We start from the raw sequence: 288,358 nt of genomic DNA on the forward strand, positions 1-288,358 counted from the left end.
GCATCTGCTGTCATCTGAGTTTTGGATCTTGGCCAATCTGACTGGTGTGAGGTGGAATCTCAGGGTTGTTTTGATATGCATTTCCCTGATGGCTAAGGATGTGGAGCACTTCCTCAGATGTTTCTCGGCCATTCGGTGTTCCTCAACTGAAAATGTTTTGTTTAGCTCTGTACCCCATTTTTTAATAGGGTTATTTGATTCTCTGGTGTCTAGCTTTTTGAGTTCCTTGTACACCTTGGATATTATGCCTCTATCTGATGTGGTGTTGGTAAAGATCTTTTCCCATTCTGTTGGTTGCTGTTTTGTTTTCTTGACGATGTGCTTAGCCTTACAGAAACTTTGCAATCTCATTAAGTCCCATTTGTTAATCTTTGACCTTAGAGCTTGAGCCATTGGTGTTTTGTTCAGAAAACTTTCTCCTGTACCTATGTGTTCTAAGGTTTTCCCTACTTTCTCATATAATAGTTTCAGTGTATCTGGTTTAATGTGGAGATCTTTGATCCACTTACACTTGAGCTTTGTACAAGGAGATAAGAACGGGTCTATTTTCATTCTTTTGCATGCTGATTGCCTGTTGGACCAGCACCATTTGTTGAATAGGCTGTCCTTTTTCCATTGAATGTTTACTGCTCCTTTGTCAAAAATCAGGTGATCATATACATGAGGGCTCATTTCTGGATCTTCTACTCTATTCCATTGATCCACATGCCTATTTCTGTACCAGTACCATGCAGTTTTCAGCACAATTGCCTTGTAAAATAGCTTGAGGTCAGGGATAGTGATTCCCGCAGATGTTTTTTTGTTGTTGAGGATGGATTTTGCTATTCTAGGTTCTTGTTATTCCATATGAAATTGCACATTGATCTTTCCAATTCCATGAAGAACTGGGTTGGAATTTTGATGGGGATTGCATTGAATCTGTAGATTGCTTTTGGTAGAATGGCCATTTTTAAGATGTTGATTTTTCCAATCCATGAGCATGGGAGATCTTTCCATTTTCTGAGATCCTCCTCAATTTCTTTCTTTAGAGGTTTGAAGTTCTTGTCATACAGTTCCTTCACTTGCTTAAGTAGAGTCACACCAAGGTATTTCATAGATTTTGTAACGATTGTGAAGGGTACGTTTTCCCTAATTTCTTTCTCCACATGTTTTTTTTTTTTTTTTTTTTTTTTTTTTTTTTTTTTTTTTTTTTGAGTACAGGAAGGCTACTGATTTGTTTGAGTTAATTTTGTATCCAGCCACTTTGCTGAACTTGTTTATCAGCTGTAGGAGTTCTCTGGTGGAATTTTTGGTTTCACTCAAGTACACTATCATGTCATCGGCAAAGAGTGATGTTTTTATCTCTTCCTTACCGATTTGTATCCCCTTGATCTCCTTTTGCTGTCCTATTGCTCCGGCCAGGACTTCCAGTACTATGTTGAATAGGTAGGGGGAGAGTGGGCAGCCTTGTCAAGTCCCTGATTTTAGTGGGATTGCTTCAAGTTTCTCGCCATTAAGTTTGATGTTGGCAGTTGGTTTGCTGTATATTGCTTTTATTATGTTTAAGTATGGGCTTTGGAATCCTGTTCTTTTCAGGACTTTTAACATGAAGGGGTGCTGGATTTTGTCGAATGCTTTCTCAGCGTCTAGTGAGATGACCACGTGATTTTGGTCTTTGAGTTTGTTTATATGGTGGATTACGTTGATTGAATTCCTTATGTTAAACCATCCCTGCATCCCAGGTATGAAGCCTACTTGGTCATGATGAATGATCGTTTTGATGTGTTCTTGGATTTGGCTTGCAAGAATTTTTTTGATTATTTTTGCATCAATGTTCATAAGTGAGATTGGTCTAAAGTTCTCTTTCCTTGTAGGGTCTTTGTGTGGTTTAGGTATGAGGGTTATTGTAGCCTCAAAAAATGAGTTGGGTAATATTCCATCTGATTCTATCTTTTGGAATAGTTTGGCGAGTATTGGTGTTATATCCTCAATAAAATCTGATAAAATTCTGCACTGAACCCATCTGGACCTGGGGTTTTTTTGGTTGGGAGGCTTTTGATGACTTCTTCTATTTCTTTAGGTGTTATAGGGTTATTTAGATTGTTTACTTGGTCCTGGTTTAACTTTGGGACCTTGTATCTGTCTAGGAATTCATCCATTTCCTCCAGATTTTCCAATTTTGTGTACTACAAGTTTTTGTAGTAGGATCTGATGATTTATTGAATTTCCTCAGTTTCAGTTGTTATGTCTCATGCTGCCTTAAGCAGTACAGGAACCCACAAGGCATTGGCTATACCCTAAGTCTCACCCCTGCAGGAAGATGTGTCCTGATCCCCAGCCAGACTGGCCATGAACAAAGTCTCTCCCCTTCATGCAGACTTGACTAAAATTAAGTGCTGTGAAGAAGCAGAAACACCTCCAAATTTGTGGACAAGTTTCTCCCAAGCACTGAGGCCAAGTCAATAGTAAGCTGGATTCCAAACTTTGAATCATTTCAATAACTGTGCTTCTATGAAAAGTGATATAGAATGTCAATCAAGATATATTTAGAAACTATCTCTCTGCCTGAGTTCCTTTGTTTTGGACATCTGATATCAACTCTGATTGGAAAGAGATATTTCTCTCCAGAAATTTCATTCATCAGTAAATGGAACCTCTCACCAGCCCAGGTTTGGTTGGCCTGTGCCCACTGGCAGCTTCTTCTTCTGCATCCTGCTAAGATTTGTGGTGGAGCTCTGTTCTTATGGGCTCAAGTCTGATTTCACAGGCCCCAATGATTGGGATCTTTCTGTATAAGGTTGAAGTTCCCACACCACATGCAGCACTGTTCTCTTGTGCCCAAACCTGAGTTCATGAATGCCAGCCAGACTTACTTGTAGTGGTAACAGAGGTTGATATTCCACAGTAAAAGTGCTGTGTGGAACTTCTGGTTTCAGGTCTCACACAATAGAAAATTGTATGTTATTTAATTATTATTGCATGCCAAGGAACACCTGAAGACATGTCCAATATCACCAGTCATAATGGAAGTGTTAATCAAAACTACCCTGAGATTCCACCTCAAACCAAAAGAATGGCTAAATTCAAACTCTTAGGTGACATCAGGTGCTGGCAAGGATGTGAAAAAGATGAAAACTCCTCCCTTGTTGGTGTAAATACAGGCTGATATAACTCCTCTGCAATTCATTCTGGAGGTTCCTCAGAAATTTGAACATAGTACTCCCTGAGGACTCAGCTATACCACTCTTGGACATATTTCCAAAATACACTCCAACATATAATTAAGACACATGCTCTATCATGTTTATAGCAGCCTAATTTATAATAGAAAAATCTGGAAATGACCCAGATGTCCTTCTAAAAGAGTGGATACAGAAATTTTGGTACATTTACATAATGGAGTACTTCTCAGCTATTAGATAGAATGACTTCATGAAATTTCAAGCTGAATGGAGGGAACTAGAAGCTATCATCCTGAGTGCCACAGGCCTTTTTAGAAAAAAGAACTAAACACTCACAGGAGGAAATATATAGACAAATAGTGGAGCAGGTACTGAAAAACAAGATTACTAAGAAACTGTCTAACCTGGGGATCCTCCCCATATGCAGCCAGCAAATATAGCACAATTGAAGATGCCAAGATGTGCTTTCTGGCAGGTTGGAGAAAAGGGAGCCCTCACAGAGTCTCAGTGAGTTATATTGATACAGTTCAGGATACTTGCATCTAACAATCAGATCAAACTTTGAGACCCCATTGAAGGAGCTGGAAAAAGGACCAACCCACATTATCAACCAACCTAAGCCTCCAGAAATCAAATTGATTAAAACACAAACTAATGACTTCACAAATTAAGACCCATTGCTCCAGTTGCAAATGTATCAGAGGATAGTATAAATGGTAAAATTGGCCTTTGCTCAAGTGAAGGCGAGTTTTCCCAGTATGTGAAAATGCAAAGACTCTGAGCTAAAGAGGGTGGTTGTGAGATGGAACAATTTCATCAAAACAAGGGGAGATTTATCAGAGTGAGGGAAAGAGGATAACATTTGAAATGTATATACAGAGATTATGCAATAAAATATACTAATCAGTTGTAAAAAATACTTTTAATTCCAAGTGTTCCTTCTATACTTGTATCCAGGGAAACTCCAGAGTAGATATGAACATATGCTCCTACATAGCCTCTTAAACTGTTTTAAACGTGCTTGTAATTTTCTACCTGTAGGTGGTTCCAAATATTTTGAATGAAGATTAACAACCATATCACTCAGGACTTAACCACCACCCCATTTTTTTCCTTACCTAAAGATGATGCCTGGTATAAATAACTAGGAAACAGTCTTAATTGCACAAGGATACCTTCACTTTTGACCTACCTTTTCTATTTTCTCATCTTTAATTAAGCAAAAAATAGGAGGAATGACAACTTAAGGTGATTTTACTAGGCTATTCTCAGGGATCTATAAATTACTTGTCATTATTTGCTTTCTCTACCACTTGGAAAGGTCAAAGGTATGTGACAATAAGAGGACCATTACCCCAGTCCTCTTCTTCTCCCTATTCTCTCTCTTTCTTTGTCTCTCTTTGTCTGTCTCTATTTCTGTCTCTGTCTCTTTGTCTCTCTGTCTCTCTGTCTCTCTCTCTCTCTCCCTCTCTCTCTCTCTCTGTATGCATATATGTTTGTTAGGTGTAAGTTCTCTGCCATCTAACCTTCTCTGCAACTTGGTTCTCGTAACTTCAATTCTCTGCTTCCATCTATCTTTCCACATTGCTACCTTCTATCCATTATCCTCAAATGTCACTATTATACCAAACCTGCTGCACAGTATAGTTTCTCAGGTGTATACTTTGCCCTGTGTCTTTCCAGGTACCTCTCAAATTACTTTATTTTATAACACTAAGTAACTAGAGAGTATCTTTTGAATGACTGTGACTTACTGAATACCTATGTGAATACTCTAGCCTTCATTATGGTAATCTTGATTTTGTTGGGTTTAAAATCTCAAGTCAGTGTTAGTCTTTAGATGGCAGGCTAAAGTCTCTTCTGTGAGGAAGAAAGTTTGAGGATCACATTTATTTGTCTCTGATATGTTAAGCAGTAAATTCTTCAGTGTCCTTCTGGTCGATATTTTGGGCCAGATTCTGGTAGTAATTGGTATGAAGGGCAAGTTTTCATACAATGTCCACCTCTGCCATATGTAATAAAATATCCATGTGCTGTCATTTTTATGTTCCATTATTGTTAACCATATCATTAACTTTAGATCTGGGTCACAAGTTTGATATTGCTAATAAGTAAACAGCTGTATAACATTTGGAGATTGTTCTTGTTTTACTCTTTTATTAGAAACCTTAAATTCTGCATTCAACATATAGCTCTAGGACCTTTGACAGTCATCAACCAGAATTTTACCATTTTTGTTGTTGTTTTTGTTGTTGAAAATTTGTTTTTGAATATCAGAAGATGACAGGTAGAGGTACAAAAAGTCAAAAGTAAGCATGCCTTCATGAGAATTGTTATCTAAGTATGTGTACCAGAGGTATTCTATAAGTAGGGTGAGGAGCTCAGCAGAATAATTCTTCAGTCCCTGGGTGGCCTTCTTGAGTTTTTCAAAATCAATTACCTTTTGGTGGCATTTTGTAAGGTGTCCAAGAGGCAAATCACACTTTTGCTCGAGTTAATATGCCAGTGCATTGATTTTTTTTTTCAGTAATAGTACTTTCAATAGTAGGTGCAATTGGGGAATTGTTTCTGCTCCCGAAATATTAGAATTTTACCTGTGATATACACATTTATATAGGACTTTTATGCTTACCAGATTTTCACTGTTTCTATACTGGTAAGAATTAATGAAAGAAGAGCATAGCAGGTATAACTCGTGAGGTTATAGGTTTCAGTCAGTCATCATTAATACTTTGTTGATGCTAGATGAGTCACTAAAGAAAAGAAGAACAAAAAGAGTAATAACAAAACATGAGGCATCTTTCTATCTGGGTGATCTCAGCAATAGAAAAGACTGAAATATTTCTGAGAGGTTAGTAGCTATATAAATTTGAAAGTTTCAGGAGCTGTGAAAGGTGATGTAGAGGAAGCTCTTGAGGTTAAGTAAGGATTAGGATGAGAAAGTGCAGCTGAGAGAATGTTGGAAAATTGTAGGAAAAGAAAAGCCTTACATGAGCATATCCTCTATACATAAGTTGAGTACTGTGGAACAAGAATGCTCAGATGCATCTCAGTCTCAAGAAGTGGGTTGAGTTTTTTCCAGGAAATAATTATAAACCAGGCATGATATACACAAAAAATGTACAGGAAGGAGAATTAACAAACCCTGTGTACTCAGACCACTTGTCCATATGTTGGCAATGTTTGAGTCAGTGTGATATATTTTAGCCATTGGGACTAATTGTTTAGATCCTAATTTAGCGAAGGAATGCTGCACTGAAAAATGAGGCAGGGGATGAGTCTTACTAGCATCCCTAAATGTGAGGTAATGCAGATATTAATTAGGCATCGAACCAGGGTTGAAGACTTAGATTTTGAATGTGAAAAGCCCATGGTCAACAGTTAAGAGACCTGTTTATGATTGACCTAAACAAAGAATTAGATTAGAGTATATATCATATAGATAATCTCAACCTGAGATATTGCCCAAGTAGATTGAGATATTTTCCATAGAGAAATATTTAAAATTACAGAGAAAAGGTATTCACAGTTTTTGTGATCAGATCCCAGGTGGACTTGTGGTGCTTTCAGGCATATAAGGCTGTCTCTTATTGACATATCAGCAAGGTCCAGGATGACACTCATCCAGCAAGTGTATGGTTACATTAAATATATTAGAAAATAGGAGAGGTAGAATAGCATATTTTTTTTAGAAAAGGATATAATTTCAGTATATAGACAGGAAAGTATCTTAGTATCTAGAAATGCAGTCATGTCCGGCTCCAGGATAAAAAGGGACACTGCTGAATAATTTGGGAGAGTTGGATAGCTAAAGATAGTTAAGAAAGAAAGCTGGATTCAAGAATAGGTCTCTAGAATTTGAATGAAAATATGGTTGATGCCATAAGCCAATGAAGACAAGAAATTTTTACACCTTGGGGCAAATGGGTAGGTTAGTTAAACAAGGATAGGATGATCCCCTTCATAAGGGGATCATTTTCAGTTTTCAAACTTCTTTGTACCAGAAAAATGCAATATCCAAAATAAAGAAACCAAAATTAGCAGTTATCTTAGTCAAAGGGGAACATTTATTCTAAAATGCTAAACCTATGTCTAGTGAAATCATAAAGAAACAAAGGGCATGAATAGTAAAATAAAAAAAAAAAAGTTGTGGAAAAAAACCCTGATTAGTGACTGAGAACTTTGAAGTGTATACGTGCTACACTTTAAGACTGATTGAAGGAAAACAGAAGCTTTCACAGAATTAACTAATAGTCACAACAGGCATGAGCAAATTAAAGGGCCTGGATAACCTTATGCCAATTATAAAGAGTGTTTCTCCACCACCACCTCGTCCTCCTCCTTTCCTCATCCTCTTCTTCCTTCTCTTTTTCCTTTCTTCCTCCCCCTCTCTTTATCTGCTTTTTGTTCTGTTCTTCATATTGTTGTTTTGTTCTTCCTATTGTTATTATTATTATTATTATTATTATTATTATTAATTATTATTATTATTATTATTATTTACATCATTATCAATTCAAATACTGTGACTTTGTGCCAAGGCTGGCTAAACTGCACCCATGACTTAAGAATCAGGTATACTCTGCTCCTTTACCTAGTCAAGGCCCAAGGTATAAACTGTTCTAAATTTTGTACCCTTTTAGTTGCAGGGAAATCTATCAACTATGAAAACTGGCAAGGTATTTGGAAAGGAGAACCTCGCCAAATTACCAGAATCCCCCAAGCCCATAGCCGACTAGTCAGGATCTACCCTCACACATTCATGCTCTACAATATAACACCAAATTGTCTTTGATGCCATGGCAAGGTAAAGAACCCAGTATCCCAAATGTTACACCATGTTTTATTTTCCAAATCATATAGTCAAATAAATCAACTTTCACAGTAATAAGTATGTATCTTAATGCCTGAAAGGCAGACATCAAATGTGATATCAACCTTTATTTATTAAGACATGTCTGGAACCTTGATAGCCAACAAATTAGAGAAAAGTAATTTACTATAACATTGACTTTCACAATTCACTAGCCTCTAAGAAATGTCTCATATTGTGTTTTATATTTTATAATTTAACAATAAGTACTAATTTAAACTTTCCTGAACACTTCATTTTGTTTTACTTGTGCATCATACCAATAAGCTTCCAAGAATTCTACAGCAAACCCTGTCAGTTTCATTGTTCGCCAACTATGTTTTATGATTTTCTTCTTCAGGAACTCGTACAAGTCCCAAAATCTAGTCTTGAAATCTGAAGACTACTCAGAGATTATCATCATGCTATCTACATAAAAGCATACAAACAAACTAACACCTCACTCTAAAGAGTTCAAGGGCAGAGATGTAAGACATAATCCTGAGCCACATTTTTTTTTTTTTTTTTTTAGTTAATAGTAGAAGTGCAGTGATGATAGATTTGGCAAGTTATTTTAAAATCCATTATTTCTCTAATCCTGTTCCAAAATTATTCCAACCTATGAATAAGACAGGTGTAGCAGACTATGTGTGAATTTGATCTATTAGCATCAGTTTTCATCTTTCACATGTTAATGTAGGATAAAATAGAATGAGTATGAAGGACTTATATAATTAGGTGTGTAAAATCGTCAGTCATTTTCTCTGAGCAATTACACTTGAGTCATTGCACTTCCATCTCCTGGAGCTTTATGACAGAGTGCTTGCTGCTTTTCTGTTCTTCGTACTACTTTTGCATCTTAGGCACTTTTCTCTTACATTATTACTTCTAGACTATTCTATCCAGTTTTGCTTTTCAAGATGTGAGACTTCATTATCACAGTATAGAAAATATCTTTCAAATGGCTATGTGTTGTGCCTGTAAATGTCTGTTTAAATGCTCTGTAGGAATTTTAAAGTTCTGATAGTAGGGATAGCTTTATGCCTCTGCTTGCTAGAAGCCCACCTGTTTTCTAAACAGAAATTACTTGTTCAAATCATTAATGTTTGGAACCACTTTTTTTGGGATAATGTAATGAGGAGGGTGGAAAGTAATAGGCAATTCATGTTGAATAATGGTCCAATAGTGATCAAATACCATTGGACAATCTTTAAAAATTGAGTTATAGAAAAAACCTTTTCCACCTTAGCTTATAGTTTACAAGATGAATATTTCCTTGTTTCTAATTTACTAATTTACTAATTTAATAATAATTCAGATAATATAGACATGATTTTAATAGGTCTACCAAAGAATTTTAAGTGTATACATGTACTGTTCTAGTAATATGCTCAACAAAGCCATTAAACCTTAATTTAGTCTACAGAAGTCAGCACAAGGGACATAGCAAACACACTGGTTCCTAAGTTATAATTATCATGTAAGTTTTATTCATCAGGTTTTATATCTATGTGGAAATTCCTCAGCCTTGACAAGGTACTCCTAAATGTTGATAACTAACAGTTCATTGGTCATTGATTCTATTTTTACTGCCTAAAGTTATACATCATTAACCATAAGGTAAATACTGATCTTACATTGCTCAGTTTCTCTGATTCTAAAAGCTTCATATGTGTTTTTTTTTTCCAATTCCTTCAATAAAAAATTAGTCTTTTAGAGATGCTTTGTTTCTTAGTTCAAGATTTTTTATTTCTTTCTATTTATTAGTTTATTTGTCTCATATTAGAATTTCTTTTATATCTTGATCACAACTGTAATTTATGTCTATATAAGTAACTTTCTGTTTACCATTGCTCTGTTTCAATTAAGAACACAATGTTTATTCTTTGTTTTATTTATTTACACCTACAATTTATATCAATACCAACAATAACTTAAAGAACCAGGAGCTCAATTTCTCTTATTTTATATATATATATATATATATATATAGCAAATATATTATAGGTTAATTCTAAAAGTGTAAGTCTAGCAATTTTTTTCACACAATTCCAAGTTTATTTCAGCAGTATTTCTCAGGTGTCTTCTTACATAAAAACAGAAATTTCATTACACACAGACAGATCTGTCTTGGGTTTCTAGGCATTCAATGATATATTTTCCATGATGTGTTTCATCTAGTGCATAAGCTAAACATTTGACCATAAATCAGGAATCCAATGAATAGTATATGGGAAAAAATTTCTCTCCTGTGATTTGCCTTCCTTTACATCCTTCCATAGTTGCCTTAAATAAGTATTATCTCCGAATGCCCAGTAAAGTGACCATTTTTCCTGTATTCTTTATACCTAATTAGAATACAAAAAATATGTAAAAGTTACTTCTGTAACATTCACTCCTATCTTCTATATTGTTTCAGTTGCCTATAGTACTTACTATCGTTAAGTATTCATCAATTATTTTCCCAAATTGTTTTTAATTTTGTTTTAAACTGATAATTACCAAAAGTGCTACTATCTTTCTATTGTTGAAAGATGTAAAGTATTATCTAAAAGTCACATATTAGACAGTCTGAATACAGAGCCCCAGTACTTTTCCTCTTTTATTTACAGTTACCCACCTCTACTTATCAGGTGTTTTAATTCTGAGGTAATAAATCTGTGGTTTAGAAGAAAATCTCTTAGAATAATTTCTTTTACCAATTGCACTAAGATTACATGACACCAAAACATTTCTTTCATGTATTGGAACCACCATTTGAAAATAAAAATCTGTGATGGCTAAACACTATGAGATAATGCCCCACTTTTGCAGATAGAGTCCCACAAATACACAAAGCAGTACAGCCATAATGTTTCTGCAGTTTAAATTGAGAAAAATACACCATCTGTTGTACCCTCTTTAGTCTCCAGTAGCTGCTATGTGACTTACTAAATAGATTCTTGGGCTGTGTTTATAGAGTATCCTCATCTACACTTGCTTCTACATTTTTACTTTCCCCTTTTTTGTTGTATTACCCTGGTTATACCTGTTTTTACAACCTACTTGTTTACCTAGTTCAGAAAAAAATGTGTGAGGCTTGTGTATTTATATCATGGTATTCTCCATGTTCAATGTTTTTTTTTTCCTGAAGATAAATGGAAGAGCAGTGACAGAGTACTTTGAAGCAGGAAAAATGATTGGAATGAGTGGGAAGAGCTTAAGGAAGTGAGTGTTCCCATTTACATATTTATCAAATTCATAAAATTAAAGCAAGCAAATACACAATGGGGCAATATTTCACCTCATATATCTAGATTATGTTGATGGCAGAATGCTTTATTTTTTGATGTCAGAATAACTTTAAAATTAAAAGAAATCTACAAGGCTATGCATAGTAGGGAAGAAAACAAATTGAGACACTACAATGTCTAATATACAACCTAAGTAGTCTGAATGTATTTCTTTGTTTGATTGTTTTTGGTTTTTTATTGGCAGGGCTTGTGAAGAACCTAACTTGGGACTAGTGAAAATATTTTGATGATTTAGCAGTCTGGTGCCCTGGTCACAAGGTTGAGAAATGTGTTGTCTTTTTTAGTTGAGACAAAAGTACTTTTCCCTAATATTCAATAATTTAGTGCTGCAGAGAAGATACAAGGCCTCAGATATATAGGAAATTAATTCAATGGGTCACATGCTTTGTTCTCATATTAATATTTTCTTCCTTGTGTGTTATTAAGCCCAAAAGATTCTCTTTTCTCATGAATTTGGGATACTTTATTTTACTTTGAAAATTCACAACCGTAGAACAATAAGAAAAGTGAAGGTTTGCATATCGGAAAAAAAAACTAACTATGATCAGGCAAGTGTAAGTTGTCTACAGCTGTATTTATCATAGTCAAAAGCTGGAAACAACCCAAATGTCACTCAACAGAAGAATGGATACAGAAAATGTGATACATTCACAAAATGGCACTCAGCTAGCCCAAAAGATTCTTTGCAGATACAATAAAAAAGAAGAGAGGCTGAAAGTGGGAAGGGAAACATGATTAGTGGGGCAACATCAAGTGTTTAACTGTCATCTGCCATACAGTCCAGCCTCATATACCATGATCCTGTTTCATTTGTTTCATTTTGTACCATATTTGTACAATCAGATATTATAGGCACAGGTTTCTAACCATGAAGTATCACTGTGGTGGTAAATTTTTGACCTAGAAGGTCCAGACCTTTCCCCTTAGGCCTCTTTGAAGGCACATGGAACCCATATTAGTATCCATGTTATTCTGGAGAATTACCTCACCTAAGGGCATTTATTCCTTAACACTTTTTTTTTACACAAAAACAAAACTGTTGCTCTGAACACATTCAAATCACCTCAATATGATTGCAGATCTTTCAGTATTGAACTGATTACAACTAGATATTACTTATTAGCCATCAGAAAACTTCAAGTCTACTGAATGCTGGAGATATTGATTAATTTAAACATTTACTCAATGACAAACAGCTTAGACCCCTATGGCTTTCTTTTTCCTATTGATAGGAAACTATACACCTCCATGATTAGAGAACTTTTGTCCTCTATTTATTTTTGCAGAAGTTAAAAACTTAGATGTGTTTCCATATATGCTAGTCATAGTGAACACTTATCTCTTAGTTTTGACGGGGGCTTTGAAAATTTAGTACAATCCTGACTTCCCCATGATTGTCAATCTCCTAATTTAACTTAAATAGAGGTCTTCTAAAATCATGTTTGGGTATTTCCATGAACAGCAATATTGAGAATTTGGATGATTTGTGAATACCTGAGCTCCTTTTTATGGATAGATATGGAACCATGGTCAATCACACACTATCCATTGGAGAGAGTGCAGCTTCACACAGCCTGTCTAAGGGAATGCAGCTTCTGGTGCTTTCAGACTAGTGTTCAAAAACTCAAGCTGGGAAGTCTGGTAACAAATCCCAATAGGGCTCTGATACTGAGTATGGGCTTGTGAACCCTTGCCAGTGCTCAGTAGGGTGCTGAAATTAAAGTCCTGCTTGTTAACCTGTCCTGGTTCTCAAAAGCAATACAGAGGTGGCAAAAAACACTTAATCAGTATTTTCTAAGGACCCATGAGAACAAGAAAACTCAGATAGTTGGCAAGATTTCAACAAGTGTGCTTTATTTATCTTGCCTTTCTCTCCTTTGTTTTGTCTTTTTATACAGTGTGCAATCCAACCACCGACTTCCCATTGGTTTGCCTCTGTTACTCCCTAGAACTATAATTGTAAGTCTTAGGTATGTGCGCAGGAGCGGGAATTAGGGAATGCCTGATCTGGTTAGAGTCTACTTAATCTTCTCCTTTGGAATTTGAACTAACAGCATGGCTAAAGCTTTACAAGGCTGAGTCAATTTGCAGAGTTAAGGGAGAATGGGTTCCCAAATCTTGAAATTGAGAAAGAACTTTCCATTCTTGTTTATTTTCATAATCACTTTCTGGCTTCAACTAAACTCACCTGTTTGTTCTCCCAGCATTATCTCTCTGCTGTATAGCCTGCAATAAAGCCAGGACGTAAACTGATACATTAAACAAGGTTTTTTTTATTTACTGTTAGGACCAAACTGACACTAATGTAATATTCTTCCAAGTAAGGTATGTTTAAAAGCTTAAAAAATTCTGGTGTCTCAACCTTTTCTTTTTGTTTCGTGTATAAATGTACTTTGTCACAATTTGACACAGAAGTCCCTTTCAGGAATAATGATCTTCCACATCAGTGAGTTTGATGTCTTACCTATGTCTCTGCCAGTAGAGTTTCCTCTGTCCCTGATGTAAAAGCTCTATTCATCTGTTGAAATAAAGAAGAATAAAAGTAAGCATGAGGATCTAATTTGAATGTAAAGGCATAAAATTGTATAAGAAACTTGGGAAATATTATCTTTTTAAAATGCTGTGCTATTTCCCCATGGACTCACAAATAATCATGTATAAGTGATGTAAAACCATTGAGAGAAATGCTAATTATTCTATAGGTCACAAATCCATCTCTAATGAGACTCTGTGTCCAAGTTCCACCTTTCAGCAGTGAGTTGTGTGGCTCATATTGTTATCAATAATACAGAACTAAGCAAAACGTCCTCAGTTGAGGAATATCGAATGGCTGAGAAATATCTGAGGAAGTGATCGACATCCTTAGCCATCAGGGAAATGCAAATCAAAACAACCCTGAGATTCCACCTCACACCAGTCAGATGGGCAAAGATCCAAAACTCAGATGACAACAGATGCTGGCGAGGTTGCAGAGAAAGAGGAACACTTCTCCACTCTTCGTGGGGTTTCAAACTAATACAACCACTCTGGAAATCAGTCTGGTGATACCTCAGAAAATTGGACATAATACTACCTGAAGACCCAGCTATTCCACTTCTGGGCACATACCCCAGAGACACCTTAGTACACAACAAAGATATATGTACCACAATGTTCATAGCAGCTCTATTTATAATAGCCAGAAGCTGGAAAGAACCCAGATGCTCTTCAGAAGATGAATGGATACAAAAATTGTGGTACATTTACACAATGGAATACTACTCAGCCACCAGAAACAATGACTGGACCAAATTATTAAGAAAATGGCTGCATCTAGAGAATATCATTCTGAGTGAGATAACCCAGTCACAAAAGAACAGACATAATATGCAGTCACTAATAGTGGGATGCTAACCCCAGAGGCTCCCACTGCCCCAGAAGCAACTCACAGACTGTAGCCAGTCCAAGAAATAAAGAAAACAAAACAAAACAAAAAAATCTTTACACAACAAGAAAACATTGACTATTTTCATGTTACATTTTGTTTTGCATGTACTTTGTGCTCATTGTAACTATTGGGGTTTTGATGCATACTGTCAAACCTGTAAAAAGATCAAGTACTGACTATTCATATAGATTTATGTAAAAATTATTTTAAAATCTGAAAAAAAAGTACTGACAAAAATGTATTGTATAATTTTATGCAAAAAATGCTTGAAATCTGTACATTTATTGTTGTTTTGTAAAATAAATGTGTTAATAAAAAAGTATTTCTCACGTTAATAATTAATTTTGGCTTTGTTAACAACAAGAGGTGTCTGAGATATTCTACTGGAGAGTCATAGAAGAGCAAATAATGCCACGGATTAAAAAGAAATGCCTGGTTAATAAAATCATCACCTGAATATGATAACCTTCAGTATTTTTCCATACTGCACACTATGTAGTATCTGTAACTAAAAGGCACTGAGTGAGGAGAGCATTTCTCTATTCTTCTCTTACCAAAACTTTGTCTAAAACAGCTCAACTGTTGGGAATATATAATCTTACTACATAATCTTTTAAGCAATCCATTTATTTCATTGTACTTGCATAATTATGCATTAGAAATTTTTCAAAATGCAAAAAATTAATAATGAAATTTCTGCTCTAGGAAATATAATTTAACACTGTATATGTTGTAAACATTGCTTCCATCTCTGACTTCAGAGACAGACAAAATAACTTCTGTGGCTCATAGAAAATAAAGCTAATTTCCACTTCAATTTATCTCCATGTACCTGCTACATCTTTTTTTTCTTGTGACCTATTTTCTCTTGAACCTGGTCTTTAACAGAAATCCTAAACAAAATCAAGTGAAATCAAACTTTGAACAAGGAATGTCTACATAAAGGAAGTTTCTTTTTCATTCCTTGATTATATTTGCAGTGGATGAATGTAGGATATAGATATATACTTCTTGCGGTAAAAACAGTGTTTTGTAACCCAAAGTACCACTCAATGAATATTTACTTATGCATATGTGATCACACCTAGTTTAAATTATTTTGTTTAAAAGTAATGCATACCTTATGCCTTGACAGAAAGATTGTCAGATGGATAGAGAGAGAGAGAGAGAGAGAGAGAGAGAGAGAGAGAGAGAGAGAGAGAGAGAGAGATGATATATATATAGATAGATAAATAGATAGATAGATAGATAGATAGATAGATAGATAGATAGATAGATACATAGGTAAATAATAAAATGGATAAATCTACAATATTTTTTTATATAGGCATCTAGCATACTCCTTGATTCTGAGGAAATTCAATTTTAATTTTTACTGATACTGGAAATTGAAAAAGAATTAGAGGGGACATGTTATAAACACTGTTTCTTAACAATTATTGTTTCTTTTTAGATATAAGTCTCTACAATATTCTAGAGATCAAAATCTTTCTTTCATTCCTGATAAAATACTGAATGGAGATGAGATATAACTCAGTTACAAAAATATAAATAAGAAATATTAAAATTTGGTTTGAGCCCATAAACATGTATATTATAAATGATTTCATGTTTTGCTTATGAACAGAAGGCTAAAATGGCTCTCATATAATATTCTCTAGAGAACCTGAAAAAGAACGATAAATACTCTTTCAGAAACCATCGACTTATGGTGGGACCCAGTATTAAAGAGTTAGTGGATAGATCAATGGATCTGAAGAAGATTCAAACCTCATAAGAATAACAAAGCTATCAAGAGACCCAGGACCCCAGAGCTCTAAGATAATAAGCCAAGGTCCAAAGTGTATACATAGATTAATTACTGGACCCCAGCATATATGATGGAGCAAATGATTGCCTACTGTGGTCACAGTGGTAGAGGATACTCCTAATCTTAAAAAGACCTGATGACCCTGGGTCTTGTGATGTCTGGTGGATGGATTATGTAGTGTTAGAGCTTGACTAGGGAAATCACATTCTCAGAGACAAAGAGGGCTGGAGATCGAATGTATTTCCTTGAGGTGGGTTACTAAGAAAGCGAGCTGTATTTTTTATATATATGAATACAGCAATTTAATTAAAAAAGAAAAGAAATTTTACATTATCCTTGACATAGTTTCCTGTTGTTTCTCTTTTCTCCAGCTCAGATTAACAACTCAGTAAGGGAGTGGTAAGAACTTGTTGTTTGGCTTTTTTGAATATGTAACATTTTACTCAATCAGCAACTTCCTTTTAACAAAAAAAGAAAATAATCCTGTCAAATATGAAATAATTAATATAGTACTTATTTTACATAATAGACATATAGAATATGGATGATGCTTAAATAATCAAAATTATAAAACATGCAATAAATTAAATACCTTCCATTCAGTAAAGACTTTGGTAAGTTTTAGTCTTCACTTTATTCATTACAGTCTCCACCCCTACAGAGTCTCCATGGATTTCATAGTGTAGGTGGGATTTATGTAGAAAATTACAATATAATTTGTGCATTTGCCTTTTTAGAGGATCCATTGAACTTTCAGGTTGTGAAAAGGAAATAACAAGGTGTTAAAAAATCAATGTGTAATTTCATATGAATAACATGCCATTTCTTGTTACATAATATATATTATGGTTCCCTATTTATGTATTATGATTGCTCAGCTACCATGTGGCATCATATGATAAAATATTTTAAAATAATTCATTCACTTACAAAATCATATTAAGACACTTAGTTTTGGAAAATGTATAATATATTCTTATATATGTATAATAAAATTTACCAGGTTTAATGCATTCAAGAATGAATGATGATGAACCTCCAAATATGATTGGTGCAGAAATTTTTGAAAACTTCTTGGTTTTTTCCTCTTCCAACTTCATCAATGTGATCTATCCACACACCCACCTTCTTGAGGCCATCTTCAGTGGTAAATTTCTATGGAAATTAGTTATAAAGTTTTAAATTTTAAGGTAGCCTAGTTCCTCCTGTTCATAAAGAACATGATATGAAACTCAAAAAGAAGAAATGCCTAAGTGTGGATGTTTCTGTCCTTTGTTTAAGGGAGAACAAAATACTCACAGGAGGTAAAGAGTGGGAAGGACTTGGGAGGAAAAAATGAGGGGGTGGTGAAAAAAGGAGGGCTGGATCAGTTATCTGAGGAGACAGGGATGGTATACAGAGAGTCAGGAAATTGAACAGAGGTGTGTACCAATGGAAGATGGAAAATTGGGGGTAGCCACTGGAAAGTCCCAGATGCCAGGAAAGCAAGAGCCTCCCAGGTCCCAGTGGAGATAAGTTTAGCTAAAATGCCCAATAAAGTTGAGAGAGAACCTGTGCAGGCTATATCCAGTGGTCTGACAGGGCCCCCATCTGGGAGCTGGGGCCATCCATTTGTGTCCAAATTAGTTATCCAGAATTGTTCCTGTCTAAAGGAAATATAGGGAGTATCCACAAAGTGTAAAGCAGAGATTGCAAGAAAGGCCATCCAGAGACTACCCCACCTGGAAATTCGTCCCATATACAGACACCAAACACAGACACTACTGTGGATGCCAAGAAGTGCATGCTGAAAGAAGCCTGATATATCTGTCTCCTGAAAGAATCTGCCAGAACCTGACAAAAACAGAGGTGAATGTTCATAGCCAACTACTAAACTGAGCATGGCATCCCCAACAGAAGAGTTAGCGAAAGGATTTAAGGAGCTGAAGTAGTTTGCAATCCCATAGGAAGAACAACAATTTCAACCAACCAGACCCTCCGGAGCTCCAAGAGATTAAACCACCAACCAGCTAGTACATATGGAGAGACCCATGGCTCCAGCTGCATATGTAGCCATGAATGACCTTATCTGGCATTAACAGGAGGAGAGACCCTTGATTCTGTGAAGGCTCTACACCTCAGTGTTGGGAAATGCCAGAGTTGTGAGGTGGGAATGGGTGGGGGAAGCACCTTCATAGAAGCGGGTGGGGGGTAGGATGGGGGTTTTCAGAGGGGAAATGGGGAAAAGAGATAGCATTTAAAATGTAAATAAATAAAATATCCAATTTCAAAAAAATAAAGAACATGTTAGTAGATTCTTCTGAAACAAAACTAAGAACTTCTGAATATGTGTATTATTGTGTGAAGCTGTTACAAAAATTGCCATTGGGTAAAATTTTGCAAAATACTATATCATACAATGCTCACTTCCCCATTTATTCTTTATTTACGTCACTCACTTCCTTCTATATACTTACAAAAATTACATTTCTTAATGCCAGGATATATTAATGAAATATTCTGAGAAAAATCCAAAAGATTTATTTTGATATTTATTATTTTCCCTTTTTCTGTTTAGACACATGTTCATGGTCTTTATTTTAAATTTCTTACACATATCATCGATGAATAAAAATTTCCCAAGTTAACAATTAACTTCTGCCTAAACTCCATCTCTATATCTCTGCATTTCACCCTAATTCTACAATTGTAGAAATATCCATATCAATCATGAGGACAGAAAAAATAATTGGAACAAGTTCTCAGGAGGATATAAGTTCAAGGAAATTTAGACAGTGTGGAAAAAATGCCTTCTCTACTTGAAAATGCTCTTGCACATTGAATTCAAAATATCCTTCACAAGACCTTCACAAAATCCAGTGTGTTGAAAATTCGAGCAAGAACGTAAAGTTTATATTACATCCTTAGAAATATTTGTAGTGCTTATATTATAGGTGAGGGAGTCAAATTTCTTCAGACAACTGCTCATATAATTTCCATTTTCAAGGTAATAGCATTGCACATGTGTTCTTTGGAAGATCATTTATTGGAGTTAGAATTATAACTTAAAAATAAATATAAATGAGTAAATGTAAGTTTGATATTTGAGAAAATGATTTTATTTGGGTCTGCATTTGGAGAGGGGGGGTAAGAGAGCAGATAAATTTTTATGGAAGGCTGATGTATAAGCCAAAATATACAATGAAAATAGGAAAATAATATATTTTAAGAAATAAATTATAATTGATTATTATTGTACACATTGGATTTTGTCCCTTCCTGTAGAGAGCCATGTTAAATAAACAGTGGATATTTGTGACACTTTTGAACCGTCTTCCAAAACTAAATTTAAAATCACGATATCAGTAAATGAAAATATTTTCCATTTTGTCATTTAGCCACATAGTACAAAATAACCATGATACACTTCACAGACACAAAAATTAAAATAAGTGAGGATGCTTGAATTCCACTTAAATGTAGAAACACAATAGTCATTGAAGGAAGTGGGAATGAGAAAAGTGGGTGGAAAATCGAAGATGGAGGTGAAAAAGATGAACAGATTACATTTTGGGGAAGTACAGGAAAGAGGCCCAGTTGGGCAGGAAAATTATATGAAATATGAAGCTGACAGGGTTAAAAAAATGAGGATGCTCTAAAAAGTCCCTGAGTACAGAGATGCAAAAACTCTCAGGAGTAAATCCCGAATTTCCCAACATTAAGTAACCTAAAGAATGAATCAACAGAAGCCAGACTGACTCCAAAGGATCCCAACCCACCTAAAGTGTTTTGTGCACAATTTCTCTTGACTAAAAGAAAGGCAGGGTTATAATAGAGAAAAGAAGAAAGGAATAGCCAACAAGTGATGGCCCTTACGTGAAATTTCTTTCATTTGCAAGCACTTATCCATGACACTATTACTGAAGGTATATTGTGCTTGCATGATAGTGACATAGAATAGCTTTTCTCTTAGAAGGTCTACTCAATAGATGGCTAAGATTGAGGCTGACAAACAGTGCTAAACATTAGAGAGAGGTCAAAAACCCTAATGGAAGATTTGATGAAAGTATTGAAGGCCAAAAAAAGGATTGCAAGCTCATAGGCAAACAGACAATGTCATCTAAGCTGGAACCCTAGAGACTACCGATGTAATAGCTTAAAAGTGTGGTCTGAATGCACTGTTGCATATGCAATAGAAGGCTACTTTAGACTAGAATTACATACTCAAGAAATGCAAGGAAAGTGGGAAAAAATTAAGAGGTGGTACAAGAATTATGAGAACTTCCAAGTGTAAATATATAAATACATTTTAAATTACAATAGTATAATCATTTGATATGATTATATTTTGCTCTGAAGCTGAGACCAAATTTAATATACTATCACTATTATAAAAGCTTGACTTCAGGAGCCCCAGAGATAAAGGACTGGTGAGAAGGTGATCTGCGTACCAGGGGGCAGATAGAGCTCTGCCAAGCGCTCACAGAAAGTGCTCCCCTTCCCTGCCTGATCCAGGGACCAGGAACCAGCATTGGGACCTCTGTTCACACCCTGCGGCTTTTGGGTGCAGAACAAGGCTCAGACCATCCGCCACCTGGCCCAGCAGAGCCCCAAAGATAAAGGCCTGGTAAGAAGGTGATCTGAGCAGCCAGGGGGCAAAGAGATCTCTGAATAGCATTCACGAAAAGCAAGCACCTGCCCTGCCTGACCCAGGGACCATAAACCCAACATTGGGACCTCTGTTCCCACCCAGTGGCTTTGACACAGAACAGGGCTTGGACTATCCACCATCTTGACCAGCAGAGATCCAGGGACACAGGCCAGGTACAAGGGAAAGGCAAGAACCTATCACTGACAAAGAGATGGCAAGAGGAAAGCGAAAGAGCATATACCAGGGAAACCAAGAAAACCTGGCAACTTTAGAACCCAGCTCTCTCATCACAACAAATAGCAGAATGCAAAACACTCCTGAAAAAAAAAAAAAAAAAAAAAAAAACTCAGACATGAAATCCGGCCTCAAGATGATGATGGATATACTCAAACAAGTACAGAAGGAAAATAATCAAGAATTAGAAGCTTTTAAAGAAAAAACAAGAAAGAACTGAGAGAACTAGAAGAAAATAGAACCAAAGAGATGGAGGAATTGAAGAAGGAATTTAAAACAGAAATGGACACAATAAAGAAAACACTAAAAGAGACAACCCAAGAAGTAGAAATCCTTAAGATATATCAGGAGTCACAGATGCAAGCATTTCCAACAGACTACAAAAGATGAAAGAGAGAATCTCAGGAGCCCAACACAACATTGAAAACATAGACAAAAAAGTCAGAGAAAATGCAAAAACTAAAAATTTCCTAAACCAAAATGTCCAGGATACCTAGGACAAAATGAGAAGAGCAAACCTAAGGATAATAGGAATAGAAGAGGGTGAAGGATATCAACTAAGGGGCACAGTAAATATCTTCAACAAAATCATAGAATAAAACTTTCCTACCCTTAACAATGAGATGACCACGAGCATAAAAGAACCCTTCAGAATTCCAAATAGGTTGGCCCATAAAATAAATTCCTTCCAACACATAATAGTCAAAACACCAAGTGCCCAAAGCAAAAAAAAAAAAAAAAAAAAAAAAAAAAAAAAAAAATACTAAAAGCAGTAAGGGAAAAAAGTCAGGTAACATATGAAGGCAAACCAATCAGAAGCACACCCGATTCCTCAACAGAGACTATAAAATCTAGAAGAGCCTGGACAGACATCATGCATACCCTAAGAGAGCACAAGTGCCAGCACAAGCTGCTATACCCAGCCAAACTATCAATTAGCATAGATGGAAAGATGAAGATATTTCAAGACAAATCTAAATTTACACAATATCTGAACACAGACCCAGCACTACAACTAATTATAGGTGGAAAGCCAAACACAATGAGAGAAACTACATCCTAGTAAAAACAAGCAAGAAAACCAAAAGATGAAAGAGACACAGACACAACTCAACCTTTTGTAAGCAATAATAGGAGGAAACAGAAAACACTATTCCTTGATATCTATTAACATAAATGGACTCAATTCCCCAATAAAGAGATATAGGCTATTAGACTGGATACATAAACAAAATCCAACATTTTGCTCCATACAGGAAACTCATCTCAGAGACAAAGACAGACACTATCTCAGAGTAAAAAAGTAGTAAAAATCTTCCAAGCAAACAGCCCCATGAGCAAACTGGAGTGGCTATTCAAATATCGAATAAAGTAAATTTCCAAACAAAAGTTATCAAAAAAAAAAAAAAAAAAAAAAAAAGGAGAGACACTTTTTACTCACTACAGGGGAAATCTGTCAGGAGGAACTCTGATAAAACTCTGGGATGGTTTAATATAAGAAAATCCATCAATGTAATTCACCATATATACAAACTCAGAGAACAAAATCACATGGTCATCTCACTAGATGCTGAGAAAGCATTTGACAAAATTCAACACCCCTTCATGTTAAAAGTCCTGGAAAGAACAGGAATCCAAGGTCCATACCTAAACATAATAAAACAATATACAGCAAACCAACAGTCATCATCAAACTTAAGGGTGGGAAACTTGAAGCAATCTCAGTAAGATCAGAGATTTGACAAGGCTGCCAACTCTCCCCCTACCGATTCAACATAGTACAGGAAATCCTGACTGGAGCAATTAGACAGAAAAAAGAAATCAAAGGAATATAAATCAGAAAAAAATAAGTAAAAACATCACTTTTTTGCTGATGACATGATAATGTACTTAAGTGACCCCACATATTTGACCAGAGAACTCCTACAGCTGATAAACAAGTTCAGCAAAGTGGTCAGATATAAAATTAACTCAAACAAATCAGTAGCCTTCCTGTACTCAAAGGACAAACATGTGGAGAAAGAGTTTAGTGAAAAGATACCCTTCACAATATTCACAAAATTATGTAATATTTGGGGAGAGTCTAACTAAGCAACTGAAAGACCTGTATGACAAGAACACCAAACCTCTAAAGAAGGAAATTGAGGAAGATCTCAGAAAATGGAAAGATCTCCCATGCTCATGGATTGGAAGTGTCTATATTTTAAAAGTGGACATCTTACCAAAAGCAATCTACAGATTCCGTGCTATTCCCATCAAAATTCCAACCCAGTTCTTCATTGAGTTGCAATTTCATCTGGAATAACAAAAGATCTGAAAAAAGAAAGCCATCCTCAACAACAAGAAAACATCTGTGGGAATCAAAATCCGTGACATCAAGCTATATTACAAGGCAATTGTGCTGAAAACTCCATGGTAGTGGTACAGAAATAGGCATCTTGATCAATGGTATAGAATAGATGATCTAGAAATGAGCCCTCATGGTTATGGTCCCCTGATTTTTGACAAAGGAGCCATAAACATTCTATGTAAAAAGGACAGTCTATTCAACAAATGGTGCTGGTCCAACTGGCACTCAGCATGCAAAAGAATGAAAATAGACCCTTTCTTATCTCCTTGTACAAAGGTCAAGTGTAAGTGGATAAAATACCTCCACATTAAACGAGATTCACTGAAACTATTTGATGAGAAAGTCGCCAAAACCTTAGAACACATAGGCAAAGGAGAAAATTTTCTGAATAAAACACCAATGGCTCAAGCTCTAAGGTCAAAATTAACAAATGGGACTTAATGAGACTGCAAATTTCTGTAAGGCTAAGGACATTGTCAAGAAAACAAAACGGCAGCCAACAGAATGGTAAAAGATATTTGCCAACTCCATATCAGATAGAGGCCTAATATCCAAGGAATACAAAGAGCTCAAAAAGTTACACAACAGAGAATCAAATAACCCTATTAAAAATGGCGTACAAAGCTAAACAAAATGTTCTCATTTGAGGAATATGGAATGACTATGAAACATCTAAGGAAGTGCTCAACATCTTTAGCCATCAAAGAAATGCAAATCAAAACAATCCTGAGATTCTACCTCACACCATTCAGATTGGCCAAGATCCAAAACTCAGATGACAGCAGATGCTGGCGAGGTTGTGGAGAAAGAGGAACACTTCCCCACTGTTGGTGGGGTTGTAAACTGATACAACCACTCTGAAAATAAGTCTGGCAATTCCTCAGAAAATTGGACATAGTACTTTCTGAAGATGCAGCTATTCCACTTCTGGGCATATACCCCAGAGACACTCCAATATACAACCAAGATACGTGCACCACAATGTTCATTGCAGCTCCATTTATAATAGCCAGAACCTGGAAATAACCCAGATGTCTTTCAGTAAATGAATAGATACAAAAATTGTGGTACATTTATACAATGGAGTAGTAGTACTCAGCTATCAGAAACTATGACTTAACCAAATTCGTAAGAAAATGATTACATCTATAGGATATCATCCTGAGTGAGATAACCCAGCCACAAAAGAACAGACATAATATGCAGTCACTGATAGTGGGATGCTAACCCCTGAGGCTTGGACTGCTCCAGAAATAACTCAGAAATTGGGTGAAGTTCAAGAAAAAAGAAAAGCTTGACTTCATATATTAAATTTATTATGTTGATTTACTTTGAAATGCATAAGAAAATTGTTCACACTTTTTAATCCAAAAATGTAGATGCATATCTTTGACATATTGTTCTAAAATTTTAACCAATAGTGAGATATGATTCTCTTCCAATAACTATGTTTGTTATTCAATTTATATCAGACAATTTAGAAAGAGTACACTGGCTGGTAACTGAAACTATTTCACATTTAATCAAAATATTTTTCTGTAAAATGCAAATTAAATGACTTAAATTGTCCTTATTTTTAATTTAGTATCATAAACACAATCTCATTCATTTCTCTGTCCCCTTGTACCCATCCTCAACACCTATATTGTCTCTTCCACAAGAACAGCAAAGGTACTCATCCTGGACATTGAACTGTATCACAGTAAATCTCTCAGTTTTTATCTTGTATTTTTTATTTATTAATTTTCATTGTAATGTACAGTCAATCTTGTTCAAGTAGTATGGAAAATCCTTCAGGATCCTTTCTGGAATTCTTCTCAGATATTCAGTTGTTGACCAGAGTCACAGAAATCTTGGAACTTTGGATCTCAACAATGACCCTAGTCCCATGTTCCAACAGTGCATTGAAGAAGTACATACTCGCACAGGCCAACTCAAAACACTGAATTTGAGTTTGAGATTTTTCTGAGCTCTTCAGCCTGCCACCTCATCTGGCCTAGTCTATTCAAAGATTCTGCATAAAAAGAGCACAGAGTTCCACAATATCTCCTGTTCTCATGAATCAGGACTTACATACTTACATCCATATCATCAGAAATAAACCTATTGTATTACTCAGGAGAAATACAGAATCTTCTCTAGATGTCCAGCTTTGTCGTCTCCAGTGTACTTTGCCCTTCCTTTAGTGATAGATAGTGCAAGGGTCATTTCAGGTGCAGACTGTCCACATGGGACTTTGGGATGGCTGACTTCTCTCTGCACCAGTTTGGACAGTTAAAATATGTGCCAGAAAAATAGGGATCCTTACACCAGTCCTACCATCCTTTCTATTAGTGTGCCTGTTTTGCAGTAAATATCTTTCTTTCTGAATTTTTCTGCACCCCCATTCAGTCTGTGACCTCATGATTAAGAAGCCATATATCTATTTACAAGGCTTGCTTTTATCAGTTCTATTCAAGTATCACTTGTATTCCAAATCTATTGAATGGTGAAATCTTTTCAGGGGTACACTTTGGCATAGTAACTATCATGTACCTCCTTAACTTATTTTATTTAATAACATTACGTAGTTTCAAATATCTTATGAATGCAGAAGTATAATTACTCTCTAAGTAAATACCCTATCTCCTATATGGTAAATTTGATTTAGGTGGGGGCAAAAGTAAGACTTTAGATACAAGCCCAAACAGATGCTAAAGTCTTTTTCTGTGGGGAAGGAACTCAGAGGAACATTTTATCTGGTTTATACAAGACTAGGGATTCAACTCTTCAATGTTCCATTTTTCAACAATTTAGGCCACATCCTGGTAGTAGGCTATGTGCAAGGCACCATTTCATACAATGTCCAGCTTTGCTGCATTTCAGGCAATCTCCATGTGGTGTATTTTTATGGCCTTTTATTATTACCATAACCATTATGCATAGGGCTATTTCAAAAGTTGAAACTTTCCAAATCATTGAAAGCTTAGCTATCAATTGTTTGTTGTTGTTGTTGTTTCCTTCTTCCATAAAACACTCACTCTGGAAACTTTGTAGGTCATCAATTCTATCGACTCTTATTTATTTATTGTTTAATATTAGGAGCTGACTGGGAGTGGTACTGAGAATTGATGGTAAGTATGCTATTAAAAAAAATGTACTTAATACTCTGTATTGAAGGACGATTTCTAGAAATAGGATGAGAAACTCTGCAGGATATTTTATTGGATTCTGGGTGACCTCCTTCAGTTTATTGAAAACAATTGCCTTATGTGAGGCCTTTAGTAGTCTAAGCAATGGGAAAATCACAATTTTCCCAGGCTTGCCTGTCAGTAGACTGATTTTCAATATTAACCTGGTAGTTTGAGTGGCAGGAGCAACCAAGGAATCACCTCTGCTCCCACTGGATCAGAATTGTATATGTGGTGGACATTATCTGTGTAAAGTTTCTGAGATGCCCAGATATTTTCTTTTTCTGAGTGTTGATAAAAGGCAAGAGAACAGAGACATTATTCCAGGTAAATTTGAAGTTTGAATAAGACACCATGAATTCTTTTTTGGAGTCCAATAATGTTTCAGAAATAGCGACAAACACAAGGGATCTTTCTATTTGACAGTACACCACCCAAGAAAAGGGACTGCAGGGAGGTCACCAGGACCTGACACTTATCTGAGATGGTAGTGAATATCTGTCAGGAAGTTGATATGAGGAGTGGGAATGATGAGGAGAAAGCTGTTGAGGTTGAGTTAGGATTAGATTGTGGAGATCCAGCTGAGAGAATGTAGATTGAGGCAGAAGAAAATCCTTAAAGAACACAATGCTTTATTTAGGAAATTAAAAGTATGGTGGTAACTGACTCAGATTCAAGAAGTTTCAAGTTCTCAGTATGAAGAAGCAGATGAGCTTTTGCCAGGAGATGTCTCTTTTTCACCAGGCTACACCAGAGACTCCATGCTCAAACTCTCAAGACCCATTCCTTCCTCCTATGCTAGCTGCAGGCAATTAAATTTCCTGTAAATTGGCACCTACCTTTACCCCTATCATCACCTGCCCCAAAGACACAGCCAATTATAAAAGTCCTATACCAAAAGGGACACCTGAATCAGCACCATTTCTCCTGTTAAGAGAAATTGCTGAGTTAGATGGCCCGGTCAGAGAGCATGCTTCTTTTTTGGTTAACTGAACTTTCTCATATAGAAAATAGACTAGGATCCTCTACCTACACCATGTCTTCCTTTATTAGTGTTAAAGTACATTATCTAATATTATCACTTGACATTCTACAATGTAAATATGGTCTTTACTAATAATTTACTTCCTGATGAATACCATCAATTTGGGAACCAGAGAGAATATATGTAGATGAGATTTATCAAAAATATTAAACTTATTGAATTGAATTCGAGGCATTACCTGAACAAGATCACCAATAGGATAATTATTCCTAAAGTTGTATCTCACCCAGAGATAGATTCATAATCTGCCTCCTAGCTGGTCTTCATTGGGCAAACTTCCAAGTAGTAAATTTTGTAAACACCAAGAGGTCATCCAGATAAAACAAAAATATCCATCCCAAAATGTCGCAAAAAGCTTTTATTATAATGCACTAATCTGTACTAATCAAAACCCCAGTATTTAAGCATCTTCTGATGACTTAATTCTTTTCCCAGATCTGCCCTCTCATAAAGACAAACTTAGAAAACTAGAGAGGGAGCCCCTAACTCCACAAACAGCAGTTTTGGTGCTGTCCCTCAAAGTGTACCATGGGAGAGCTATGAAGGCTCGCAGACAAAAATAGTATATGCTCTCAAAGGCCATTTATTTGATCAGACTCAGCTACTGCCCAAGACCTCTGGCCTTCTAAGGCTAAAAACAACAAGGCTCCTGCTACAAATATGGTCAAAAAAGTCAATGAATGAGGGCTTGCCCTAAACTCCACAAACCAAAGGGATCATATAATTGGGTGCTTGGGTGGGGCCACTGGGCTGCCAATTGCTCTCATGTTACACTGACCAGAGAAAGATCACTCCTGTATAACTCTCTCGCTGATCTCATAGACTTGGCTATGGGTGACTGTAGTAGTCCAAGCTCATTTGACCTGACCACTGCCATCACGAACAGTGTGCCCTGGACTGTCATCTCAGTATGTGAGTGACTTATCTTTTGCCTCTTGGACACTGGGGCAACTTACTCAATCCTGACACAGTTTTAGAAATGTATTTTTCATTTTTGTTTTTCTATTGTCTCAGTAGTTTAGAAAACCTGACCTTACTCATCAAATAGAACCACTGAGTTGCTGTTTTAGTATACCTCTCATTTATCCCTTTTAGTTACTGCCTGCAATCTCTGTGCCTTTATTGGAAAAAGATCTTCTAGCTAAGTTGAAAGCTTCTGTTTTACTCGCCTAAACCCAAACTTGCTAACAGATCTTGAGCTTATTCTTCTAGCCAGTTTATGTAGTAACACAAACATGTTCCTTCCTTTATCAGCTTCTCATGTAGAACCTTGAGTCTGGGACCCCAGAACCCATCTTTGTTAAATATCATTTTTCTGTTGTCATCCAGTTACTGGACACAACCAAGAACATAACCAAAGGTCAATGCTGCTGCCATTCTTCAAAGTTTCAGGGGAGTGAAGTCTATCATTTCTGAGCTGTTGAAAAACACACACACACACACACACACACACACACACACAGAGAGAGAGAGAGAGAGAGAGAGAGAGAGAGAGAGAGAGAGAGAGAGAGAGAGAGGGAGAACATTTTAGTCCTAACTCTTCTTCCTTTAACATCCCTCTACTAGAAGTTAATAAGTCTAATGGAGTCTATCACAAGGTAAGATTTCAGGAACATTTATTCTATTGAGGTGAATCTCCACCCTGTTGTGACTAACCTTTATATGTTTCTTTCACTATGCCTTCAGGGACTTCCTATATTTTAGGCCTATAATTCAAGGGTGCATTTTCTCTATCACTCTAGAGCCTAGTAACAGAACATATTAGCCTTTACCTGGACAGATCCTGAGACCTACTTCTCTACCCAACTTACCTGGAACTTTCTAACTCAATGATACCAAGTGGACCCATACATATGTGACCAGGCCCTGGCTTCTGTTTTACTGTTCCCATCTGTCTCAGAATTTAAAATCATACTATTTTTTAGATGTTTTCATTTTTACTTTTTAATTGAAAACTTTATTTAAAAAACAAAGATATATGTACAGATTTTAAAGCATCTATTCATAAAAGTATATGAATTCATTTTTTTCAGTACTTGATATATTTAAAGGTTTCATTGTATGCATTAAAAGCATACTAGTTACAATGAACATAAAGTACAAGTAAAACAAGGTGTAACCTGGAAATAGCCAAAGTTTTATCGGTGTGTAAAGATTAAGCATAATGATTTTTCATCACAATTTTTGGACTTTGTTTTTCTTGAACTTCATATAGTCTGTGAGTTGTTTCTGGGGTGTTCAGAGCTTTCTGGGGTTAGTATCAAATTTTTAGTGACTGCACATTATGTCTGTTCTTTTGTGACTGGGTTATCTCACTCAGAATTTTATTCTCTAGATGCATCCATTTTCTTAAAAAATTTATAAAGTCATACTTCTGAAAGCTGAGTAATACTCCATTGTATAAATATACCACAGTTTTTGTATCTATGCATGTACTGAAGGACATCTGGATTCTTCCCAGCTTCTGGTTATTATAAATAGAGCTTCTATGGACATTGGGGTGCATGTGTCTTTGTTGTATGTTGGAGCTTCCCTGGGGTATATGCCCAGAAGTGGAATAAGTGGATCTTCCCGTAGTACTATATCCAATTTTCTGAGGAACTACCAGACTGATTTCCAGAGTGGTTGTACCAGTTTACAACACCACCAACAGTGGAGAAATATTTTTCTTTCTCTGCATCCATGCAAAAATCTGCTGTCATCTGAAATTTTGATCTTAGCCATTCTGACTGGTGTGAGGTAGAATCTCAAGGTTGTTTCACTTGGCATTTCCTTGATTACTAACAATGCCAAGCACTTCCATGATGATTCTCACCCATTCTATATTTCTGAATTGAGAACCTTTTTTTTAGCTTTGTACCCCATTTTAAATAGGGTTTTTTGATTCTCTGGTGTCTAACTTCTTGAGTTCTTTGTATTCATTGGATACTAGGCCTCAATCAGATATGGGGTTGGTAAAGATCTTCCAAAATCTGTTGGCTGCTGTTTTGTTTTCTTGACAGTGTCTTTAGCCTTACAGAAATTTTGCAATCGCATTACTTTTCATTTGTTAATATTTGACTTTATAGCATGAGACATTGTTGTTCTGTTCAGGAAATTGTCTCCTGTGCCTATGTGTTCTAAGGTTTTTTCTACTTTCATTTTAATACTTTCAGTTTACTTTGTTTAATGTGGAGATCTTTGATTTTCTTGCACTTGAGCTTTGTTCAAGGAGATAAGAAAGTGTCTATTTTCATTATTTTGCATGCTGAGTTCCAGTTAGACCAACACAATTTATTGAAGAGGCTGTCCTTTTTCCATTGAATGTTTACTGCTTCTTTGTCATAAATCAAGTGACCGTATATATGAGAGCACATTTCTGGATCTTTTATTCTAATCCATTGATCCAAGTGCCTATCTCTGTACTAGTACCATGCAGTTTTTAACACAATTGACTTGTAATATATCTTGAGGTCAGGAATGGTGATTGGCACAGGTGTTTCCTTATTGTTGAGAATGGATTTTACTATTCTAGGTCTTTTTTTATTCCAGATGAAATTGCACATTGCTCTTTTCAACTCTATGAAGAATTTGGTTGGAATTTTTATGGGGATTGCATTGAATCTGTAGATTGCTTTTGGAAAGATGGCCATTTTTACTATGTTGACCCTTCCAATACATTAGTATGGGAGATAATTCCTCTGGATGGGAACTGAATCCCTAAAGCAGAGTTTCTGCTCCCCTGAAGCAACCAGGAAGCCATGCTTTCCTTGCCCTCTGCCCAGAGCTCTCTGTGCCCTGTCTACTGGCATTGCAGTCTCCCCATGCCTGTGTCACTGGATCTCTGCTGTATGTTCTGGCTAATAGCCTGGGCATTTGGTCTGCATATGCGAGCCCTCCTGGTGGAAACCCTGTCCCTGTGGCAGAGTTCCTGCTCTACTGAACATATTCAGTGCTTATGCTTTCAGCGAGCTAGACCCAGACCACTCTGCTCCCTGGCTACTCACAGTGCAGTCTTACCAGGACTGTGTTCCTGGATCTCCACTGTTTTAGGTGGCAAATCGACTGAGCATCGATCATATTGATTTTTTTAATGACATTATTCTCTCTAGGCTCTCTTTAAAACTTAGCCAAGATGACTGCAAGACTTTTTCTTCTAATTTTTCATTCCAGCCGGAACTATAGTGTCTCACCTTCTAAAGTCCAACTCTCCACTCCTCAGTTCACCTATTTGGGACTAATAACTTTGTCAGCTATTGCCCTAGGTAGATAGGAAGATTCTTGTTTAGTCTCTAACTTTTGCTTCAAGCCATCTGTACCTGGTAGACACATTTCTATATGAAGGGGCCAGAAGATCTGGCTATGTCACTGGGACAAAGAACAGTTTGGTGAATTTGAGGCCCTGCCTGCTCATATCACCAATCAACATGGTAAACTTATATCCCTAACCTGTGACTTTCAATTGGCACAGAGACAATACCTCATCATCTACACAGATTCCAAACATGCTTTCAATATCCTCCTGTTCAATGTCACTATCTGTAAGGAGCATGGGTTACTTACAACTAAAGGAGGATCAGTAACTAATGCAAACAAAATTACGGCTATGCTAAAGACATCCCCTCTTTGGAAAGCAATTTGGAATTTCCACAGCAAATCCTACAATACAGAGGACTCTATTGTATCCAAGGGAACCACCCAAGCTGAACAGGCAGTTAGACCTGTGATCCTTATGGGCTTAGACATGTTTCACATCCCCCACAGGACATCCATAAACAGCAAACCATAACCCAACTTCACCACCAGACCTAGCTTCACTAAATCATTCATCCTAACAGCCAAGTATTGCCTTATTTTCTTTTTTTTATAAGATAAAACAACTTTATTCACTCTCACACCACTTTCTGAGGAAAGATAGTTCTCCACTGTGTGAACATGAATACAAGATTTTAATATATTACTGCCTATTATTTTTTAGTTCATGTTCCGTGTTAATAAAGTCATTGCCTTTCTTTTGTTTTCCCTTAAGTTAAATCAAAGCTTCACCTGATGCACAGCATGATTGAATTCACTGATGAGGCACCATAGTTTGTTTTGATACATGCACATATTTTCCTATTTAAACAAATTTGAACCAGAAGAAGGACATCTGCCTTACAGGATGGTTACAGATAACAAAAAGGTACTGGATGTTTTCAAAACATGGAGCAAGTTTTCATTCCTTACCACATTTTAATTCTTGACTCTCATCTCACCCACGATACCCCTGCCCACACATATACTGTCTGCAGTGTAGATACATGTCCTAAAAAAGACACATGTTAAAGGAAGTGGTCATGCTGAAAAATGGAACTGAAAAGCTAACGTTTGTTCTTAGAGTAACCACCCTCCGTAGAGGAATCTCAAAAGAAATACTATGTTATGAATGAATGAAAACTTCCCCTTCCCCTCTGAAATACATCCCCTACCACATAAACTGAAGAACAGACTAAAGGAGTAGATATAGTACAACGTTGAATATCCTTACCTACAATAGACAATTAGAAAATTTGCTTTCCCACAAACATGCATTATTTCCAGTTCTTGTTTCTGTTTTGATTGTATCCACTTGATACTGGTTAGAATCAATGCATTCCTTTTTCTGTTTTCTGTCCCTACTGACTTTGTGTAAGTGCTAAACCATATCATATCACCATAAACAAGATAAAATTCTTCTTTCTCGGCGGCTCGTACAGGCTGAGCTACTGAGACCTGGAACAGATCTTAGGAACTTCTGTTCCCACCCGGAGAGGACTTCAGGTCGCAGAGCAGAGACTGGCCCAACCACCAGCCGGAAAGGCGCTCCAGCCAGAAAGGCGGCTCCTACAGGCTGAGCTACTGAGACCTGGAACAGATCTTAGGAACTTCTGTTCCCACCCGGAGAGGACTTCAGGTCGCAGAGCAGAGCCTGGCCCAACCACCAGCCGGAAAGGCGGCTCCAGCCAGAAAGGCGGCTCGTACAGGCTGAGCAACTGGTGAGTGGGAGACCTAGGCTGCGGAGGAGCAGAGGGACCTCTGTGGAGTGCACATGAAAGGGCACCCCCTGCCCTGATCTGCCCTGTCCTCCCCGATCCAGTAACCGGGAACAGATCTTAGGAACTTCTGTTCCCACCCGGAGAGGACTTCAGGTCGCAGAGCAGAGCCTGGCCCAACCACCAGCCGGAAAGGGGGCTCCAGCCAGAAAGGCGGCTCTTACAGGCTGAGCTACTGAGACCTGGAACAGATCTTAGGAACTTCTGTTCCCACCCGGAGAGGACTTCAGGTCGCAGAGCAGAGCCTGGTCCAACCACCAGCCGGAAAGGCGGCTCCAGCAAGAAAGGCGGCTCGTACAGGCTGAGCTACTGAGACCTGGAACAGATCCTAGGAACTTCTGTTCCCACCCGGAGAGGACTTCAGGTCGCAGAGCAGAGCCTGGCCCAACCACCAGCCGGAAAGGCGGCTCCAGCCAGAAAGGCGGCTCATACAGGCTGAGCAACTGGTGAGTGGGAGACCTAGGCTGCGGGGGAGCAGAGGGATCTCTGCGGAGTGCACACGGAAAGGGAACCCCCTGCCCTGACCTGCCCTGTCCTCCCCGATCCAGTAACCGTGAACAGATCTTAGGAACTTCTGTTCCCACCCTGAGACGACTTCAGGTCGCAGAGCAGAGCCTGGCCCAACCACCAGCCTGAAAGGCGGCTCGTACAGGCTGAGCTACTGTGACCAGGAACAAATCTTAGGAACATCTGCTCCAACCCGGAGGTGACTTCAGTATGCAGAGCAGAGCCTGGCCCAGCTGCCACCCGGAACCTGGGCTGCTGGGGAGTAGAGAGATCTCTGAGGAGTGCACACGGAAAGTGTACCAGGGACACAGACCAGATACAAGGGAAAGGCAAGAACATATCACTGACAACAAAATGGCAAGAGGAAAGAGAAAGAGTATATCCCAAGGAAACCAAGACAATCTAGCAACACCAGAACCCAGCTCTCCGATAGTAGCAAACATAGGAATTCCAAACACTCCAGAGAAAGAAGACACAGACCTGAAAACATGCCTCAAGACGCAGATAGAGTTACTTAAACAAGAAAGGGAGGAAAAGCAAAAAGATTCAGAAGCTTTTAAAGAAGAAACAAGAAAAACACTCAAAGAACTCAAAGAATGAGACGAAAACAGAACCAAGAAAATAAAGGAATGGAAGAGGGAAATTAAAACAGAAATTGACACAATAAAAAAAGCGCTAAAAGAGATAACCCTAGAGTCAGAACACCAAAAAAAGAAATCAGGAGTCACAGAAGCAAGCATTTCCAACAGATTACAAGAGATCGAGGAGAGAATCTCGGGGGCAGAAGACAACATTGCAAACATAGACAAAACAGCCAGAGAAGATGCAAAAAACAAAAAGCTCCTAACCCAAAATGTCCAGGAAATACAAGACACAATGAGAAGATCGAACCTAAGGATAATAGGAATAGAAGAGGGAGAAGAGTATCAACTAAGAGGCACAGTAAATATCTTCAACAAAATCATAGAAGAAAACTTCCCTACCCTCAAGAATGAGATGACCACGAGCATAAAAGAAGCCTTCAGAACTCCAAATAGGTTGGACCAGAAAAGAAATACCTCCCGACACATAATAGTAAAAACATCAAGTGCCCAAAGTAAAGAAAGAATACTAAAAGCAGTAAGGGAAAAAGGTCAGGTAACTTATAAAGGCAGACCAATCAGACTCACACCCGATTTCTCAGCAGAGACTATGAAAGCTAGAAGAGCCTGGACAGACATCATGCACTCCTTAAGAGAGCACAAGTGCCAGCCCAAGCTGCTATACCCAGCAAAACTATCAATCACCATCGATGGAGAGACAAAGATATTTCAAGACAAATCAAAATTCACACAATATATTACCACAAACCCAGCACTACAACGAATTACAGGTGGAAAACCCAATACAAGGAGGGAAAATACAGCCTAGTAAAAACAAGAAAACTCCTAAACAAGAAAACTAAAAAAAGAAAAAAAACACGGACACAACTCAACCCAAAAAAGCAAAAATGGCAGGATACAGAAACAATTATTCCTTGATATCTATTAACATAAATGAACTCAACTCCCCAATAAAGAGACACAGACTATCAGACTGGATACATAAACAAAATCAAGCCTTTTGCTGCATACAGGAAACTCATTTCAGAGACAGAGACAGACACTATCTCACATAAAAGGGTGGGAAAAAAACTTCCAAGCAAACAGCTCCAAGAAGAAAGCTGGAGTGGCTATTCTAATATCGAATAAAGTAAATTTCCAACCAAAAGTTATCAAAAAAGATAAAGAAGGACACTTTTTACTCATTACCGGGGAAATCTGTCAGGAGGAACTCTCAATCCTTAACATATATGCTCCAAATAAAAAATCACCCACATTCATAAAAGAAACTCTACTAAAGCTCAAAAAATACATTTCACCCCACACAATAATAGTGGGAGACTTTAACACACCACTCTCACCAATGGACAGATCAGAGAAACAAAAACTGAACAAGGACACTGCAAAACTAGCAGAGACTTTGAACCAACTAGAATTAATAGATATATACAGAACATACTATCCTAAAGTAAAAGAATACACCTTCTTCTCACCACCCCATGGCACCTTCTCGAAAATTGACCACATAATTGGACACAGAACGAGCCTTCATCGATATAAGAAGATTGAAATACTCCCATGCATCCTCTCAGATCACCATGGTCTACGGCTGGTCTTTAACAACAACAAAGACAACAAAATGCCCACATACACATGGAAACTAAACAACACTCTGCTAAAGGATAGCAGGGTCAAAGAAGAAATAAAGAAAGAAATTAAGGATTTTCTAGAATTCAACGAAAACGAAAACACAACATACCCAAACCTATGGGATGCAATGAAAGCAGTATTGAGAGGAAAACTCATTGCTCTAAGTGCTTCAAAGAAGAAACTGGAGAGAGCTCACATCAGCAACCTGACAGCACAGCTAAAAGCCCTAGAACAAAAGGAAGCAGATTTACCCAAAAAGAGTAGACGGCAAGAAATAATCAAAATTAGGGCAGAAATAGACCAAATAGAAACAAAAAAAACCATTGAAAAAATCAACAAAACAAAGAGTTGGTTCTTTGAGAAAATCAACAAGATTGATAAACCCCTAGCCAGACTAACTAAAGGGCAAAGAGAGAGTATCCAAATTAACAAAATCAGAAAGGAAAGTGGTGACATAACAACTGAAACTAAGGAAATTCAAGAAATCATCAGATCCTACTACAAAAACTTATACTCCACAAAATTGGAAAATCTGGAGGAAATGGACGAATTCCTAGACAGATACAAGGTACCAAAGTTGAACCAGGACCAAGTAAACCATCTAAATAACCCTATAACACCTAAAGAAATAGAAGAAGTCATCAAAAGCCTCCCAACCAAAAAAAAGCCCAGGTCCAGACGGGTTCAGTGCAGAATTTTATCAGACATTTATTGGGGATATAACACCAATATTCACCAAGCTATTCCAAAAGATAGAATCAGATAGAATATTACCCAACTCATTTTTTGAGGCTACAATAACCCTCGTACCTAAGCCACACAAAGACCCTACAAGGAAAGAGAACTTCAGACCAATCTCACTTATGAACATTGATGCAAAAATACTCAACAAAATCCTTGCAAACCGAATCCAAGAACACATCAAAACCATCATTCATCATGACCAAGTAGGCTTCATCCCTGGGATGCAGGGATGGTTTAACAAAAGGAAATCCATCAATGTAATCCACCATATAAACAAACTTAAAGACCAAAATCACATGGTCATCTCACTAGACGCTGAGAAAGCATTCGACAAAATCCAAAACCCCTTCATGTTAAAAGTCCTGGAAAGAACAGGAATCCAAGGCCCATATTTAAACATAATAAAAGCAATATACAGCAAACCAACAGCCAACATCAAACTTAATGGCGAGAAACTTGAAGCAATCCCACTAAAATTAGGGACTCGACAAGGCTGCCCACTCTCTCCCTACCTATTCAACATAGTACTGGAAGTCCTGGCTGGAGCAATTAGACAGCAAAAGGAGATCAAGGGGATACAAATCGGAAAGGAAGAGATAAAAACATCACTCTTTGCCGATAACATGATAGTGTACTTGAGTGACCCCAAAAATTCCACCAGAGAACTCCTACAGCTGATAAACAAGTTCAGCAAAGTGGCCGGATACAAAATTAACTCAAACAAATCAGTAGCCTTCCTATACTCAAAAAACAAACATGTGGAGAAAGAAATTGGGGAAAAGGTACCCTTCACAATAGTTACAAAAGCTATGAAATACCTTGGTGTGACTCTAACTAAGGAAGTGAAGGACCTGTATGACAAGAACTTCAAACCTCTGAAGAAAGAAATTGAGGAGGATCTCAGAAAATGGAAAGATCTCCCATGCTCATGGATTGGAAAGATCAACATCTTTAAAATGGCCATCCTACCAAAAGCAATCTACAGATTCAATGCAATCCCCATCAAAATTCGAACCCAGTTCTTCATGGAATTGGAAAGATCAATGTGCATTTTCATCTGGAATAACAAAAGACCTAGAATAGCGAAAACCATCCTCAACAACAAAAAAACATCAGCGGGAATCACTATCCCTGACCTCATGCTATATTACAAGGCAATTGTGCTGAAAACTGCATGGTACTGGTACAGAAATAGGCAAGTGGATCAATGGAATAGAATAGAAGATTCAGAAATGAGCCCTCATGTATATGGTCACCTGATTTTTGACAAAGGAGAAGTAAACATTCAATGGAAAAAGGACAGCCTATTCAACAAATGGTGCTGGTCCAACTGGCACTCAACATGTAAAAGAATGAAAATAGACCCGTTCTTATCTCCTTGTACAAAGCTCAAGTGTAAGTTGATTAAAGATCTCCACATTAAACCTGATACACTGGAATTATTAGATGAGAAAGTAGGGAAAACCTTAGAACACATAGGCACAGGAGAAAATTTCCTGAACAAAACACCAATGGCTCAAGCTCTAAGGTCAAAGATTAACAAATGGGACTTAATGAGATTGCAAAGTTTCTGTAAGGCTAAGGACATCGTCAAGAAAACAAAACAGCAACCAACAGAATGGGAAAAGATCTTTACCAACACCACATCAGATAGAGGCCTAATATCTAAGGTGTACAAGGAACTCAAAAAGCTCGACACCAGAGAATCAAATAACCCTATTAAAAAATGGGGTACAGAGCTAAACAAATCTTTTTCAGTTGAGGAACCCCGAATGGCCGAAAAACATCTGAGGAAGTGCTCGACATCCTTAGCCATCAGGGAAATGCAAATCAAAACAACCCTAAGATTCCACCTCACTCCAGTCAGATTGGCCAAGTTCCAAAACTCAGATGACAGCAGATGCTGGCGAGGCTGCGGAGAAATAGGAACACTTCTCCACTGTTGGTGGGTTTGCAAGCTAATACAACCACTCTGGAAATCTGTCTGTCGATACCTCAGAAAATTGGATATAGTACTACCTGAAGACCCAGCTATTCCACTTCTGGGCATATACCCCAGAGACACTTTAATACACAACAAAGATATATGCACCACAATGTTCATAGCGGCTCTATTTATAATAGCCAGAAGCTGGAAGGAACCCAGATGTCCTTCAGAAGATGAATGGATACAAAAATTGTGGTACATATACACAATGGAATACTACTCAGCCACCAGAAACAATGACTTAACCAAATTCTTAAGAAAATGGCTGCATCTAGAGAAGATCATCCTGAGTGAGATAACCCAGTCACAAAAGAACAGACATAATATACAGTCACTGATAGTGGGATGCTAACCCCAGAGGCTTGCACTCCCCCAGAAACAACTCACAGACTGTATGAAGTCCAAGAAATAAAGAAAACAAAAACTATACATATATTTACAAAACAAGAAGACTGACTATTTCCATGTTGCGTTTTGTTTTGCATGTACTTTACGCTTATTGCAACTAGTACATTTTCAATGCATACTGTCAAGCCCTTGAAAAAAATCAAGTACCGACTAAAAAACATATTCACATGGTTTTATGTAAAATTTATTTTAATGTCTGAAAAAACAGTACTGACAAAAATGTATAATTTTAAGCAAAAAATGTTTAAAATCTTTACATCTATCTTTGTTTTGAAAAATAAAATCGTTTAAAAAAAAATTCTTCTTTCTCATTGTAATCTAAACTTAATCTAGACCATCTACCTAATAGATTCCAATTTTATCCTAAAGCAGGCAATGCAATTAGAATTAGTGTACTTTTATCCATATCTCAGTCTCCCAAGGATTACAGATGAAATAAAAAGTTCTGAAAAGGAAGAAAGGAAAAAGGAATGGAAAGGTAAGGTAATGAGGCATTGGAGTGAAGGCAAAATGGAGAGAAAGACTGTAGGCAGTAGAACCAAGAAAGACTTAGAAATGGTTCCATAAAAAGCTGTAAACTCCCTATGCTTTGATCAAAGTTGACTTTAAATTTGTTCAGTAAGAGCAATGCAGGAAGAGAACTCATTGCCCCAGTTAGTTTCATTGTCGACATGACCCAGAGTTATCTGAGAAGAAATCCTTGATTGAGGACATGCTCATCAGCTTACCTCTAGCTACATCTGTGGGGAGTTTTCTTAATTATGAACTAGTATAGGACAAACCATCCCACCTTGTGTGGTACTATACCTAGGCAGTTGAACCTAGTACTGCATACAAAAGACGACTGAGCACCAACCAGCAAACAGGGTTCCCCCATAGGTCCTGCTTCACATTCTTTTTTTTTTTTTTTTTAACGATGTGAATATGTTTTTTAGTCAGTACTTGATTTTTTTCAAGGGCTTGACAGTATGCATTGAAAACCTACTAGTTGCAATAAGCGTAAAGTACATGCAAAACAAAACGCAACATGGAAATAGTCCAAGTCTTCTTGTTTTGTGAATATATGTATATTTTTTGTTTTCTTTATTTCTTGTTTTAATTTGCATTTCCCTGATGGCTAAGGATGTCAAGCACTTCCTCAGATGTTTCTCGGCCATTCGGTGTTCCTCAACTGAAAATGATTTGTATAGCTCTGTATCACATTTTTTAAGGGTTATTTGATTCTCTGGTGTCTAGCTTTTTGAGTTCCTTGAACACCTTGGATATTAGGCCTCTATCTGATGTGGTGTTGGTAAAGATCTTTTCCCATTCTGTTGGTTGCCGTTTTCTTTTCTTGACGATGTCCTTAGTCTTACAGAAACTTTGCAATCTCATTAAGTCTCATTTGTTAATCTTTGACCTTAGAGCTTGAGCCATTGGTGTTTTTTTCAGGAAATTTTTACCTGTACCTATGTGTTCTAAGGTTTTCCCTACTTTCTCATCTAATAGTTTCAGTGTATCTGGTTTAATGTGGAGATCTTTAATCCACTTACACTTGAGCTTGGTACAAGGAGATAAGAACGGGTCTATTTTCATTCTTTTGCATGTTGAGTTCCAGTTGGACCAGCACCATTTGTTGAATAGACTGTCCTTTTTTTATTGAATGTTACTGCTCCTTTGTCAAAAATCAGGTGACCATATACATGAGGGCTCATTTCTGGATCTTCTATTCTATTCCATTGATCCACTTGCCTATATCTGTACCAGTACCATGCAGTTTTCAGCACAATTGCCTTGTAATATAGCTTGAGGTCAGGGATAGTGATTCCCGCAGATGTTTTTTTGTTGTTGAGGATGGATTTCGCTACTCTAGGTCTTTTGATATTCCATATGAAATTGCACATTTATCTTTCCAATTCCATGAAGAACTGCGTTGGAATTTTGATGGGGATTGCATTGAATCTGTAGATTGCTTTTGGTAGGATGGCCATTTTTAAGATGTTGATCTTTCCAATCCATGAGCATGGGAGATCTTTCCATTTTCTGAAATCCTCCTCAATTTCTTTCTTTAGATGTTTGAAGTTCTTGTCATACAGGTCCTTCACTTCCTTAGTTAGAGTCACACCAAGGTATTTCATAGTTTTTGTAATGATTGTGAAGGGTACCTTTTCCCTAATTTCTTTCTGCACATGTTTGTCCTTTGAGTATAGGAAGGCTACTGATTTGTTTGAGTTAATTTTGTATCCGGCCACTTTGCTGGATTGTTTATCAGCTGTTGGAATTCTCTGGTGGAATTTTTGGGTTCACTCAAGTACACTATCATGTCATCGGCAAAGAGTGATGTTTTTATCTCTTCCTTTCCGATTTGTATCCCCTTGATCTCCTTTTGCTGTCTAGTTGCTCCAGCCAGGACTTCCAGTACTATGTTGAATAGGTAGGGAGAGAGTTGGCAGCCTTGTCGAGTCCCTGATTTTAGTGGGATTGCTTCAAGTTTCTCGCCATTAAGTTTGATGTTGGCTGTTGGTTTGCTGTATATTGCTTTTATTATGTTTAAATATGGGCCTTGGATTCCTGTTCTTTCCAGGACTTTTAACATGAAGGGGTGTTGGATTTTGTCGAATGCTTTCTCAGTGTCTAGTGAGATGACCATGTGATTTTGGTCTTTAAGTTTGTTTATATGGTGGATTACATTGATGGATTTCCTTATGTTAAACCATCCCTGCATCCCAGGGATGAAGCTACTTGGGCATGATGAATGATGGTTTTGATGTGTTCTTGGATTCGGTTTGCAAGGATTTTGTTGAGTATTTTTGCATTTCATGTTCATAAGTGAGATTGGTCTGAAGTTCTCTTTCCTTGTAGGGTCTTTGTGTGGCTTAGGTACGAGGGTTATTGTAGCCTCAAAGAATAAGTTGGGTAATATTCCATCTGATTCTATCTTTTGTAATAGTTTGGCGAATATTGGTGTTATATCCCCAATAAATGTCTGATAAAATTCTGCACTGAACCCGTCTGGACCTGGGCTTTTTTTGGTTGGGAGGCTTTTGATGACTTCTTCTATTTTTTTTTTGTGTTATATGGTTATTTAGATGGTTTACATGGTCCTGGTTAAACTTTGGTACCTTGTATCTGTCTAGGAATTTGTCCATTTCCTCCAGATTTTCCAATTTTGTGGAGTATAAGTTGTTGTAGTAGGACATGATGATTTCTTGAATTTCCTTAGTTTCAGTTGTTATGTCACCACTTTCCTTTCTGATTTTGTTAATTTGGATACTCTCTCTTTGCCCTTTAGTTAGTCTGGATAGGGGTTGATCAATCTTGTTGATTTTCTCAAAGAACCAACTCTTTGTTTTGTTGATTTTTTCAATGGTTTTTTTTTGTTTCTATTTGGTCTATTTCTGCCCTAATTTTGATTATTTCTTGCCGTCTACTCTTTTTGGGTATATCTGCTTCCTTTTGTTCTAGGGCTTTTATCTGTGCTGTCAGGTTGCTGATGTGAGCTCTCTCCAGTTTCTTCTTGGAAGCACTTAGGGCTATGAGTTTTCCTCTCAATACTGCTTTCATTGCATCCCATAGGTTTGGGTATGTTGTGTTATCATTTTCATTGATTTCTAGAAAGTCCTTTATTTCTTTCTTTATTTCTTCTTTGATCCTGCTATCCTTTAACAGAGCGTTGTTTAGTTTCCATGTGTATGTGGGCATTTTGTTGTCTTTGTTGTTGTTAAAGACCAGCTGTGGACCATGGTGATCTGAGAGGATGCATGGGAGTATTTCAATCTTCTTATATTGATTAAGGCTCGTTCTGTGTCCAATTATGTGGTCAATTTTCGAAAAGGTGCCATGGGGTGGTGAGAAGAAGGTGTATTCTCTTACTTTAGGATAGTATGTTCTGTATATATCTATTAATTCTAGTTGGTTCAAAGTCTCTGCTAGTTTTGCAGTGTCCTTGTACAGTTTCTGTTTCCCTGATCTGTCCATTGGTGGGAGTGGGGTATTAAAGTCTCCCACTATTATTGTGTGGGGTGAAATCTATTTTTTGAGCTTTAGTAGAGTTTCTTTTATGAATGTGGGTGATTTTTTATTTGGAGCATATATGTTAATTATTGAGAGTTCTTCCTGACAGATTTCCCCGGGAATGAGTAAAAAGTGTCCTTCTTTATCTATTTTGATAACTTTTGGTTGGAAATTTACTTTATTCGATATTAGAATAGCCACTCCAGCTTGCTTCTTGGAGCTGTTTGCTTGGAAGTTTTTTCCCCACTCTTTTACTCTGAGATAGTGTCTGTCTCTGTCTCTGAGATGAGTTTCCTGTATGCAGCAAAAGGCTGGATTTTGTTTATGTATCCAGTCTGATACTCTATGTCTCTTTATTGGGGAGTTGAGACCATTTATGTTAATAGATATCAAGGAATAATTGTTTCTGTTTCCTGCCATTTTTGCTTTTTTGGGTAGAGTTGTGTCTGTGTTTTTTTATTCTTTTAGTTTTCTTGTTTAGGAGTTTTCTTGTTTTTACTAGGCTGTATTTTCCCTCATTCTATTGGGTTTTCCACCTATAATTCGATGTAATGCTGGGTTTGTGGTCAGATATTGTGTGAATTTTGATTTGTCTTGAAATATCTTTGTCTCTCCATCGATGGTGATTGATAGTTTTGCTGGGTATAGCAGCTTGGGCTGGCACTTGTGCTCTCTTAAGGAGTGCATGATGTCTGTCCAGGCTCTTCTAGCTTTCATAGTCTCTGCTGAGAAATCGGGTGTGAGTCTGATTGGTCTGCCTTTATAAGTTACCTGACCTTTTTCCCTTACTGCTTTTAGTATTCTTTCTTTACTTTGGGCACTTGATGTTTTTACTATTATGTGTCGGGAGGTATTTCTTTTCTGGTCCAACCTATTTGGAGTTCTGAAGGCTTCTTTTATGCTCGTGGTCATCTCATTCTTGAGGGTAGGGAAGTTTTCTTCTATGATTTTGTTGAAGATATTTACTGTGCCTCTTAGTTGATACTCTTCTCCCTCTTCTATTCCTATTATCCTTAGGTTCGATCTTCTCATTGTGTCTTGTATTTCCTGGACATTTTGGGTTAGGAGCTTTTTGTTTTTTGCATCTTCTCTGGCTGTTTTGTCTATGTTTGCAATGTTGTCTTCTGCCCCCGAGATTCTCTCCTCGATCTCTTGTAATCTGTTGGAAATGCTTGCTTCTGTGACTCCTGATTTCTTTTTTTGGTATTCTGACTCTAGGGTTATCTCTTTTAGCGCTTTCTTTATTGTGTCAATTTCTGTTTTAATTTTCCTCTTCCATTCCTTTATTTCTTTGGTTCTGTTTTCTTCTCATTCTTTGAGTTCTTTGAGTGTTTTTCTTGTTTTTCTTTAAAAGCTTCTGAATCTTTTTGCTTTTCTTCCCTTTCTTGTTTAAGTAACTCTATCAGCGTCTTGAGGCATGATTTCAGGTCTGTGTCTTCTTTCTCTGGAGTGTTTGGAATTCCGATGTTTGCTACTATGGGAGAGCTGGGTTCTGGTGTTGCTATATTGTCTTGGTTTCCTTGGGATATACTCTTTCTCTTTCCTCTTGCCATTTTGTTGTCAGTGATATGTTTTTGCCTTTCCCTTGTATCTGGTCTGTGTCCCTGGTACACTTTTCGTGTGCACTCCACAGAGATCTCTCTACTCCCCGGCATCCCAGGTTCTGGGTGGCAGCTGGGCCAGGCTCTGCTCTGAGTACTGAAGTCGCCTCCGGGTGGGAACAGACGATCCTAAGATCTGTTCCTGGTCACAGATGCTCAGCCTCTCCGAGCCACCTTTCCGACTGGCAGGTGGGCCAGGTTCTGCTCTGCGTCCTGAAGTCGTCTCCAGGTAGGAACAGAAGTTCCTAAGGTCTGTTCCTGGTCCCAGATTTTCAGCCTGTACAAGCCGCCTTTCCGGCTGGCTGTTGGGCCAGGCTCTGCTCTGTGTCCTGAAGTCGTCTCCAGGTGGGAACAGAAGTTCCTAAGATCTGTTCCCGGTCACTGGATCGGGGAGGACAGGGCAGGTCAGGGCAGGGGGTGCCCTTTCCGTGTGCACTCCACAGAGATCCCTCTGCTCCCCCGCAGCCTAGGTCTCCCACTCACCAGTTAGTCAGCCTGTACGAGCCGCCTTTCCGTGCCTTATTTTCTTAAGACCATACTATATTTTTTTGCTAACCCCTGATGACTTAAGATGGTTTTCTTGTTTATTTTTTGTTTATTATTTATTACTGCTTTTTCAATATCTGTTAGATGTCAGACTTTAACTCAAGGTATTGTTGTATACATTTCCCTAAATATCAGTCCAAGGATTCTCTTCCTGGAACTTAGTGGCAACTTGACTTAATCCACATGCCTTCTTCCAAATGTACCATATACCTTCTGGTGTTAGTTGGCAAATTCTCAGGATGGGTGGAGGTATTTACCACAACGACCCATAGAGTTCAGACACTCTCTGATTTCCTCTTTCAAAATATCATCACCCAATTTAGTGTCTCAGCTTCCCTTTACTCAGACAGTGGTCCTGAATTACTTCCCAAATACAACAGACTATTTCTAAGGCAGTAGACATCCCCAGACATTTTCATATTTCCTATCCACATCAGTCTTAAGATAAACTATGAAGAGCCAACCACTCTTCAAAACCACTCTTGACACTCTGTACAGGCATTTCACCTTCATTGGGTAAAACACCTACCTCTGGCACTTTTCAGAATATGTGGTTCCCCTAAGAGACCTCTTTTCTCTTAACACTTTGAATTCATATCTTGTACTAACTCCTGGTCTTTCACATAAATCCTGCCAATTCCATACCATTTTCTCAATCCATTTTATGTCAATTTCAATCTCTCCTAAGAAAATGAACTGACCACCTTCTATCTCAGCCAAACACTGTCTCTTGTCCACTGCCTGTGAACATTGGTTACCAAGTTTGTCTATACCCTCCAGACCATCAGTCCTCACACATGTTTATCCTAAATGTCAAAACCCTTTAAGATAATTTATTTGACACCTACAACCTCTAAAATTGAAAATAACTCTCTCATTGGGTTCACTTGCCCCACATCAAAACTTTCATCCATTCACTCATTGACCATAACAGGACTATGCTCTTTTAAGTTCCATTCTACACTGTGACAAACTACCTTATACTTAGTACAAGTAAATGAGACTCCCCTCTGACAGGTGTGATCAAAACCGCTGGATGAAACATGGGCTTATAATTCTCCATCTGCTGTTTTGTTTTGTTTTGTTTTTTTTTTTTGTTTTGTTTTGTTTTGTTTCTTTTGGTCTTTATTTGTATTTTTTCCCTACCCAGGCTAACCCATACAACTAAAGATTTGAAGTTCAAAAAAAAAAAAAAAAAAAAAAAAAAAACCCACAAATAACAAACATCCTCTCTATATAGGGTGAGGGAAATGCTCCATCTCCAAGGTAAAATGAAACAATCCAAACCGCTGTCATCCCTGTATTGGTTATTTTATCTAAATATTATGATCACTTTACTTGCTTTGTCTTTGAACAAACATAAAATTATTGGAAAAAAAAAGGGCTAGACAGATATGGAGGTTGCCAATATTTGTATTGTCAGATACATATGCTAATATCATGGACTAGTCACTTCTATCAACAATGCAAGACAGTCTTCTTCTACATACAATCTATTTAACCACAGGTGGGATAAAAAAATTATTGGAAAGCTCTCCTGTAAAAATCAAGATGGGCTCCAGTAAGTACTATCCACATTCATAGAAAGGATGTATCAATTACCCGGCCTCTAGATGTTGGAAAAGTAGGGGAAGTAATGAAACTGTTCTACAAGGTCCTTACCTCTTTGACACCACCCCATTAATGGTACTAACTTGTCATTCTGCCTTTTGCTTCAAAACTTGACCTCAGCATACAAAGTCCTTAATGTCATCCAACCTGATCACTTAAAAGATTTCTAGCTATGTGTATCCCCTGGAAATAACTGACCACTGCCTGCCAATTTCAGCCTCTCCTGTGATACTGCCTAAACCTTAGATCAGATTTTGTCAGCTTCCTTGACAATGCTGTTGCCATGACTCCATCCATTTTTCCTATCCCCTTTTTGTGGCAGGTTTTAAGACATTTTTGACACATTCTGTAAAAATTCTGTTACCTATATTGTAATAGAAGTGAAACCCTTGATACCTCATCTCTGCCATAATGCCTTGTAGCCAAAAAACAAATCACTATATTGTTGCACTCAGGCATATCATCCTCTCTCTTCTTGTTGTGCAGGAGTTTTCGTGATGGACTCCATTTCCATGAACTAAGGATAATACAGGGAAATGAGTCCCTGCAAACCTCAGTTTTAGATATAATAGCTGCCCAAACATAAAAGGCTGTTTATGTCCTGTCACTCTTGGTTGCTATGGGAATAGCCATTGGAGCTGGCACTGGAATTGCCTGGATAACTACTTCTATGACCCAATATTATGAGTTCATGTACAAGCTTGACAAAAGGCTTTAAAAGTGCCTTAAATCATGTTTATTATACAGAAACAGATCATTTTTTTGGCAGTTGTGTTGCCTAATAACTGACTGGTGCTATACACCCTATAGCTAAAAAAAAATTCTTTGTCTGTGTTTTTTTTTCTTTTTTTGTTGTTGTTGTTAAACCAATTCAAGATTCTGAGAAATATAATCCAGTTGCTAAAATCAGACATACAAAACTTCAAGAAATGTGAGTCCTTTTATTCAAATATTTCTGATTTTTCAAAATTTTCTAGGGAATTGCATATTCCATTTCTGAACACCATTTGTAGTCATCTAACTGCTGTTACTATTTGCACCTGGCCACATTCATCTTGTTTCTTCATATTTTCAAGTAGAGACGTAAATAAATCTAGAAAACTTTTAATCAGTTCCTGTTACAGTACTATCATGGAGGAGCCTGATAATAACTTTAACTTTTAAGTCACTTATAGTGAAAGTCAACTATCCTCAAAATTAATAATGCCCAAGACAGGAAATAGTAGTTTAAAAGACATGAAGTTTCAATTCCACTTTCATCATTGATTTACCCTGTCAGGAACCATAACGGAACAGGCTAATAACTCACAGGTGACCATTCTGAGATGTCCAGCTTCAGATAATTATATAGTCTGCAACTGGTTTACCCTTATAAACCAGGGTTATAAAAGATTCATTTTAGGAAAGATTCCAGCTATCAATATGCTTTTTCCTTTATTGTTAAACACATATAACAATAATTAAGTTATAACACACCCCTTTTGGAGCATATCTCTTTAGATTCATGAAGGGGTACTGTCTTGTAGTGATGCTATATAGACATAAATAACTTAAGTCTTAAGAATGATCTTATAAGAATTTCTAAACATATAACTGATTATTAAGCTCTTTTTTTACTGAGACTGTCATTAGGTCATTTCTGATAGCCAAAATTACAATGAGAGATTTGACAGTCTCCCAAGTGGTACCAGTTAATAACTATTAGAGAGTAACCAGATTTTTTCCTATTCAGAGCACATTCCATTGGCTGTAAAACAATTAACCAAAGGTTATTAAAGGGAACCAACAATTTATTATAGGTGCGAGAATAGAGAATAAAAGATTGACTGGGCTTGTCTATACTAAATTTCACTAATAAATTAGTTATGTTTTTAAGCTTTCAGTGATCCAATGGAGCTGAGACAGGTGATGAATGTTTACGAGATAATTACTCCTAATGGATATGCATTTAAAGATTCTCTGTTGTTAACTACTTTTTCAATTTATGATTTGACATTTGGTGTAAACTTGTGATGAACTTTGTAATAAGTGATCATGTATTCTGAAAGATGTATCTCTCTCTCTCTCTCTCTCTCTCTCTCTCTCTCTCTCTCTCTCTATATATATATATATATATATATATATATATATATATATATATATATATATATATATATATCTGCATTCCTTTAGATAGCTTTCATAGGTCACTTATACTATTTGGTAATAAACATTATAATCACTTTTGTAAGTGTCTCTTTTTCTTCCTGTGAGCAGACTAAAAGTTAGAGCCCAGAAGTTTCAACTGAGATAGTACAAAGTCTATTTTCTTAATCCCTTGTGTATTAGGAAGATGTGCTATATGCCAGAGACTGCAGTCTATGGCTTCAGAAGATCACAGAATGAAGGTCAGCCACAATAGCATAGTAACTTAGATTTAGATAGTAAACATTTATTATACAGCAACTCTAAATATCTCCTAAGACTTGGACTATCTCTAAATCTCGTAAGATCAAGTCTTACCCTCTGCCAATGCTCTTCCTCCCCAGTTGCCTCAAGAAGAAAAAAGAAACCCCATGCTGGGGCTTGCTCTCTGCATCACCACTCCCAAGTTTTCTCCTTCTTTTTATGATAGGAAAAATGGAGGTATGTTGGAATCTGGCATCACTTTTGCCTCCAGTAACACTGTTGGGCACAAGTAACTGGAATCCTCATATCTCTTTTCAAGGCAATGGACATACTTTCACAGCATACATTAGTACATCTTACAACTTCACCAGTGAGCAGTTACCTCACAGTTTAACTAAAAGACAGGTACTCCTGTCCTTCTCCCATATTTTCTCCTCTGTCCCTCTTAACCTTCTTATCTATGTAATTCACAATGAACTACTTCAATGAGGTACTATATTGGCCTGAGATGGTTTGTCTGGAGGAATGCATCAATTCCCTGATAATGGCTCCAAAAAGATTTGAATTTGGAGTATCCCCCAAGTAGACTGAGAGAATTGTAAGAGAAAAACATTTAAAAACAAAGAATAGGAATTCCTTGCTTATGTGAAGGAAAACTAGTGGGACATAGGTGCTCCCTGGCATACCTGTGTGGCTTATGTACTAATAGTAGACAAAGCATGGAGCACAGGCTTCACACTCACCCACTGAATGTGTGATTACATCAAGGAAAAGAGAAAGGAGCTGGACAGGAAAACTTAAAGAGCAATTTTGGAAAAGGGACACATGTTTCAGCACATGAAGTAGAAATGTCTTAGTATTTAGATATGCTCAGACAGGGCAGGATCCAGGATCCACAGAGACCCCGAATAATTGAGGAAAGTTGGGTTGTTAGAGACATTTGAAAAAGAGCATCTAGACTCTAGAATTAAACTGTAAAATTTGGAGCCTAATATGGTGGGTGGAAAAAGGCTGTGCAATCAAGCAATTTATACCGAATAGGGAAAAATGGATAATTTAGTTAAACTCACAGAGGATTATTTACTTGATGGGGTATCATGTGTACCTTCTTTCTCTTATAATAAACAGAACAATGGAAAGAAAATGAAAAATTGGGGTTCTGTGAGGAAGATTATTTGAAACATCTTACTGTATCTCTAGGAAAATAAGTTAGAAACAGAGAGCATGAGCAATGTGAGAAGATCAGTTACTAGGGAATGAACTCGAAAAAGTGACTAAAGGGTTTGAAGTATAAAAGTGAAACATGTAAATAATGACTGAAGGATCTGAAAGCTATCAAATACCTTCACAAGATGATATGCAAAACAGGTTATTCTAAGGAAAGACCTGGAACTCCTTTTTTTTAAATAAATTAGGAGAATGCTTCTCCATTATCTTCTTCTCCTTCTCCTTTTTCTCTTTCTTCTTCTTTTTCCTCTTCCTCCTTCTCCTCCCCCTCCCTTCTGCTCTTATTCTTCTGCTTTGTCAACTTCATTTTTTTCTTCATCTAGTGTTTCACCTCTTTCCTCGTCTCCCTCCTTTTCTTCTTACTCTTCCTCCTTGTCCTCCTCCTCTTCCTCTTCCTCTTCCTCCTCCTCCTCCTCCTCCTCCTCCTCCTCCTCCTCCTCCTCCTCCTCCTCCTCCTCCTCTTCTTCTTCTTCTTCTTCTTCTTCTTCTTCTTCTTCTTCTTCTTTTTCTTTTTTTTTCTTCTTCCTTCATGCGTTATAAGTTCACTGATCATGACCATGCATCAGGGTTGACTCAACAGACCCATAACACAAGTGTCAGCCACATTCTGCAGATTTACCTAATAAAGGCTCAGGGCATAGTCTCCCAAATACCCTGTGGTTGGCATGACAAACATGCACACTCTCATGACTCTTAGGCCACATCTCCTAACTTACAATTGACAAGAGAAATGGAAAGAAGGGCCTCACCTTTTTTCAAAAACACTCCAGAGCAGAATAGGGAGGTAAAGCCCTATAGTAATTATGACCTCTACAGTCGCTGCATTAACAGGAGAGCTATTCTGTAATGTCCTAGAAAGGTAGAGATACAAAGTCAGGTGTTACCATGGGTGAGAAGTGTGGACCACATTCAAGAGCATCCTTCAGGTATATAGTGGCAGGGTCAGGGCCATTTTGCCTAACACCTAGATTTCTACTTAGTTTTTGCAGCTACCCAGACCACTAACAACCCAGTGATTTCTAATAGTAGTATGAGCCACAATGATTAACACTAACCCCTGCCTATATATATGTATATATATATATAGCCACAGACTTGAACCTGGTGCTCAGCAGCAGCTTGGAAAGGTACTTCATCCTGATTTGAGGGAACAGGGCTGGCTACCCAAACACCCTCTTCTTCTCTATCTGACATAAATATGCCCATATCAGTCATAATGCTTAAACTGTTCCATGTCTCTTTTTCTTCCTTATGTACTCCACACTATTTCACAGTGTAATGGTTCCTATTCCAGTAGGATACATGTCTAGCAGTCCTCTGGGTGACCTCCTCTTTCTGTGCTGCATGGCAGCTGGTGAGTCTTGGGACACCTTCTGAATCTTCTACTCATTTGGATTGTGGCAAGGTAAATGATGCAAGTCTTTTGCCCTCCCACACAGTAGTGTTCAGGTACAGAGGGCTGGTCACAGACCATCTTTCCCTGTCTGTAACGGAAGCCAAACCTATATTCGATTCTCAAGGAGACTATATTCAATAAGGAGTTAGAAATGTTTCTGAAGAAGCATAAAGACTCCACATATCATTTCCAAACACATATACAAGTACAGATGGTGTGGGATATTCATGTAATCAGTGTTTTGGGAAAAGAGAGGAAATTGGATTCACTGGACCTTATTTGGAGCTGCAAGCTACAGCTACAGTGCAATAATCAAGGGGTGAGGGCAAGTATGATTGAGGAGGCCACTAGGCATCCTTTCTTGCTCTAGCAATTATGTACCTGCACACACTCATGGATACAAAGAGATAAATAAATGCAAATGGTATCTTATTAGGGTATAGTATATTTTTAGGCACAAGATTGTATACTATTTATTGCCATACTTTAAATTAACTGATATTTTGGGAATAGATATTATGAATAATGATTGATAAAAATAAAAAATGAAGATATAGGAAATTGTATTTATGACACAGATTTGTAGAAAAATCCCACAATTGTAAATATAAATGTAGAGAATCACATTAGTGCTATTACATATAACCAATTTATAGACAGTGCTTCTTCACTTGAACACATGGCTTTGTCTACATGAGTATTTACTAACTGACATGGACCACCTCTGATTTTTGCCTTATAGTAATGAACATTTAATCGAGTAAGAATTCCGATTCCCTGAATTAAACACTGAAGACATTATTAAATAGTTAGCACATCTTGACCTTAAACTTTCTTTTTGATATGCACAAAATTCCTAAGTTCTTCTGAATTTGAGTGTTAATTTCCTACTGTATAGATAGTGCTTCATAATGGGGATTTTTGTGCTAATTTTCAAGAATCAAACTCACATATAAAAATACCAACTTCCTCAGCTGTAAAAATGTTCTCTTAGTGCCTGGGAGGCAACTAACAAATGTGATAAAGGCCTCTACTAATTAAGATATTTGGAGAAACTTGGTAGCCATAACATGAAAAGGAAGTACATTATTCTTTACATTGACTTTCACAATCCATGAATCTCAGAATGTATTTGCTTTTAACCTTTGTTTATATTTTAAGATGGACAGACAAAGAATATCTTAAATGTTCCTGAAAGCTATGTTAGGTTTCAGTTGTGTATCTTACCACAGAAGCTCTCAAGGTTTCTACGGAAACCTCTGTCTGTTGTACGCTTTGTAAAATAATGTTTTATGATAGTTTTTTCAGGAACACATCAAGTCTCTTAAATTAGTCTTTGTATATGAAGAATATTCAGAGATTATCATGCTATCTACATAAAAACGAACCAACCAACAAACCAACAAAAATGTCAGTTGAAACAGAGCATGGGCAGAACAATGAGGCATCAACCAGGTCCACTATTTCATAGTTAAGTGCAGAAGTGTTAAATTTGATTAATAATTTGGAATCTATCATCGTTCTGACCATGGTTAAAAACTATTACAACTAATGAGACATTAACCACACATATAAACCAGGTAAACAAAAGTTGTGTATATTTCATCTGTTAGCCTCAAATTTTCTTCCATTTATTAATTTTGGATAAAAGGTCATGGATATGATACATTTATTACATTACGCATGTAATTGAAAGTCAAATGCTGTGTTTTTGATAAAGTTGGAAAATAAAATGCCTGAGCTGTTACATTTTCACTGCCTAGAATTTTCACACAGAATTTGAGTTTCCATATTCTTTTCCTAGAATAATCAATATAAATGCAAATTTTTAACAGTAGGCTTCTTGTTTGAAAAATATACTTTTCTCTGCTTGTCATTTATTTTTTTCACTATAATATATTTTCATTATACAGATACTCTAGACTTGGTCTTAGAACTACCGAGACACTTCCAAGTATATAAATACACTGTTCTACAAATAGTTACTTATCTAGTCAAGAGGAAAAAACAGAGGAGACATAGGCATCATACTGGTTCTATTCTGCATGATCTTCAAGTCAGTACTGCACATAAGATTTGATATTTATGTGGAAAATCTTTGGACATGCCAAGGTACTTCTAATTGCTGATATGTGGCAGTCTACCAGAAGATGATGCCAGGTACACTGCTTAGATTATACAGCATTTGTCACAAGGTGAGAATTGTATTAATATTGCTCAATTTCTTTAATTCTAAAAGTATCAGATGGGTAATTTCTGTTTCATTTCCAAAAATCAAAAAAACTAGTCTTTTAGAAATGAATTGTTCTTTATTTAAGTTTTTTTTTCTATTTAGAGCTTCAGTTGTCTAACACTAGATTTGCCTCTAAAACCTGATCATTAATACAACCTATATCTACATTGTGCATTTCTTTTTTCTAATTTCTTTATTCCAACTATGGTCAAATGGGACCTCTCTTGTTATTTCTAGGTCCACTTTGAATTTATACAAAAAAACCAATAATAATTATGCTATGGACATTTTGAAATCCCACAAATGAAATTCAATTAATAATATATGTCTGAGAAAATTTATAAAAATTGATATTCTGACAAGTTTAGAAAGACGAGAATCAATGGACCTGGATTAATGTTTAATCTGCCTCCCTATTGTTCTTCTTTTATTCTATGTATTCAAGATGTTAGAAGCCAATGCCAAAATCATAAGCCTAACAACCATTTTTACACACAATTCGAAGTTTATTCCAGCAATATCTTTAAGGTCAATCTTTTTCCCTACAAACAGAACTTTCATTAAAGTAAAATTTGGAGTGAATGTCTAAAAAATATCCTGGGTTCCTGAATTTTCCTTTTTGTTCCACTTAAAATTGTTCATCAGGTCCTTGTCATTATGGGACCTAAAAATAATTTTCAGGAATAAGAATCTCCTCTCAGACAGTTTTACACATTGCCTGTCTTTGCCAATATTATTCACTATGTCTCAAATTAAATAGTTCAATCAACATCTTAAAAAGAAGGAGATTAAAAGTAGTAAAGAGAATATATTTTGGATATTAGAGAAGATAAAAGAAAGAAAATTTGAGAAAATATTGACGCTCTCGATGAGCATGCCTACTGCCCTGTGAGATTTTGTCACAACATTCCAGCTTTCAGCAGTGAGTTGTCTGGCTTATGATCTTTTAAATAAAATCATCTATAAAATGTGTCATTACTTACTGCTTGTTTTTGACTTTGTTAATACTAAAATCCTTGAGGCTATGTGATGGTCTGAAAGAGCGATAAAAGAGAAAAAAATTACCTGGATCATAAAGAATTTTTTTACTGAATAAAATCATCAATAAAATTATTAATCATTAGAATTCCTGTTCTGTTTTACTGCAGAATGTTGAACCAATGAAGGAAGTAGCTTTGTAGAGTCTAAATTTTGATACCCTTGTAACATACAATGGTGAAATAAGTATAAAGTTCTTGTTAGAGAGACACATATAAGACATTGAAAAGGGAATAAAAAACAACAAGTCTTGATAAACAGTATATATTTATATTTCAGCTATTTAAGTTTTTGCTTTGATTGTTATAATCATATGTAAAATTAAAATTTCTCTATACTTCACAGTTGCTACTATATGTAACTGCAAGGCCCAGATAGTGAAGAGAACAAGGTCTTTGCTCCCCACTTACACAAATCTCAGTGTTGTCTATGATGATACAGAAGATAGAATAATTGAACCTTACAATATAATCATTTAACATGTTTTCTTTGTTCTCCTTGCATAATTATGTCTTAGAAACTGTTTAAAATGTAAATAGCAAATAATGTAATATTTATAATAGACTGACCCTGTGGCACATCAGAAATATTTGTTATTACTATTAATACAGACACTGTCAAATATTCTCAATGGGTCAAAGATATTCAACCTGCTGTCCAGTGCAGTTGAACTCCAGGTCACCTGCTGCATCTGTCCTTCTCAGGCTCTGTTCCTACTTCGATTTGGTCTCCAGCAGAAAACCTACACAAAATCAAGTGAAATAAACATTAATCACAGGAGGCCTAGATAAATGTAATTCCTGTTACATGTTTTGAGAATATTTGCAGTGGATGAGTGCATGATAAAGATTGAAATTTTTGGGATCTGCAACACTGTTTCTAGGATGACTATACACCACTCAATGGATGTATACTTATGCACATATGAACAGAATTCGTTGTATTTACATTTAAACCATAATTCCCTGTCCTATAAACCCCAGTACTCCTGCTTCTCTTCCCCTTACTTGCATGAAGATGCTACTACTCCCATCCAACCTCTCCCACCTCAAGAGCCTGATATTATTTTACACTGGGTAAATGAACCTTCCCTGAATCAAAGGCCTCTTCTACCATTATGCCAGACAGTGCCATCCTCTGCTAAATATATGACTGGAGCCATGAGCCAGTCCATGTGTACTCCTTCTAAATTTTGCATTGTTCAGCTACCATTGTCCTTCTTGATCATGAAGAAAAGTACAGAAGTTCTTGTTTGGACAACATAAAATTCCTGAATTTTTGCTTTCCATGTATAATGTTATTACAAAGGAGAGTCTTTGATTAAGGTTTTGAAAAATAGTAAATCATATCTTATTTACTACTCTATCTCCATTTTTTATTGTTATTTTCTTTATTCACCGAAGCTTGCACTTAAAAATGGCATGGTTTGATATTGGTTAAATGCAAATATTTTACTTTCATATTTATTACTAATGCATTCCTGCATTGCTGCTAGGCCTTGTAGAGTTCTCCCTTTTTTATATCAACTGACCACTAGTTTTTATCTTAATTTTTTACCTATCAGATGTTTCAGAACAGGAAAGACTTGTCAAGAATAAACTCACAGATGACAGAGGATAGCACTAAATTTTATGTGATATAGAGTATTTAAAATATTTGTTGATTGCCATATGCAATTTAGACAAAGTTGTTTAACTACTCAAATTCATATTTCTGAGAAATAATTAGTGTGAACAGAACACTGATGAAGTGATAATGGTGTGTAAGTAGAAGATTAATATTATAGAATAACAAAAAAAAGATGTTGTGAGTTATTTTTAATGGAAGAACAAAATACTAATTTTAGAGCAAGGAGAGGCCATTCATTTTCTAATGCTATCTTTTCTTGCATGACATCATAGAATATTTGCCAGAGTGCAATGACGATTTTTCCATGATTATATAACAGACTGTAAATCTGAAACTTTCAGACCCTTGTTGGCACTAGAATAATAAGAAATAAGATGGTCCATACTATGTTTTTTTTTTTTTTGTGTTGAGAGTACCTTATGCAACATGTGCGATGGTAATGTGTAACATTCCTAAAATTCAAAGAGATGATAGTGGGCCAGGTAAGAACTCTCTCTGCCGTTGAAAATATTAGAGCTCAGGGGAATGTATCCTGACAGTTGATAGTCAAAGCATACCAAAATGGCACAGCACATATTAAAGCTGACAATAGATTTATTGGAAGTAAAATTGTTTGTTGTCACCTGCTAGGGATGGCCCAGCAGATATGTGAGGGGAAAACTGGGATTACCTAAGTTTTCTTGGTGGCAGAACTTTTTGAGGTGTCTTAAAATGGGGATTAGTAAATTTTCCAGTTTATATCTTTGGCTTTTTCCTTGGTAGTGTTGTGGTAGGGTGCAAATGTTAGCAAAGTGCTCTGTTGATGGAACATTTTGTTTGGAGTTCATTAGGGAGAAATGCTAGACACTTCTATGTCAGAAGTTGTATACAATTTTTCTTTTTTACATAATTTTATAATCAATAAGGGGTGGGAAAGATGATGATTGCTATCATTTAACCAAATTCTGCTAAATTTTTCACCCCTGTGAGTTTTTGCCTCAAGCCCGTATAATTGTTTTCAGAGGGAAAGAACAACACTTTGGTTTCCTGTGCTCAGTCAAAAAAAAAAAAAAAAAAAAAAAAAAAGCAAAGAACTCAGTAGGTTAAAAAGGACAGGGTTTATAGTAAGATTTTTGGAAACTGAGATTTCTGGAAAATTCCATAATTCTCAAATTCTGAGCTTATTTTTTATGTACACCAGGGGAGTTGGATTCAGCTGCTTTTGCAGTTAGAGTATTCTGGGTATGTAAACTGGTGGTTGCAAGTTATAGAGCAAGGTCCCCAGTCAGTTGAATGTCTCAGAGTACACAGAGCTATAGCAATTTTTCAAAATGATCTTTTTAAGGGAATGGAACAAGCAGTACATCCCTAATTTTTTTTTCCAGACATTAATTTTGAACATGAATCATGACTTTGGAAGGTGATGCAGTTATGCAAGATTCACAAAAAAAACTGTCATCTGTCATATCTTAAAGCAGAATCAGTGGATTCACACATACACACATACACGCACACACAATCAAACACACACATACACACACACATTTATTGATAAGGAGACAGGATTTAATAACTCAGAACTGTAATCCTGTGAATCAAATAAACTATTTGAACTTCCTATTGTTTATGTTTCTTGTAGATTAATAAACTCCTTTCACTCTTTTCAACATTTCATAGACAAGTTTTGGTTATACCTAAATTTGGTGTATTCTGGACTATAGCCAGGAGCTTGACTGTTAAATCTTCTCACTACAGATTGTTTTATTTGTTGTTCGTGTATTTGATTGAAGGAGGTTTTAAATCTCAAAATGAATGGATTGTTAATCTGTCAGGAAAGAGCTCTTAAGTAGTAAGAAAGCAAAACCTTGGTGATCACAATCTGAAGTGTTGATTCATCATTGTGCCCAATCTTGGAGAAAATACAAATTGGATGAATAAAAAAAAAAATTCCTCAAAAATGGATGCATCTAGAGAATAGCATCCTGAGTGAAGTATGCTTCGCAAAGTGAAGTATCCAGTCACAAAAAAAACAGACACAATATGCAGTCACTGTTAATTGGTTAATAACCCCAGAAAGCTCTGAATACCCCAGAAAAAAACTCAAAAATGGCTCAAGAAACACAAAGGCCAAAAAAAAAAAAAAAAAAAAAAAAAGAGAAAAAAGAAAAAAAGGAAGGAAAGAAAGAGAGAATGCCTCAGTCCTCTCTAGGGAAAAAATAACTGTACAGCACCCTCTCTGAGTGTGGTACACCTGGACCTCAAATCATGAATAATTCACGAGCTAAGATAAGAGGCTTGTAGAAAATTTTGGTATTCACAGATCATCATGCTTAATCTGCACACAACAAGAAATATGTTCCCCTGTTACATTCTGTCCTTCATGTACTTTATGCTTATGGTAGCTAGTGTCATGACTGTGCATGCTATTAAACTTCTAAAATAATTAATTCCTGACAAAATTATTTATACAATGTTATGTCAAATTGCCTTTAAAAAATCTGTAAACGTATCCTTTTTTTAGTAAAGTGGTAAAAAATTAAAAACAAAAAATGAAAGATTCAAGTTCTCTCTGCAGTTTTCTGCGAGTGACTCTGGACATGCAAAGTTCAATTTTATTTCAATTCCTTGGACTATGATTGTGCTAGTTTTCCAAAGTAAAATGCTGAATGTTACCAGTATACCACATATTTATCTCTAATATAATTTTCTCCCAAAATCTGCTTCTAATATAAAAAGAAATAGTCAAATTCCTTTGCCTAAAATGTGTCCTTCATCACAGAATATTCCAGAGTGGCATAATGATAAAGAAATAATTTAAGAAATTTATTTTAGAAAAGAATTTCACACACAAACACACATACATATGCACTTACTTCACAATTCTTTATGTGTATATGCTGTTTCATATTGCACACATGGGTGCATCATTGGTGTGGCTTGTGTTAGTACTGATCAGTAAAAATTTATTTTGTTCTACATGTACTTTATGCTTATGGTAACTAGGGGGATTTCAATGCATGCTATCAAACCTCTAAAAGAATCAAGTACTGGCTAAATTATATTCATATACTTTTATCCCAAAATGTGTTTAAAATTTTTTTACATGTATCTCCATTTTTTAATAAAGTTGAAAGAAAATATCAATTTCAGTTAAATACTTTATGCAATATCATCATTTGAGTAACTTTTGTTTGAAAAAATATATCAAGCCAATTGTCCTTGTATAACTACATCCACAATACTAGTATCACTATACCATCTAACTTCATATACTTTCCAACACTTTAATAATGACTTATTTAAGGCATCAGAGAGCACATGAATATGTGACCACTTTGGACAAACTTTGGAGTACCAGGTCCTCATTGAGATGTATTCATGAAACTTCATCCTAGTGATGAATAGTGATGATTTTATCTATTGCATTCTATAGACTACACCAGCAACCACAGGAGCAGAAATGTAATAAAACATATAGAATTTATATTACAAAAAGGAAAGTATAAAGAAAATACTGTCTTTAACAAAGATACTACTTTGAACCATAACTCACTTTTTACATAATTGAGAGCTTCTGATTATATCAAACCCAATTAGGGAATGACTTAGGGATGGTGACATAGAAAACAGATCCATTTTTGTTTCATTGTTTTGGGGGTATTTGATTCACTTTTGATTGATACTTTCTTGCCATGTTGCCTGTTTAATTTGATAATTTTTTTGATTCTTTAGTATTTTTTCTAGAATCACAGGACAGACACAGTAATAGCTATCTTCTACATAACCAAGGTTTGAAGGGATTTTTATTGGTAGGGAGGCAGAAAATCTGGGAGTGGCTGGAAAAGTGGAAAAATGGTATTTAAAATATATAGTATGAAATATCAAACAATAAAAATTAATGTATAAATAAAACTCACATCATTTAAATGATTAAAACATAATTTAGTTTTTTCTTGATTGTTATTTTTTGAATGTTTTGCTTTTCTATGCCTTTATTTAGAGGGTATTGTTTTTTATTGGATTAGTGCATTTAATTATGCAAATGAATTTCAAGTTTGGATGAAAATTTAGAACATTGGGGTGCTATAATATCATCAAATATTAGAATTATAATATTTTTATATTATGAAAAATATAATATTGCAAAATATATTCAGTGCTAAATACTGTGATGCAACTAAAAAATATGAAAAGTGATATAATACAGTGAGATGTAAAGTTGGTTTCAGTAAACATTTAATAAATAAAAAGTAGTAAATTACTGTTCAGTTTTATACACAAGCAAGCAAAAATGAAAATCATTAATGAACAGAATTTACAATACCACGAGGTCATCTGCATCTGTTGTGATCTTCTCATAATGCTGAGAGGTAGCATGGCTTCAGTAATGAACTTAGATTCTCAAGTGGCAACACAGTGAAACTCTGTATCTGACAAATACAATATGTTTTAAAACAACACTGGTGTAAATGTAACATAAGCACACTTAAAACCACAAAAAAGGTATATGTAGATGAACATTCTACAAGTAAACTTAAAGTAAGTGCTGAGGGCTTTTGTAAATTATGATTTACACATTAAAACTAGTTTAACATCCTTAAACAACATTGAAAATAACATCAGAGTGACCATGACACTCATTTTATACTCATGAAAATGCCTAAGATAAGAAAAAAAATCAAAACAAAAATAATCAGAAACCTCCTTTGTCAGCATGTGATGGCACGGATACTGAGCAACAATAACATTCTTCCAGGGTGGCGGTCCCCACAGGTGCAACACTGCATCCGAGCATCTATTGGATGCCGACGGCACCCTCCTCCCCTAGCCTTCGCTCTTGGGTTGTTGTGCATACTTCCCTTTACTTTGCTAATTTCAGTAGTTAAATTGGTTTTACTTGAATGATTCATGTTTAGGGGAGAGAAAAAAAAAACCCTTAAATTTTTGTTTCAACTCCTCCTGCAAATAAAAACAATAAATGAAGTGGCAGATGTAAAAAAAAAAAAAAAAAAAAAAAACATTCTTCCAAACTGGTGGGAGGGAAAAATTAAGCAATCATTTTGAAATTTGACTTAAATTTCACTCCTGAACCTGGGAATAGAACTACTGAAGACAAAGTTTTACCTCTTATGGGCACACACTCAAATATGCTGCACTATATCACAGGATAATTCTCCCGTATTTTAATCCCATCTTTGTCAATAACAGGCAGAAACATTCTCGGTGCCATTTAGCTGAGGAATTGATAAAGAAAATGTGGTACATATACACAATTAAATGTTATTCAGCTATCAAACACAAAGGCTCTGAATTTTTTAGTGGAATATGTAGAACTTGGGGATGACATCCAAAGTGGCATACAATACAGCCAAACGCACATATTGTATGCACACATTTAACAGTACACATTAGCCATAAAATGCAAGACAAATATGGTACAATCCACAGACCTAAAGACACGGGGCAATATGGAATTTCAAAGGAAAGATGCACAAATATTACTCAGAACTAGATAGTATTAGAAGCGTATGGAGCAAGAGAACAGAGTAGAAGAGGACAGGAGCAGGGGAACAGGAATGGTGGTCATGTTTGGGAAGAGAGAAGATAGCAGGGCTGGAAATGAGAACAGAAATAAATGGAGAAGCTTCTCTGGTGAATATCAGTATGCCGGAAATGGGAGAGTAAATGGGGAGTGTATGAGGGTGACATTTGCTCAGATTCTACCAGTAGTGGATAGAGACACTGGGTTGGCCACTTCAAAGTCTAGCTTGGCAAGACTTCTGAAGGAGACAGAGAGTGATATCAATTCACCCCAAAAAGCTTCAACACAAAATTAGTCTTACCTACAGAGTGTACTAGGAGAAGATAGAGCAGAGAATGAGAAAATAGACATTTGATAACTGCCCGACTTGAGTCATATCTTTCCTGAAAGAGAGTTTTGGGCACTGATAATAGTATTCTGCTATGCTTGCAGGCAGGGAAGTAGCATAATTGTTTCATGAGAGCATTCATCCAGGAACTGATGGAGTCCCACACAGAAACCCAGAGACACATAACTGATACAGCATGAAGGGAATCATTTGGAAGAGTGGGAGGCAGAAGTGGCCTAGAAAAAAAGGGTGGAGGACACAAAGAGAAGACCCATAGAGTTAGCTAACAAGGGGCCATTGAAACTCACAGAATCTGGGCTTCTACCAGGGAACTTGTAGGCAGTGGTCCTAGACTTCCATTGCAGTTGTAGCAAATGTGAGCTTCCTCTTCATTTAGGTTCTGTAACAAGTGGAGTGAGAGCTCAGCTTGTTTTTGTTATTTTCTGCTGGATCCCTGTCCCCTACCTGGTAGGCAGGTTGTGACTCTGGGGAAAATGTGCTTAGACCTATGGAAATAGATGTCTCAGGGAGGGGTGGTCACTAAGGGAGATTCTGCTTCTCTTAAAAAATGTGCCATTTGTGAGAGAAAGATATTTGTAAGTGTGCAATATGAAGAAGGGAGGGAAGAGTCTGACATCAGGATTTAGCATAAATAATTAAACAAAATTATAAAGTAATGTATAATGTACAGTTATTCCAAGAAAGTTAACATATGATAACTGAAAGAGCAGGGTAATAACATATTCCATATGGAAATAAACTAGTGAATGAAGTGATACCATTGAGTCTATGAATGAATTGTAAGCAAATCTTACCATTGACATTATATATAGGTAACCATATCAGATTTATTAACAAATATTGTATATTCAAATCCTCTATAATTTTCTTTTATTTTAATGCAAAATGTTTTATAATAAGAGTATAAAATGTTTTAAATTCTTTTTTGATATCTGACTATAAGTAGATTTGCACTGTTTTACATGGAATCTTAGAAGGGTGTGCAATGATTTATGGATATGTTCCCTGTGAAATCCCATTTAAATCCCTCTGCTATTAAAATAGAAAATCAATTTTATTTCATATGCTTACTTCATTTATATACATTAATTTGGGACTTTGATCCAGTAGCCCCCACACAGGTCTTTGAGGAGAGGCAGCTTCTGCCACTTAAACCATAGTTTCTGGCCAACTTAGAGCAAACCAGGCTTGGAAGTATGAGAACAAAGCCCTGGTGCTGAGACTAAATCCCATTTGGGCAGTTAAATTCCAATTGGGCTTGTAAAAGCAATGCTTAGCAGGGTATTAAGATTAAAGCCCAATGGAATAGGGGGATGTGAGAATCCAACCTGAGTCTCAGGGACAGCTTGATCCTGGATGTAGCTGCCAAGCTGCACTGAGCTAGTACAAACCCTGGTGCAGGACACTAGAATTTGTGAAAGAAAAAAATTGTAACAGCTCATTCAGAACAAAGGAGCTCAGACAGAGGAATGATTTCTGCACAGTTCTTTTCTTTCCCTGCTCAGCCTGTTTAAATACAGTTTTTGGAATGGTTCCTGGTCTCACAATCAGCTTCCTGTTTATTTGGCCTCAGAGCTTAGGGAGACAACTTCTACATGTTTTTTGAGGGTCCTGTTTCTGCCAAGGGCTTAAGTGCAGGGGAGGGCACTGTGGCTTGGCAGATCTGGCTGGAATCTACATCATGTCCTCCTTCGGAGGCGGGACTCTGAGCTTGTCCAATGCTTAGTGGACAGTGTCACAGTGGCAGCAAGAAGGCAGCGTGAATCTCTGAATACCTGAGAGTTCAGAAAACAACTTCCGTTTCATATTTACACTCGGCACTCCAACCAGTCGCTGACAGGCATCACAGCTCCAAACACAGCCTATCTGTCCCACACTGGAGAATGGTTTTAAATTCTGTTTTAAAAAAGCAAGTTTTTAGTACCAGCAGAAGTAAGTTGAATACACATTTACTTATGTTTTTAAAGTAAGTTGTCTTTAGCAGGCTATCCTTGGCATAATATAACTCAATCAATTTAATACAGTCAGGATGAAAACTCTGCATATAAAATTCTTAAAAAGAATAAATTCCAATAATTTATAGATAACAAGTTCATCTACAAAACTATTATATGTATCAAAATATACTTAATTTTTCTGATTAATTCAATAGAATCTTAATACTTGGTGTAAGTCACAACTTCAAGATGTTATTTAGAGGTCAGAAACATACTCCTCCAAAGCACAGATAATTTATTCTCAGTCCTAATACCAAACAATTTAAAATTCATAAGAAATTCATAATAGTCAATTCTGAAAAACCATCCTGAAATTACAGTTGCATTCAGAGCTTGATGTATAATATCTTTATTTGAAATAATTGTAACTAAAATATTAACTATTGTTGTATGTTTCAAATTATACCTCACTGAGTAAAATTTTACTCCTCAAAAACCCCAAATTAAGCCTCATCTAGTTGTCAATGTCTTTTAAATCTTAGTACAGAGGGGATTCAAATCATGTGGATCCCTGTGATATTAAAGGTAGTTGAAACTACATATATAGTGCTACATCCTAGGCAGTATAGTAGTCCTTTTCCTTAAAAAGGCCTAATTACATTATATGATAACACACATAATGTGTGTGTGTGTGTCTGTGTGTGTGTGTGTGTGTGTGTGTGTGTGTGTACTTCTTCGTGTTTACATGGATGGACTATGAGAACACAGACAGTTATGTATTAGAACGAGGTCAAGATTACATGTCATTCTCATTCAATTTCACCAATATATTTTGAGACTGGAATTAATCTCAGATAAATAAAATTAGATCAATAAACTTAATAGACAAGCTAGCACATGATGGAATTGCAGATTAACATTCTCCTCTTAATATTTTACAATTTTCATAACTATAAAGAGAAAAAAAGCCCGAACTTAAGTTTATGTGCTCACATGCATACATATTATTAAATAAGTCATATCCACAGGTCTTAATACTTATATAAATTAAAATAAAATAAATGACTAAACATTGGTCTTATACAATGAGAAATTGCATAAGGGGAATTTTATATTATATATGTATATAAGACTATATTTATTCATATATGTATATATGAAGAAAATTTCACCCTAGTTATATGAAATATAAATCTATTGTAAATATAAGAAAAAAGTGGCATACATACATTAATAAATTTGGAGTTCACAATTCTACAAAGAATATTATATATACATATATATATTTGTATATATTTACATATACATATTTTCATATTCGATTGCAATATTTCTGTAACAATAAGAACACTGTCAAAAAATCAAAACAGCAGCCAACAGATTGGGAAAAGATTATTACCTACCACACATCTGATATATGCCTAATATCCAGTGTATACAAAGAACTCAAAGTTAGACACCAGAAAATCAAACAATCCTATTAAATATAGGGTATGGAGTTAACAAAAATTTCTCAATTCAGGAATTTCAAATGACTGAGAAGCATCTAAGAAAATGCTTGACACACTTAGTCATCAGGGAAATGAAATTCAAAGCAACCCTGAGATTCCACCATACACCAGTCGGAATGGCTAAGATCAAATACTCAGATGACAGCAGATGCTGGTGAAGATGTGGAGAAAGAGGAACAATCCTCCACTGTTGGTGGGGTTCTAAACTGGTACAACCACTCTGGAAAATAGTCTGTTGGATCCTCAGAAAAGTGTACATTGTACTACCTGAAGACCCAGTTATTCCACTTCTGGGCATATACCCCAGGGAAGCCCCAACATACAACAAAGACACATGCATCTCAATTTTCATAACAGCCTTAATAATGGCAGCCAGAAGCTGGAAAGAACGCAGATGTCCTTCAGTAGATGAATGAATACAAAAATTGTAATATATTTACACAATGGAGAACTACCAAGCTCTCAGAAACAATGACTTTATGAAATCCTAAGAAATTGGATACATCTAGAGAATATTGTCCTTAGTGAGATAACCTAGTCACAAAAGAACAGACATAATACACAGTCACTGATAATTAGATACTAACCCCAGAAAACTCGGGAAATTACAGAAAAAACTCACAAGCTATATGAAGCTCAAGAAAAACAAAGGCAAATAATGAAAACCTCAGTCCTTCTTTGGAAAAAAAAAAACTGTATACCACCTTCTCAGGATGTGGAACATCTAGATGTTAAACCATTAATAATCCATGAGCTAACATAATAGCCCTGTGGGAATTTTTGGTATTCACAGAGCATCATGCATAATTTATACTCACCAAGAAGTCTCTTTCCATGTTACTTTCTTTACTACATGTACTTTGTGCTTATGGTAACTATTGTGATTTAAGTGCATGCTATCAATTCTCTAAAAAAATCAAGTACTGAATAAAATATTCATGAATAGTTATGACAAAATGCCTTTATTTTTTTGGGTGTAGCAGAACTTTATTGATGGTATTCAAGAGAGTAGGGAGGGATTCCTAGGCCCCTATTATTATGGGGGTCTGGGATGGAAATCGTGAGGGAGATGCTCAGTGTTGGGGGCCGAGTTGTGATGGGACACCTCAGCAACTGAGGGCCTCTCTCTTGCTCTCAGTGTCCTTACTGGGGGGTGGGTGGTCCAGGGTTTCTTACTCCTTAGAGGCCATGTTGGCCATGAGGTCCTCCACCCTGTTGCTGTAGCCGTATTCATTGTCATACCAGGAAATGAGCTTCACAAAGTTGTCATCGAGAGCAATGCCAGATCAGCATCAAAAGTGAAAGAATGGGAGTTGCTGTTGAAGTCACAGGAGACAACCTGGTCCTCGTTGTAGCCCAGAATGCCCTTTAGTGGGCCCTCAGCTGCCTGCTTCACCACCTTCTTGATGTCATCATACTTGGCAGGCTTCTCTAGGCGGCATGTCAGATCCACAACAGATACATTAGGGGTAGAAACACGGAAAGCCATGCCAGTGAGTTTCCATTCAGCTTTGGGATGACCTTGCCCACAGCTTTGGCAGCACCAGTGGATGCAGGGATAATATTCTGGGCTGCCCCACGGACATCACACCACAGCTTTCTAGAGGGGCTATCCACAGTCTTCTGAGTGGCAGTGATGGCATGAAATGTGGTCATGAGCCCTTCCACGATGCCAAAGTTGTCATGGATGACCTTAACCAGGGAGGGTAAGCAGTTGGTGGTCCAGGATGCATTGCTGACAATCTTGAGGGCGTTGTCATATTTCTCATGGTTCACACCCATCGCAAACATGGGGGCATCGGCCAAAGGGGCAGAAATGATAACCCTTTTGGCCCCACCCTTCAAGTGGGCCCCGGCCTTCTCCATGGTGGTGAAGACACCAGTAGATTCCAAAACATACTCAGCACCAGCATCAGCCCATTTGATGTTAGCGGGATCCCGCTCCTGGAAGATGGTGATGGGCTTCCCATTGATGACAAGCTTCCCATTCTCAGCCTTGACTGTGCCATTGAATTTGCCATGGGTAGAGTCATACTGGAACATGTAGACCATGTAGTTGAGGTCAATGAAGGGGTCGTTGATGGCGACAATCTCCACCTTTCTAGATCCTGAGCAAAAGGCAGCCCCGGTAACCAGGCGCCCAATGCGGCCAAATCCGTTCACACCGACCTTCACCATCTTGTCTTAGGGATGGGGCTGGTACTGCACGAGAGCTGCGGCAGTCTGTAGAACAGGGAGGAGCAGAGAGCTGACAAAATGCCTTTAAAATTTGTATATGTATCCCCTTTTTAAAATAACTTTGTAAGAAAAAAAAGAAAAACATTGAAAGCCAGATTTATAGATTATGGGTTATTAATTATTAATATTTTCTAATAATAGTTATTATTAGGTAAAATAAGAATTGACAATATATATAGCAACAAATGCAAAGAAGAAAAATATATTTAAGTTAAAAAATCAAATAACCTTGAAATATAAAGTATAAACTGTACTATATGTTTACTACTGTGCCTACTAAAATGCTCAAATTTGTTTGACAGTGTAGTCTTACAGACATAGCGCATTAGGAGGACACTTAACACTGGAGTACTTCACTTTCATACATCCCAGTGGGGATGTGGTTCACTGAGCACCTGTGTGTCTCCACATGTTCTATGCTGCGTCAGTTTCCTTCATACATTTCCAATACATTATAATACAGGGATTGATAACAATGAATGCAATAAGTACTACAAGTATGGTAGTCAGAGATTAATAAAATCAATTTTACCAATTATAAAAAATGATGTTCCCTATGTTACAAAGCACAGACATCTGAAACAATAAAATAACTGATTTTAAAATCACCCAAATGAGTCTACTAAGGCAAATCAGGTAGTTTCTACTTTGACAAGATTTGTGATATATTTGACCTAAATATTTTGGAAACCAGTCATCAAAACAGTCGAAATACTTTGATAATGTGTTTTGATTATGAGTTTATTTTAGTAGTATACAGAGAACATTTTTCCAAAAAGACACCCATATGTAAAAAATATCATTCTAATTTAGGCACCTCTTCAACATCTATGCTTTTAGTGAGTTGTGTAACTGTTGCCTTTAGCAATGACATTTTACTGAAGCTTCCACTTTTCAAAATATGAGAACAAATAGAGATATGCACAGCCAAACATTGAGCAGAGAATGAAGAGAGAGAGAGAGAGAGAGAGAGAGAGAGAGAGAGAGAGAGAGAGAGAGAGCGAGAGGGGTGGGAGAGAGAAGGAGAGTAGATGAAAAGAGAAGACAAGAGAAGGATGAACTTAGAAACTACTCCTAAATGTGCTGTCTTGATGTCTACATGACATGCTTCCACTCAGAGCTCTGGGACTTTTATAGAACAGAGGCAGAAAGAAAGCAAATGCCTAGAATAATGGAAGACATCAAGGTAACTAGGCTTACTAAAATAAATAAAAAATGTTCACCTGAACTCTGAGGTATAGTAGCAATAAGCACAGAGAAAATGAGTAGCCTGCCCTAGTTTAACTACACACACACACACACACACACACACACATATATATATATATATATGCTTATTTATTTTTATATCTCAAATGCAACCCCCAAGGCCCTCCTCTTCTCACTTTCCATTTGTCTCTGAGAGAAAACCCTGTCCCTATCAGTCTACTATGGTGCATCAAAGTCTTCAATATTAGGCACATCCTATCACACTGAGAACAAATGTTGGAACATTATGCTACATATGACAGGGGCCAGCTCATGCATGCTCATAGATTAGTGCCTCAATCTCTCCTCAAGGTTAGCTCAGTAAAACAGTAGTTCAGATTAGTAAATAATTGTTAATATTTCTTTGAGAGTGCCCTGTTTGGAGGTCCTTTAATTCTTCACTTAATTCTTCCACAGACCTCTTTTTAATGTATATCTGGGGTTTCTGAATCTTTGTCAGTTACCTTTGTCAGGGTCAGGACTCCCTTCATCCTTGTATTTTAAGCTCCTCCTTATACTAACAACATAACATCATTCATATTGTAAGGTATTTTCATGATATACAGAGAATTAAGCCAGCTTCTCCCACAAATTCAAGGCTTTCTACACTCACTTATAGGATTGTTCCTAAGCTTCATGCCACACTTCCCTGCTGTACCTTCTGCCTAACATTTTCTTGTTCGGCCTTATGATCTGGAGCTACACTGATTAATTAGTCTTCCGAGAATCCTATCTTTCTCTGAAGTATCCCACCTCCTAGTTTCTGCCTCATTTCATTTGTCATAACCTGTTTTTGTTGTATAATTGATGATTTCAGGACATTCTTTTAATATGACAATTAGCAATTTTTTTTTTTGCTTTATATTGATACATGTTCCCACTTTGAAACCTAATGTTCAAAAACTTGGAAGTAGAGCAGACTGGTCTTACATAGTTGCTTATCTCAACATCCAGAGCACTTGGTTTAATGCTGGATACCAGCACACGAAGCCACACAGACCCTTTTGTACCATGCTGTAGTTTGGTATCAGGATAATGGAAGCTGGAGTTATCTGAAAGAAGGAATCTTCAATTGAGAAATTCCCTCCATAGTTTGGGTATAGGAAAACTTGTAGGGGTATTTTTAAAAAATTATACTTGATGTTAAACTTTTGTAGCTCACATTGTGTGTTCATACACAAGGGCTAGTTGTCTTCAATTGGATTAGAATAAAATCAGGTTAAGATCCAGCACCAGCACCAGCAGGGACCAGAGATACAGGCATGGTGAGAAGGGGTTCCAACTAGTCAGGTGGCAGAGAGATCTCTGCAAAGCACGTGCAGAAAGTGCACCCATGCTCTGCCTGATCCATGGACCAGGAAAACAGCATTGGATCCGCTGTTCCCAGCTGGTAGATTTTGGCTGCAGAACAGGGCTCGGATCATCCTAAACAAGGACCACCAGTGATCCAGGAACACAGAGCAGGTACAAGGGAAAGGCGAGAACCAATCATTGACACCGTGATGGCAAGAGGAAAGAGAAAGAATGTATCCTGGGGAAACCAAGACAATCTGGCAAAACTAGAACCCAGCACTCCCATCACAGCAAACAGCAGATTGCCAAACACTCCAGAAATAGAACACTCAGACACAAAATCCTACCTCAAGATGATGATAGAGATCCTTAAACAAGAATGCAAGGAAAAACATAAAGAATTAGAAGCTTTTAAAGAAGAAACAAGAAAAATACACAAAGAACAAGAAGAAATCAGAACCAAAGAAATGAAGAAATGGAAGAAGGAATTTAAAACAGAAATGGACACAATAAAGAAAACACTAAATGAGACAACCATAGAAGTACAAATCCTAAAAAATAAATCAGGAGTCACAGATGCAAGTATTTTTAACAGACTACAAGAGATGGGAGAGAGAATCTTAGGAGCAGAAGACAACATTGAAAACATAGACAAAACAGTCAGAGAAGATGCGAAAACCAAAAATCTCCTAAACCAAAATGTGCAGGAGATCCAGAACACAATGAGAAGACCAAACCTACGGATAATAAGAATAGAAGAGGGAGAAGAATATCAACTAAGAGGCACAGTAAATATCTTCAACACAATTGTAGAAGAAAATATCCCTACCCTTAAGAATGAGGTAACCATGAGAATAAAAGAAGCCTTCAGAACTCCAAATAGGTTTGACCAGAAAAGAAATACCTCCCGACACAGAATAGTCAAAACACCAAGTGACCAAAGCAAAGAAAGAATACTAAAATCAGTAAGGGAAAAAAGGTCAGATAACAAATAAAGGCAGACCAAACAGAATCACACCCGAATTCCCAACAGAGACTATGAAAGCTAGAAGAGCCTGAACAGACATCATGAACACCCTAAGAGAGCACAAGTGCCAGCCCAAGCAGCTACACCTAGCAAAACTATCAATCACCATAGATGGAGAGATGAAGATATTCCAAGACAAATATAACTTTACACAATATTGGACCACCAACCTAGCACTACAATGAATTATAGGAGGAAAACCCAATACAATGAGAAGAACTACATCATAGTAAAAACAAGAAAACTCCTAAGCAAGAAAACCAAAAGAAGAAAGAGACACAGACACAACTCAACCTACACAAGCAATAATAACAGGAAACAGCAACCACTATTCCTTGATATCTACTAACATAAGTGGACTCAACGCCCCAATAAAATGACATAGGCTATCAGACTGGAAAAATAAACAAAATCCAGAATTTTGATGCATACTGGAAATTCATCTCAAAGACAAAGACAGACACTGTCTCAGAGTAAAATGTTGGGAACAAAACTTCCAAGCAAACGGCCCCAAGAAGCAAGCTGCAGAGGATATTCTAATATCAAATAAAGAACATTTCCAAGCAAAAGTTATCAAAAAAGATAAAGAAGGACACTTTTTGTTCATTACAGTGGAAATCAGTCAGGAGGAACTCTCAATCCTTAAAATATATGCTCCAAATACAAAAGCACCCACATTCATGAAAGAAAACCTCCAAAAGCTCAAAAATATATTTCCCCCACACAATAATAGTGGGAGACTTTAATACACTCATCTCACCAATGGACGGATCATGGAAACAGAAACTGAACAAGGACACTTTAAAATTAGCAGGGACTATGAACCAACTGGATTTAATAGATATCTACAGAACATATCATACTAAAACAAAAGAATACAACTTCTTCTCAGCACCTCAAGGCACTTATCAGAATATTGACCACAAAATTGGACACAGAACGAGCCTCAATCGATGTAAAAAGATTGAAACACTTCCTTGCATCCTTTCAGATCACCAAGGGCTAAGGGTGACGTTTAATAACAACAAAGAGAACAAAAAGCCCATATACATATAGAAGCTAAACAATGCTATATTAAATAACAACAGGGTCAAAGAAGAAATAAAGAAAGAAATTAAGGATTTTCTAGAATTCAATGAAAACGAAAACATGACATACCCAAACCTATTGGATGCAATGAAAGCAGTACTGAGAGGAAAACTCATAGCTCTGCGTCTTTCCAAAAAAAAAAAAAAAAAAAAAAAAAAAAAAAAAAAAAAAAACTGAAGAGAAAGCATACACTAGCAACCATATAGCAAAATTGAAAGCTCTAGAACAAAATAAAGCAGATACACCAAAGAGGAGAAGACAGCAAGAAGTAATCAAATGTCTGGCAGAAATAGACCAAATAGAAACAAAAAGAACCATTGAAAGAATCAACAAAACCAAGAGCTCGTTCTTTGAGAAAATTAACAGATTGATAAACCCTTAGCAAGATTAACTAAAGGGCAAAGAGTGAGTATCAAAATTAACAAAATTAGAAAGGAAAGTGGAGAAACAACGACTGAAAGTGAGGAAATTCAAGAATCATCAGATCCTACTACAAAATCCTATACTCCGCAAAGTTGGAAAATTTGGAGGAAATAGATGAATTCCTAGATCTATAAAAGATCCTAAAGTTAAACAAGGACCAGGTATACCATATACATAATCCCATAACACCTAAAGGAACAGAAGAAGTCATCAAAAGCCTCCCAACCAAAAAAATCCCAGGTCCAGATGGGATCAGTGCAAAATTTTATCAGACATTTATTGCTGACATGATAACAATACTCTCCAAACTATTCCACAAGATAGAATCAGATGGAGGACTACCAACTCATTTTTTGAGTCTACAATAACCCTCGTACCTAAACCACACAAAGACCCTACAAGGAAAGAGAACTTCAGACCAATCTCACTTATGAACATTTATGCAAAAATACTCAACAAAATCCTTGCAAACCGAATCCAAGAACACATCAAAACGATCATTAAACATGACCAAGTAGGATTTATCCCTGGGATGCAGGGATTGTTTAATATAAGGAAATCCATCAATGTAATCCACCATATAAACAAACTCAAAGAGCAAAACCAATTGTTCCTCTCACTATATGTTTAGAAATCATTTGACAAAATTCAACACCCCTTCTTGTTAAAAGTCCTGGAAAGAACAGGAATCCAAGGTCCATACCTAAACATAATAAAATCAATATAGCAAATCAACAGCCACCATCAAACTAAATGGTGGGAAACCTGAAGCAATCATACTTAAATCAGGGACTTGACAAGGCTGCCCACTCTCACCCTACCTATTCAACATAGTACTGGAAGTCCTGGCTGGAGAAATTTGAGAGCAAAAGGAAATCAAAGGGATACAAATCAGAAAGGAAGAAGTAGAAAGATCACTTTTTTTTCTGATGACATGATAGTGTACTTAAGCAACCCCACAAATTCCAGCAGTGAAATTCTACAGCTGATAAACAAGTTCAGCAAAGTGGCTGGATACAAAATTAACTCAAACAAATCAGTAGCCTTCCTATATTCAAAGGACAAACGTGAAGAAAGAAATTATGGAAAAGATACCCTTCACAATTGTCACAAAAACTATGAAATACCTTGGTGTGACTCTAACTAAAAAAGTGAAGGACCTGTATGACAAGAATTTCAAACTTCTAAAAAGGAAATCGAGGAAGATCGCACAAAATGGAAAGATCTCTCATGCTCATAGAATGGAAGGATCAACATTTTAAAAATGGCAATAGTACCAAAAGCAATCTGCAGATTCATTGCAATCCCCATCAAAATTCCAACGCAGTTTTTCAGTGCGTTGGAAAGAGCAATGTGCAATTTCATCTGGAATAACATATAACCTAGAATAGCGAAATCCATTCTCAACATCAAGAAAATATCTGAGGGAATCACTATCCCTGACCTCAACCTACATTACAAGGCAATTGTGCTGAAAACCGCATGGTACTGGTACAGAAATAGACATGTGGATCAAAGGAATAGAAGATATGAGTAAAAGTGGGGTGGTCACTAAGGAAGTTTCTGTTTCTCTTAACAAATGTGCCAATTGTGAGAGGAAGATATTTGTAAGTGTGGAAATACAAAGAGAGGAGGGATGGGTCTGACATCAGGATTTAGCCTGAATAAATAAAAAAATTATAAATTAATGTATAATGTGCAGTTATTCTAGAGAAAGAAACCATACGATAACTGAAAAAACAGGCTAGTAATATATTCCATATGGAAATAAACTAGTGAATGAAGTGATTCCATAGAGTTTATAAATGAATTGCAAGCAAAACTTACCATTGACATTATATATAGGTAACAATATCAGATTAAATAACAAATATTTTAAATTCGAATCCTCTATAATTTTCTTAAATTTTAATGCAAAATTGATTTATAATAAGGATATAAAATGTTTTAAATTCTTTTTTGATCTGACTGTAAGTATAGTTGAACTGTTATTCATGGAATGTTAGAAGAGTGTGTAATGATTTATGGATCTGTTTGTTCCCTGTGAAATATCATTCAAATCCCACTGATAATAAAATAGCAAATCAATTTTATTTCATATAATTAATACATTTATTTACCTGAGTGTGGGACTTTGATCCAGTAGCCCCACATAGATCTTTGAAAAGAGGCAGCTTCTGCCACTTAAAGCAGGCTTGGAAGTGTGAGAACAAAGCCGTGATGCTAAGATTAAATCCCAGTTGGGCAGTGGAACTGCAGGGCTTGTAAAATCAATGCTTAGCAAAGAACAAAGATTAAAGCCCACTGGGTCCTGGGGATGTGAGAACCCATACTAAGTCTCAGAGACAGCTTGATCCTGGCTGTAGCTGGCAAGCTGAACTGAGTCAGCTACAAACCCTGGCTCGCTAGGCTGGAAACTGCGAAAGAAAAATTATCTTCTCAGTGAAAACAGCTCATTCAGAACAAAGGAACTCAGGCAGAGGAATGATTTCTACACAGTTCTTTGCTTTCCTGGCTCAGCCTCCTTTTAAGTACAGTTTTTGAAATGGTTCGTGGTCTCACAATCAGCTTCCTGTTTATTTGGCCTCAGAGATTAGGGAGACCTTGTCTACATATTTTTGAGGGTCCTGTTTCTGTAGAGGGCTTACATGCAGACACTTTTCCGTGCAGGGGAGGGAACTGTGGCGTGGCAGATCTGGCTGGAATCTACATCATATCCTCCTGCGGAGGCGGAACTCTGGGCTTGTCCAATGACTAGTAGGCCAGTGCCACTGTGACAGCAAGAAGGCAGTGTGGATCACGGAACTCCTGAGAGTTCAGAAAACAATTTCCGTTTCATATTTACATTCGGCTCTTCAACCAATCGCTATCAGGCATCACAGCTCCAAACACAGCCTGTCTGTCCCACACAGGAGAGTGGTTTAAGATTCTGTGGTTTAAAAGCAAGTTTTCAGTACCAACAGCAGTTTGTTGAGTGAGCATTTACCTACGTTGTTAAAGTATGTTGTCTTCAGCAGGCTATTCTAGCATAATATAACTCATTCAATTTAATACATTCATAATGATATCTCTCCATATAAAATTCTCAAAAGAACAAATTTCAATAATTTATAGATAACAAGAAGTACATTTATAAAACTATTATATGTACCAAAATATACTTTAAATGTTCTGATTAATTCAATAGAATTTTAGTACTGGGTGTAAGTCGCAAATTCAAAATGTTATTTAGAGTTCAGAAATATATACTCCTCCAAAACACAGATAATTTATTCTTGGTCCTAATGCCAAACAATTCAAAATTCATAAGAAATTCATAACAGTCCATTCTGAAAAACCATCCTGAAATTACAATTGAATTGAGAGGTTGATATATAATGTCTTTATTTGAAATAATTGTAACTAAAATATCGACTATTTTTTATGTTTAAAAATATACCTTTAAGAGTAAAATTTTACTCCTCAAAACCCCCAAATTCAGCATAGTCTAGTTTTCTATGTCTTTTAAATCTAAGTACAAAGAGGATTCAAAGCATGTGGATCCCTATGTTTTTCAAGTTGAAAATACATATATAGTACTACATTCTAGGCACTATAGTAGATCTTTTCCTTGAAAAGGCCTTATTACATTATATAATCACACACATAATGTGTGTGCATTTGTGTGTGTGTGTGTGTGTGTGTGTGTGTGTGTGTGTGTGTATGTGTGTGTGTACTTCTTCATGTTTACATGGATGGACTTTGAGAACACAGAGAGTTATGTAGCATAAAGTGGTCAAGATTACATGTATTTCTCATTCAATTTCCCCCATATATTTTGAGACTACAATTAAACTCAGATCACTAAAATTAAATCAATAAACATAATAGACTAGCTAGCCCATGCTGGAATTGCAGATTAACATTCTCCTCTAAATAATTTACCTTTTTCATACCTATGAAGAGAAAAAGAACCCGAAATTAATTTTTTCTGCTCATGTGCATACATATTATTGAATAAGTCATATTCACAGGTTTAAATGCTTTCATAAATTAAAATAAAATAAATTACTAAAAAGATAATAAATATTTCACTTATACAATGAGAAATTGCATATGGGGAATATTATATTATATATGTATATAAAGCTATATTTCTTCATAGGTGTATATAAAGAAAATTTCACCCTAGTTATATGAAATATAAATATATTGTAAATATAAGAAAAAAGTGACATACATGCATGAATATATTTGGGGTTCACATTTGTACAAAGGATATACATATATATATATTAACATATACATATTTTCATATTAGATTGCAATGTTTTCATAGCACTAAGGACACTGTCAAGGAAACAATACAGCAGCCAACAGATTGGGAAAAGATCATTAACAACCCCACATCTGATACAGGCCTAATATCCAGCGTATACAATGAACTCAAGAGGGAAACACCAGAGAATCAAATAACCCTATTAAAAATGGGGTACGGAGCTAAACAAAAAATTCTCAATTAAGGAGTATTGAATTGCTTAGAAGCATCTAAGGAAATGCTTGACACACTTAGTCATGAGGGAAATGCAAATCAAAACAACCCTGAGATTGCACCTCACACCAGTGAGATTGTCCAAGATCCAAAACTCAGATGACAACAGATGCTGGTTAGGATGTGGAGAAAGAGGAACACTTCTCCACTGTTGGTGGGGTTGTTAACTGATACAACCACTCTGAAAATATGTCTGGCAGTTCCTCAGAAAAAAGGACATAGTACTACATGAAGACCCAGTTATTCCACTTCTGGGCATTTACCCCAGAGACGCTCTAACATACAATAAAGAGACATGCACCACAATATTAATTGCAGCTCTATTTTTAATAGCCATAAGCTAGAAAGAACCCAAATGTCCTTCAGTAGATGAATGGATACAAAAATTGTGGTACATTTACACAATGGAGTACTACTCAGCTATCAGAAACAATGACTTAACAAAATTCTTAAAAAAATGGATGCATCTAGAGAATATTATCCTGAGTGACATAACATAGTCATTAAAGAACACACATAATATGCAGTCACTGATAATGGGATACTAACCCCAGAAATCTCTGAACACCCCACAAACAAGTCACAGATTGTATGAAGTTCAAGAAAAAAAAAGAATATATTTTAATTAAAATAGAACTGTATCACATACCCCTTCCTCCCTACAGCCCCTCCCATTTTCTCTCCTATCACCTCAAATTAAAAGCCTCTTTTCCTCTATTATTGTTACATATATTCATATGTGTATGTATATGTACCCACAAATACTTAATTACAACCTTGAAAATGTATTCATATACTTTTATGTAAAAATGCTGAAATTTTGTACATTTGTATTTGTTTTTTAAAATAAAGTTTTTCAATAAAAAAAGAAAGTATGAAATATGAATTATAAACTGTATTTTATGTTTAGTACTGTTCCTACTAAAAAGCTCAAATTTGATTGCCAGTGTTGTCTTAGAGGTAGGCCATTGGGAGGATACTTAACACTGGAGCACTTCATTTTTTTATATATCCCAAGGGGGATGTGGTTCACTTAGCACCTATGTCTCCATATGTTTTATGCTACCTCAGTATCATTCATGCATTTCTCACACATTATACATACAGGGATTAATAACACTGAATGCAATAAGTACTGCAAGTATGTTAGTCAGAGAATAATAAGATCAATTTTACCAATAATAGAAAATGATGATCCCTATGTTACTGAGCACAGATGTCTAAAATAATGTAATAACTAATTTTAAAACACACAAATGAGTCTATTAAGGCAAATGGGGTAGTTTCCACTTAGACCAGATTTGTGCTATATTTGATCTAGTTGTTTTGGATGACAGTCATCAAAACACATCAAATGCATCGATATTGTGTTGGGATTATGAGTTTATTTTAGTAGTATACAGAGACCATTCCCCCCCCCAAAAAAAAACCATAGGTAGAAAAGATCATTTTAATTTAGGCACCTCTTCAACATCCATGCTTTTAGTGAGTTGTGTAACTGTTGCCTTTAGCAATAGCATTTTCCGAAGCTTCTATTTGTCAAAATATGAGAACAAATTGAGATATGCATAGCCAAACATTGAGCAGAGAATGAATAAAGAGAAAAAGAGAGAGGGGGTGTGATAGAGGAAAGGAGAGTAGAAGAAAAGAGAAGACAAGGGAAGAGATGAACTTAGAAACTACTGTTAAATGTGCTGTCTTGATGGCTACATGACATGCGTCCACTCAGAGCTTTGAGACCTTTATAGAACAGAAGCAAAAAGAATGTAAATGCCTAGAATGATGGAAGAAAACAAGGGAACTAGGCTTACGAAATAAATAAGGAATGTTCACATGAACTCAGAGGTATGGTAGCAGTTAGCAAAGGGAATACTGGGGCCTGAACTAGTTTATCTACACACACACACACACACACACACACACACACACACACACACACACACACACACATGCTTATTTATTTTTAAATCTCAAATGCAACCCCCAAGGCCCTCCTCTTCTCACTTTCCATTTGCCTCTGAGAGGAAGCCCTGTCCCTATCTGTCTACTATGGTGCATCAAACTCTTCAAGATTAGGCACATCCTATTACTCTGAGAACAGATCTGGGAACATTATGCTACATATAAGTGGGACCAGCCCATGCATGCTCATAGATTACTGCCTCAATCTCTCCTCAAGGCTGGCTCAGTAAAACCGTGGTCCAGATTTGTTAATAAGTATTATTATTTCTTTGGAGTGCCTTCTTTTGAGGTCCTTTAATTCTTCTCTTAAGTCTTCCAAAGACCTCTTTTTAATGTATATCTGGGGTTTCTGAATCTTTGTCACTTACCTTTGTCAGGGTCAGGACTCCCTTCATCCTTCTATTTTAAGGTCCTCTTTGTACTAAAAACATAGCATACTGCAAGGGTATTCTCATGATGTACAGAGAATTAAACCAATTTCTTACACAAATTCAAGCCTTTCTACAATCACTTTTTAAATTGTTCCTAAGCTTCATGCCACACTGCCCTGCTGCACCCTCTGTCTAACTTTTTCTTGTTAGACCCTATGATCAGTAGCTACACTGGTTAATTAGTCTTCCCAGAATCCTCTCTTTTCTTGAAGTATCCCACCTCCTACTTTATACCTCATTTCATTTGCCATAACCTTTTATGTTGTTGTTGTTTAATTGATGATTTCAGTATATTCTCTTAATGGGACAATTAGAAAATCTTTTTGTTTGTTTTATATTGATACATGTTCTCTCTTTGAAACCTAATGTTCAAAACTTAGAAGTAGAGCATACTGGTCTTGAACTCACAGATACTGGCCTATCTCAACATCCAGAGCACTTGGATTAATGGAGTGTACTACCCCACAAAGCCACACAGAAACTTTTGCAGCATGCTGTAGTTTTATACCAGGTTGACACAAGGTGGAGTTATCTGAAAGAAGGAATACTTAATTGAGAAATTGTCTCCATAGTTTGAGCATAGGCAAACTTGTAGGGGATTTTAAAAAAAAATAGTGCTTGGTGTGAGACTGATGTAGCTCATTGTGTGTGTTCATACTCAGGGGCTGGTTGTCTAGCAGTGGATTAGTATAATAACATGATGAGAAATCCATGGGTAGCAAGCAAGTATACAGTCCCTCTCCATGGTCTCTTCAACACTTTTTGTCTTCCAGGTTCCAGCCTGGCTTAAATTCCTCTTCTGCCATTTTCTTTCAAAAAAGAACAGTGATATAAAAACCTAAGTCAAAGAAACCCTTTCCTCCACATTGGTATGGTAATAGTATTTCAACACAGGAAGGAAAACCCAGACAAAGATAGAAAGTGTTACTGTTTCTCCTACATTTGTATGTTTTGTATGTTAGATAATTTTAACCTAATATTTTCATTCAGAAGGTCATGTCATACAAGTGTATGTATACATCGTTTATGAGTTTCAATGATTTTATGTATGTAGCAATATGTATTTTCATTTGTCTGTAGTTATGCATGTGTTTGTGCATATTCATATAAGTCTGTGTGTCAGGAGTTTAGCAGCTATCTATTTATCTTCTCTCCAGTTTTTTTTTTGGGGGGGGTAAGGCATGAATATTTAGCATGGAGTACACAAAAGCATTTCATCAAATATGTAAACCCTTTAAATAATTCACAAGCCATATTTTTTGCACAGCCTTGTATATAGCTTCTCAGAGCATAAGAGTAATTTGTGTTTTTCAGTACCTCTTTCCAAACTTTCAACAATGTTCCTGGTGTATGTACTTGTGAGGCTGTGCATCTATCAAACCATTATTTCCATATATGTCCCAGTCCTTTGTGCTTCCTTTAGTCATGATTCATTAAATGCAGACAAGTAGTGGTAGTTGTCTTCGACTCCCAACTTTTAAAAATTGACGTGTATCAATTATTCATAGTCATGGGCTTCATGGAGACATTTTTATAGTAATAAATTTAGTTCTTTTCACATGCTTCTCTCCATATTGATGCATTTTTGTGTTTGCCTAACCTATATTGGCACTTTGGGTCACTACTGGGACATTACTTCTGTGTCATTTCCTTGTGCTTTTGATGAATCAGGTCATTGTTACCTTTTCCCTGTTTGTGCCCCTCACTTTGTTGATAGTGAGCTTACTCTCAGTGGCTACTCTTACATATTGTTAGTGCTCTTCTGTACATGTTCTTCTCAATTTTTATGTAGATAGAAATTTTAAAACACAGAGAAACCATGGAGTTTCCTGTTTTGTAATATTAAAGAAATAGGGGAGGAGCCCTAGCCAACATGGCAAACATGGCTCTGGCAGGCCTGATCCTCTGTCTTATTCTCTTTCACTTGTTTCAAAGGTAGTAGCTTATATTCATAATGCTAGCAACCAAGATGAATCCCTCATTTGAAAATTTCTCCTGCTGGAGCTCACAGTGTTTGCATGTGTACCAAAGTACTGTTGTCCTGTGGCAAAAGCTGCCTTTGTCTCACCTAATTAACACACCAAATGAAAATTAAACAACTTATTCACTACAGGCAATACAATTTTACCTTCATAAGCCACATCTATCTGTTCTCTATCCAGGGACAGTCTTAGTTGTCCTGTAACCCCATGATCACTCCCTTTTCTCCATTTTTTTTTGTTGTGTAAAAATGCCAGTTTAACATATTTTACAGTAGAGTTGAATATATGCACAAGAAAATGTGCAAATTAAGTGCCTTTTCTTAAGGTCACTTTTCAGCTTGTTTGCCTTGATTTTTTTTTATCTTACTCTTTTCTTTTCATATTTTATTCTTATCTTTTAGAATCCTATTGTTCTTGTCTAATTAAGGACAGATTAGAGTTTATTTGGTATGGGAGGGAATTTGGGGAGGTACTTGTATTAGTATATATGGGGAATATAGTCAAGATATGTTCTTTAATAATAATCTATATCCAATGAAATTGAAATGGAATTCCATGATTGCTGACAGTTGTCTTGACATATTATAAGTGAATGACTTCATATTTAAAACTAGCAGTAAAGATCCAATAAGCTTGACTGAGTTATTGTTAAAAGGTTATGGAAATTAAATACATGCTGTGATTCCAATTTCTTTAGGGTGTTAATTCTCAACCTATCTCATTCTGTGACACTTTAATATAGGTCTATGAATTATGTTGAATACCTATCATAAGCTTGCATTTGATGGTCCTTCATAAATATGATTCCATTATTATTGTCTTGTGATGTAAAGGTTTGTATTATATCTATGCTGTACCTCCAAGTCCATGTTTATTGAAAACCGATTTATCTAAAACAAAAGGGAAAGTGAAGTTTGATAGTAAAGTAGGGTCTCTTTACTTTTCTTGTTTCTATGTAGCCTTCAAAATACTCAATAAGGTATGCTGTGATGATATTTCACAAGGCAGTAAAGCTAAACTGTTCAAAATAGCATGGGTCTGAATCATATATATGAATAACAAAGTAAAGACCTTTGTTAAATTATTTGCAGAATTCGCCATGAAAAACTAAAATTATGAATCACAAATGATTGGCACATTTTGTCTTTCTTTTAAAGATCAAAGTTGGGGCTCATCCCAATTGTAGCTTCATAAGATGAGAAACGTGGAAGCCTTTCTAGGAGCCAAATGTTATTTCCTAGACAATGCAACTTGTTCAGTTCATGGAGTGCAGGGCCAGCTAACAGAACTTGCATGAAGCTTACTGCTCCTTGAAAATTTTGTAAGCAGTATATTTTGCACAGGATAAGAATCTCTTTCTTCCATTTGACTACCCAGGATTCAAAGTAAATTGTTCATTTACAATCCATATTTTCTACTATATCTTACTATATGAACATGAGACCCAATATTTAACACAGATTACATAAAACTAAGAGAGAATTCAGCCCAAGAGTAGTAGTGTACTTGCTGTTTTTGTGTCAACTTTACACAAGCTAGTGTTATCAGAGAAAGGAGTCTCAGTTGAGAAGATGCCTTCATAAGATCCAGCTGTAAGTTGTTTCTGGGGGAGTGCAACAGAAACAACTCACAGACTGTATTAAGTCCAAGAAATAAAAAAAACAAAACAAAACAAAAAAAATTACACAACAAGAAAACTTTGACTATTTCCATGTTACATTTTGTTTTACATGTACTTTACGTTCATTGTAAATATTAAGTTTTCAATGCATACTATCAAACCTTTAAAAAAATCAAGTACTGACTAAAAACATATGAATATAGTTTTATGTAAAAAATATTTTAAAATCTGAAAAAAAAGTACTGACAAAATGTATAATTTTAAGCAAAAATGTTTAAAATCTGTACATTTATCTTTGTTTTGTAAAATAAAGTTGTTTTAAAAAATCCAGCTGTAAGGCCTTTTCTCAACTAGTAAACAAGGGGGGAGGGCTCAGCCCATTGTGGGTTGTACAATTTCTGGGCTGGTAGACCTGGGTTCTATAAGAAAGAAAGCTGAGAAAGCCATGGGAAACAAGGCAGTAAGTGACATCCCTCCATGGCCTCTGCATCAGCTTCTGATTCCTGACCTGCTAGAGTGCCAGTCCTGACTTTCTCTGGCGATAAACAGTTATATGGAAGTTTAAGCTGAATAAACCTCTTCCTCCCCAACTTGTTTCTTGTTCATGCTATTTGTGCAGCAATAGCAACCTGGCCTAAGGCATGTAGGAACTTCAATAAGAATAATCTAAGACATAGAATATGAGGCTGTCAAATTTAGGAGTAATGGTGATAGCTTCAAAACTCCTCAGGCTAGACATATCCATGGAATGTCATGTAAACTTTAAGTAGAGCAGAATTGATATTAGTCTAACAGTATTTTTTTACTGGTAGAATAATTGTAACTATGTAGGCTGTTAATGGATTCTAAGTTGGAAAACGTATGTTCAGAAGAGAATTGAAGTGATACTTGTTAGTTCAGATCACTCATTGTGGGAAGGGCATTTTAGATGAGAGTTAACAAGGAACTTACAGTAGAACAATCTTCACATAAGATGTCAGCATTTCAAAAGATCTGATTCTTTTGATTCTTTAGGATTCAGTGGTTGTAGAAGATCACTTCAAGTATTCTCTGTTGCTTGGAAGAAATATTTTGAAACTTATTCACTGATTAAATTTTACTAGTCTTAAGTATTCCTAATATAATCTTGGTTTTTTTGAATTAACAAGTTTATTTGTAAATTTAGTCAACATACATAATTGACCTAAAAACTTCAATAGGATACTTTTAAAAACCACTTGAAGGCCATCTCTATAAAATAATTTTTTGCCAGGATAGTAACCAGGTGTAACCCAACACATCTTCATTGGCAGAGGTCCAATAAGCTGAAGCTTTACTCTTACCCCCATGTTTATGAACTACACAAGTCATTAACATACAGAAACATGCATAAGAAGCAAGAAGTATCACCCATCCCTTCTGCATATTAGCAACTTGTCATTCCTGAGCAACAGTGCTCACATCACTGAGGTCTGTGAACAGTCACTCTTCCCATTCATCCTGAGTGAAAGATGGAATGACTTAAGTACAAATGCAACATATTATAAACAATTTCTTAAAAAAAAGTCACAAATTAAACCAAAGTATTTTACAGAATTTACTATAAAATGCCATAAAAGCCTCCTCAACTTAAGCTCTCTCCCCCCATATCCGGCGACCCAACTGGATGTCTTTGGGCGTGATGGTGACTCTCTTGGCGTGGATGGCACACAGGTTGGTACCTTCAAACAACCCCACGAGATATGCTTTGCTAGCCTCCTGAAGGGCACTGATGGCTGCACTTTGAAACCTCAAGTCTGTTTTGAAATCCTGGGCGATCTCCCTCACCAACCTCTGGAAGGGCAGCTTCCGGATGAGCAGCTCAGTCGATTTCTGGTAGAGACAGATCTCTCTCAAAGCCAGGGTCCCGGCCCTGTAGCGATGAGGTTTCTTCACCCCACCGGTAGAGGGCGCGCTTTTCCGGGCCACTTTGGTGGCCAGTTGTTTGCGGGGGCGGGGGGGGGATCGGGTTTCCCCACCGGTGGACTTCCTAGCGGTCTGCTTGGTTCAGGCCATTTTTTTTTTTCACCCAAAGCCGAACTTTGAGGCCCTTGCTGGGACTGACGCGCCGCTGTACGCCCTCGAACAAGCACCACAATCGCAGAGCAGAACGGGAAGATGCTCCTCCAACGAACGTCCAAACCGCTCTCCTAATATACTCTTGTATCTGGAAAATATCCATTCAGAAAAACCCGGTGGGGTAAGTGTTCCTTTAGACCATTTTCTCAATTTCATGATATATAAACATGTGGCAAAAAATAGGGCAATATTTTATCTCATGTGCCTGCATTCACTGATTATCAAAAGACTATCATCTTTGTGTCACAACACCTGAAAAATGAAAACAAAATGTTAAGTGCCCAGTGCATGATTGCACATGAGAGGTAGCATCCAGGGGGAAAAAAAAAAAAAAGAATAACCTCATTATCCTATCAAATGCATTCATTGGATTTATTGAAGAAAAGTTTAAGCATTAAGACATAAGAAGACACACACATTTAAAATCTCCCATCCAAAGTGGCACATCCTACTGTTTATCTGTTTGTTACCCTCAGGAACTTGTTTTGCACCTGGATCTGTGTTTTACAAATTCATTGATCATTAAAGTTTTAGTCACCTTACAACTAGAAGTACAACAGTGGTTTAAAATTCTACTTCCCAGTTGTAGTGGTAAATTTATTTTTTTTCCTTGAGTAGACTGTTAAACAGCCTCAGAGAGAATGTAGGACCACACTGTTTCTCCCTTTGTGACACCAGATAGTCTTCCTACTCCCTAGTTGTGATATTGTCATCTGTCTCCCTCAAATTACTACTATTGTAGAAAAGAGGTCTGACATTTTAGAAAATGATCCCGTGCCTCTGCTGGCACTCTATTATTATCACAAGAGCAATGGAACAAAAGGAGCACTGAGGCCTCTCATATATTTCATTGCAGGATTCAGACAGGCTCCCTAAAACTATCTAGAAAGTTCCACAAGAATTTCTTACAATGTTACAATGTGTTTATGTCTTCCTTCCTATCTTGATATATTAATATAATATAAATAAAACTATTAGTGGCAGCACAAAATTTCTATATAAAATTCATGCATTTCTCAATAATCAAAGATACTAATGATATCCAAATTTAAGCCAAAATCAAGGAATTAATGTGCTCAAATCTTAAAGTCATATCTGACTTAATAAATATAAGATTGGGGTTTGATTAAAATACTTTCCATGGCCAGGAAGAAAGTATACTCAACATCCACTTTTCTGAAAACATTACAATTTCTAGAGGGATATACCCCTGTCAATATCATTAACAGTATTATCTTGATAAATAAATAATTTTATCTAGAGTTAAGTAGAAATCTAACTCAGAATAAAATCTTAATATTGCAACAGACATTGTAAATTACAGAATTATACAACTGGTAAAAAGGTAAATAGCAAAAGAAAATGATGATCAACAACAAGTGATGAATCTAAAAAATTCACTATAGTTGAGAGATTCAGAGAAATTTTTAGAATGACAAGAGAAAAGTTAAAATATCCCAAGGAATATAATATCTAGTATAATAAAAGTGTAAGTTGCCTGTAGCCATGGAATTTCATCAACATGAATTCCTTTAGTAGGTTAGCAAATGACACAAGGAGTAAATATTCCACGGGAATTTAGATGAAACAAAAGGAAATGATTAACTTATTCATAGTATATATGCCAGAGAAAGGGGTTGGGCAAGTAGGTTTAACAAGGATGGAGTAGGCTATCAGGTAACCCTAGGTAGAGTGCAATTTGAAGACTGCCTGTGGATTTTTCCTGTAGTACCACCATTACCAGTCACAAGGGAGATATCAGAAGAATATATTTCAGCAGAGTACGCAAAATGTATAGTCCAAATTTTAGCTTATAAATGTTTCCACTAGGCTGAAATTAAAGATCTAGACATTGCTGCTGCCATCATCTCCTGCAACAACCAGCTGTGTCAGGTACTGTGTGGCCTTTAAGGAAGTGAACCCCACGTTTCCCTCACACAGTCTCTATTTCACATTCACAATCACACAATATCTGTCCTTCCCACACACGTTGCTTATATTTGCCCTCATGGTTCTACATTTACATGTTTGTATGTCTGCCTGTCTACATGGTTTGTTCTTACTCCTTTACCTAGAGCCCTGCTGCAAACATAATTGCCAAGGGAACAACACTGCATTGCCTGGCCAGGGACCCAAACAACATTATATTTTGTGACATTTGTTCTGAGACTCAATGTGCTTTCCATATGCTTTTGCTACTTCTCATGGATCTGGAGACACACACCAGTACTCTACTTTAAACCCACAGCAATCTAAAAGAAATGTGTTTTCTGGTATTTGATCACCCAGCAGCATGTCCACTGAGGACAATCAGGTAAGCTGTAGCCTACAGTGATATTTTATTTTTCTAATCCAGGAGAACACTCTCATAAGTAACTTTTCAATACTCCTTTGGATCTGTCTTAGATAACCTGAATTCTCTCCACATGTAATCAACTTGAATGTCCTTACATTTATTTACCTTTCTAACTAAATTTCTATTTTTAATAGGGTACATTAAATAATACAAGAAATTGGGGAAAAGAAAAGTGATTGCCTTTTCAGTATTTTTCTTTTGCTTAAACCCTGCTCTTTAGGGCTTTGGGTTGTTAAAGATACATGGAATACCAGGCAAGATTAGTCAAAGTCACAAGGACCATAAGAAACAGTAGGAAGCTTCCTAAACTCCCATAAGATCAGTCCTATTTTTTTTTTTTTTTTTTTTTTTTTTGCTACAGCTACACCCCTTAGTACTTCTTTAGGGATGTTTGAGTTACATAGGTCAATGCACAAATTTCCTCCATAACAGACGAGTACATGAATAGAGATCATGTAGGCTAAAGCTAAACTAGCTCTGTAAAAGTAGGACCATACCCTCAAATATGTAGATGAAGTAGGCCTGAGCTCTTAAGACAAGCCAATAAAAAGTAGCTGTTCTCAGACCCTGACCTATCTCAAAGTATGATTAGAATTCTGGTTATGTTGAAAACTGGTACAACCACTCTGGAAATCAGTCTGGTGATTCCTCAGAAACCATCCAAAGACCCAGTTATTCCACTTCTAGGCATATACCCCAGAGATGCTTCAACATACAACAAAGACACATAAACCTCAACGTTCATAGCAGCCATATTTATAATAGCCAGAAGCTGGAGAGAACCAATATGTCCTTCAGTATATAAGTAGATAAAAAACGTTTGATATAATTACACAATGGAGTACTACTCAGCTATCAGAAACAATGACTTTATGAAATTTTTAAGAAAATGGATTCATCTAGAGAATATCATCCTGAGTGAGGTAACCCAGTCACAAAAAGAACAGACATAATATGCAGTCACTGATAATTGGATACTAACCTAAGAAAGCTCTGAACACACCAGAAAGAACTCACAGGTTATATGAAGTTCAGAAAAAATTAAGGCCAAAAAAAGAAAGATGAAAGATCGATATGCTCAATCTTTACACACCGAGAAATCTTTGACTATTTCCAGGTTTCATCTTGTTTTACATGTACTTTATGCTCATTGTAACTAGTAATATATAAATGCGTACTATCAAACATTTAAAAAATAAAGTAGTGACACAAATGTATTCATATACCTTTATGCAAATATGCCTTTAAAATCTGTAATATATCTTTGTTTTTTTAAATAAAGTTGTTCAATATAAAAAATAATTCTATGACAAAGGATTAAATGTGTGCAGGTATTACTTCATCATTAGAGAGCTTTTGTCATAAGACCGTATCTTGGGAAATTGATCTGCTCTTTCAAATCTCCGCCAGAAGTACCCATGCACCCCTCTCCACCTGGTCACTCTCCTACTGCCTCTACCCAGTCTGATATTCTGGAGAAACTAAAGCATCAGAAACCCAGGTAGGGCACCAGCAACAGCAGAGGCTGTGGAAACATTTTCCCTTTTCTACCCAAATCCTTTTCCTTTTGCCTGAACCAATGCACCAGCCTGGACCAGAGATCTCTATGTGAGGCCTCCAGAATGTAGCTCCACACTGCATCTTTCTGCTTTTCTCCTTTACTGCTTAAACAACTCATCAATATACTGAAACTGATATGGGTAGTAAAGGACAAGAGACTAGAACAATTACACTTGAACCGACTACTGTCTGCTCTGAACCTAGATATTTATTTATCCAGTCCTGATATATGTTTGAGTATTTGTTTTTGATATTGATTCCACAATAGCTAGAATTTCAGTCCTCCCTGTTGTTATGGCTCTCAGCCTGCTCACATGCATGTTCAGATAGCATTGCTCAATCTTATCTTTAGGCTTCGTGCAGCCATTCAGCAATACTCCACGCATATTCTTGATCACAGGTTTTAATTAAAACTTGGGCTCATTCAAAAGTTGAAACTGTCTCAACTTATTTTAAACTCATTTTCCTGAACCAATGATTCCCAAGTAGTTTCTATCTAACGTTTTCGGCTATGTCCTTATAATCTCTCTTATATAACATGGTCTATTTCCCAATTCTTAAAAAATGATTTTGCAAACTTATATCAAAAGAAGAAAAGACAATATATTACACCAATGGCTTAAACTCTAAGGTCAAAGATTAACAAATGGGTCTTAATGAGTTTGAAAACTTTCTGTAAGGCTAAGGACATTGTCAAGAAAACAAAAAGGCAGCCAACAGAATGGGAAAAGATCTTTACCAACTCCACATAGAGGCCTAATATCCAAGTTATACAAGGAACTCAAAAAGCTAGACACCAGAGAAACACATAACCCTATTAAAAATGGGGTACAGAGCTAAACAAAACGTTGCCAGTTGAGGAACACCGAATGGCCAAGAAATATCTGAGGAAGGGCTCGACATCCTTAGCCATCAGGGAAATGCAAATCAAAACAACCCTGAGATTCCACCTCACACCAGTTAGATTGGCCAAGATCCAAAACTCAGATGACAGCAGATGCTGGCAAGGATGTGGAGAAAGAGGAAAACTTCTTTAATACACAACACTTTAATACACAAGACTTTAATACACAACAAAGATATATGCACCACAATGTTCAGAGCAGCTCTATTTATAATAGACAGAAGCTGGAAAGAACCCAGATGCCCTTCAGAAGATGAATGGATACAAAAATTGTGGTACATTTACACAATGGAATACTACTCAGCCACCAGAAACAATGACTTAACCAAATTCTTAAGAAAATGGCTGCATCTAGAGAATATCATCCTGAGTGAGATAACCCAGTCACAAAGAACAGACATAATATGCAGTCACTGATAGTGGGATGCTAACCCCAGAGGCTTGCACTCCCCCAGAAACAACACACAGACTGTATGAAGTTCAAGAAATAAAGAAAACAAAACAAAAAAAAATATTTACAAAACAAGAAGACTTTGACTATTTCCATGTTGCGTTTTGTTTTGCATGTACTTTACGCTCATTGTAACTATTAGGTTTTCAATGCATACTGTCATGCCTTTGAAAAAAATCAAGTACTGACTAAAAAATATATTCACATAGTTTTATGTAAAAATTATTTTAAAATCTGAAAAAACAGTACTGACAAAAATGTATAATTTTAAGCAAAAAATGTTTAAAATCTGTACATTTATCTTTGTTTTGGAAAATAAAGTTGTTTAAAAAAAAGAAAAAAGAAAAAAAGCAAAAAAACAAAAACAAAACATAACCAAAAAAAAAAGTCATGCTCAATCCTTACACACCAAGAAAACGTTTACTAATTTTGTGTTATACCCTGCTTTACATGTACTTTTTGCTCATTGTAACTAGTAAGACCTTAATGCAGAGAATCAAACCTTAAAAAAAAAGAAATAAAAAGCCAAGCACGGACACAATTTTATTTGTATACATTTATGATAAAATGTTTAATTTTTTCCTTTTATCTTTGTATTTTAAAATAAAGTTAAAAATAGAAATGAATCAATATAAGAATTAATCTAAGTATAAAATATACTAACTTGTAATATAGTTATAAATTAGTATATTTAGTATAAATGTAATTTAGTATAGAATGTAATTTAATTTTAAATGTCAAGCTTATTAACATTGTTTTGTAGTATTATATTTAACATAAACTATACTCCAGATAAATGAATATTTAGGCATACTTTCTACCTATATAAAATATTATTTTATGTGTTACAGACAACAGTAACAGTCTAATGTTTAACTCATTTTTACAGCATAGTAAAAGCAATAAGAATAAACTTAAAATAATACTCAATTGATGGATAAATAGCAGAGCCTTGCAAATATAAAGGAGGTGAAATATATTTATTACAGTGTCCCAATCAACCCAATTCATTTTCATGTACTGTTATAAATTTCAGATCATCTGAAAATGTCAATGTTTCTTAAGCTGTGATTCTTTTATACTATAGTTCTATTCTTTAACTGCACAAACCACTTAGAAGGCCTAAAATTCTCTAACATAAAGTTCAGCAATCATTTAACTTGCATTAAACAAAGTTCCTTCCTTATCTTTATGACATTAAAAGATCACAAATTTTATGACAAAATCATGTGTTATTCACCTGGATGTCCATATATATTTAACTGAGAGGCACAGGCAAATTGAGAGATATTTTAATGAGTAACTCCAGCTGCACATTAAGCAGAAGATGGCCTTGTTGGGCATCAGTGGGAAAAAGCCCTTGGTCCTAACAAGGCACAATACCACAGTGTAGGGGAGTGTCCAGGCAAGGAGACAGGAAAGGGTGGGTGGACGAACACCTTTATAGAAGCACAGGGAGAAGGGGTGAGATGAGGGTTTAGAGGATAAACCGGGAAAGGGAAACCATTTCAAATATATCCAATAAAACATGTATGTTGCTTTTTTGATATCCAATTTTACTTCGGTTTACTATATATTTTAGATATAAATATTCTATTAAATGTGCAATTTGTAAAAAAAAAAAATCTTTTTCCCAATCTGTTGATTGTTCCTTTGCCCTATTGGTAGTGTCGTCTATCATATAGAAGTTTTTTCAATTTTATGAGGTCCAATTTATTAATTATTGGTCTTAATTCCTGTGTTTTTGGGGTCCTATTCAGAAAGTCTTTTCCTGTGCCAGTGCATTCAAATTATACATCATTTTCTCTTAAGTCAGATTCATGGTATCTGGCATTACATTATGGCTCTTTTTCATTTGGACTTGATTTTTTGTACAGGGTAATAAATATGGATTTATTTGCATTCTTCTACATATAGCAATCCAACCTGACAAATACCACCTGAAGAAGGTGCTCTCTTTAAATATTTTTGACTTCTTTATTAAAAAAAGAAAAGAAAATCAGTTGTTCATACCTATGATAACTCATTTTTGTGTTTTCAATTTCATTTACTAGTGTGTGTAATTTTATACCATTTAATGTATATTATCATGCTTTTTATATTACTAAAGCTCTGTACTAATAATGAAATTATGTGAAATTAAAAAAAATAACATAAAATATTTACTGTATTTTTTTTTCAGAGAAAAGTCCTACCAATAAAGAAAGAAAGAAAGAAAAAGATCAGATAACTCCAAAACTTGTCTTTCATGTATTGGAACTGCCATTTGAAAATAAAAATTTGTGATGGCTAAAGACTATGAGATATTGCCCCACTTTTCATATAGAGTCGCACAAGAACACAAAGCAGTACACCCATAATGTTTCTACAGAGTTTTAAATTGAGAACCACATACACCATCTGTTGTACACACTTCAGTTTCTAGGATCTGTTATGCGACTTACTAAATAGATGCTGTGGGCTTTGTTTTTAGAGTATCCTTATCTACAATTGCTTCTACATATTTTCTTTCCCCTTTTGTGTTTTATTATCCTAGTTCAGAAAAAAATATGTGACTTTTATGTCTTTATATCACTGTAATGTGTTCAGCCAAGATCTACTTATTTATATTTTTTCTGAAGATAAATGGAAGAGCAGTGACAAAGTACTTTGAGGCAGAAAAATGGAGTTGAATTAGTGAAAAGAGTTTAAGGATGTAATGATTTCCTTTTATATATTTTATCTAATTCACAAAATTAAAGCAAGCAAATATACAATGGCACAATATTTCACCTCATATATCTAGATTATATTAATGGCAGAATGGTTTACTTGTTGATATCAGAATAACTGTAAAATTAAAAGAAATCTATAAGGCTATGTATAGTAGGGAAGAAAACATATTGAGAGGCTACAATGTCTAAAATACAACAAAAGTAGGATGAATGTACTTGTTTGTTTGATTGTTTTTGGTTTTTATTGGCTTGCTTTGTCTAGGACCTAACATGGGAATAGTTAAAATATTTTGATGTTTTAGCAGTCTTGGTCCACTGGTTACAAGGTTGAAAAATATGTTTTTTTAATTTTAGTTGACATAAAAGTATTTTCCCTACTATTCAGTAATTTATTGATGCAGAGAACAAAACAGGCCTCAGATATTTAGAAATTTATTCAAAGAGACAAATGCTTTGTTCTTATATTAATATTTTCATCCTAATGTGTTACTAAGCCAAGAAGAATCTTTGCAGATACAAACAAAAAGAAGAAAGGCTGAAAGTGCGAAGGGACACATCATTATAGGGGCATGTTCAAGGGTTAAACTGTCATCTGCTATACAGTCCAACCAAATATACCATTATCCTTTTTCACTTATATGCTGTAGAGTTGTTTCATTATATCCCATATTTGGACAATCGGATGATAAAGGCACAGGTTTCTAACCATGCACTATCACTGTGGTAGTAAATTTTTGAGGCTGGACAGGCATTCATTTCTTTATTTTTTTTAAAGATTTATTTATTTATATAAGTACACTGTGGCTGTCTTCAAACACACCAGAAGAAAGCATCAAAGCCCATTACAGATGGTTGTGAGCCACCATGTGGTTGCTGGGATTTGAACTCGGGAACTCTGGAAAAGCAGCTGGTGCTCTTAACCTCTGATCCATCTCTCCAGCCCGGACATTCATTTCATAACACATTTTTTATACAAAAACAAAATTGTTGCTCTGAACCCATTCAAATCACATCAATATGATTGCTAGGTTATTTCAGCACTGAATTAATAGCAACTAGATACTACTTATTAGCAATTGGAAAATTTCAAGTCTACTGAATGCTGTCAATATTGATAAGTTTAAACATTCACCTAATGCTAAACAGATTAGACTCCTATGGCTTCCATTTGGTATTCATAGAAAACTATACACCTCCATGATTAGAGAACTTTTTCCGCTATTTATTTTTGCAGAAGACAAAAATATATATGTGTTTTCATATATGCTAGTCATGGTAAACCTTTATCTCTCAGCTTTGAGGGGCCTTTGTAAATTCAGTACAATCCTGACTTTATCCATGATTGTCAATCTGCTATTTTAACTTAAATACAGGTCTTCTAAAATCATAGATGGGTGTTTCCATGAACAGTAATATTGGGAATTTGGATGATTTGTGAAGACTTGAGCTTTTTTTATGGATAGATGTAGAACCATGATTAATCAAACACAGTCCATTTGAGAGAGTGCAGGTTCACACAGCCTGTCTAAGATTATGCAGCTTCTGGTGCTTTCAGGCTACTGTTCAAAAACTCAAGCTGCAAAGTCTAGTAACAAATCCAAATGGGGTTCTGACATTGAGTATGGGCTTATGAACACTTGTCTGTGCTCAGCAGGGTGGTGAAATTAAAGTCCTGGATGGTAATCTGTCCTGGGTCTCAATAGCAATGCTAAGATGGCAGAAAGCACTTAAGCAGTGTTCTCATAAGGCCTCATGAGAACAGGGAAACTCACATAGAGGAAAATAATTCAACAAGTGTGCCTTATTTTTCTTGTCCTTTTTAAGATATTGTAGATACATTCTCTAAAAACGCTAGGATAACTATATTGTAATATAAGTGAGACCCTTGATACCTTCTCTCTGTCACAATGCCTTGCAGTCAAAAACACATCACTATTTTGTGACACTCAGGCATTTCATCATCTATCTTCCTGTTGCATAGAAGTTTTCAAGATGGAATCCTTTTCCATGAACTAGGGATACTACAGGGAAATGAGCCCCTTTCAACCTCAGTAGATATGATAGCTGCCCAAACATAAAAGGCTGTTTATGCCCTGCCACTCTTTGTTACTATGGATATAGCCATAGGAGCTGGCACTGTAATTGCCTGGATAACTACTTCTATGACCCAATATTATGAGTTCATGTCCAAACTGGACAAAGGGCTTCAAAAATGTCTTAAACCATGTTTATTATACAGAAACAGCTCAATTCTTTGGCAGCAGTGGTGCCTAATAACTGACAGGTATTGAACAGCCTAGAGCTAAAGAAAGTGTTCTTTGTCTGTTTTTTTCAGTTAAACCAAGCAAAGATTCTGAGAAATATAGTACAGTTGCTAAAATTAGATATACAAAATTTCAAGAATTGTGAGTCCTCCTTTTGAAATATTTCTGATTTTTGGAAAGCTTATAGGGAAGTGCATATTCCATTTCTGAACACCATTTTGAGTCATCTACCACCTGTTACTATTTGCACCTCGACCCATTAATCTTCTTTCTTCATTTTGTCAAGGAGATAAATTATATATATATAACCCTTAATTGGTTCCTGTTACAGTACTATCATGGAGGAGCCTGATAAGAACTTTTGCTTATAAAACACTTATAGTCAAAGTCAACTATCCTCAAAATTGACAATGTCCAAGACAGGAGATAGAAGTTTAAGAGACATAAAGTCTCAATTCCCATTTCGCCATTGATTTGCCCTGTCAGGAGACAAAACAGAACAAGGTAATAGCTAGCAGGTAATCATCCTGAGATGGCCAACCTCAGATAATTATATAGTATATAACTGGTTCACCTTTATTCAGCATGGCTGGAAAAATTCATTTTAGGAAAGATCCCAGCTATTAATATGCTTTTTCCATTATTGTTAAACTCATAAAACAATCGTTAAGTTATAGCACACCCTTTTGGAGCATATCTCTTTAGATTCATGAAGGTGTATTGTCTTGTATTGATGCTATATAGACATATAAATAACTTAAGTCTTAAGAATAATCTTATAAAAATTTCTAAACTTATAATTGATTATTAAGCTCTTTTTTTAGTGAGATTGCCATTAGGTCATTTCTGATGGCCAAAATTGCAATGACAGTTTTTCCTGTATTGCAAGTGGCACCAGTTAATAACTCTTAGATAGTAACTAGATATTTTCCTACTCAGAGAACATTCCACGTGGCTGTAAAAAGTTAACCAAAGTTTATAAAGGGGAACCAACAGTTTATTATAGGTGTTAGGATAGAGAATAAAAGATTGACTAGGTTTATCAATACAAAATTTCACTAATAAATTAGTTATGGTTTTAAACCTTCAATGAACGTGTGGACCTGAGACAGGTGATGAACGTTTAGCCAGATAATTACTCCTAATGGATATGCATGTAAACATTCTCTGTTATAAACTTCTATTCCAATGTATGATTTGACTTTTGATGTAAAATTGTGATAAACTTTGTAATACGTGATCTTGTATTCTGAAAGATGTATCTCTCTCTCTCTCTCTCTCTCTCTCTCTCTCTCTCTCTCTCTCTCTCTCTCTCTCTCTCTCTCACTTAGGAACTTTCTGCTTTCCTTTTAGATCCATTTATAGGCCACTTATACTATTTAGTGATAAACATTATAATAACTTTTCTAATTATCTTTTTATCTTCCTGTGAGCACACTAAAATTTAGAGCCAAGAAGTTTCAGCTGAGATAGTACAAAGTCTATTTTCTTAATTCCTTGTGTATTAGGAAGTGGTGCTATTTGGCAGAGACTGCAATCTCTGGCTTCAGAAGATCACAGAATGAAGGTCAGCTACAATAGCATAGTAACTTAGATTTAGATAGTAAACATTTATTATACAGCAATCCTAAATATTTCCTAAGACTTATTTCTACCGCTAAATCTCGTTAGATAAAGTCTTACACTCTGCCAGTGCTCTTCCTCCACAGCTGCCTCAAGAAGTAAGAAAAAACCCCATGCTGGGGATTGCTCCCTGCATTTTCACTCTCCAGTTTTCACCTTCTCTTTATGATAGGAAAAATGGAGGCATGTTGAAGTCAGGCATCACTTTTGCCTCCAGTAACACTGTTGCCACAGGTAACAGGAATCCTCATATCTTTTTCATGGCAATGGTCATACATTCCCAGCATACATTTGTACAGCTTCCAACTTCACCTGTGATCAGTTACCTCACAGTTTAACTAAAAAACAGATCCTCCTGTACTCCTCCCATATTTTCTCTTCTGTCCTTCTTACCATTCTTGTCTCTGTAATTCACAATGAACTACTTTAATGAGGGACTATATTGGCCTGGGATGGTTTGTCTGGATGCATGCATCAATTTTCTGATAATGGTTACAACAAGATTTCATTCTGGAGTATCCCCCAAGCAGACTGATAGAATTGTCAGAGAAAAACATTTAAAGACAAAGATAATAGGAATTCCTTGTTTTTGTGAAGGGAGACAACTGGGACCCAGGTGCTTCCTGGAACACCTGTGTGGCTTATGTCCTAATAGTAGACAAAGCATGAAGCTCAAGTTTGACACTCATCCAGTGGATGTGTGATTAGATCAAGTAGAAGAGAAAGGATCTTGACAGGTAGACATAGAGAGCCATTTTGGAAAAGGGAAACATATTTTAACACATGTAGTGGAAGTTTCTTAGTATCTAAAGATGCTCAGACAGGGCAGGCTCCAGGATCCATGGTTACCCTGAATAAGTGATTAGAGTTGGCTTGTTAGAGACATTGGAAAAAGAGCATCTAGACTATAGAATTAAACACTGAAATTTGGAGCCTAATATGGTGAGTGGAAGAGGGTGTGTAGTCAAGCAATTTACACCCAATTGGGCAAAATGGATAGCATAGTTAAACTAGGAGAGGATTATTTACTTGATGAGGGGATCATGTGTACATTTCCTGGCTTTTAGTAAACAGATCAATAGAATACACAATGTAAAGAAAATAAAAAAGGTTTCTGTGAAGAAGATTGTTTGAAACTTCTTACTGTATCTCTAGGAAAATCAGTTAGAAACAGAGAGCATGAATAATGTGAGAAGGTCAGTTACTAGGGAATGAACTTGAAAAAGTGACTGAAGTGTTTGAAGTATATAAGTGATACATGTAAATAGTGACTGAAGGAGCTGAAAAGATATCAAATACCATCACAAGATAATATGCAAAACAGGATATGGTAAGGAACAAGCTGAAACTACTTTTTAAAAAGAAATTACTATAATAATTCTCCATTTTCTTCTTCTTCTTCTTCTTCTTCTTCTTCTTCTTCTTCTTCTTCTTCTTCTTCTTCTTCTTCTTCTTCTTCTTCTTCTTCTTCTTCTTCTTCTGCTTCTCCTCCTCCTCCTCCTCCTCCTCCTTCTTCTTCCTCTTCCTTCTCCTCCTTCCTTCTCCTCTTATTCTTCTTCTTTGTCAAATTTATTTCTCCTTTATCTTCTTTTTCATCTTCTTCCTCCTCTTCCTCTTCCTCTTCTTCCTCGTCCTCCTTTTCTTCTTCTTCTTTTCTTATTCTTTCTTTTTCCTTCATTTATTATATATTAACTGGTCATGACCATGCACCTGGGTTGACTCAGCCAGACCCGTAACCCAAGAGTCAGCCACATTCTGCAGATTTACCTAATAAAGACTCAGGGCATACTTTCTCAAATGCTATACCCTGTGCTAGGCTTGACAAACTTGCACACTCTCATGGCTCTTAGGCCACATCTCCTAACTTACAATTGACAAGAGAAATGCAAAGAAGGGCCTCACCTCCTTGTCACAGACACTCCAGAGCAGAATAGGGAGGTTCATTCCTCTATTCATTATGCCCTGCACAGTGCCTGCATTAACAAGCCAGCTCTTCTGTAATGTCCTAGCAGGGTAGAGAGCCAAATCCAAGTGGTACAGTGGGTTAGAAGTGTGGATAACATTCAAGATCACAAGTCATTGATATAGTGTCAGGATCAGGGCCAGTTTGCCTACCACCTAGATATCTTCTTAGTTTCTGCTGCTACCCAGACCACTAACAACCCACTGATTTTTAATAGTAGTATGAGCCACAATCATTGACACAAATCCCTACCTATGTATCACCACAGACTTGAACCTCTTACTCAGCAGCAGATTGGGAAGGTACTTAATCCTGATTTGAGGTATTGGGGCTGGCTACTCAAACAGCCTCTTCTATTCCATCTGACATTTAGTTGTCCACATCAATTAATAATGCTTAAACTGTTCCATGTCTCTTTTTCTCCCTTATGTACTCCACATTTTCCACATTGTAATGGTTCTTATTCCAGTAGGATACATGTCTAGCTGTCCTCTGGGTGAGCTCTTCTGTCTGTGCTGCATGGAAGCTAGTAAGTCTGGGGACACCTTATGAATCTTCTACTGATTTGGATTGTGGCAAGGTGGGTGATACGTTTCTTTTGCTCACTCACTCAGTGGTGTTCAGGTACAGAGGGCTGGTCACAGACCACCTTTCCCTGTCTGTTAAGGAAGCCAAACATCTATTAAAGTCTCAAGGAGACTATATTAAAGAATGAGTAAAAAATCTTTCTGAAAAAGCATATATCATTTCCAAAAGACATGTTCAAGTAAGGTTGGTGCTGTATATGCATGTATTCAGTGTTTTGGGCAAGCAAAGGGAATTGGAGTCACTGAAGCCTATTTGGAGCTGTAAACTACGATGCAGTACCATAGTCAATGGGTGAGGGCAAGAATGATAGAGGGGAGGCATTAGGCATCCTTAATGGGTTCTAACTATTATATACCTGCACACACTCATGGATACAAAAAGATAAATAAATGCAAATGGTATATTAATATTGGGTATAACATATTTTTAGGCACTGGATTGTATACTATTTTTATTGCCATACTTTAAGTTAACTGATTTTGGGGGGAATAGATATTATGAAGAATGATTCATAAAAATAATAAATGAAGATATAGGAAATTGTATTTATGACATAGATTTGTAGGAAAACCCCACAATTGTAAACATAAATGTAGAGAATCATGTTAGTGGTACTACATATAACCAATTTATAGGTGGCACTTCTTCACATGGACACATGGCTTTGTCTACAAGAGTATTTAATAACTGACCTGCACCACCTCTGATTTTTGCCTTACAGTAATTAACATTTAATCCAGTAAGAATTCTGATTATCTGCATTAAACAATGAAGACATTATTGAAATAGTTGTCACATTTTGATCTTAAGCTTTCTTTTCGATATGCACAAAATTCCTAAGTTCTTCTGAATTTGAGTGTTAATTTCCTACAGTATAGTTAGTGCTTCATAATGGGGTTTTTGGTGCTAATTCCAAAGAATAAAACTCACATATAAATGTACCAAGTTCCTCAGCTGTAAAAATGTTTTCTTACCACCTTCGAGGCAAGTAACAAATGTGAAAAATGCCTATAATGATTAAGACATGTGTAGTGATTGGTAGCCACCACATGAAATGTAAGTAAATTATTCTTTACATTGACTTTCACAATCCATGAGTCTCAGAATGTATCTGCTTTTACCTTTTGTTTATATTTTATATGAAAAGATAAAGAATATCTTAAGCTTTCCTGAAAACTTTGTTAGGTTTCAGTTGTGCATCATACCACATAAGCTCCCAAGATTTCTACAGAAATCTCTGTCTGTTGTACGTTTTGTAAAATCATATTTTATAATAGTTTCTTCAGTAACACATCAAGTCTCTTAAGTTAGTCTTCAGATATGAAGAATGCTAAGAGATTATCATGCTATTCATATAAAAACAAACAAACAAGCAAACAAACAATGTCACTTGAAACAGAGCTTGGACAGAACAGTGAAGAATCAACCTGGACCACTATCTCATAGTTAAGTGCAGAAGTGATAATCTTGCTGAATAATTTGGAATCTATCATCATTCTGAGCATGGATAAAAACTGTTACAACTAATGAGAGATTAACCATGCATATAAGCCAGGTATACTAAGGTTGTGTATATTTCATCTATTAGCCTCAAATTTACTTCCACGTATGAATTTTGGATAAAATGACATGAATATAATACATTTATTACATTAGGCATTTAATTGAAAGACAAATGCTGTGCTTTTGATAAATTTGGTAAATAAAATGACTGAGCTGTTATATTTTCACTGCCAAGAGTTTTCACACAGAATTTGACTTTCCATATTCTTTTTTTTTAGAATACTCAATACAAACGTAAACCTTTTTACCATTGGCTTCTTGTTCGAAAAATATACTTTTCTATTCTTGCCATTTAATTTTTTTCATTATGATATATTTCCACTATGCAGATATTCTAGTCATCGTCTTAGATCTTCCAAGACACTTCCAAGTATATAAATAGACTGTTCTACAAATAGTTATTTTAGCTAGTCCACAGGAATAAACAGAGGAGACATAGGCATTATACTGGTTCCATTGGGCAGGATCTTCATGTCACTATTGCACATCAGGTTTGGCATTTATGTGGAAAATCTTTGAACATGCCAAAGTACTTCTAATTGCTGATATGTGGCAGTCTATCAGAAGATGATGCCATGTACACTGCTGAGATTATACAGAATTTGTCACAAGAAGAATACTGTATTAATATTGCTCAGTTTCTTCAATTCTAAAAATACCAAATGGGTAATTTCTGTCTTATTTCCAAAGATCAAAAAACTAGTTTTTTAGAAATGAATTGTTCCTTATTTAAAGTTTTTGAGTTATTTAGAGATTCAGTTGTCTAATGCTAGATTTGCCTCTGAGACCTGATCATTAATGGAACTTATATCTACATGACACCTTTCTTATTCTAATTTCTTTGTGCCAAGTAAGGACAAATGGGTCATCTCTTATTATTTCTAAGTCCACTTTGAATTTATACTGAATAAACAAAAATAATTATGCGATGGACATGTTGAAAGCCCACAAATGAAATTATTTTAATAATATGTGTCTGAGAAAACTTATTTAAAGGAATATTCTGAGTTTAGGAAGACAAGAATCAATTGACCTGGATTAATGCTTAATCAGCAGCCCTATTGTTCTTCTTTTATTCAATGTACCCAAGATGTTAAAAGTCTATGCCAAAATCATAAGCCTAACAACCATTATTGCACACAATTCAAAGTTTATTCCAGCAGTATCTTTAAGGTCAATATTTTCCCTACAAACAGAACTTTCATTACAAACATAAGTAACTCTCTTGCCATTTCAGCTATTCAATGATATATTTCCTTTGATATAAAACATATATTGCATAGGCCAAACATATGCCAATAAATCAGTAATGTGAATGAATACCATATGGAAATGCACTTCTGTCCAGTGATATATGGATTTTCCTTGTGAGTTACCTTGATATAAGTTCTTCCACTGTTGCCTCAATGTCCATGAATGGAGCCTGCCCCTAACCACTGTTTACACCTAAATAGAAGAGAAAAAACAAGTATGTAAAAACTTCATTCATAAAATTCACCACCATAATCAATTCTTCTTCGGATACTCCTAGAATTCGCATTCTCAAAATTGTCATTAATTATCTTCTCTTAATCCTTCTTAGTCTTGTCACAAACTGCCATGTATAAAAAGTGCTACTGTTTGTACCAATGTTGGGAGACATGAATAACTATCTAAAACTCCACTATTTTGTTACAAGGTCAAAGCAATACAAAATATCTATATTTTTTGTACCTAGAAAAAAAATGAGATATATGGGCATATTCAAATGACAGGTGATGGGCTATGTATTAGAGTGTGAGAGTTTCAAAGAAATGATAGAAAAGAGAGTCTTTTTCAAATATACATGATAGATCACACACACACACACATACACAACATTACAATTTCATATGGAATTGCACACTTCTTTAGGTGTAGCTTTTAGAAAAGTTTTAGCTGTTGAAATTGAAAGGTATGGCTGAATGTTCAGTAAGTGTCTCTAGAGTCAGTCTGCTCTTCTATGTGTGTATGGAAATAGTAGTTAAAATAAGCTTTCATGATATGTCATATGCTGACACAGCTAAACTTTACAATACGTCTGTTGTACTACAGAAAAAATACTTCTGTATAAAATAGTAATAGCAGACACCTAAGCCAGATATTAGAATTGTTAGCCATAGCTGACAGTCAAATTTGTTAATCTCAGATTTGAATTTGCTCCTTATGATTTTCCCATTAGATGAAGAAGATAATTTTTCCCTAACATTGCTGTATGCTCGTTGAGATTTTGAGAATTACATCAATATTTTCACACAAATTTTAGAATCAGTGAATGGAAACTAGTTGTACATATTGTAGTATTTTTCGAAACATCAAGACTACTACAAGCTGAAGGTTTTGAGAAATTTGAACATTTCTATAATTTCAAAGAGTTTAGACTCAAATGTCTTCATTTAGCTATTTATAGTCTATTTCCTAAATCTGAGTGTGTGATAAGAACAAATTAAACAAAAGAGACTTTCCATATTTTCTATTCCCAAGGGTATCTAGGGGAGTCTATCCAATACCACCCCTCCCAATGGGATTAAGTCCTTAAGCTTCCCATGAAGATGGATGCTTACTGCTTAGAATATTCAGGAGAAATCATTTCACAATTATAGAGGATTAAACCACACATTACCATAATCAGAAAGTATTTTAGTTCTTTTTATTTTTAGAAGTGGAAACTGACTGAGCTTTACACATACACTAGTTATGGTGAACTGTCATGTCAGCTCCTAAGGGGACTTTTACAGTTCAGTTCAATATAGTTTTTCCTCATGATTCTCAACCATATATTTTAACTTGAGTACAGGTCTTCTAAAATCCTGGATTGGAGTCCCCAAGGACACGTGGGGAATTCTGATCATGTAGACCATCCTGAGATTGTTTCTATGGAAGGACAAAAGTCTGGACCTTAGACAATACTAAATTAAAAAAAAAATCATTATCATTGAGTAACAGATGACCAAGTCTAGAATTACACTAAGTAAAATTTGGGGTGAATGTCTAAAAAATATCCTGGGATCCTGAATTTCCTTTTGTTCCACTTAAAATTGTGCATTAGGGTCTTGTCATTATGGGACCTACAAATAATGTTCAGGAATAAGAATCCTCCATGCAGAGAATTTTACACATTGCCTATCTTGAGAAGAAGGAGTTTGAAAGTAGTAAAGAGAATATAATTTGGATATTAGAGAAGAAAAATGAAAAGGAATTTTCAGAAAATATTGAGGTTCTGGATGAGCATGCCTGCTACCCTGTGAGGTTTTGTCACAATATTCCTGCTTTCAGCAGCAAGTTGTCTGGTTTATGATATTTTAAATAAAATCATCTATAGAATGTATCATTGTACACTGCTTGTTATTGATTTGTAAATAATAAAATCAATGGTGCTCTGTGATGGTCTGAAAGAGGAATTGTACAGAAAAAAAATTACCTGGATCAAAAAATTGTACTGAATAAAACCATCAATAATATTATTAATCACTAGAATTCTTGTTCTGTTTTACTGCAGAATGTTGAAACAATTAAGGCAATAACTTTATAGAGTCTATAATTCGATACCCCTCTCACATACGATGGTGAAATGTGTATAAAGAGTATGAGGCTGAGCAACTGTGACCGGGAACAGATCTTAGGAACTTCTGTTCCCACCCGGAGACGACTTCAGGACGCAGAGCAGAGACTGGCCCAACCACCAGCCGGAAAGGAAGCTCTTACAGGCTGAGATACTGTGACCTGGAACAGATCTTAGGAACTTCTGTTCCCACCCGGAGAGGACTTCAGGACGCAGAGCAGAGCCTGGCCCAACCACCAGCCGGAAAGGCGGCTCGTACAGGCTGAGCAACTGTGACTGGGAACAGATCTTAGGAACTTCTGTTCCCACCCGGAGAGGACTTCAGGACGCAGAGCAGAGCCAGGCCCAACCACCAGGCGGAAAGGCGGCTCGTACAGGCTGAGCAACTGGTGAGTGGGAGACCTAGGCTGCAGGAAAGCAGAGGGATCTCTGCGGAGTGCAAACGAAAAGGGCACCCTCTGCCCTGACCTGCCCTGTCCTCCCCGATCCAGTGACCAGGAACAGATCTTAGAAACTTCTGTTCCCACCCGGAGATGACTTCAGGACACAGAGCAGGGCCTGGCCCAACAGCCAGCCGGAAAGGTGGCTCGGAGAGGCTGAGCATCTGTGACCAGGAACAGATCTTAGGAACGTCTGTTCCCACCCGGGGGCGACTTCAGGACGCAGAGCAGAGCCTGTCCCAGCTGCCATCCGGAACCTGGGCTGCTGGGGAGTAGAGAGATCTCTGAGGAGTGCACACGGAAAGTGTACCAAGCACACAGACCAGATACAAGGGAAAGGCAAGAACATATCACTGACAACAAAATGGCAAGAGGAAAGAGAAAGAGTATATCCCAAGGAAACCAAGACAATCTAGCAACACCAGAACCCAGCTCTCCGATAGTAGCAAACATAGGAATTCCAAACACTCCAGAGAAAGAAGACACAGACCTGAAAACATGCCTCAAGACGCTGATAGAGTTACTTAAACAAGAAAGGGAGGAAAAGCAAAAAGATTCAGAAGCTTTTAAAAAAGAAACAAGAAAAACACTCAAAGAACTCAAAGAACGAGACGAAAACAGAACCAAAAAAATAAAGGAATGGAAGAGGGAAATTAAAACAGAAATTGACACAATAAAGAAAGCGCTAAAAGAGATAACCCTAGAGTCAGAACACCAAAAAAAGAAATCAGGAGTCACAGAAGCAAGCATTTTAAACAGATTACAAGAGATCGAGGAGAGAATCTCGGGGGCAGAAGACAACATTGCAAACATAGACAAAACAGCCAGAGAAGATGCAAAAAACAAAAAGCTCCTAACCCAAAATGTCCAGGAAATCCAAGACACAATGTGAAGACCGAACCTAAGGATAATAGGAATAGAAGAGGGAGAAGAGTATCAACTAAGAGGCACAGTAAATATCTTCAACAAAATCATAGAAGAAAACTTCCCTACCCTCAAGAATGAGATGACCACGAGCATAAACGAAGCCTTCAGAACTCCAAATAGGTTGGACCAGAAAAGAAATACGTCCCGACACATAATAGTAAAAACATCAAGTGCCCAAAGTAAAGAAAGAATACTAAAAGCAGTAAGGGAAAAAGGTCAGGTAACATATAAAGGCAGACCAATCAGACTCACACCCGATTTCTCAACAGAGACTATGAAAGCTAGAAGAGCCTGGACAGACATCATGCACTCCTTAAGAGAGCACAAGTGCCAGCCCAAGCTGCTATACCCAGCAAAACTATCAATCACCATCGATGGAGAGACAAAGATATTTCAAGACAAATCAAAATTCACACAATGTCTGACCACAAACCCAGCACTACAACGAATTATACGTGGAAAACCCAATACAAGGAGGGAAAATACAGCCTAGTAAAAACAAGAAAACTCCTAAACAAGAAAACTAAAGAAAAAAACACAGACACAACTCAACCCAAAAAAGCAAAAATGGAAGGAAACAGAAACAATTATTCCTTGATATCTATTAACATAAATGGTCTCAACTCCCCAATAAAGAGACATAGACTATCAGACTGGATACATAAACAAAATCCAGCCTTTTGCTGCGTACAGGAAACTCATCTCAGAGACAAAGACAGACACTATCTCACAGTAAAAGGGTGGGAAAAAAACTTCCAAGCAAACAGCTCCAAGAAGCAAGCTGGAGTGGCTATTATAATATCGAATAAAGTAAATTTCCAACCAAAAGTTATCAAAAAAGATAAAGAAGGACACTTTTTACTCATTACCGGGGAAATCTGTCAGGAGGAACTCTCAATCCTTAACATATATGCTCCAAATAAAAAATCACCCACATTCATAAAAGAAACTCTACTAAAGCTCAAAAAATACATTTCACCCCACACAATAATAGTGGGAGACTTTAACACCCCACTCTCACCAATGGACAGATCAGGGAAACAGAAACTGAACAAGGACACTGCAAAACTAGCACAGACTTTGAACCAACTAGAATTAATAGATATATACAGAACATACTATCCTAAAGTAAAAGAATACAACTTCTTCTCACCACCCCCTGGCACCTTCTCGAAAATTGACCACATAATTGGACACAGAACGAGCCTTCATCGATATAAGAAGATTGAAATACTCCCATGCATCCTCTCAGATCACCATGGTCTACGGCTGGTCTTTAACAACAACAAAGACAACAAAATGCCCACATACACATGGAAACTAAACACCACTCTGTTAAAGGATAGCAGGGTCAAAGAAGAAATAAAGAAAGAAATTAAGGATTTTCTAGAATTCAACGAAAAAGAAAACACAACATACCCAAACCTATGGGATGCAATGAAAGGAGTATTGAGAGGAAAACTCATTGCCCTAAGTGCTTCCAAGAAGAAACTGGAGAGAGCTCACATCAGCAACCTGACAGCACAGCTAAAAGCACTAGAACAAAAGGAAGCAGATATACCCAAAAAGAGTAGACGGCAAGAAATAATCAAAATTAGGGCAGAAATAGACCAAATAGAAACAAAAAAAACATTGAAAAAATCAACAAAACAAAGAGTTGGTTCTTTGAGAAAATCAACAAGATTGATAAACCCCTAGCCAGACTAACTAAAGGGCAAAGAGAGAGTATCCAAATTAACAAAATCAGAAAGGAAAGTGGTGACATAACAACTGAAACTAAGGAAATTCAAGAAATCATCAGATCCTACTACAAAAACTTATACTCCACAAAATTGGAAAATCTGGAGGAAATGGACAAATTCCTAGACAGATACAAGGTCCCAAATTTGAACCAAGACCAAGTAAACCATCTAAATAACCCTATAACACCTAAAGAAATAGAAGAAGTCATCAAAAGCCTCCCAACCAAAAAAAGCCCAGGTCCAGACGGGTTCAGTGCAGAATTTTATCAGACATTTATTGGGGATATAACACCAATATTCGCCAAGCTATTCCAAAAGATAGAATCAGATGGAATATTACCCAACTCATTTTTTGAGGCTACAATAAGCCTCGTACCTAAGCCACACAAAGACCCTACAAGGAAAGAGAATTTCAGACCAATCTCACTTATGAACATTGATGCAAAAATACTCAACAAAATCCTTGCAAACCAAATCCAAGAACACATCAAAACCATCATTCATCATGACCAAGTAGGCTTCATCCCTGGGAGGCAGGGATGGTTTAACATAAGGAAATCCATCAATGTAATCCACCATATAAACAAACTTAAAGACCAAAATAACATGGTCATCTCACTAGATGCTGAGAAAGCATTCGACAAAGTCCAACACCCCTTCATGTTAAAAGTCCTGGAAAGAACAGGAATCCAAGGCCCATATTTAAACATAATAAAAGCAATATACAGCAAACCAACAGCCAACATCAAACTTAATGTCGAGAAACTTGAAGCAATCCCACTAAAATCAGGGACTCGACAAGGCTGCCCACTCTCTCCCTACCTATTCAACATAGTACTTGAAGTCCTGGCTGGAGCAATTAGACAGCAAAAGGAGATCAAGGGGATACAAATCGGAAAGAAAGAGATAAAAACATCACTCTTTGCTGATGACATGATAGTATACTTGAGTGACCCCAAAAATTCCAGCAGAGAACTCCTACAGCTGATAAACAAGTTCAGCAAAGTGGCCGGATACAAAATTAACTCAAACAAATCAGTAGCCTTCCTATACTCAAAGGACAAACATGTGGAGAAAGAAATTAGGGAAAAGGTACCCTTCACAATAGTTACAAAAACTATGAAATACCTTGGTGTGACTCTAACTAAGGAAGTAAAGGACCTGTATGACAAGAACTTCAAACCTCTAAAGAAAGAAATTGAGGAGGATCTCAGAAAATGGAAAGATCTCCCATGCTCATGGATTGGAAAGATCAACATCTTAAAAATGGCCATCCTACCAAAAGCAATCTACAGATTCAATGCAATCCCCATCAAAATTCCAACCCAGTTCTTCATGGAATTGGAAAGATCAATGTGCAATTTCATATGGAATAACAAAAGACTTGGATAGCAAAATCCATCCTCAACAACAAAAAAACATGTGCGGGAAACACTATCCCTGACCTCAAACTATATTACAAGGCAATTGTGCTGAAAACTGCATGGTACTGGTACAGAACTAGGCAAGTGGATCAATGGAATAGAATAGAAGATCCAGAAATGAGCCCTCATGTATATGGTCACCTGAATTTTGACAAAGGAGCAGTAAACATTCAATGGAAAAAGGACAGCCTATTCAACAAATGGTGCTGGTCCAACTGGCACTCAACATGCAAAAGAATGAAAATAGACCCTTTCTTATCTCCTTGTACAAAGCTCAAGTGTAAGTGGATTAAAGATCTCCACATTAAACCAGATACACTGGAACTATTAGATGAGAAAGTAGGGAAAACCTTAGAACACATAGGCACAGGAGAAAATTTCCTGAACAAAACACCAATGGCTCAAGCTCTAAGGTCAAAGATTAACAAATGGGACTTAATGAGATTGCAAAGTTTCTGTAAGGCTAAGGACATCGTCAAGAAAACAAAATGGCAACCAACAGAATGGGAAAAGATCTTTACCAACACCACATCAGATAGAGGCCTAATATCCAAGTTGTACAAGGAACTCAAAAAGCTAGACACCAGAGAATCAAATAACCCTATTAAAAAATGGGGTACAGAGCTAAACAAATCATTTTCAGTTGAGGAACACCGAATGGCCGAGAAACATCTGAGGAAGTGCTCGACATCCTTAGCCATCATGGAAATGCAAATCAAAACAACCCTAAGATTCCACCTCACACCATTCAGATTGGCCAAGATCCAAAACTCAGATGACAGCAGATGCTGGCGAGGCTGCGGAGAAATAGGAACACTTCTTCACTGTTGGTGGGGTTGCAAGCTAATTCAACCACTCTGGAAATCTGTCTGGCGATACCTCAGAAAATTGGATATAGTACTACCTGAAGACCCAGCTATTCCACTTCTGGGCATATACCCCAGAGACACTTTAATACACAACAAAGTTATATGCACCACAATGTTCATAGTGGCTCTATTTATAATAGCCAGAAGCTGGAAGGAACCCAGATGACCTTCAGAAGACGAATGGATACAAAAATTTTGGTACATATACACAATGGAATACTACTCAGCCACCAGAAACAATGACTTAACCAAATTCTTAAGAAAATGGCTGCATCTAGAGAAGATCATCCTGAGTGAGATAACCCAGTCACAAAAGAACAGACATAATATGCAGTCACTGATAGTGGGATGCTAACCCCAGAGGCTTGCACTCCCTCAGAAACAACTCACAGACTCTATGAAGTCCAAGAAATAAAGAAAACAAAAACTATACATATATTCACAAAACAAGAAGACTTTGACTATTTCCATGTTGCGTTTTGTTTTGCATGTACTTTACGCTTATTGCAACTAGTACGTTTTCAATGCATACTGTCAAGCCCTTGAAAAAAATCAAGTACTGACTAAAAAACATATTCACATGGTTTTATGTAAAATTTATTTTAATGTCTGAAAAAACAGTACTGACAAAAATGTATAATTTTAAGCAAAAAATGTTTAAAATCTTTAAAAAAATTATAAGCTGTTAGTTTTTTGTGTAGATGGAAATATCTCAAGAAACACTTCTTGTTATGATTAATAATTTGAGTCTTATTTGTAACAGATAAGAGACCAATGTATTTTCCATGTATTTTCATGTTAAAAAAAAATAAATCTTGTTTTGAAGACAAAAAAAAAAAAAAAAAAAAAAAAAAGATTTTCTAGATTGAAAAAAAAAAGAGTATGATAGAGAAACATATGTAAGAAAAAAATAGGCAATAAGAAACAACATGACTCGATAAATGATATATATAATTCAACTATTTAAGTTTTTGCTTTGGCTGTTATAAACATATGTAAAAGTTTAATTTCTCCAGACTTCACAGTTCCTACTCTACGTACCTACAAGGCCCTGATAGTGAGGAGAGCAAGGTCTTTGCTCTCCACTTACTGAAATCTCAGTGTTGTCTATGATGATAGAGCATATAGGATAAATGAACATTGCAATATAATCATTTAATATATTTTATTTGTTCTCCTTGTCTAAATATGTCTTAGAAATAATTTAAAATGTAAATAGCAAATAATGTCATACTTACTGTAGAATAGACAAACCCTGTGGCACATCAGAAACATTATATTCTCCTCTTAATGCAGACACTGTCAAATATCCTCAATGGCTCAAAGATATTCAAGCTGCAGTCCAGTTCAATTGAAGCTCAGGTCACCTGCTCCATCTGTCCTTCTCTGGCTCTGTTCCCTCTTCGAGTTGGTCTCCAGCAGAAAACGTACACAGCATCAAGTGAAATAAACTTTAAGCACAGGAGACCTAGATAAATGTAATTTTTGTTATAGGTTTTGAGAGTATTTGCAGTGGATGAATGTAAAATAGAGATCTAAATTTTTAGGATCTGCAATAGTTTTCCTAGAATGCCTATACACCAGTAAATGAATGTAGACTTATGCACATATGAACAGATCTAGTTGTATTTATATCTAAACCATTACCCCCTTCCTATATACTCAAGTACTCCTGCTGCTCATCCTCTTACTTCCATGAAGATGTTCCTTGTCCCAACCAACCTCTCCCACCTCAACACCCTGATATTATTCTACACTGGGAATGCGCACCTTCACTTGGCCAAAGGCCTCTTCTCCCATTGTACCAGACAGTGCCATCCTCTGTTAAATATATGACTGGAGCCATGGGTCAGTCCACGTGTACTCCTTCTTAGTTTTGCATTGTTAAGCTACCTTTGTCCTTCTTGTTCATGAAGAAAATTATAGCAAATCTTGTTTGGACAACAAAAAAACTCCTTAATTTGTGCTTCCCCTGTATAATGTTATTACAAAAGAGAGTCCTTGATTAAGGTTGTGAAAAATAGTAGACCATATCTTGTTTACTCCTCTGTCAACCCCTTTTTTATTTTTATTCTCTGTATTTACAGAAGCTTGTAGTTAATAATGACATTGATTGATATGAGTGAGACAGTCTCTGTCAAATACAAATATTTTACATCCATATTTAGTACTAATGCATTTCTTGCCTTGCTGCTAGGTCTTGTAGAGTTCTCTCTACTTTATATCAATTAACCACTAGTTTTTATCTTAAATTTTTTTCTTATCAGATGTTCAAGAAGAAGAAAGAGTTGGACAGAATCAAGTCACAGATGACAGAGGATAACACTTGATTTTATGTTATATACAGTATGAAAAATGTTTTGTGATTGCCATACACAATTCAGACAAAATTGTTTAACTACTCATATGCATATTGCATAGAAATAAGTACTGTGAACAGAATACTGATGAAGAGATAATAGACTGTAAGCAGAAGATTAATATTAAAAAATAACAAAGAAATCTGGTGAATAATTTTTTTTAATGGAAGCACAAATACTAATTTTAGAGCGAGGAGAGGCAATTGATTTTCTAATACTATTTTACTTGCATGACATCATAGAATATTTGCCAGAGTGCAATGAAGATTTATCCCTGATTATATAACAGACGGAAAAGCTGAATCTTTCAGACCCTTGTTGGCACTAGAATAATAATAAAAAAAAACTGTCCAAGCTATGTTTTCTTTGTTTTGGTCATACATTCTGCAACAATTATGATGAAAATGTGTATGTAACATTCCTAAAATTCAAAGAGATGATAGTGTCAGTGTGCCAGGTAAGAACTCACTCTGGCTTTGCAAATATTAGAGCTCTGGAGGGGAATGTATCCTGACAATTGAGAATCAAAGCATACCAGAATGTCACTGCACATATTAAAGCTGACAATATATTTATTAAAAGGTATTGGAAGGAAAAGTGCTTATTGTCATCTGCTAGCGATGGCCCAGCAGATATAAGGAGAAAACTGAGATTACCTAAGTTTTCTTGGTGGCAGAACTTTTTGGGGAGTCTTAAAATGGGGATTAGTGAAATTCCAGTTTAGAGCTTAGGCTTTTTCTGTGGCAGTGTTGTGGTAAGTGTGAATTTTAGCAAAGGTAAAGTGCTCTGTTAATGGTACATTATGTTTGGAGTTCATTAGGGAGAAAGGCTGGACACTTCTGTGTCAGAAGTTATATACAATTTTTCTTTTTTACATTATTTAATAAGCACTAAGGGGTGGGAAGGAAGGATAGTGATTGCTATCATTTAACTAAATTGTGCTAACTTTTTCACCTCTGTATGTTTTGCCTGACATCTTTAGATTCTTTTCAGAGGGAAAGTCCAAACTTTGGTTTCCTGTGTTCTGTCAAAAGAAAAAAAAAAGAAAAAAAGAAAAAGAAAAAAAGAACTCAATAGGATAGAAGACAGGGTTTATAATAAGATTCTTGGAGGCTGAGCTTTCTGGAACTATCCAGTGTCTAGAATTTATAGAGTTTTTCTTTTCTTTTCTTTTTCTTTTCTTTTTTTTTTTTTTTTTCTTTTTTTTTTTTTTTTACCCAGCGGAATTGGGTCCAGTTGCTTGAGCAGTTGGAAATTTTTGTGTATGGAAACTGGTGGTTGGAAGTTACAGAGCAAGGTTCCCAGTCTGTCAGTCAAATGTCTCAGAGGGCACAGAGTTATAGCATTTTTTACAGTGATCCTCTCAAGGGAATCAAACAAACAGTACAACCCTGTTCTTTTGCAGAAATTTATTCTGAACATGAATCATGCCCTTGGAATGTGATGCAGGTCTCCAAGATTAACAAAAATCCTGTCATATCTTAAAACAGAATCAGTGGATCCACAAACACACACATACACACACACAAACACACATTTCTTGAAGAGGGGACAAGATTTAGTAACTCAAAACTGTAATCCTGTGAATCAAATAAACTATTTGTACTTCCCATTGTCTCTGTTTCTTATATATTAAATAAATTGTCTTTACTCTCTTGAATATTGTATAGACAAATTTTAGTTTACCCAAATTAGGTGAGTTCTGGAGTATAGCCAGGAGCTTGACTGTTAAATCTTCTCACTACAGATTGTTTTATTGGCTGTCCTTGTATTAGATTGGAGGAGATTTTGAATCTCAAAATGAACAGATTGTAAACCTGTCAGGAAAGAGCTCTTAAGTAGTAAGAAACCAAAACCTTGGTGATCACAATCTGAAGTGTTGATTCATTTTTGTGCCCATCCTTGGAGAAAATACAAATTGGAAGACAGAAAAGCATCCTAAGAAAATGGATGCATCTAGAGAATAGCATCCTGAGTGAAGTAACCCAGTCTCAAAAGAACAGACATAATATGCTATCACTGAGAATTGGATACTAACCCTAGAAAGCTTTGAACACCCCGGAAAAACTCACAGACAGCTCAAGAAAAACAAAGGCCAAAAAAAGAAAGAGAGAATGTCTGCTTTAGATTGCCCCCATGGCAGTGCCCCTTACCCATCGCTGGGAGACAAACAGCATTGGTTCGATCTCTGTCTTCAGTTGGTGACACACCCAGGGAGTCTTACCCGTCACTGACTACTAGAATGCCAAGCCACACTTGAGGAGATTGCCCAGTCTACACTGCTACAAATGCCTGTATCATTAAGGCTTGATTTCTGGACTGTCCAAATTGTATACAGAACATGCACCAGAATGCCAGGATACTTATGAGGACAAAAGGGCTAATCCAGCTAGTCCAGCCCATTCTTTCAGCCTTGAGGTGGCGGTGGTGATCCAATCAGCCAATCCTAGCTGAAGGGGCCTGTGCAGGCCAGGGGACAAAGCACAGCATTCTACTCTCCCATTATAAATGATGAACACAGAAGGAGGCCACATGCAAACAGGCATAGTCCTAAAGGTAACATTTTTCCACCAAGCACACTGAGTAGCGTAGGGGTCAAATCCCACAGACCCGTTCCAATGAAAGCTTGCCTTACCCCAATCCCCACCCAACAACATACTCAAAGCAGAGAGACCTGTACAGCTACCATTCACTCCACCCTGCAACCATACATTAAAAGGATTGCTGGCAGCAGCCTGAGCAGGATTTTGATATGTCCAATTATATCCTGAAAAAAGATCTGTTATGACTGGTATAAGAAAAGAATTTAAAATAATTTTTCACAGCCTAGTCTGTCTTCCTGGCCTGGCATCCTGTCCAAGGTGGAAGGGAATCACGGGAGCCCTTGCAAAATGGACCCCATCTAGGCTGGGAAGGTATACTATTATTGTCTTTAGAAAACATGGCAGGCCACACCACTTGAATCCAGGTGGCATTGGCTTCGGTAGAACCATTGATGGGTAAATCAAACCAGGCTGCAGACTGATTACACAATTGAATGCAATCACTATTCTGAGAAATATTGGTAATCATCTGAAAACATAACATCCTTTAAGGGAGAATATTGCCCACCCCAAGGGATGCAATATCCTCATCCCAGAATAAGAAAGGCAATTGCAAGGAGGTATTAGATGCAGAGAATTGAGGGAAAACTTGTGCTGAGTACGAGAGAGGTAAAAGCTTAGGGAAAACTGATAGGAGCCCCCATCACAGATCTTCAGTCTTCCCCACCGGGAGCATCAACAGCATCAGGCTCATCAACCGGGTTCTTGCTCCACTCCTCCTGGACCAGTGTGGTCAACCTATCTGGAACCCACCGTGGCAGTCGATGTTCCTGAGGAAACACACAAACAGACCCTCTCACCCAAACCAACACCGGATTAGGGACGTGCCAATTGCCAGTCAGGACATCTTTCCACATAACCAGGCCTTTGTAAGAAACATCAGGATTGGCATGATGCTCAGCAGCGACCCGCCCATGCTTGTCTTCATTAAAACAATTTAAGGTAAAAAGAGCAAAGCCAGTCTCTCCCTAGGGGAAGAACCTGCGGAGGCAATTCCCCCCTTTTGTTTAACTAGACACTCCTTGAGGGTGCAGTGATCACGCTCAATGATTCCTTGTCATTGAGGATTATGGGCAATCTGTGAGTTACTCGAACACCTATCATTTTGCAGAAGGACACAAAAGAAGCAGAAGTATAGGCAGGCCCATTATATGTTTTTAATTCTTTGGACTGCCCCCAGGCACTCCATGCTTTAAAGCAATGTGCAATTACATGACGTGCCTTTTCCCCTGTATGTAGAGATGCAAAAATGATCCCAGAGACTGTATAAACAGAAACATGGAGATACTTTAGTTTTTCAAATTCAGGGAAATGAGTGACATCCATTTGCCAGAGGTGTAGAAGGCACAATCCATGTGGGTTAACCCCAAACCCAATCTGAGGTAGCATAGGGGCACACTTCTGACACCCTTTTACAATATCCTGTGCCTCATCGTGCATTATCTTAAAGTGTGAGGACAGGGTCTTGGAATTAACATGGAACTGTGAATGAAACTATTGAGCCAATAAAATAGGTGATGTATTGGAAAAAAAAAAGCAAGCCTGTGGCTTTGTCTGCAATATCATTTCCCTCTGCTAATGGGCCAGGTAAGTTAGTATGGGCATGGATATGCTGTACAAAAAAGGGCAACGTTCTTTTCAAAATCAAGTCATGCAAGGTAACAACGAGATGTCCAATAGTAGATTTTTAATTGATTTTATCCACTACTTCCAAGCAGAGCAACATGTTAACAATATACTGGCTATCAGAAATCAAATTAAAAGGACCTGAAAACAACTCAAATACCTTAATCACAATTTGCAATTTAATAACTTGGGGTGATGCAGGTGAAAATTGTATGGTAACTGGAGAGGACCCTGCTATCAAGTATGCTCCTTGTCCTGTCTCGGAACCATCTATAAAGATAAGTGGGGCATCTGGCAAAACACCTTTTGAAGTGATGTGAGGGAAGACTACAGGATGAGTGGTAATCAACTGTAGGATAGGATCCTTAGGGAAATGATTATCAAAGTTACCCTGAAAACTACAATTCAAAATTGTCCAATCATCTATTGAGGCTGATCAAACTTTCAAATGTTTTACATTATAGGGAGCTATTAAATCCTTATGTGGGATGCCAAAGCACTGTACGCATTGTTGGATGCCAAGCAAAGTCAACTGAGCCACTGAGGTGGGATAATGAACAAGTGTATTGCCCGGGGAAATCTTTGGATGTATCCAAAGCAAAAGAGCTCCTTGCCGTAAGACTCCCGGCAATTGTGCTTCTGTTGGTAAGATGCACAGCACGATAGGCTGCAACTCATCTAGGTGCCTTAAGGCAGCTACTTGAATTCTTATTTTTTTTTTTTCACCAGCTGTAAGGCTGCTTGGGCAGCATTAGTGAGTTGCCTGGGAGAATTTAAATCAGAATCAATTGGCAAAATATCATACAATGGTTGCAATTGCTTATTTGTTAAAGATAAATAGGGTCAAACCCACTAAATATTTCCCAGGAGTTTTTAAAAATCATTTAATGTAATCAACTTATCAGTACGGATATGAATATTTGTGGGTCCACTGTATCTGCAAAAGTCTCTGGGCCCTTAGAAGATCTTGGTCAGATGTCCTCTTATGTCCCCTCTATTTGGGAGGGATTTCCAAGCTCTAGTGACTAGGATAGTGATCTGATTGCATACCTGAGGTAGATAATTATTCTGAGCTGCTGCAAACATTCCTTTTCCCATAAGCATGTCCTGATCCCAGGCAGGCTGGCAATTGCGAGCATTAAAAATGGACATAATATGCACTCACTGATAGTGGGATGCTAACTCCAGAGGCTCACACTCCCCCAGAAACAACTCACAGACTGTATGAAGTCCAAGAAATAAAGAAAACAAAACAAAACAAAAAAAATCTGTACACAACAAGAAACTTTGAATATTTCCATGCTACATTTTGTTTTACATGTACTTTATGCTCATTGTAACTATTAAGTTTTCAATGCATACTATCAAACCTTTAAAAAAATGAAGTAGTGACTAAAAATATATTCATATAGTTTTATGTAAATAATATTTTAAAATCTGAAAAAAAGTACTGACAAAAATGTATTGTATAATTTTATGCAAAAAATGCTTAAAATCTGTACTTTTATCTTTGTTTTGTAAAATAAAGTTGTTAAAAAAAGGACTTCTCCATGGCAAATTCAATATAATATGCATTCCAACCTGAATACTGACCAGAGGTCAGGCAAGCATGAGGCAAAATTTGCCAATCACTAGGGGTCATGCAACTGAGAATATATGACAAGTAATAAAATACAGTTAGATATAAAGTTGGTTTCAGTAAACCTTTAATAAATAAGAGAATACTAAATTACTATTCAGTTTTATACAAAAGCAAACAAAATTGAAAATCAGTAATTAACAGATTTTGTAATACCAATAGGTGATCTGCATCTGTTGTGATCTCATAATGCTGAGAGGTAGCATGACTTCAGTAATGAACTTGAAGTCTCAAGTAACAGCACAGAGAATCTCTGTATCTGACATATACAATATGGATTAAAACAACACTGGTGTAAAGGTAACATAAGCACAATTAACACCACAAACAAACGTATATTTAGATAAATATTCCACAAGTAAACTTAAAGTAACTTCTGAGGGCTTTTGAAAATTATGGTTTACATATTAAAATGTTTAACATCCTTAAACAACAGGGAAATGAACATCAAAGTGACCCTGATATTAATCTTATAATCATGAAAATGCCTAAGATAAGTAAAAAATAAAAACAAAAATAATCAAAAACCTACTGTGCTAGCATGTGATGGCAAAGATATAGAGCAAGATGAGCAAACCTTCATAAATGAAGGGATTGCAAAATTAAGCAATCATTTTGTAAATTCATTTGAATGTCTCTCAGGAAACTGTGAATAGAACTACCTAAGACCCAGATTTACCTCTTATGGGTAAACACCCAAAGATGCCACTCTATATCACAGGAGCAATTCTCCCCTATTCTCATGCAATCTTTGTCAATAACAGGCAGAAACATTCTCAGTGCCATTTAAAAGAGGAATTGATAAAGAAAATGTGGTATATATACACAATTAAATGTTGTTCAGCTATCAAACACAAAGACACAGAATTTTGCAGGGGAATATATAAAACTGGAGAATGACAGCCAAATGGAGGTAAACTACCAGAATCACATATTAAATGTACACAGCTATTAGTATATATTAGACATAAAAACAGGACAAATATGGTACAATCTATAGACCGAAAGACACGGGGAAATATGGAATTTCAAAGGAAAGATGCACAAATATTACTCAGAACTAGATAGTATTAGAAGTGGATGGAGCAACAGAACAGAGTAGAAGAGGACAGGAGCAGGGGAACAGGAATGGTGGTCATGTTTGGGAAGAAAGGAGGTAAGAGGGCTGGAAATGAGAACAGAAATAAATGGAGAAGCTTCTCTGGTGAATAGCAGGAGTCCTGGAATGGGAGAGGATACAGGGAGTGTACGAGGGTGACATTAGTTCAGATTCTACAAGCAGTGGATAGAGAGACTGGGTTGGCCACCTCAAAGTCTAGCCTGGCAAGACTTCTGGAGGAGACAGAGAGTGATATCAATTCACCCACAAAAGCTTCAAAACAAAATTAGTCTTGCCTACCGAGTGTACTAGGAGAAGATGGAACAGAGAATGAGAAAATAGACATCTGATGGCTGCCCGACTTGAGTCATATCTTTTGTGAAAGAGACTTTTGGGCACTGTTAATAATACTATGCTATGCTTGCAGGCAGGGAAGTAGCATAATTGTTTCATGAGAGTGTGCATCCAGGAACTGATGGAGTCCCAAACAGAATCCCACAGTGACTTAACATGTTAGAGCATGAAGGAAATCTTTTTGAAAAGTGGGAGACAGAAGTCGCCCATAGAAATAGGAGAAGGACACGAAAAAAAGACCCTTAGATTTAGCTAACATGGGGCCATGGAAACACACACAACATGGGCGACTAACATTGGATCTTGTAGGCAGTCATCTTAGACTCCTTATGCAGTTGTAGCAAATGTGAGCTTCCTCTTCGTGTAGGTTCTGAAACAAGCAGAGTGGGAGCTCAGCTGGTCTTTGTTATTTTCTGCTGGATCCCTGTCTCCTACCTGGTAGGCAGGTTGTACCTCTGGGGAAATGTGCTTAGACCTATGGAAATTGATGGCTAAGAGTGGGGTGGTCACTAAGGGAGATTCTGCTTCTCTTAACAAATGTGCCAACTGTCAGAGGAAGATATCTGTATGTGTGGAAATATGAAGAGAGGAGGGATGGGTCTGACAATAGGATTTAGCCTGAATAATTAAAAAAATAAAGTAATGTATAATGTGCAGTTATTTTAAGAAATAAACCATATGATAACTGAAATAAAAGGGTAATAACATATTTCATATGGAAATAAACTAGTGAATGTAGGGATTCCATACAGTTTATGAATGAATTGCAGGTAAAACATACCATTGACATTATATATAGGTAACCATATCAGATCTACTAACAAACATTTCACATTTAAAACATCTTTAATTTTCTTTTATTTTTATACAAACTTTTTATAAGAATATAAAATGTTTTAAATTCTTTTTTGATATCTGACAATAGGTAGAGTTGCACTGTTATTCATGGAATTTTAGAAAGGTATGTAATGATTTATGGATCTGGTCCCTGTGAAATCCCATTTAAATCTCTCTGCTATTAAAATAGAAAATAAATTTCATTTCATATACTGATTTCATTCATATACCTGAGTGTGGGACTTTGATTCAGTAGCACATCACAGGTCTTTGTGGAGAGGCAGCTTATGCCACTTAAACCACTGATTCTGGCCAATTTAGAGCAAAGAAGGCTTGGAAGAACAAAGCCCAGACTCTGAGATAAAATCTCAGTTGAGCAGTGGAACTCCAGGCAGGGCTGGTAAAAACAATGCTTAGCAGGGAACTAAGATTAAAGACCAAATGGTCAGGATGGTATGTGAAAGCCAGCCTGAGTCTCAGGGACAGCTTGCTCCTGGCTGTAGCTGGCAAGCTGAACTGAGCTAGCTACAAACTCTGGTGCAGGACACTGGAAACTGCGAAAGAAAAATTATCTTCTCAGTGAAAACAGCTCGCTCAGAACAAAGGAACTCAGACAGAGGAATGATTTCTACACAGTGCTTTTCTTTCCCTGCTCAGCCTCCGTTTAAGCACAGTTTTTGAAATGATTTATAGTATCTCAAGCAGCTTCCTGTTTATTTGGCCTCAGAGCTTAGGGAGATAGTGGTTACATATTTTTTGAGGGTCCTGTTTCTGCAGAGGGCTTAAGTGCAGACACATTTTCGAGCAGGGAGGGAACTGTGGAGTGCCAGATCTGGCTGGAATCTACATCATATCCTCCAGCGGAGGCGGGACTCTGGGCTTGTCCAATGGTTAGTGGGAAGTGCCACAGTGGCAGCAAGAAGGCAGTATGGATTTCTGAATCCCTGATAGTTCAGAAAACAACTTCCGTTTCATATTTACATTCGGCACTTGAACCAATCCCTATCACGCAACTCAGGTCCAAACACAGCCTATCTGTCGCACACTGGAGAGTGATTTAAAATTCTGTGATATAAAAGTAAGTTTTTAGTACCAACAGAACTAAGTAGAATGAGCATTTACATACAATTTTAAAGTGGGTTGTCTTTAGCAGACAATTCTTGGCATAATATAACTCATTCAATTTAATACATTCATGAAGAAATCTCTGCATATAAAATTCTTAAAAGAACGAATTCCAATAATTTATAGATAACAAGTATATTTAAAACTATTATATGCACCAAAATATACTTTAAATGTTCTGATTAATTCAATAGAATCTTAGTACTGGGTGAAAGCCACAAATTCAAAATGTTATTTAGCGGTCAGAAATATACTCTTCCAAAGCACAGGTAATTTATTTTTGGTCCTAAGTCCAAACATTTTAAAATTCATGAGCAATTCATAATAGTCAATTTTGAAAAGCCATCCTGAAATTACCAATGAATTGAGAGCTGGGTTGTAACTAAAATATTAACTATTGTTATGTGCTTCAATATATACCTCAATGAGTAAAATTTTACTCCTCAAAAACCCCAAATTAAGCGTAATCTAGTTTCCATGTCTTTTAAATCTTAGTACAAAAGAGATTCAAATCCTGTGATTCCTGTGGTTTTCTTTTTTTCTTTTTTGAACAACTTTATTTTAAAAAACAAAGAGAACAGTACAAATATTAAGCATTTTTTGCATAAATGTATATGAATACTTTTTTTTTTGTTTTTTTCAAAGGTGTGTGCATTAAGGTCTTACTAGTAACAATGAGCAAAAAGTACATGTAAACAGGATGTAACCCTGAATTAGTCAAAGTTTCCTTGGTGTGTAAGTATTGAGCATAATGTTTTTTTTTTTCTTGAACTTCACGCAGTCTGTGAGTTGTTTCTGGGGTGTTCAGAGCTTTCTGGTATTAGTATCCCATTATCAGTGTCTACATATTATGTTTGTTCTTTTGTGACTGGGATATCTCACTCAGGATGATATTCTCTAGATACAACCATTTGCACTATCCCTGACCTCAAGCTATATTACAAGGCAGTCGTGCTGAAAACTGCATGGTACTGGTACAGAAATAAACACATGGATCAAAGAAATAGAATAGAAGATCTAAAAATGAGCCCTCACTTGTAGGGTCACCTGATTTTTTACAAAGGAGTTGTAAACATTCAATGGAAAAAGAACAGCCTACTCAACAAATGGTGTTGGTCCAAATGGCACTTAGCATGCAGAAAAATGAAAATAGACCCTTTCTATCTCCTTTTACAAAGCTCAAGTGTAAGTGGATCAAAGATCACCACATTAAACCAGGTACACTGAAACAATTAGATGAGAAAGTAGGACAAAACTTAGAACTCATAGGCACAGGAGAAAATTTCATGAATAGAACAGCGATGTCTCAAGCTCTAGGGTCAAAGATTGAAAAATTGAATTTAATGAGATTTCAGAGTTACTATAAGGCTAAAGACACTATCAAGAAAACAAAACGGCAGCCAAAAGAGTGGGAAATATTTTTACAAAACCCACATCAGATAGAGTCCTAATATTTAAGGCATAAACAGACCTCAAAAAGCTAGACACCAGAGAATTAAACAACCGTATTAAAAAATGGGGTATAGACTTAAACAAAAATTTCTAAATTGAGGAATATAGAATGGCTGAGAAACATCTAAGGAAGTGCTCAACATCCTTACCCATCAGGTAAATGCAAATCAAAACAACCCTGAAATTCTGCCTCACACCAGTCAGATTAGCCAAGATTCAAAACTCAGATGACAACAGATGCTGGTGAGGACATGGAGAAAGAGAAACACTTTTCTACTGTTGGTGGGGTTGTAAACTGATACAACCACTCTAGAAATCAGTCTGGCAGTTAATTACTCAGAAAAATGGGCATATTACTACATGACGACCCAGTTATTCCACTTCTGTGCATTTACCCCAGAGACGCTCCAACATACAATAAAGATACATGCACCACGAAGTTTATTTTAACTCTATTTACAATAGCTAGAAGCTAGATAGAACCCAGATGTTCTTCAGTATATGAATGGATACAAAAATTGTGGTACATTTACACAAAGGAGTACTACTTGGCTATCAGAAACAATGACTTAAGAAAATTCTTAAGAAAATGGATGCATCTAGAGACTATCTTCCTAAGTGAGAAAACCCAGTCACAAAAGAACAGACAGAATATGCAGTCAGTGATAATGGAATACTAACCCCAGAAAGCTCTAAACACCCCAGAAACAACTCACAAACTGTGTGAAGTTAAACAAAATAGAATATATTTTAATTAAAGTAGAAGTGTATCACATCTCCCTTTCCTCCCTACAGGTTATATGAATCTCAAGACAAACAAAGGCAAAAATTGAAAGCATCAGTCCTTCTTTGGAAAGAAAAATAATGTATAACACCCTCTCAGGGTGTGGTACACCTGGACCTTAAATAATTAATAATCCATGAGCTAATATAACACCCTTGTAGAAATTTTTGGTATTCACAGAGCATTATCTTTAATCTATACTCTCCAAGCAATCTGTTTTCATGTTACATTCTTTCCCATATGTACTCTGTGCTTATGGTAACTATTGAGATTTCATTGCATGCTATCAATCCACTAAAACATTAAGTTCTGACAAAAATATTCATGTATTGTTATGCCAAAATGTCTTTAAAATCTGTATATGTATATTTTTTAAAATAAAATTCTAAGAAAAAAGGGAAAACATATTGAAAGCTAGTCTTTATAGCTTTAGTTATTAATTATTAGTTTTTAATAAGAGTTATTATTAGGTAAAATAATAATTGACAATATATGTAGCAGCAAAAGTAATAAAGAAAATATATTCATATTAACCGAATTAAATAACTTTATAATATAATTTATAATTATATATTAGTACTGTATAGTATAATTACATATTAGTATATATAAATTATAATTATATATTAGTACTGTGCTAAATAAAAAGCTCAATTTTGTTAGACAGTGTTGTCTTAGAGAGGTAAGGCATGCAGAGGACATTTAACACTGGAGCACTTAGCTTTCATACATCCCACAGTGGATGTGGTTCACTGAGGACCTGTGTCTCCGTATGTTTTATGCTACCTCAGATTCATTCATGCATTTCTCATATATTATACATACAGAGATTAATAAAACTGAATGAAATAAGTACTACAATTATGGTAGTCAGAGAATAATAAGATCAATTTTACCAATAATAGAATATTATGGCACCTATGATACTAAGCACAGGCATCTGAAACAATAAAATAACTGATGTTAAAAGCACACAAATGAGTCTATTAAGGCAAATCACATAGTTTCTACTTCGAAAAGATTTGTGCTATATTTGACCTAGAAGAAAAGAGAAGACAATAGAAGATATGAACTTAGAAACTATTTCCATATGTGCTGTCTTGATGTCTCCATGAAGTGCTTCCACTCAGAGCTCTGGGACCTTCATAGAACAGATGCAGAAAGAATGCAAATGTTGAGAATGATGGAAGACACCAAGGGAACAAGGCTTACAAAAATAAATAAGGCATGTTCAGATGAACTCAGAGGTAATGTAGTAGTACACACAGGAAATACAGGATCCTGCTCTAGTTTATCTACACACACACACACACACACACACACACACACACACACACACATGCACACACACAACACACACACACACACACACACACACATATATATATATATATACATGCATATATATATATGAATGCTTATTTATTTATTTTTTTAAACGACTTTATTTTACAAAACAAAGATAAATGTACAGATTTTAAACATTTTTTGCTTAAAATTATACTTTTTTGTCAGTACTGTTTTCTCTGACATTAAAATAATTTTTCACATAAAACCATGTGAATATATTTTTTTTAGTCAGTACTTGATTTTTTTCAAGGGCCCAACAGTACGCATTGAAAACCCAATAGATACAATAAGTGGAAAGTACATGCAAAACAAAACAAAACATGGAAACAGTCAAAGTCTTCTTGTTTGTAAATATATGTATATTTTTTGTTTTCTTTATTTTTTGGACTTCATACAGTCTGTGAGTTGTTTCTGGGGGAGTGCAAGCCTCTGGGGTTAGCATTCCACTATCAGTGACTGCATATTATGTCTGTTCTTTTGTGACTGGGTTATCTCACTCAGGATGATATTCTCTAGATGCAGCCATTTTCTTAAGAATTTGGTTAAGTCATTGTTTCTGGTGGCTGAGTAGTATTCCATTGTGTATATGTACCACAATTTTTGTATCCATTCATTTTCTGAAGGACATCTGGGTTCCTTCCAGCTTCTGGCTATTATAAATAGAACCGCTATGAACATTGTGGTGCATATATCTTTGTTGTGTATTAAAGTGTCTCTGGGGCATATGCCCAGAAGTGGAATAGCTGGGTCTTCAGGTAGTACTATATCCAATTTTCTGAGGTATCGCCAGACAGATTTTCAGAGTGGTTGTATTAGCTTGCAACCCCACCAACAGTGGAGAAGTGTTCCTCTTTCTCCGCAGCCTCGCCAGCATCTGCTGTCATCTGAGTTTTGGAATACTAAAAGCAGTAAGGGAAAAAGGTCAGGTAACATATAAAGGCAGACCAATCAGACTCACACCCGATTTCTCAACAGAGACTATTAAAGCTAGAAGAGTCTGGACAGACATCATGCACTCCTTAAGAGAGCACAAGTGCCAGCCCAAGCTGCTATACCCAGCAAAACTATCAATTACCATCAATGGAGAGACGAAGATATTTCAAGACAAATCAAAATTCACACAATATCTGACCACAAACCTAGAACTACAACGAATTATAGTTGGAAAACCCAATACAATGAGGGAAAATACAGCCTAGTAAGAACAAGAAAACCGCTAAACAAGAAAACTAAAAGAAGAAAAAAAACACAGACACAACTCAACCCAAAAAAGCAATAATAGCAGGAAACATAAACAATATTCCTTGATATCTAATAACATAAATGGTCTCAACTCCCCAATAAAGAGACATAGACTATCAGACTGGATACATAAACAAAATCCAGCCTTTTGCTGCATACAGGAAACTCATCTCAGAGACAAAGACAGACACTATCTCAGAGTAAAAGGGTGGGAAAAAAACTTCCAAGCAAACAGCTCCAAGAAGCAAGCTGGAGTGTCTATTCTAATATCAAATAAAGTAAATTTCTAACCAAAAGTTATCAAAAAAGATAAGGAAGGACACTTTTTACTCATTACCGGGGAAATCTGTCAGGAGGAACTCTCAATCCTTAACATATATGCTCCAAATAAAAAATCACCCACATTCATAAAAGAAACCCTACTAAAGCTCAAAAAAATACATCTCACCCCAAACAATAATAGTGGGAGACTTTAATACCCCACTCTCACCAATGGACAGATCAGGGAAACAGAAACTGAACAAGGACACTGCAAAACTAGCTTATTTATTTTTACATCTCAAATGCAACCCTCAAGGCCCTCCTCTCCTCACTTTCCATCTGCCTCTGAGAGAAAGCCCTGTCCCTATTAGTCTACAATGATGCATCAAGCTCTTCAAGATCAGGCACTTCCTATCACACTGAGAACAGACCTAGGAACATTATGCAACATATGACTGGGACCTGCCAATTCATGCTCATAGATTAGTGTCTCAATCTCTCCTCAAGACTGGCTCAGTATGACAGTGGTCCAGATTAGGTGACAAGTGTTAGTATTTCTTTTAGAGTGCCTTCTTTTGAGGTCCTTTAATTCTTTCCTAACTCTTCCACGGACCTCTTTTTAATTTATATCTGAGGTTTCTGCCTCTTTGTCCATTACCTGCTGGGTTAGGATTTCTATCATCTTCTATCTTAAGCTCCTTTTTGTACTATCAATATAGCATCATTAATAGTGTAAGGTATTTTCATGATGTACAGAGAATTAAGCCAGCTTCCCCCACATAAACAAGGCTTTCTACAATCACTTATTAAACTGTTCCTAAGCTTCATGCCACACTGCCCTGCTGCACCTTCTGTCTAACTTTTTCTTGTTCTGTCCTATGATCTGTAGCTACACTGTTTAATTCGTGTTCCTGAATCCTCTCTTTTCCCAAAGTATCTCTCCTCCTTCTTTCTGCCTCATTACATTTGCCATAATATTTATTGTTTAATATATAATTTCAGGACATTCTCTTCAAAGACAATTAGCAAATCTTTTTTATTTGTTTTATTTTGATACATGTTCTCTTTTAGAACCATGAAGGTCAAAAACATGGAAGTAGAGCAGACTGGTCTTGAACTCACATATAATTGCCTATATCAATCCAGAGCACTTGGATTAATCATGTATACTACCAAACATAGCCACACAGACCCTTTTGTAGCACATTTTAGTTTTATGCCATGTTGATACAAGCTGGAGTTATCTCAAAGAAGGAATTATAAATTGTGAAATTACCTCCATACCTGGTGTATAGGCAAACTTGTAGGAGATATTTAAAAATTAGGGCTTGATGTGAGACTGATGTAGCTCATTTTGTGTGTTCATACTCAGGGGTGGTAGTCTTATATTGGGTTAGTATGAAATCATTTTGAGAAATCCATGGTTAGAAAAAAAATTGTGAAGTCCCTCTCCATGGTCTCTTCAAAGTTTCTGTTTTCCAGGTTCCAGTATGGCTTGAATTCCTCTTCTGCCATTTTCTTTCAAAAATGAACAGTGATATAAAAATATAAGTCAAATAAACCCTTCCCTCCACAAGTGGTAAGGTAATAATATTTCATCACAGGAAGGAAAACCCTGACAAAGATAGAAAGTGTTACTGTTCCTCCTACTTATGTATGTTTTGTACAGATAATTCTAACCTAATATTTTTATTCACAAGGTCATGTCATATGTGTGTATGTATACAAAGTTTATGAGTATGAATGTTCTTATGTATGCAGGGATATGTATTTTCATTTGCCTGTAGTTATCCATGTGTGTGTGTTTGTCAGTACTCATATAAGTTTGCATGTCAAGAGTTCAGCCGCTATCTATATATATTGTCTCCAGTTTTTTTTTTTTTTTTTTACTTTTGAAAGTCATAAACATTTTTTTTTTCTTATAATGAATTATCATCTACTATTAATTGAAACTGTGGTAATGGCATTATGAAATATTCTAACATTAATATATCACATAAGTATCAAATTAAGAAAAGTACAATAGATATATAAATAGACAGATAGATAAAGAACCTCATTAATCCACTTAATGTATACACTAATAGTGTCTTTAGATAGACGTTGTAGTTTTTTTTTTTTTTTTTTTTGTCAGTACTTGATTTTTTTCAAGGGCCCGACAGTATGCATTGAAAACCCAATAGTTACAATAAGCTTAAAGTACATGAAAAACAAAACGAAATATGGAAACAGTCAAAGTCTCCTTGTTTGTAAATATATGTATATTTTTTGTTTTCTTTATTTCTTGGACTTCATACAGTCTGTGAGTTGTTTCTGGGGGAGTGCAAGCCTCTGGGGTTAGCATCCCACTATCAGTGACTGCATATTATGTCTGTTCTTTTGTGACTGGGTTATCTCACTCAGGATGATATTCTCTAGATGCAGCCATTTTCTTAAGAATTAGGTTAAGTCATTGTTTCTGGTGGCTGAATAGTATTCCATTGTGTATATGTACCACAATTTTTGTATCCATTCATCTTCTGAAGGACATCTGGGTTCCTTCAAGCTTCTGGCTATTATAAATAGAACCGCTATGAACATTGTGGTGCATATATCTTTGTTGTGTATTAAAGTGTCTCTGGGGTATATGCCCAGAAGTGGAATAGCTGGGTCTTCAGGTAGTACTATATCCAATTTTCTGAGGTATCGCCAGACAGATTTCCAGAGTGGTTGAATTAGCTTGCAACCCCACCAACAGTAAAGAAGTGTTCCTCTTTCTCCGCAGCCTTGCCAGCATCTGCTGTCATCTGAGTTTTGGATCTTGGCCAATCTGACTGGTGTGAGGTGGAATTTTAGGGTTGTTTTGATTTGCATTTCCCTGATGGCTAAGAATGTGGAGCACTTCCTCAGATGTTTCTTGGCCATTAGGTGTTCCTCAACTGAAAACCTTTTATTTAGCTCTGTACCCCATTTTTTAATAGGGTTATTTGATTATCTGGTGTCTAGCTTTTTGAGTTCCTTTTATACCTTTGATATTAGGCCTCTATCTGATGTGGTGTTGGTAAAGATCTTTTCCCATTCTGTTGGTTGCCGTTTTGATTTCTTGACGATATCCTTAGCCTTACAGAATCTTTGCAATCTCATTAAGTCCCATTTGTTAATCTTTGACCTTAGAGCTTGAGCCATTGGTGCTTTGTTCAGGAAATTTTCTCCTGTGCCTATGTGTTCTAAGGTTTTCCCTACTTTCTCATCTAATAGTTTCAGTGTATCTGGTTTAATGTGGAGATCTTTTATCCACTTATACTTGAGCTTTGTACAAAGAGATAAGAAAGGGTCTATTTTTTATTCTTTTGCATGCTGAGTGCCAGTTGGACCAGCACCATTTGTTGAATAGCCTGTCCTTTTTCCATTGAATATTTACTGCTCCTTTGTCAAAATTCAGGTGACCATATACATGAGGGCTCATTTCTGGATATTCTATTCTGTTCCATTGATCCACATGCCCATTTCTGTACCAGTACCATGTAGTTTTCAACACAATTGCCTTGTAATATAACTTGAGGTCAGAGATAGTGATTCCCGCAGTTGGTTTTTTGTTGTTGAGGATGAATTTCGCTATTCTAGGTCTTTTGTTATCCCTTGATTTCCTTCTTTAGATGTTTGAAGAGTCCAAATATCCAAGGTATACAAAGAACTCAAAAAGCTATACACTAGAGAATCAAATAACCCTATTAAAAATCGGGTACAGAGCTAAACATAATGTTCTCAACTGAGGAATATCGAATGGCTGAGAAACATCTAACTGACTCAATTGTATTTGTATACATTTATTCAAAAATGTTTAAATTTTTTTTCTTTTATCTTTGTCTTTTAAAATTAAGTTTAAAAAAACATTTCTGCATAAAACGATTTTAATGGAACTGCTGATTTCACAGAATGAAATTGACTGGTAAGGAATATTTAAGTGATACTTTTGAACCTCTAATATAAATTATGGTGTTTTGTGTATTTTAATTCATTAATAAAGGAAATATGTAGATCATTCTCATTATTATGCAAATAGAATAGCATAATTTTTTAATAAAATTCTTAGAGTAAATTGCCTATTTCCATTTTCTGGGAAATCAATTTTATGGAAGGACCTCAGACCCATCCTTTTCCAAAAAACAAAAAAAACTGTGCTTTACTACCCTAGTTCAAGCCATCACTATCTTCCAGTAAGGACCACTATCTTCCAGTCTAAGTTATCAGAATCTGCCAATCCTAAACAACACTATCTACCAGCCTAAAGCATCACTATATTCTAATCTAAGGGTATTTTAAGCAAGATGCCATTTTCTTCAAGGCAGTCTGTCTTCAGAGACACTGGAATTTGAGAAAGCTATGTCACTCTATGATATCAAAAAGGAGTAAGCAGGGAACATCGTGGAGAATTTAATCTTTTGGTTTAATGCATTTTTGTTTTATGCAAACAAACATACCTGAATCGCCTCATCTATACACCATAGTGTAAGAGTTGATTCAGTGAATTCTAGACATCCCAAAAAGTGAGAACAAGTTCTTTCTACCCTGACCTAACAATTTTAAGCCTTTCTAAAGGACAGTTGGCTTTTTGTCAAAACAGTCCACCAAACTTTTCCTTTCGTGTCTTCGCCTAAACTTACCTGAGAGGATTTATATAAGATGCTTCTAGAACATCTTCTAAATGCGCAAACAGTCTTGGTAAAGTCAGTCAGTCAGACAGAGAGATAGACAGGCATATCCCACATCTTCTCCCCCACAGAGTACAGTGAAGATTTAATAGGAGTAAAACATGTTACAGTCACAAAAGATAGGATTCTGATTTGAAGGACATGAATAGAGTGTTCTGTAGTCTCTGGCATCATTATTGGTGTGTATGTGATTGTAGAATTCCTAGTTTCATTTCCTCTCTTGCTTTGAACTAGTCATATTTGAAGACATTGATAGCGGTACTGTTTTTTTTTTTTTTTCTTTTATAATAATTCATTTGTTTGCTCTGATTTTCAAAACTTGAGTACTTTGTCCAGTAAAGAACCCCATCAAAGCCATGTGGTATTCAGATATGGCAGCATTTAAGACATTTTCTGGTTATATTAAAAAGCATTCTAAGATGTTGGTGACATGAGACAAGATGAGTATAATCAGAAAGTAATTTTTCATGGAAGAAATTTTTACAAAATGATGTCATTATAGAATTGGTTTGACTTGGGGATGGAGCAAAGACTTTAGAGTTAATAGCAGATAGTGATCATATAGAAGAAACCTCCATTTTGGTTTCTAGTACTTCTAATTGGTAGCTCACAATTATTTGCAGCTCCAGGTCCAGAGAGATCTAATGCCTCTGGCCCCCATGGGCATCTGTGCTCATGCAAGCATATCTCCCAACCTCCAACACAATGAAAAATAAAGCAACAATGAATGAACAAATGAGTGAATGAATGATTCATTTACTTTTATTTATTAGCTGAAACTCTATCAAATATAGGATGACTAACATATACATAAAAATTTAGATCTGTCATACCAGTGATAAACTAAGAGGGCTCTGATACGTACCTCAGAGGATTTTGATGTGAAGCTGCTTGCCTTTCCTCTCAGCATCCAAGAAAGAGTATGTAGACAATGTCATCAGAGTATATGAGCCAAGAAAATAGGTGGCCATTCTTATTCCTTCTGAGACAGTCTTCACAGCCTCAGAGCACCTTAGCGATCACATTCTGCTAGAAAAGGCACAGAGTTCAGTTCAGATTCACACTGAGAAGACTAGCAATGCATCCACAGCTGTATTTAATCTACCACTGTATGTGTGCTTACATGTATGTATGTGTATTTATGTAATTAAGAGCAGGTTTATTTGACTTAATTCAAAAGGTGTTTAGAGCTAGCTAACTGTGTGTTGTCTATTTTCTATTAAAAAAGAAATTATATAATCCCTAATATACAATATGTAATCAGAAATGGCATGTTACTCTGAGAGACATCTTAATATATGAATATTCATATGAAATCACACATATGTTTTTTTAACACTTCAATACTTGTTTATCACAGCTTGAAATATTAATGGAGCCTCTAAAATGGTAAATGCAGAGAGTATACTGGAATTTTCTTCAAAAAACCCACCTAAACTATGACATCTGTGAAGACTCTTTCGGTTGAATGTTGTGTTGAATGGAGTGATCAGTAAACTTACCAGAGTTGCAACTGAATGGAAAGTATGGAATTTATTGCATCTTTTAAAATTTGATTATATAAGTATCATGCATATTAACTATTGCTATTATGTAAAATGAGTCCTATACTAATTACTTCATATGGGCAGTATTTGTTTCTTATTTTTTGTGAATATTAAGGTGATGATCGTCTCAAATATTACATATTCATAAAAGCCCAACAACAAAATTTTGGCCACTCCTTAACCACATTCTTAGTGTGCATTATACAAAAGTAAAACAACAGGGAATTATGTCAAGGCCAATATAATATTTCCTTTCTTTTTAAAGTAAATTGTTCTGTTTATTTATACAACCAATACTTCTTTTCCCAGTAACCCAGCCCACATTCATTCATTCCATTACCAATCTTTCATCTTTGAGAGTATGATTCCCTCATCCAAGCTCTAACACCACCCAAACAATCCATCAGACATCACAATTCTCTGGGGCATCAGATCTTCTTAAGATTAGGAGCATCCTATGCTGCTGTGAACAGAATATTCAATCATCTGCTCCATCATATACGCTGGGGTCCAGCTGCCATTCCTTGTATACACTTTGGACCTTGGCTCATTATCTTGGAGCTCTGAGTGCCAGAGCTTCTGAACACTGGTGTTCTTCTAATGATGTTTGAATTGTCTTCAGATCCTTTGATACTTCCAATAACTCTTTAATAAGAGGGTCCCAACATTAGGAAGTGTTTTCTGTAAGAATATTTATCTCGTTTTCAGTTTCTCATGAAGCCTATTATGTGAGAGCCATGCCATGTCCCTGTTTACAAGCACAACATGGAATCATTGGTAATATACAGATTGAAGGGCTGGAATCAAACTCTAATATTTCTTATTCATATATGTGGAATTGAGTTACATCTTACCTTCCTATAGATTTTAATGAGGAATGAAAGAAATACTTTGATCCCTAGTGTACTGTAGAGACTTATACCTAAAAGGTGACAATAATGATCAAGAAACAGTTATAATAACATGCCACCTATTTTCCTTTATCTACTTCATGTACCAGTAAAATAAATATGGATTTCTCCAGAATCATGGAATATGCTAGATGCCTGTGGAAACACAACATTGTGTTGTTTTATTTATTTCATTATTTACCTAACATATATATGTATATACATATATACATATATGTATATATATATGTGTGTGTGTGTGTGTGTGTGTGTATGTGTGTTTGTATATACATATTTTTCTAACTATCAGCTAGCTATCAGCTATTTATGTATTTTAAACAAATGAGTTCAACTAGTTCTGGCAACTTGTACATTATATAAACTCATCCAAACAACATTGTTGTGACCTCAAGATATATCTATTTCTATCCTACATTCATCCACTGCAAGTATTCTCAAGGCATGGTAAAGAAACTCATTTTAAGTAGACATTCCTTGTTTAAAGTTTGATTTCACTTGATTTTGTGTAGGTTTTGTGTTGGCGACCAGCTCCAAGAAAAAATATGTCCCAAGAAAAAAAGTGTAGCAGGATGTGAGAGACCAACTGAAGTGAAAAACAGCTCTAATATTTTCTGAGCAACAGAATATACTTTGTAGTGTCTGAACTCAGACGAGGAATCAAGGTTTCAAAAGAGTACAAGGTTAAGTTATATTTTCTAGAGCAAAAATTCCATCATTACTTATTTGCACTTTGAAGGATTTCTAAGCCATAATTATGCAAGGACAGTGAAGAAAAAGGATTGTTTAAAAGATTTTATACTAAGGTTAAATATTCCCAACAATTGAGCTGTCTAAGACAAAATTTAGGTAAGTGAGAATTTCAGACCTGTTCTCCACTCTCTCAGTGCCTTTTAGTTAAAGATACTACATAGTGTGCTTAAGGAAAAATGAATACATTACTTGTGATTATAAAAAGCAATGCAAAAACTGAATTGCTTAATTATATCATATAACAATCTTTATTTCTTATTTTCTTTTTTATTTCTTATAAATGTTTCTCTAACATGCTCTTCACTGAAAATTCACCATCCTTTTTAGAAAAGTGCTTAAAAAATTACTGGCATTATTGTTTCAATATATTTCAGCAAAATGTAACAGACATTTAATTAATTAACCTATGTTATTAGATTTATGACCTACTGAACTTTTTTGGATATTGTTTCTTTTAAAACATTCACTAAGGTTGATATTATCATTATAAAAAATGAATGAAATGATGTCCACATTTGGGTCCCAGATGCAACCTCTCGGGTCAAGGTTAAGACATTCATGCGACGATTTTCTTAACCAGGCAATTTTTTTGATGCTATATCATTATTTGCTCCCCTATATCTCTGCAGTAGACTATCTCTCAACACCAAGCTTCTTGTTGTTAACAAAGGCAAAACTAAATAATTAACAAGAGTAATTTTTAAGATAATTTTTAAAACAACCTGAGCCACACACTCATTGCTGAATGGTGGAACTTTGACACAAAATCTTATTAAAGTTATATTTCTGTCTTGCAGCCTCATTAGCAATTCTGTCAATAGTTGGGCATCTGTTATATATGATTATTGGTGAATTCACTGGGGAATAGCACACCATTTCAGAATAAAAAATATTTCCCAAATTTCCTATACAATTTTCTACTTTTATATTCAAATTATATCCCCTTTCCTACTTGTATTCTTCCTTATTTCAACAGATGAGTACAGCTTTTACATCAGAGACAGAGAAAAATATGGGCAGATACATAGGTAATACATCAAACTCACTGATGTGGAAGATTTTTATTCCTGGAAGAGATTTCTGTGTCCAATGGTGAAGAGGGGAAATTATGACCATGTTTTTTTTTTTTTTTTTTTTTTTTCTTTTCTTTTCTTTTAGATGTTTAACCAACTCTTACTTACCAGAATTCTAGAATTAGGGTCAGTCTGCCCATAAGTGTGAATGAAAAACCTTGTTAACTGCATCTGTTTAAGGCCCTGTTATTTTTCCATCTGTGGAACAGACAGACAATGCTGGGAGAAGAAACAGGTTGAGTTTCGTTGAACTCCAAAATAGATTATGAAAATAAACAAGAAAGGGAGGTGTTTACTGAACTTCGAGATTTGGGAATGCACTCTTCATTCATTCTACCACAGTGGAACAGGCTTACAGTGCTCTAGCCATGCCCTAAGTCCCACCTCCACAGAAGAAGGTGATGTGGACAGTAGCCTGGTCTGTCAGTCCCTAATTCCCTCTCCTGCATGAATACCTAAGCCCTAGGGGAAAAAAGTTATACCTAATAAGAGAGGCCAACCATTGCGAAGCAGGTGGTTGGAATGCACACTCTTTAAAAAGACAGAACAAAGGAGAGAAAGGTGAGGAAAAGGAAAGCACACATGTTGAGATATTTTCTTGTCTCTGGGTTTCCTTGTTCCCTCACGGCTTCAAGGTAATTCTTTTTAAGTACTTTTTGCCTCCTCTGCATTGCTTTTGAGAGACAGGACAGATTAACTTGCCCCACCAGCAGGATTTATTTTCTGCACCCTGCTGAAAATTGACAAGAGTTCATAAACCCAGACAGAATAGCAGTGCCCAATTTGGGGTTTTTTTTCCAGGATTTCAGCTTGAGTTCCTGCACACTACTCTGAAAGCACCAGAAATAGCATTTCCTCAGACTGGCTTTGTGAAGCTGAACTCGCTTACATGGCCTGTGTGTGATTGATCATGCTCCCACAATTATCCATCTAAAGGAGGTCAGGTTTTATATAATCTAAATTCTCAATATTACTATGCATGTGGACACCCATCCATGATTTATATGTTAAACTTTATTTAAGTTAAAATATCTGAATGACAATCAGGGAAAAACAACATGATTGTACTTAATTTTCAACAGCCCCCTCAAAGGTGAGAGTTAAGTGTTCACCATGATTAGTATATAAAGAAACCCAAGTAAGATTTTAATCCTGCAAAATAAATACAGGAAAAAGTTCTCTAAGAATGGATGTGTGTAGTTAGATCTTTTATAGCTGTGAGATATTTTTATTTAAATTATCCAGAGAGTAGGAGCATGCATGTTGAAAAATAAAATAATTTCCTTGGAATAAGGGTATAGTGTAACTACCTGAGATACATCAACAAAGGTCGATATGGACAGTCACTCTTTTGCCTAAATTTGGTCTAACCTATACTAGGATTTTAGGACAATAAGCCATGAATAGCAAAGGGAAGAAACTGAAGTTTAAGCTGTTTGTCAATAGATAAATGTTTAAATTTATCAATAATTCAGTTTTCAGTAGACATGATGTTATCTGATGGCTAATAAGCAATATCTAGTGTAATAAGTTCAATGTTGAAAGAGTCTAGGAATCCTAATGGGGGGATTTTAATGGATTAGGAACAACAGTTTTGATTTGGTGTAGAAAAAAACTGTTAGTAGATAACTACCCTTAGGTGAGGTAATTCTCCAGAGCAACATGGATACTAGTAGGTTTTCCATTTGCTTCCAAAGAGGGCTCAGAGAAAAAGGTCTGGAATTTCGGCCTCATACATTTACCACCACAGTGATAATGCATGGTTAGAAATATGTGCCTTTAATTTCCCATTGTCCAAATATGGGATAAAATATAACAACTCTAAATGATATAAAGGAAACAGGATCAGTGTATATTTGTTTGGACTGTCTTGCAGATGTAAGTTAAACAGTTGAAAAAGGCCTGCTTATCTTGTGCCTCTTTTTCTTTCAGCCTCTCTTTTTTGATTGTATCTGCAAAGATTGTATCTGCAAACACACCAGAAAAAAATATTAATATAAAAACTAAATATGTGACTCATTGTATCTTCTCTACAGCACTAAGTTACTAATTCACTAGTCCCAAGTTAGGTCCTACACAAGCCTTACCAATAAAAACCAAACACAAACAAACAAATAACAAATTTCATTGAACTACTTAATTTGTAGGTTAGACATCATAATATCTAAAATTGTTTTCATCCCTACTATACATAGTTATATAGATTTTTATTTAAATTTTAAGTTATTTTGACATTAACAAATAAAGGATTCTGCCATCAATATAATCAATATATATAAAGTGAAATGTTCACCTATTGTGTTTGTTTACTTAAATTTTGTGAATCTGATAAAATGTGTAAAAGATAACACTTGCTTCCTTAAACTTATTCCACTAAGTCCACTCCTAATTTTTTCCTGTGCCAAAATTCTCTATCACTTAAATCTACTATACTTCCATTTATCTTTAGAAAAAAAAATAACCGATCTTGAAAGAATAAGTTACAGAGATATAAGTGCACAAACCTCATATTATTTTCTAAGCTAGGGAACATAGTAAGGTTAAAAATAAATCTTGAAAACAGGCATAACCAGGATAAAACTACCCAAAAGGAATAGAAAACATGTAGAAGATAGTGAAGGCAGGGTTACCATAAAAACACAGCCCATACTAATCTATTTAGTAGATCGCTTATCTCAGAGGCAGAAAAGTGGACAACAGATGCTGTATGTTTCTCAATTAAAAACTCTGCAGAAAAAATATTGTTGTCCAGCTTTGTGTTCTTCTTGGACTCCATCTTCAAAAGTGGGGCAATATCTCATAGTCTTTTGCCACCAAAAGTTTTTTTAATGGCATTTCCTATAGACAAAAAACAATTTTTGACGTTATGAAATTTTAATGCAATTGGTAAAATTAATTATTTTGAGAGTTTTCCTTATAAGTCACAGAGTAGTTACTTCAGGTTAGGAACACTTGGTCAGTAGAGGACGGTGAATGTGAACAAAGGAGGTAAGGTACTAGGGCTCTGTATTCAGACTGCTCGGTTCTGAGCACTTGTTGTTATTCCTTTATAAATTCTGGACAACCATGTTTCACATTATGGATTTTATACAGTTTAAACATTATCCTATTCCACACACTACATTTGTATGTTTAACACTCTATTATTTTACAACTCTTCAGAACTATATAATTAAGATGTTTATAAAGGTATGAAATGGCTTTAATCTTAATGGGGATCAATATTATAGCAAAAGTCACCATGCCATATCAGGGATGATTGTTCCCTGTTATCTATTAGAACCATTAGACCTTTCACTCTGAGTTTGATAGCCCTTTTCAAAACAACTTACAACTTTCTTTTTTAAAGTTTCATAGTCTCTCACATTTTTCCTTTTGTAATCGTTACTTTTGTTAAAAGATGATATCCACGTTTTTGCACCAATGTTAGAGAAAGGTATGAAGATAGTGGGGGTGATATATGGCTCATTGGTGTTCTGAGAGGCGTGGAGGCAAGGAAGATGCCTATGGGAGGCCAATGTTCAAAATCCTTTCCTCTTAGTGAACAGCCACATAGTGTGGCATAGTACAGAACAGAGTTTATTCAGAGCATGGTAGAGATAAGCAGATAGTAGAGGAAGAGAAATAGAATAGAGGAATTGAAAAATGGAGGAGTAAATGTTGGCCATGAGCACATGGAGAGATTCTGGGGGAACAGAGTGGGAGGAGAGGACAATGGGTGGAGAAAAAGAGCAAAAGAGAACATGAGAGCAAGGGAACAGGAGAGAATTAGAGAACAAGAGAGAGAAGTGGGCAAGAGAGAGAGAGAGAGGAGGGAGCAAGCAACCCTTTTATAGTGTCAGACACCTGTGACCAAGCATACCTGTTGTTCTCAGATAAGTGATGTGTTGTGTTTACAGAATCCCAACAAAAGCTTACTAATCTTTTATACTCACCCTCAGGGTTGTGCAGTGAACTGAAGGAAGGTGGATATTGATACATAATTTATTTTTTCCTGGACCTGTCATTAGCAATTAGCAGAGTCTGAAATATATGACAACCATGTGTTTTTGTAGCTTACTCACAACGTTTGAAAGGAATATTGAAATGAGTAAACTATTTTCTGTTCACTCATTCTATAATTTGTGCTGAGATAAAGGTATGAATCTCTAAGAAGAATAAGTTATTTCCCAGAAATAACTCCATTCTCTTCCTCTAAGAGTTAAATGATGAAAGCCAATCTCAAATAAAAGAAATAACCAAACTTGAGAGTCAGATATGGCTGACAATTCTATTTTTTTCCTCTTAGATTTCTGTATTATTATTCTGAACTGGAATAAGTTTTGTTCAGTACTGACATTTTGTGAAACTTAGCTGTACTAACCAGTGAAATATCATCCAAGCATAGCTTAAACCAGTATTTCCATGCACACATAGAAGAGCAAAATGATACAAGACAGATTTTTCTGAGTATGAAATCTTATGTGCCCACTTTAGATACTATTCCTAAGAGTTGTGTGCCATTGTTTATAATATTGTGTGTACATGTGTATCTCTCTATGTGTGTAGGTGTGTGTGTGCATTCATGTGTGCATAAAATCTATCATTTATATTGGGAAATGACTTTTTTTTCAATTTTTAAGCCATTTCCTTCAATAAGCAGACAATCACCTAAAACTGTAAAGGTGTCCATGAGGCTGAAGTTTTTCTTTGAGCAAATATTGTGTATATTTTATATTTCTTTGATTTCTTGTCTAATGGGTGAGTTTTTGATAGTTATTTAGATATCTTAACAAGGGAAAGATAGAAACCCTTTCGTTAGATATGAGTTTAAGACAAAACTAAGAATGATTTTGATAGGAAAATTAAGGAAAACTTAGAGATAGAAAATGCTTTGGGCTACTGAAGCAATACTGAATATGGGAGTGAATGTTACAGAAGTAACTTTTACATACTTTTTTTCTTTCTTCAGGTGTGAACAGTAGGTGGAAGTTTGGTCAATTCAATGGGCATTCAGAGATGTCACTTATTTGAGGCAACTATGGCAGTATATAAAAAAAAGGTAAATCACAGGAAAAAATCTTTTCCCAATTGTTATTCATTGAAATTTCTGATTATGGGCAAATGTTTGGCTTATGCACTAGATCTAACACACCATGGAAAATGTATCATTGAATAGCTGGACAACCACGACAACTCTATCTGCGTGTAATGGAGTCTAACGTCTTTACTTATTTGTATATATGGAATAATTGCCCTTTCCCAGTTGTATGATTTATAAAGTTCCTTTCCCAATATGTTGCTTGCTGTTTTGTCCTCTTGACTGTGTCCTTTGCCTTACAGAAGCTTTGCAATTTCATGTTTTTGTCCTTTACAATTTAATTTATGTCCATTTGACATGTTTTTGTTATCTTATTGCTTTGGTAAATTCTGGCACTATAATATATAGATAATTAATTTAGATAATAAAAGAATGACAAATGAATATATACTTAAAAGGAAGAAATCAAAATATCACTATTTGCAGGCGATATAATGGTATACATAACAAAACACCCAAAACCAAGGGAGAGCTTATACAGCTGATAAACAACTTCAACAAAGGTGCTGGACATAATATTGTCTCAAACGAATTACTGAATTTCTTTACTCAAAAGAGGGAGAAGAGTATAAACTAAGAGGCACATGAAATATCTTCAAAAAATTGTAGAAGAAAAATTTCCTACTTTTAAGAATGAGATGACTTTCAGACCAATCTCACTTATGAACATTGATGCAAAAATACTCAACAAAATCCTTGCAAACCGATTCCAAGAACACATCAAAACGATCATTCATCATGACCAAGTAGGCTTCATCCGTGGGATGCAGGGATGGTTTAACATAAGGAAATCCATCAACGTAATCCACCATATAAACAAACTCAAAGACCAAAATCACATGGTCATCTCACTAGACTCTGAAAAAGCATTCGACAAAATCCAACACCACTTCATGTTAAAAGTCTTGGAAAGAACAGGAATCCAAGGCCCATACTTAAACATAATATAAGCAATATACAGAAAACAAACAGCCAACATCAAACTTAATGGCGAGAAACTTGAAGCAATCCCACTAAAATCAGGGACTCGACAACCTGCCCACTCTCCCCCTACCTATTCAACATAGTACGGGAAGTCCTGGCTGGAGCAATTAGACAGCAAAAGGAGATCAAAGGGATACAAATCGGAAAGGAAGGGATAAAAACATCACTCTTTGCAGATGACATGATAGTGTACTTGAGTGACCCCAAAAATTCCACCAGAGAACTCCTACAGCTGATTAACAAGTTCAGCAAAGTGGCTGGATACAAAATTAACTCAAACAAATCAGTAGCCTTCCTATACTCAAAGAACAAAATGTGGAGAAAGAAATTAGGGAAAAGGTACCCTTCACAATCGTTACAAAAACTATGAAATACCTTGTTGTGACTCTAACTAAGCAAGTGAAGGACCTGTACGACAAGAACTTCAAACCTCTAAAGAAAGAAATTGAGGAGGATCTCAGAAAATGGAAAGATCTCCCATGCTCATTAATTGGAAAAATCAACATCTTAAAAATGGCCATCCCACCAAAATCAATCTACAGATTCAACGCAATCCCCAACAAAATTCCAACCCAGTTTATCATGGAATTGGAAAAATCAATGTGCAATTTCATATGGAATAACAGAAGACCTAGAATAGCGAAATCCATCCTCAACAACAAGAAAACATCTGTGGGAATCACTATCCCTGACCTCAAGCTATATTACAAGGCAATTGTGCTGAAAACTGCATGGTACTGGTACAGAAATAGGCATGTGGATCAATGGAATAGAATAGAAGATCCAGAAATGAGCCCTCATGTATATGGTCACCTGATTATTGACAAAGGAGCAGTAAACATTCAATGAAAAAAGGACAGCCTATTCAACAAATGGTGCTGGTCCAACTGGCACTCAGCATGCAAAACAATGAAAATAGACCCATTCTAATCTCCTTGTACAAAGCTCAAGTGTACGTGGATAAAAGATCTCTACATTAACCCAGATACACTGAAACTATTAGATGAGAAAGTAGGGAAAACCCTAGAACACATAGGCACAGGAGAAAATTTTCTGAAAAAAACTCCAATGGCTCAAGCTCTAAGGTCAAAGATTAACAAATGGGACTTAATGAGATTGCAAAGTTTCTGTAAGGCTAAGAACATCGTCAAGAAAACAAAACGGCAACCAACAGAATGGGAAAAGATCTTTACCAACACCACATCAGATAGAGGCCTAATATCCAAGGTGTAAAAGGAACTCAAAAAGCTAGACACCAGAGAATCAAATAACCCTATTAAAAATGGGGTACAGAGCTAAACAGATCATTTTCAGTTGAGGAACACCGAATGGCCTAGAAACATCTGAGGAAGTGCTCCACATCCTTAGCCATCAGGGAAATGCAAATCAAAAAAACCCTGAGATTAGACCTCACACCAGTCAGATTGGCCAAGATCCAAAACTCAGATGACAGCAGATGCTGGCGAGGCTGCAGAGAACGAGGAACACTTCTCCACTGTTGGTGGGGATGCAAGCTAATACAACCACTCTGGAAATCTGTCTGGCGATACCTCAGAAAATTGGATATAGTACTACCTGAAGACCCAGCTATTCCACTTCTGGGCATATACCCTAGAGACACTTTAATACACAACAAAGATATATGTACCACAATGTTCATAGCGGTTCTATTTATAATAGCCAGAAGCCTGAATGAACCCAGATGTCCTTCAGAAGATGGATGGATACAAAAATTATGGTACATATACACAATGGAATACTACTCACCCACCAGAAACAATGACTTAACCTAATTCTTAAGAAAATGGCTGCATCTAGAGAATATCATCCTGAGTGAGATAACCCAGTCACAAAAGAAGAGACATAGTATGCAGTCACTGATAGTGGGATGCTAACCCCAGAGGCTTGCACTCTCCTGAAACAACTCACAGACTCTATGAAGTCCAAAAAATAAAGAAAACAATATATATATATATATATATATATATACAAAACACGAAGACTTTGACTATTTCCATGTTGCATTTTGTTTTGCATGTACTTTATGCTTATTGTAACTGTTAGGTTTTCAATGCATACTGTCAAGCCCTTGAAAAAAATCAAGTAATGACTAAAAAATATATTCACATGGTTTTATATAAAAATTATTTTAATGTCGGAAATAATAGTACTGACAAAAATTTATAATTTTAAGCAAAAAATATTTAAAATCTGTACATTTATCTTTGTTTTGTAAAATAAAGTCGTTTAAAAAAAATGAGATGACCAGGAGCATAAAAGAAGCCTTCAGAACTCCAAATAGGTTGGACAAGAAAAGTAATTTCTCCCAGCACATAATTGTCAAAACACCAAATGCCCAAAGCAAAGAAAGTTTACTAAAATCAGTTAGTAAAAAAGGTCAGCTAACATTTAAAGGCAGAACAATCAGAATCACACCTGATTTCTTAACAGAGACAATGAAAGCTAGAAGAGCCTGGAAAGACATCATGCTGACCCTAAGAGAGCACAAATGCCAGCCAAAGCTGCTATACCCAGCAAAGCTATCAATAACCCTAGATGGAGAGATCAAGGTATTTCAAGACAAATCTAAATTTACAAAATATCTGACCACAAACCCAGTACTACAACAAATTATAGGTGGAAAACCCAAGGAAATGAGTGGAACTACATCCTAGGAAAAACAAGAAAACTCCTAAGCAAGAAAACCAAAATAAGAAAGAGACACAGACACAACTCAACCTAGAAAAGCAATAATAGCAGGAAACAGCAACCACTATTTCTTGATATCTGTTGAAATAAATGGTTTCAACTCGCCAATAAAGAAACAAAGTCTATCAGACTGGATACATAAACAAAATCCAACATTTCGCTGCATACAGAAAACTCATCTCAGAGACAATGACAGACACTATCTCAGAGTAATAGGGTGGGAAAAAACTTCCAAGCGCACAGCCCCACGAAGCAAGCTGGAGTGGCTATTCTAATATCGAATAAAGAAAATTTTCAACCAAAAGTTATCAAAAAAATAAGTAAATACACTTTTTAGTCATTAATGGGGAAATCTGTTAGAAAAAACTCTCAATCCTTAACATATATGCTCCAAATACTAAAGCAAACACATTCATGAAAGAAACCCTAATAAAGCTCAAAAATACATTTCACACCACACAATAAAATCGGGAGACTCTAATAACCCACTCTCACCAATGGACAGATCATCGAAACAGAAACTGAACAAGAACACTGTAAAACTAGCAGAGACTATGAACCAACTGGAATAAATACATATCTACGGAACATATCATCCTAAAGTAAAAGAATACACCTTCTTCTCAGCACCCCATGGCACTTTCTTGAAAATTGAACACATAATTGGACACAGATTGAGCCTCAATTGATATAAGAAGATTGAAATACTCCCATGCATCTTCTCAGATCACTATGGTCTAAGGCTGGTCTTTAACAACAACAAAGACAACAAAAAGCCCACATACACATGGACACTAAACAATGCTCTGTTGAACAATAGCAGGGTCAAAGAAGAAATAAAGAAAGAAATTAAAGGTTTTGTAGAATTCAATGAAAACCACAACACAACATACCCAAACCTATCAGATGAAATGAAAGCAGTACTGAGTGGAAAACTCATAGCTCTGACCGACAAAAGAGACTGAAGGGAGCATACATCAGCATCTTGACAGCACAGCTAAAACCTGCAGAACAACAACAACAAAAAAGCAGATATACCCAAGAGGAGTAGACAGCAAGAAATAATCAAACATAGGGTAGAAATAGACCAAATAGAAACAAAAATAACCATCGAAAGAATCAACAACACAAAGAGCTGGTTCTTTGAGAAAATCAACAAAATTGATAAACCCCTAGCCTGACTAATTAGAGGGCAAAGAGAGAGTATACAAATTACAAAATAAGAAAAAGAAGTGGAGACAACAAACAAAATTGAGAAAATTCAAGAAATCATCAGATCCTACTACAAATTCTATACCCCACAAAGTTGGAAAACCTGGAGGATATGGATGAATTCTTAGACAGATACAAGATCCTAAAGTTAAACCAGGACCAGGTAAACCATTTAAATAATCCCATAACACCTAAAGAAATAGAAGAAGTCACCAAAAGCCTCCCTACCAAAAAAAGCCCAGGTCCAGAAACTTTCAATGCAGAATTTCATCAGATATTTATTGCGGATATTACACCAATACTCTCCAAACTATTTCACAAGATAGAATCAGATGGAGTACTACCTAACTGTGTTTGAAGGCTGCAAAAACCCTCGTTCCTAAACCACAACAAGACCCTACAAAGAAAGAGAAATTCAGACCAATCTCACTTATGAACATTGCTGCAAAAATACTCAACAAAATTCTTGCAAACCGAATCCAAGAACACATCAAAACGATCATTCACCATGTGGGAATCACTAACTTTGACCTCAAGCTATATTACAAGGCAATTGTGCTGAAAAATGCATGGTACTGGTACAGAAATAGGCTTCTGAATCAATAGAATAGAATAGAATAACCAGAAATGAGCCCTCACATATATGGTCACCTGATATTTGAAAAAAAAGTTGTAAACGTTCAACGGAAAAAGGACAGCCTATACAACAAATGGTGTTGGTCCAACTGGCGCTCAGCATGTAGAAAAATGAAAATAGACCCTTTCTTATCTCTTTGTACGAAGCTCAAGTGTAAGTGAATCAACAAGCTCTACATTAAATCAGATACACTGAAACTATTAGATGAGAAATTAGGGAAAACCTTAGAACACATAGGCACAGGAGAAAATTTTCTGAATAAAACACCCATGACTCAAGCTCTAAGGTCAAAGATTAACAAATGGGACTTCATGAGATTGCAAAGTTTCTGTAAGGCTAAGTACATTGTCAAGAAAACAAAATTTCAGCCAACAGAAGGGGAAAAGATCTTTACCAACTCCACATCAGATAGAGGCCTAATATCCAAGGTATACAAAGAACTTAAAAAGCTAGACACCAAAGAATCAAACAAGCCTATTAATAAATGGGGTACAGAGCTAAACAAAATGTTCTCAATTGAGGAATGTGGAATGGCTGAGAAACAGCTAACTAAGTGCTAGACATCTTTAACATCAGGGAAATGCAAATTAAAACAACCCTGAGATTCCACCTCACACCAATCAGATTGGCCAAGATCCAAAACTCAGATGGCAGCAGATGTTGGCTAGGTTGCGAAGAAAGAGGAACACTTTTCCAGTGTTGGTGGGGTTGTAAACTCATACAACCACTTTGTAAATCAGTCTGGAGATTCCTCAGAAAATTGGACATAGTACTACCTGAAGTTACAGCTATTCCACTTCTGGGCATATACTCCAGAGACACTCCAATAAAGAACAAAGATACATGCACCACAATGTTCATAGTAGCTCTATTTATAATAGCCAGAAGCTGGAAAGAACTCAGATGTCTTTCAGTAGAAGAATGGATACAAAAATTGTGGTACATTTACACAATGGAGTACTACTATGCTATCAGAAACAATGACTTAATTATATTCTTAAGAAAATGGTTGCATCTAGAGAATATCATCCTAAGTGAGATAACCCAGTCACAAAAGAACAGACATAATATGCAGTCTCTGATAGTGGGATGCTAACCCCAGAAGCTCGGACTGCCCCAGAAACAACTCACAGACTGTGTGAAGTTCAAGTAAAAAAAGAAAAGAAAACAAAACAAAACAACAACAAAAAAAGACATTATGCTCAATCCTTACACACCAAGAAAATGTTGAATAATTTCGGGTCAAGTCCTGATTTACATGTACTCTTTGCTCATTGTAACTACTAAGACCTTAATGCAGAGTATCAAACCTTAAATAAAAGGAAAAAAAGCCAAGTACTGACACAATTGTTTTTGTATACTATTATGCAAAAATGTTTAAATTTTTTCTTTTATCTTTGTTTTTTAAAATACAGTTTTAAAAAAATTATCAAACCTTAAGTAAAAGGAAAAAAAAGCCAATCACTGACAAAATATATTTGTATACATTTATGCAAAAATGTTTTACATTTTTTTTTACCTTTTTTTTAATAAAGTTTAAAAGAAAGAATTAGAGCATGGATAGAACAATGAGACATCATCCTGGGCCACTAGCTCCTAGTTAAGTGCAGAAATTGTAATTTTCGTTAATAATTTGGAATCTATCATCATTCTGACCATGGTTAAAAACTATTTCAATTAATGAGACATTAACCATGCATATAAGGGAGGTATAGTAAGGTTGTTTATATTTCAACTGTTAGTTTCAAATTTTCTTCCACTTATTAATTTTGAATAAAATGTCATGAATCTGATATATGAATTACATTAGGCATGTAATTGAAAGTCAAATTCTGTGCTTTTGATAAAGTTGGACAATTAAATGACTGAGCTGTTACATTTTCACTGTCAAGAGCTTTCACACAGAATTTGACTTTCCATGTTCTTTTCCTAGAATTCTCAGCACAAACATAAATATTTCTACAGTTGGCTTCTTGTTTGAAAAATAAACTTTTCTCTACTTGCCATTTATTTTTTCACTATGTTATATTTTCACTATACAGATACTCTAGACATGCTCTTAGATCTAACAAGACACTTCTAAGTATATAAATATACTGTTCTACAAATAGTTACTTTAGCTAGCCCACAGAAATAACCAGAGGAGAAATAGGCATCATACTGTTTGCATTGGGCAAGATCTTCATGTCACTATTGTACATCAGGTTTGACATTTATTTAGAAAATCTTTGGACCTGCCAAAGTACTTCTAATTGCTGATATGTGGCAGTCTATCAGAAAACAATGCCATGTACACTTTTTAGATTATAGAGATTTGTCATTTGTTTAATTTTCAAAAATCAAAAAAACCTCATCTTTTAGAAATGAATTGTTCTTTATTTAAAGATTTTGTGCTATTTAGAGCTTCATTTGTCTAATATTAGATTTGCCTCTGAGACCTGATCATTAATGCAATTTATATCTACATGGCCCCTTTCTTATTCCAATTGCTTCATGCCAACTAAGGACAAATGGGTCATATCTTGTTATTTCTAGGTCCACTTTGAATTTATATAAAACAAACAATAATAATTGTGCTATGGACATGTTGAAATCTCACAAATGAAATTCTATTAATAATATATGTCAGAGAAAACTTATAAAAATGAATATTCTAAAGAGTTTAGGAAGAATGAATCAACTGACCTGGATTAATGTTTAATCAGCATCCCTATTGTTCTTCTTTTATTCAATTTACCCAAAATATTAGAGGTCAATGCCAAAATTGTAAGCCTAGCAACCTTTATTTGCACACAATTTGTAGTTTAATCCAGCAGCATTTTAAAGATGATCTTCCTTGCCTACAAACAGAACTTTCATTACACACATAAGTAACACTCTTGCCATTCCAGCTATTCAATGATAAATTTCTTTTCATATGTCACATATATTGCATAGGCCAAGTAAATGTCAATAAATCAGGAATGTGAATGAATACCACATGAAAAAGCATTTCTGTCCAGTGATATATTGATTTTCCTTCTTAATTAATTTAATATAAGTCCTTCCACTCTTGCCTCAATGTCCATGAACTGAGCCTGCCCCTAACCACTGTTCACACTTAAATAGAAGAGGAAAAACAAGTATGTAAAAACTTCCATTAAAATTCACCACCATAATCAATAATTCTTCAGATGCTTATAGAATTCACTATCTCAAAACTGTCATCAATTATCTCCTCATAATCCTTCTCAGTTTTGTCACAAACTGCCATGTACAAAAATTGTACTATTTATATCATTGTTGGGAGACATAAATAACTATCTAAATCTGCACTATTTTGTAATACGTTCAAAGGTTTACCAAATATCTATAAGTTTTGTTCCTTGAAAGAAAATGAAACATGGACATTTTTCTAATCATAGGTGATGGCCTACGTATTAGAGTGTGATAGTTTCAACCAAATTTAAAAAAGAAAGTTTTTTTCCTATATACATGATAGATCACACACACACACACACACACACACACACACACACACACACACACACAATATTACAATATTGTATGGAATTGCAGACTTTTTAGGTGTAGCTTTAAGAAAGGATTAAGCTGTTGAATGTGGGCAGGTATGGCTGAATACTCAGGTAAGTGTCTCTAGAGTCAGTCTGCTCTTCTATGTGTGTATGGAAATAGTACTTAAAACAAGCTTGGGTGATATCTCATAGGTTGGTGAAGCTAAATTTACAATGTCTGTTGTCCTGCAGAAAAAAATACTCCTATATAAGAATGTAATAGCAGACATCTAAGCCAGAAATTAGAATTGTTAGTAATAGTGAAAGTCAAATTTGTTAATCTCAGATTTGAATTTCATCCTTATAATTTTCCCATTAGATGAATATGATATTTTTCCCCTAACATTGCTGTTCGCTCGTTGAGATTTTGATAATTACACCATTATATCCATACAGATTACAGAATCTGTGAATAGAAACTAGTTATACATATAATAGTATTTTGTGAAACTTCAAGACTATTAAAACCTGAAGGTTTTGATAAATTTGAACATTTCTATGTTGTAAAACTGCTTAGAGTCATATGTCTTAATTTAGCTATTCATAGTCTATTTCCTAAATCTGAGTGTGGGATAAGAACAAATTAAATAAAAGAGACACTCCATATTTTAAATTCCCAGGTGTATTTAGGGGAGTCTATAAAATACCATCACTCCCAAAAATATTAGGTTCTTAAGCTTCCAATGAAGACGGATGCTAACTGCTTTGAATATTCATGAGAAATCATCTCACAATTATAGAGGATTAAACCACATATCACCATAGTAAGAAATCTCTTTAGTTCTTTTTTTAATTTTGGATGTGGAAAGTGAGTTTTACACATACTCTATTTATGGTGAACTGTCATGTCAGCTCCAAAGGGGCCTATTGACACTTCAGTTCAACATAGTTTGATCTCATAATTGTCAACCATGTGTTTTAACTTGAGTACAGGTCTTCATAATCCTGGATGGGAGTCCCTGAAAACACTAATATGATAAATTCTGATCATGTAGAACAGCCTGAGATTGTTTCTATGGAAGGACAAAAGAGTAGACCTTAGAAAGCTCTAAATTTAAATAAAAAAAAAGGTTTTCATTATCATTGAGTAACAGATGACCAAAGTCTAGAAGTATACTAAGTAAAATTTGGAGTGAATCTTTATAAAATATCCTGGGTTCCTGAATTTCCCCCTTTGTTCCACATAAATTGTGCATCAGGGTCTTGTCATTATGGGACCTAAAATAATTTTCAGGAATAAGAATCCTCTCAGATGGTTTTACACATTGCCTATATTGAAAAGAAGGAGATTGAAAGTAGTAAAGAGAATATAATTTGGATATTAGAGAAGATAAATGAAAAGAAAATTAGATAAAGTATTGATGTTTTGGATGAGCACGCCTACTGCCCTGTGAGATTTTGTTACATCATTCTAGCTTTCAGCAGTGACTTTACTGGCCTATGATCTTTTAAATAAAATCTTCTATAAAATGTGTCATTGTTTACTGCTTATTTTTGACTTTGTTAATACTAAAATACTTGGTAGTATGTGACGGTCTGAAAGAGGTATTGAACATAGAACATTACCTGGATCAAAAAGAAAATTTTACTGAATAAAATCATCAATAAAATGATTAATCTTTAGAATTCCTGTTCTGATTTACTGCAGAATGTTGAACCAATGAAGGCAGTAACTTTGTAGAGTCTAGAATTTGATACCATTCTCACACACAATGGTGAAATGTGTACAAAGAGCATGTTGTTAGAGAGGCATATATAAGAAATAGTAAAGGGAATAAGAAACAAGAAAGCTTGATAAACTATATGTATATATATATATATATATATATATATATATATATATATATATAATATATTATATATACATATATATATATAACTCAGCTGTTTAAGTTTTTGCTTTGATTGATATAATCATATGTAAAAGTTTAATTTCTCCAGACTTCACAGTGTCTACTATATGTAACTACAAGGTCCTGATAGTGAAGAGAGCAAGGTCCTTGCTCCCCACTTACCTAAATCTCAGTGTTGTCTATGATAATACAGAAGATAGGATAATTGAACCTTACAATGCAAAATCGTTTAAAATATTTTCTTTGTTCTCCTTGCGTAGCTATGTCTTAGAAACTGTTTAAAATGTAAATAGCAAATAATGTAATTTATACTGTAGAATAGACAGACCCCCTGGCAAAAAAGAAATATTTGTTCCTCCTGTTAATGCAGACACTATCAAATATCCTCAGTGGCTCAAAAATATTCAACCTGCTGTCCAGTGCAATTGAACTCCATGCCACCTGCTGCATCTGTCCTTCTCAGGCTCTGTTCCTTCTTTGATTTAGTCTCCAGCAGAAAACCTACACAAAATCAAGTGAAATAAACTTTAAGTACAGGAGGCATAGATAAATGTAATTACTGTTACATGTTTTGACATTATTTGCAGTGGATGAATGTAGGGTAAAGATCGAAAATTTTGGGATCTGCAACACTCTTTTTAGAATGACTATACACCAATTAATGGATGTATAAATACCCACATATGAACAGATCTAGTTGTATTTACATTTAAATCATTACCCCCTTCCTATAAACTCCAATACTCCTGCTGCTCATCCCCTTACTTCCATGAAGATGCTACCACTCCCAACCAACCTCTCCCACCTTAACACCCAGATATTATTCTACACTGGAAAAGTGAACCTTCACTGGACCAAAGGCCCCAGACAGTGCCATCCTCTGCTAAATATATATGGAGACATGGGTCAATGCACGTGTACTCCTTCTTAGTTTTGCACTGTTCAGTTGCCTTTGTCCTTCTTGTTCATGAAGAAAAGTACAGGAGGTTTTGTTTGGACAACATAAAAACTCCTGAATGTGTGTTTTCCATGTATAATGTTATTAGAAAGGAGAGTCCTTGATTATGTTTGTGAAAAATAGTAAATCATATATTGTTTACTCCTCTATCCTCTTTTTTATTGTTATTTTCTTTATTTACAGAAGCTTGCACTTAATAATGGCATGGTTTTATATTGGTGAAATACAAATACTTCACTATCATATTTATTACTAATACAGGTCTTGCATTGCTGCTTGGCCTAGTAGAGTTCTCTCTACTTTATATTAATTCAGCATTAGTTTTTGTCTTAATTTTTTTTTTCTATCAGATGTCCTAGAGGAAAAAACACTTGGACATAATAAAGTCACAGATGACAGAGGATAGCACTAAATTTTATATGATATACAGTATTTAAAATGTTTGTTGGATGGATGCAGGGTAGGGGGCACTGGGCAGGGGTGGAAGCGGGGATGGAAACAGGAGGAGTCAGGTGTGGGAAAGACACACAACAGGAATGGAGGGGGGCATTTCTAGGTAAGTTAGAAACCTAGGACAATGAAAACTTCCAGAAATATATAATGATGAAACTAGCTAAGACTCCTAGCAATGGGAAATATGGAGCCTGAACCAGCCATCTACTGTCCCCAGGCAAGATTTCCAATGGAGAGATTGGGACACCAATCCAGACTTATAGTTTGTCCTGCCTACAAGATGTGGTGGATTAAAGATAAAACAGAAATGGGGGAAGTGTCCAACAAATGACTGATAGAGCTTTAGATTTGGCTCATGAGACGGAGCCCACCTCTGACATTGCTAATGATATTCTGCTATACTTGCATTCAGGAGCCTAACCTAACTGTCATCAGAGAGGATTCACCCAGCAACTGATAGAAGCAGATACAGAGACACACAGACAAACACTAGGAAGAGACTGGAGAATCCTGCAAGGATGGGAAGAAAGATTCAAGGAAGAAGAGTGGTCAAGGACACCACAAGAAAATCAACAGAAGCAACTAATCTGGGCCCATAGGTGCTCATAGAGACTGAACTGCAATCTAGGGAGTATGCATGGGACTGACTTAAGCCCTCTACGTATGTGTCAACACTCGGTCTCCATGTTGAACTCCTAATAGTGGGAACAGGGGCTGTCACTGACTCTGTTGCCTGCCTTTCGACCTTTTCCCCCTACTGGGCTGCATTTTCTAAACTCAATCAAAAATTACACTTAGTCTTAGTGTAATTTGATATGTCAAGGCTGGTTAATATCTATTGTGGTTTTAATTTGATTTGCCCATGGGACATGAAACTATTTCGAGGTGTGGCCATGTTGGAATAGGTTAGAGTAAGAGTGTCACTGTGTAGGTGGGTTTAAGTTCTCTATGTTCAAGCTCCACCTAGTGTGGAATTAGAGCCAGGTCCTGACTGCTTTTGGATCAGCTCCTCCAGAACAGAGTCTGCCTGGACACTGTCATGCTTCCCAACATGATGATAATGGACTGAACCTCTAAAACTGTAAGCTAGTCCTAATTAAATGTTTGCCTTTATAAAAAAATGTTTGTTGATTGTGATATGCAATTAAGACAAAATTGTTTAATTATTAACTTGCATATTGTGTAGAAATAATTAGTGTGAACAAAATACTGATGAAGAGATAATAGGTGGTAAGTAGAACATAAATATTAAAAGAATAACAAAGAAACCTGGTGAGTTAATTTTTAATAGAAGCACAAAATACTAATTTTAGAGAAAGAAGAGGCACTTGATTTTCTAATACTATCCTTTTTGCATGCATTCATAAAATATTTGCCAGAGTGCAACGACGATTTATCAATGATTATATAACAGAGTGTTAAGCTGAATCTTTCAGACCCTTGTTCGCACTAGAATAATAACAAATAAGTCTGTCCATACTATGTTTTCTTTGTGTTGAGAGTACCTTATGCAACCAGTGTGAGAATAATATGAACCATTACTAAAATTCAAAGCGATGATAGTGGGCCAGGTAAGAACTCTCTCTGTCTTTGCAAATAAAAGAGCACTGAAGGGGAATGTATCCTGACAGTTGATAGTCAAAGCATACCAGAATGGCACAGCACATATTAAAGCTGACAATAGATTTATTGGAAGTAAAATTGTTTGTTGTCACCCGATAGGAATGACCCAGCAGATATGTGAGGGGAAAACTGGGATTACCTAGGTTTTCTTGGTGGCAGAACTTTTTGGGGAGTCTCAAAATGGGGATTAGTGAAATTCCAGTTTAGAGCTTAGGCTTTTTCCTTGGTATTTTTGTGGTAGGGTGCAAATGTTAGCCAAGGTAAAGTCCTCTGTTGATTAAAGACTATGTTCAGAGTTCATTAGGGAGAAAGGCTGGACACTTCTGTGTCAGAAGTTGTATACAATTTTTCTTTTTTGCATAATTTAATAAGGAATAAGTGGTGGGAAGTATGATTACTGCTATCAGTTAACTAAATTCTGATAAATTTTTCACATCTCTAAGTTTTTGTGTCAAACCCTTAGACTTTTTCACAGGGAAAGACCAACATTTTGGTTTCATGTGCTCAGTCAAAAAAAAGCAAAGAACTCAATAGGTTAGAAAACAGGGTTTATAGTAATATTCTTGGAGATTGAGATATCTGGAAATTTCGACTGTCAAAAATTCTGAGCATATATATATATATACATATATATATATACATATATATACATATACATATATACATATACATATATATATACATATATATATATATATATATATACCCCAGGGAGGTTGTATCCAGCTACTTGTGCAGTTAGAATATTCTGTGTATCGAAACTGGTGGTTGAAAGTTATTGAGCAAGGTTCCCAGTAAGTTCAATGTCTCAGCATGCACAGAGCTATAGCAATTTTTCACAATGATATTCTCAAGGGAATGATACAAGAAGCACATCACTGTTCTTCTTCAGAAATTTATTCTGAACATGAATCATGCAGGTCTCCAAGATTCACAAAAATCCTGTCAATTCTTAAAGAAGAATTAGTGGATTCACACACACACACACACACACACACACACACACACACACACACACACACACACACATTTCTTGATGAGGAGACAGGATTTAGTAACTCAGAACTGTAATCCTGTGAATCAAATAAACTATTTGTACTTCCTGTTGTCTCTGTTTCTTGTAGATTAAATAAACTGTCTTTACTTTCTTGAATATTTCATAGAAAAATTTTGGTTTTACCCAAATTAAGTGAGTTCTGGACTATAGCCAGGAGCTTGACTTTTAAATCTTCTCACTGCAGATTGTTTTATTGGTTGTTCTTTATTTGATTGGAGTAGATTTTGAATCTGAAAATGAATGGATTGTAAACCTTTCAGGAAAGAGCTCTTAAGTATTAAGAAAGCAAAACCTTGGTGATCACAATCTGAAGTGTTGAATCAATTTGTGTACATCTCTGGAGAAAATACAAATTGGGAGAATGAAAAAAAAAATCTATGAAAATGGAAGCATCTAGAGAATAGCATCCTGAGTGAAGTAACCCAGTGACAAAACAACAGATATCATATGCTGTCACTGATAATTGGATACTAACCTCAGAAAGTTCTGAATTCCTGAGAAAAAACTCACAGACAGCTCAAGAAAAACAAAGGACAAAAAAGAAAGAAAGCCTCAGTCCACTTTAGGGAAAAAAATATGTGTACAGCACCCTCTCAGAGTATGTTACAGCTGAGCTTCAAATCATGAATAATCCATGAGCTAAGATAATAGCTTTGTAGCAAATTTTGGTATTCACAGATCATCATGCTTAATCTGCACATAACAAGAAATCTGTTCCCCTGTTACATTCTGTCCTTCATGTACTTTATGCGTATGGTAGCTAGTGGCATGACTGTGCATGCTATTAAACTTCTAAAATAATTAATTACTGACAAAATTATTTATATAATGTTATATCAAAACGCCTTTAAAAATCTGTAAATGTATCCTTTTTTTTTAGTAAAGTGGTAAAAAATTAAAAACAAAAAATGATTGATTCAATTTCTCTCTGCAGTTTTCTGAGAGTGACTCTGGACAGCAAAATTCAACTTTATTTCAATTACTTGGACTATGATTGTGCTAGTTTTCCAAAGTAAAATGCTGAATGGTACCAGTATATCACATATTAATCTCTAATATAATTTTCTCCCAAAATCTGCTTCTAATATAAAAAGAAATAGTCTAATTCCTTTGCCTAAAATATATCCTTCATCACAGAAAATTCCAGAGTGGCATAACGATAAAGAAATAATTTAAGAAATTTATTTAAGAAAAGAATTTCACATATACAAACACACATGCATATGCACATCTTTAACAATTCTTTACGTGTGTATGCTGTTTCATGTTGCACACATGGGTGCATCCTTGGGGTGACTTGTGTTAGTACTGATCAGTAAAAATCTATTTCATTCTACATGTACTTTATGCTTATGAAAAGTAGTGTGGGTTCAAAGCATGCTATCAAACCTCTAAAAGAATCAAGTACTGACTAAAATATATTCATATATTTTTATACCAAACTGTGTTTAAAAATCTTTACATGCATATCTGTTTTTTTAAAATAAACTTGTAAGAAAAATATATTTCAGTAAAATACTTTATGCAATATCTACATTTGAGTAGTTTTCGTTTGAAAAAAAAAATCAAACCAATTGTCCTTGTATAACTACATCCACAATACTAGTATCACTATACCATCTAACTTCATATACTTTCCAACTCTTTAATAACAATTTATTTAAGGTATCAGAGAGCACATGAATATGTGACCCATTTGGATAAACTTTGGAGTACCAGGTCCTCATTGAGATGTATTCATGAAACTTCATCCTAGTGATGAAAAGTGATGATGTTGTCTATTGAGTTCTATAGACTACACCAGCAACCACAGGACCTGAAATGTGATAAAACAGATGGAAATTATAGTACTAAAAATGAAAATATAAAGAAAATACTGCTGTTAATTAGATTTCTCACCCATGCCCAGACAGACCCCACCAAACACGGTTCCAAGTGGAGAGGTTTTAATATAACGGGATGGGGCAGTTCGGATGAAATTTTAGAGGAACTGAAGAACATGAGGGTGCTATAATATCATCCAATATTAGAATTATAATATTTAATAAATACTGAAAAATATATTGCAAAATATATTCAGTTCTTATATGCTGTGATGCAACTGAAAAATATGACAAGTGATATAATTAGATGTAATATTGATTTCAGTAAACCTTTAATATATAAGAGAATACTAAATTACTATTCAGTTTCATAAACAAGCAAGCAAAAATGAAAATCAATAATGAACAGATTTTACAATACCACTATGTGACCTGCATCTGTTGTGATCTTCTCATAATGCTGAGAGGTAACACACTTAAAACCACAAACAAATGTATATGTAGATAAATATTCCACAATTAAAATTAAAGTAAGTGCTGAGGGCTTTTGTAAATCATGATTTACAATTTAAAAAAATGGTTAACATCCTTAAACATCATGGAAATGAACATCAAAATGACCCTGATATTCATGCTATACTTGTGGAAATGCCTAAGATAAGAAAAAAATATAAAAATGAAAATAATCAAAAACCTTCTTTGTTAGTATGTGATGGCAAGTATGCAGAGCAACAAGAACATTCCTCCATAATTGGTGGGAGTGCAAGATTAAGCAATCATTTTGGAATTTGACTTGAATATCACTCAGGAAACTGGGAATAAAACTATGTAAGACCCAGCTTTGCCTCTTATGGATACACACACAAATATGCTGCATTATATTACAGGAACGGTTCTCTCATATTTTCGTGCTATTTTTGTCAGTAATAGGCAGAAACATACTAGGTGCCATTTAACAGAGGAATTGATGAAGAAAATGTGGTGCATATACACAATCAAATGTTATTTAGGTATCAAACACAAAGACACTGAATTTTTCAGTGGAATAATATATAGAACTTGAGGATGACATCCAATGTGGGGTACCCTACAGCCAGAAGCACATATTGTATGTACGCATTTAACAGTACACATTAGCCATAAAATGCAGGGAAAATATGGTATAATTCACAGACCTTAGGACATTGGGTAATATGGAAATTCAAGGGAAAGACACACAAATATTACTCAGAACTAGATAGTATTAGAAGTGAGTGGAGGAACAGAACAGAGTAGAAGAGCACAGGAGCAGGGGAACAGGAATGGTGGTCATGTTTGGAAGAGAGGAGGTAACAGGAATGGAGATGAAAACAGAAATAACTGGAGAAGCATCTCTGGTAAATAGCAGGAGGCCTGGGATGTGAGAGTAAATCGGGAGTGTAGGAGAGTGACATTAGCTCAGATTCTACCAGGAGTGGATAGACTGGGTTGGGCACCTCAAAGTCTAGCTTGGCAAGACTTCTGGATGAGACAGAGAGTGATATCAATTCATCCACAAAAGCTTCAAAACAAAATTAGTCTTGCCTACAGAGTGTACTAGGAGAAGATGGAGCAGAGAATGAGGGACTAGACATCTGATAACTGCCTGACTTGAGTCACATCTTTTGTGAAAGAGACTTTTGGGCACTGTTAATGATACTCGGCTATGCTTGCAGGCAGGGCAGTAGCAAAATTGTTTTATGAGATGCTTCATCCAGAAACTGATTTATTTCTAAACAGAAACCCAGAATCACTTAACACAATAGAGCATGAAGGAAATCTTTTTGAAGAGTGTGAGACAGAAGCAGCTGAGAGAAAAGAATGAAGTCCACCAAAAGAAGACCCACAGAGTTAGCTAACATGGGGCCATGGAAACTCACAGAACTTGGGCTACTAACAGGGGATCTAGTAGGCAGTGGTTCTAGACTCCTCATGCAGTTGTAGCAAATGTGAGATTCCTCTTCATGTAGGTTCTGAAACAAGTGGAGTGGAAGCTCAGCTGGTCTTTGTTATTTTCTGCTCGATCCCTGTCCCCTACCTGGTAGCAGGTTGTTCCTCTGGGTAAATGTGCTTAGACCTATGGAAATAGATGTCTCAAGGTGGGTTGGTTACTAAGGGAGATTCTGCTTCTCTTAACAACTGTGCCAACTCTCAGAGGAAGATATTTGTAAGTTTGGAAATATGAAGAGAGGAGGAATGGGTCTGACAACAGGATTTAGCCTGAATAATTAAAAAAAAACTTTATAAATAATGTATGATGTGCAATTATTCTAGATAAAGAAACCATATGATAACTGAAAGAACAGGGTAATACCATATTTCATATGGAAATAAACAAGTGAATGTAGTGATTCCATACAGTATATGAATGAATTGCAAGCAAAACTAACCATTGACAATATGTATAGGTAAAGATATCAGATCTATTAACAAATATTTTACATACAAATCCTCTTTAATTTTCTTTTTTTTTAATGCAAAGTTGTTTTATAATAAGAGTATAACATGTTTTAAATTATTTTTTGATATCTGACTATGAGAAGAGTTGCATTGTTTTACATGGAATGTTAGAAGGTTGTTTAATGATTTATGGATCTGGTCCCACTGAAATCCCATTTAAATCCCTCTGCTATTAAAATAGAAAATAAATTTCGTTCCATATGCTTACTTCATTCATATACATGAGTGTGGGACTTTGATCCAGTTGCTCCACACAGGCCTTTTTGGAGAGGCAGCTTATGCCACTTAAACCACTGTTTCTGTCCAACTTAGAGGAAACCAAGCTTGGACGTTTGAAAACAAAGCCCTGGTGCTCTGATTAAATCTCAGTTGGGCAGTGGAACTCTAGACAAAGCTTGTAAAACAATGCTTAGCAGGGTATTAAGATTAAAGCCCAATGGGTCAGGGGGATGTGAGAATCTAACCTGAGTCTCAGGGACAGCTTGATCCTGGATGTAGCTGGCAGACTGCACTGAGACAGACACAAACCCTGGTGCAGGACACTGGAAATTGTGAAATAAAAATTGTAACAGCTCTTTAAGAAAAAAGAAACTCAGACAAAGGAATGATTTCTACACAGTTCTTTTCTTTCCCTGCTTAGCCTCTTTTAAATACAGTTTTTGGAATGGTTCGTGGTCTCACAATCAGCTTCCTGTTTATTTGTCCTCAGAGCTTTGGGAGACAACGTCTTGGTATTTTTTGAGGGTCCTGTTTCTGCAGAGGGCTTAAGTACAGACACATCTAAGTGCAGGGGAGGGAACTGTGGCTTGGCAGATCTGGCTGGAATCTACATCATATCCTCCTTCAGAGGCAGGACTCTGGGCTTGTCCAATGCATAGTGGGGCTGTGCCACAGTGGCAGCAAGAAGCAGCTTTGATCTTCGAATCCAAGAGAGTTCAGATAACAACTTCCATTTTATACTCACATTCCGCACTTCAACCAATCGCTGTCAGGCATCACAGCTCCAAACCCAGCCTATCTGTCCCAGACTGGAGAGTGGTTTAAAATTCTGTTGTATAAAAGTTTTTAGTACCAGCAGAAGTAAGTTGAATACACATTTACATATGTTTTTAAAGTAGGTTGTCTTTATCAGGATATTCTTGGCATAATATAACTCATTCAATTTAATACATTCATGATGAAATCTCTGCATATAAAATTCTTAAAAGAACAAATTCCAATAATTTATAGATAACAACAAGTATATTTAAAAACTATTATATGTAACAAAATATACTTTAATTGTTCTGATTAATTCAATAGAAACTTAGTACTTGGTGTAAGTCACAACTTCAAAATGTTATTTAGAGGTCAGAAATATACTCTTCCAAAGCACAGATAATTTATTCTCAGTCCTAATGCCAAACAATTTCAAATTCATAAGAAATTCATAGTAGTCCATTTTGAAAAAAACATCCTGAAATTACAATTGAATTGAGAACTTGATATATAATATCTTTATTTGAAATAATTGTAACTAAAATATTAACTACTGTTATATGTTTCAATATACACCTCAATGAGTAAAATTTTACTCCTCAAAAACCCCAAATTAAGTGTATCCTAGTTGTCTATGTCTAGTGTATCCTAGTTGTCTAAATCTTAGTACAGAGGGGATTCCAATCATGTGGATCCTATGATTTTCAAGGTAATTGAAACTACATATATAGTGCAACATCCTAGGCATTATTGTAGTTCTTTTCCTTAAATAGGCATAATTACATTATATAATCACACACACACTCATTATGTCTGGGTATGTATGTGTATGTGTATGTATGTGTGTTTCTCTCTCTCTCTCTCTCTCTCTCTCTCTCTCTCTCTCTCTCTCTCTCTCTCTCTTTCTCTCTCTCTTTCTCTCTCTCTCTGTGTGTGTGTGTGTGTGTATGTGTGTGTGTGTGTGTGCTTCTTCGTGTTTATATGGATGGACTATGAGAACACAGACAGTTATGTATTAGAACAAAGTCAAGATTACATGTCATCCTCATTCAATTTCTCCCATATATTTTGACACTACAACTAAACTCAGATAACTAAAATTAGATCAATAAACTTAGTAGACTATCTAGCCCATGCTGGAATTGCACATTAACATTCTCCTCTCAATACTTTGCCTTTTTCATAACTATAAAGAGAAAAAAATGGAACTTAAGTTTTTCTGCATACTAGCATACATAATATTGAATAAGTCATATCCACAGGTTTTAATACTTATATAAATTAAAATAAAATAAATTACTAAAAAGATAATAATCATTAGTCTTATACAATGAGGAATTGCATATGGGAAATTTTATATTATATATGTATATATAGCTATATTTCTTTATATATGTATATGTGAAGAAAATATCACCCTAGATATATGAAATATAAATCTATTGTAAATATAAGAAAAAAGTGACATAAATGCATAAATAAATTGGGAGGTCACATTTCTACAAATAATACTATATTTCTATATATATATTTACATATACATATTTTCATATTAGTTTGCAATGTTTCTGTAACACTAAGAACACTGTCAAGTAATCAAAACAGCAGCCAACAGATTGGGAAAAGATCATTAACAACCCCATTACCAACCTCATATCTGATATAGGCCTAATATCCAATGTATAAAAAGAACTCAAGAACTTAGACACCAAAAAATCAAATAATCCTATTAAAATGGGGTACAGAGTTAAACAAAAAATTTTCAATTGAGGAATATCGAATGGCTGAGAAACATTTAAGTAAAAGCTTGACAAACTTAGTAATCAGGGAATTGCAAACCAAAGCATCCCTGAGATTCCACCACACACCAGTCAGAATGGCTAAAATCAAACACAGATGACAGCAGATGCTGGCAAGAATCCAGAGAAAGAGGAACACTCCTCCACTGTTGGTGGGGTTGTAAACTGGTACAACCACTCTGGAAATCAGTCTGTTGGTTCCTCAGAATATTGGACATAGTACTACTTGAAAACCCAGTAATGCCACTTCTAAAACAAAAGGAAACACCTTCTTCTCCACACCTCAAGGCACCTCCTCAAAAAATGACCACATAATTGGACACAGAAAGAAATTGACCACACAATTGGACAGACCAAGAAAACTTTGATTAATTCCAGGTTACACTCTATTTTACTTGTACTTTATGCTCACTGTAACTAGTAAGACCGTAATGTACACTATCAAACCTTTGAAAAAGAAAAGCCAAGCACTGACAAAAATGTATTCCTATACTTCTATGCAAAAATGGTTAAAATTTGTTCATTTTTCTTTGTTTTTTTTAAAATAATGTTCTTCAAAAAAAAAAGACCCAATAAGCTTGTCTGAGTTATTGATAACAGGTTATGCAAATTAAATACATGCTGCATTCCCAGTTTCTTTAGGGTGTTAATTCTCAACCTATCTCATTTTGTGACACTTCAATATAGGTCCACAAATTTTGTTGAATACTTATCATAAACTTGTATTTGATGGTAATTTATAAGTGTGATCTCATTTTTCTTGTGTTGTTATGTAAATGTTTCTATTATATCTATGCTGTACTTCTGAGTCCATGTTATTTAAAACTGATTTTTCTAAAACAAAAGGGAAAGTGATGCTTGATAGTAAAGTCAGAGACTCTTTAATTTTCTTGTTTCTATGTACCCATCAAAACTACAATAAGCTATGCTGCCATGATATTTCACAACATAATAAAGATAAACTGTTCAAAATAAATTGTGTCTGAATAATATATATGAATAACAAATTATAATGCTTTGTTAAATTATTTGCAGAATCACCATGAAACCATTAGAATTATGAGTCACAAATAACTGGCACATTATGTCTTTCATTTAAAGATCACAGTTGGAGCTCATCCTAATTGTAGCTTCTTAAGATGAGAAACATGGTGGCCTTTCTAGGAGACAAATGGTATTTCTAAGACAATACAACTTATTCAGTTCATGAAGTGGAGGGCCAGCAAAAAGAACTTCCGTGTAGCTTACTAGTCCTTGAAAATTTTGTAAGCAGTATATTTCACACAGGACTGAATCTCTTTATTGCATTTCATTACCTAAGTTTCAAAGTAAATTGTTCATTTACAATCCATATTTGCTACTATGTTTTACTATATGAACATGAGACCCACTAATTAACATAGATTACATAAAACTCACAGAGAATTCAGCCCTGGCGAGGTAGTGTACTTGCTATTTTTTGTGTCAACATTACACAAGCTAGTGTTTTCAGAGAAAGAAGCTTCAGTAGAGAAGATGCCTTTATAAGATCCAGCTGTAAGGCATTTTCTCAACTAGTGATCAAGGAGGGAGGGCCTAGCCCATTGTGGGTTGTACAATCCCTGGGCTGGTAGACATGTGTTCTATAAGAAAGAAAGCTGAGAAAGCCATGGGAAACAAGGCAGTATGAGACATCTGTCCATGGCCTCCAGATCAGCTTCTGCTTCCTGACTGGCTAGAGTGGCAGTCCTGACTTTCTCTGGTGATAAACAGTGATAAGGAACTGTAAACTGAATAAACCTCTTCCTCCCCAACTTACATCTTGTTCTTGATATTTCTGCAGGGATAGAAACCTGGACTAAGACAGGTAGAAACTTCAGTAAGATACTCCAAGCCATAGAATATGAGGCTGTCAAATTTAGGAGAAATAGTGATAGCTTCAAAAGTCCTCAGGCTAAAAATATCCATAGGATGCCATGTAAACTTTAAGCAGAACACAGTTGATCTTTAGCCTAACAGTATTTCCTCACTTGTAGATTAATTATAACCATTTAGGTTAGTATAGAAGCTGATAATGGATTCTATGTTGGAAAATGTGAGTGCAGAAGAGAATTGAAGTGATTCTTGTTAGTACAGATCACTCACTATGGGAAGGGTATTTTAGATGAGAGTTAACAAGGAACTTACAGTAGAACAATATTCACAGAAGGCATCAGCATTTCAAAACATCTGATTCTCTTTATTCTCTAGGAATGAGTGATTGTAGAAGACCACTTCATGGTCTTCTCTGTTACTTGGAAGAAATATTTTGAAAATTATTCTCTGTTTAAATTTTACTAACCTTAAAAAATTCCTAATATAATCTTGTATCTGGAAAATATCCATTTAGAAAAACTCGGTGGGGTAAGTGTTCCTCTTGAACATTTTCTCAATTTTGTGATACATAAACACATGACTAAGCAATAGAGCAAAAATTGATCTGATGTGCCTGCACTTCACTGATTGTAAAATGCCTATAATCTTTCTGCCACAGACCTGGAAAATGAAAAAAAAATGAGACTCCAGTTCATGATTGGACAGAAAACAGAGGTAGCATTCAGGGAAAAAGTAAAAACCTCATTATCCTATAATTGAATTCATTGGATTTATTGAAGAAAACTGTAAGTATTAAGATAAAAGGAGACACACACATTTAAAATCTCCCATCCAAAGTGACACATTCTACTATTTATCTCTTTGTTACTCTCTAAATTTGTTTAGCACCTGGCTCTGTGTTTTACAAATTTATTTACCATCAAAATTAAGTCACCTTACAAAGAGAAATACAACAGTGGTAAATGTTCTAAGTCTCAGTTGCAGTGGTAAATTTATTTTTTTCCTTGAATAGATGTTAAACAGCCTCAGAGAGAATGTAGGACCACACTGCTCCTCCCTTTGTGACACCAGATAGTCTTCTTACTCCCTAGTTGTGATATTGTCACCTGTTTCCCTCAATTTACTAGTATTGTAGAAAAGATGTCTGACATTTTAGAAAATGATCATGTGCCTCTGCTGGCACTCTATTATTATCACAAGAGCAATGGAACCAAAGGAGCACTGAGGTCTCTCATATATTTCATTGCAGAATTTAGACAGGCTCCCTAAATCTATCCAGAAAGTTCCACAAGAATTTCTTTCAATGTGACAATGTGTTTATAGCCTTCTCCTTCTTACTATGATATATTTATGTAAATAAAACTATTAGTGGCAACACAAATATCTATTCAAACTTCATGAGTTTCTCAAAAACCAAAGTTACTAATTATTGCCAAATCTTAGTCCAAATCAAAGAATTAATAAGTGCAAAGCTTAAAGTCATATCTGACTTCATTAATATATTTTTGGTGTTTGATTAAAATATTAAACATTGACAGGAAGAAAGTATACCTAACATCCTCTTTGCTGAAGACATCATAATTTCTACAGGGGATATACCTCTGTCAATATCATTAACAATATTGTCTTGATTAATAAATACATTTTATCTACAATTCAGTAGGAATCTAACTCTCAGAATAAAACCTTAATTTTTCAACAGAGAGTGTACATTACAGAATTATACAACTGGTAAAAAGGTAAATAGCAAAATAAAACGATGATCAACAACAAGTGATGAATCTAAAAAATTCACTATAGTTGAGAGATTCAGAGATATTTTTAGAATGACAAGGCAAAAGTTAAAATAGGTTGAGGAACAGTATATCTATTGTGCAAAAAGCATAAGTTTCCTGTAGCCATGGAATTTCAACAACATGAATTTTTTAGTAGGTTAGCAAAATGACACTCTAAATAGCCATGAAAATGCAAAAGTGAATATCTCTCAAGACCCTATTCTGACCGGAAAAACAACGGGTAAATAATAGCTAGTATGATGGAAGGTTAATATTTTCAGAGACAAGCCCACTGAGAGCTATTCAATTGTAAGAGATCAGCATTCATCACAAACATATGATAAACACCTAATTTATAGAGCAGGGAGTAGTCATGCCAATTTTCATATATATATATATATGAAATATATATGAACAAATACATATATATATATATGAACAAATACTGAAAATAATATCTCAACATTACTAAAATAATTTACAAACATCCATACAGAAAACACACATTGAACCAGAAAGAGGGGGAGAGAGAGAGAGTGTGGTGGAAAGGAAGTGGCAGAGAGAGGGATGGAGAGAAAGAGAGAGAGAGAGAGAGAGAGAGAGAGAGAGAGAGAGAGAGAGAGAAGAGAAGAGAGAGATAGAGACAGAGACAGACAGAGACAGAGAAAGAGAGAGACACACAGAGAGAAACAGAGAGACAGAGAGACAGAGAAAGAGAGAGAGAGACACACAGAGAGAAACAGAGAGAGAAAGAGAGAGAGAGACACACGCACACACACGCACACACACACACACACACACACAGAGAGAGAGAGAGAGAGAGAGAGAGAGAGAGAGAGAGAGAGAGAGAGAGAGAGAGAGAATGGGCAGCGAATTGAGAAAAATTCCAGGACCATCATGCAATAATTACAGTATGACTGAAGAATTGACAAACTTGGAAAACCATTTTTAGTGTATTAGATCATCGGTTATAAGCTAGTGTAAAAATAAGTTAACAGTCAACATCAAATGCAAGCCCCTTATGTGTTCTAGAATATGGTTAGATCAAACCTGTACTGATTAAAACTGTCTTCAGTATATAAATACTGGTGATAAAAACACATATGGGAAATTCACTCTGTTGGGTGTGTGAAAAGCTGATTATTTCCCACTGAGACATTCACTTCAATTTTTAATGTGCTTTACATTGATATTTCTCAATTACTCACCATTTTCTTAACTGAGCAGTTTGATTCTAGCAACCATGTGACTCCTCAAATTGATTATGTTCATGAGACATTCAAGATAATAGTATTTGAGACTGAGTGAATGAGCTTGTAAAAACTTTTCAAGTTATTCTCAAGATCTTAACTCCTGTGTGTGTGTGTTGGAAATAAGTTCTCGAGAGCAACAGGGTGGATGACATGTGCAATGAGTAGAATCTTAATAGGGAGGGATGGGAGGCTAGGGAGGCTGAAGAATTGTACCACAGTCTTAGATGAACATCAGATTCTGGTGTGGATATGGTGTCAGAACATTGTTTTTCCAAGGTTTAAAGAGGAGTAAGTATTCCAGAGTAACTTAGATGAAACAAAAGGAAATGATTAACTTATTCATGATATATTTGCCAGAGAAATGGGTTGGGCAACTAGGTATAACAAGTATAGAGAAGGCTATCAAGTGACCCTAGATAGAGTGGAGATTGATGACTGTTTTTTTTTTTTTTTTCCTGAAATGCCAAAAATTACCAGCCACAAGGGAGTTATCAGAGAAATTTCACCAGAGCATGCAAAAAGTATAGTCCAAGTGTTAGGTTATAAATGTTTTCACTAGGCTGAATTTAGGGATCTAGACATTGCTGCTGTCATCTTCTCCTGTAACAACCAGCTGTGTCAAGTACTGTGTGGCCTTAAAAGAAGTGCAGCCGACTTCTTCCTCACACAATTTCTATTTCACATTCACACTAATCCAATATCTGTCCTCTGCACACACCTCCCCTATCATTACCCTCATGGTTATACTCTCACCTGTTTGTATGTCTGCCTGTCTACATGGCTTTTTCTTTCATCTTCAACTAGATTCCTGCTGCAAACATAATTTCCAAGGGAACAACACTGCATTGCCTGGCCATGAACCACAAACAACATTATATTTTATGACATTTGTGCTGAGACACAATGTGCATTCTATAAGCTTTTGCTACTTCTCATGGGACTGAGACACACACCAGTACTCTACTTTAAACCCTCAGCAATCTATAAGAAATGTGTTTTCTGGTATTTAAACACTCACCAGCATGTCCCCTGAGGACAATCAGGTAAGCTGTAGCATACAGTGATATTTTCTTTCTCTAATCCAGAAGAATATTGTCATGACTAACTTTTTAATACTCTTTGGGATCTGTCTTAGATAACATGAATTCTCTACACCTATAACTGACTTGAATGGCATTACATTTATTTTCCATTCCAACTAAATTTCTATTTTTATTAGAGGACATTAAATGATACAAGAAATTTGGGAGAAGAAAAGATATTGCCAATTCTATATATTTCTTTTGTCTAATTGATGCCTTTTAGGGCTGTGGGCTGTTAAATATACACTGAATTCCAGGCAAGATTAATCAAGGTCAAAAGGACCATAAGAAACAATAGGAAGCTCCTATTCTCTCATGAGATCATTCCTAATTCTTGTAGCTACAGCTCCACCCGAAGTACTCTTTTAGAGATGTCTGAGTTACATAGGTCAATACCCAAAGTTACTCTATCACAGATGAGGATATGAACAGAGATCATGTAGGCCAAACCTAACCTAGCCATGTAGAAATAGGATCATGCCCTGAAAAATGTAGATGAAGTAGGCCTGAGTTCTTAATGCAAGCCAATAGGAAGTACCTGTTATTAGACACTGCCCCATCTCAAAGTGTGATTAGAATGCTGGTGGGGTTTTAAACTAGTACAACCTCTCTGGAAATCAATCTGCCAGTTCCTCAGGAAAATGAACATAGCACCACTAAAGATCCAGTTATTCCACTTCTAGGCATATAGCCCAGATACTCTCCAACATACAACAAACACACACACACACACACACACACACACACACACACACACACACACACACACACACCACAATGTTCATAGCAGCCCTATTTATAATAGCCAGATGTTGGAAAGAACCCTGATATCCTTCAATAGATGAATGGACAAAAGACTTGTGGTATATTTACACAATGGAGTACTACTCAGCTACCTGAAACAATGACTTTATGTAATTCCTAAGAAAATGGATGCATTTAGAGAATATCATCCTGAGTGAGATAACCCAGTCACAAAAGAACAGACATATATGCAGTCACTGATAATTGGATACTAACCCAAGAAAGCTCTGAACATCCCAGAAAGAATTCACAGGTTATATGTAGTTCAAGAAAAACTAGGGCCAAAAAAAAGATGAAAAATTGTAATGCTTAATCTTTACACACTAAGAAAACTTTGACTTTTTCCAGATTTGATCTTGTTTTACATGTACTTTATGCTCATTGTAAGTAGTAATATATTAATGCAAACTATCAAATCTTTGAAAATAAAGTACTGACAAAAATGTATTCATATACTTTTATACAAAAATGCTTTTAAAATCTATACATTTATTTTTGTTTTAAAATAAAATTGTCCAATAGAAAAAGACTTATATGATGAAGGATTAAATGTGTGCAGATATTACTCCATCATCATAAAGCTTTTGTCATAAGACCACATCCTGGGAAATTGATCTGCTCTCTCAAACCTCTGCCAGGAGTTCCTCTGCACCCCTCTCCACCTGGTCACTATTTGCTGCTTCTGCCTAGCCTCAGATCCTGGAGCAACCAAAGCATCAGAAACCCAGGTGGGACAGCAGCAACAGCTGAGGCAGTGGAAAGATTTTCCCTTCTGTATCCAAGTCCTTTCCCCTTTTGCTGAACCCATGCACCAGGCTGGAGCAGAGATCTCTATGTGAGGCCTCCAAAATGAAGGTCCAGACTGCTTCTTTCTGCTTTTTCTCCTTACTGCTTAAACAACTCATCAATAAACTGCAACAAATAAGGGTAGATTAGGACCAGGGACTATAACACAAACACTTGATCTTAGCACTGACTGCTGTGAACCTAGCTATTTATTTAAACATTCCTGATATATGTATGAGTATTTGTTTCTGATATTGAACCCAAACTAGGTAGAATTCAAGTCCTTTCTCTTGTTATGGCCGTTAGACTGCTAACATGAATGTTCAGATATCATTGATCCACCTTTGCTTTTGGCTTCTTGCAGCCATCCAGCAATAAGCCAAACATGTTCTTCTTCTTTCTCTTCATGACCTCAGAGTTTTTTTAAAACTTGGTTTCATTCAAAAGTTGAAAATCTTGCAACTTATTTTCAACTTATTTCCATGAACCAATGATTTCCAAGTAGTATATATCTAACGTTTTATGCTATTTCCTCACAATTTCTCTTATCTCAAATGATCTATTTCCCCTTCCTTAAAAAGTATTATCTTATCTCAAATGAAGAAAAAAAAAGACAATATATTAAGATTATGCTATAAACTAATATTACCTAAATATTAGTAGATTGTACATTGGTTATGATTTGAAATCGGTATAGTGCATAATAATATTTTGCTTTAAATTTTTAAAATAAAATGATCCCCAGAATATATCATACACTGAAGTGAAGAAACTGACAACATACAGTAGCTGATATGAGGCCCCAACAAATATAGAGCAGAAAACGCCAGGTTTAGACTCAAATCGTTCCACTCACTGGGCCTCTCAAAATCCTTGAAGCCCCAGTGAGTGGAAAGATCTGGTGGGGTAAGTATACTGGTGGGGGCATCTTCTTGTAGATGGTGGGATGAGGTATAGGATGTGGAAGAGTTGGAGGGTGAACCTGGGAGGCAGGTTTAATCTGAATTAAAAAAAAACATATAAGTTTTAAAAAATTTTTATGTACATATGTTTAAGTCATCTTTAAGATACATACATACATATATATATATATATATATATATATATATATATATATATGTAAATAACATTTTCAACTCCATATGTGTTAATGTACATAAAATATTGATGCAACCCATCATAATTACAGACCCTGTCAATGTGGCTTACAATCTGCCATGTGACTTTACGATTTTACAATGACCACATTGTATTATGAAGCAAATAAAAGTCTTTTCACACTTAGTGAGCTCTTTTTTCATATAATATCTCAATTTAGTCAAAGTAATAAACGAATAAACACTTTATAATTTTACAGATTTTGATATTATAGATATTCAAAGCAATATTTTTACAACATACTATATATGTAATTAAAGAACTTTTAAAAATGTTCTTAATATGTTGATGAAATAATATTATAACAAACCGTATATGTCATTCCATACTTCTTTAAAGATTAGAAGTTTAACGAATCCTAAACTTAAAATTACATCTAAATACTATGTTTTTCCTCTTCTTAGATGATTGTATAAATTCTGATTCCTTAACCTATCAGTAGCTACCAGTGTTAACCTCTGGGCTATGTCTTCAATGGATTTAGTATAAGTGTGTGGGGCAGGTAGACCATGCCAGCAACCCTAATTTTCGATTGAAATCAGTTGAAAACCCCGGGAGTAGTAAGTAAGACACCAGGAGCTTCTCAAAATTCTCAAGAAATCAGAAATTTTCATGCTGCCAAAAGTAGTGCATGGTCTTCATTCTCCCTTAAAGGGATTGGCTGTAACCCTAGTTCTCACCCCTGCAGAAGGATGTGCCTGGTTCCACAGTCAGGTTGGCCATGAACTAAGTCTATCCCTTGCATGCAGATTTGACTGAAATTAAGCTCTAGGAAGAAGCAGAGACACCTCCAAATTTTTGGATAAGATTCTTCCAAGTGAAAGAACTCCGAAGGGAGACCCTCACTCAAATCTCAGGAGAGGCGCGCACCCAGCGAGGCACCGAGACCAGACTTGCTGCAATCGCATGAGGAAGTTTATTGAAAGTGAAAGAGTGAGATCTCAGGCCAGCATGCTGGGGTTGAGACTCATACACCACGCAAGGGTAGAGGAGTTCGACCCCGGCCTGAACTTGTAACAGGCTTATAAAGGCAAAAATCACAAAGGAGGGGGAGGACAGGGGGAATGAGGAAATTCATAAGGGGAAGAATCATACATTTTTTTATCAGTACACCCCCAGGCACACCTAGGGCGTTGGAACATTCCACAGAGGTCATCCGGACCTTCTGTGGTATTTTGGGAACTCAAATCTCAAGAAAGTGGGATTTCCTGGGAGCGGCAGAGGAAATCCCTAGGGCAAGGAATCAGTGTCCTTTGACAACCTTTTACTCTTCATTCCCCCGTTTTTCTTTTTGTAAAACGCTCTAATCTTAGAGCGATCCCTCAGCTTCTTGTAATATCTGGTATTGTTGTCTTAGGACCATTACCTGTACAGCACTCACCCTTTCTTTTATAAAAGTCACCAGTCTATTGAGGATGCATGGCCCAAAGGTTAGGATTAGCATTAAAATGAGTAAAGGCCCGACCAAAGCAGAGACTAGTGTAGAGAACCAGGGTGACCGGTTAAACCAATTTTCATACCATCCTTGGTATGTTTCTCTTTCTTTTTTTCTGTTTTCTAGTCTTTCTCTAAGCTTTGCCATAGAATCTCTTATGACACCAGAATGATCTACGTAAAAGCAACATTCTTCTTTTAGGGCAGCACAGAGCCCTCCTTCCTTTAGAAAAAGCAGATCTAATCCCCTCCTGTTCTGTAGCACTACCTCTGATAATGAAGTCAATGACTCTTCTAGTTTGGTTATGGACTGTTCTAATGCTCCCAGGTCCGCGTCCATAGTTGCTCTGAGTTCATTATAGTAGTAAGGTTGTTGGAAGAGGGCAGCTGCCCCTGTTCCAATTCCTGCTGCCACTCCAAGTCCTAACAAGACAGCTAAGGTCAAAGTAGCGGCGGTTTAAAACAACAAATGCACTATCAAGCAGATTGAACAGGCGGTCCTCAGTTCTCATAGGGAGATAGGAGGGTGTGGTCAAAAGGGGATACGAGTCCTCCTTTGGTGACAGAGTGAGACAAGGAGGACTCTCAGGCCTGGGTGCAGGGTTATCAAGCACCGAATTGGGGCCTACGGGTCATGTGGGTGGACTCTCTATCTTTATCTTAATAACAAAAAATGAATCTAGGGTCCCCTCTGCCAGTATAGACTCTCCATCCCCAACGGTTTCCTCTTACCCACTGACCATCTTGTTTTCCCTATGGGGTGAAGCTGATATTTAGAGGGTTACAATAACTGTCTTTGCACGGTCCCTGAGGGCTAGCGGAGCTTTCAGAGGCACACCCAGTCCTATAAGCCAGGTATTTGGATGGATCTCTTTCCCCTTTCTCTGGCTCCCCTGGCCTACGACCCTTTTTAACTATAATTAGATCCCAAGCGGAGGAAGGGTTCCAGTAGGCTTCTCCTGTGGTCTCACATCCCCATTTACTACAAAAATAGTCTGAGGCCCCTCTCTTCATTTCCCTGGTGTGTCCCTGTCCGGGGCAGACATAGAAGTCTGCTGCCTGAAGGTTGGCTCGGAAAAACTCTCCTGAACACCCCAATGTGATCCCTATGCCATGAGGGACACACTGTTCTTCTGGGGGTGGCTTTTCTAAATTGGTATAACTGGAAAGATCCTAGGTCATAGAGCCGGCTGCTAACTTACAGACATCGGGTGCAAGATCAGGCCACCAAGTCCAAGGGGTAGTTGACCACACGATGTCGCCCACTTCATTAAGCACTTCCCAGGTTAATTTTTGAGGGGCATGGGGGTTATTACCCAAGGTTGGGGCTACGACGAAGGTGCAGCTTAAGAGAATTGTCACCAGCTGCCACTGTACCCAAGCAGCAATCTCGTTGACCTTGACTGCCGAGGGGGTAGTCAACAGCACCAGGTAGTGTCCCTTCCACCGGGGCTCAAGCATGCCAGCGCAATGTCATCTGACCAGGACTGAGTCTCCGACCTGGAACCCGTGGGGTACCGCGGTGGTTCCTGGAGTGTAGGCTTCTTTGATTCGACTCCAGATCTGTGTTTTAATAACTTCTAAGGCCTTTAAGTGGGCAAATAGAGCAGAGGAGGAGGGGGAGTTAGTGCCAGGATCCAATATCCCGCACGACTCCGTTAAGTGGGGTGGTCCCCCATGTAGGAGTTCATAAGGGGTAAGGCCGAAACGCTCTGGCGAGTTTCGGACTCTAAGAAGCGCAAAGGGGAGGAGGGTCACCCAGTCTTTACCGCCGGTCTCAATAGCTAATTTAGTAAGGGTCTCTTTTAGAGTTCTATTCATTCTTTCTACCTGTCCCGAGCTCTGGGGTCTGTAAGCACAATGTAATTTCCAATTAGTCCCCAATAAACAAGCTAATATCTAACTTACCTGGGCAACACAGATGGCCCATTGTCTGATCCAATTACCTTAGGGGTGCCAAACCTAGGGAAGATCTCTTTTGGAATCTTCTTAGCTATGACCGCTGCTGCCATTTCTCTCTTTGTGGGGAGGCTTTTACCCACCCAGAAAATGTATCTATAAAGACTAATAGATACTTATATATCTATATCTTCTTGGCTCAGTTCTGTAAAATCCACTTCTCAGTAAACCTCAGATCTATCTTCTCTCCTCCCAGCCTTCTACATACATTTGCTTTCTAACATGGCACACAGTTATCTAGTCAAATCTGGCACAAAAGAATTTGACCTCAAGACAGTCTTTACAAGTTTTTCTACCTCTAGATGAGTCCATTGATGCATTTTCTTCAAGTCCAGTGCTGTACACCAGGTCCTGGATAGGGCATTGAGCTCAACAGGTTATAGGGGTTAAATATTGTGAGGTGGAGTTCTGCCACCAATTTGTTTACCTCCCAGAGATCTTGAGCTGTCCAGCAGTCGTTGGTTCCATGTTTCCGCACCAGTAGGAGAGGCATACCTCAGGATGATGGACACATACGAAGTTGTTGGAGTAACCGAATGATGAGTGTCTTGATCCCGTCTCATGCCTCCTTTGATATGGCGTACTAACGCACCACTAGCCTGGACTTTCAGCTCCATATGGGCAGGGGCTGGTTCTTAGCCTCTCTCATTCCTGCAGTCTCCGCCCAGGCCTGTGGATATGCCTGCAGCCACCAGTCCGTCTGATCTGAGGCAGGCTGTTTAGAGTTGGTACTTGTCCTCCAACTGAATGGTTAGAACCTGCACAGGCTCCCCTTCTGGACCTCTAACCTGTAGTCCATCAGAGTGGAAGTGAATCTGTGCCCCATCTTAGTCAGGAGGTCTCTCCCCAACAGGGTGCAGTGACAGTCTGGCATTACAATGAATAAGTGGGATACCCGGCCCACTCCGAGATCCACAGATCTTCGGGTAGTCCATAAATATTTAAAACTTTGGAGCCACATGTCCGGGGCTTCTGTTGCTGGTGTCCCCTTTTTTTCTTGTTGGGGCAATTCTTGTCTCAGTGGCCTTCTTTATAGTAAGCACATTGACCTTTGTCAAGAGGCTCCTTCCTAGTGCCAGACTTGATTCCTAACTCCCTGGCCCTTCACTACTGTGGCCAAAATCCTACAAATTCCTTTTTTGTCTACTACCCTCCGGTCCTCTCTTTCCTCTGCCTTCTGCTTCTCTCTTTCTCGCTTCTCTTCCTCAGTCTCCTCCTTATGAAACACTTTCTCTGATTCCTTCACCAAATCCTGCAAGGGTTTTGGAACCCCTCTAGCCACTGTAACTTTCTCTTAAAATCTGATGTTGACTGCTGTATAAAGGCCATAGCCACCTCTGCCTGCTGACCATCAGAGGTTGGGTCAAAGTATAACCCCTGTAAGCTTCCATTAAACGTTCAAGAAACACAGACGTCGGTTCAACAGGTCCCTGAAGAACCTCTCTTACCTTAGCCAAATTAGTGGGTCGCCTTGCGGCTCCCTTGAGACCTGCCACTAGAGCCCGGCGGTAGACCTTGAGACGCTCCTTACCTTCTGCAGAGTTGTAATCCTAGTCAGGGTGGATCAAGGGAAAAGCTGCATCTATAAGATTAGGGAGATTGGTGGGGGTCCCATCTGGTCCTGGAACATTTTTTCTAGCTTCCAGGAGGATCCTCTCCCTCTCTTCCATAGTAAAGAGGACCTGCAAAAGCTGCTGGCAGTTGTCCTAAGTGGGCTGATGAGAAAACATCAGGGACTCAAGGAGTCTCGTCAGGCCCGAGGGGTTCTCTGAAAAAGAGGGGTGGTTAGTTTTCCAGTTATACATGTCGGCTGATGGAAACAGCCAATACTGTAGCGGGACTAGTTCTCCCGGAGCTGGGGCGGGTCCATAAGCCTGTAATGGTAGGGCAATAGCAGAGCCAAGCCCCGCGCCATTTCCCCCTGGGCTTAGAACCCGGGGGCTTCGGGTTCTGTTTCAGAGGCCGTCTGGGAGTCAGTGGGAGTCGGCGCCTGTGGGGGACTTGCATGAGAAGCCAGTTGAGGGTATGGGGTTGGAGGGTTGTCGAGGAGAAGAAAACCATCATCAATTTCAGGATAGATCTTCGTGGGGGCTGATGGCGCAGGTGCCAGCTTGTTCGAGGCCACGGCCACCGTTGCCGTTTCTGCCCCCGCTGTCCAGGGTCTCTCCCAGGATGTCAGGTTTTGGACCAGGTCCTCCCACACGATGATGTATGGAACCTGATTGGGGTGTCCCCCTGAAGCCTGAAAAACAATTTGCTTAACAGCGGAGATAAGAGATAGATTAAAAGTTCCCTCCGAAGGCCATCCTATGCCAAAACTCGGCCATTCGGAGGAGCAGAAAGTTTGCCACGGTCCTTTCCTAACTTCAACAGAAAGATTATGGGCCCTTGTCTTAACGTCCGTCCAATGGTTCAAAGTCAGTGTTAATGGGGTTGTCACAGTCTGGCCCATTTCTAGTTCTGACACACACACACAAAACACTCACAGATACTACAAAACAGAGAGACAAAGTCAGTCGCCGACCTCGAGTCGACCCGAAATCCCGAAAAGAGCCAGATGGCCCACAATTGGCCCTCTGACACAGATCGTCAAGGAGAAAAACTGATCTCCCGACTTTTCCCGTGGGGGTCCACCAGGCGTCCCTGGTCCTCCCCCTGTCCTCCTGGGACGTCTCCCAGGGCGAGCAAACGGTGGACCCTGGACATGTCTATCCCCGTCCACTCTGCTCCTCCCTTGGAAGAGCAGACTCGGTTAGAGCGTTTGCGAATACCGAACTGGGATCGCACCAGACCTCTGAACAAATCACAAACACAGAATCACAATCTGGACAATCCACAAACACAAAATCACAATCTGGACAATCCACAAACACAGAGTCACAACAGGACAACAAGGAAAGAAAGGAAAGAAAATCCTTACCTCCAAGTAGGTCTAGGGCCCCTGGGTGGTCGCGCAAATCCAGGACGAGCCCCCAAATGAAAGACCTCCGAAGGGAGACCCTCACTCAAATCTCAGGAGAGGCGCGCACCCAGCGAGGCACCGAGACCAGACTTGCTGCAATCGCATGAGGAAGTTTATTGAAAGTGAAAGAGTGAGATCTCAGGCCAGCATGCTGGGGTCGAGACTCATACACCACGCAAGTGTAGAGGAGTTCGACCCCGGCCTGAACTTGTAACAGGCTTATAAAGGCAAAAATCACAAAGGAGGGGGAGGACAGGGGGAATGAGGAAATTCATAAGGGGAACAATCATACATTTTTTTTATCAGTACACCCCCAGGCACACCTAGGTCGTTGGAACATTCCACAGAGGTCATCTGGACCTTCTGTGGTATTTTGGGAACTCAAATCTCAAGAAAGTGGGATTTCCTGGGAGCGGCAGAGGAAATCCCTAGGGCAAGGAATCAGTTTCCTTTGACAACCTTTTACTCTTCACAAGCACTGAGGCCCAGACAATAGGAAGCTGGATGCCAAACTTTGAATTATATCAATACCTGTACTTTTATGAAAATTGACCGAGAATGTAAATCAAGATACATTTAAAAATGATAGCTCTGCCTGAGTTCCTTTGTTCTGGAGATCTGGCTACAACTCTGATTGGAAAGGGATTCTTCTCCCCAGAAGTTTCTTTCATCAATAAATGGAGCCTCTCACCGGCTCAGGTTTGATTGGCCAATGCCCACTGGCAGCTTGTTCTTCTGCACCCTCCTAAGATTTGTGGCAGAGCTCTGTTCTTATCGGCACAAGCCTGAGTTCACAGGCTCCAATGAGTGGGGATCCCTCTGGATAAGGTTGAAATTCCCACACCCCACTCAGCACTGTTCTCATGTGTCCCAGCCTGAGTTCATGAATGCCAGCTGGACATAGTGGTAGTGGTAACAGAGGCTGACTTCCCACATTCAAAGTGCAGTGTGGAACTTCTGGTTCCAGGTTCCACAAAATAGAAAATTGCATGTTATTTAATTATTATTACATGCTGAGAAATACCTGAAGACATGTTTATTATCACTACTCATAATGGAATTGTTAATCAAAATAGCCCTGAAATTCGACCTCAAATCAAAAGAATGGCTATATTCAAAATCTCAGGTGGCATCAGATGCTGGCAAGGATGTGGAAATGGGGAACACTTCTCTCTTGTTGGTGGAATTACAGGTTGATACAACCCCTCTGGAAATCAGTCTGGAAGTTCCTCAGAAAATTGAACATAGTTCTCCCAGAAAAACTCAGCTATAACCCTTTTGGTCATATATCCAAATTACAGTCCAAATATAATGAAAACTCATGCTCTATCATGTTCATAGCAGCCTAATTTATAAAAGCAAAATGCTGGAAAGGATGCAGATGTCTTTCTACAGAAGAGTAGATACAGAAATTGTGGTACATTTACATAATGGAGTACTACACATCTCTTAGAAAAAATGATTTCATGTAATTCCAAGCTGAATGGAAGTAACTAGAGCTATCATCATGACTGTGGTAACCCAGTCAGAAAGTAACAAACATGGTATGTACTCACAGATAATCAGATATTATTTCAAAAACCTTGGGATATGCCAGTTACAATTCATAGACCTTATGAATTTTAAAAAGAAGGAAGAGCAGAATGTGCATGCCTCAGTCCTTCTTAGAAGGAAGAACAAAACACTCACAGAAGAATATATATAGACAAATCGTGGAGCAATATTGAAAAAAAAAGTTTACTCAGAGACTGTCACACGTAGGGATCCACCCAATATGTAGCCAACAAATAAAGCATTATTGATGATGCCAAGAAGTGCTTTCTTTTTTTTAAACGACTTTATTTTACAAAACAAAGATAAATGTACAGATTTTAAACATTTTTTGGTTAAAATTATACATTTTTGTCAGTACTGTTTTTTCAGACATTAAAATAATTTTTACATAAAACAATGTGAATATATTTTTTTTAGTCAGTACTTGATTTTTTTCAAGGGCTTGACAGTATGCATTGAAAACCTAATAGTTACAATAAGCGTAAAGTACATGCAAAACAAAATGCAACATGGAAATAGTCAAAGTCTTCTTGTTTGTAAATATATGTATATTTTTTTGTTTTCCTTATTTCTTGGACTTCATATAGTCTGTGAGTTGTTTCTGGGGGAGTGCAAGCCTCTGGGGTTAGCATCCCACTATCAGTGACTGCATATTATGTCTGTTCTTTTGTGACTGGGTTATCTCACTCAGGATGATATTCTCTAGATGCAGCCATTTTCTTAAGAATTTGGTTAAGTCATTGTTTCTGGTGGCTGAGTAGTATCCCATTGTGTATATGTACCACAATTTTTGTATCCATTCATCTTCTGAAGGACATCTGGGTTCCTTCCAGCTTCTGGCTATTATAAATAGAGCCGCTATGAACATTGTGGTGCATATATATTAGTTGTGTTTTAAAGTGTCTCTGGGGTATATGCCTAGAAGTGGAATATCTGGGTCTTCAGGTAGTAATATAACCAATTTTCTGAGGTATCGCCAGACAGATTTCCAGAGTGGTTGTATTAGCTTGCAAGCCCACCAACAGTGGAGAAGTGTTCCTCTTTCTCCGCAGCCTCGCCAGCATCTGCTGTCCTCTGAGTTTTGGATCTTGGCCAATCTGACTGGTGTGAGGTGGAAACTCAGGGTTGTTTTGATTTGCATTTCCCTGATGGCTAAGGATGTGGAGCACTTCTTCAGATGTTTCTCGGCCATTCGGTGTTCCTCAACTGAAATAGTTTTGTTTAGCTCTGTACCCCATTTTTAATAGGGTTATTTGATTCGCTGGTGTCTAGCTTTTTGAGTTACTTGTACACCTTGGATATTAGGCCTCTATCTGATGTGGTGTTGGTAAAGATCTTTTCCCATTCTGTTGGTTGCCGTTTTGTTTTCTTGACGATGTCCTTAGCCTTACAGAAACTTTGCAATCTCATTAAGTCCCATTTGTTAATCTTTGACCTTAGAGCTTGAGCCACTGGTGTTTTGTTCAGGAAATTTTCTCCTGTGCCTATGTGTTCTAAGGTTTTCCCTACTTTCTCATCTAATAGTTTCAGTGTATCTGGTTTAATGTGGAGATCTTTAATCCACTTACACTTGAGCTTTGTACAAAAAGATAAGAACGGGTCTATTTTCATTCTTTTGCAGGTTGAGTGCCAGTTGGACCAGCAACATTTGTTGAATAGGCTGTCCTTTTTCCATTGAATGTTACTGCTTTTTTGTCGAAAATCAGGTGGTCATATACATGAGGGTTCATTTCTGGATCTTCTATTTTATTCCATTGATCCACATGCCTATTTCTGTACCAGTACCATGCAGTTTTCAGCACAATTGCCTTGTAATATAGCTTGAGGTCAGGGATAGTGATTCCCACAGATGTTTTTTTTTGTTGTTGAGAATGGATTTCGCTATTCTAGATCTTTTGTTATTCCATATGAAATTGTACATTGATCTTTCCAATTCCATGAAGAACTGGGTTGGAATTTTGATGGGGATTGCATTGAATCTGTAGATTGCTTTTGGTAGGATGGCCATTTTTAAGATGTTGATTTTTACAATCCATGAGCTTGGGAGATCTTTTCATTTTCTGAGATCCTCCTCAATTTCTTTCTTTAGAGGTTTGAAGTTCTTGTCATACAGGTCCTTCAATTGCTTAGTTAGAGTCATACCAATAGTTTTTGTAACGATTGTGAAAGATACCTTTTTCCTAATTTCTTTCTCCACATGTTTGTTCTTTGAGTAAAGAAGGCTACTGATTTGTTTGAGTTAATTTTTTATCATGCCAGTTTGCTGAACTTGTTTATCAGCTGTAGGAGTTCTCTGGTGGAATTTTGGGGTCACTCAAGTACACTATCATGTCATCGGCAAAGAGTAATGTTTTATCTCTTCCTTTCCGATTTGTATCCCCTTGATCTCTTTTTGCTATCTAATTTCTCCAGCCAGGACTTCCAGTACTATGTTGAATAGGTAGGGGGAGAGTGGGAAGCTTTGTCGAGTCCCTGATTTTAGTGAGATTGCTTCAAGTTTCTCGCCATTAAGTTTGATGTTGGCTGTTGGTTTGCTGTATATTGCTTTTATTATGTTTAAGTACAGGCCTTGGATTCCTGTTCTTTCCAGGACTTTTATTATGAAGTGGTATTGGATTTTGTGGAATGATTTCTCAGGATCCAATGAGATGACCATGTGATTTTGGTCTTTGAGTTTGTTTATATGGAGGATTACATTGATGGTTTTCCTTATGTTAAACCATCCCTGCATCCCAGGGATGAAGCCTACTTGGTCATGATGAAGGATCGTTTTGCTGTGTTCTTGGATTCAGTTTGCAAGAATTTTGTTGAGTATTTTTGCATTAAAGTTTATAAGTGATGTTGGTCTGAAGTTCTCTTTCATTGTATGGTCTTTTTGTGGTTTAGGTACGAGGGTTATTGTAGACTCAAAATGAGTTGGGTAATATTCCATCTGAGTCTATCTTTTGGAATAGTTTGGAGAGTATTGGTGTTATATCCTCAATAAATGTCTGATAAAATTCTAGTAAAAACAAGAAAACTCCTAAACAAGAAAACTAAAAGAAGAAAAAAACACAGACACAACTCAACCCAAAAAAGCAATAATGGCAGGAAACAGAAAGAATTATTCATTGTTATCTATTAACATATATGGTCTCAACTTTCCAATAAAGAGACATAGACTATCAGACTGGATACATAAACAAAATCCAGCCTTTTGCTTCATACAGGAAACTCATATCAGAGACAAAGACAGACACTATCTCAGAGTAAAAGGGTGAGAAAAAAACTTCCAAGAAAACAGCTCCAAGAAGCAAGCTGAAGTGGTTATTCTAATATCGAATAAAGTAAATTTCCAACCAAAAGTTATCAAAAAAAGATAAAGAAGGACACTTTTTACTCATTACCGGGGAAATCTGTCAGGAGGAACTCTCAATCCTTAACATATATGCTCCAAATAAAAAATCACCCACATTCATAAAAGAAACCTTACTAAAGCTCAAAAAATACATTTCACCCCACACAATAATAGTGGGAGACTTTAATACCCCACTCTCACCAATGGACAGATCAGGGAAACAGAAACTGAACAAGGACACTGCAAAACTAGCAGAGACTTTGAACCAACTAGAATTAATAGATATATACAGAACATACTATCCCAAAGTAAAAGAATACACCTTCTTCTCACCACCCCATGGCACCTTTTCGACAATTGACTACATAATTGGACACAAAATGAGCCTCCATCGATATAAGAATATTGAAATACTCCCATGCATCCTCTCAGATCACCATGGTCTACGGCTGGTCTTTAACAACAGCAGAGACAACAAAAAGCCCACATACACATGGAAACTAAACAATGCTCTGTTAAAGGATAGTAGTGTCAAAGAAGAAATAAAGAAAGAAATTAAGGATTTTCTAGAATTCAACGAAAACGAAAACACAACATACCCAAACCTATGGGATGCAATGAAAGCAGTATTGAGAGGAAAATTCATAGCCCTAAGTGCTTCCAAAAAGAAACTGGTGAGAGCTCACATCAGCAACCTGACAGCACAGCTAAAAGCCCTAGAACAAAAGGAAGCAGATATACCCAAAAAGTGTAGACGGCAAGAAATAATCAAAATTAGGGCAGAAATAGACCAAATAAAAACAAAAAGAACCATTGAAAAAATCAACAAAACCAAGAGTTGGTTCTTTGAGAAAATCAACAAGATTGATAAACCCCTAGCAAGACTAACTAGAGGGCAAAGAGAGAGTATCCAAATTAACAAAATCAGAAAGGAAAGTGGAGACATAACAACTGAAACTGAGGAAATTTAAGAAATCATCAGATCCTACTACAAAAACTTATACTCCACAAAATTGGAAAATCTGGAGGAAATGGACGAATCCCTAGACAGATACAAGGTCCCAAAGTTAAACCAGGACCAAGTAATCCATCTAAATAACCCTATAACACCTAAAGAAATAGAAGAAGTCATCAAAAGCCTCCCAACCAAAAAAAGCCCAGGTCCAGACGGGTTCAGTTCAAGAAGTGCTTTCTGACAGGTCGCAGATATGGATGCCCCCACAGAGTCTTGGCCAAGTATATTGATACAGTTGAGGATGCTTGCATCTAACAATCAGATTGGACTTTGGGACCCTATTGAAGGAGCTAGAAGAAAGATCAACCAACATTATCAACCAACCCAAGTTTCCAGAAATCACATTGATTAAAGCACAAATTAATGATTTCACAAGTTAGGACCCATTGCTCCAATTGCATATGTAGCAGAGGAGAGCATCAATGGGATAATTTGCCTTTAGTCAAGTGAAGGCATGTTTTCCCAAGTATGGGAAAATCCAACACACAGAGCTGAAGAGTGTGGAGCACTTTCATCAAAGCAAGGGGAGGGTGAGTCAGAGTGAGGGAAATGGGACAACATTTGAAATGTATATATAGAGAATATGCAATAAAATATACTAATCAATTAAAAAAAACATGTACTTTCAATTCCAGGTGTTCCTTCCACATTTGCATGAAGGAAAACTGCAGAGTGGGTACCCACATATGCTCCTACATAGCCTCTTAAACTGCGTCAACTGTGCTTGTACTTTTCTAGCTCTATATGGTTCCAAATATTTTGAATGAAGTTTAACAGCAATATCACTCAAGAGTTAACTACCAACTCAATTTTTTTTGTTACCTAAAGATGATGACTGGTATAAATCACTAGGAAACAGTCTAAATGACACAAGGATGCCTTCACTTTTGTCCCACCCCTTTCTAGTCTCTCATCTTTAATTAAGTGAAAAAGGAGAAATGACAACTTCAGGTGATTATACTAGGCTGCTCTCAGGGACCTAGAAATTACTTGTCATTATTTGTTTTCTCTATTAGTTGGAAAGTTAAAACGTATGTGACAGTTAAGAGGGCCATAACTCCAGTCCTCTTCTTCTCCCTATTCTTTCTCTTTCTGTCTCTGTCTCTTCCTCTGTCTCTCTTTTCCCATATCCCTCTTCTCCATGTCTTAGTCTACACATTTCCTCCTTCTTTCCATTTCTTCCCTCCTTCACTCCCTTCCCTCCCTCAGTCACTTTTCTCTCTGTCTCTCTTTCTTTGTATGTGTATATATGTGTCTGTTAGACATTAAATCTCACCTCCATTCTAACCTTCTCTGCAACTTTGTTCTGTAACCTCAATTATCTGCTTCCATCTATCTTTCCACATTGCTACCTTCTATCCATTCTCATCAAATGTCCCTATTATACCAAACATTCTGAACAGGATAGTTTCACAGATGTATACTTCGCCCTGTGGTTTGCCAGGTATATCTCAATATATTTTATTTTATAACACTAAGTAACTAGAGAGTATCTTATGAAAGACAGTGACTTACTGAATACCTATGTGAATACCTATGCCTTCACTATGGTAATCTTGATTTTGTTGGGTTTAAGATCTCAAGTCAGCATTAGTCTTTAGATGACAGGTCAAATAGATTGTAAAGTCTTCTGTGAGGAAGAAACTTTTAGGATCACATTTACTTGTCTCTGATAAGTTAGGCAGTCAATTCTTCAATGTCCTTCTTCTCCACATTTTGGGACAGATTCTGGTAGTAAGTGATATGAAGGTTAGTTTTCAAACATTTGCCATATTTAAAAATGTTCACATGCTTTGTTTTTGTGTTCCATTATTGTTAACCATATCATTATCCTTAGAGCTGGGCCACAAGCTGGATATTGCTTATTAGTAAAGATCTGTATATAATTTGGGGGTTGTTCTTGTTTTACTCTTTCACTAGAAACCTTAAACTATGCATTCAACATTTATCTCTAGGACCATAGACAGTTATCAACCAGAATTTTTTTCATTTTTGTTGTTGTAATGTTGTTCTTGAACATCATAAGGTGACTGGAGATGTACAAAAAGTCAAAAGAAAGCATGCCTTCATAAAAATTAATATCTAAGGATGTTTACCAGAGGTTTTCTATAAATAGAATGAGGAGCTCTGCAGGAAAAATTTTTAGTCTGTGGGTGTGCTCCTTGAGTTGTTCAAAAGCAATTACCTTATGGTGGCATTTTATAAGGTGGCCAAGAGGCAAATTAAACATTTTTCTCTAGTTAATATGCCAGTGCATTAATTATTTTTCAGTAATAGTACATAAAATAGTAGTGGTAATTTGGAATTTTTTCTGTTCCCAAAAGATTGGAATTTCACCTATGATGAACATATTTATGTAGGACTTTTTTGCTTACCAGATTTTTGTCTTTTCTATAGTGGTAAGAATAGATGAAAGAACAGCATAGAGGTTATGACTCGTGAGGTTATAGGTTTCAGTCCGTCAAAATTAATATTTGTTGATGCTAGATGTATCACTAAAAAAAGCAGAACAAAAAGAACAGCAAAACATGAGGCATCTTTCTATCTCGGTGATCTCAGCCATAGAAAAGGGGCATGCAGCAAGTCCTTCAGGACCTGAAACATTTCTGAGAAGTTAGTAACTATATTAATCTGAAAGTTTACATGTGTTGTGAAAGGTTATATAGAGAAAGCTGTTGAGGTTGAGGTAGGATTAGGTAGGAAGTGCAGCTGAGAGAATGTTGATAAATCAAGGGAAAATAAAAGCCTTAAATGAGCGTATATAAAAGTCCAGTAGTGTGGAACCACAATGCTCAGTTCCATCTCAGTCTCAAGAAAGGTGTTGAAGTTTTGCCAGGTAATAATTATAAACCAGGCATGATATATACAGAAAATGTACAGTAAGGAGAATTTTAAGAGCCTGTGTACTCAGACCACTTGTCCATGTGTTGGCAATGTTTGAGTCAGTGTGCTATTTTTAGATATTGGCCCTAATTGTTCAGGTCCTATTTTAGCAAAGGGATGCTGCACTGGAAAATGTGATAGGTGGTGAGGTTTACTAGGATCCCTAACTTGATGTAAGGCAGATATTAATTAGGCATCCAACCAGGGTTGAAGATTAGGTTTTGAATGTAAGAAGTACATGGTCAATAGTTAAGAGAGATGTTTTTTAATGATCTAAGGAAGGAAATAGAGAAGAGTATACATTATACGAAGAATCTCAATTTGTGGTATTGCCCAAGTATATTGAGATGTTTGCCATAGTGAATCATTTAAATTTACATAGAAAAGTTATCTAATGTTTTTGTAATCAGAGCCCAGGTGGACTTGAGGTGCTTCCAGGCACATAAGTCTCTCTTTTATTGACATATCAGCGAGGTCCAGGATGACACTTAACCAGCAAGTGTATGGTTAGATCAAGTATATTAGAAAATAGAAGGAGAGGTAGACTGAGCATATCCTTTTTTTTGGAAAGGGATATAATTGCAGTACAGAGACAGGAAAGTATCTTACAATATAGGGATACCCAGGCAGGTATGCAGGTTCCAGGATGCATAGGGACACTGAATAATTTGGGAGAGTTGGATAGCTAAAGATAGTTAAGGAAGATAGCTAGATTCAAGAATTGGACTCTGGAATTTGAAAGAAAACATGGTTGATGCCATAAGGCAATGAGGCCACGAAATCTTTACACAATGGGGCAAATGGGTAGGTTAGTTCAACAAGGATAAGGGATCAGTTTTGGTTTTCTAACTTCTTTTTAGCAGGAAAATGTAATATCCAAAATAAAGAAACCAAAATCAGCAGTTTTCTTGGTCAAAGGGAAACATTTCTTCTAAAATGCTAAGCCTATGTCTAGTGAAATCATAAATAAGCAAAGGGCATGAATAGTAAAAAAAAAGTTGTGGACAAAAATCTGTATAAGTGATTTAGAACTTTGAGTATATAACTGATACACAGGAAGACTGATTTAAAAAGACCATAAGCTACTACAAACTCACAGGCTAATAATCACAACAGGCATGAGCAAATGACAGATCCTGGATTCCCTTATGCCAATGATAAAAAAAAATGCTTCTCCACCACCACCACTTCCTCCTCCTCCTTTCTCTCCTCCTCCTCTTCCTCTTCTCTTTCCTTTATTCCTCCCCCTCTCATCTTTATCTGCTTTTTATTCTTGTCTTCATTTCATTGTTTTGTTCTTCTTCTTATTATTTTTATTCCTATTATTATTATTATTATTATTATTATTATTATTATTATTATTATTTACATCGTTATCAATTCAGATCCTGTGCCATTCTGCCACAGCTGGCTAAACCGCACACATTACATAAAAATCAGGTACACTCTTCTAATTTTTGTATCCTGTTAGATGAAGGCAATCTATCAACTATAAAAATTTGCAAGGTATTTGGAAAGGAGAACCTCACCAAATTGCCAGAATTCCCCAACCCCATAGCCAATGAATCAGGATCAGCCCTCTCACATTCATGCTCCACATTATAACACCAACTTGTCTTTGATGCATGGCAAGGTAAAGAATCCAGTATCCCAAATGCTACACCAAGTTTTATTTTCCAAATCATATATTCAAATAAATCAACTTTCAATGTAATAAGTTTGTATCTTAATGCCTGAAAGGCAGCCATCAAATGTGATATCAGCCTTTATTTATTAAGACATGTCTAGATCCTTGATAGCCAACAAATTAGAGAAAAGTAATATACTATAGCATTGACTTTCACAATTCACCAGCCTCTAAGAGATGTTTTATGTTTTATATTTTAACAATACATACTAATTTAAGCTTTCCTGAAGACTTTGTTAGGTTTTACTTGTTCATCATACCACATAAGCTCCCAAGAATTCTACAGCAATCCCTGTCAATTGCATCATTAGTCAACTTATGTTTTATAGTTTTTTTCAGGAGCCTTTGCAAGTCCCAAAAACTTGTCTTGAAATCTGAAGAATGCTCAGATATTATCATCAGGCTATCTACATAAAAACATGCAAACAAACTAACACCTCACTTTAAATAGGTCAAGTGCAGATCTATACAGCATAATCCTGAGCCACTATTTTATAGTTAGTAGTAGAAGTGTAGAGTTGATAGATTTGGTGACTTATTTTAAAATCCATAATCCTTCTGATCCTGTTCCAAAATTATTACACCTTATGATACCTTAAATATAAGACAGTTATAACAGATCATGTGTAAGTTTGATCTGTTAGTATCAGTTTTCTTTTTCTATATGTTAATGTAGGATAAAATAGGATGAGTATGAAGGACTTAGTTAATTAGATGTGTAAAATCTGCAGTCATTTTCTCTGAGACATTATACTTGCGTCATTGCACTTCCAGCTCCTAGAGCTTTATGACAGAACTCATGCTGCTTTATTGTTCTTTATACTACTTTTGCATCTTAGGCATTTTTCTCCTACATTTTTACTTCTAGACTATACTATCCAGTTTTGCTTTTCAAGATGTGAGACTTCATTATCCTAGTATAGACAATATCTCTTTCAATGGCTATGTATTTTGCCTGTTTAAATGATCTGTAGGAGTTTTACACTTCTGATAGGGATGGCTTTATGCCTCTCCTTACTAGAAGCCCACCTATTTCCGAAACAGGCATTACTTGTTCAAATCATTAATGTTTGGTACCACCCTTTTTAGTATAATGTAATAGGGAAGGTGGAAAATAATAGGTAGTTCATTTTGAATAATCTTCCAATAGTGATCAAATACATTGGACAATTAGCTTATTATCTTTAAGAATCAGTTTTAGAACAAACCTTTTCCACCTTAGCTTCTAGTTTAAAAGATGAACGTTTTACTTCCTTCTAATTTACTAATGTTCACCACATTGCATTTTAACTAGACAGATACACTAGATTGGATTGTCTAAGGTATCCCAAAGAATTTTATGTGTATAAAGATACTGTTCTACTAATATCCTCACCAAAGACTTTAAATCTTTTTTAACGACTTTATTTTACAAAACAAAGATAAATGTACAGATTTTAAACATTTTTTGCTTAAAATTATACTTTTTTGTCAGTACTGTTTTTTCAGACATTAAAATAATTTTTACATAAAACCATGTGAATACAGCCCGAAACGCGGCTCGTGCAAGGCTGAGCAACTGGTGAGTGGGAGACCTAGGCTGCTGGGGAGCAGAGGGATCTCTGCGGAGTGCACACGTAAAGGGCACCCCCTGCCCTGACCTGCCCTGTCTTCCCCGATCCAGTGACCGGGAACAGATCTTAGGAACTTCTGTTCCCACCCGGAGATCATTTCAGGACGCAGAGCGGAGCCTGGCCCACCTGCCAGCCGGAAAGACGGCTCATAGAGGCTGAGCATCTGTGACCAGGAACAGATCTTAGGAACGTCTGTTTCCACCCAGAGGCGACTTTAGGACGCAGAGCAGAGCCTGGCCCAGCTGCTACACAGAACCTGGGCTGCCGGGGAGTAGAGAGATCTCTGCGGAGTGCACACATAAAGTGTACCAGGGACACAGACCAGATACAAGGGAAAGGCAAGAACATATCACCGACAAAAAAAATGGCAAGAGGAAAGAGAAAGGGTATATCCCAAGGAAACCAAGACAATCTAGCAACACCAGAACCCAGCTCTCCCATAGTAGCAACCATCGGAATTCCAAACACTCCAGAAAAAGAAGACACAGACCTGAAAGCATGCCTCAAGACTCTGATAGAGTTACTTAAACAAGAAAGGGGGGAAAAGCAAAAAGATTCAGAAGCTTTTAAAGAAGAAACAAGAAAAACACTCAAAGAACTCAAAGAACGAGAGGAAAACAAAACCAAGGAAATAAAGGAATAAAAGAGGGGAATTAAAACAGAAATTGACACAATAAAGAAAACGCTAAAAAAGATAACCCTAGAGTCAGAACACCAAAAAAAGAAATCAGGAGTCACAGAAGCAAGCATTTCCAACAGATTACAAGAGATCGAGGAGAGAATCTCAGGGGCAGAAGACAACATTGCAAACATAGACAAAACAGCCAGAGAAGATGCAAAAAACAAAAAGCTCCTAACCCAAAATGTCCAGGAAATACAAGACACAATGAGAAGACCATTGTTTAATGGTTTAATGTGGAGATCTTTACTCCACTTACACTTTCTTTGTACAAGGAGATAAGAACCGGTCTATTTTCATTCTTTTGCATGTTGAGTGCCAGTTGGACCAGCACCATTTGTTGAATAGGCTGTCCTTTTTCCATTGAATGTTTACTGCTCCTTTGTCAAAAATAAGGTGACCATATACATGAGGGCTCATTTCTGGATCTTCTATTCTATTCCATTGATCCACCTGCCTCTTCATGTACCAGTATCATGCAGTTTTCAGCACAATTGCCTTGTAATATAGATTTAGGTCAGGGATAGTGATTCCCCCAGATGTTTTTTTTTTTTTTTTTTTTTTTTTTTTTTTTTTTTTTGGTTGTTGAGGATGGATTTTGCTATTCTAGGTCTTTTGTTATTCCATATGAAATTGCACATTGATCTTTCCAATTCCATGAAGAACTGGGTTGGAATTTTGATGGGGATTGCATTGAAACTGTAGATTGCTTTTGGTAGGATGGCCATTTTTAAGATGTTGATTTTTCCAATCCATGAGCATGGGAGATCTTTCCATTTTCTGAGATCCTCCTCAATTTCTTTCTTTAGAGGTTTGAAGTTCTTGTCATACAGGTCCTTCACTTGCTTAGTTAGAGTCACACCAAGGTATTTCATAGATTTTGTAACGATTGTGAAGGGTACCTTTTCCCTAATTTCTTTCTCCACATGTTTGTCCTTTGAGTACAGGAAGGCTACTGATTTGTTTGAGTTAATTTTGTATCCAGCCACTTTGCTGAACTTATTTATCAGCTGTAGGAGTTCTCTGGTGAAATTTTTGGGGTCACTCAACTACACTATCATGTCATCGGCAAAGAGTGATGTTTTTGTCTCTTCATTTCCGATTTGTATCCCCTTGATCTCCTTTTGCTGTCTAATTGCTCCAGCCAGGACTTCCAGTACTATGTTGAATAAGTTGGGGAAGAGTTGGCAGCCTTGTCGAGTCCCTGATTTTAGTGGGATTGCTTCAAGTTTCTCGCCATTAAGTTTGATGTTGGCTGTTGGTTTTCTGTATATTGCTTTTATTATGTTTAAGTATGAGCCTTCGATTCCTGTTCTTTCCAGGACTTTTAACATGAAGGGGTGTTGGATTTTGTCGAATGCTTTTTCAGAGTCTAGTGAGATGACCATGTAATTTTGGTCTTTGAGTTTGTTTATATGGTGGATTACGTTAATGGATTTCCTTATGTTAAACCATCCATGCATCCCAGGGATGAAGCCTACTTGGTCATGATGAATGATGGTTTTGATGTGTTCTTGGATTCGGTTTGCAATGATTTTGTTGAATATTTTTGCATCAATGTTCATATGTGAGATTGGTCTGAAGTTCTCTTTCCTTGTAGGGTCTTTGTGTGGTTTAGGTACGAGGGTTATTGTAGCCTCAAGTAAATGAGTTGGGTAATATTCCATTCTATCTTTTGGAATAGTTTGGCGAGTATTGGTGTTATATCCTCAATAAATGTCTGATAAAATTCTGCACTGAACCCGTCTGGACCTGGGGTTTTTTTGGTTGGGAGGCTTTTGATGACTTCTTCTATTTCTTTAGGTGTTATAGGATTATTTAGATGGTTTACTTGGTCTTGGTTTAACTTTGGGACCTTGTATCTGTCTAGGAATTCATCCATTTCCTCCAGATTTTCCAATTTTGTGGAGTATAAGTTTTTGTAGTAGGATCTGATGATTTCTTGAATTTTCTAAGTTTTAGTTGTTATGTCCTCACCTGCCTTTCTGATTTTGTTAATTTGCATACTCTCTCTTTGCCCTCTAGTAAGTCTGGCTAGGGGTTTATCAATCTTGTTGATTTTCTCAAAGAACCAACTCTTGGTTTTGTTGATTTTTTCAATGGTTTTTTTTGTTTCTATTTGGTCTATTTTTGCCCTAATTTTGATTATTTCTTGCCGTCTACTCTTTTTGGGTATATCTGCTTCCTTTTGTTCTTAAACCTTCAGTAAACCTGTGGAGTTGAGAGGTAATGAATGTTTAGCCAGATAATTACTCCTAATGGATACGCATGTAAATATTCTCTGTTATAACTTCTATTCCAGTTTATGATTTCACTTTTGGTGTGAACTTGTGATGAACTTGGTAACATCTTATCATGTATTTTGAAAGACCTCTCTCTCTCTCTCTCTCTTTCTCTCTCTCTCTCTCTCTTTCTCTCTCTCTCTCTCTCTCTCTCTCTTCTCTCTCTCTCTCTCTCTCTCTCTCTCTCTCTCTCTCTCTCTCTTTCTTTCTCTCTGTCTGTCTCTCTTCCCTCCTTAGGAACTTTCTGCTTTCCCTTTAGGTAGCTTTCATAGTCCACTTATTATATTTAGTAATAAATATTATAATCACTTTCATAAGTGTCTTTTTTACCCTGTGAACAGACTAAAATTTAGAGCCCAGAAGTTTCAGCTGAGATAGTACAAATACAAAGTCTATTTTCTTAATCCCTTGCTGTTTTAGGAAGAGATGCTAAGTGCCACAGACTTCAGTTTCTATCCTCAGAAGATCACAGAACTCAGGTCTGCTATAATAGCATAGTACCCTAGATTTAAATAGTAAACATTTATTATAAAGCAATTATATATATCTCCTACGACTTGGACTACCCCTACATCTTGTAAGATCAAGTCCTACCCTCTGCCAATGCTCTTCCTCCCCTGCTGATTCAAGAAGAAAGGAGAAAACCCATGCTGGGGCTTGTTCCCTGCATTACCACTCTCCAGTTTTGTCCTCTTTATGATAGAAAAAAATGGAGGTATGTTGGAATCAGACATCACTTTTGCCTCCAGTAACACTGTTGCGCACAGGTAAGAGGAATCCTCATATCTCTTTTCATGGCAATGGACATACTTTCACAGCATACATTAGTACATCTTACAACTTCACCAGTCAGCAGTTACCTCATGGTTTAACTAAAAGACAGATCCTCCTGTCCTCCTCCCATATTTTCTCATCTGACAGGTTTACCCATCTTGTCTCTGTAATTTACAATGAACTACTTCAATAAGGGACTATATTGGCCTGTGATGGTTTGTCTGGATGCATGCATTAATTCTCTGATGATGGTTACAACAAGATTTCATTCTGAAGTTTCCCCCAAGCAGACTGAGAGGATTGTCAGAGAAAATCATTTAAAAACGAAGAGAAAAGGAATTCCTAGTGGGATATAGGTGCTCCCTGCCATACCTGTGTGGCTTATTTACTAATAGAAGACAAAGCATGGAGTTCCAGGTTGACACTCACCTAGTAGATCTGTGAGTAGATCAAAGAGAAGAGAAAGGAGGTGGTCAGGTAGACTTAGACTGTCATTTTCGAAACTGGACACATGTTTTAGCACATATAGTAGAAGTTTCTTAGTATCTAGTGATGCCCAGACAGGGTAGGCTCCAGGATCCACAGAGATTCTGAATAATTGAGGAAAGTTGGGTTGTTAGAGACATTTGAGAAAGAGCATCTAGACTCTAAAATTAAACTCTGAAATTTGAAGCCTAATATAGAGGGTGGAAGAAGGGTGTGTAGTTCTGCAATATACACCCAATAGGGAAACATGTATAGGTTAGTTAAACTAGGAGAGGATTGTTTACTTGATGAGGGAATTATGTGTACCTTTCTTGGCTTTTAATAAGTAGAACAATGAACTACACAAAGTAAATTAAATTAAAATAGCAGTCTGTGAGGAAGACTATTTGAAACTTCTTTAGGTATCTCTAGAAAAATCATTTAGAAACAGAGAGCATGAACAATGTGAGAAAATCAGTTACTACCCAACAGACATGAAAAAGTTAGTGAAAGCTTTGGAGTATATATGTGATACATGTAAACAGTGACTGAAGGAACTGAAAAGCTATCAAATACCTTCACAAGCTAATATGCAAAACAGGGTATGGTAAGGGATGAACTGAAACTCTTTATTTTTATTTTTATTTTATTTTTTTAGAAATTCGACGAATGCTTCTTGTTTATTATCATCTTTTTAAACTTCTTCCTCTTCTTTTTCTTCTTCTTCTTCTTCTTCTTCTTCTTCTTCTTCTTCATCTTCTTCTTCTTCTTCTTCTTCTTCTTCTTCTTCTTCTTCTTCTGCTTCTGCTTCTGCTTCTGCTTCCTTCATATATTATAATTCACTGATCCTGAACATAGACCAGGGATGACTCAACATGACCCATAACCCAAGTGTCAGCCACATTCTGCAGATTTACCTAAAAAAGACTCAGGGCATACTCTCCAGAATGGTATAACCTGTGGTAGGCATGACAAACTTGCACACTTTTATGTCACTTAGGCCACATGTAAATTACAATTGACAAGAGAAATGGAAAGAAGGGCTTCACCTCCTTGTCACAGACACTCCAGAACATAATAGGGAGGTTCATTCCTCTATTAATTATGCTCCACACAGTGCCTGCATTAACAAGCCAGCTCTTCTGTTATGTCCTAGCAAAGTAAAGAGCCAAATCCTACTACTACAGTGGTTAAGAAGTGTGGACCACATTCAAGAGCACCTGTCAGGAATATATTGTCAGGGTCAGGGCCAGTTTACCTACCACCTAGTTATCTACTTAGCTTCTGCTGCTAACCAGACCACTAACAACTCATTAATTTTTAATAGTAGTATGCGCCACAATAATTGACTCAAACCCCTGCCTATGTATAGCCACAGACTTGAACCTGGTGCTCTGCAGCACCTTGGACAGGTACTTCATCCTGATTTGAGGTAGAGGGGTTGACTACACAGTCTCTTCTACTCCATCTGACATATAGATGCCCACATCAATTAATTAAGCTTAAACTATTCCATGTCTCTTTTTATTCCTTATGTACTCCACACTTTTCCATGGTGTTATGGTTCCTATTCCAGTAAAATACATGTCTAGCAGTTCTCTGGTGACCTCCTGCCACTGTGCTGCATGGCAGCTGGTGAGCCTGGGGACACCTTCTGAATCTTCTACTGATTTTGACTGTGGCAAGGTGGGTGATGCATGTCTTTTACTCTCCGACACAGTGGTGTTCAGGTACAGAGGGCTGGTCACAGACCATCTTTCTCTGTCTGTAAAGGAAGCCAAACCTGTATTCAGTTCTCAAGGAGACTATATTCAATTATGTGTAAGAAATCTTTGGGAAAAGGCATATGTAGTTTCCAAAAGACATGTACTAGTACAGTTGGTGCTGCATATGCATGTAATCAGTGTTTTGGGCAAAGAAAGCAAACTGGAGTTAATGAAGCCTGTTTGGAGATGCAAGCTACAGGTACAGTGCCATAGTCAAGGGGTGAGTGCAAGTATGTTAGAGGGGTATCCTAGGCATTATTTCTGGCTCTAGCAATTATGTACCTGCACACACTAATGGATACAAAAAGATTTTTAAAAAAGCAAATTGTATCTTATTATTGGGTATAACATGTTTTAGGCACTGGATTTTATACTATTTGTATTGCCATACTTGAAGTTAACTGATTTTTTGGAAATAGATATTATAAAGAATAATTGATAAAATGAAGATATAGGAAATTGTGTTTATGGCATAGAATTGTAGGAAAACCCTACAGTTGTAAACATAAATGTACAGAAAAAGGTCAGTGCTACTACTTATAACCAATTTATAGGAGGTGCTTCTTCACTTGAACACATGTGTTTGCCTACACGAGTATTTACTAACTGACCTGGACCTCCTGTGATTTCTGACTTCCTCAGCTGTAAAAATATTTTCTTAGTGCCTGAGAGGCAACTAACAAATATGTTAAAAGCCTTTAATGATTAAGACATGTGTAGAGACTTGGTACGCAAAACAAAAATGAAGTAAATTATTCTTTACATTGACTTTCACATTCCATGAGTTTCAGAATGTATCTTCTTTTAAATTTGTTTATTTTTTAATATGTAAACACAAAGACTATCTTAAGCTTTCCTAAAAACTTTGTAAGGTTTCAGTTGAGCATCATACCATATAAGCTCCCAAGAATTCTACGGAACACTCTCTATTGTATGCTTTGTAAAATAATGTTCTATGATTGTTTCTTCAGGAACACATCACGTCTCTTAAATTAGTTTTGAGATATAAAGAATATTCAGAGATTATCATGCTCTCTACATTAAGACAAACAAACAATGTCACTTGAAACAGGGCATGGGCAGAACAGTGAGACATCAACCTGGGCTACTATCTCATAGTTATGTGTAGAACTGATAAATTTGGTGAATAATTTGGAATCTATCATCATTCTGAGCATGGTAAAAAACTATTACAACTAATGAGACATTAACCATACATATAATCCAGGTATACTAAGGTTGCATGTATTTCATCTCTTAGCCTCAAATTTTTTTCCACTTATTAATTGTGAGTAAAATGGCATGAACATGACACATAAACTAGTCTTTTAAATGACTTGTTTCTTATTTAAAGTTATTGTGCTATTTAGAGTTTCAGTTGTCTCTAACTAGACTTGTTTCTAACACCAAAACATAAATGCAACTTATATCTAAATGGCCCCTTTCTTATTCCAATTGCGTTATGCTAACTAAGGACAAATGAGTCATCTCTTGTTATTTCTAGGTCCACTTTGAATTTATACAAAACAAACAACAATAACTATGTTATGGACATGTCAAAATCCCACAAATGAAATTCTATTAATAATATAAGTCTGAGAAAACTTATAAAAAGGAATATTCTGATGAGTGTAGGAAACCATGAATTAATGGACCTGGATTGATTTTTAATCAGCACTTTATTGTTCTTTTATTCAATGTACTCAAGATATTAGAGGTCAATGTCAAAATCATAAGCCTAGCAACTGTTTTTTGCACACAATTTGAAGTTTATTCAAGCAGTACCTTTAAGGCCGATTTTTTACTGACAAACAGAATAGTAATATGAGAAATTCTGATCATGTAGACCAGCCTGAGATTGTTTCTATGGAAGGACAAAAAATTGGACCTTAGACAGGACTAAATTAAAAAACATGTTTTTCATTACCATTGAGTAACAAATGACCAAAGTCTAGAATATACTGAGTTAAATTTGGGATGAATACTTGAAAAATACCCTTGATTACTGAATTTGCCTTTTTGTTCCACTTAAAATTGTGCATTAGGGCCTTGTCATTATGTGACCTAAAACTATTTTTCAGGTATAAGAATCCTCCTCTCAGAGAGTTTTACACATTGTCTATGTCTTTGGAAATATTATTCATTGTGTCCCTAATCAAATACACCAATCAATCTATTTAAAAAAGGAGATTGAAAGTAATAAAGAGAATATAATTTGGATATTAAAGCAGAGAAATGAAAATAAAATTTGAAAATATATTGACATTCTGGATGAGCATGCCTACTGCCCTGTGAGACATTGTCACTACATTCCAGCTGTCAGCAGCTAGTTGTTTGGCTTATGATCTTTTAACTAAATTATCTACTAACTGTTTTGTTGTTCACTGCTTGTTCTTAACTTTGTCAATATTAAAATCCTTGGTGCTATGTGACAGTCTGAAAGAGGGTTAGAACAGAAAAATAACCTGAATCAAAAAGAAAATCTTACTCAATAAAATCATCAATAAAATGATTATTCATTAGAATTCCTGTTCTGTTTTACTGCAGAATGTTGAAACAATGAAGGCAGTAACTTTGTAGACACTACAATTTGATACCTTTCTCACACACAATGGTAAAATGTGTATAAAGATCATGTTAGAGAGACATATATAAGAATTAGAAAAGGGAATAAGAATCAACAAGGCTAGATAAAGAATATATATAATTCTGCTCTTTAAGTTTTGTTTTGATTGTTATAATAACATGTAAAAGATTAATTTTTCCAGACATCACAGTGTCTACTATACATAACTCCAAGGCCCTGATAATGCAGAGTGCAAGGTCTTTGTTGCCCACTTACCAAAATCTCAGTGTTTTCTATGATGATACAGCATATATAATTAAACCTTACAATATAATTGTTTAATACGTTTTCTTTGTTCTCCATGCATAACTATGTCTTAGAAACTGTTTAAAATGTAAATAGCAGATAATGTAATATTTACTCTAGAATAGACAGACCCTGTGGCATATCAGAAATACTTGTTCCTCCTCATTATGCAGACACTGTCAAGTATCTTAAATGACTGAAATATATCCAAGATACTGTCCAGTGCAATTGAACTCCATGTCACCTGCTGCATCTGTCCTTCTCAGGCTCTGTTCCCTCTTTGTTTTGGTCTCCTGCAGAAAACCTATTTGCACTGGATGAATATAGGAGAAAGATAGCAAATTTTAGGTTCTGCATCATTGTTTCTAGGATGCCTATACACCAGTCAGTTAATGTATACTTATGCACATATGAACAGATCTTGTTGTATTTACATTTAAACCATTATCCCCCTTCCTCTAAACTCTAACCCAGTCACAAAAGTACAGACATAATATGCTGTTACTGATGATTGGATACTAACCCCAGAAAGCTCTGAATACCCCAGAAACAACTCACAGACAGCTCAAGAAATACAAAGGCCAAAAATAATTAGAAAAGAATAAAAAGAAAGAATTCCTCAGTCCTTTTTAGGGAAAAACATAAGTATACAGCACCCTCTCAGAGTGTGGTACACCTGGAACTCAAATCATGAATAATCCTTGCAGCAAATGTTGGTATTCACAGATTATCATGCTTAATCTATACACAACAAGAAATATGTTTCCATGTTACATTCTGCCCTACATGTACTTCATGCTTAATGTAAATAGTGGCATTCTTATGAATGCTATCAAACTTCTAAAAGAATTAAATAGTGACAAAATTATTCATATAATGTTATGCCAAAATTGCTTTAGAAATCTGTAAATGTATCCCTCTTTTACTTTTTTAATAAAGCCATAAGGTTTTAAAAACAAAAAAAAAGAAAGATTCAATTTCTCTCTGCATTTTTCTGAGAGGGATTCTGAACAGCATAGTGCAACTTGATTTCAATTATTTGGACTAGTATTGTGCCAGTTTTCCAAAGTTCTATGATTACAATGCTGAATAGTTCCAGTATACGACACATTTATCTCTAATATAATATTTTCCAAAAATCTGCTTTTACTATAAAAAGAATAGTCCAATTCCTTTCCTAAAATATATTCTTTAATGCAGGATATCCCAGAGTGGCATATTAGTAAAGAAATTATTTAAGAAATTTACTTTAGAAAATAATTTCACACACATAAGCACACATACTTATTCACATTCTTAACAGTTCTTTATGTGTGTATGCCATTTCATGTTGCACAAATGAGTGCATCCTTGGGGTGACTTTTGTTAGTACTTATTAGTAAAAATCTATTTTGTTCTGCATGTACTTCATGCTTATGGTAACTAGTGGGGTTTCAATGCATGCTATCATACCTCTATAAGAATCAAGTACTAACTAAAATATATTCATATAGTTTTATGCCAAAATGCGTTTAAAAATCTTTACATGTATCTCTGTTTTTTAAAGAAAGTTGTAAGAAAAAATCCATTTCAGTTATATAATTTATGCAATATCATTATTTGAGTAGTTTTTGTTTGAAAAATTATATCAAGCCCATTGTTCTTTTATAACTACACCCACAATGCCATCTAACTTCATATACTTTCCAACTCTTTAATAACAACTTATTTAAGGCATCAGAGAGAACATAAATATGTGAACACTTTGGAAAACTTTAGAGTACCAGGTCCTCATTGAGATGTATTCATGAAACTTCATCCTAGTGATAAATAGTGATGGTGTTGTCTATTGAGTTCTGTAGACTACATCAGAAACCACAGGGCCAGAAAAGTGATAAAACAGCTGGAAATGATAGTACTAAAAAAGGAAACTATAAAGAAAATACCACCCTTAAAAAACCCTACTTTGGGTTATAACTCACTTTTTACTTGATAGAGAGCTTCTTCTGATCACAACAAACCTAATTAGGGAAGGGATTAAGGATGGGGATATGGAATAAATCCAGTTTTGTTTCATTGCTTTTTGAGGAAAATTTGATTCACTTTAGTCTTATACTTTTTTGCTATGTTGATTGTTTAATCTGGTAAATTTTTTTGGTTCTTTTATATTTTTTTCTAGAAGAGTGAGTTAGACACAGAATTATTTATCTTCTACATAACCAAGGGTTGAAGGGATTTTATTGGTAGGGAGGCATAAAATTTGGGAGTGGCTGGAAAAGTGAAAAATGGTATTTAAAATATATAGTATGAAACATCAAAAAATAATATTAATTTATAAGCAAAACATATCACTTAAAATAAAAATATTGTTTAGATTATTCTTGTTCGTTATTTTTTGAATGTTTTATTTTCCTGTGGTTTTATTTAAAGGGTATTGCTTATGATTGGATTATTTTATCTATTTTTGCAAATGATCTTAGAGTTTGAATGAAAATTTAGAGAATCTGAAGAACAGGACGATACTATAATATCATAAAATATTATATTGTTTTAAATAATGAAAAATATAATATTGCAAAATATATTTAGTACTGCTATACTGGGATGCAACTGAGAAAATATGGCAAGTGATATAATACAGTAAGATGTAAAGGTGGTTTCAGTAAACTTTTAATAAATAAGAGAATAGTAAATTACTAATCAGTTTCATACACAAGCAATCAAAAATGAAAATCATTAATGAACAGATTTTACAATACCAGGAGGTGATCTGCATCTGTTTTGATCTTCTCATAATGCTGAGAGGTAGTATTTCTTCAGTAATAAACTTGAAGTCTCAAGCGGCAGTACAGAGAAACTCTATATCTGACATATACAATATGGATTAAATCAACACTGGTGTAAATGTAACATGAGCACATTTCAAACCACAAAAAAGAGGTATATGTAGATAAATATTCCACCAGTAATCTTAAAGTAAGTGCTGAGGGCTTCTATAAAGAATGGTTTACAGATTAAAAAATGTTCAACAGATTTAAAAATCAGGAAAATAAACATCAAAGTGATTCTGGTATTCATTTTATACTCATGGAAATGCCTAAGATAAGAAAAAATCAAAACAAGAAAAAATACAGAAACAAAAACCTCCTGTGTTAGCATGTGATGACACGCATGCAGAACGAGAAGAACATTCCTCAATAATTGGTTGGAGTGCAAAATTAAGCAATTGTTTTGAAAATTCACTTGAACCACTCTCAGGAAACTGGGAATAAAACTACCTAAGACCTAGCTATAACACTTATGGGCATATAACCAAAGATGCTGCACTATATTACAGGAATATAGCACCCCCATTTTCATGCCATCCTAGTCAATAATAGGCAGAAACATTCTCAGTGCCATTTAACTAAAGAATTGATATAGAAAATGTGGTACATATAAAAAATTAAATGTTATTCAGCTATCAAACACAAAGACACTGAGTTTTGCAGGGGAATACATAGAACTTGAGGGTGAGAGACAAATTGGGGTAACCTAAACCCAAAAGTACATATTGTATGAAAACAATTATTAGTATATATTAGCCATAAAATGAGGACAAATATGGTACAATACAAAAACCTAAAGACAGTGGGTAATACAAAAGTTCAAAGGAAAGATGCACAAATATCACTCATAACTAGATAGTATTAGAAGTGGATGGAGCAACAGAACAGGGTAGAGGAAGACAGGAGCAGGGGAAAAGAAATGGTGGTCATGTTTGGGAAGAGAGGAGGTAAAAGGGTTGGAAAAAAAAAAGAAATAACTGGAGAAGCATCTCTGGTGAATAGCAGGAGGCCTGGGATGGGAGAGGATACAGGGAGTATGGGAGGGTGAAATTAGCTCAGATTCTAACAGCAGTTGATAGAGAGACTGCGTTAGCCACCTCCAAGTCTAGCCTGGCAAGACTTATGGAGGAGAGAGTGAGTGATATCAGAGAAATCCTACAGCTGATAAAAAAGTTCAGCAAAGTGGATGAATATAAAATTAACTAAAAAAATCGGTAGCCTTCCTCTACTCAAAGGACAAAAAGGTTGAGAAAGAAATTGGGGAGACGATACAATTCACATCTTGGTGTGACTCTAACTAAGCAAGTGAAGGACATGTTTGACAAGAACTTCAAACTTCTAAAGAAGAAAATTGAAAAAGATCTCACTCAGAAAATGGAAAGATCTCCCATGCTCAACATTGTAAAAATGACCATCCTACCAAAAGCAATCTACAGATTCAATGCAATCCCCATGAAATACCAACCCAATTCTTCATTGAGTTGGAAAGAGCAATGTGCAATTTCATCTGGAATAACAAAAGACCTAAAATTTTGAAATCCATCCTCAATAACAAGAAAACACCTGGGGGTATCACCAGACCTGACTTCAAACTACATTACAAGGCAATTGTGCTAAAAATTGCATGGTACTGGTACAGAGATAGGCATGTGGATCAATGGAATTGAATAGAAGATCCAGAAATGAGCCCTCACATATAGTCACCTGATTTTTGACAAAGGAGCTGTAAACATTCAAAGAAAAAATGACAGCCTATTCAACAAATTGTGTTGCTCCAACTGGCACTCAACATGCAGAATGAAAATAGACCCTTTCTTATCTGCTTGTATAAAGCTTAAGTGCTAGTGGATCAAAGATTTCCACATTAAACCAGACACACTGAAACTATTAGATGAGAAAGTAGGGAAAACTTTAGAACATATAGGCACAGGAGAAAATTTTCTGAACAAATCACCAATGGCTCAAGCTCTAAGGTCAAAGATTAACAAATGGGACTTAATGAGATTGCAAAGTTTCTGTAAGGCTAAGGACATTGTCAAGAAAACAAAACAGCAACCAACAGAATAAGAAAACTCCACATCAGATAGAGGCCTAATATCTAAAGTATACAAAGAACTCAAAAAGCTAGACACCAGAGAATCAAATAACCCTATTAAAAATGGTGTAGAGAGCTAAACAAAACATTCTCGGTTGAGGATTATTGAATGGCTGAGAAATTTCTGAGGAAATGCACAACATCCTTAGCCATCAGGGAAATGCAAATCAAAACAACCCTGAGATACCACCTCACACCAGTCAGATTGGCCAGATCCAAAACTCAGAGAAAAACAGATGCTGGCGAGGTTGCGGAGAAAGAGGAACACTTCTCCACTGTTGGTGGGGTTGCAAACTAATACAACCACTCTGGAAATTAGTCTGGCTATACCTCAGAAAATTGGACATAATACTACCTGAAGACCCAGCTATTCCACTTCTGGGCATATACCCCAGAGACACCTTAGTACACAACAAAGATATATACACCACAAAATTCATAGCAGTTCTATTTACAATAGCCAGAAGCAGGAAAGAACCCAGATGTCCTTCAGAAGATGAATGGATACAAAAATTGTTGTACACTTACACGATGGGATACTACTCAGCCACCAGAAACAATGACTTGACCAAATTCTTAAGAAAATGGCTGCATCTAGAGAATATCATTCTGAGTGAGATAACCCAGTCACAAAAGAACAGACATAATATGCAGTCACTGATAATTGGATGCTAAACTCAGAGGCTTGCACTGCCCCAGAAACAACTCACAGTCTGTATGAAGTCCAAGAAATAAAGAAAACAAAACAAAACAAAAAAAAAATCAATATACAACAAGAAAATTTTGACTCTTTCCATGTTACATTTTGTTTTACATGTACTTTATGCTCATTTTAACTATTAAGTTTCCAATGCATACTATCAAACCTTTAATAAAATGAAGTACCGACTAAAAAATATATTCATACAGTTTTGTGTAAAAATTATTTTAAAATCTGAATAAAAATACTGACAAAAATGTATTGTATATTGTTATGCAAACAATGCTTAAGATCTGTACATTTATCTTTGTTTTGTAAAACAAAGTTGTTAAAAAAGATAACTTTGACATATTGCATGTTACATCCTGCTTTACATGTACTTTATACTCTCCGTAACTTGTAAGATTTTAATGCACAGTATCAAACCTTAACAAAAGAAGACTGACAAAGATGTATTCATGTACTTTTATGCAAAAATGCTTAAAATTTGTACATTTATCTTTGTTTTTTAAAATAAAATGTTCAAAAATATAAATAAATAAATTTAAAACAACCAAGAACTGATAAAAATATATTCATATACTTTTATGTAAATATGTTTAAAATTTGTACATTTATTTTTGTTTTATAAAATGAAGGTGTTCAAGAAATAAATAAACTAACAGAGCATAATAGAGTCAATTGTTATGACAATGATCAAAGGGAAAACATTTAAAGTATTCATTAATGTGTATTTCAAAAATAATGTATATATCAACTGTAGATTTTCAAATAAATATTTGTTTGCGAAACTTTTTAAAAAATTATTATTTAATGTATAATGTGCAATTGTTCCAAGAAAGAAACCATATGATACCTGAAAGAACAGGGCAATACTATATAATCCATATGGAAATAAACTAGTAAAACAAGTGATTCCTTAGAGTTTATGAATAAAAGGTGACATTGACATTATATATAGGCAACCATATGTGATCTATTAACAAACATTTCACATTCAAATCATCTTTAATTTCCTTTTATTTTTATGCAAAGTTATTTTATAATAACAGGATAAAATGTTTTAAATTCTTTTTTGATATCTGACTATAAGTAGAGTTGTTATTCATGGAATGTTAATATAGTGTGTAATGATTTATGGATCTGGTTCCTTGAAATCCCATTTAAATCACTCTGCTATTAAAATAGAAAATAAATTTCATTTCATATGCAACCTTCATTTATATACCTGAGTGTGGGACTTTGAGCCAGTAGCCCCACACAGATCTTTGAGGAGAGGCAGGTTCCTACACTTAAACCACTGATTCTGGCCAAATTAGAGCAAGCCAGGCTCAGAAGAACAAATCTCTGGCAGTGGGACTCCAGGCATAACTTGTAAAAACAGTGTTTAGCAGGGAACTAAGATTAAAGCCCAATGGGTCAGGGGGATGTGTGAACCTTAGCCTGATTCTCAGGGACAGCTTGCTCCTGGCTCTAGCTGGCAAGCTGAACTGAGCTAGCTACAAACCCTGATGCAGGGCGCTGGAAATTGTGAAAGAAAAATTATTTTTTCAGTGAAAACAGCTCGTTCAGAACAAAGGAACTCAGACAGAGGAATAATTTCTACACAGTTCTTTTTGTTCCCTGCTCAGCCTCAGTTTAAGTACAGTTTTTGGAATGGCTTGTGGTCTCACAATCAGCTTCCTCTTTATTTGGACTCAAGAGATTAGGGAGACCTTGTCTACATATTTTTGAGGGTCTTGTTTCTGCAGAGGGCATAAGTGCAGACACATCTACGTGCAGGGGAGGGAACTGTGGAGTGGCAGATCTGGCTGGAATCTACATCATATCCTCCTGCGGAGGCGGGACTCTGGACTTGTCCAATGACTTGTGGGAAGTGCCACAGTGGCAGCAAGAAGGCAGCGTGGATCTCTGAATCCCTGAGAGTTCAGAAAACAGCTTGCATTTCACATTTATGTTAGGCACTTCAACCAATCCCTATCAGGCATCACAGCTCCAAACACAGCCTGTCTGTCCTACACGGGAGAGTGGTTTAAAATTCTATGGTATAAGAGCATGTTTTTATTACCAACAGCACTAAGTTGAATGAGCATTTGCAAACGTTTATAAAGTAGGTTTTCTTTAGCAGGCTATTCTTGGTATAATGTTACTCATTCAATTTAATACATTCATGATTAATTTTCTGCATATAAAAATTTAAAGGAACAAATTCCAATAATTTATAGATGACAAGTACATTTAAAAAACTATTATATGTACCAAAATATACTTTAAATATTCTGATTAATTCAATTCAATCTTAGTACTGAGTGTAAGCCACAAATTTAAAATGCTATTTAGAGTTCAGAAATATATAATCCTCTAAAGCACAGATAATTTATACTTTGTCCTGAGGCCAAATAATTTAAAATTAATAAGAAATTCATAATAGTCAATTTTGAAAAGCCATTCTGAAATTACAATTGAATTGAGAGCTTGATATATAATGTCTTTATTTGAAATAATTGTAACATAAATATGATCTATTTTTATATGTTTCAATATATACCTCAATGAGTAAAATTTTACTCCTCAAAAACCCCAAATTAAGCCTCGTCAAGTTGTCAATGTCTTTTAAATCTTAGTACAGAGGGGATTCAAATAATGCAGAACCCTGTGATTTTCAAGGTAGTTGAAACTACATCTATAGTGCTACATCCTAGGCAGTATAGTAGTTTGTTTCCTTTAAAAGGCCTAATTACATTATATAAATACACAAACACATCATATGTGTGTTTGTGTGTGTGTGTTTGTGTGTGCGTTCTTGTTCATGGTTACATGGATGGACTATGAGAAAACAGACAGTTTTGCAGAAGAAGGAGGTCAAGATTACATGTCATTCTCATTCAATTTCCCACATATATTTTAAGACTAAAACTAAACTCAGATCACTAAACTTAGTTTGGTAAACTTAATAGTCTAGCTAGTCCACACTGGAATTTCAGATTAACAAAATCCTTACAATGTTTTTTTGTTTCATACATATAAAGAGTCAAAGAACCTGATGTTAAGTTTTTCTACTCAAATGCATACATACTATTGACTGAGTCATATCCACAGGTTTTTACACTTATATAAATTAAAATAAAATATATTACTTAAAAATAATATATATTGCAATTATAATATGAGAAATTGCATATTTTTATTATATTTTGTATATTTATACAATTTATATTTGTATAAATTGCATATTTCATATTATATTTTATATGTATATAAAGATATAGTTCATCACATATATATGAAGAAAATATCACCCTAGTTATATGAAATATAAATCTATTGTAAATGTAAGAAAAAAAGTTTTATTCATACCTGAATAAATTTGTAGTTCACATTTCTACAAAGAATATTATATATTTTTTATATAATATACATATATAGATATATTATATATATACCTACAAAACAAATATATATATATATATATATATATATATATATATATATTTACATATTTTATATGAGATTACTATGTTTCAGTAAATCTAAGGACACTGTCAAGAACATAAAACAGCAGCCAACAGATTGGGAAAATATCATTACCAACTCTATATCTGATAGAGGCCTAATATCCAAGGTATACAAAGAACTCTAGAAGCAATCCTATAAAAATAAAACAATCCAATTAAAAATGGGGTACTGAGCTGTGGAGAGCGGGTGTGGCAGCAGTTCAAAGACTGCTCTTGTGACTAGCATCTGACTTCCTCCTGCCCCCCACTCCCAAGATTAGCCTCTCCTACCATGCAAGTTGTGCAGACACACCCATGACACAAGATCAGGCCAGATGACTCGGACCTATGAACTGTAGCCATGCAACATGGACTGAGGAGGTGGAGTTGAGAGAGAATAAAAGGGACTGCACTTGGGAGAATGAGAATCAGAAAGAGAACCAGAAAGAGAGACGGAAAGGGACAGAAATATTTTCACTTGCATGGTGTAAGGTTCCTTAGTGAACCACTTTGTGAAGAACACTGTGTTGCCGCTCCTTTTCTGCTGGTTGGAGACGGTAGCTACAAGTGGTAGCTGGTAAGGCGAACCTAACCTTCAGTGTTCAGAACTCATCATGGTCAGGGTGAATAGTTGGTAACTTCCCAGGTAAGTGGGACAATTAAGGTTCTTGGTTTGACACTATAAATCTCCCCGGTAAAAGGAACAAGGAAGGTTCTCGGTTTGAGAAGATAAAGTTCCCAGTACAGTGACAATTAACTCCCGGCACTATGGGAAGCACAAAATCAGTTCAGACAGTTAGTCAAGCTCTGAAAGAGTTGCTGAAAGCAAGAGAAATTGGGCTAAGAAAGGAGACTGTAAAGAATTTTTTAAAAGCAGTGGACCAGGTAGCTCCCTGGTTCCTGGTATCTGGACATCTAACAATGTCTAGTTGGAAAGAATTAGAAAAGGATTTTCGATTTGCGGAAGAGCAAAGGGTATGATCAGATCTACATTCTAGGCACTAGAACTTGGGAATCACTCCCAAATCGAGGGTAAGTGGAAATCTGACAAAGATTCTCCAAAGAACCACAGTGCCATTTGCAGACATTGTGGCAAGGATGATGGAAGCAGGGGGATGTGTTTTTGGTGATCCTGATACTGCCATGCCTCTACTGAAACGGCTTATATTTGAACAGTGTACTAAGGAGTGTAGGCAACTGATCACCCTGTACAAGAACAAAGGGTTAGAAGCCTGTATGAAGTTGTGCAGGGACCTGGGTGGGCCGCTAACTAATACAGGCCTAGCAGCTGCAGTCATGCAGATGTCACAAGGAAGAAATGGTCAAAAGTATTATCCCACTTCAGTGGCATAATTGACTTTGCTAGGCATTCAACTATGCATACAGTATTTGGCATGCCACCTAAGGATTTAATAGTTCCCTATAATGTAAAACAGTTGGAAGTTTTATGAGCCTCAATAGATGATTGGGCAATTTTGTAGTTTTCAGTGTAACTTTGATAATGATTTCCCTAAGGATCCTATCCTACAGAAGATTACGACTCATCTGATAGTTTTCCCTCAAATCACTTCAAAGGATGTTTTGCCAGAGGAGGCACTTATCTTTACAGATGGTTCCAAGACAGGACAAGGAGCGTATGTGGTGGCTGGGTCATCTCCGGTTACTGTACAATTTCCCCCTGTATCACCCTAAGTTATTGAATTGCAAATTGTGATTAAGTTATTAAATTTGTTCCAGGTCCTTTTAATTTGATTTCTGATCGCCAGTATGTTGTTAACATGTTTCTCTGCTTGGAAGTAGTGGGTAAAATCAATTCAAAATCTACTATTAGACATCTCTCATTGGCACCTTGCGTGACTTGATTTTGAAAAAAAAAATGTTGCCCTTTTTGTACAGCATATCCGTGCCCATACTAAATCACCTGGTCCCCTAGCAGATGGAAATTATATTGCAGATAAAGCCACTAGGGCTTGCTTGATTTTTTTTTTCAATACATCACCTATTTCATTGGCTTAAGAATCTCATTCACAGTTTCATGTTAATTACAATACCCTGTCCTCACGCTTTAAGATCATGCACGATGGGCACAGTATATTGTAAAACGGTGTGAGAAATGTGCTCCTATGCTACCCCAGATTGGGTTTGGGGTTAACTCACATGGGTTGCGCCCTCTAAACCTCTGGCAAATGGATGTCACTCATTTCCCTAAACTTGGAAAACGGTAGTATCTCCATGTTTTTATTGATACAGCCTCTGGGATCATTTTTGCATCTCTACATACAGGGGAAAAGGCACGTCATGTAATTGCACATTGCTTTGAAGCGTAGAGTGCCTGGGGGCAGCCCAAAGTATTAAAAACAGATAATGGGCCTGCCTATACTTCTGCTTCTTTTGTGTCTTTCTGCAAAATGATGGGCATTCGAGTAACTCACAGATTGCCCTATAATCCTCAAGGACAAGGAATCATTCAGCATGCTCACCTCACCATCAATGAGTGTCTAGTTAAACAAAAGCGGGGAATTGCCTCGACAGGTTCCTCCCCTAGGAAGAGCCTGTTTATTGCTCTTTTGACCTTAAATTGTTTTAATGAAGACAAGCATGGGCAGGTCGCTGCTGAGCATCACACCAATCTTGATATTTCTCCCAAAGGCCTGATTATGTGGAAAGATGTCCTGACTGGCAAATGGCAGGGTCTCGATCTGGTGTTGGCTTGGGCGAGAGGGTCGGTTTGTGTGTTTCCTCAGGAACATTGACAGCCATTGTGGGTCCCAGAAAGGTTGACCCGAGTGGTCCAGGAGGAGCAGAACAGTGACCCTGTAGATGAGACTGATGCTGCTGATGCTCCTGGTTGGTGAAGACTGAAGATCTGCGATGGGGGCTCCTATCAGTATTTTCAGGATTGTTATATTTTCAGATGATTATTATTTTTAAGATATAATTGGATATACCAAAGTCCTGCTCAGGCAATTGTGAGCAATCCCTTTTATGTATGGTTGCTGTGTATTGTTAATGGCAGTTGCACAGATTTATCTGCTTTAAGTATGGTATTTGAGAGGTGGTTGGGGTAATGCAAGCTTTCATTGGAATGGGTCTGTGGGATTTGAGAACTCTGTTTCTCAGTTTGTTCCCTGGCCTGTACAGCCCCCCTCAGCTATGACCTTATTCAGGCCTAAAAAGGATTTTGGATCACCACTGCCTCCTCAAGGCTGAAAGAATGGGCTGGCCTAGCTGGATTGCCCTTGGCTTGGTCCTCATAAACGCCCTGGCATTCTGTTGCATGTGCCATATACAATTTCGACGGTGCAGAACTCAGTCCTTAATGATACAGGCTTTTGCAGAGGCGAAGACTGGGCAGTCTTCTCAAGGGAGGCTTGGCATGCTAGAAAAGTAGTCAGTGATGGGTAAGACTCCCTGGGCATGTCACCAACCTAAGACAGGGATCAAACCATTGCTCTTCATCTCCAAGTGATGGTTAAGGGGCACTGCCACTGGGGGCAACCTAGGACAGACATTTTCTCAGCCAAAATTATAAAGAAGGGGGAGATGTAGAGAGCGGGAGTGGGGACAGTCCAAAGATGATGCTTAGGACTCCGGCCTAGTCTTGTGACTAGCACCCGACTTCCTCTTGCCCCCGAGATTAGTCACTCCTACCATGAAGCAATATCAGGCTACATGACACAGACCTATGAACTGCAGCTAAGCAGCATGGACTGAGGAAGTAGAGTTGAGAAAGAATAAAAGGGACTGCACTTGGGAGAAAGAGAAACTCTAGAAAGAAAGAAAAAAAGGGACAGAAAGATTTTCATATGAATGCTATAAGGTTCCTGAATATATCAATTTGAGATGAACCCTGTGTCATCGCTCCTTTTCTGCTGGTCAGAGATGGTAGCAACAGAGAGCTAAACAAAAAATCTGAATTGGGGAATATTGAATAGCCAAGAAGCATCTAAGGAAGTGCTTGACACCGTTAGTCATCAGAGAAATGCAAATCAAAACAACCCTGAGATTCTACCTCACACCATTCAGAATGGCTAAGATCAAAAATTCAGATGACAGCAGATGCTAGAAAGGAAGCAAAGAAATAGGAACAGTCCTCCACTGTCGGTGGGCTTGTAAACTGGTACAACCACTCTGGAAATCAGTCTGCTGGTACCTCAGAATACTGGACATAGTACTACCTAAAGACCCAGTTACTTCACCTCTGGGTATATACCCCAGAGATGCTACAATATAAAATGCACCAATATGTTCATAGCATCCCTATTTATAATAGCCAGAAGCTGGAAAGAACCCAGATGTCCTTTAGTAGATGAATAGATACAAAAATTGTGGTACATTTACACAATGAAGTACTATTCAGCTATCAGAAACAATGACTTTATTAAATTCCTAAAAAAAAATGGATGCATCTAGATATTATCATGCTGAGTGAGGTAAACCAGTCACAAAGGAACATACATAATATGCAGTCACTGATAATTGGATACTATTACCAGAAAGCACGGAACACCCCAGAAACAATTCACAGGTTATATGAAGCTCAATAGAACCAAAGACCAAAATTGAAAGCCGCAGTGTCTCTTAGGAAAAAAAAATAATAATATCTAATGCCCTCTCAGGGTTTGTTACACCTGGACCTTTAATCATTAATAATCCAAGAGCTAAGAAAATAGCCTTGTAGCAATTTTTGGTATTCACAGAGCATTATGCTAAATCTATACTCACTAAGAAATCTGTTTCCATGTTAAGTCCTGTCCTACATGTACTTTGTAGGATTTCATTGCATGTTATTAAACCTCTAAAAGAATTAAGTACTTATGAAAATATTCACATACAGTTATGCTAAAATGCCTTTAAAAATCTGTAGATGTAACCCATTTTAAAAATAAAGTTGTAAAAAGAGGAAACATATTGAAAGGTAGTCTTTAAAGATTACTAATTATTAATATTTTTCTAATAATAATTATTATTAGGTAAAATAATTGGCAATATATGTAGCAACAAAAGTAATAAAACTATATTCAAATTAGTACAATTAAATAACGTTGAAATATAAATTATAAACTGTACTATATGGTTAGTACTAAGCCAAATAAAAAGCTCAAAATTATTTGGCGGTGTTTTCTTAGCACTGGAGCACTTAGCTTTCATACATACCACAGGGGATGTGGTTCACTGAGTACCTGTGTGTCTCCACATGTTCTATGCTGCCTCAGTTTTCTTCATGCATTTCCCATTCATTATACACACAGGGATTAATAAGACTGTGTATTAAGTGCTACATGTATTGTAGTCAGAGAAAAATAAGAACAATTTTACCAATAATAGAAAATAATGATTTCTATGTTACTTAGGAGAGATATATGAAACAATAAAATAACTGATATTAAAAGCATACAAATGAATCTATTAAGACAAAACAGGTAGTTTCTACTTCGACAAGATTTGTGCTATATTTTACCTAGTTATTTTAGATGGCAGTCATCAAGATAGATCAAAGAGTTTGATATTGTATTCTGATAATAAGTTGATTTTAGTAGTATACAGAGAACATTTCCCCAAAAAGACACCCATAAGTAGAAATGATCATTATAATTTAGGCATGCCTTCAACCTCTATGCATTTTGTGAGTTGTTTAACTGTTAATTTTAGTAAAGGCATTTTCCAAAGCTTCAACTTTTCAAAATATGAGAACAAATAGAGATATGCACAGCCAAACACTGAGCAAAGAATGATGAAATAGAGAGAGAAAAAGAGAGGGGTTATGGGAGAGTAAAGGAGAGGAGAAGAAAAGAGAAGTCAAGAGAAGAGATGAACGTAGAAACTACTCCTAAATGTTCTGTCTTGATTTCTCCATGAATTGCTTCCACTCAGAGCACTGAGACCGTTATAGAACAGAAGCAGAAAGAAAGCAAATGCCTAGAATGATGGAAGACACCAAGGAACTAGGCTTACTAAAATAAATAAGGAATATTCACATGAACTCAGCGGTTAGATATTGGTAAGCACAGAGAGTACAGCAGCCTGACCTAGTTTATTTACACACACACACACACACACACACACACACACACACATATTTTATTTACACACACACACACACACACACACACATATCTATATACACAAATATATATATATATGCTTATTTATTTTTATATCTAAATGCAAACCCCAAGGCCCTCCTCTCGGCAATTTTCCATCTGCCTCTGAGAGGAAGCCCTGTCCCCAATCAGTCTATGATGGTGCATCAAACTCTTCAAGATTAGGCACATCCTATCACACTGAGAACAGCTCTGGCAACATCATGCTACATATGACTGTGTTGGGCTCGTGCATGCTCATAGATTAGTGCCTCAATCTCTCCTCAAGGCAGGCTCAGTATCACAGTGGTCCAGATTAATTGAGAATTGTTAGTATGTGTTTGATACTGCCTTCATTTGAGGGCCTTTAATTCTTCCTTTAACTCTTCTACAGACCACTTTTTAATGTATATCTGGGGTTTCTGCATCTTTTTCAGTTACATGGTGGGTTAGGACTCCCAACATCCTCCTATTTTAAGCTCCTCTTTACACTAACTACATAACATCATTAATAGTGTAAGGTATTTTCATAATGTACAGATAATTAAGCCAGATTTTCCCATATATACAAGGCTTTCTACAGTCACTTATTAGACTGTTCCAAAGCTTCATGCCACACTGCCCTGCTGTATCTTCTGCCTAACTTTGTCTTGTCCTGCCCTATAATCTGCAGCTACACTGATTAATTAGTGTTCCCAGAATCCTTTCCTTTCCTGAAGTATCCCACCTCCTTCTTTCTGCCTCATTTCATTTGCCATAACCTTTTTTTCTTTAGTTAATGATTTCAGGACATTCTCTTAATAGGACAACTAGCAACTGTTTTTCTTTTTTTATTTTTATACATTTTCTCTCTTTGAAGCCTGATGTTCAAAAAATTGGAAGTAGAGCAGACTGGTTTTGAACTCACAGATATGTGCCTATCTAAACATCCAGAGCACTTGCATTAATGGAGTGTACTACCACACAAAACCACACAGACCCTTAGTCTACATGTTGCAGTTTCATACCAGGTTGACATAAGCTGTAGTTATCTGAAATAAGGAATCCTCAATTGAGAAATTTCCTCCAAAGCTGGGGTATAGGCAAACTTGTAGGAATTTTTTTTTTTAATTAGTGCTTGATGTGAGACTGATGTAGCTTATTGTGTGTGTCCATATTCAGGGGCTGGTTGTCTTACATTGGATTAGTTTGAATTCAGGTTGAAAAATCCATGGGTAGCAAGCAAGTATGCAGTCCTGTTCCATGGTCTCTTCAACAGTTTCTCTCTTCCAGGTTCTAACACAGCTTGAATTCCTCTTCGGCCAGTTTCTTTCAAAAAGAAACAGTGATATAGAAATATAAGCCAGGTCAACCCTTTCCTCAACATTTGGTATGGTAATCATATTTAATCACAGGAAGGAAAACCCTGACAAAGATAAAAATTGTTACTGTTCTTCCTATTTTTGAATGTTTTGTATGTTAGATAATTCTAACCTAATATTTTTATTCACAAGGCTGTGCCATAAGTGTGTATGTATAAAAAGTTTATGAGTATGAATGATATTTTGTATGTAGGGATATGTATTTTCATTTGTCTGTAGTTATGCATGTGTGTGTGTTTGTGAATATTCATATAAGTTTGCATGTCAAGTGTTTAGCAGCTATCTATATATATTCTCTCCAGATTTTTATTTTTGTAAGTTATGAATATTTAATGTAGAGTTTGCAACAGCATTTCATCAATATGTAAACCCTTTAAATATTTCACAAGCCATAATTTTCACAATACTGTATATGTGTTCTCAGAGCATAAGAGTAGTTTCTGTTTTGCAGTAGCTCTTAAAAATGTTCAACAATGTACCTGGTGTATGTACTTGTGAGGCTGTGCATCTATCAGGCAATTCTTTCCATGTCTGTCCACTTCGTTTGTGCTTCCCTTAGTCATGATTCATTGAATGCAGATAAGGAGTTGTAGTTGCCTTTGTTTCCTAACTTTTAAAAATTGACGTGTATCAATTTTTCATAATCATGGGCTTCAGAAACACATTTTTATAGTACTAAATTTAGTTCTTTGTAAATGTTTATCTACATATCAATGCATTTTCCTTCTGGCCTAAACTCTACTAAAATTTGTGGGGCTACTGCAAGCTTATTTCTATGTCCTTTCCATGTGTTTGATGAATCAGGTCATTGTAACCTGTTACCTGTTTGTGCACCTCACTGTGTTGAGAGTGTGCTTCCTCTCAGTGCTTACTCTTTAGTATTGTTAGTGCTCTTCTGTACATGTTGATTCTCACTTTTTATGTAGAAGGACATTTTTAAAACACTCAGGAAACCATAATTTTCCCTATTTTCTAACATTAAAGAAATAGTGGAGGGGCCCTAGCCAACATGACAAACATGGCTACGGCAGGCCTGATCCTATCTCTCATTCTCTTTCACTTGTTTTAACAGTAGTAGCTTTTATTCCTAATGCCAGAAACTAACATGAATTCCCTCATTTTGAGAGTTTCTTTTGCTGGAGGTTATGGTATTAGCAAGTCTATCAAAGTACTGTAGTCCAGTGACACAAAGCTGCCTTTCCCTCACCTAATTAACATACACAATTAAAATTGAACATCTAATTCAATGTAGGCAATACCATTTTACCTTTATATGCCACATCTATCAGTTCTTTATTAAGAGACAGTCTTTCTTGTCCCCTACCTCCATAATAAGTCCCTTCTCTTCACTTCATTGTTTTGTATAAATGCCAGTTTAACATATTTCACAGTAGAGTTGGATATATAAACATGAAATTGTACAAATTAAGTGCCTCATCTTAGGGTCAATTTTCAGCTTGTTTCCTTTGATTTTTTTTAACTTAATATTTTGTCATGTTTTACTCTTATCTTTTAAAATCATGTTGTTCCTGTCTAATAAAGGACAGGGTAGAGTTTCTTTGTATGGGAAGGAAGTTGCACGGGCACTAATTTTAGTATACATTGGGAATACAATCAGAATATGTTCTATAATAATAATAATTTATATCCAATATAACTGAAATGAAATTCCATGACTGTTGACAGTTATCTTGACATTTTCTAAATGAATGACTCCATGTTTAAAAATATCAGTAATGACCCAATAATCTTGACTTAGTTACTGATAACAGGTTATGCAAATTAAATACATATGGCAATCCCAGTTTCTTTAGCACGATAATTGTCAACCTATTTCATTCTCTGACACTTTAATATAGGTCCATGAATTGTGTTGAATACCTACCATAAACTTGCATTTGATGGTACATCATAAGTGTGATGACATTATTCTTGTGTTATTGTGTTAAGATTTTTATTATATCTATGCTGTAATTCTGTGTCCATGTTTATATTAAACAAATTTATTTAAAACAAAAGAAGCTTGAGAGTAAAGTAAGGGTCTCTTTACATTGCTTGCTTCTATATAAGCATCAAAATAGACCATCAGGTATGCTGTGATGATATTTCACATGGTAGTGAAGCTAAACTATTAAAAATAGTATGTGTCTGAATAATATATATATATATATATATATATATATATATATATATATATATATATATATATATAAATGACAAAGTATAATCTTTTGTTAAATTATTTGCAGAATTTGCAAGGCAATATCTGAGCACAAACCCAGTGCTACAACGAATTATAGGTAAAAAACCCAATACTAAACATAATAAAACAATATACAGCAAACCAACAGTCAACATCAAACTTAATGGCAGGAAACTTGAAGCAATCTCACTAAAATTAGGGACTGGACAAGGCTGCCCACTCTCCCCCTACCTATTCAACATAGTACTGGAAGTCCTGGCTGGAGCAATTAGACAGCAAAAGAAAATCATAAGAATACAAATTGGAAAGGAAGAAGTAAAAATATCACTTTTTGCAGATGACATAATAGTGTACCTAAGAAACCCCACAAATTCCACGAGAGAACTCCTATATCTGATAAACAAATTCAGCAACTTGGCTCGATATAAAATTAAATCAAACAAAGCAGTAGATTTCCTATATTGAAAGGACAAACATGTGTAGGAAAAATTAGAGAAAAGATACCCATCACAATAGTCACAAAAATATGAAATACATTGCTGTGACTCTAACGAAGAAAGGGAAGGACCTGTATGACAAGAACTTCAACCTCCAAAAAGGGAAATTGAGGAAGATCTCAGAAAATGGAAAGATCTCCCATGCTCATGTATTGGAAAAATTAACATTTTAAAAATGTCCATCTTACCAAAAGCAAACGAAAGATTCAATGCAATTCCCATCACAATACCAACCCAATTTTTCCATGAGTTGTAAAGAGCAATGTGCAATTTCATCTGGAATAACAAAAGACCTGAAATAGCGAAATCCATCCTCAACAACAAGAAAACATCTGCAGGAATCACCATCCCTGACCTCAAGCTGCATTACAATGAAATTGTGCTAAAACTACATGGTACTGGTACAGAAATAGGCACATGGATCAATGAAATAGATAAAAAATCCAGAAATGAGCCCTCACATATATGGTCACCTGATTTTGACAGAGGAGCTGTAAACATTCAATGGAAAAGGGACAGCCTATTCAACAAATGGTGTTTGTACAACTGGCACTCAGCATCCAGAATGAAAATAGACCCTTTCATATCTCCTTGTACAAAGCTCAAGTGTAAGCGAATCAAAGATCTTCACATTAAACCAGATACAATGAATCCATTAGACAAGAAATTAGGGAAAACTTTAGAACATATAGGCACACGAGAAAAGTTCCTGAACAAAACACCAATGGCTTGTGCTCTCAGTTCTAAGATTGACCAATGGGACTTAATAAGATTGCAAAGTTTCTGTAAGGATTAGGACACTGTCAAGAAAACAAAATGTCAGCCAACAAAGTGTGAAAAGGTCTTTACCAACCCCACACCAGAGAGAGACCTAATATCCAAGGTATAAAAAGAATTCAAATAGCTATACACTAGAGAATAAAACTACCCTATGAAAAATGGTGTACGGAGCTAAACAATATGTTCTCAATTGAGGAATAACATATAGCTTAGAAACATCTAAGGAAGTGCTCAACATCCTTAACCTTCAGGGAAATGCAAATCAAAACAACTCTGAGATTCTACTTCACACCAGTCAGATTGCCCAAGATCCAAAACTCAGATGACAGCAGATGCTGGAAAGTTTGTGGAGAAAGAGGAATACTTTTCCACTGTTGGTGGGGTTGTAAACTCCAGTATGCAACAAAGATGCATGCATCACAATGTTCATAGTAGCTCTTTTTATAATAGCCAGAAGCTGGAAAGAACCCAGATGTCCTGCAGTAGATGAATGGATACAAAAATTATGGTACATTTACACAATAGGTTAATACTCAGCTAACAGAAACAATGACTTAATGAAATTCTTAAAATGGTTGCATCTAGAGAATATCATCCTGAGTTAGATAAACCAGTCACAAAATAACATACATAATATGCTATCACTGATAATGGGATATTAACCTCAGAAAGCTCTGAACACCCCAGAAACCACTCACTGACTGAGTGTACTTCAAGAAAAAAAGAAAAAAATAATAATTATGCTCAATCCTTACACACGAAGAAATCTTTGACTAATTCTGTGTACATACTGTTTTACATATACTTTTTGCTCATTGTAACAAGCAAGACCTTAATGCCCATTATCAAAAGCCAAGCACTGACAAAAATGTATTCGTATACATTTATGCAAAATGCTTAAAATTTGTTCCTTTATCTTTGTTTTTTTAAAATAAATTTGCTAAAAAAAGAAGAATTACACACTGACAAAAATTTATTTATATGGTTATGCCAATATGCTTTTAAAAATCTGTACATGTATCCTTGTTTTTTTAAATAAAGTTGTAAGAAAAAAACAAAATAAACAAAAGAAAAAATATAAACAGAAAAGTTCTGCTCAGCCCTTAAAAAAGAAGAAAAAAGAAAAAAATTCAGAACTCCCCAGGAAACATTTAGAATTATGTGTCATAAATAACTGGTACATTTTGTCTTTTTTAAAAGATCACAATTTTGTCTCATAATATTTCTACCTTCCTAGGATGAGAAAATGAAAGGTTTTTCTAGGAGACAACATCTAATTCCTAAACAACACAACTTGTTCTGTTCATGAAGTGTAGGGCTAGCAAAAAAAAAAAAAAATATTGCTTACTTAAAACATACTACTTCTTAAAATTTTTATATGCAGTATATTTCACACAGGATCTGAATTTCTTTCTTGCATTTCAAATAAATTGTTCATTTACAATCTATAATTTCTACTATATTTTACAGTATAGACATGAGACCAAATAATTAACATAGATTACATTAAACTCACAGAGAATGCAGTTCCGGATAGGTAGTGAATTGGCTGATTTTGTATCAACTTTACACAAACTAGTGTTATCAGACGAAGGATCCTCAGTTGAGAAGATGCCTTCATAAGATCCAGCTGTAAGGCATTTTCTCAACTAATGATCAAGGTGGGAGGGCCCAGCCCATTGTGGTTTGTACAATCCCTGGGCTGGTAAACCTGGGTTCTATAAGAAAGTAGGCTGAGCAAGCCATGGGAAGCAAGACAGTAAGCATCCCTACATATCCTCTGTATCAGCTCCTGCATCTTGACCTGCTTGAGTTCTAGTACTGTTTTTCTCTGAAGAGGAACAGTGATTTAGAAGTATAAGCTGAATAAACCTCTTCCTCACCCAACTCTCTTCTTGTTCATGATTCTTGTGTAGGAATAGAAACCTGGACTAAGATAGGTAGGAACTTCAATAAAAAATAATCTAACACATAGAATATGAGACTGTCAAATTTAGGAGAAATTGTGATAGCTTCAAAGGTCCTCATGCTAGACATATTCATAGAATGCCATTTACTTTAACTAGAACACAATTGATCATTACCCTAAAAGTATTTTCTCATTTGTTGATTAACCATAACTATTTAGGCCTGTGAAGAAGCTGATAATGGATATTAAATTGAAAAAAAAAATTAAGTGCCTAGTGCATGATTGAACAGAAAAGAGAGGAAGCATCCAGGAAAAAAAAATTACCTCCTTACCCTATTAAATGCATTCCTGTGATTTATTGAAGAAAACTATAAGCATTAAGACATACGGAGACAGACACATTTAAAATTACCCATCCAAAGTGGCACATCCTACTCTTTGTCTGTTTGTTACCCTCAGGAACTTGATTTGCACCTGGCTCTGTGTTTTATAAACTCACTGAGCATAGTTTAGTCAACTTACAACTAGAAATACAACAGTGGTAAAAATTCTAACTCCCAGTTGTAGTGGTAAGTTTATTTTTTCTTTGAATAGACTGTTTAACAGCCTCAAAAAGAACTTAGCACCACACTGCTCCTCCCTTTGTGAAACCACATAGTCTTCTTCCTCCCTAGTTGTGATATTATCCTCTGTCTTCCTCAAATTACTACTATTATAGAAAAAAGGGCTGAAAATTTAGAAAATAATCACGTGACTCTGCTGGCACTCTATCATTATCACAAGAGCAATGGAAAAAAGGAGCACCTCTCATATATTTCATTGCAGGATGCAGACAGGCTCCCTAAAAGTACCCAGAAAGTTCCACTAGTATTTCTAACAATGTGACAATGTGTGTATAGACTTCTGCTTCCTACCCCGATATATTAATGTAAATATAACTCTTAATGACTTCACAAACTTTCTATGTAAACTTCATGAGTTTTTCAATAAAGAAAGATACTAATTATTGCCAAATCTTAGTCCAAATCAAAGAATTAATGTGTTCAAAGCTTAAAGCCATATTTGTCTCCATAAATAAATCTTTGGGGTTTGATTAAAATATTTTGTATTGCCAGGAAGAAAATATACCCAACATCCCCTTTGCTGAAGACATCATAATCTCTAGAGGGTGATATACCCCTGTCAATATCATTAACAATATTGTCTTAATTAATAAATATTTTTATTATATCTACTGTTAAGTAGGGAACTAAATTTCAGAAAAAAATCTTAATTTTGCAACTGACAGTGCACATTATAGAATTATACATCTGGGCAAAAGGTAAATAGCAAAAGAAAATGATAAACAACACTGAGTGATGAATCTAAAAAAATTTACTATAGTTCAAAGACTCAAAGATATTTTTAGAATGACGAGAAAAGTAAAAAGCACCTGAGTAATAGGATGTCTATTGTGAAAAAAAAACATAAGTTTCCTGTTGCCATGGAATTTCATCAGCATGAATTTCTTTAGTAGGTTAGCACAATGATACAACAAATAGCCATCAAAATGCAAATGTAAATATCTCTCAAGACTTCAACCTAACTTGAAAAACTAAAGGTAAATAATGGGTAGTATGTGGAAAGTCAGTATTTTCAGAGATAAGCACACTGAAAGCAATTCAATAGTAAGAGGTCAGCATTCATCACAAACATATGGTAAACAGCTTGTAGTTGCTATGCAAACCTTGTATATATATATATATATATATATACAAGGTTTGCATATATGTATATATGTATGCAAAATGCATTATTAATTAGGAAAAGTTTTAATATCTTAGAGAGTGAATAGAGCAAATGTGATATATATTGGAGACAGGAGAAGAAATATTGAAAATAATATCTCCACATTACAAAAATAAATTTCTTACAAGCATACAGAGACAAAACACACACAGAATGAGATTGAAAAATAGAGGGAGAGAGAGAAAGAAGGTGTGGGAGAGGAAGGGGCAGAAAGAGATTGAGATTGAGAGAGAGAGAGAGAGAGAGAGAGAGAGAGAGAGAGAGAGAGAGAGAGAGAGAGAGAGAGAGAAGATGAAATGAGGAAAATTCCAGAACCATCATGCAATAATTACAGCAGGACTGATGAAAGGACAAATATGGTAAGCCATTTTTAATATATTGGGTCATCTGTTATGAGCTAGTATAAAAAGAAGTTAACAGTCAACATCAAATGTAAGCCCTTTCTCTGTTCTAGAATATGGTTAGATCATACATTTACTGATTTAAATTTTCTTCAGCATATAAATACTGATTGTAAAAACACATATATGAAACTCACTCTGTTGACTGTGTGAAAAGCTGATTACTTCCCACAGAGATTTTCACTTCATTTTTTTAATGTGCTTTAGATTAACATTTTTCATTTACTCACCATTTACTGAACTCATTAGTCTGATTCCAGTCACCCCGTGACTCCACAAATTTTGTTCATGAGACATTCATGAAAACAGTCTTGGAGACTGAGTGAATGAGCTTATAATAACTTTTCAAGTTATTCTCAAGATCTTAACCTCTATCAATGTGTTGGAAATCAGGTCTTGAGAGAAAAAGGGTGGATGGCATGTGGGATGCGTAGATCTTAAGGGGGAGTGATGGGAGGGTAGAGATTCAGAAGAATTGTATCAGAGTCTTGGAACATCATCATATTCTGGTGTGGATATGGTGTCAGACTATACCATATAGTATAGTATAAAACATTGTTCTTCCAAGGTTGAGAGAGAAGTAAGTATTCCAGAGGAACTTAGATGAAACAAAAGGAAATGATTAACTTATTCATGATATCTTTGCCAGAGAATGGGGTTTGGCAACTATGTATAACAAGGATGGATTAGGCTATCAAGTGACCCTAGGTAGAGTGGAGATTGATGACTGTCTTTTATTTTTCCTGTAGTGGCAACCATTACTAGCCACACGGAGGATCTCAGAGGTTTACATTTAATTAGAATATTCACAAATTATAGTCCAAATGTTAGGTTATTAATGTTTCCACTAGGCTGAAATTAGGGATCTAGACATTGCTGCTGTCATCATCTCCTGCAACAACCAACTGTGACAGGTAATGTGTGGCCTTAAAAGAAGTGCACCATACTTCTCCCTCACACAATCTCTATTTGACATATACTCTCAACCAATCTCTGTCCTCAGCACAGACACTGATTAAGCATAATGGTTTTTCATTTTCTATTGTTTTTGGTCTTTGTTTTTTCTTGAGTTTCATCTTACACACCAAGAAAGCTTTGAATATTTCCAGGTTACATCTAGTTTTACATGTACTTTATGCTCAATGTTACTAGTAATATTTTAATGCATACTATCAAAACTTTAAAAATCAAGTACTGACAAAATGTATTCATATACTTTTATGCAAAAATGCTTTTAAAAGCTGTACATTTATCTTTGTTTTTCATAATAAAGTTGTTCAATTAAAAATTAATGCTATGACGAAGGATTAAATGTGCACAGATATTAATACATCATCAGAGAGCCTTTGTCATAAGACAATATCTTGGGAAATTGATCTGCTCCCTTAAATCTCTACCAGGATCTCCCCTGGACCCCTCTCAAACAGGTTACTCTCCTGCTGCCGGTGCCCTGTCTCATATCCTGAAGCAACCAAAGCAGCAGAAACCCAGACGGGGCAGCAGCAACAGCTGAGACAGTGGAAACATTTACTCTTCTTTACCCAATTCCTTTCTCCTTTTTCTGAACCCTTGTACCAGGCTGGACCAGAGATCTCTATGTGAGGCCCCCAGAATGTAAGTCCACACTGCATCTTTCTGCTTTGTCTCCTATACTGCTTAAACAACTCATCAATAAACTACAACAGATAAGAGTAGAGTAGGTCCACAGAATAGAACACATACATTTGATCTTAGCAATGTCTGCTATGAACCAGCTGTTTATTTAACCATTCCTGATATATGTATGATTTTTTGTCTCTGATATTGATTCCAAACTAGATAGAATTCCTGTCCCCTCTGTTAATGTCTCTCAGCCTGCTCACATGTATGTTCAGATGGCATTGCTCCATCTTTTCTTCTGCCTTCCTGCAGCCATTTAGCAATAAGACAAGCATGTTCTCCCTCTTTATCTTTATGAGCTCAGATTTTATTTAAAAACTTATGCCCATTCAAATGCTAAACCATCACAATTCATTTTTAACTCATTTTCATGAACCAATGATTCACAAGTAGTTTTTTGCCTAAAGTTTTCTGCTATTTCCTCATAATTTTTCTTATCTCAAATGGTCTATTTTCCTACTTTATAAAGTGTTTTTGGAAACTTATCTCAAAAGAAGAAAAGGAAAGAAGTTATATTAAGGTTATTATATAAACTATTACCTAAACATTTGTAGTTTGAACATTGGTTATAATTTAACATTGGTATAGTGCATAACAATATTTTGCTTTAAATTTATATAATAAAATGATCCCCAGAAAATATCAGACACTGAAGCCAACAAAGAGGCAGCATACACCAGCTGATATGAGGGTCCAACACATATAGAACAGAAAATGCTATGCCTAGACTCAAATCTTTCTGCTCACTGGGTCTCTCAAAATACTTGCGGCTCCAGTGAATGTAAAGGTCTGGTGGGGTAGGTATAGTCCTGGGGACATCTTTTGGTAAATGGTGGGATGAGATATAGCATACGGTAAAGTTGGATGGTGGACCTAGCAGGAAATAAAGTCTGGATTAAAAAAAGTTTAAAAAATAAATTTTGTAAAAGAATTGTATGTACATATGTTTAAATATTCTCATTTAAGATATATGTATGTAAATAGCATTTTCAACTCCATATGTGTAAATGTACATGAAACATTGATGCAACCCATCATAATTATAAACCATGTCAAGGAGGCTTACATTTGGCCATGTGGCATTACCATATAAGAAAATCACATTATATTAAGTAGCAACTATTAAACCTCTCAGTCTTAGTGAACTCATTGTCAATATAGTATCTCACTTTAGTTGAAGTAAGCAAAGAATTCATACTTAAAAATTATATAAAATTTGATGTGATGATAGAAATTCAAAGCAATATTTTACAACAAACTATATATATATATATATATATATATATATATATATATATAATTTAATGATTTTTAAAAATGTTCTTTATATGTTGATGAAAAAGTATTATAAAATACCATATATGTGATTCTATACTTCTTTAAAGATTACAAAGTTTAACAAATCTTACACTTAAAATTACATCTAAAAACTATGGTCTTTCTCTTCTTAGATGAATGTATAAATCCTGTTTCTTTAATGTATCAATAGCTACTAATTTTCACCTCTGGGATATGTCTTCAATGGATTTAGTATAATTGTGTGGGGCATGACAGCAACCCTGATTTTTCATTGCGATCAGTTGAAAGCCCCAGGAGTAGTAAATAAGACAGCAGGAGCTTCTCAAAAATCTCTAAAAATCAGATATCTTTATGCTGCCATAAGTACTGCATGGTCTTCATGCTTCCGTAAAGGCGTTGGCTGAAACCTTAAGTCTCACCCTGGAGGAAGCTGTGACCTGATCCCCAGCCACGTTGGACATGAACCAATTCTCTCCCTTGCATGCAGAATTGACAAAAATTAAGCTCTAGTTTAATGTGGAGATCTTTTATCCACTTACACTTGAGCTTTGTACAAATAAATAAAAAAGGGCCTATTTTCATTCTTCTGCATGCTGAGTACCAGTTGGACCAACACCATATGTTGAATATGCTATCCTAAACCAGGCACACTGAAACTATTAGATGAGAAAGTAGGGAAAACCTTAGAACTCATAGGCACAAGAGAAAATTTCCTGAACAGAACAACAATGGCTCGAGTTCTAAGGTCAAAGATTGACAAATGGGACTTAATGAGATTGCAATGTTTCTATAAGGCTAAAGACACTGTCAATAAAACAAAACTGCAGCAAAAACAGTGGGAAAAGATCTTTACCAACTTGACACCAGGAGAGACCTAACATCCAAGGTATACAATAAACTCAAAAGGCTAGACACCAGAGAATTAAACAAACCTATTGAAAAATGGGGTACAAACTTAAACAATAAGTTCTCAATCGAGGGATATCAAATGGATGATAAACATCTAAGGAAGTGCTCAATATAATTTTCCATCAGGGAAATGCAAATCAAAACAACCCTGAGATTTCACCTCACACCAGTCAGATTGTCCAAGATCCAAAACTCAGATGACAACAGATGCTGGTGAGGATTTGGAGAAACAGGAACACTTCTCCACTGCTAGTTGGGTTGTAAACTGATACAACCACTCTGGAAATCAGTCTGTCAGTTCCTCAGAAAATTGGACATAGTACTACCTGAAGACCCAGTTATTCCACTTCTGGGCATATACCCCAGAGATGCTCCAACATAGAACAAACACACATGCACCACAATGTTCATAGCAGCTCTATTTATAATAGTCAGAAGCTGGAAAGAACCCAGATGTCCTTCAGTAGATGAATGGATACAAAATTTGTGGTACATTTGCACAATGGAGTACTACTCAGCTATCAGAAACAATGACTTAATAAAATTCTTAAGAAAATGGATGCATCTAGAGAATATAATCCTGAGTGAGATAAGCCAGTCACAAAAGAATAGACATAATATGCAGTAATGGATAATGGGATTCTAACCCCAGAAAGCTCTGAACACCCCAGAAACAACTCACAGACTGTGTAAAGCTCAACAACAACAAAAGGAATATATTTTAATTAAAATAGAACTGTATCACATCCCCTTTTCCTGCCTACAGCCCTTCCTAATATTTCTAATCCCCTCAAATTAATAGCCTCTTTCCTATATTATTGTTATATATATATATATATATATATATATATATATATATGTGTGTGTGTGTGTGTGTGTGTGTGTGTGTGTATGTATATATGTATATGTACCCACAAATACTTAATTATAACCTTAAAAATGTATGTGATATAAAAAATTAAGCTCTTGGAAGAAGCAGAAACATGTCCAAATTTGTACACAAGATTCTCTTAAGCACTGAGGCCAAGTCAATAGCAAGCGGGATGCCAAACTTTGAATCATTTCTATAACTGTACTTCTATGAAAATTATCCGATAATGTAAATCAATATATATTTAGAAATTATAGTTCTGCCTGAGTTTCTTTATTCTGGAGATCTGGTAGCAACTCTGTTTGGAAAAAAATTTTCTTTCCAGAAGTTTCTTTCATCAGTAAATTGATCCTCTCACCGGCTCAGGTTCGGTTGGCCTGTGCCACTGGCAGCTTCTTCTTCTTCATTCTGCTAAGATTTGTGGCAGAGATCTGTTCTTGTCGGCACAAGCCTGAGTTCACAAGCTCTAATGAGTGGGGATCTTTCTGGATAAGGTTGAATTTCCCATGCCCCACTCAGCAGTATTCTCATGTGTCCAAGCCTGAGTTCATGAATGCCAGCCGGACCGAGGGGTAGAGGTAACAGAGGCTGACATTCCACAGTCAAAGCGGTGTGTGGGACTTATTGTTCCAGGTCCCCCACAATAGAAAATGGCATGTTATTTAATTATTATTGTATGCCGAGAAACAACTGAAGACATGTTCAATATCACTAGTCTTAATGGAAATGGTAATCAAAACAGCCCTGAGATTCCACCTCAAACTAATAGAGTGGCTAAATTTAAAATCTCAGGTGACATCAGATGTTGGTAAGGATGTGGAAATGGGAAACACTCCTTTCTTTTTGGAGGGATTACAGGCTGCTACAACCCCTCTGGAAATCAGTCTGGACGTTCCTCAGAATATTGAACATAGTTCTCCCTTCAGACCCAGATATACCCCTCTTGGACATATATCCAAAATACACTAAAACATATAATGAAAACAGATGCTCTATCATGTTCATAGCAGCCTAATTTATAATAGAAAAAGCTGGAATTGTCCCAGATGTCATTCTAAAGAAGAGTGGATAGAGAAATTATTGTATGTTTGCATAATGGAGTACTACTCAGCTATTAGAAAGAATGACATCATGAAATTCCAAGGTGAATGGATATAACTAGAAGCAGTATTCCTGAGTGTGGTAAACAAGTCATGAAATAACACACATAGCATGCACTCACTGATAATCAGATATCATTCTAAAAAGATCGGGATATGCAAGTTACAATCTATAGACCTTATGAAGCTTAAAAGGAAGGAAGGCCAGAATGTGAATGCCTCAGGCCTTCTTAGAAGGAAGAATTAAACACTCACAGGAGGAAATATACAGACAAATAGTGGAGCAAGTATTAAAAAAAAAAAGATTATTCAGAGCCTGTCATACCTGAAGATCCACTACATATGCAGCCAGCAAATCAAGAACTTTTGATGATGCCAAGAAGTGCTTTCTGACAGGTCGCAGATAAGGTTGCTCCCACTGATTCTGGGCCAGTTATACTAATACAGTTGAGGATGTTTGCATCTAACAATCAAATTGAACTTTGGGACCCCATTTAAGGAGCTAGAAAAAGGATCAACCAACATTATAAAACAACTTAAGCTTCCAGAAATCATATTGATTAAAACACAAACTAATGATGTCACAAGTTAAGCATCATTGTTCCAGTTGCAAATGTAGCAGAGGATAGCATCAATGGGAGAATTGGACTTTAGTCAAGTGAAGGCAAATTTTCCCCGTATTTGGAAATGCCAAGATGCTGAGCTGAAGAAGGTGGTTGTGAGATGAAACACTTTCATCAAAGCAAGGGAAGCATGAATCAGAGTGAGGAAAAGGGGCTACCATTTGAAATGTAAATACAGAAAATATGCAATTAAATATACTAATCAATTGAAAGAAAAAACAAAAAAAAAACCCAAAAAACAAAAAACAAGTTCTTTTAATTCCAGGTGTTCATTCCAAACTTGCATACAGGGGAACTCCAGAGTGGATATGAATATATGCTCCTACCAAACATCATAAACTGCTTTAACTCTGCTTGTACGCTTCTAGCTGTAGGTGGTTCCACAGATTTTGAATGAATTTTAACAACTACATCACTCAGGACTTAACTGTCACCCCATTTTTTTCCTTACCTAAAGATGATGCCTGGTATAAATCACAAGGAAACAGTCTAAATGACACAAGGATGCCTTCACTTTTGCCCTACCCCTTTCTAGTTTCTCATCTTTAATTAAGCAAAAAAGGAGATAAGACAACTTCAGGTGATTCTACTAGGCTGTTCTTAGGGACCTAGAAATTACTTGTCATTATTTGCTTTCTCTACCAGATGGAAAGGTAGAAGGTTTGTCACAGATAGGAAGGCCATCACTCCAGATCTCTTCTTCTCCTTATTTTCTCTCTATCTTTGTCTCTCTTTGCCTCTCTCTCTCTCTCTCTCTCTCTCTCTCTCTCTCTCTCTCTCTCTCTCTCTCTCTCTCTCTCTCTCTCTCTTTCTCTCTCTCTCTCTCTGTATGTGCATATGTGTGTCTTTGACATTAAATCTCACCTCCATTCTAACCTTCTCTGCAACTTCATTCTATAACCTCAATTCTTTACTACCATCCATCTTTTTTACACTGTTCCATTCTATCCATTCTCTTCAAATGTCTCTATTATACCAAACACTCTACACAGTATAGTTTCTCAGAAATATACTTTGCCCTGTGGCTTGCCAGGTACCTCTCAATTTACTTTATTTTTTAACACTAAGTAATTAGAGAGTATCTTATGAAAGACTGTGACTTACTGAATACCTATGTGAATACCTATGCCTTCACTATGGTAATCTTGATTTTGTTGGGTTTAAGATCTCAAGTCAGCATTAGTCTTTAGATGACAGGCCAAATAGATTGTAAAGTCTTTTCTGTGAGGAAGAAACTTTAAGGATCACATTTACTTGTCTCTAATAATTTAGGCAGTCAATTCTTTAGTATCCTTCTTGTCCACATTTTGGGCCAGATTCTGGTAGTAAGTGATATAAAGGATAAGTTTTCATACAATGCCCACCTCTGCCATATTTAAACATAATATCCATGTGCTGTCATATTTATGTTCCATTATTGTTAACCATATCATTAACTTTAGCGCTGGGCCACAAGCTGGATATTGTTGAGTAGTAAACTGCTGTATATCATTTAGAGATTGTTCATGTTTTCCTCTTTCATTAGAAACCTTAAACTCTGCATTCAACATATATCTCTAGGACTTTTGACAGTCACCAACCAGACTTTCATAATTTTTGTTTTTGTTTTTTTTGTTGTTGTTGTTGTAATTTTTTTGAGTATCAGAAGATGACTGGGAGAGGTAGGAAAAGTCAAAATAAATCATACCTTCATAAGAATTAATATCTAAAATGTGTACCAGTAGTTTTCTATAAGTAGGTTGAGGAGCTCTGCAGGATATTTCTTTAGTTCCTTGGTGCCCTCCTTGAGTTTTTCAAAAGCAATTACCTTATGGTGGCACTTTTAAGCTGGCCAAGAGGCAAATCACACTTATTTCCGTTAATATGCCAGTGCATTGATTTTTTGTCAGTAATAGTACTTTCAATAGTAGGGACAATTGGGAATTTGATTCTGCTTGTGAAAGATTAGAATTTCGCCTGTGATGGACTTTATATAGGACTTTTGTGCTTACCAGATTTTGCCTTTTCTATAGTGGTAAGAATAGATGGAAGAAGAACATGGAGTTTATGACTTGTGAGGTTATAGGTTTCAATCAGTCATCAGTAATATTTTGTTGATGCTAGATGAGTCACTAGAAAAATGCAGAACAGAAAGAACAACAAAACATGAGGCATCTTTATATTTGGGTAATCTCAGCCATAGAAAAGGGGCATTCAGTAAGGCCCCCAGGACCTGAAACTTTTCTGTGAGGTTAGTAGCTATATAAATCTGAAGGCTTACATGAGCTCTTAAAGGTTATGTAGAGAAAATTGTTGAGTTTGAGTTAGGATTAGAATGAGGAAATACAGCTGAAAGAATGTTGGCAAATTGTGGGAGAAGAAAAGCCTTAAATGAACATATATAAAAGTCAAGTCATGGGGAACAAGAATGCTCAGTTCCATCTCAGTCTCAGGAAGGGGTTGAGATTTTGCCAGGCAGTCATTATAAACCAGGCATGATGTACACAGAAAATGTAGAGTAAGGATAATTAACAAAGCCTGTGTACTCAGACTACTTGTCCATGTGTTGGCAATGTTTTAGTCAGTGAGTTATATTTTAGTCATTGGGAATAATTGTTTAAGTTTGATTTTAGCAAAGGGATGCTGCATTGAAAAATGAGGTGGGAGGTGAGGCTTACTAGCATCCAAAAGTGAGGTAAGGCATCGAGCTACGGTTGAAGACTTACGTTACGAATGTGAGGAGTCCATGGTCAACAGTCAAGAGAGCTGTTTATGAATGACCTACACAAGAAAATAGAGAAGAGTATACATTATATGAAGAATCTCATTCTGGCATATTTCCCACGTAGATTGAGATAGTTGCCATAGAGTATCATTTAAAATTACAGAGAAATGTTATCTACTGTTTTTGTGATCAGAGCCCCTGTGGACTTGAGGTGTTTTCAGAAATATAAGTCTGCATCAGTATTCACAAGTGAGATTGGTCTGAAGTTAACTTTCCTAGTAAGGTCTTTGTTTGGTTTAGGAATAAGGGTTATTGTAGCCTCAAATAATGAGTTAGGTAGTACTCCATCTGATTCTATCTTGTGAAATAGTTTGGAGAGTATTGGTGTTATGTCCGCAATAAATGTCTGATAAAATTCTGCACTGAAGCCATCTGGATATGCGCTTTTTTTGGTTGGGAGGCTTTTGATTACTTCTTCTATTTCTTTAGGTGTTATGGGATTATTTAGATTGTTTACCTTGTCCTGGTTTAACTTTAGCATCTTGTATCTGTCTAGGAATTCATCCATTTCCTCCAGATTTTCCAATTTTGTGGAGTATAGGCTTTTGTAGTACGATCTGATGATTGCTTGAATTTCCTTAGTTTCAGTTGTTATGTCACCACTTTCCTTTCTGATTTTGTAAATTTGGATACTCTCTCTTTGCCCTCTAGTTAGTCTGGCTAGGGGTTTATCAATCTTGTTGATTTTTTCAAAGAACCAACTCTTGGTTTTGTTGATTTTTTCAATGGTTCTTTTAGTTTCTATTTGGTCTATTTCTGCCCTAATTATGATTATTTCTTGCCGTCTACTCTTTTTGGGTATATCTGCTACCTTTTGTTCTATGGCTTTTAGCTGTGCTGTCAGGTTGCTGATGTGAGCTCTCTCTAGTTTCTTTTTGGAAGCACTCAGGGCTATGAGATTTCCTCTCAGTACTGCTTTCATTGCATCCCATAGGTTGTATGTTGTGTTTTCATTTCCATGGAATTCTACAAAATCCTTAATTTCTTTCTTTATTTCTTCTTTCACCCTGCTATCATATAACAGAGCATTATTAGTTTCCATGTGTATGTGGGCTTTTTGCTGTCTTTGTTGTTGTTAAAGACAAGTCTTTGAACATGGTGATCTGAGAGAATGCATGGGAAAATTTCAATCTTCTTATATCGATTGAGGCTCATTCTGTGTCCCACTATGTGGTCAATTTTTGAGAAAGTGCCATGGGGTGCTGAGAAGAAGGTGTATTCTTTTACTTTAGGATGATATGTTCTGTAGATATCTATTAAGACATTAAATCTTAACTTAGTCTACAGAAATCAGCACAAAGTACATAGCAACCACACTTGTTCCTATGTTATAATTACCATGTAACTTTTATTCATCGGTTTTTATATCTAAGTGGAAATTCTTTGGCCATGACAATGTACTCCTAAATCTTGAAAACTAACAGTCCATTAGTCATTGATTCTGTTTTTACTGCCTATGGTTATACATCTTTCATGATAGGGTAAATAGTGATCACACATTGCCCAGTTTCTTTGATTCTAAAACATTCAGATGTGTAATTTTTGTCCAATGTCTTCAAATAAAAAAATTTTGTTTTTTAGAGATGCTTTGTTTCTTAGTTCAAGATTTTTTATTTCCATCTATTTATTAGTTTGTCTCATATTAGAATTTCTTTTGTATCCTGATGAAAACTGTAAGTTATATGTATATAGTAACTTTCTGTTTACCATTATTCTGTTTCAATTAAGAACACAAAGTTCATCCTTTGTTTGATTTATGTCCACTTAGAATTAAAATCAATAAAGCAAACAATAGTAACTTAAAGAACCAGCAGATCAATTTCTCATATTTTATCTAATATATCAAATATATTAGAGGTTAGTGCTAAAAGTGTAAGGCTAGCAATTTTTTCACACAATTCCAAATTTATTTCAGCAGTATTCATCAGGTTTGTCTTCTTACATATAAACAGAAATTTCATTACACACAGACCGATCTCTCTTGGCTTTCTAGCTATTTAATGATATATTTTTCATGATGTGTTTCATCTAGTGCATAAGTTAACATTTGACCATAAATCAGGAATCCAATGAATACCAAATGGGAAAAGATTTCTCTACTGTGATTTGCCTTCCTTTATGTCCTTCCATAGTTGCCTTAAATAAGTAATGTCTCTGAATGCCCAGTAAAGTGACCATTTTTTGTAATCTTTATACCTAATTAGAATAAATAAAAAATATGTAAATTTACTTCTATAACATTCACTCCTATATTCAATATGGCTTCCATCGCCTACAATGTTTACAATCTCTAAATATTTATATATTATCCTCTCAAAATCATTTTTTATTTTGTCTTAAATTGATAACTACTAAAAATGCTACTATATTTCTATCGTGGAAAGATGTAAACAATTATCTAAAAGTCACATATTAAGTAGTCTGAATACAGAGCCCCAGTGTTTTTTGAATTTTTTTAATACTTTTTTTTTATTTACACTTAATCTCCTCTAATGATCGGGTGTTTCTACCTCTGAGGTAACAAATCTGTGGCTTATAAGAAAAACTCTTAAAATAATTTATTTTACCATTTGAACTAAGATTAGATAACTCCAAAACTTGTCTTTCATGTATTGGAACTGGTATTTGAAATTAAAAATCTGTAATGGCTAAAGACTAGGAGATATTGCCCCCACTTTCGCAGTTAGAGTCCCACAAGAACACTAAGCAGTACACACATAATGTTTACCCAGAGTTTTTAACTGAGAACCATACATGTTCTGTTGCACACTCTTCAGTCTCTGGGAGCTGCTATCTGACTTACTAAATAGATTCTGTGGGCTGTGGTTTTAGAGTATCCTCATCTACACTTGTTTATACATGTTTTCTTTCCCCTTTTGTGTGGTATTACCCTAGTTATACCTGTTAGTTATTTCAACCTGCTCTGTTCCCTAGTTCAGAAAAAAAAATGTGAAGCTTGTGTATTTATATCAATGTAAAATATTCTCCCAAATTCAATTTATCTATTTTTTTTTTCTGAAGATAAATAGAAGAGCAGTGACAAAGTACTTTCAGGCAGGATACAGAAGTAGAATGAGTGAAAAGATTTTTAAAAAGTAAGGGTTACCTTATGCATATTTTATAAAATATCCAAAATAAAACAATCAAATACACAATGGGACAATATTTCACCTCATATATCTAGACTATATTGATGGCAGAATGTTTTACATGTTGATGTCAGAATAACTGTAAAATTATAAGAAATCTACAAGGCTATATATATTAGGGAAGAATATAAATTGAGAAGCTACAATGTCTAACATACAACCTAAGTTGGCTGAATGTATTTGTTTGTTTAATTGTTTTTTGGTTTTTAATGGCAGAGTTTGTAGGACCTAACTTGGGACTAGTTAAAATATTTTGATGTTTTTGTAGTCTTGGTGCTCTGGTCACAAGTTTGTAAAATATGTTGTCTTTTTTAGTTGAAATAAAATTATTTTCCCTAATATTCAATAATTAAGTGCTGCAGAGAAGATACAAGGCCTCAGATATATAGGAAATTTATTCAATGCATCACATGCTTTGTTCTTATATTAATATTTTCTTCCTGGTGTGGTATTAAGCACAGAAGATTCTTTGCATATACAATAAAAAAGAAGAGAGGCTGTAGGTGGGAAGGGACACATCATTAGAGGGGCATCTTCAAGGGTTTAACTGTCATCTGCCATCCAGTCCAGCCAAATATACCATGACACTCCTTCATTTATGTCTTTTAGAGTTGTTTCATTTTGTACCATATTTGTATAATAAGATATTAAAGGCACAGGTTTCTAACCATGCACTATCACTGTGGTGGTAAATTTTTGAAGTAGAAGTTCCAAACCCTTCTTTCTTAGGCCTCTTTGAAGGCACATGGAACACATATTAGGATCCATGTTATTCTGGAGAATTACCTCTCCAAAAGGCATTTATTTCTTAACAGTTTTTAAACAAAAACAAAATTGTTGCTCTGAACCCATTCAAATCACCTCAATATGATTGCTAGGCTTTTTCAGGATTGAACTGATTACAACTAGAAACTACTTATTAGCCATCAGAAAACTTCAAGTCTACTGAATGCTGAAGTTATTGATAAATTTAAACATTTACCCCATGACAAACAGCTTAGACCCCTATGGCTTCCTTTTGCTGTTCATAGGAAACTATACACCTCCATGATTAGAGAACTTTTGTACCATATCTATTTTTGCAGAAGTTAAAAACTTACTTGAGTTTCCATATATGCTAGTCATGGTGAGCCCTTATCTCTCAGCTTTGAGGAGGCCTTTGAAAATTTAGTACAATCCTGACTTTCTCAATGATTTTCCGTCTGCTATTTTAACTTAAATAGAGGTCTTCTAAAATCATGAATGGTTGTTTCCATGAATAATAATATTGGGAATTTGGATGATTTTTTAAGACCTGAGCTCCTTTTTATGGATAGGTGTGAAACCAAGATCAACCACACGCAGTCCATTTGAGAGAGTGCAGCTTCAAACAGCCTGTCTAAGAGAATGCAGCTCTGGTGCTTTCAGGCTACTGTTCAAAAACTCAAGTTGGAAAGTCTGGTAAAAATTTCCAATGGGGCTCTGATATTGAGTATGGGCTTATGAAACCTTGTCAGTGCTCAGAAGGGTGCTGGAATTAAAGTCCTGCTTGTTAACCTGTCCTGGATCTCAATAGCAATGCAGAGGTGGCAAAAAGCACTTATTCAGTGTTCTCCTAAGGACGCATGAGAACAAGGAAACTCAGATAGATGGCAAGATTTCAACAATTGTGCTTTATTTTTCTGGCCTTTCTGTCCTTTGTTTTGCCTTTTTACACAATTGGGAATCCAACCACTCACTTCCCATTGGTTTGCGTCTGTTATTGGGTAGAACTATATTTCTAGGTCTTAGGTATGTGTGCAGGAGAGGGAATTAGGGAGTGGCTCACCTGGTTAGAGTCTACATAAACTCCTCCTGTGGAATTTGGACTTAGGACATGACTAAAGCTTTCAAGGCACAGTTAAGTCCGAATGGGTTCCCAAATCTTGAAGTTGAGAAAGCACATTTGGGACTTCAACTAAACTTACCTGTTTGTTTTTCCAGCATTATCTGTCTGCCCCACTTACTGCAAAATCTGGGACATAAACAGATACATCAAAGATGGATTTTTATTTTCAGTTAGGAACAGACCGACACTAATTTAATATTCTTCTAAGTAAGATACATTTAAATGTCTAAAAATTTCTGGGTCTCAATTTTTATTTTTGTTTCATTTGTAAATGTACATCAGGGCTTTGTCACAATTTGACACAGAAGTCCCTTTCAGGAATAAAAATCTTCCACATCAGTGAGGTTGATATCTTACCTATGTCTCTGCCAATATAGTTTTCTCTGCCTTGATGTAAAAGCTGTATTCATCTGTTGAAATAAATAAGAGTAAAAGTAGTCATGGGGATACAATTTGAATATAAAAGCATAAAATTGTATAGGAAAGTTGGGAAATATTGTCTTTCTAAAATGCTGTGCTATTTCCCCATGGACTCACAGATAATCATGTATAAGAGACGTAGAACTATTTACAGAAATTCTAATGATGCTACAGGACAGAAATCCAGCTGTAATGAGAATCAGTTTCCAAGTACCACCTTTCAGCAGTGAGTTGTGTGGCTCATATTGTTTTCAAAATATCTATCTTTAAAATTATATCTTATGTTAATAATTTAGTTTTGGCTTTGTTAACAACAAGAGGTGTTCTGAGATAGTCTGCTGAAGAGACATAGAAGAGGAAATAATGACATGGATTAAAAATAAATACTGACCACAGAAACCTCTAAACACCCCAGAAACAACTCACAGACTATATGAAGTTCAAGGAAAGAAAAGAAAAGAAAAGAAAAGAAAAGAAAAGAAAAGAAAAAGCCATTATGCTTAATCCTTACACACCAGGAAAACTTTGACTAATTCCAGGTTACATCCTGTTTTACAGGTACTCTCTGTTCATTGTAACTTCTAAGACCTTAATGCACACTATCAATCCTTAAAAAAATAAAACCCAGCACTGTCAAATATCTATTAAATTTGAACATTTATCTTTGTTTTTTAAAATAAAGTTATTCAAAAAAAGGAGATAGAAAAAACCCTTAGAATATAATAAATTCTAATTCACAAGCACTAGGTTAGTTACCAGAGAAGCAGTGTTAAAGAACTTAGAAAGTGGAAGATGTGTAAAAATAACAAACTTTATAATAAATAAATTACAGAAATATCTACACTTAACAGCCAAATAAATACATAAATAAGTAACAGGTTAATAAAATCATCACCTGTATATGTTAACCTTCCGTATTTTTCCATACTGTACACTATGTAGTATCTGTACCTAAAAGGCACTGATAGTGAGGAGAGATTTTCTCTATTCCTCATTTACCTAAACTTTGTCTAAGACAGCTCAACTGTTGGGCGTATTTAACCTTACAATATAAACTTTTAAGCAATCTCTTTATTTCATTTTCCTTGCATAATTATGTTTTAGAAGTTCTTCAAAATGCAAATAAGAAATGATGAAATTTCTGCTCTTGGAAATATAATTTAACACTGTGTTTGATGAAAACATTGCTTCCTCCTCTGAATTCAGAGACACACAAAATAATCTCTGTGGCTCATAGACAATTAAAGCTGTTTTCCACTTCAATTGATCTCCATGCACCTGCTACATCTTTTTTTTCTTGCGACCTATTTGCTCTTGAACCTGGTCTCCAATAGAAAACCTAATCAAAATCAAGTGAAATCAAATATTGAACAAGGAATGTCTACATAAAGGAAGTTTCTTTTTCATGCCTTGAGAATATTTGCAGTGGATGAATGTAGAATAGAGATAGATGCTTCTTGTGGTCAGAACACTATTGTTTGGATACCAAAGTACCAGTCAATGACTATTTACTTATGTGCATGTGATCAGACCTAGTTGAAGTGATTTTTTTTAAAAGTAACGCATACCTTATACCTAGACGGAAGGATAGATAGATGGATAGATATTTAAGTAGTTAGATAGATAAATAGATAAATAGATAGATATTTAAGTAGTTAGATAGATAGATAGATGACTGATAGTTTAATGATGAAATGGATAAAACTATAATGTTTTCATTACACAGAAATCTAGAATCCTCCTTGATTCAGGGGAAATCCAATTGTATTATTCACTGATACTGGAGATTGAAGAATTTAAATAGGAAGCATGATGTAATAACTCTTTCTTGCCCATTACTGTCAATTTTTAGGTATAAGATTCTAGAGTATTCTAGGGATCAAAATTTTATTTCATTCCTAATAAAATCCTGAATAGAGATGTGATGTAACTCAGTTACAAAAATATGAATAAGAAATATTAATGTTTGGATCAAGCTCATAAACACTTATATTATCAATTATTTCATGTTGTGCTTGTAAACAGAAGTTTAGAATGGCTCTCATATAATAGGCTCTAGAGAAGCAGAAAAAGACAGAAGAATATTCTAACAGAAAACCATGTCCTTATGGTTGGAACTTTATTAAAGAGTTAGTAGAAGGATCAAATGAGCTAAGATGATTCAAACCTAATAAGAACAACAAAGCTATCAATAGACCCAGGACCCCAGAGCTATAAGATAATAAGCCAAGGTCCAAAGTGTATATATAGATTGGTGCCTGGACCCCAGCATATATGATGGAGAAGGTGATTGCCTGATTTTGTCACAATGGTAGAGGATACTCCTAATCATAAAAAGACCTGATGGTCCAGGGTATTGTGATGTCTGATGGATGGATTATGTGGGGTTAGAGCTTGAATAAGGAAATCACACTCTCTAAGGCAAAGGGGGGTGGAGATGTAATCCATTACTTTAAGATTGGGTACTAGGAAATTGAGCTGTATTTGTTATATAGATAAACACAGTAATTTAATTAGAAAAGAAAAAAAAATACTGTACATTGGCCTTGATATAATTTCTTGTTGTTTGTCTTTTGTACAGCTCAGATGAAAAACTCAGTAAGGGAGTGGTCAGAATTTTGTTGTTGGGCTTTTTTGAATACATAATATTTTATACAATCATCAACTTCATATTTGCAAAAATAAGAACCAAATCCTGTCAAATATTAAGTTATTAATATAGGACTCATTTTACATAATAGCTATAATTGATATATATGATACTTAAGTAATTGAAATTATAAAACATAGAATAAATTCCATACCTTCCATTCAGTTTCAACTACTGTAAGTTTTATCTTTCACTTTACTCACCACAGCCTTCACTGTGTCAATGTCTCCACAGATGTCATAGTGTAGGTGGGTTTTATGTAGAAAGATTCCAATATACTTTGTGCATTTGCCTTTTTAGGAGCTCCATTCTTATTTCAGTTTGTGAAACAAGGTGTTAAAAAACCCAATGTGTGAATTCATATCAATATTCATAATAAGGTGTCTCTCAGAATAACATACCATTTCTGGCTACATAATATACATTGGTTTATGGAATTCCCTATTTATATATTATGATTTTTCACTTAAAATTAAATTGCTCAGCTACCATGTGGCATAATCTATACTCACCAAGAAAACTGATTGTTTCTATGTTATGTTCTATCGTATATGTACTTTATGCTTGTGGTAACTAGTGGGATTGCAGTTCATGCTATCACACCTCTAAAGGAATTAAGTACTGACAAAATGCATTCATACAGTGTTATGTTAATATGCCTTTAAAATCTGCATATGTAACCCACTATTTTTTAAAATAATAAAGATGTAAGAGAGAAAAAAAGTCCTTGAAATAATTTGTCATATTGAGCTATTTATCACAAAATTAAAAATAATATTATGAAAAGGGAATTAAGAGAGGGAATGACTTGACAAATCAAATCTTATATTTGAAAATGGAAGACTCTTTACAAAAAAAGTACATAGAGAGCTTTGAATGGGCTTGGCCTTAAGGAAACTTACCTCAACCATCTGGCTAGAACTCAGAGTCCATTGTTTCCTGAAAGATACATGCTGGTCTATACGAATTAACATCTGTGTGCATGCAGAAATCCCCAAGAATAATTAACAGAGAAAACTCAAACAGCATTACTGACATAAGCCTGGGAAAGTAAGCCATAATATTATTTATATAAACAAGTGGCTTATATAACTACAGAACTATAAATTCTGGGCTTGCTCCAGGGGTACCTCCAGATACCAGATGCCCAAATTAAAGTAAACTTATTTCTGAAGTACTTAGCAAACAAGACTTTAAGCTCATACCTATTCTTTCAATTCATGTTTTCCTGGAGGCATAATTCCCTGTCAGGCCTTCTAATGACAGGTGTGAATGATATCTCATGAGAAAATTATGGAATGTATCTATCTTCTTTACCACACAGCTTCTATTTTGTATTTAAATATTTGATTAAATAATTACACATATAAAATGCAAAAAAAATAATTTTCTCATTTACAAAATCATATTAAAACACTTAGTGTTGAAAAATGCACGTAGACACACAGACACAGACACACAGACACACAAACAGACAGAAACACACACACACACACAAACACACACACACACACACACACACAAACACATATATAAAAGCTTACCAGATTTAATGCAATCAAGAATGAATGATGGTGAAAAGTCAAATACGAATGCTGCAGAAATTTATGAAAACTTCTTGGTTTTGCCTCTTCGAACTACAGCCACCCATACAAATATCTTCATGAGGTGGTCTTCAGTGGTAACTTTCTATGGAAATTAGCTATAAAGATTTGAATTTTAAGATAGCCTAGTTCATCCTGTTCATAAAGGTTATTATAGTAGATTCTTCTGAAAAAAATGTAAGAACTTCTGAATATATGCTATTTTTATGTAAAGCTGTTACAGAGAGTACCATTGGGTAAAATTGTGCAAAACAGTAAATCATAAAATATTCATTTTCTCATTTTATTCTTTATTAACATCGCTCACTTTTTTCTCTATACTTACAAAAAATACAAGAACTTCAAATCTCTAAAGAAAGAAGTCAAGGAAGATCTCAGAAAATTGAAAGATATCCCATGCTCATGGACTAGAAGGATCAGCATTGTAAAAATGGCCATCTTACCAAAATCAATCCACAGATTCAGAGCAATCCCAATAAAAATTTGAACCCATTTCTTCATTGAGTTGGAAAGAGAAACGAGCAATTAAATCTGGAATAACAAAAGACCTAGAATAGCAAAATCCATCCTCAACAACAAGAAAATATCTGCAGGAATCACCATACCTGAACTCAAGCTATATTACAAGACAATTGTGCTGAAAACTGCATGGTACTGGTACAGAAATAGACACGTAGATCAATAGAATAGAATACAAGATCCAGAAATGAGCCCTCAGGTATATGGTCACCTGATTTTTGACAAAGGAGCAGTAAACATTCAATGGAAAAAGGACAGCCTATTCAACAAATGGTGCTGGTCCAACTGCCACTCAGCATGCAGAAGAATAAAAATAGACCCTTTCTTATCTCCTTGTACAAATATCAAGTGTAAGTGGCTCAAAGATCTCCACATTAAACTAGATACACTGAAAGTATTATAAGAGTAAGTAGGAAAAACCTTAGAACTCATAGGCACAGGAGAACATTTCCTGAAGAGAACACCAATGGCTCGAGCCCTAAAGTTAAAAATTGACAAATGGGACTTAATGAGATTGCAAAGTTTCTGTAAGGCTAAAGCCACTGTCAAGAAAACAAAAAGGCAGTCAACAGAATTGGAAAAGATCTTTACCAACACCACATCAGATAGAGGCCTAATATTCAAGGTAAACAAAAAACTCCAAAAACTAGACACCAGAGAATTAAACAACCCTATTATAAATGGGGTACCGATTCAAACAAAAAGTTCTCAATTGAGGAATATTGAATGGCTGTGAAACATCTAAAGAAGTGCTCAGCATCCTCAGCCATCATGGAAATGCAAATCAAAACAACCCTGAGATTCCACCTCACACCAGTTAGATTGGCCAAGATCCAAATCTCAGATGACAGCAGATGCTGGTGAGGATGTGGAGAAAGCGAAACACTTCTCCACTGCTGGTGGGGTTGTAAACTGATACACCCACTCTGGAATGATTTCTTCATGCATTCCTTTACTTTCTCATTCAACATTTGTGTAAGTACAGTTTGTGAAAGAGTCCAGGGGTCTGACAACCACCTTGGGTTGGCTAGGGACTGGGGAAACGTTGTCTACATATTTCTGTGTGGTCCTGCTTCAGCCTAGAGCTTATGTGCAGTAAAGTCTATTTCTGGCTAGGACTTCGGGCATGGACAATATGGCTGGATTCCACATCATATCATCCTGTGGAACATGACTTAGGGCATGGCTAATGCCAGTGGGTCTGTGTCACTGATGTGGCAGTGTGAAGTCTGTGAACGGTTTATGGTAGTGTGAAGTTTTCTTTCTTGAGAGCTCAGACAGCACCTCCAGTCTTGAATTTAATCCTGGGGCTTTGATTGATCTGAGTTGTGTATCAGGTCTTCAAACGCAGACTATCTGCTCCACAGCCCCTCCTCCTCTACCTCAAAAAATTTAACACAGAATTAATCCTTTCAATGGTAATACAGGAACAAAAATTGGAGATAAAACTGAAGAAAAGGCAATCCAGAGACTCCTCTGCCTGGAGATCCAAACCAAGTGTAGTCACAAAACCCAGACAGCATAGCTGAGGCTAAAAGTGCTTGCTGAGAAGAGACTGATATAGCTGTCCTCTTAGAAGCTGTGCTACAGCCTGACCAATACAAATGTAGAGGGTTCCATCCAACCATCCAACTGAGCATGAAGCTCCCATGGTAGAAGTTAGAGAATAGAATTTAGGAATTGAAGATTTTTGTAAACTCATAGGAAGAACAACAAGGATAAATGCCCCAGCATAGAGGGATGCTAGAGGAGTTTGACTGGAATGCTAGGGTAGGTAGAAAATCACTCTTATAAAATAGGTTCAAAAGGAATTGTGATGATGAGTAATTTTAAGGGGATAGCAGGTGGAAGTGTAATATTTAAAATGAAAAGTGAATTACGAACTAATTTAGAAAAATGAAAAAAAATCTCCAGGAAATGAAAGATGGGAAAATGTTCTTTTGGATGAAATGTGAAATAATTTAATTGAAAGGACGGGAAAGGAAGGCTTGAATAAAATTAAATTGAAATGTTTTTATTGTTATTATTATTATTATTATTATTATTATTATTATTATTATTATTATTATTATTGGTTAGAGATCTAATAGCAGCACCTAGGATTCTGGGAGTTTTGTGTTAGATGTTACAAAAGGTTCCTAATTTTCCCCTTTTCCTGTTTAGACACATGTTCAAGTCCTGCTTTTTTTTTTTTTTTTTTTAGACATATCATCCAGGAATAAACATTTCCTAAATTAACAAGGTAAATTCTGCCTAAAATCCATCTCTATGATTCTGCTTTTCACGCTAATTCTGCACATGCCAAAGTATCTATATTGATAATGAGGTTAGATAAATAAAAAAGAACCAGGTTCTCAGGGAGGACATAAGATCAGGGAAAGGTAGACAGGATATAGAAAATGCCTTCTCTCTTTGACAATGCTATTGTACATTGAATTCAAAACAACCTCCATGGGGCTTGGTCCATCTCCCACCCAGAGCAGCAGTTCCTAAATTTTTAAAGACTGATGAGTAGGAGATCTGGGCAGCCAGGGAGCAGAGAGAGCTCTGCAGATTGCACACGGAAAGTGTGCCCCCGCCCTATCTGAGCAAGGGACCAGGGACATAGCATTGGACCCTCTGTTTCCACCCGGCGATTGTGGGCCACAGAACAGAACTAGGTCCATCTGCCACTCGAACCAGCATTTCCTAAAGTTTTAAAGACTGGTGAGTAGTAGATTGGGCAACAAGGGAGCAGAGAAATCTCTGTGGAGTGTGCACAGAAAGCACACGCCCCCTGCCTGATCCAGGGACCAGAAACTCAACATTGGAAGCTCTGTTTCCAACCAGAGACTTTGGGGCACAGAATAGGCTTGGTCCATCTGCCACTGGGACCAGCAGTTCCTAAAGTTTTAAAACTGGTGAGTCGGAGATCTGGGCAGCCAGGGAGATATCTGCAGAATGCACACAAAAAAGCGCTCCCCAGCCCTGCTTCGACCCAGCGGCTTTGGGGTGCAGAACAGGGCTCGGACCATCCGTCACCTGGACCAGTTGAGATCCAGGTTCTTAGACCAGATACAAGGGAAAGGTAAGAACATATCGATGGCAACAAAATGGCAAGATGAAAGCGAAAGAGTATATCCCAAGGAACTCAAGACAACCTAGCAACACCAGAACCCAAAACTATCATAAGAGCAAATATTGGAATGGCAAACACTACAAAAAAAAAAAGAAGATGCAGACCTGAAATCATACCTCAAGACGTTGATAGAGATACTTAAACAAGAACGGGAGGAAAAGCAGAAAGAATCAGAAGTTTTTAAAGAGGAAACAAGAAAACACTCAAAGAACTCAAAGAACTAGAGGAAAAAAGAACCAAAGAGATGAAAGAAAGGAATAGGGAATTTAAAACAGAAATTGACACAATGAAGAAAGCACTAAAAGAGATAACTCTAGAGGTAGAACACCTAAAAAAGAAATCAGGAGTCACAGAAGCAAGCATTCCCAATAGACTACAAGAGATGGAAGAGAAAATCTCGCGGGCAGAATACAACATTGTAAACATAAAACAGCCAGAGAAGATGCAAAAAAAAGCTCCTAACACAAAATGTCCAGGAAATCCAGGACACAATGAGAAGACTGAACCTAAGGATAATAGGAATAGAGGAGAGAGAAGAGTATCAAATAAGAGGCACAGTAAATATCTTCAACAAAATCATAGAAGAAAACTTCCCTACCCTTAAGAATGAGATCACCACGAGCATAAAAGAAGTCTTCAGAACTCCAAATAGGTTGGACTAGAAAAGAAATACCACCAGACAAATAATAGTCAAAACACCAAGTGCCCAAAGCAAAGAAAAAATACTAAAAGCACTAAGAGAAAAAGGTCAGGTCACATATAAAGGCAGACCAATCAAAATCACACCCATTTTCTCAAAAGAGACAATGAAAGCTAGAAGAGCCTGGACAGACATCAAGCACACCCTAAGAGAGCACAAGTGCCAGCCCAAGGTGCTATACCCAACAAAATTATCAATCACCATAGATGGGGAAATGAAGATATTTCAAGACAAATCAAAATTTACACAAAATCTGACCACAAACCCAAAACTACAATGAATTACTGGTGGAAAACCCAATACAATGAGGAAAAAGACAGCCTAGTAATAACAAGAAAACTCCTAAACAAGAAAACCAAAAGAAGAAAAAGAAACAGACACAACTCAACCAAATAAAGCAATAATAGCAGGAAACAGAAACAACATTTCCTTGATATCTATTAACATACATGAACTCAACTACCCAATAAATAGACATAGGCTATCAGACTTGACACATAAACAAAACCCAGCCTTTTGCTGCATACAGGAAACTCATCTCAGAGACAAAGACAGACACTATCTCAGAATAAAAGGGTGGGAAAATAAATTCCAAGAAAAGAGCCGCAAAAAGCAAGCTGGAGTGGCTATTCTAATATCGAATAAAGTAAATTTCCATCCAAAGGTTATCAAAAAAGATAAGGAAGGACACTATTTATTCATTACCAGGGAAATATGTCAGGAGGAACTCACAATCCTTAACATATATGCTCCAAAAAAAGATCCCACATTCAAAAAAGAAACCCTACTAAAGCACAAAAAATACATTTCACCCCACACAATAATAGTGGGAGACTTTAATAGCCCACTCTCTCCAATTAACATATCATGGAAACAGAAATTGAACAAGGGCACTATAAAACTAGCAGAGACTTTGTACCAACAAGAATTAACATATATCTACAGAACATATCATCCTAAAGTAAAAGAATACACCTTTTTTCATCACCCCATGGCACCTTCTTGAAAATTGACCACATAATTGGACACAGAATAAGTCTCAATAGATATAAGAAGATTTAAATACTCCCATGCATCCTCTCAGATCACCATGGTCTATGGCTGGTCTTTAACAACAACAAAGACAACAAAAACCCTCATACACATGGAAAGCAAACAACACTCTGTTAAATGATAGCAGGATCAAAAAAGAAATAAAGAAAGAAATTAAGGATTTTCTAGAATTCAACATAAACAAAAACACAATATACCCAAACCTATGGGATGCAATGAAAGCAGTACTGAGAGAAAAACTCATAGCCCTAAGTGCTTCCAAAAAGAAACTGGAGAGAGCTTACATTAGCAACCTGAGAGCACAGCTAAAAGCCCTAGAACAAAAGGAAGCAGATACACCCAAAAACAGTAGATGGCAAGAAATAATAAAAAATAGGGCAGAAATATACCAAATAGAAACACAAAGAAACATTGAAAAAATCAACAAAGCCAAGATCTGGTTCTTTGAGAAAATCAACAAGATTAATAAACCCTTAGCCAGATTAACTAGAGGGCAAAGAGAGAGTATACAAATTAACAAAATCAGAAATGAAAGTGGAGACATAACAACTGAAACTGAGTTAATTCAAGAAATCATCAGATCCTACTACAAAAACCTATACTCCACAACGTTGAAAAATGAGGAAAGGGACAAATTCCTAGAAAGATACGAGATCCTAAAGTTAAACCAGGACCAAGAAAACTATCTGAATAATTCCATAACACCTAAAGAAATAGAAGAAGTCATCAAAAGCCTCCCAACCCAAAAAAAGGCAAGGTCCAGACAGGTTCAATGCAGAATTTTATCAGACATTTATTGCGGACATAACACCAATACTTGCCAAACGATTCCACAAGATAGAATCAGATGGAATACTACCTAACTCATTTTTTGAGGCTACAATATTCCTCGTATCTAAACCACACTTAGACCCTACAAGGAAAGAGAACTTCAGACCAATATCACTTATGATAATTGATGCAAAAATACTCAACAAAATCTTTGCAAACCGGATACAAGAACACATCAAAATGATCTTTAACCATGACCAAGAAGGCTTTATCTCTGGGGTTCAGGAATGGTTTAATATAAAGAAAACCATCAATGTAATCCACCATATAAACAAACTCGAAGAACTGAACAAAACAACAATGGCTCAAGCTCTTAGGTCAAAGATTAACAAATGGAACTTAATGAGATTGCAAAGTTTCTGTAAGGCGAAGGACATTGTTAAGAAAACAAAACGGCAGCCAGCAGAATGGGAAAAGATATTTACCAACTCCACATAAGATACCTAATATCTAAGGTATACAGAGAACTCAAAAAGCTAGACACCAGAGAATCAAATAACCCTATTAAAAATGGGGTACAGAACTAAACAAAACGTTCTCATTTGAGGAATATCCAATGGCTGAGAAATATCTGAGGAAGTGTTCAACATCCTTAGCCATCAGGGAAATGCAAATCAAAACATACCTGATATTCCACCTCACACCAGTCAGATTGGCCAAGATCCAAAACTAAGATGACAACAGATGCTGGAGAGGTTGCGGAGAAAGAGGAACACTTCTTCACTGTTGGTGAGATTGCAAACTAATACAACCACTCTGGATATCAGTCTGGCGATACCTCAGAAAATTGGAAATAATACTACCTGAAGACCCGGCTTTTCCACTTCTGGGCATATACCCTAGAGACACCTTAGTACACAACAAAGATATATGCACCACAATGTTCATAGCAGCTCTATTTATAATAGCCAGAAGCTGGAAAGAACCCAGATGCCCTTCAGAAGATGAATGGATAGAAAAATTGTGTTACATTTACACAATAGAATACTACTCAGCCACCAGAAACAATGACTTGACAAATTCTTAAGAAAATGGCTGCATCTAGAGTATATAATTCTGAGTGAGATTACCCAGTCACAAAATAACAGACTTAATATGCAGTCACAGATAGTGGGATGCTAACCCCAGAGGCTCGCACTGCCCCAGAAACAACTCAGAGACTGTATGAAGTCCAAGAAATAAAGAAAACAAAACAAAACAGAAAAATCTTTACACAACAAGAAAACTTTGACTATTTTCATGTTACATTTTGTTTTGCATGTACTTTGTGCTCATGGTAACTATTGGGTTTTCAATGCATACAGTCAAACCTTTAAAAAGATCAAGTACTGACTATTCATATAGATTTATGTAAAAATTATTTTAAAATCAGAAAAAAAGTACTGACATAAATGTATTGTATAATTTTACGAAAAAAATGCTTGAAATCTGTACATTTATCTTTGTTTTGTAAAATAAAGATGTTAAACAAATAAAAAATAACAAAAAACAAACCCAAAGAACAAAATCACTTGGTCATCTCACTAGTTACTGAGAAAGCATTTGACAAAATTCAACACCCCTTTATGTCAAATGTCTTGTAAAGAACAGGAATCCAAGGTCCATACCTAAACATAATAAAAGCAACATACTGCAAACCAATAGCCATTATCAAACTTAATGGCAGGTAACATGAAGCAATCCCATTAAAATCAGGGACTCAAAAAGGCTGTCCACTCTCCCCCTACCTATTCAACATAGTACTGCAAGTAATGGCTGAAACAATTAGACACCAAAAGGAGATCAAGGGGATACAAATCAGAAAGGAAGAGATAAAAACATCACTCTTTGCAGATGACATGATAGTTTACTTAAGTGACCCCAAAAACTCCACCAGAGAACTCCTACAGCTGATAAACAAGTTTAGCAATGTGGCTGCATACAAAATCAACTCAAACAAATCAGTAGACTTCCTATACTCAAAGGACAAACATGTGGAGAAAGAAATTAGGGAAAAGGTACCCGTCACAATCATTTCAAAAACTATGAAATACTTTGGTGTGACTTTAACTAACAAGCGAAGAACCTGTATGACAAGAACTTCAAACCTCTAAAGAAGGAAATCGAGGATGATCTCAGAAAATGGAAAGATCTCCTATGCTCATGAATGGGAAGGATCAACATTTTAAAAAAGGCCATCCTACCAAAAGCAATCTACAGATTCAATGCAATCCCCATCAAAATTTCAACCCAGTTATTGATTGAGTTGAAAAAGTTTATGTGCAATTTCATATGGAACAACCAATGACCTAGAATAGCAAAATCCATCCTCAACAGCAAAGAAACATCGCAGGAATCACTATCCTTGACCTCAAGCTATATTACAAGGCAATTGTGCTGAAAACAGCATGGTACTGGTACAGAAATAGGCATGTGGATCAATAGAATAGAATAGAAGATCCAGAAATGAGCCCTCATGTATATGGTAACCTGATTTTTGACATAGGAGTCGTAAACATTCAATGGAAAAAGGACAGCCTATTCAACAAACAGTGCTGGGCCAACTGGCACTCAGCATGCAGAAGAATGAAAATAGACCCTTTCTTATCTCTTTGTACAAAGCTCAAGTGTAAGTGGATCAAATATCTCCACATTTAACCAGGTACAATGAAACTATTAGAGGAGAACATAAGGAAAACCTTAGAACACATAGGCAAATGAGAAAATTTTCTGAAGAAAACAACAATGGCTCAAGCTCTAAGGTCAAAGATTAACAAATGGGACTTAATGAGATTGCAAAGTTTCTGTAAGGCTAAGGACATTGTCATGAAAACAAAATGGCAGCCAACAGATTGGGAAAAGATCTTTACCAACGCCACATCTGATAGAGTCCTAATATCTAAGGTATACAAAGAACTCAAAAAGCTAGACACCAGATTCAAACAACCCTATTCAAAAATGTGGTACAGAGCTAAACAAAACATTCTCAGCTGAGGAATATAGAATGGTTAAGAAACATCTGAGGAAGTGCTCCACATCCATAGCTATCAGGGAAATGCAAATCAAAACAACCCTGAGATTCTACCTCACACCAGACAGATTGGCCAAGAACCAAACACAGATGACTACAGATGCTGGCTATGTTGTGGAGAAACAGGAACACTTCTCCACTGTTGGTGGGGTTGTAAACTGATACAACCACTCTGGTAATCAGTCTGGCAATACCTCAGAAAATTGGATATAGTACTACCTGAAGACCCTGCTATTGCACTTCTGGGCATATACCCCGGAGACACTTAAATACACAACCAAGGTATATGCACCACAATGTTCATAGCAGCTCTATTTATAATAACCAGAAGCTGGAAAGAACCCAGATGTCCTTCAGTAGATGAATGAATACAAAAATTGTGGTACATTTACACAATGGAGTACTACTCAGCCACCAGAAACAATGACTTGACCAAATTCTTAAGAAAATTGCTGCATCTAGAGAATATCATCCTGAGTGAGACAACCCAGTCACAAAAGAACAGACATAATATGAAGTCACTGATAGTGGGATGCTAACCCCAGAGGCTCGCTTTGACCCAGAAACAACTCACAGACTGTGTGAAGTCCAAGAAAAAAAGAAAACTAAACAAAACAAAAAAAAATTCATGCTCAATCCTTACCCACCAAGAATATATTGACAAATTCTGGGTTACACCCTGTATTACATGCACTGTTAGCTCATTGTAAAAAAAAAATCTGTACATAACTAGAAAACCTTGAGTATTTCCAGGTTACATCTTGTTTTACATGTACTTTATGCTCATTCTAACTAGTAAGATCGTAATCACACTATCAAACCTTTAAAAAAAAAAAACAAGTGCTGACTAAAATGTATACTTGTATGCAATAAATACTTAAAATCTGTACATTTATCTTTGTTTTTTTAAAATAAAGTAAAAAAAAAAAACCTTCATAAGACATTCACAAAATCAGTGTGTTAAGAACTTTAGTCAGAAAGTGAAGTTCATATTACATCCGTCAAAATAATTATTTTGCTTACGTTATAGGTGAGAGAGTCAAATTTCATTGGGCCACTGCTTATATAATTCCCATGCTCAAGTGAATAGCATTACACATGTGTACTTTTGGGGATCATTTATTGGAGTTAGAAGGGTAACTTAAATATAAGATGCAAAAGCTCTTAGGAGTCAATCCCCAATTTCCCAACTCTAGGGACATTAGTAACCTGAAGAAATCATCAACAGTAGCCAGACTGGCACCAATGGACACCAACCAATCTAAAGTATTTTGTGCACAATTTTTTTGACTTAAGAAAGGCAGGCTTAAAATCGAGAAAAGAAGGAAGAAATGGTCAACAAGTAAAGGCCATACTTGAATTTCATTTCATTTGCATGCATTAATCCCTGACACTATTACTGATATTTTATTGTGCTTGTAAAATAGGTGCCTAGATTAGCTGTCCTCTTAGAAGGTCTACTCAATAGATTACTATTATTGAAGCAGATAAACACTGCCAAACAGAGAGAGTTCAAAATCCATAATAGAAGACTTAGTGTACGTATTGTAGGCCAAGTGAATGATCGCAAATTCCCAGGAAAACTAAAAATGTCAACTAACCTTGAACAGTGGTGACTCCTGAAGTAATAATAGCTTACACAGTATAGTATAAACACACTGGTGCATATGCAATAGAGGGCTACTTTAGTATAGATATACATACTCAATAAATGCAAGGAAAGTGGGAGGGACAGTATGAGAAGGTAAAGAGTGTAAAAAAATAAATATATTTTATTTTATTGTTTTATTTATTTCAGATACATTTTTAAGGTTGTAATTAAGTATTTGGGGGTACATATACATACACACACAAACACACACAGACACACACACACACACACACACACACACACACACACACATATATATATATATAATATAAAAAAAGTGGCTATTAATTTGAGGGGATAGGAGAGAAGAGACTAAGAAGGTCTGTAGGGAGGAAAGAAGGATGACATAGAGTTCTATTTTAAGTAAAATATATTCTTTTTTGTTGAGCTTCACACAGTCTGTGAGTTGTCTCTGGGGTGTTCAGAAGTTTCTGGGATTAGTATCCCATTATCAGTGACTGCATACTATGTTTGTTCTTTTGTGACTGGGTTACCTCACTCAGGATGATATTCACTAGATGCATCCATTTTCTTAAGAATTTTGTTAAGTCATTGTTTTTGATAGCTGAGTAGTACTCCATTGTGTAAATGTACCACTATTTTTGTATCCATTCATCTACTGAAGGACATCTGGATTCTTTCCATCTTCTGGCTATTATGAATAGAGCTGCAATGAACATTGTGGTGCATGTATCTTTGTTGTGTGTTGGAGCATCTCTGGGGTAAATGTCCAGAAGTGGAATAACTGGGTCTTCAGGTAGTACTATATTCATTTTTCTGAGGAACCACCAGACTGATTTCCAGAGTAGTTGTATCAGGTTACAACCCCACCAACAGTGGAGAAGTGTTACTCTTTCTCCTCATCCTCGCCAGCAACTGTCATCATCTGAGTTTTGGATCTTGGCCAATCTGTCTGGTGTGAGGTGGAATCTCTGTGTTGTTTTGATTTTCTTTTCTCCGATGGCTAAGGATGCTGAGCACTTCCTTAGATGTTTATCATCCATTCAATATTCCTCGATTGATAACTTTTTGTTTAAGTCTAACTCCATTTTTTAATAGGGTTGTTCAATTCTCTGGTGTCTAGCTTTTTGAGTTCTTTGTATACCTTGGATATTAGGCCTCTATCTGATGTGGTGTTGGTAAATATCTTTTCCTACTCTGTTGGCTGCCGTTTTTTTTTCTTGACAGTTTCTTTAGCCTTACAGAAACTTTGCAATCCCATTAAGTCCCATTTGTCAAACTTTGACTTTAGAGCTCAAGCCATTGTTGTTCTGTTCAGGAAATTTTCTCCTGTGCTTATGGGTTCTAAGTTTTTCCCTACTTTCTCATCTAATAGTTTCAGTGCACCTGGTTTAATGTAGAGATCTTTGATCCACTTATACTTGAGCTTTGTACAAGAAGATAAGAAAGGGTCTATTTTCATTCTTCTGCATGCTGAGTGCCAGTTGGCATATGGTCAACTGATTTTTGACAAAGCAGCTGTAAACATGCAATGGAAAAAAGATAGCCTATTCAATAAATACATTTTAAATTGCAATAGTATAATCATTTTTATAATCATATATATCTCTGAAGTTAAGACCAATTTTAATATACTATCATTTTATAAGAACTTTACTTCATATATGAAAATTTTCAGGTTGCTTTACTTTGAAATTCATAATAAAATTAATTACAGTCTTTTGATCAAATAATTTATATGTTTATCATTGATATAATGTTCTAAAAATTCAACCATTAGTCAGATATGATTCTCTTCCACATAACTGTGGTTGTTATTCAGTTTCTATCACAGACATTTTAGGAAGAGTACACTGGTTTTTAAATGAAACTATTTCAAATTTAATAAAAATATTTTCTGTAAAATGCATATGAAATGATTTAAATTATTTTTATTGTTTTTAAAATTTAGTATCATAAACACAATCACATTCATTTCTCTGTCCCCTTGTACCCTTTCTTAACACTTACATTTTCTCTTCAATAAGAACAGCAAAAGCACGCATCCTGGAAATTGAACTGTCTCACAGTTCATCTCTTAAGACTTATCTTCTAATTTTTTGTTCATAAATTTTCATTGCAACATGCAGTCAATCTTGTTCAGGCCTAAGAAAAATCCTCTACCATCAATACAGGAACCTTACTGGGACTCTTCTTAGATATTCAGTTGTTGACCAGAGTCATAGATCCAACAATTCATTGATATAATACATACTGGCATATGCCAACAGAAAAAAATCAATTTGACCTTGAGAGGTTTCTGAGATCTTCAGCCTGCCACCTCATCTGGGCTAGTCTATTCAAAGATTATGCTTGAAAAGAGCACAAAGTTCAGTAATATCTCTGTTCTCATGAACCAGAGCCGACATACTTACATCCATACCATCAAGGAGAAACCTATTATACTACTCAGGAGAAGTTCATGATCTTCGCAAGGTGTCTTGCTTCATCTCAGGTGTGATCTCAGTAGTACTCTGGCCTTCCTTTAGTGCCAGATATTACAAGGGTCACTTGAGTTGTTGTCTGCCCACATGGGTCATTGGGCTGGCTGACTGCTTTCTTCACCAGTTTGGACAGTTAAAATATGTGCTAGATAAAAGGACCTTTACCACAATCCCCACAATCTTTCTATCTCTCTGTGTCTATGTTTTGCAATAAATTTCAACTCTTTCTGACATTTTCTGTACCCCCATTCTGTTTGTGACCTCATGACAATACAGCCATATATGTATCTACAAGTCTTGCTTTTTATCTGTTCTATTCAATTATCCCTTTTATACCAAATCAGTTAAACGGTGAAATTTTTTCAGGGGAACACCTTGTAATAGCAACTTCCAGGTACCCCTTAACTTACTTTATTCAATAACACTAAGTAGTTCCTGAATCACTTATGAATGAAGAGGTATAATGACTACCTAAGTAAATACCCTATGCCCTCCATGGTTAACTTAATTTTTGTGGGGGCAAAGGTCTTAAGTCTTTAGATGCCAGGCCAAACAAATGCTAAAGTCTTTAATGTTTCTTATTCATTTCTCTCTTAAAACTTTATTTAAAAGGGCAAAATCAGGCCTGGCAATACTGTGCTGTATGTAGCCAAAGCACAGAGAGGGCTAGGCAGAGTATGCAGAAAACAGGCACCTCCATTTGGTTCAGGGTAGCAGGAAGTCTGCCATAGGGAATGACTATCTGCCCAAAAAGCCCTTGCTTGTGGAATAAACACTCAAATATTTGCCACCTAGAAAAGCAGTGATCCTAGGACACAGGCCTGGTACACAGGAGAGATGGGTACCAATCACTGACAACAAGACTATGTATAATCAAAGACAACAAGATGGCAAGTGGAAAGCAAAAGAATTTAAGCAATGGTAAACAAGCAAACCTGACAACATCAGAACCCAGCTCTCCCATCACAGCAAGCACTAGAATGCCAAACAGTCCAGAAAACGAAGACACAGACCTCAAATCATACATCAATATGATGATAGAGATCTTTAAGAACAGCATGAATAACTCACTTAAATAAGAACCGGCGGTCAAACATAAACAAACAGAAGCTTTTAAAGAGGAAACACAATAAACCTCAAAGAAATCAAAGACCTAGAGGAAAACAGCACCAAAGAGATGTAGGAAATGAACATGAAAATAAGAACAATGAAGGAAACACTAAAAGAGACAACCCTGGAAGTGAAAAACCAAAAAGAAAAAAGAATCAGGAGTCACAGAAACAAGCATCTCCAACAGACAACAAGAGATGGAAGACAGAATCTCAAGGGCTGAAGACAACATTGAAAACATAGTCAAAACGTTCACAGAAGATGCAAAAAGCAAAAAGCTCCTAACCCAAAATGTCTATGAGATCCAGGACACAATGAGAAGACCAAACCTAAGGATAATAGGAATACAAGAGGGTTAAGAATATCAACTAAGAGGCACAGTAAATATCTTCAACAAATAGTAGAAGAAAACTTCCCTACCCTTAATAATGAGGTGACCGTGAGCATAAAAGAAGCGTAGAGAACTCCAGATAGAGTGGACCAGAAAAGAAATTCTTCCAGACACATAATAGTTAAAATGACAAGTATTCAAAATGAAGAAAAAAAGTAACAGCAGCAAGGGGAAAAGGTCATGTATCATATAAAGGAAGAAAAATCAGAATTACACCTGAATTCTCAACAGAGACTATGAAAGTATAACATCCTGGACAGATATCATACATATACTGATAGAACACAACTGTCAGCCCAGGCTGCTATACAAAGCAAAACTCTCAATCACAATAAATGGAGAGACCAAGATATTCCAGGAAAAAACTAGATTTACACAATATCTAACTACAAATCTAAAACTAAAAAGAATAATAGGTGGAAAACCCAATACAAAGAAGGAAACTACATCCTAGTAAAAACAAGAAAATAATTAAGCTATAAAACCAAAAGTAGAAAGACACACAGACACCATTCTACCTCTAAAAGCAAAAATAGCAGAAAACAGTAACCACTATTCCTTAATATCTGTTAATATAAATGGACTCAATTCCATAGTAAAAATAAATAGTTTATCAGACTGGATACATAAACAGAATCTAGCATTTTCCTGCATACAGGAAATTCATCTAAGAGACAAAGACTGACACTATCTCAGAGTAAAGGGTTGGAAAAAAAAAAAAACTTCCAAACAAAGATTCCCAAGATACTAGCTGGAGTAGCAATTCTAATAAGTAGATTTTCAACCAAATCTTATCAAAAAATATAAGGAAGGACACATTTACACATTACAGGGGAAATTTATCTGGAGAAACTCTCAAACTTTAACATATATGCTCCAAACACAAGAGCACCCATATTCACAAAAAGAAATCCTACTAAATCTCAAAAAATATATTGGACCACACAAAATAATAGTGGGAGACCTCAACACCCCACTTTTCTCAGTGGACAGATCATGGAAGCAGAAACTGAACAAGGACCCAGTGAAACTAGCAGAGGTTATGAACCAATTGGAATTAATAGAGATCTACCGACCATTTCATCATAAAACAAAAGAATACATCTTTTTCTCAACACCTCACAAGACCTTCTCCAAAACTGACCATAGTCACAAAACAAGCCTCAATAGATATAAGAAAATTGAAATACTTTCATGCATCCTATAAGATCACCATGGACTAAGGCTCATCTTTAATAATAACAAAGACAAGAAAAATCCCATGTAAACATTGAAACTGAACAATGCTCTATTAAATGATAGCAGGGTCAAAGACGAAATAAAGAAAAAAAAATTAAGGATTTTCTAGATTTTAATGAAAATGAAAAGACAACATACCCAAACCTATGGGATGCAATAAAAGCAGTACTAACAGGAAAACTCATAGATCTGAGTGTTTCCAAAAAAAAAAAAAAAAAAAAAAAAAAAAAAAAAAAAAAAAAAAAACTGAAGAAAGCATACACAAGTAATTTGTTAGCACAGTTGAAAGCTCTAGAACAGAAGGATCAGATACACACAAAGTGATGTAGATGGCAAGAAATAATAAAATGCAGAGCAAAAATTAATCAAATAGAACCATTAAAAGATTCAACAAAACCAAGAGTTTATTCTTTCAGAAAATTAACAAGACTGATAAACCCTTAGCCAGACTAACTAGAGGGCAAAGAGAAAGTATCCAATTTAACAAAATTATAAAGGAAAATGGAGACATAACAACTAAAACTGAGGAAATTCAAAAAATCATCAGATCCTACTACAAATCCTATAATCAACAAGGCTTGACAATCTGGAGGAAATGGAGGAATTCTCAGACAGATAACATATATATATATATATATATATATATATATATATATATATATATATATATATATATATATATATATATGTTACCTCAAAAATTTCACCAGAGAACTTCTACAGCTGATAAACAAGTTCAGCAACGTGACTGGATATAACATTAACTCAAACAAACCAGTAGCCTTCCTCTACTCAAAGGCAAACATGTCGGGAAAGAAATTAGGGAAAAGATACCCTTCACAATAGTTGCAAAAATACGAAATGCCTTAGTGTGACTCTTACTATGGAAGTGAAGGACACTGATGACTAGAACTTGAAATCACCATAGAAGGTAATTGAGAAAGATCTCAGAAAATGGATATATTTTTCATGCTTATGGATTAGAAGGATCAACATTGTAAAAAACGCCATCTTACCAAAAGCAATCAACAGATTCAATGCAAGCCCCATCAAAATATCAACCCAATTCTTCATAGAGTTAAAATGTGCAATATGTACTTTCCTCTGAAATATCAAAAATTTAGAATATTGAAATCCATTTTTAACAAAAAGAAAACATCTGGGGGAATCACCATCCCAGATTTCAAGGTATGTTACAAGGCAATTGTGTTAAAAAAAAAAAAAGTATGTTACTGGTACAAAGATAGACACTTGGATCAATGGAATAGAATAGAATATCCATAAATGAAACCTCACATATATAGCAATTTGATTTTTTGGCAAAGAAGCTGTAAACATTCAGTGAAAAATGGAAAACCTTTGAAAAATTGTGTTGGTTCAACTGGCACTCAGCATGCAGAAGAATGAAAATAGACGCTTTGTTATCCCCTTGTACAAAGTTCAAGTTCAAGTGCATCAAAGATCTTCACTTTAAAACAGGTACACTGAAAATATTAGAAGAGAAAGTAGAAAAAACCTTAGAACACATAGGCACAGGAGAAAATTTCCTGAAAAGAGCACCAATAGCCCATGCTTTAAGATCACTTTTGAAATTGGTCTAGTGGTTCTTCAGAAAATTGAACATAGTACTAACTGAAGACCCAGTTATTCCACTTATGGGTATATACCCCAGAAACACTCAATCATACAATAAAATCATTATGCACCAAAACATTCACAGCAGCCCTATTTATAAGAGCCAGAAGCTAGAAAGAACCCAGATGTCCTTCAGTAGATGAATGAATACAAAAATTGTGGTATATTTACACATGGAGTACTACTCAGCCATCAGAAACAATTACTTCATGAAATTCCTAAGAAAATGGATGCATCTAGAGAATATCATCCTGTGTTAGGTAACCCAGTCACAAAAGAACACACATAATATGCAACCACTGACAACTGGAAACTAAATCCAGAAAGCTCTAAACACCCCAGAAACAACTCATTGGCTATATGAAGCTCAAGAAAAACAAAAGCCAAAAAAAGAATTGAAAAATCATTATTCTTAATCTTTACACACCAAGAAAACTTAGACTATTTCGAGTTTATATCTTGTTTTACATGTACTTTAAGCTCATTGTAAATTGTAAGATTTTAAGGCAAACTATCAAACTTTAAAAAAATCAAGTACTGACAAAAATTTATTCATATACTGTTATGAAAATGCTATTAAAATCTGTACATTTATATTTGATTTTAAAATAAAGTTGTTCAATTAAAAATTATATAATACAGTTAGATGTAAAGTTTGTTTCAGTAAACCTTTATTAAATAAGACAATATTAAATTACCATAAAATTTTACCGAAACCAAGCAAAAATGAAAATCTTTAATGAAGAGATTTTACAATATCACAAGGTGATCGGCATCTGTTTTGACCTTCTCATAATGCTGAGAGGTAGTATGGCCTCAGTAATGACCTTGAAGTCTAAAGTGGCAGCACAGTGAAAGTCTGTATCAGACAGATAATGTGGATTAGAACAACACTGTTGCAAATGTATCACATGCACATTTTAAACCACAATGAAGATATATGTAGATAAATATTCTTTAATTAAACTTAAAGTAAGTGCTGAGTGCTTTCGTAAAGAATGGTGTACATATTTGAAAATGTTTAACATTCTTAAACATCATGGAAATTAACACCAAATTGACTCTGATATTTATCTTATACCTGTAGAAATGGCTAAGATAAGAAAAACAAAAAACAAAACAAAAAAAAAAAAAACAATGAGAACCAAAGAGGGGTAACCTACATATTGTATGTACACATTTATTAGTATGCATTAACCATAAAATGCAGGGCAAATATGGCAAAATCTACAGACCTAATGGCATTGGGTGATATGAACGTCCAAAGGAAAGATGCAAAAATATCACTCATAACAAGATAGTATTAGAAGTGGTTAAAGCAACAGAACAGAGTAGAATAGGACAGTTGCTAGGTAACAGGAATGGTGGTCATGTTTTGGAAGAGAGGAAGTAAAGGGCTGTAAATGAGAAGGGAAAGAAGCATCTCTAGTGAATAGCAGGAGGCCAGGGATGGGAGAGGATATGGGGAGTGTAGCTCAGTTTCCTACCAGCAGTGGATATAGAGACTGGATATACAACTCCTGGTCCTGCCTCCCAACACTCCTGGTGGAGAGAGTGTGACATCAATTCACACACAAAAGCCTCAACACAACATTTGTTATGCCTACAGACTATACAAGGAGAAGATGGAGCAGAGAATGAGCACTCTAATGACTGCCCCACTTGAGCCTCGACTCTTTTGAAAGAGAGATTCAGATACTGTTAAAGATATTCTGTTATGCTTGTAGACAGGGGAGTAACATATTTGTTTCACTGGAGGCTTCATCCAGGAACTGATGGAAAACAACAGAGAGACCCCCAGCCAAATAACAGATACTGCATGCAGGAACTCTTTTGGAAGAGTGGGAGACAGAAGTGGCTAAGAAAGAAGGGTGAAGAACTCCAAAAGTAGACCCATATAATTAGCTAGCATGGGACCACGGAGACTCACAGAGCCTGGGCTACTAACAAGGGAACTTGTAGGCACTGGTCCTAGACACCTTATGCAGTTGTAGCAAATGTGAGCTTCCTCTTCATCTACTTTCGGTAACAAGTAGAGTGGGAGCTCAGCTGGTCATTGTTATTTGCTACTGGATCCCTGTACCCTACCTGGTAGGCAGGTTGTTCCTTTGGGGAAATGTGCTTAGACCTATGGAAATTGATGCCTCAGGGTGGGGTGTTCACTAAGGGAGACTCTGCTTCTCTTAACAAATGTGCCAATGGTGGAAGAAAGATATTTGTAAGAGTGGAAATAGGAAGTGAGGAGGGATGGGTCTGACATCAGGATTTAGCATAAATAATAAAAAATATAAATTAATGAATAATGTACAGTTCTTCCAAGAAAGAAACCATATGAGAACTGAAAGATCAGGGTCATACCCTAATCCATATGGAAATAATCTAGTGAACGAAGTGATTCCATATACTTTTTAATAAGTACAATATAATTGTAAGCAAAACTTTAGCATTGACAGTATATATAGGTAACCATATCTGATCTACTAACAAACATTTCACATTCAAATCCTTTTTATTTTTTTTATTTTATGCAAAATTGTTTTATGATAAGAGTATAAAGTGTTTCAAATTCTTTTTTGATATTTCTAAATACAATAAGAGATACACTGTTTTACATGGAATGTTAGAAGAGTATGTAATGTTTTATGGATCTGGCTCCTGTGATATACCATTTAAATCCCTCTGCAATTAAAATAGAAAATCAGTTTAATTTCATATGCAGAATTCACTCATATACCAAAGTGTGGGACCTTGATCCAGTAGCCCAACACAGGTTGTTGGGGAGATGCAGGCTCTGCCACTTAAACAACTGGTTCTGGCCAGTTTAGAGGAATCCAGGCTTGGAAGTGTGAGAACAAAGCCCTGGAGCAGAGACTGAATCTCATCTGGGCAGTGGAACTCCACTTAGGGCTTGTAAAAACAGTGCTTAACACGGTATTGAGATTAAAGCACAATGGGTCAGGGGGATGTGTGAACCCCAGCCTGAGTCTCAGGGACAAATTGATACTGGATGTAGCTGGCAAGCTGAACTGAGCCAGCTACAAACCCTCGTGGAGGACGCTGGAAATGTCGAAAGAGAAATTTCTCTTCTCAGTTATAACAGTTCGTTAAGAACAAAGGAACACAGGCAGAGGAATGGTTTCTACACAGTTCTTTTCTTTCCCTGCTCAGCCTCCGTTTAAGTACAGTTTTTGAAATGGTTTCTGGTCTCACAATCAGCTTCCTGTTTATTTGGTCTCAGAGCTTGGGGGGGGGGGACATTGTCCACATATTTTTGAGGGTCCTGTTTCTGCAGAGTGCTTAAGTACAGACACATCTACGTGCAGGGGAGGGAAATGTGGAGTGGCAGATCTGGCTGGATTCTACATCACATCCTCCTGTGGAGGCGGGACTCTGGGCTTGTCCAATGCCTAGTGGGACAGTGTCATGGTGACAGCCAGAAGGCAGAGTGGATCTCTGAATCCGAGAGTTGAGAAAACAACGTCTGTTTCATATTTATATTCGGCACTTCAACCAACCGCTGTCAGGTATCACAGCTCCAAACACAGCCTGTCTGTCCCACTCTGGAGAGTGGTTTATAATTCTGTGGTATAAAATCAAGTTTTTAGTACTAACAGCAGTAAGTTGAATGAGCATTTACAGACGTTTTTAAAGTGAGTTGTCTTTAGCAGGCTATTCTTGGCATATAACCCATTCAATTTAAATACATTCATGATGAAATCTCAGTATGCATATAAAATTGTTAACAGAACAAATTCCAATAATTTATAGATAACAAGTACATTTAAAAAACTATGATATGTACCAAAATGTACTTTAAATATTCTGATTAATTCAATAGAATCTTAGTACTATGTATAAGCCACAAATTCAAAATGCTATTTAGAGTTCAGAAATATACTCCTTTAAAGCACAGAAAATTTATTCTTGGTCCTAATACCAAAAAATTTAAAATTAATAAAAAGATCCATAATAGTCAAATTTGCAAAACCATCCTGAAATTACAATTGAATTGAGAGATTGGTATATAATATCTTTATTTGAAATAATTGTAACTATGATATTCTCTACTGTTATGTAAATTTTATTCCTCTAAAACCTCAAATTAAGCCAAGTGTTGTTGTCTATGTCTTTTAAATATTAGTACAGAGGGGATTCAAATCATGTTGATCCCAGTGATTTCTAAGGTAGTTGAAACTACACATAGAGTGATACATCCTAGGCAGCAGAGTAGTTCTTTTTTTATGGCCTTATTACTTTATTCACACACATACGTGTGTATGTGTGTTTGTGTTTGTGTTTGTGTGTGTGTGTGTGTGTGTGTGTGTGTGTGTGTGTGTGTGTGTGCTTCTTCATGTTTACATGGATGGGTAATGAGAACACAGACTGTTGTGTAGTAGAAAGAGGTCAAGATTACATGTCATTCTCATTCAATTTTCCCCATATATTTTGATACTACAATTAAACTCAGTTCATTAAACTTAGATCAATATACTAGATAAACTAGCTAGCCATCACTGGAATTACAGGTAAACAATATCCTCTTATTTTTTCCTTGTTCATACAAATAAAGAGTAAAAGAACCTGAACATAAGTCTTTCTTTTCACATGCATACATATTATTGACTAAGTCATATTTACAGGTTTTAACACTTATATAAGTTAAAATAAAATAAATTATTACAAAGATAATCAGTATTGTTCTTATACAAATAGTAACTGCATATGTGGAATTTTATATTATATATGTATATAATGATATATTTTTTCATATATGTATATATGAAATAAATATCACCCTAGGTATATGAAATATAAATCTATTATAAATGTAAGTAAAAAGTTAAATACCTATATGAATTAATTTTGAGTACACATTTCCACAAAGCATATTATATATATATGTGTGTGTGTGTGTATTTATTTGTTTATATATATATATATATATATATATATATATATATATATATATATATTTTATATAGGAAACATTAAAAGCAGTGTTTTTAGATTATTATATATAGATTATTAATTTTTCATGTTTATCTAATAATTATCATTATTGGATAAAATAATAATTGGTAATATATTTGCAGCAAAATAAATGACTTAAAATTAATTTAAATTATCACAATTTAATAACTTTGAAATATAAATTATAAACTGTACTATATGGTTAGTACTGTGCCAAATAAAAAGCTATATTTTCTTTGACAGTGTTTTCTTAAGAGAGGTAAGGAATGCTATGGACATTTAACACTGGAGTATTTAACTTTAATATACCCCACAGGAGAGGTGGTACACTTAGCACATGTGTTTCTACACATTTTCTATGCTGACTCAGTTTTCTTAATGCACTTTTTCCCATGCATTACACATAAAGGGATTAATAAAACTAAATGCAATAACTACTACAGGTACTGGGTCAAAAAATAAGAACAACTTTTTTTCTATTGAAGAACTTTATTTAAAAAAATACAAAGATAAATGTACAATTTAAGCATTTTTTTTAAGTTTTGATAATCTGCATTAAGATCTTACTAATTAAAATTAGCAAAAAGTACATGCAAAACAGGATGTAACCCAGAATTAGTCAATGTTTTGTTAGTGTGTAAGGATTTAGGCTAATGTTTTGTTTTGTTTTTGTTTTCTTGAACTTCACACAGTTTGTGAGTTGTTTCTGGGGCAGACCAAGCCTCTGGGGTTAGCATCCTACTATCAGTGACTGCATATTATGTCTGTTCTTTTGTGACTGGGTTATCTCACTCAGGATGATATTCTCTAGATGCAACCATTTTCTTGAGAACTTGGTTAAGTCATTGTTTTTGATAGCTGAGTAGTACTCCATTGTGCAAATGTACCACAATTTTTGTACCCATTCATCTACTGAAGGACATTGTGGTTCTGTCCAACTTCTGGCTATTATAAATAGAACTGCAATGAACATTGTGGTGCATGTATCTTTGTTGTATATTGGAGTGTCTCTTGGATATATGCCCAGAAGTGGAATAGCTAGATCTAATATGGACCTAAAGGGAGACATGGACATCTGAGTTCCTAGAAAATTTCTTCACAAGTCTCAATCTAGAATTCCACACAGAAAACAAGTAGTGGCTGCATGGTTAAATAATTGATATTTAAGATCTGATATGCCTATTAAATGAATTTCTCATGGAACATACAACAGCAGCAGCACCAGCACCACCACCAGCAGCAGCAGCAAGGGAAGCAGCAGGAAAATCAATGGAGCAGGGGAGAAAAATGGTAGACAATGAGATGGATGAAGATAAGGACAAACAGGAAGACAAGAAATGTCAACAGAAAGAGATGAAGCAGAAATAATGGATGAATATGTCTACGTTTATGGGAAAAGATTGATGGGGTAGTAATGTTGGTAAATATAGTACTCAAAGAGGAAAATCTACTAAGTGAAAGATATCAGAAAGCATTTATAGTCCTGCATATACCATATACAGTAAATATTATAAATTTAATTGTTAATTCTACCTTCTGTGATCTATTCTTTATGTTTAAAATCATCTCAAAATATTCTTCATTATTTAAAAAAATCATATGCCCTCTGAAAATCAATCTTGCAGTTCCTCAGAAAATTGGACATAATCGTACCTGAAGACCCGGTTATTCCCCCTCTTGGCATATACCCCAGAGATGCTCCAACATACAATAAGAGCAAATGTACAACAATATTCATAGCAGCCCTATTTATACTAGCCAGAAGCTGAAAAGAACCCAGGTATCCTTCAGTAGATGAGTGAATACAAAAATTGTGGTATATTTACATAATGAAGTACCACTCAGCTATTAGAAACAATGACTTTATGAAATTTCTAAGAAAATGAGAATCTCATCCTGAGTGAGATACCCCAGTCACAAAAGAACAGACATAATATGCAGTCACTGATAGTTGGATACTAACCCTAAAAAGCACTGAACACCCCAGAAAAACAAACAAACAAAAAAAAAACCAAAATGAAAGCTTCAGTACTTCTTAGGAAATAATAATAAATATAGAGCACCCTCTCAGAGTATGGTGGACATGGACCTTAAAGCATTAGTAATCCAAGAGCAAAGAACATAGTCCTGTGGCAATTTTTGGTATTCACAGATAATTATGCTTAATCTATATTTAACAGGAATTCTGTTTCCATTTTACAGTCTTTCCTACATGTACTTTTTTCTTATTGTAACTAGAGGGATTTCAATGCATGCTATTAAACCTCTAAAATAATTAAGAACTGACAAAATACTCATAAAATCTTATGCTAAATTGCATTTAAAAATCTGTATATGTATCCCCCCTTTTTTAAAATAAAGTTTAAGAAAGAAAGAAATATGGCTCATGCACTCTGTGTTAAGAGTGCCTTGATTGGTACTTTCATAAATCTAAACAGTTTGGTATTAATATTTTTTCTTCTGTATTCTTGTATAGATTCTTTGAAGAAATGTTGACTCTATAAATTGCTCGTATAGGTAAGATCTTTTTTAAAAATTTTTTATCATTTACAATAGGTTTGCATTTTATATACCTAGGGTAGTTCTTTGTACTTCTTTCAGTGTTTTAAATTCAGTTCTCTTATGTTTGGGAAGTCTAAGTTTAGGAACAATGAGATCATAAGTTTATATTATTTTTAAAATTGTTTTTAACTTTTCTTGACTATGATATTTGTAGTAGTCGTTACAATGAGAGTAATTTACATTTGTATGGATAATTCATGAGAGAAATAGAATAAAAAAAACTGAATCAACAAAGAAAATATTTGAAAAACAAAGTTGCTAAGTGTACCACATCTCTTGTGGAATACAAAAAGCTAGGTACTCCTCTTTTAGGTAGCTGAGGGTTTAATCTAGAGTACTGGTGTGTGTTGCAGACCCATGAGAAGTAGCAAAAAACATCAGGAAAGCATATTGTTTCTTAGCACAAATGTCATAAAATATAATGTTGTTTGAGGCCCCTGGACAGACAATGCAGAGTTGTTCCCTCAGTAGTTATGTGTGCATCAGGGCTCTAGTTGAAGAAAAAAGAGGAGCAATCCATGTAGTCAGGCAAACATAGAAAAAGATAAGAGTATAATCATTAGGGAAAAGGAAGGGGAGGTATGTGCACAGGACAGATATTGGGTGAGAGTGAATGTGAGATAGTGGTGGTGTGAGGGAGAAGTCGGGTGCACTTCTTTTAAGGCAACACAGTACCAGACACAGCTGGTTGTTGCTGGAGATGATGACAGCAGCAAAGTCTAGATCCCTAATTTCAGCCTAGTGGAAACATTAATAACCTAACACTTGGACTATACTTTTTGCATACTCTGCTGAAATATATCCTTCTGAGATCTTTGTTATGGCTGTTAATGGTTGACACTACAGGAAAAAAAAAAACATAGACAGTCATTAATCTCCACTCCACCTAGGTCACTTGATAGCCTACTCCATTCTTGTTATACCCAGTTGCCCAACCCCTTTCTTTGGCAAATATATCATGAATAAGTTAATCATTTCCTTTTGTTTTTTCTAACCTCCTCAGAAATACTTTCTCTTTTCTCAACTTTGGAAGAACAATTTTCTGACACCATATCTTCCCCAAAATATGATATTGATACTGGATTGTGGTAAAATTCTTCAGCCTCCCTAGCCTCCCATCACTCCTTCTTAAGATTCTACTCTTGGTACTTGTCATCCACCATTTTACTCTCAACACCTTATTCTCAATATATAGCCAGAGCTTAAAATCATTAGAATAACTTGAAAAGATATTTCCAAAGTCACTCACTCATTTTTAACACTGTTTTATTTAATGTCCCACGACCAAAATCAATTTGAGGAGTCACAGGATGACTGCATCCAAATTGATCAGGTCAGTCAATGGTGAAAAAATGAGGAATTCCACTCTAAAACACATTTTAAATAAATGATGTGAAATTCTCTGGGGGAAGTCATCAGTATTTCACACAGCCAAAAAAGTGAGTTTCCCATATGTAAGTCTTAACCAGTATTGATATTCTGAAGATACTGTTAATCAGTCAGATATGATCTAACCACATTCTCATACAGAGAAGGGGCTTACTGTAGAAGATGTTGACTGTAAACTTCTTTATATACTAGCTCATATCCGATGACCATATAAATTAAAAAAATGGTTTACCAAGTTTGATCTTTTTTCAGCCCTACTGTAATTATTGCATGATGTTTCAGGAATTTTCCTAATTCCACTGCCCATCCTTCTTTTTCTCCCCCCCCCCTCTTTCTCTCTCTCTCTTTCTCTCCTTCTCCATTCCTACTCTGTGTCTTTCTCTTTATCTTTATCCGTCTGTGTTTTGTATATGTTTTTGTATGAAATTTATTTGAGTAATGTGGAGATATTATTTTCAGTTTTTCTTCTCCTGACTCTAATGCATTCAATCTCTATAAGATTAAAACTTTTACTAATTAGTAATGTTATATATATATATATATATATATATATATATATATATATATATATATATATATATATATATAAAACATGACGACTCCATGCTGTGTAACATAGGTGTTCATCTTATCTTTGTGATGAATGGTGAACTCTTACTATTGAATAGCTATCATTATCTTGTCTCTGGGAAATACTGACCTTCCCTTATAATATCCATTTTTACCTGTAGTTTTGAGGTCAGGATGGTGTGTTGAGATATATTCATATCTATATTTTCATGGCTATCTGTGGTATCAGTTTGCTAACCTACTAAAACAATTCATGTTGAAATTTCATGGCTACTGGCAACTCATGGCCCTCTCACAATTGATATCCTATTTCAGGCCTCTTTAACTTTTCCATTGTCATTCTAAAGATAGTTCCAAGTCTCTGAACTATAATAAATTTTCATAGATTCATCACTTGGTGTTGTTCATCATTTTTTTTCTTGCTACTTCCATTTTGCCCAGTTGTAAAATAATACAATGTAAACTATTTTTTGCAAAATTAAGATTTTACTCTGAGATTTAGATCTCTACTTAACTGTAGATAAAATTAAAAATATTTATAACAATATTTACAGAGGAATATTCCCCTCTAGAGATTATGATGTCACCAGCCAAGGGGAAGTTTGGTATACTTTCTTCCTGTGTATGTAAAATATTTTAATCAAACCCCAAACATATTTTTAACAAGTCAGATATGGCTTTAAGCCATGAGGACATTAGTTCCTTAATATAGACCAAGATTTATCAATCATTAGTATATTAGGTTATTGAGTTAATCATGAAGTTACATAGATAGTTTATGCTGCCATTAGAATTTTTATTTACATTAATATATCATGGTAGAAAGGAGAAGGCTATAAACACACTGTAATACTGTAAGAAATTCTTGAGGAACTTTCTGTATAGCTTTCGGGAGCCTGTGTAAAGCCTGTCTAAAGCCTGAGAAAAATTGCATGAGAGGCCTCAGTGCTCCTATTTGTTCCATTACTCTTATGTTTATACCAAGAGTTCCAACACAGGAACTTGTTCATTTTCTAAAATTTCAGTCCTTTTTTTTTCTACAATAGTAATTTGTGGAACACAGAACTAATGAGAAAGAAGACTATATGGTCTTACAAAGAAGAAGAAGTGTGATCATAGGTTCTCTCTGAAGCTCTTGAAAACTTTATTCAAGAAAAAATAACTTTACCCCTACTATTGGGACTTAGATATTTCACCCCTGTTTTATTTCTAATTGTAATGTGACTAAAACTTTGACACTCAAAGCATTTGTAAAACACATTGCCAGATGCTAAAAATTCCTAACAGTAATACACAGATACACAATGGGGTGTGCCACTTTGGCTGGTAGATTTTAATGTGTGCCTACTTATGTCTTAATGCCTACACTTTTCTGCAATCAATCCAATGAATGCATTTAATTTGTTAATTAGATTATACTTTTTATCAGGAATGCTAACTCTCTTATCTGTCCCAACATGCACTGGGCATTTAAATTTTTGTTTTAATTTTCCAGGTACTGTGGCATAAAGATGATAGGCATTTCACAATCAGTGATGTGCAGCCACATGAGATAAATTATTGCCCTATCGTTAGGGCAAGATTATTATAGGAATTATTTAAGATTATTAGAAATGAATCAGCACATAATTTTCAGTATATTTCTTCCAAGATAAAGAAAAGGCCCTGAGGTAGTCTTCTACAATCACTCAAACCTGAAGAATCAGGAGAATCAGATGTTTTGAAATTCCGAAGTCCTCTGCGAAGATTGTTCTACTGTGAGTCCCTTGTTCTTTCTCCTCTAAAATACCCTTCCCATAATGACTGGTATATAATATCAAGTATAACTTCATTTCTGTTCTGCACTAATGTTTTCCAATTAAGAATACATTGTCAGCTTCTACACTAGCCAAAGTATTTACCGTTAATAAACCAATGAGAAAATATTTTTAGATTAATGCTCAATTGTGTTCTAACTAAAGTTTACATGACATTCCATGAATATGTCTAGCCTGAGGATTTTGAAGCTATCATCTTTTTTTCTAAATTTGACAGTGTCATATTCTATGTCTTAGATTTTTATTTATTTTTTATTGAACAACTTTATTTTATAAAACAAAGACAAATGTACAAATTTTAAGCATTTTTGCATAAAAATATCTGAAAACATTTTTGTCAGTGCCTGTTTTATGTTTTAAGGGTTTGATAGTATGCATTAAGGTCTTACTAGTTACAAAGAGCATAAAGTACATGTAAAACAGTATGTAACCTGGAATTATTCAAAGTTTACTTGGTGTCTAAAGACTAAGCATAGTTTTTCTTTTCCTTTTTTTTTTTTTCTTTTCTTGAACTTCATATAGTCTGTGAGTTGTTTCTGGGGTGTTCAGAGCTTTCTGGGGTTTGTATCCAATTATCAGTGACTGCATATTATATCTGTTCTTTTGTGACTGGGTTGTCTCACTCAGGATAATATTCTCTAGATGCATCCATTTTATGTTTTCCCAGTCATCTCTAGTTGACAATGTGATTAGCACCATGTAAATGGGAGGTAATGAGCCTTTTGATTGTGTTTTGATAATAGTTGCAAGCTGGGAATGAAAAAATACATATAAATATTTTTATTTTTAAATTTTAACAACTTTATTTTAAAAAACAAAGAAAAATGTGCAAATTTTAAGCATTTTTGCATAGAAGTATATGAATACATTTTTGTCAGTGCCTGTCTTTTTTTTCAAATGTTTGATAATGTGCATTAAGGCCTTACTAGTTACAACAAGAATAAAATACATGAAAACAGGATGTAACCTGTAATTAGTCAAAGTTTTCTTTGTGTGTAAGGATTGAGCATAATGGCTTTTTCGTTTTTTTTTTTTTTTTTCTTGAACTTCACACAGTCTGTGAGTTGTTTGTGGGGTGCTTAGAACTTTCTGGGGTTAGTATCCCGTTGAAGTTCCTACCTCATTGGGGTTGCGTTCTATGTGAGTGTTATGTAATCTATGTTAATTGTTTGATCTCATGTCTATATATTAAAATATAGAAAAATATATGGATTATGAATGAACAATTTTCTTTGAAACCTGGGTAGTCAAATGCAAGAAAGATATTCAGATCCTGTGTAAAATATACTGTTGACAAAATTTTTAAAGAACAGTAAGTTCTGTTTGTTTGCCCTACACTTCATGAAGTGATACAAGTTTTATTGTCAAGGAAATAACTTTTGTCCCCTAGAAAGAACTCCCAGATTCTAATCTTAGGGAGTTGGAGTTGTGATGAGACCCAATTGTGCCCCTTTAGGGAAAGACAAAATGTGGCAGTTATTTTTTACCATAATTATAATTGTTTCATTTGGAATTCTTCAAATAATTTAACAAAGGACTATACTACAATTCAGATGTATGCTATTTTTAAATTGGACATCTTTATTTTAAAAAACAAAGATAAATGCACAGATTTTAAAAGCATTTTTGCATACAAGTATATGAATATATTTTTGTCAGTTCTTGATTTATTTTACAAGTTTTAATGGTAAGCCTTATAATCTTACTTGTTACAATAAGCATAAAGTACATGGAAAACAAGATGAAACCTGGAAATTGTCAAAGTATTCTTGGTGTGTAAAGATTAAGAATAATGTTATTAAAGCCTCTGGAAAATCTGCCCTATCAATACAGGAACCTCATTGGGACTCATCTCAAATATTGTGTTGTTAACCTGAGTAATATAAATTCTGGAACTTTGGACCTCTACACTATCCTAGTAACATGTTTTAACACTTCATTGATGTAGTACATACTGGCATAGGCCAACTCTAAACACTGAATTTGAGCTTGTGGGGTTTCTGAGCTCTTCAGCCTGCCACCTTATCTAATATAGGCTATCCAATGCTTTTGTATCCAAGAAGAACAGAGATCAATAAGGTCTCTTCATGAATGAGGGCTAGCTTACTTATATACATACCATCAGAGACCTCATGATTATGTGACCATATAACTATGCATAAGGCTTGCTTTATATTTTCCCCTCAAATGTCCCTTTTATACTAAACATGCTGAACAGTGTGATTTTTCAGGGGTACACCTTGGCATGGCGCCTGCCAGGTACCTCCTTAACTTATTTTATTTAATAACATTAAGTAGTGCATGAATCACTTATGAATGCAGAGGTATAATGACTACCTAAGTTAATATTCCAGTCCCCTCCATGGAAAACTTGATTTTCTTGGGGGCAAAGGTCTTAAGTCTTTAGATCCCAGACCAGACAGTTCCTAAAGTCTTTTTTCTGTGGGGAAGAAAATCAGAGGAACATTTTATCTTGTCTATGCAATGCCAGGAAGTCAACTCTGCAGTGTTCAATTTGCCAACAATTTGGGCCACACCCTTATAGTAATGTAAAGGTAATGTAAAGGGCAGCTTTTCCTATAATGTCCAGCTTTGCTATATTTCATGCAATCTCAGTGTGAGGTATTTTTATGGCCTGTTATTTTTACCCTTGCCATTAACCTTAGGACACTGCCACAAGTTGGGACCTTTGACAAATATTGAAAGCTTGTCTATCAATTTTTTGCTGTTTTCTTCTTCTATTCAACACCCCAAATGCCATATTCAACAGATCTCTCTGGGAAATTTGTATTTCATCAACTAGGTTTGTTGTATTTATTATTTTACTTTATTATTATTATTTTTAATATCAGAAGCTGACTGGGAGTGGTACTGAGAGTTGATAATAAGCATGCCCTCAAAATCTTGTATTTAGTATGGTTTACTGAAGAAAATTTCTAGAAATAAGACAAGAAATTCTGCATGATATTTGTCTGGATTCTGGGTGTCCTCCTTCAATTTATGAAAAAAATTGCCTTATGTTAGACATTTTTTAGTCTAGGCAATGGGCAAATCACATTTTTCCCAAGTTTCCCTGCCAGTGGACTAATTTTCTGCATTTACCTGATAGTTTGAGTGGCAGGGGCAACCAAGCAATCATGTCTGTTCCCACCAGATCAGAATTATAACTGTAGTGAACATAATCTGTTTAGAGTTTCTGAGATACCCAGATATTTTCTTTCTCTGAGTGGTGAGAGTAGACAAGAGAATTCATAGAGGTTATGCCAGGGGAAGTAGAAGTATGAGTAAGACACCATGAATTCTTTGTTGAAGGCAGATGGTGTATTAGAACAAGGACAAACACAAGGGATCTTTCTTTTAGGCAGTCCTCAGCCAAAACAAAGGAGTATTCAGGGAGGTCACCAGGACCTGACACTTTTCTGAGAGGGTAGTGAATATCTGTCTGGAAGTAGATACGAGATGTGGAAAATGTTGAGTAGAAAGCTGTTGAAGTTGAGTTAGGATAGATTTGGGAGGTCCAGCTGAGAGAACATAGATTGAGGCAGAACGAAATCCTTTAATAATCATATACACTATTTAGGAGATTAAAAATATGGTAAAAACAAGCTCATGTTCTTCTCAGTATCAAGAAGGGTTTGAGCTGTTACCGAGAGATGTCTCCTTCTCACCAGGCTACACCTGAGACTCCTTGCTCAAACTTTCAAGACCCACCCCTCCTCCTGTTCTAGGTGCAGAGTGTTTCAGTACATTACCCAATATTATAGCTTGACAATCCAAAATGTATGTATGGTCTTTACTAATATTTTAATTCCTGATGAATGCCACCAAGTTTAGAACAGGCAAGAATGCATGTAGATGAGAGTTATCAAACTTATGGAACATGTCCAACAGCATTTGAGGCGGTACCTGAACGAGATCACCAATAGGATTATAATTCCACAAGTGGTATCTTAAACAGAGATAGATTCATAACCTGCCTCCTGGCTGGTCTCCATAGGGCAGCCTTCAAACTATTAAATTTTGAAAACCCCAGGAGATGATCCAGATAAAACAGAAAACTGAATTTCAAAATGTCTCACAAAGCTTTTCTTATAATGCTTTAATCTGGACCCTGAAATTCCAGAAGGTAAGCAACTTCTGATAACCTACTTTTCTTCCCAGAGTTGCCCTCACATAAAAGACAAATTTAGAAAACTAGAGGGGGGGGGGCTAATTCCACAAGAATCAGTCTTGGTGCTGACTTTCAAAGTTTACCTTGAAAAAGATGAGAAGGCTCACAGACAAAAATAGTATATGTTCTCAATGGCCATCTGGTCATCCTCAGCTACTGCCCCAGACTTCTGGTCTTCTAAGTCTAAGAGACAACCAGGATCCTGCAACAAATGTGGTCAACAAGGTAATTAGTTGAGGGCTTGCATTAAATTTAACAAGGCAAAGGGGCCATGTTCTAGGTGCTATCAGTAGGGCCACTGGACTGCCAATTGCCCTCATGTTACACAGAACAGAGAAGTGTCACTCCAGTATAACTCTCTAGCTGATCTCATAGGTTTAGCTTTGGGTGATTGAAGTGGCCTGAGCTCCCTTGACCTGACCATTGCCATCACAAACAGGGTGCCCTGGTTAGTCATCTTAGTATATAATTGTCCCATCATCTTCTTATTGGACAGTGGAGCAACTTATTCAGTCCTGCCAAAGTTTAGAAACGTATTTCTCACTCCTGTTTTCCTATTGTCTCAGTAGGAGGACAGCCTGACCATCCTAAACAGGCCACCACACTTAGACCCTACTTTAGTATACTTCTCATCTGTCCCTTTTAGTTACTGCCAGCAATCTCTGTCTGTTTATTGGAAAGGGATTTTACTAAGTTCTCTCCCTAAGCGATCTCTTCTCATTTCACCCTTTGAATTTATATCTTATACTAACTCCTGGTCTTTCACATTAATACTGCAAATACCATACCATTTTCTCAACCCTTTTTTTTTTTTTTTTTTTTTTGGTCAAATTCAATCTCTCCTATGGAACTGTGATGAGCAACTTCTATCTCAGCCATATAGTGTGCCTTGTCCACTCCCTGCCAACATTAGTGAACAAGTTCTTCTATACACTCTAGACTATCAGCCTTCACACCTGTATCTCCTCAAACCAGAGCCATTTTCTTATAATTTATTTGACACCTAGAACTGCTCTAGTCGATTGTCTCTATCATTGGGTTCACCTGTCCTACATAAAACATTCCATTTCTTCGCTCATTGACCTTAACAGGACTATGCTCTGTTAAGTTCCATGAGACACTGTGACAAACAACTGTGTCCTCATTACAAGAAAATCAGACTCCCCTCTGCAAGCTGAGCTGAACAACACTGGATAAAACATGAGCTTCTTATTTTACGTCTGCTGTTTGTTTCTATTAAGGTTAACCCATACAACTGAATATTTGAAGTTCAAGGAAGCCCACAGATAACAACTGTCCTTCCCAATAGGATCAGGGAACTGATTCAGTAGCCAGGTGCCAGAAAACAATCCAAATTTATGGCATCCCTGTATTGGTTGTCTTATCTAAATATTATAATATCTTTACTTGCTTTCTCTTTGTCCACACAAAAATGATTGTACAGATATGAGTTGTGTGTATGTCAATATTGATCTTGCCAGGTACATAATGAAACATTTTTTTTCTATCAACAAAGCAAGACACTCTTTTTCTACATGCAATCTATTTAATCCCAGGTGGGATATAAGAGTTACTGGGGATCTCTATTGTAAAAATCAAGAGAGGCCCAAGTAAATACTATCCACATTCAGATAAATTATGTATCAATTGCCAAACTTTTATATGTCAGAAAATTAGGAGAAATAATAAATACTTCTCCAATGTCTCCTCTGCTTATTAATGATACTAACATGTCATTCTGATTTTTGCTTCAAATCTTAACCTCAGAATACCACCTCCTTAATGCCAGCCAACCTGGACACTTTAAAGATTCCTGGCTATGTGTACCTCCTCGAAGGGACTGACCTTTACATGCCAATTGCTGCCTCTCCTGTGATACTGCCCAGGAACCTTAAGTCACCTTTTGTCGGCTGCCCTGACTATGATGTCGCCATGTTTTCATACCTTTTACCTATCCGCCCCTTTTTGGCATGTTTTAAGATATTGGTGATATATTCTGTGGAAATGCTAGTCTACCTAGTTTGTAATAGAAGTAAAACCCTTGATACCTCATTTCTGCCACAATGCCCTGCAGTCAAAAACACATCAATCCTTTGTGGCACTCAGGCATATCATTGTCTCTCTGCTAGTTAGTCAGGACTTTGCACATTGGACTCCTATTTTTCTGAACTGGGAGTAATCCAGGGAAATGAGCCTCTCCCAGCTCCAGTTGTAGATATGATGGCAGCAGAAACATAAAAGATTTTTCAGATCATGCCACTCCTGGTTGTGATGGGAACAGCCATTGGAGTTGGCACTGGAATTGCATGGACAACTACTTCTATAACCCAATATTATGAGTTCATTTAAAAGCTTAAAAACAGGTTTCAAAAAATGTCTTCAGCCATGCTTCTTATACAGAAACAGATCAATTCTTTGGCAGCTGTGGTGTTTCCGATCTGACAGGTGCTGGACACACTGACAGCTAAAGAAAGTGTTCTTTGTTTTTTTTTTTCCTCTTCAGTCAATCCAAAATACCGAGAAACATAATCCCATTGCTAAAATCAGACCTACATAATTTCAAGAAATGTGAGGCCTCTTTTTCAAAAGTTTCTCATATTTGGAAACCCTCTATGGATGTGTGCATTTCCTTTCCTAATGCCATTTGAAGTCATCTTCCTGGTGTTACTATTTGCACCCTGCCTCATTATTCTTGTTTCTACATTCCTTCAAGGACAGAAACAAAAAAAATCTATAAAACTAATAATCAGTTCCTGTTACATAATTATTATGGAGGAGCCTGACAAGAATATTTACCTATTAGACACTTATAATGAAAGTCAACTTTCCAGATAATTGAAAATGACCCAAGAGAGTAGTCTATGAGACATGGAGTTTCAATTTCTTTCACCATTGGTTTACCCCCCCCACACTTTTTCTCCTATTTATGATGGAAAAGGGGATGTTCAATGTAACCAGTAATCACTTTTGCCTTAAGTAGCACTGTTGCCCTCAGGTGACAGGAATCTTCATATGTCTTGCCATGGCAATGGTCATACATTCCCAGTATACACTTGTACAGCAACCACATTTACCTGTGAGCAGTTACATCACATTTTAATTAAATGCAGATCCTCCTGTCATCATCCCTACTTTTCTCCTCTTTCCCTCTTACCCTTCTTGTCTCTGTAATTCCCAGTGGAATATTTCAATATGGGTCTATATTGGTCTGGGATGGTTTGTATGGATGCATGTTTCGATTCTCTGACGACAGTTACAACAAGATTTAAATCAAGAGTATCCAACAAGCAGACTGATATAATTGTCAGAGAAAAGCATTTAAAAACACGATGAAGATCCATTCCTTATTTTTTGTGAAAGGAGACTAGTAGGACATAGGTGCTCCATGGCATAGCTCTGTGGCTTATGTACTAATAGTAGACAAAGCATGAAGTTCCACTCCAGATTTACACTTATCTACTGAATGTATATTTGGATCAAAGAAAAGTTTAAAAAAAAGAGCTAGACAGGTAGACTTGGAGGGCCATTTTAGAAAAAGGGATACATCTTTCAGCACATGTAGTAGAGGTTTCTAAGTATATAGAGAAACCCAGACACACAGGGCAGGTTTCAGGATCTAGAGAGACACCGAAAAATTGAGAAGAGTTGGGTTGTTAGAGACATTTGGAGAGGAACATGTAGACTCTAGATTTGGAATCTGGACTTTGGATCCAAATATGTTGTGTTGGAGAAGGCTCCATAGTCAAGCAGTCTTTACCAATAGGGCAAATTAGATAGATTAGTTTAACTAGGAGAGGATTATCTACCTGATGAGGGGATCATGTGTATCTCTCCTGGATTTTAATAAGCAAAACAATGGAATTCGCAATGTAAAGATAATAAAATAGCAGTTCTGTTAAGAAAGTATGGAAGTTTATTTGAAACTGCTTAGCCTATCTCAAGAAAAATAAGAAAGAAACTGAGAGTATGAGCAATGTGAGAAAATCAGTTATTAGGGAAAAACTTGAAAAAAAGTGACTAAAGTCTTTGAAGTGTGCAAGTGATACATGTAAATAATGAGTGAAGGAGCTAAAATGCTATCAAATACCTTAACAACCTAGTATACAAAACAGTTGATGGTTAAGAATGAGCCTCAATTCCTTTATTTCCCATAAATTAGGAGTCTTCTTCTTCTTCTTCTTTCTTCTTCTTCTTCTTCTTCTTCTTCTTCTTCTTCTTCTTCTTCTTCTTCTTCTTCTTCTTCTTCTTCTTCTTCTTCTTCTTCCTACTCCTACTCCTCCTCCTCCTCCTCCTCCTCCTCTTCTTCTTCTTCTTCTTTTTCTTCTTTCTTCTTCTTCTTCTTCTTCTTTCTCCTCCTTTTCTTCCTTCTCATTATTATTATTATTATTATTATTATTAGTAGTAGTAGTAGTAGTAGTAGTAGTAGTAGTAGTAGTAGTATTTTCTTCCTTCATGTATCATAAATTCAGCTATCATGACCATGGACCTGGTTTGGCTAAACCAGACCTATAACCCAAGAGTCAGCTGCACTCTGCAGCTTTACCTAGTCAAGCCTCAGGGCACACTCCCTGAAATGCCATAGCCCATGATAGGCATGGCCAGCTCTCACACCTGCATGGATCTTAAGTCACCTTGCCTTACTTACAATAAGCCAGGGAAATGAAAATAGGACCATACCTCCTTGTCACAGACACTCGACAGCATAATGTGCAAGGTCATTACTTTAACAATTATGCCCCCACAGTGCCTTTACTAACAGTCCAGCTATTCTGTGATGTCCTAGGAAGGTAGAGGGCCAAATGCAAGTCCTGCTGTGGCTGAGAAGTGGGGACCACTTTCAAAAGCACCATTCAGTAGGATTCAGTCAGGGTAAGGGTCAGTTTGCCTACCACCTAGACAACTACTTGGTTTCTACTGCTGCCCAGTCCACCAAAAACCCCATGGTTTCAAATAGTAGGATGAACCGCAGTCAATGACACTAACCCCTGCCTATATATAGCCAAAGACTTGAGCCCGGTTCTAAGCAACAGCTTGGACTGGTTTGTCACCCTGGTTTGAGGGAGAGGAGCTGGCTACTCAAACACACTCTTCCTCTCCACCCTGACATATAGAGGCCCATATCACATTATAATGCTTAAACTGTTCCAAGTTTCTTTCTCCCCCTTAGGTACTCCAAACATTTGCACAGTATAATGGTTCCCATTCCAGTAAGGCACACGCCTAGCAGGCCTCTGGGTGACCTCTTCTCTCTCCTGAGTGTGGAAGCTGGTGAATCTGGGGAAACATTCTGATTCTTGTACTGATTTGGATTGTGGCAAGTGGGGTATTCCATGTCTTTTTCCCACCCACACAGTGTTGTGCAGCTACACGGGGCTGCTCTCTGTGCATATTTGCCTACGTGTAAAGAAAGCCAAAGCAATATTCAGGTCTCAATGAGACTATATTCAATAATGAGTAAGAACTCTTTCTGAGAAAGCATAAAGACTCAGTATGTAGTTTTCATAAGACATGTACAAGGACAATTGATGCTGCACATGCATGTAATCAGTGTTTTTGGCAAAGAGATGAAATTGGACTCACTAGAGCTTGTTTGGAGCCACAAGCTACAGCTTCAGTGTAATAGTCAAGGGGTGAGAGGAAGTAGAGTAGGGCACTAGTTATCCTCCCTAGTCCTAGAATGTATGTATTTGCACACGCTTATGGATACAAAAAGATAAATAAATTCAAATGGTATCTTATTTTTGGATATAACATATTTTTGGGTACTAAGTTGTATACTTTTCTAAGGTGATATTTTGAGTACACAGATTACTTTGGAATATGTATTAAAAGAATAATTGACAAAAATGATAAAAATAAAAATATGGGAAATTGTATTTATTGACAAAGAATTGTATGAAAATCCCACAATTTTAAACATAAATGTGGAGAAACACTTTAGTTGCTACTGCATATAACAAATTTATAGGCGGTGCTTCTTTACTTGAACACATTGCTCTGCTTGCACAAGATTTTACTAACTGATTTAGACTACCTGTGATTTTTGCTGTACAGGAATGTCATTTAATCCTATAATAATTCTGTTTCTCTGCTTTAAACAGTAAGGCCATCATTGAAATAGTTGGCATAGTCTCATATTAAACTTCTACTTTGAAATCTACAAAATTCCTAAGTACTTCTGAATTTGAGTGTTTATTTCCTACAGTATAGTTAGTGATTCATACTGGGGTTTTTGGTGCTTTTTCCCAAGAGTAAAATTCCTAGATTTACTTTTCCATGTAAGGTCTATAAATAAACCAAATTCCTCAGCTCTAAAAATGTTTTCTTAACGCCTGTAAGGCAACTAACTAATGTGATAACAGCCTTTACTGATTTAGACTTGTGTAGAGACTTGGTAGAACCAAAATGAAAGGGAGGTAAATTATTTTTAGCATTGGTTTTCACATTCCACAAGTCCTGGACTGATTCTGCTTTTACCATTTGTTTATATTTAATATTTAAGAAAAAGACTATCTTAAGCATTCCTAAAAAATTTGCCAAGTTTCAGTTGTGCATCATTTCACATAAGCTCCCATAAATTCTACTGCAAATTCTATCTGTTTTACCCTTTGTAATATAATGTTTTATGATATATTCTTCAGGAACACATTCAAGTCTCTAAATTAGTCTTCTAATCTGAAGAATATTCAGAGATTATCATCATGATCCTAAATAAACAAACAAATATATAAAAAACCTAACTTGAAACAGAGCATGGGAAAAAAAGTGAGGCAAAAACCTGAACCACTATCTCATAGTTAAGTGCAGCACTGATGAATTTGGTGAATTATATGGAAATACATCATCATTCAGAGCATGGTTAAAATTATTAAGTCTAATGAGACCTTAACTTTACATATAAGCCGGGTATACTAGAACAGGTGTATATTTAATCTGTTAGCAACAAATTTTCTTCCACTTAATGATTTTGGATAAAATGGCATGAATATGATGCATTTATTAAATTGGGTATGTAATTGAAAGTCAAACTCTATGATATTGATAAAGTTAGAAAATGAAATGACCTCCCCCTACTTATTCAAATTAGTACTGTAAGACATGGCCAGAGCAATTAGACAGCAAAAGGAAATCAAAGGGATACAAATTTGAAAAGAAGAGTAAAAATGTCACTATTTTCAGAGTATATTTATGTGACCCCAAAAATTCCACCCGAGAACTTTTACAGCTGATAAACGACTTCAGCAAAGTGGCAGGATATAAAATTAACACAAACACACCTTCTGCTACCCAAAGGACAAACATGCTGAGAAAGAAATTACCCATTTGAAAGCACAATAATCACAACAATATGAAATTCCTTGGTGTGACTCTAACTAAGCAAGTGAAGAACCTGTATTACAAGAACTTCAAATCTCTAAAGAAGGAAATCGAAGAAGATCTCAGAACATGGAAGGATCTATCATGCTCATGGATTGGAAGGGTCAACATTGTAAAAATGGCAGTTTTATCATATCCTCAGTCCTTTTGAGAAAAAAGAAAATAGTATATTGCATCCTCTCAGATTGTGGTATTCCTGGACTTTAAAACATTAATAATCTAAGAGCTAAGAATATACCTTGTGGCAAGTTTTGGGATTCAAAAATTGTTATGTTTAATCTATACACACCAAGCAAACTCTGTTTCCATGTTATGTTCTGTTCTACATGTACTGCATGCTGACAGTAACTAGTATATTTTAATGCATATTATCACACTTATAAAATAATTAAGTACAGACAAAAATATATTCATATGGTTTAGCCAAAATGCATTTAAAAACCTTTACATCTCTCTGTCTCTCTCTCTCTCTCTCTCTCTCTCTCTCTCTCTCTCTCTCTCTCTCTCTCTCTCTCTCTCTCTCTAAAATAAATTTGAAAGTAAAAAAGACAAAAAACCACAAAGAAAAGAAATAAAAGAAAATGATGAGTAAGCCATTACATTCTATTGCCAAGTGCTTCCCACAGAGCACCCCATCATTAAATGTGGCTCCTGCTTCTTGCATGTTCTTCATACAAGTTTTACATCTTTGACAACTACCCTGGAAGCTACTTCTAGATTAATTCATACACTTTTTCTTGTCAAGACTTGAGAAGCATTTATTCTAGTGTGAAAAAATTTGCTTTCAAATGGGTAACTGTAGTGCCTAGATATGTCTCTGCAAGTGTTCCTTAGAAATGATACACTTTTCATAGTAGAGAAAGATTTATGCTTCTCTTTGTTCCTTTATTTGGAAATTCTTTGGTCATGCCAAAGTAATTCTAATTGCAGCTCTGTAACAGTCTATCAGAAGATGATGCCATGTACACTACATAGATTATACAGATTTGTCACAAGGTGAGAATTTTATTTATATTGCTTAGTTTCCCTGATTCTAAAACTCTCAGATGGGTAAGTCTCTCTCATTTCCAAAAAATCAAAAAAACTAGGCTTTTTAGAAATGATTTGTTTCTTAGTTGATATTTTTGGTGCTATTTAGAGCTTCAGTTTCCTATTACTAGATTTGGCTTTGAGACCTGATCTTAAATGTGACTTATATACACATGGAACCTTCCTGATTCCAATTGCCTTATGCCAACTAAACACAAATGAATCATCTGTTCTTATTTCTAGGTCCACTTAGAATTTAAACAAATAAAACAGACAACAGCTTATGGTAACTAGCAGGATTTCAATGCATGCTATCAAACCTATAAAAGAATTAAGTACTGACAAAAAATATTCATATAATGTTATGCCAAAATGCCTTTAAAATCTGAATATATATATATATATATATATATATATATATATATATATATATCCCTCTTTTTTAAAATAAAGTGGTAAGAAATAAAAAAACAGGAACTAAAAATAGAACCAGATGCTCAATTGCACTTCTTTTATTCAATGTACCCAATATGTGAGAGGTCAATGCCACAAATATAAGCCTAGCAACCTTTATTTCACACAATTTGAAATTTATCTCAGCAGTATCACTCAGGTCGATCTCCTTGCCTACAAACAGAAATGTCATTACACAGAGAAGTAGCTCTTTTGCCCTTCCAGTTATTCAACAATATATTTCCGTTGATGTGTAACATCTAATGCATTGGCCAAACATTTGCCAGTAAATCAGAAATGCCAATAAATAACACATGGAAAATGTGCCTGTCCTGTGATATATGGATTTTCCTTGTTAGTTACCTTGATATATGTCCTTCTGCAGTTTCCTCAACAAAAGTGATATATCTCTATGTTCATGAACTGACTATGCCCCAAGCCACTGTTAACACCTAAGAAGAAGGAAAAAGAAGAGTACATAAGAATTTCCTCCAAAAATTCACCTCTATATCTTCAGTTGCCCATAGAATTTTGTATCTCAACGTCTTCATCAATTATCACATCATAATCCTTCTTAGTTTTGTCATGAACTGTCATGTACCAAAAGTGCTACTATTTATACCAAAGTTGAGAGACATAAATAACTACTTAAAACTCCCTCATTAGGTACGAAAGCAATAAAATATGTAAAAATTTTTTGCTCCTAGAAAAAAAAAGAGCCTCATGGACATATTTGCAAACCATAGGGATGGGCTACATATTTGATTGTGATAGTTTTAACTCAAATGATGCATAAGAAACTTTTTCCCAATATACATGAATGATTACACACACACACACACACACACAACACACACACAATATTATACGAAATTGTACACTTCTTTAGGGCAGGTAGGGTGAAGACTCAGGTGAGTATATCTACACTCAGTCTGCTCTTCAGTGTGTGTAAGGAAATAGTAGTTAAGCTAAGCTTGGATGATATTTCATAGTGTGGCACAGCTAAACTCCACAATATGTCAATTGAGCTGCTTAAATAATACTACCATATATGACAGTGATAGCAGAAATCTAAGACAAAAATTAGAATTGTTAGCCATATCTGACAGTCAAATTTGTAAACTCATATTTGAATTTCCTGCTTATCATTTTCCCATGAGATGATGAAGATAAATTTTTATCTGAAGTAGCTGTTTCCTCTTTGATTTTATGATTTACACCATTATATCCACACAAATCATAGAAGCAGTAAATAGAAACTAGTAATATATATATAGCTCAGTATTTCTGTCCAAACTTCAAGACTAATACAAGATGAAGATATTGAGAAATTTGAAAATTTTTATATTATCAAACAGCTTAGGCATATCTTCACTTAGCTATTCATAGTCCATTTACTAAATCCGAATATGGGAAACAAACAACTTAACAAAAAAGAGACTGTCCATATTTTCCATTTTGAGCTGTTTCTAGGGGAGTTTATCCAATTACCACCCATATCAAGGGAATTAGCTCCTGAAGCTTCCCTTGAAGATGCATGCTTACTGCTTGGATTATTCAGGAGAAATCATCTCACAGCTATAGATGATTAAAACACACACACCAACATAATCAGAGAATTTTTTACTCCTCTTTAATTTTTCGAGCTGTAAACTGTCTGAGTTTTCCACATAAATTAGTTATGGTGAACTGTCCTGTCAGCTCAGAGGGGGCCTTTGACAGTTCAGTACAATCATGTCTTTCTCCATTATTGTCAGCCATGTATGTTAACTTCAGTACAAGTCTTCTAAAATCCTGAAGGGGGTTCCCAAGTCCAGTAATGTAGAGAATTCTGATCATCTAAACCAGTCTAAGTTTGTTTTTATGGAAGAAAAATAATACTGGACTTTAGAAAGTACTAAATTACAATCAAAGTTATCATTATCAGCGAGGAACAAAATTCTAAAATTCTACTAAGGAAAATTTTGGATGAATATCTGGAAAATCTACTGGAGTCCTGAATTTTCTTTTTTGTTCCACTTAGAATTGTGAATCATGGTCTTGTCATTATGAAACCTTGAAATATTTTTGAGGAATAATAATCCTGTATGCATTGAATCTTCAACATTGCTTATTTTTCTGCAAATATTCTTCATTCTTTCCTTTATGAAATTGTTCCACCATTCTCTGGAAAAGAAGGAGAACAAAAATAATAAAGAAAATATAATTTGGATATGACAGCAGAAAAATAAAGAGGAGGTTTGAGAAAATGTTTTCTTTCTGGATTGGCAAGCCTATTGCCTTGTGTGACTTGGTGACAACATTCCAGCTTTCAGCAAAGAGTTGTCTGTCTTATGATTTTAATTATTTTAACAATTATTGTTAAACTGATTGGTTATTCACTGCTTGTTTTTCTCTTTGTTAAAAAATGTTGGTGCTACATAATGATCTGGAAAGAGATAGAATAGAAAAAGAACCTGGATCAAAAAGGAAAATTTTGTGAATAAAATCATCAACAAAATGTTTTATCTTGACACAAGAGTCAGAGACAGAGATCTTTTTATTGTATGGTCATGTTAAAATTTAAATTATTAAATTCTATTAATAATATAAGTCTGAGA

General features: G+C 36.0%; 1 pseudogene across 1 annotated transcript; it reads right to left on the minus strand.

The window, feature by feature from the left end:
* Positions 1-68,051: 68,051 nt before the first annotated feature.
* LOC308418803 (glyceraldehyde-3-phosphate dehydrogenase-like) lies at positions 68,052-69,057 on the minus strand (annotated as a pseudogene). The gene has a single exon. The product of its transcript is annotated as a glyceraldehyde-3-phosphate dehydrogenase-like (transcript).
* Between the last annotated feature and the right edge of the window lie 219,301 nt (positions 69,058-288,358).

Source organism: Micromys minutus (assembly GCF_963924665.1).
Source record: "Micromys minutus genome assembly, chromosome: 3".
Lineage (NCBI taxonomy): Eukaryota > Metazoa > Chordata > Mammalia > Rodentia > Muridae > Micromys > Micromys minutus.